Here is a 274,093-nt window from a genome sequence, read left to right as displayed (position 1 = left end):
AGATATCAAGGATCAATCGAATGTTAACTGGCAAGTACTTTGATTCTAAGTAGCATTCTATTTTGTTTACAAAACAAATCTGAAAATAATCCATAAGCACTGAAGTAACTATTGGTAGCTGATATTTATTCTCACACTTAAATACATAGGGATTCTGAACCATTAAAAAGCATTAACTTTATCATAAATTCTCCCCATGCAATTCCATGGATGAGAAGGATCCAGTTGTAAGAAACCCAGAGGAGATTTCTCATTTTTTTGAAAGAAATTTCCCCTTTGGCATCTGTTCCCCCAAAGACTATTTGCATGAATAACTTTATAAGTTTAATCCTAAATAACTTTGGCCAGTTCACGTGGAAATCTTGTGGCTCCTTCATTGATTGACAAATTTAATGTAATGCAGCCATCCCTTTGAATTACTCAACCATGCTGACATCACTCGCACTGTTCATGGAGAATTAAGGGTTATTAAACCATCTTAAAGGAACAGATATATATTTCAAAGAGATGGTATGTGACCTCAGGAACTGGAAGGTGAGGCCATCCTCATGCACTTGGATCCCTCATCCTCTGGATGCGATGGGTCATGGGTTTTAAAGGTTCTATTGAAAAAGGCTTGTGTTATCAACTGTTGTGGAAAGGTAGTTGGCAATTTGCAAAATACAAAGAGGTCATAAGCAGATTCCTTCGATCAACCTTCACTTAAAAGCAAATATTACCTGTCGATCATTGTTAACGTTACTCTGAAAGTTCATATTGATATTGAACTTCAATGGGTCTTTTAAAAAACCACAATGCAATAATCAATAAATACAAAATGTCAGAATAAAAGTGCTCAAAATCATATAGATATTGAGCTGAATGCTTTAATGGAAACTGTGCAATTGTCCCATTTTTTAATGATTTGTAATTGCGAGCTGAGTAAATAGTCTCTGCTTGAAGTCAATATGAAAACCTGTGTGTTTTCTGTTGCATTCAAGCCCAGTTAGAATTATACAGAGTATTTCATCAGCATCTCCTGAAGAATGCCATAGAGTGTGGCCCTGTTTGTGGTTTAGATGGATATGAAGGCTTGGGGCTCTTCTAGTTTGCTCAATTGATAATGTTATCTGTGCATCTGGTAACTGATTACATCTCACTCCTTTTATATGCACCTGTTACTGCCACTTTCTTTTTGTTGTTGTTGCATTACATTCAGGAGCATTTGAGATAGTAGCAGGTCATTTAACCTATCAAACCTTCTGTGTATTTGAATAGTTTACAGTGCTCAGTGCCTCGACACTTTATCTACCTTTAATTCATGTCTCTCTTTTCTCTCACCCATTAAATACTGATGGTTTCACTTGACCTCTGTCATCCCATGGCTTCATAATTTAGATATCTTTAAGCCTTCTGTGAGAGTTGCTTCATGGTTTCTTCCCAAATGTCCTTGCTGTGTCTCCTCATACTTGACTTGACTTTGAATTGACTTACATAAAATAATTTCCCTGTATCCAGCCCATCAATTCTTACAGCATTGATCAGACCAACCCTCTTTTTTTTTTTGCACTATGCCTAACACGATAAAATAAATGTAATGTAAGAAATGGAAGAACGCCAAGCTCTTTTGTCCATTGAACTTGCTGCACTAAATGATTATGGTTTATCTCCTACTTCAGTTGCACTTTCTTTCCCTGATTCCCATCTCCTGATGTTTTTTGTTGTTGTTGCATTGAATAATCTATCTATCACAGTTTTACACATTATCTGACTTAGTATCCACCATCTACTGGGATAAATAATTACAAAAAATCATAACCATCTGAGTAGAGTAATTTTAATCAAGAATACTGACCCTTTATCATGAGACCATATCAGGTTCCTCATTAAACACATATGATTCTTAAAAATGTTCATGGAGTCAGAGCATTCAACATGGAAGTAGGCCCTTCAGCCTATCAAGTCCATACTGACCATCAAGCACCCATTTACACTAATCTCACACTAGCCATTTAATTGTTCCCACATTTCCATGAACTCTCCCTGCAGGAGATACAATTTACAGTGCCCAAAATAAGGGGAAGGAAAACAATTAATTCACAGAAAGAACATGCAAATTCCTTTAAGGGAGCATCAGAGGTCAGTGTTGAACCCAGAGCAGTACGCACCAAGGGCAGCATTTCTACCAGCTTCCAAACTTTATAGAATGGTCAGTCTCACATTGTGATGCAACACTACAAAACTTACCCTCAATTTAACTTTCAAAGCCCCAGTGTCATCCTGATTTACTTTGTCGCACATGAGACGATATATTTCACAAAATACTTTGCAATGACCTAACAGTAAATGCAATTCAGATTCCATATGATTAATGAAAAGGCGGGATGTGAAGGTGAGGCATTTCAATAATTTTAAAGAGCAAAATAAAAAGGATGAAAACTAATTGATCCTTTCAGTGACCAATTTAACATTGGAGAAAACTTGAATGCAAATCTCCAGACCCAGTGAAAAGGATTCGCCAAATGAAACCTGGGATGTCATCGAGCAAGTCATAGATACATTGCCGAAAAAACCCTCAGAGTTTTTCTCTACTTTCCAAGATCTCTGTTTACCTGTTGGTCCACTTGGTCTTCCCCTTCCCTTTCAGTTCTCTATTCTAGGTCAAACCGAGACCTACTGTTACTAAACTTCAATTTTGGATAAGTTACTTTAAAAGGAACCAGGCCATTTTGAAGGGTGAATCTGAAGTTCAACACCCCCACCATAGCACGTTATTTTACAAAATTGTATATCAAAGGAATGAAACAGAAAGTGGTTGAAATAATCAGTAGGTCAGCTACCATCCGTAGAGAAAAACAAAGAATAAATATGAAGTGTCAGATTGGGAGTCAGCCATTCAGCCACCTGATTGTATTATATCATTGGCAGATCATGACTAACATATATCCTAACTCCATTTCAGTTTCAAATCTTTTATACCCACTGCTATTAATCTTAACTATGAAATCATTATTAAGTCAGCATTTCTTTACTGTGAAAGAAATGTATGTTTAAAACTCTTTGAGTGATGTATTTTTAACTTCTCTTGTTCAAACTTAACCAATAATTTGCAACAAGCAGAAAAAAAAATTCTCCTCCATCGACCTGAATAAGTTATTTCAAAATTCGAAATATTTGTCAAATCATCCTTAACCTTTTTTAAATTCAAGGAAATACAAGCGTAGTTTACGCAGTCTGCCCTCAAAATACAATTCTTTGAGCCTGATACATTGTGTGACTGTCTATTCCAGGTGCCGTTCCCAAGCTTTTACACAATCCTCCAGATGTGGTGTAACCAGGGCATTCATTACACATTAGCTTCATAATAACATATACATGTACATACATATAGAAACACATCCACATTTAATGTACACATGTATGTTTTGTTTGCAAATGTATATGGCATTTAATAATGCATATGCATATTTGTACTGGACATGTGTTTGTATGACATATATAGGGTCCATGTGTGCATGTGCATAATGCTTTACTAAAATTATGCATGAAGCTGTTTCATGAACTCAATGTTTGTCAGCAATCAAGGATTGAGTCACATTGCTAAACCTCTTTTTTTTTTATTGTCCTCCATTTTTTGGCCTGATCTTCATCTCTACAAATTTGAGTGAATATTGCCAGCCGGTCCAGGATGACCACTCGATTCCATTTGCATAAGAGGTGTGGTGGCCCTTCAGGTATCGGCCATTGAGGTTAGAAGTATGGCAATTATGGTACCACCAGGCGCCATGGTAGAACATAGCGCAATTATTCATGGAGAGATCATTGTCCCGATCCTTGGTTGTGAATCTCATGCCGCTGTGCTTCAGGAGGGAGTCCCCTGTAGGAAGAAGCTAATGGTTACTGCACTGCTTTTGAACAGCCCTGCCTTGAGCTTATCACGCACGCCACCCCTGCCTTCATGACAGATCATGCTCATTACCATCTCCTGTTTGTAACTGTGGTTCAGTGCTTTTGTCCTTTCCAATGGGTCAGTAGATTGTGGCTTTAAATTCCACTGTAGAGAGTACATAATCCAAGCCGACACTCAGTGTAGCACACTGGAAGTGTTGCATTGATGGAAGTGACATCTTTTGGTTAAGATATTAATATGAGCGCTCTTCTGCCCTTTGAGGTATATACAAAAATATACCATTGTTGTTGTTTTAAAGAAGAGCAATGGATTAACTATTTAATATTATATTATTGTTAAATGGGATACTCCTTTGTTCAATTTGGCAGCCTTATGCCCTATCTTTTATTGGAGCCTTTATTTCAAAAGCAGTTCATTGGCTGAAAGCATTATTGGATGGCCTCTTCATTATATCTCCAGATAATCCCCTCTTTCCATTTCCCCCCATTTGTAAATTCTCTCCTGTACGACTTGTTAATCTGATTGCGCTGCCCAATAATTGCTTTTTTCCCTCTTTTGCTGAAAATCTTGTACTGCGAGCCTGTTAACTTCTTCCTGACATCTTGTTAAATTTCCCTGCTTACCTCAGCATAACCCTGCAAGCTATTCCCTTGGTTAGTTTATTTAAAAAAATGAAATTGAGACCTGCAGTTCCAGTGTACTCTGCCACAGTCAATGGATAGCTGTCCCTTTCTGGATCAACAGAGAACAGACCAATCCCAAATGTCCCATACTGAGCATAGGCTGTGCTGTTCTCAAAGTCTTCCATCTCCACACGGAGTTCGTAGTGTGATTGAATGGTGAGAGCGTGAATCCTCTTCAAACCTAAAAAATTGAAAAAAGTTTCACATAGAGTCATCAGGACAGGGTACAAAGTTGACAGCATTAACTATCCATACAAATAGGCATCAAACTGTTTACCATAATAGGTCAATAAGATTCAAGTTTAATCTACTGGAGCAGAATACCAGACTGGTAATCAATGTTGAGATGCAATATGAACCATTTTGATAATATGGCATTATTGCTGGACTATAACAGCATGATTATAACTAATGTATATTTCCGACATTACAATAGTGACAACATTTCAAAAGTATTTACTTGGCAGAGTTTTAGCTGCAAATCACATTAAATTGTTTTGTCTGTATAGATTTTTGGAACGAGCAGACTGAAAGAAATATGAAGTGGCTCCATATACAGTATGACTGTAAAATAGGTGGTCTCAAAGACAGTGAAGATGGTTATAAAAAATTACAGCAGGATCTTGATCAACTGGGCAAGTGGGCCAAAGAATAACAAATGGCATTAATACAAATAAGTGTGAGGTGTTGCATTTTGGAAAGTCAAACCAGGCAGGACCTTCACAGTGAATGGTGGAGCCCTGGGGTGTGTTGTAGAGTAGAGGGATTGAGGAGTACAGTACATATTTCTCTGAATGTGACATCGAAAGGTAGAAAGGGTGGTGAAGATGGCTTTTAGTTTTGGTCCTCATCAGTCAGGGAACTTGGGATGTTGCATTATGTTGTACAAGATGTTAGTGAGGCCACACGGAGTATTGTGTTCAGTTTCGGTCGTCCTTCTCTGGGAGATATGCCATTAAGATGGAAAGAGTGCAGAGAAGATCAACAAGGATGTTGCCAGGGCAGGAAGCTCTAAAGGGCCTGTCCCACTTACTCGACTTTTCAACAACTGTCTTTGACCTTCAAGCTCGAGGGCACTCGCCTGAAGCACCTCGAGCTGGATCGACCGTCAGCGATGAAACCGCGAGCTGGATCGACCGTCAACACACACACACACACACACACACACACAAACACATCGCAAAGGCGGGGGCCAGGGAAAGCAGGGGAGTGCTGTCTGAAATTCACACCAGCGATGAACAGGAAGGTAAAAGATGGCTGGCACAATGTACAGTAAGTCCTTTAGAGTTCCACGCTCCCCTCCATTGAGTCTGTCCAAACAAGCTCTGTCTGCGGAGGGCGCTCAGCATCGCCAAGGACTGCTCTCACCCCAACCATGGACTGTTTACCCTCCTACCATCCGGGAGGCGCTACAGGTCTCTCCGTTGCCGAACCAGCAGGTCGAGGACCAGCTTCTTTCCGGCGGCTGTCACTCTACTCAACAACGTACCTCGGTGACTGCCAATCACTCTGACACTTATTATTTTTATTCAAATCGTTTGCTATGTCGCTCTTCAAGGGAGATGCTAAATGCATTTTGTTGTCTCTGTACTGTACACTGACAATGACAATTAAAATTGAATCTGAATCTGAATCTGAATCAGAGAGTCAGCGGGGGGGGGGGGGGGGAGAGAGAAGGGGCGAGAAGAGTAGAGGGGGGGGGGGAGAATGAGTGGAGACACTTTTAAGGAGCCAGGCAACTTTTAATAAAGTTTAGCGGGCATTTAACATTACCGGTCGGTTTTCCTTGATTCTGAAAACTCCAATTAGCCAATTAAAATGCCCGGTCAGCAAAGGAGATTGCCTGCGGCTACCTCGACTGCTTATAACTACATGGTGACCTCACTACCACTGCAATACGGGTTCAAAAGAACCATGCTGACCAATTTTTACTCACTGAAAAATGTTCAGCATGCTGAAAAATGTTCCTCGACCAAACTGAGGCTGCAAGTATGCGGGAACTTCTCTCAAGCAAGAAGGAGAGTTCCAGTGACCTCCTAGGACCATGCTGCGAGTTTGTGGCGAGCGCAAACTCTTCTAAACACGCAAACTAGGTTGCCATAGTGGGACAGGCCCTTAAGTTATAGTCAGAGGCCGGGCTAACATAGGACTTTATACCTTAGAGTGTAAAAGGCTGAAGGGGAAAATCCATAATGGTCTCTTATACATCAGCGAGACCAAACGTAAACTGGGCAATTGTTTCGCTAAACACATTCACTCAGTCCGCCTGGACCTACCTGATCTCCTGGTTGCTAAAGACTTTAATTCTACTTCCCATTCTCACACTGACCTTTCTATCCTCGGTCTCCTCCATTGTCAGGGTGAGGCTAAACACAAATTGGAGGAACAGCATCTCATATTTTGCTTGGGCAGCTTACAGCCCAGTGGTACGAATTTTGATTTCTCTAACTTCAAGTAACCCCGTCATTCGCTCTCTCTCCATCCCTCCCCCAGCCAAATCGCACCAACTTCTTGTTTTCACCCAACAAACAGCTAACAATGGCCTATTTCCTTTATCATTTTTTTTTTTTTGCATATCTTTAATTTGTTGTTCTTTATCTCTCTACATATACATCTATATCTCTCATTTCCCTTTCCCCTGACTAGTCTGGTCTCAACCCAAAATGTCACCCATTCCTTCTCTCCTGTTCCGTTCAGTTACTACAGGTTTTTGTGTCTATCTTCGGTTTTAACCAGTATCTGAAGTTCCTTCCTACACAGTCCTTAAGGGAGCAATTCACTTGCACTTCTTCCAATTTAGTGCATTGCATTTTGTGCTCACGATGTGGTGATCTGCAATGGAGAAACTAAAGATTAGGTGACTGCATTGTTGAATTTACCCTATGGACTATGCAGTCCATAGGGTAAATTCTGGCTTCCAATTGCTGGTGCCTTTAATTCTCTATCCCACTCCCACTCTCACATATGTGTCTAGCTTCTGGCATTGTTCAATAAGCTCTTCTGTCACTATTAAATTGTGGAGTCACAGGGACTAGCCCAACTAGCTAGCCAGATGGAAAATATAGACTTTGATTCTCAATATTAAATTGAAAAATTTCAGATTATTTGCATTCTCAGTTGGGATCAAAACTAGCATTTTTTTGCCAGGTTATCTATTTGTCACATGAAGTCATTTTTTCTCTCTCCATTGACACTGATCTGCTGGACACCTCCAACATTCTCCTTTTACAATACAATACAATACAATACAATTTATTTGTTATCATTTGAACCTCTTGAGGTTCAAACAAAATTTGGTTTCTGCAGTCATACACACAAGAAAAAAGAACCAAGACACAACACAATTTACACAAACATCCATCACAGTGAATCTTCTCCTCACTGTGATGGAATGCAAAGTCTTATCTCTCCCCTGCACTCCTCCCGATGTCAGAGTCAAAGCCTCCGGCAGGCGATGGTAAGTGTCCCCTGGCCATTAAAGCCGCGCCGGGCGATGCAAGGCCGCGCTCCGGGTCTAGGTGTTGGAGCCCCCGGCGGGCGATGGTAAGTGTCCCACGGCCGTTAAAGCCGCGCCGGGCGATGTAAGGCCCTGCTCCAGGTATTCCTCAACCCCGCAACTCGGGCGGGAAAAGTCGCCGTTGCGGAAGCCCCGAAAAGCGGTCTACCACCAGGGACCCGCGGGCTCCCGGTGTCACTGTCCACCAGACCTGCAGTTGGAGCCTCCGAATCTCCAGGGTTGGGCCGCGCAGCGCGCCACCACCGCTCCGAACTCGGCCGGTAAGTAGGTCCGCAGCCCCAGGTCGTTCCGGTTGGAGGCCACTCCACGGTGCTAGGTCCCAACGACAACGGAGACCCGACAGAGAAAAGGTCGGGTTCTCCGTGCAAAGGAAAGATTTAAAAGTTTCCCCCACCACCCCCCCGCCCCCCACACACATACTCAGTTTAAAAAAAAACACTATAACTACATTTAAACAAGACAAAACAAAAATAAGACAGTCGGACTGCAGATTTGCTTTCATGATCAGCACCATTGTACGTAATGCAGCGAGTGCAGCTGCTACTTTGCATCTGCAGTGACCTGGCTTCAATACAGAGAGGATAGGTTCTATCCGTTCTCCCCCACCCTCTCTACATCTTGAAACTTGCTTGTTTTCTCACTGATCAGTCTGAAGAAGGGTTTCGGCCCGAAACGTCGCCTATTTCCTTCGCTCCATAGATGCTGCTGCACCCGCTGAGTTTCTCCAGCATTTTTGTGTACCTTTGTTTTCTCACTTTCCAACTCTGTTGATGGGTCTTGGACCTGAACATTAACTCTATTTTCCTTTGCTGATGGTCCCTGATTTGCTGCATGCTTTCTACTTTGATTACAGATTTACAGCACCTGTAGTTAAAAAAAAATGTGTTTGCTGTGCACAACAAGATCCAAGATAAATCCATGATCCAAGCCTATACCCACTATGACAACTGATGTACTTTTGTATTGTTGTCGGCGCTGTATTTCAGGCGAGATGTTGAATGAAGACTTTTATAGACTTCTATTTGAAGAAGAAAATTGCATTCTATCCAGTGTCTTGTGCCAATATTTGCTGATTGAGTTTGAATAGAACAAGAAAATTGTTTAGTTAGATGCTGCATGGGGAAGGTTGCTTAACACAATTTAGCCGGCATGTAAATGCCGATACTTAAAATAACTACCTTAATTGGATGTAAAATACTTGCATTGCCCTGTTATTATGAAAAGCTTCAAGCCTTTCTTCACATGAAAGATCAATACAAAATTAACTTCTGAATTAATTTTCGTTGTTCACTTTCTTGGGCAAGATTTGAGAGCCAAAGAAAAACTAAGCAGATGCTGAAAATCTAAATTTATTTCATGTAGTTATGAAAATTGACATGCTATTCATTGATCTTACTCCAAGTTGTATTAACTGCTTTATTTTAAGCAAAAAGGAAGGAATCTTTTGTCAGGATAAATTATTTGGTGAGTAATTCAGGCCAGCTGGCCAGCATGGGAAGCATTAATTATCAATGTCTACTCTAACAGAATATAGTACTCTGAATCAGCTGAGCCATGTAAGGTGATCTTAAGTCTGATGGCCAGAAGAAGCCCCTGTGGTGTGGGTCATGTGCTTTTTGCATAATGATTACCCACCTGCTCTGTGCTTTCCTTGTAGAATCATGTACCCTATGAATCTGATCAATTGGAACTTGTTCATCTAAGCTGATAGGAACATTTCATGCCTTCCATTTAAAAAACATCTGAAATCTCCCACCAGTAACATCACCCCCAGCTTTCCATATCAGTATTTTTTATGACCATTCCCCAAGTCTCGAATCTCTTCCCGAACACCTTTCTCGAGGTCACTATTCTTTCTCCAAATCCAAATATCATTGCTGCCCCCAATCCACCATTCATTCCCCACCCAACTCGCCAAATCTCAATGATGTCTTTAATCATGGCTTCTGTCTTGATCTTGCCTCCTATTCCATCCCTTCTAAGTTTCTCTGACCTCTCACTTCCCCTCTCCAGAAATCCCTTCTGGACACTTTCTTGACGATCTCAATTATCTTTAATGGTGTGGCCTTATGTTCAGTTGGCTTTGCCAAGAGTTGTCAAAGGCCAACTTTTGGTGTACCCAATCTCAGTTTATATTCCTGTACGGTTCTGAAGGAATCCTGCATTGCTGGAGGCACATCATAAAACTCAGACATAAAACTGAGGCTCCAATGGACATAAGAGCCCTTGGGATCTTTCATCTGAGAGAGCAGACACAAGATAGAAGAACAACTTCTCATTTTATGGCAAATAATCTTCAATCTGAGCCAGACTACAGGTCGCCTCTCACCATATCATATGTTTAATGTTGGCAAAGATTCAAAAGCAGGAAGATGTTCCATGCCGAATACTTCTAAAGAGTTACAGTATTATCGTCTTTAAAAAAGAGCACCACGGGTGCAATCATACAGGGGAACACTTCCTAAAATAAAACAAGAAATCAATGGCGGATCTCTCCCCTTTATATTGGAAAGAAAAGAAGTCATCACATACAGAGTCTATTTCACACTCTCCTCAACCAAGACAACAGTGCCCCACAAAAATCTCTAGATACCAGTGAAGCTTTCAAGACTTGAGACCAATTAGTTTTTGTTGGATATCAAAAAGAATGAACAAGGGCTGAGAAACTGAATGGCAATGGCAGTCAGCCATGTTATTACAGAATGACTAAGCAGGCTTAAGAGATTGTGCATCGTCCCCTGTCACAAATAAGATATTTGTCTCTTTACCTAACCAGTGCTCTCCTGTTATCCTCCCAAATCCATCTTTGTAGGCATCCCATCCTTTGAAAAAATCCACTGATCCATCTTTTCGCCGCTGAAATACCTGCAAAAGCGCAAAAAGATGCAAGGAGACTTGTGAAAATTGAACAGTCTAGGAGTGACGGAAGAGATAAATATGATGCATCTCCTTCCCCCATCCCAGCAAAAATTGTGGACGTATGGTTATGACCAGCATAATAAATGGGCAAGAGGAAGGAAAAATCGGAGAACAAGTGGTACTTTAGTTTAATGTCTTATCTAAAAGGTAGCATCTCTGACAGTGCAGCAGTCCCTCTGACCCACTGGGAGTGTCAGTCTGGATTACGTCTTGAAGTGAAATGAATACTTAGAACTGAGTCCTTTAGACTTGGTACGTGAGAGTGTGAGCCATGGTAAAATTATTCTGGATATTAAGGGTTGGGGATTACAAAGAGTATGGTCTTAATTTCAGTTCAAAAACATAAACTGGAAGGGGAACATTCAGTTCAGGACTGATATCAACAAAGAAGGGTCTCAGCCCAAAACTTCACCCATTCCTTCACTCCAGAGATGCTGTCTGTCCTTCTGAGTTACTCCAACATTTTGTGTCTATCCCCACTGCTTAATACTGTGACAAGGTTTGGATCAGGATACAGAGGCAAAAATCTATCCATTGTTTCAAAAACTACTGAGACTGCAGTTAGATGGGAGGGAATTGCTGGTTTCCAAAGACTGAGCTGAAGAATCATGCATCTATCCGTAACTTCAAATGCAGCAAAGATATCAAACCCTCTTACAGCTAAGAACAAATGTACAGAAGTCACTGTGCGTAAAAGAAGATCATTCCCCATGGATTTTCCTTCACACTTCCACCACAAATTTGATAAACTAATCTTTTAGTCTGCCTTAAACCCAGCTGTTGCTTTGAAGTGGAAGGAAAGTGTGGAAGTGCTGGATTTGCTCAGTCAATGAATGATGTCCTGTAAAGCCATGGCTACAACTTGAGGCTTAGGCTTGATCCTGCAATGCGATAATTATAAAATGTTAAAGGCTGTGGGCTGAACTACATGTGATGAAAGCAAAAGCAAAATAAATGGATTTCACCAAAATTGCTTTCCATTTTACGTCCTGTGAAGCAGGGAAGTGTTGGAGAATGGAAAATCCTTTTCTTCCCCTGTATGATTTATTTGAGGGGAGAATCAAACCTATTGGTGCCAATACCCTTTAAGCTATCCTTTGAGCCTACTACCCTGAAAATGTAGGAGGCATTCAGTTCCCTGAGCATATTATACAGCTCATAATTCTACACAAAGGAAAGAAATTGTTATTCCGCACCCTTATGTGTTACCACTGCACCCATGAACTCCCAACATTGGTTGCCAGACTTGTCACTCCATTAACAACACTAACTGGCCCTATTAATGAAGAGTGAATGACTTAATTTATTCAGATATTTATATATATATTTTTCTATTCTATAATTAAAAAAGCCATTGCATTAAAGTGGTTAGTAAACTATTATTGGTTTTAATGGCAGTGGAGCTGAAAATTTGATATTTTGTTTTCTCTCTACGTATGGTTTTCTAATTTCAAAGTAGCAGGATAGTTCCCAAATTTACTGCAATATAACCTTTTAGGGAAGACCAGGAGCTAGTGGGATCATATATTTATAAATGGGAACACTAGAGGATCGCTGTCGGCAACTGTTGAACTGTAATATTACTTTGTGCAGCAATTTAGCTACCAAAGTTGATATTTGGTGGTATTGTGAGCTTTCGTCGGGGAGAGTTATAGAAAGTTATATTAGTTGGATACTAATATATTAAATCATATACTCAAAATCATATCGTTTTTTTGAACTCGTTTTCCAGGAAAAAAACTGCATTAATCAAAGTCCGAAAGGGTAGGATGGGGCTGAAGCCCAGTGTTTAAACGTTGGAATGTTTTTTTATCATTCTAATGGAATGATTTTCCAACTCCAGTGTTAATTAAACTTTTTTTTTTTCACTCCTAGTTTTCTTTACATATATATTTTTAGGACTTTCAAAAAGTTAAATAAAACAAACGCTTAAGAAATGAGTTCATGTTTTCTGCTCATGTGACAAAATAAATGATGTATAAAATGATACACAAGGGAGAATAAGACGAAAATAACCAAAAACATAAGAAAATTTAGTCAAGGGTGAATGAAATTTTGTGATAAAGACACAAGGGTGAATGACACTGAAATAGTTTAATAAGCACTGCTCCAGAGTATAGGATCTGGACATCAATTGGAGGACAATGAAATTCAGATAATGCACAAAACAAATGCAGTGGTGTAGAGTTTCACTGTGGCTCACACTTGTGTGTGTGTGTGTGTGTTTTTAAGGGATTGCTGGATAAATCAAGAACAGGCTCACAGGAGAATCGGTACATGAATGACTGCTTTCAACTGAACGCTGCAAATAGAATTTTTAATGAAGCAGCCTGAGCTCATGTGATGTGATGGGTAAACCTGGGGAATTCAAACTACTTTAGAACTTTAAGTGCTTTACTCAAACAAATCTATCAAAATAAAAATAGTCTGCTCAGAACAATTTGGGTTCATATGGTGAAGCGAGGGTTGATTAACAAAATTGTACCTTTGATTCATGACAACAATTGAAAATATCCCTAGTGCATACACAGGAATTTAAATATGATTGTTTTTGAAAGAACATATTACAATGGTAATCATTATACACACACATGCACGCACGCACACACCCACCCATCCTCTCCTGCACACTCGCACCCACTCTCTCTTGACTTTATAGGGCTTTTCCCTTTGACAATCTGTGCATGTTGCTTCTCCCAAAAATATACACCTGTAAGTCATAGAAATCAAAAGAAGGCAAGTTTTCCCAGAAGCATTGGCTGCATGTGAAAGTTGGATTTTAGAGAAGAGGTAAAGGAAAGGAATCCACTGGGTTACATTTTGGTGCTGAGGAAGATTGCTCAAAGTCCCACTGATAACAAATAAAACCACTCTTCCACCAATAAAACTGACTTCCTTTGAAATTCAAGCAAATAATAGAACAAAGAAGTCTTTCATATCTAATAAAGTGAAATAGAAAAGCCACAAATAAGATGGAAGAATGGGATCAAAGTCACAACAGACATATCACTAGAGCCTAAGATAGACACAAAATGCTGAAGTAACCCAGCGGGACCGGCAGCATTTCTGGAGAGAAGGAAAGTGTAACGTTTCGGGTCGAGACCCTTCTTCAGACTCTACAGCCTCTTTAGTTACTACAATCGCTTCAGTATTTTGATAGCGATAGGTTAGAGAATGTTAATCCATGAAGTCAAAAGAAATGACACCAACTCAACACCGTCTGATAGTTGCAACAGGTAATATAGCTCTACATCATGACACCCCAAGCATTATGTATGGAGCAGACAGTGAGATGTTTCAGAACATGGAAGATCTGGCAGGCCTAATTGCATTTACTTTAATGCAAGAAGCCTTACAGATAAATCAGATGGGCTTATAGTAAGGATTATAGCTCCAATCACAGCTGGCTCCCTTGCACAGTATGATCATAAGTACTTGGAATGATACAAAAAGTGGTCATGATGCAAGTAGCGAGGAATGTTGTCTCAGGCTGCAACAAATTATATATCAGGTGGAAAGTTGGGTATTGTGTTGGCAGATGGAATTTAATCCTGACAAATGTGCAGTGATTGATTTTGATTTTGACGTTAAATAGGGGTATGCCATGTGCAGTAAATGTTAGGACACAAAGAATGCTGACAAACAGAGGGGTTCAAATCCCTGAAAGTGGCAACACAAGTAGATAGGATGAAGAAGTCACTTGACATACTTGCCTTCATAGTTGGGTCATAGAATATGAAAGTTGGGAGGTTATGTTGCAACATTACAAAACATTGATGAGACAGGGTAATGTGTGCAGTACTGGTTGGCGTATTATAGTAAGAATATGGTTGTATTGGGCAGTGCCGATGATATACACTGGGATGTTGCTTGAAACATAGGACTTTATTTAAAGAGAGAGATTGGATACGCTGGGCTTTTTCTCTCTCTCTCTCTCTCTCTCTCTCTCTCTTGAACAAGGGTGAGGAGTGATCTGATGAAGATAGATAAAATTATAAGAGACATAGATAAGGTAGACAATCAGCATCCTTTTCCCACAAGGGATTTGAGGGGAAAGTTTATTTTACACAGAGAATGGTTGATACCTGGAACTCACTCCAAAGTAGGTGGTGGAGTCAGACACAACCATGTTTAAGAGACATTTGGACAGGGTAAGGCATGGAAAGATACGGATCTAATGCAGGCAAGTGGGATAGTGTAAGGCAAAAAGATTGGCATGGACATGGTGGGCTGAAAGGCACATCAATAGTCAATGGTCAATTTTATGTGCTGTATGACTACAACTCAAATTTTAAATCATGTGTCTATTACTATGCAGGCATCAAATAATATTAAAACAAGCAGGAAGGGATTTTCAAGGGATGGTCTTTAAAGTTAGGAAACTTTTAGATTGATAAGGCCAACATTAATTGGACACCTGAAAGAAATTACTTAGAGCAGTGAAGAATCACATAACTTAGAGTTTTAAGTTACATCCAGGCCAGATTGTGTAAAGGTATACATTTCCAAGTCAGTAGATTTGCTTCCTGAAAGGAATCAGAAGAATTCAAAACAATATTCTGGTGGCATTAGGCTACTGTTACAGGCACAAGCTTTTTTATTCCAAATTCATCAAATTGAAATGTGGTATGATTTGAACATCAGCAGTCCATGCTTCTTGATTATTGGTATAATAACAACCAATATTGTGATTTATTCCTTTTGATGAGTAGAAGTAACGAAGATGTTCTTTGGTGGAGGTCAAAGATAAAGGCCACCAAAATTAGTTTATCAAGACTATATATTTATTTGAAGGTCAGGATGGAAACTGTCTATCAGAAGAAATGGCTAAAGGGAACACTATGAATCCATTTAATAATAGACTTTGCAAGTGCATGAAGGAGAAAGTTATGGAGGACATTTTGAGAAGTATGATGCTTGAAAGAGGATCATTTGAAGAATTAGCACCAGCATAGACCATTTGGCCTGTTTGTTGGTTGTGAATTCTCTGTGATATTAGACTAAGTGGGACCCGTTGGGTCCCATGTTCACACGGGAGGGCTGGTCCCCCAATGCATTATTCCACCTCTCCACCGATTTCAATATTGGTGGCCATGGTGGGGGTTTCTGGAGAGCTGGTATGGGTGTTGTTGGCTGCAGGGACTACTGGTCTCCAGAGGGCTAGTATGGACATTGTGGGCCAAATGGATCCTTGGGGTGGCAACTCAGTCCCTCAAGCCTGATGTGCTGGCAGCTCACTCACAGCTGGTGGGCTGGCAGTTGACTCACAGCTATTCCTTCAAATTCCATTTCAAGCAGAGTGCAAGGCCACCAAATTCAATTCCATTTTCCTACCATTTCAAGCAGGGTGCAAGACTACCAAATTCAAGTGCAGTTTCATACCACTTCAAGCAGGGTGCAGTTTCATACCATTCAAGGAAGGTGCAAGGCCACCATATTCAAATGCAGTTTCATACCATTTCAAGCAAGGTGAAACCATCATAAAAGCACACAAAACAGCACACACAGTTCAGTAGACATTCAGTGTGTTCAGTTGATTCACAGCTGTGAGTTGTGACCTCTCCCTCCCCGATCATACAGAGACTGAGCCACACCCACACTTCTAGGTTTTATAATCCCTCCCCCTTCCACCGGAAAAGGTGTGGCCTTCATGGTGTGATTGACAGGAGAGAAATTCTCAACATTTTTTAAACACTAACAACCATTAGCAGTGCATTTTTACTTCATTAGCAGTGCATTTTTACTTCAAACCAACCATATTTTCATTTTCAAACCACATTAAGGGCACTCACAGTTGACATGTGAACACATAGACATGTGTTCAGTGTTATTCAGAGCTCAGAGAGACGTGACGGCTTCGTCCATCTTGCAGAGACTGAGTGAGGCACACCACTTCCTGGTTTTATAGTCCCTCCCCCTCCCTCCAGCAGGGGCAGCAGAGAGAATGGCAAGTTATTTAAAAACATTAATATCTCTCTGATTTTTCATAGATGGGAAAAATCCTCCAGTCCCGGAAGACGGGGGGGGGGGGCTCTGAGCGAGGTGGCCAAAAATGACAGCCGTAAGTGGCGGCGTTCTCTCGGAAATCGCAGCACAGTTAGCCAAAAGCGGTCAAGATCAGACTTTTAGTAATATAGATTTCAAGCAGCTGTTTCCAACAGATTTCATTGCTCCCAATTAAACCAGATCCAGGCCAACAAATATGGGACAAAACTAGAGAATAACAATCAGTATAACAATCAGAATAGAACCAGGTTGTCTGGACTTTGTGAATCAGTTGCTGAAATTCAATGGATAGATTTAGATGACAGGATCATAGAGCCTAAAATAATGTGGAAAATAACCTGCACAAGGATGAGAACATTTGAAAAAGTGATTATCTAATTTTGTTCTGTGAGCATATTATCAGATTTAGACTGGGAAAATAAAATGGAAGGCAATGAAGATGGAGAACTGAATACATTATGGCGAATGAATGGAGTGAGAAGTAGAGAACGGAAAGCGATTTTGGAGACAGAATGAAATAGATCAGGAAATATAATTGAGTGGATTGATAGATAGTATGGACGAGATTAGGATTTGAAATGGAATGGATTATCGGTATGATTAAATGGATGGGGAGTCAGACACAATCATATTTAAGAGACATTTGGACAGGGTAAGGCATGGAAAGATACGGATCTAAAGCAGGCAAGTGGGATGATGTAAGGCAAATGAAATAAGATTACAACATAAAATTGAGTTGGATTTGGGCTTTGGGAGATAAAATGGAATTTCACGAAGAAAGCATTTTTCAGGTGGAAATTGACTACTTACTGTCCAGCCTCCTCCAGCCACAGTCATGTCACATGAGACCTGAAATCCTCCAGGGTAATGGGTAGGAAAAACAGAATAGATTCCATCCTCTTTGTAACCCCTCAAGAAGATGTCATAGCAGTCTTTGGGGCGAGAGTCTGCAAGGGATTTCCAAAAGAGAAAGAGAGTGCATTACTGTTAATCTACTTAACAACTGCAGTCATACAGCACAGAACCAGATCCTTCTGCCCATAGTGTCCATGCCCACTATTAAGTACCAACCTGCGCTAATCCCATTTACCAACACTTGATTTGTAACTTTCCATCCTTGCCAATTCAAGTGGTCATCGAGATACTTAATGAATATTGTGAGAGTCCTTCCCTACTTGACCCATTACGCAGAGTGGTCTAATTGCAGTCACCTCAGATCCCTTCCAAACTCTTACTCCTTACCCTAAACGTGTGCCTTCTATTTTTAGATATCTCTGAAATGGGGAATATTTCCTATTATCTATCTACCCTGTCTGCTTCTCTCATAATTCTGTATACATCTGACAGGTCCCACATCAGCCTTCTTTATTCCAAGGAAAATAAACCTAGCCAATCTAGTTTCTTCTCTTATCTGAAATGCCCATACCCGCAACATCCTGGTAAATCTCCTCTGCATCCTCATGTCCTTCCTATAACATGGCCACCAGATCTGTACACGGAACTCCATTTGTGGCCTAACCAGTGATGTATAAACCAGCACCATAACCTCCCTGCAGTTAGATTCTATGGTCCAGCCAATGAAGACAAGTATCCCTTATGCTTTCTTCACCCTCTTATCTATGCATGCTGCACCTTCAGGGATCCTTGGAATTACACACTGAGGTCCCTCCATTTCTCAATGATCCCTAGGGACCTACTATTTATAAAATGTATAAAAGTGAAGAACTGAAAGAAGGAACATTGATTTATGAAGCATTTTTCACAACATTAGGATATCCAGAAGATATTACTATTATAATGTAAGAAACATGGCAGACATTCTGCAGCACAAACAGCAATCGGAATAATCTATTTCAATAATGGAGTTTATAGAATATTACAAAATATTAAAAGCATAGAAACTGCCATTGTAAGCATTTATGCTTCACTCAAGCTTCCTCCTACCCCTCTTTATCTAATCCCGTCAATATAATCTATATTTTCTCCTTGTGCTTATTTAGTTTCCTTTAATTGAATCTGCAGTACTTAAATAAAGTAGTCCTTATGCTACCAAGTTCTACATTCGCCCCATTCGGTAGAGAAAATTCCTTGTGAATTCCCCATTGTATTATTTAGCATCTTATGGACTCTAGTCAGGTACACCTTTATATCTATCTTGTTAAACCTGTTCATGATCTTAAATTCCCAACAGTCTTTTATCCAGAGAAAAGTGAACCAGCTATATTTTTTTAATGAGCGTGTTATTTCAGTTCTGATATAATTCTCCTATTTTTAATCTGTCTCCAGTGCCCTCTTATTATTTTTATAATATGGATACCAAAACTGTTCACCATATACCAAGTATAGCCTCATCAAGGTTCTAAATAACTTCTCTAATTTTCAAATATGTTCTCTTGAAGTAAATTGCAATTTGTTTTTTTTTTAAGTGGCCACATTAATCAACTTTTAGTGATCACTATGTATCCTCATGTCATTCTGTACTTTAATCCATTTCAATGTTAATTTTCAAACAAGACATGGCTTCCAGAATGCTTCACTACACCTTGGATTATATTAAAGTTCTTTTCCCAATTAGACTTCTGTTCTGCACATTTATCATCTTCATGTGTTTGGCTCTGTTCTCCTCTGTATTAACCTCTTTAAATTTCTGGAAATTGGCAACATCCTGAATCATAATTAATTTTAAATAGTGACCTACAAAGATCCCAGCAACAAATCTCTCAATAGACCACTTTCACCATCTGAGTTACTACCTAATTCTACATGCCTGAACTTACTCAGGTTAAGGTATAAGTGTTTTGCAGCATATATATTCTACTGCAATTTTTTGAAAAAAGGAGGAAGGGCTTTTTAGATCCCTTCAACACAACAGAGGGTTTTTCTATCAGTGCTCACAGGAACCTTGACACTGCAACATTCCTCCTGTAATGTTTTGGGAGTTTCAGCCTAGATTTGTGCATTCGGGTCTCTGAATGGGACGCAACCCACTATCGTCTGTTTATCGTCCTCTGTGTGAAAAACTTGCCCTTCAAGGCCTCTTTACCATTTTTTCCATCTCATCTTAAATATATGATCTCTAATTTTTGACTCCCCTACTCTGGGGAAAAAACTGTGACCATTCACCTTATCTATGCCCTTCATGATTTTATGCATGTCTTTCAGCTCAATCCCTCAAATTCCATTGCTCCAGGCAAAAAAGGCCCACCCTATCCATTGATAGGATTGAGGTACAGAGGGATCTTGGGGTCCAAGTCCACAACTCTCTGAAAGTGGCAACACAAGAAGATAAAGCAGAAAAGAAGGCATATGGTTGTGAATCTTTCCAGCTTAATGACGTCTTTCCTGTACCTTAGCGACTACAACGGCACACAATACTCCAACATTTACCAATTTCTACGAAATGCACCATGAAAAGCATCCTATCCAGATGCATCAGAACTTGGTATGACAATTGTTCTGCCCAAGACAGCAAGAAATTGCAGAGTTCTGAATGTAGCTCAGTCCATCATGCAAAGCAGCCTCCCTCCTGGTCGACTGCATCCACACTCCATCTGCCTGGGGACAACAGCCAACATAATTAAGGACCACTTACACTCAGATCATTCTCTCTTCTCTCCTCTCCCATCAGGCTGAAGATACGGAAGATTGAAAGCGCATACCACCTTCCTGAGGCAGGAAGAAGGATGAATTCCCAATCTTCCAATCTACCTGGTTGTGGCCCTTTTTTATCTGCACTTTATCTGTAGCTTTAACATTGTGCATTCTGTTTATTTTCTCTTTTGCGCCACCTGATATATTCACGAATGGTATGATTTGGCTGGATAGCACACAAAACAGTTTCACATGGTATCTTGATGTCCTCGATGCATACAATAAACCTATGCCAATACCAGTGATGTGTTCAGTTGTAGTATAACTTCTCAACTCTTGTGCTCAATGCCCTGACCAAAGAAGACAAGCATGCCAAAGCCTTCATCACCTGTCTACCTGTGTGCGTTAAATAACTTTGAGTGGATTGAACCTGTCGCGATTAATATCAAAGCAGTTCATAATCTTAATGAACTGCTTTGTAATAGATGGAGACAGATGGTAAGATGGCACCAGATTTTGGCTTTATATCCAGATTCATAGACACTTTTTGCTTAAAATATATTTCTGCAATTATCACCTTTAAATGGGGAATACACCTGCTTCTCACAAATCAAACACCCACGTTGCACTGCATAAATATATAAAGTCTATACTGTAAATGCTTTATGATGATTTAAAACCCTGTGGGCCATCAAAGAACTAACGAAAATATTCCTAATCCGACTTTTTTTTACCTCATGCTTAACTACTTTGCCTTGTGTATAACATAAAGGGACGATACAGCTCTTCAAGTCTACACTGGCTCCCGGGGGAGCAATCCCATTAGTCCCATTCTCCCTCTCCTTATTTCTCTTTATTCATGAAATTGAAATTCTCTCACACATGCTAATCATCAGATTTTCTTTTCACGTAGATCAAACGAGAGTTCCTGGAGCTGTGAAGCAGCATTGTCTACTACGCTGTCATGTCCTCTATTGTAATGCTTTCTTGATCAGCTTCTTATTTATAATCCTCTCCAGATTTAAGCTCATCCAAATCTCTGCTTTCCTAACTCACACCATTTCATCTTCTCTCATCACCTCTGAGTATGTTGACTTATATTGGCTCCTTATCGAGAAATGCTGTGAATTTAAATTTGTCCTCAAACCACTTCTTAGCTTTATCTCTGTCTATCTCTTTAACCTCTTCTTCCCACCCTACAATTTGCTGAGATCTCTGTGGTCCTGCAATCCTGACCATTCTGGCTCTTCATTCTTACCTTCGTTTTCAGATGTCCAAATCCTAAGCTCTGAAATGTCCTCCCTGAATCTATGTCTTCCTGAAATTGGATCATGTGTCTTAAATGACTCATGAGTCACCGTGTCAACTTTGTTTCATTTTGTTCATTTGAGACATTTTTACCATACTCAATATGGTCAATATATATTCAAATATTGCTATTACTTATCTTGGGTTGATGGACATAGAGTGGGTTTGACATTGATGGACATTGTGTGAGTATGAGATCAAAAAATTCCAGTGAATTTCTCACACAATTTCTCTTTTGTGCATCCACACAGTCTCTGTCAGTCCACTTATCATTTTCCAAGCACTCTGTTACCACTTCCTTAATAATAGATTACAACACATTCCCTGCTATTGACGTTAGACTAACAAATCAAAAGATCATTTTTCTCTCACTGTTCTTAAATTTTATATATTCCTGTTTGTTTGGAAAGATTCCACATGTTTATTAAACAATATTGGAGTTTGTGGCATTTGGATGTTTTATGCTGGCAAGGATTGAGGATTGGTTAATCGAGAGAAATCAAAACATATAAATAAACAGGTCATTTTTTGTTTGTGAAGCTGTATCCAACAGAGTGCTGCAGGGATCAGTGCTGGAGCACCGTCGGTTCACAATCTTTATCATTGATATGGATAAGAGTATCAAGTTTACTAAACCCAAGTTTGGTGAAGATATAAAACTAGGTAACAGTACGCTCTGTGAGGATGCAAAGAGACTTCAGTGAATATCAACAGACTTAGTGAATGGGCAAGAACACAGCAGGTGGAAAATAACATGAAACGTAACGTCACCCACTTTGGTAGAAAAGGTTATTTTTTAAATGTTGAGGGAATGACAGGTTCAGAGGGCAGGTGATCTTGTGCGTGAATCTCTGGGTCAGATTGATTGCTTGAATGATGGGTTTGTTATACGAGGAGATAAAAATCTAACTGAGCCAATGCTCTTTGGAGTTCAAACGAATGAGCGATGAACTCGCTGAAATGTTCAGAATTCTTTAATGGTTTGTTGAAGGAGTGTGGAATTGATGCTTCTCCTTCCCGAGGTGCCTAGATACAGGGCCCACAGTTTCAAAATAAGAAATGAACTGTTCGGGAACGATGAAAATAATTTTTATTCATTAAAAGGAGATTAATTTTTGGAATTCGCAAACCATACGGAATGTGGAAACTCATCACTAACTATATTCAAGATGTAGATCAAATGTTTTTGGACATTAAGGGAATCAAGGAATGTTGGGATCATCTAGGAATGATGTAAAAGATCTGGTATAACTTTATTGAATGGTGAAGCAAGAATGCGGGGGCGGAATGGCCCACTACTTTTTTCATGTCATAGGCTGATCCCGAGGCTGTGACACTATTGATACTGGGGAAAAGATGTACTCTCTTGTATACACAAATATTCAACAGATAACATGTCACATTTCAGTTGGATTTAAAAGACCCTATGGCAGTATTTTAATGACTAGCTCTTCTCAAACTCATTATTGATATTTTTTGCTCAATCAATTTTATTAAAATACTTCACAAACACCTGCACTCTGTCAATCAAGGCCAACTAGCATTCCTGGTTGCGAACTACTTTAATTCCCCCTCTCTTTCCCATACTGACCTATCTGTCCCTGGCCTCCTTCAATACAAGAGTGAGTCTACATGCAAACTGGAAGAACCATGCCTCATATACTAATTGCATGAACATTCTTCCCCCTCCCCCCCCCCACACACACACACGTGCACTCTCCTCATCTACCCAGCTTCCCAACCAACATTGCACATCATTTTCTTTCCACTTCCCCCACCTCCATCACCCAGATCCTTTTCCCTCCTCCATCCACTCATCACCCACCCCTCATACTCCAGTGTCCCACTCTCGCTCCCATTCCCCTCCCTCTCGCTGATACTAAATTTTACTGCCCCACCTTCCATACCAGATTCTACCATTTGCACCATTTTGTCCTCCACTGCAGGAAATTAATGGGTCAGTCACCATCTGAGGAAATGGACAGATGATGTTTCAAGTTGGGACCCTTCTTTAGACTGATGGAGTATGGTGGAGGCACCTGTGAGGGGAAGGGGTTGTCCCAGCACCTTGATTATCATCTCTACCCTTCTCTGACTCATTTGTCAATCACCTCTCCTTACTTGGATCCACCTATTGCCACCTCCTTTCTCCTCACCTGTTTATGGCAACTATCACCCCACTATTCCATCACTCTGAAGAAGAAAGAGTCCCGACCTGAAAGATCATCGGTCCATTTCCCTCTACTGATGCCGCCTGACCAGGTAATTTCCATCCGCAGTTTGTCTTTCATCTCATTAAAACAGATATTTGGTTATCAGCACATTGTTGTTTGGGATTCCCTGCTGGGTATCATTTGCATGCTACTAAGTTTCTACACGTAATAATGACGACACTGTTTCAGGAGTAAAGTGCTTTGGGATATCTTTAGGTTAATAAAGACTCAATGTAAACACAATTATTATCTTCATTTCTTAATCCCTTTCTCTCCTTCAGAATTGGAGAAACATGGGCAGGATGAGTTGCACGAAAGTGCAGCAGAATGATTGTCAGACGGGGCTGGATGAGCAAGGTGTTAGGGAAAGCAATGACGTGAGTGCCAGTCACACTTACCATTTGGGCAATGCTTGGGGCGATGTCTAGTTGGTCCTTTCACCAGATTTGCCTTCACATGGGGCTTTAAGGCTCCTTGTTCTCTCTGGAGAGAATCCAGTGCATCTGTCATCGAACCGATGACGTTAACCAAGTTTATTTGACTCTCTGAGAGCAGCTATGGGGAAGAGAAACGGTATAAATAGGAAGATTTAGGTGTTGTCAACTCTTGTTGGCCTTATTCCTAGAGGAGTCATATACCTTGCCTGTAATATCACACCTCACTCTCTGAACATAAAATGTCCAACATGCCCTATTTTCTAACACTAATCAGAGAACCCAGCAAACCTTTCATTACTCTCTCCATCCTCCCCGATCTGTATTTTTTTGTTTAATTAATAGCTTTTGCAGTGCAGGATCTGGCAGAAATTGTTTAAAATCCATGTACTCATAGCTACCTGAGGTCCCAGGATATTAGTACAGTTGTTCCCCTAAAGCCGACTGTCCATTGCTGCATTGTTAATGATAATGTTAAATTATATTTTACCTCCTTAGAAGATAAATAAGCCCACTATGGATAGCCCAAGGGGACCACTAAAGGGAAGTGTAGCTGGAACAAAGATAGAAATCATAAGGTTATAAGAGCAGGTTGGGTGCTAGGTATCCTGCTTTATGTCACTCATGAATTGCCAATTCATTTCTATCAGCTAAAGACAGGTATCAAGAATGTGATGTACCAATGTCTACTTGCCAGGGTGACTGCAGCAGCCATAACACTCGTGAAGCTCTAAGCTATTCAGGACGGAGCAGCCCTCTTGATCAGTCCCTAAAGATTAGCTCTTGTCACTATCAGCATACCATGTGTATGCACCACACTCCAGCCAAAAATGCAATCTGGAAAATTACCACTTTTCTTTACAATAAATCTTACGTACCTATGAACTTCATCACCCGGAAGCACGAGGGTAGCAATCAGATGGAAGTGCCATCCTCTCCAAGTGTCCCTTCAAGTCTCACCATTATAATGTGGAATTTTAATGCCATTTATTTACAATAATTGGATCAAAATCTTGCATATCCAAATCAAACAGCTCTGAAGGACCTACATCATAAGGACTGCGAAAGCTCACCATCACCTACTCGAAGGTAGTCGTTATAATTGCTGGCCTTGCATGATGATCCCCATCATTTGAGAGTGAATTTAAGAAGCAACAATTTTGAACAATTCATTTCCATTAAGATTTCAAAGTATATTTGAAAAAATAGTCAGGTTGTTTGCTGTATTTCAGGTTGTCTGTTATATAGATTAATATTTTTTAAATAATGTGCAGAATTGCAGGGAAACATGCTCTACTTGTCCAAACAGTGTTGGTGAGTTTACTGAGGGCAGGTGTGGCCTTGGTGTACCTTCTCATCCAAAAGATAGAATCTCCAAAAGTGTAAAGCTCTTTTGGTACTGCAGAGGGAATGACAGCTGGAATTTATGCTCAAGTCTCTGCAGTGTGCCTTCTGAGTCAAAGGTAAGAGGGCTAATCCACTGGGACATACTGTAATTGGCTTCAACAGACCGTAAAATAGGCCACTAATTCTCCTATGCCAAAACCACGATTCAAGTACGATCCTTCAACTCATGAGCCAATATTCCAGCAATGAAACTGCTTGCTATCATCACCAATTATTTGGTCACATTAATCTGATCCTGCTTTGTGAATTTGGCCCCTTGTTACTGTGGAAATATGACATTATGTCAATACAGAAGCCACAGTGGAGAATAATGTAAATTACTGGAGAGCTATATGAGACAGAAAGTAGTTGATCAGACTGGCAGCCTGCATTCCTCTCTTCCTTATCCATTTCCACTGCATCCCCACATTTTATTTCCCTTCAGGGAGAGCTTTCCGGGTCATAAAATTGATTCTCTACATTTTCCCTCTGGGTGTTTTTCCAAATTTATTAAGTCTGTGTTGGCTCCAACTATTGCGACAGTGAGAAAAGTTTCCATTTTACTCTGTCAACCCCTTCTTGATTTTAAGTCACCCTTACAACTTCTCAGTTGAAATGATCACAACCCCAGATTTTCAAGCCTCTTCACATTTAAGTTATACAAATGACTTAAGGGGTATCCTATACTCTGATGTTGCAAAGAACAGCTGCCAATGGACATTGTCAGTGAGTTAAAAACTTGCCTGACCTGACAGGCTTTAGAAGAACTGTGAATTGAGCTTCCGAGTGCTTCAATCCAGGAATGGGGTTTGATTTCATTGCCTTACCTCAATTAACCTGCCTTGCTCTGACTGGAGTGAATTCAGTTCCTGTCTCAAGCTGCCTTGGCCCTGTTTCAAGGCCTCATAATCCTGCCTCAGTTGGGCCGAAAGCTTGGACACTTCATCTGCCCCTGTGACCTGCATCGTCATATCCTGCCCTTCAGTTGCCCCCATCTCCTCCCCATGGCTGGACACGGCAGAGAGAACCGATGAGTGGAGTCCTTCCAAGCGGTCCAAGTCTGTCTTGTAATCCGGGCAGTTGGGGTCCACAAAGATGCTAATCCTTGAGCTGTCAGCCTGGTCTATGGTAACCAGAGCCTGTGCCTTGTCCTGGTTGGTGCTGATGAGAGGTGGTGCTTCCGTGCCATGGTGATAGTGGTTGAGGAAGAGGAGGGTTCCTGTTACTGCCACAGCCAGTAACACTGCCAGGAAGAGCAGGACCATACATAGCACGTAGCCACAGCTCAGCTTCTGCAACAAGGAAAGGTTTTGGTTAATTAGGATTCTCATGTTGCTGGGTCTTTTATAGAAATCAGAAGCAGCATTGAGCCTGAGGGAAGAGACCATTCACTCCTCAAACATGTTCCACCGTTCATTTAGACCATGGTTGATCTGTGTCTCCATTCCATCATCTGCTTCACTTTCATAAACCCTTTATGTCTGCATCCAATAAAAGTTTTGGAGACTGACGGAACCGTAGATCCAGGAATCTTAAGCAAAACATAAAGTGTAGGAGTAACTCAGTGGGTCAGGCAGCATCTATGGAGGAAATAGATAGGTGACATTTCGGGTCAGGACCCTTCTAGAGTCTGAAGATATGTCCCGACCCGAAACGTCGTCTGTCCATTCCCTCCACAGATGCATGCCTGACCTGCTGAGTTACTCCAGCACTTTATGTACTAATAAAAGTCTTGTTATTTAGTCATTTACAATTGACTGCCCAGCCCCAACAACTTCACATGGAGATATTTCTCATATTTCTAATACTCTTTGTGTGAAATGCTTTTTGTTATTACCCCTGCTTACTCCAGCTCTAATTTTACATTTACACGCGCTTGTTCTGAATTTACTCATCTGAGCTAAGGCTTCACTCCATCTACCCCATTGTTAATCCTCTCAATCTCCTTAATTAGAACATCATCTGTACTTGAGAGCATGCAGACTGTTTTCCTAATTCTATTTTGGCATATCCTTAAGTATTGCAAGGCACAAAGCAAATATGACTTTTTCCCTTTTCTTTATGCTCTCAAGAGCGTGTGGATGCAGCTCCGATGCTAATAACGAGTATGACTGTCTACTCCATAACATGCAACATATTTTGCAACAGCAAGAACCCAATGTGATAATTACCAGAAGGTCTGATACAAATTGCTTTGGCCCAGCAGGTGCAACTCCATGAAATTGTGTCTGTTGACCAACAAAAACTAGAATCTAGAAAGGGACGACCAGACATAGAATTAACATACCACCTAAAAAAATATCTCCAGCAGTGCAACATTGCCTCAACACTGCAAAGGAAGTGTAAGCCTGGATTATGTGCTGAGAATGTGTTGAGTGGAACATGAAATCATGTTTCTTTGGCTCAGAAAAGCATATAATTAACCCAATAAGATTGATGCGGTAAGGAGTAAAAGTGGCACAGGAGAGGTCGTGGCAGGAATGACAGGAAGTGAGAGAAGATAAATAAGCAGGTTTAGAATTATGTAAGGGGAGTGAGATGAAAAGCCAAGGAATTCAGATATGAATTGATGATGTTGAAACTAAGAAGCTCAAATTGAAGGATCAAAGCCTGTTCTTAGAAACCAAAGTGGATTGAATGAAATAATCCATATTTAATATATTCACGACTTGATTGAAGGCACTTAGAAGCACTTAAAGACTTTAAAATTTACACCGTGCTGCTTTATAAAAATGTATTCTGTTGATTTTATTCTGTTTTGATCTTGGTTTACAGCTGAATTTAATGAGACAGGACTCTGGCAGATTATTCAGAAACATGTCCAAAGGACCTGTGCCTTGTTGCAAACATCTGTTCTTTAGAAATAAAGTGGTGTTCCTTCCTAGAACTAATGCATATCACACATAGTTAATGAACAGCTTGAGTTTATACGCTACATTTCACACCTTCAGCATGTCCCACTGTACTTTACAGCTAATGGTGTACATTTAAAGCGCAGTTACTATTGTAAACGCAGCAAACAATTTAGGGACAGCAAGTTTCCACAAAGGGTAATGTGAGAATGAAAAGATAGCAATTTCTGATGATGCTAGTCGAAAGAGTTACCTTATCCAGGAAATCATGCAGAATTCCCCTCGACTTCGACGTGATCACAACTGAATTACTCCAGCATTTTGTAACAATCTTTGGTATAAACCAGCATCTGCAGTTCCTTTTTATTACATTCTATACGTTTGTTGTTTTGAAACTGGGCCTTGCGGAAAGGTGCTAATTGGAGTAAAGCAAACTGCAATGTTATTTGGCAGGAGCTCGGGGGGTGGGGAGGGGGGGGGGACCATTTCAATTATGGGAGCCTTGACGACACTTGATCTGCCACTGTGACCTGCATCGCCATCTAGGTTAGCAACAGAAATGGGTGGAAGAAAGGCAGGTGGAGTTTATTCCAAGCAAGTGTAAGGTGTTGCACTTTGTGGGGGTTAAATGTAAGCGAGAAATATACAATTAACGGCATGACCCTGAACAGCATCAATGTATAGAGGAATCTTGGGGTCCAAGTCCATAACTCCCTAAAAGTAGCAACACAAGTAGATAGAGTGGTAAAAAAAAAGGCATATGGCATGCTTGCTTTCATAGGTCTGGGCATTGAATATGTCAGGAAGTCATGATGCACCTTTATAAGAATTTGAATAAGAATAAAAAGAACGGTTTCGGCCCGAAACGTTGCCTATTTCCTTCGCTCCAAGATGCTGCTGCACCCGCTGAGTTTCTCCAGCTTTTTTGTGTAACCTATAAGAATTTGATTGGGTTGCATTTGAAGTGTTGTGTGCAGTTCCGGTTGTCCCATTAAGGAAGGATATGAAGGCTTTGGAAAAGGTACAGAGGGGGGTTACCTGAATTTGGGGGATATACATTATATAACAAAAAGCAGTGAACCCAACACAGACCCTTGCAGAACTCCACTGGTGCCTGGATAAGGGAGTATCAGCTACAGGGAGGTTAAACAGACGGATTGTTTTCTCTGGAGTGCCGTAGGTTGCGGAAAGGCCTGGTAGAAGTACATAAAATTATGAGAAGCACGGATAGGATAGGCGATAAGAATTTTTTTTCCCCCAAGATAAGAAATTCAAATACTAGAAGGCAGAGCTTTAATGTGAGAAGTAAGTTTAAAGCTTAAAGGAAATGTGCGGAGCAGGTTTTTTACACAAAGGGTGATTAGTGTCTGCAATGTGCTGCCGGGGCAGTGGTTGAAGCAGGCATGTGGTGGTTAAAAGACTTTTGGACAGGCATATGGATATGCAGAGGATGCAGGGATATGGGCCACGTGCAGGTGGATGTGATGTCCTTGGCATCACGTTCAGCGCAGACACTGTGGATCAAAGGGCCAGTTCTGTTCTATTTTCTGTACTGTTCTATATTTGTTCTATGTTCTTTGAAAGTTTGGTTACGGGATACTCTATGAGAGGCGGGATGTGACCTAGGTTAAGTGTTTTACCTGAAAGATTGCAATTCTGGTAGTGTTGCATCTCTTAGTACTTGTTTGGAAGTGTCAACCAGGCATTATGGAAAGGGTTGAAGTTTGAATCCACAACCTCTTGATTCAGATGACATCATGTTCATAGATAGATCACAGAAATATCTGAATTCTCCCAATTTTGTTAGCCCTTGCTGTCTCCTCCCCTTCCTATTTCTCCCTCAGCCCTCGGGCTCCTCCTCCTCCTTTTTCCTTTCTTCTCCCCCCCCCCCCCACCACCCCCCATCAGTCTGATGAAGGGTTTCGGCCCGAAACGTTGCCCATTTCCTTCGCTCCATAGATGCAGCTGCACCCGCTGAGTTTCTCCAGCATTTTTGTGTACCTTCAATTTTCCAGCATCCGCAGTTCCTTCTTAAACAAATATCTTTAAGATAACGCTGGATAAGTATATTAGAAAGAAAAGACGAGAGGATTTTTTTCCATCCTGTGATGAGATGGGATGGGAGAAAGCCTGTGTGTAATTTCCATCAAAAATGCAAATTCTGGGAAGTTTACTGAAGATTGCGCAATGTTCAGTTTCTTTTGCAACTCCTCCACAAATAAAGCAGTCCGTGTCTACATATGGCAGGACCCAGGCAACATTCAGACAGGCTGACATGTGGCAAATAACATTTGTACCTCCAATGTTCCAAGGCAATGAACATTCCCAATGAGAGAGAATTTAACCACCCACCTGACATTCAATACCATTACTATCATCAAGCCCCTCAATATCCACATCCTTTACCATTGATCAAACACTTATCTGGACCAGTCACATAAATACCATGACTACAAGAGCATATCAGAGACTGTGTACCCTACAATGAATTACTCACCTACAGACACCTAAAGCCTTTCCACTTTCCACAAGACACAGTCAGGAGTGTCATTGAATACTCTTCACTTGAATGGATGAATGTAGCTCCAAGCTCCAAGAAGCTCGGCAGGATAGAACAGCCTCCTTAAATGGCATCCCATTAACCACTTAAAATATAATTTCTTCTATCACTGGTACAACACCGGCTGCAAAGTGTACCTTCTACAAAATTCATTGTATTTACTCATCTGGGCTACTCTGACAACACCTCGAAATCTCATAACATCTACCGCCAAGAAGGACCAGGGTAGCAGACACATGGGAACACCACCACCTACAGATTATCTTCCAGATACCTTCCCTACCTATCATCCTGATTTGGAAAAAGCTTGCTGTTCTTTCACTGGGTCTAAATCCTGGAATCCACGAACCAACAGCACAGAGGGAGTATCTCCTTTAGAAGGTGTTTTCCCTTTTTCCCTTTTTCCTTCCGCCCACAATATGTGTAAAAGAGTATGCGATTCTGTTCCATTCTGTTTGTAGTTTGTTTGTTTGTTTTTTGCACAAAGTCCGCGAGCATTGCCACTTTTCATTTCACTGCACATCTCGTATGTGTATGTGACGAATAAACTTGACTTGACTTGACTTGATAGTTCAAGAAGAAATTTCACCATTACCGGCCGTACAGTTAGGAATGGACTTGAAACTGATATAAAAAAATATATAGAACCAGCGCAGGAAATACACGCGCAGAACAGCCTCTTTTAAATTGAGATGTGTTGTGAGGATTAAGTCTTCCTGGTACAGTAAAATCATTGGGCTAGAAATTTGTTCTCAAATCTCCAACAAAATAAATGTCCTGGAGTTGAAAATTGATTAAAGGGAGCAGGACAACTTAGCTGAGTAACTTTCAACTTTCTGAGTGTATCAGCATACCTTGAGATACTCACCTGATTTTTCAAGGGAATTTTCATTCTCTCTGGCAATTAGTTTCTAATATAAAACAACACCAATGATATCAACTGCAGAGCAACACACACCATGTTACCACAGTGAAATTTTTATGCTCACTAGTCTGAATGGCAATTTTTATTTATGCTTTGAAAGTCAGGTTTTACAAATCCCATTTTGCATGAAAATGTGTTCATCACACTTTGCTCTTCGACTTCACTGACCGATAATCTCCAACACACTCACATTGATCTTGTCTGCTCGGCCTACAGAGCACAGAAGCATGATCACTCAAGGCTCTGCTGCTTCAAGTCCGTTCAAGACCATTACCACTGGTCCCTATCACAGTGGGATACCCACGGTTGGATGAGACGGGTCACTGAAACTGCATGCTCAAAGAGAGAGACTTCATCTACTTTTTCTTCAGGATCAACATTTTCAACAAAATGTTATTTTTACAGCTCGATTATAGCTAAATATTTTCGAGCGTTGTCAACTGCAGCTGGATATTAATGGAGGTCCCATCACCTCATTTTCAGAGTGCCAACCAACCCGCCTGTTGTCTTTTCTCTTTATTTCTAATCGTTTTATAGCTAATGCTTTAAAAAAACCCCGACAAAAACATACTTTTAAGTTCCTCTTACATTTTCGTTCGGTGCGGTGAATTGGAGTTTATTCTTTAATTCCTGGGGGCTTCAGAACAACTCTGTTCGACTCTGCTGCAGCATCTGTCTGTTGCAGATTATACATATCATTTAAAAAAGCGGGAATAATCTATGTAATGCTGCGTCAGCTTGGGCCTTATTTCGTTTTCTGTTATATGGCATGCATTACAAGTAAATCGCTGAGTTCTTGCCACAATATTAATTCCATGCTGGCCTGATCCTGAAGTTCTGTTTGTGTGTTTAAGGGTTTGACTGGTGGAACTTCACATCCATACATTCTGTTGTTAAAATCCCAACTGAATTGAAAGATGGAAAATGTTATTGATTTTTTGTAAGCAGCGAGAACAAAAGGATTTAAAAATTGCAGGCGAGGAGAATATTTTTGGCTTTTGAAGCAGGATAGTTGTTGTGAACAAGCAACAAACATGGAACGACCCTAGTCCTCCTGTATCACTCGAACCAACTGTAAATCACAGGGGAAATGATGAAAAAGGGGAGTTGTGACGAATGTAGAGTTAAAATAAGAGGACCTGTTACTTCGGCAAATCTTAAAATGCCAGTTGGAGAGATTAAGTGTTGATCTAATTATGGTGTTTAAAGTGATTAAAGGGATTTGATGGGTTAGATAGGAAACCTCTTGTGAGTGAGGTTTAGAATAGAAGGGCATAACCTTAAAATTAGAACAAAGTCTTTCATTCATTGAGGTTGTGAGCAGATTTTCACACAATATGTGCTGGGGTCAATTGACAGAACTTTGTTAGGCCAGGGTTTTATAGGTAAATAAACAAAATCAGGCAGAGCTGTTAAGGACAGACCATTGAATGGTGGAATAGATTCAGGGACCAGAATGGAATATAAAGATTTGGGTAATCTTGTGAATAGAGGGAAATATTTTGTTGAACAGTATGCATAGGTAGGTGAAGAATGACTTTGTGAGTCCAGCATAAACAAATGTAACAAATTGCGGAAAATTAAAAAACAATATTAAATAGTAATAAATAGCATGGATTGCTGAATAATAATACCGGATAACATAGTGGTGTGTATTGTAGGATCATGTGAAACAGTGAGAAAGTTGAAAAGTTTTGAAATTCAATGGGATTGTGATCATTTGCTTTCAGTAGCGTAAAGTTGTGGTGTTGAATGAAGAATGGGGGGGGGGGGGGGGGGGGGGGGGGGGGGGGGGGGGGGGGGGGGGGGGGGGGTATTAATGTGAAGAGCGTAAAATAGTTTGCATTGATGTTGACACAAGAAGATGCTTGTTTACAAAAAAAGACACAATAAAAAGTGCTGAAGCAACGCAGCGGGTCAGGCAGCATCTCTGGAGAACATGGATAAGTGACGTTTCGGTCGGGACTCTTGATGCCTAAGGTAAACACAAAAAGCTGGAGTAACTCAGCAGGACAGAAGGAATGGGTGAAGTTTTAGGTCGAGACCCTTCTTCAGACTGGTTGGTGATAAGGAAACGAGAGATATATACGGTGATGTGGAGAGATAAAGAACAGTGAATGAAAGATATGCAAAAAAGTAACGATGGAAACAGGACATTGTAGGGTGAAAATGAGAAGCTGGTGCGACTTGGGTGGGGAGGGATTGAGAGAGGGAATACTGGGAGTGAGAGAAATCAGTATTCATACCACTGGGCTGTAAACCAAAGATCCTATAGCGGAGCAAGATAGATCACTCCTGCTAAATGCAATGGGCTGACGTGTAGTATGCAACAGAACGTAACGTGGGCCTTTTTTCATCCATTTCCGTAACCCGACCCGACCCGACTCGCAGTGTAATCAACATGGCGGGGGAACAGTTTGTGTTAATAAATTAAAGTTCTGAAAATGAGAAGATTTTTACCAAATAACTTATTTTTACGAGGATGTTTCCGTAACCGGCTTCCGTCTCCGCACTAGTTATCTTTGCTCCGTTATGGGATCTTTGGTGCAGAGACAGAAGCCGGTTACGGAAATGGGGCCTAAAATTACCCACAAATCTGCCCATGACCATACTACGTATTTTTCGTCGAGTGATCTATATAGGATCTATATAGGATCTATAAGATCTATATAGGATCTATATAAAGATATAAAGATATAAAGATCTATGTAGGATCTTTGCTGCAAACTGCCCAAGCAAAATATGAGATGCTGTTCCTCCAATTTGTGTTTAGCCTCACTCTGACCGAGGACAGAAAAGTCTGTGTAGAAATGGGAAGGAGAATGAAAGTGTCCAGCAACCGGGAGATCAGGTTGGTTCATGCAGGCTGAGCGAAGAAGGTGTTCCACAAAACGATCGCCCAGTCTTCGTTTGGTCTCACCAATGTATAAGATTCCACATCTTGAACAACGGATACAGTAGATGAGGTTGGAGGCGGTGCAAGTGAATCTCTGCCTAATCTGAAAGGACCGTTGGGGTCCCTGGACAGAGTCGAGGGAGGATGTATAGCGACAGATGTTGCATCTTCTGTGGTTGCAGGGGAAGGTACCTGGGGAAATCTCGACTACACTTCTTTCCATCCTGCTTCCTGCAAAGACTCTATCCCTTACTCCCAATTCTTCCGTACACACCGCATCTGCACCCAAGATGAGGTGTTCCATACAAGAACATGCTAGATGTCCTCATTCTCTGGGAACGAGGTTCCCCTCTCTGATCACAGATGAGGCCCTCACTCGTGTCTTCTCGGTACCCCACAGCTCTGCCCTTGCTCCCCCTCCCCCTAGTCGCAACAGAGACAGAGTCCCCCCTAGTCCTTACTTTCCACCCCAACAGCCGTCGCATACAACACATAATCCTCTGAAATTTCTGCCACTTCCAACGGGATCCCACCACTAGCCATATTTTCCCATCTTAAGACCTTTCCGCCTTCCATAGAGACCGTTCCCCCCGGCAACTCCCTGGTGAACGCATCCCTTCCCACCCAAACCGCCCCCTGCAGCCGCAGAAGATGCAACACCTGACGCGATACCTCCTCCCTCGACTCTGGAGGTTCACTTGCACCTCCTCCAACCTCATCTGCTGTATCCGTTGTTCAAGATGTGAACTCGTACAGCAGCGAGAACCAAACGCAGAGACTGGTGTTTCTCGGAACATCTTCTTCGCTCAGCCCGCGTGAACCAACCTGATCTCCCGGTTGCAGGACACTTTAATTCTCCTTCCCATTCCTACACTGCCCTTTCTGTCCTCGGTCTCCTCCATTGTCAGAGTGAGGCTAAACGCAAATTGGAGGAACAACATCTCATATTCCGCTTGGGCAACTTACAGCCCAGTGGTATGAATATTGATTTCTCTCACTTCAGGTAGCCCCGGCATTCCCTCTCTCTCTATCCCTCCCCCACCAAAGTCGCACTCGCTTCTCATTTTCACCCAATAAAAAGCCTGTTTCCTTCATCATCGTTACTTTTTTTTGCATATATTCTCCATTCATTGTTCTTTATCTCTCCTCACCACCGTCTACATATCTCTCGTTTCCCTTATGTCTGAAGAGGGATCTTGAGCCGAAACATCACCCAATCTCCTCTCCAGAGATGCTGCCTCTCCTGCTGAGTTGCTCCAGCTTTTTGTGCCTATCTTCGGTTTAAACCAGCATCTGCAGTTCCTCCTTACACCCTTGAAGCCGAATGGCTTCTGTTGCTTAACATTAGTGTTGAACAATATTACAACGATAATTTTTAAATGACATAAGCCGACAGAGCAATGTTAAGAATCAGTCTTGCTGCAAAAACAAATTGTAGAAATACACACTTAACCGTATGAATAATACAAGCACTTGTAACCAGGAAACATTTAAAGAATTTGGTGGAATTTAAAGTACATTTGCGGGCGCGTGTACAGTGGGGCGAAATATATCTTCCAGTGTTTAAGAAGGAACTGCAGATGTTGGAAAATCGAAGGTGCACAAAAAAGCTCCGAAGCTCCATAGATGCTGCTGCACCCGCTGAGTTTCTCCAGCTTTTTTGTATATCTTCCAGTGTTAGATCCCGCCACACAACCAACAACTGGCGAGCTGCCTTAAACCGAAGCGCCAAGTGCTTACAATCATTCACATTTACAGCCTTAACGTTAACTTTCCTTCTCAAGACTGTTGTTTATCCTAGCATTCTGTTTTTGACAGGGTTTTATGTCATCTTTCCTCCGCCTCTGGTGCAACAAATACCCCTTTCACCAGAGAGTTCTGTCAGGTCTTTAATAAATAAGTCGAGCAGACCTCGATAAGACGCAGCCCCCCTTCACCGCCTCATGCCCAGGTTACAGTTAGATGTTGGGATATAATGTAGATGTTGGAATATAAGGTGTAGCACTGAGTACAGCAGAGATAAAGTCAGACTAAAGGGAAGGGGGGGGAAACGTATTACAGCCGAGAGAGGAGAGGCACAAACAAGACATGCGGAACACCAGCAATGTTTCACGAAAAAGGTGCAAAGGGAAGCCGCTATTACATAGCCACTGCTCTCACCGTAACACGACATGGTATAAGGCAGGGATTCGACCAACAAAGGGTGATTATTCAAGCCACCACAATAACACTTCCCACCTCTCGTGCATTTGAGCAATGTGAATTCTGTCCACTTTCGACGACGCGAGAGTATTGTCATGTATTGTGGCTAAACATTGTGTGTGGAAAATTCCTCCCGTTTCTTTATGTTCCCACACAGATAACAAAACCCGATGTCTCCAGAAAACAAAACACCAATTTAATGCACTCTTAATACAGGCTTTTGGGAAGAATTGTTTTTAACATACGCCGTGCTTGTGGGGGGTGGGGGGTAAAAAAACAAACCAACCCCATATTACCTGGGTGTTTTGCTCCGGGCTGTCCTGCTGCACCCCATCCGTACTTTTCCACCTGTCGTTCACCATGCCGGAGTCATCCGGGGCTGCGTTTAATTCTTCAGGAATCTTGTGTTGGTTTCCATTCCTGACTCGGCACCGGTTCTACTGCTCAGAATAAAAGATCGAGATAGCAAGGGGGGGGGGATGGAGAGAGAGAGAGAGTGTGTTGGTAGTGTGTGTGTGTGTGTGTATGTGTGTGTCTGGGGGGGGGGGGGGGGGGGGGGGGGGGGGGGGAGGGATAATTGTTTGGGGAAAAGAGGGTTAGAGATTCAAGTAAACGTGGAGAGACAGAAATATACAGAGAGAGAGATAGAGTGGATGAAAGGCAGATCGCGAGAAGGATTATAAAGAGAGATTTTAAAGATGGTTTAAACTCTCAGAGATAACGATCGGTGTGTATTCTGAATGGAGAGACAGTTTTTTAGTTTGTGAGGATGTCTTCCAGAGGTCAGAACCCCAAGTATAAAATGTCCACTTTCTTGCTTTTCCAAGTAGTTTGATCTGATGGGAGGTTTCGGAGCCTCGGTCTTCCTCTCAGCGGCTCATTTCATCTGCATCGGTATTAAGAGAGGTTTGTTGTGTGTGTGTGTGGGTGGGCGGGTGTGGGAGCTGACACAGGGCGCGATCAGCAGCTGCCCGCTGACAGCCACAACCTCCAGTGTGAATTTGGCAGCGAAGGTATTGGGGAGAAGGGATTGTTGGAACGGATCCCAGTCGCGTCATCTGTCACTGGTCCCATTTTATGCTTCACGTCTGCAGGCACCTCGCTCGCTGCTGCCTAGTCTGTGTGCACACTCAGTCCCAAACAACCCCCCAGGGCAGCAGATGTGACCGAGACCACAACCTCGTCTCCTCGTTAATGCACTGCTAGTTAGGGATGTTTAACTCGGGGTACAATCCTCAAACAGTCTCATTTGCTTCGCGTGAACTGTGTGTCAGAAACGGAGTTGAACACGTCTGCCAGCCACACAGTCACACCGTTCTGCAAGGTGAAGCAGACAAGGTGCACACCGCTCCGAGGAACCGTGGTGCAGGGTTAATTATTAAACCGGGCTGTTCGTTGTTCATTAATTCACAGCACGCAATTGTTTAAAATCTCGGATGAGGAGTTTCTGACAAGACCAGCATTTACTGACCTTTCTGTTTTTGCCTCGAAAAGCGAGCCGTGTGTGTGTGTGTGTGTGTGTGTTGGGGGTGGCGAAGAGTGTGTAGTTTGCGAGGTAGGATGTGGATTTCAGATCATTTGTGCATTTGCCAAGCAGAGACTTCAGGGGAGCAGCTCAGAGTCACACACGTTGAAACACACGTTACGCCTCGGGAATATCATTTCATTTTTTTTCTTCAGTATTATTTGTGATTTTTTTAATTACAAATTCTCCGCAGCTTGTACTCCATCGGCCAATGTAAAAGTTTTGGGGAATGGAGATTTGGTGACTTGTTCACTGCGGGTGCTGGCACATAGGAAGCGGGAATGCCATCGTTGTGCTCCATGTTCAGTGCTAGTGACCGAGGTTCAATTTATACCCTTCCCTTTCGGTGGGCTGGTGACTTAAAATTTGTCATTTTTAAAAACACAATGAACTGCAGATGCTGGTTTACAAAAAAAAAGGACACAAAGTGCTGGAGTAACTCGGCGGGCCGGGTACAGCATGTGTCATTATTAAAGCCATTGTGAACTACTTATTGACTGGAGTTCTCGGTTAGTCAACGTTTCAAAAGTTTATGGAAATACCTTTTTCTTCGGCAGCCTCTGGGGGTAGGGGATTGATTTACTTCCACTTCGGGTGTTGAGGAGGCGGCGAATGAGGTGAGAACTGCAGACCCACAATGGGCAGAGGGTGCTTGGCATGGCAGCCTGCTGGGAAATTTGTGGGATGATCGTTCCTTTCACCTCACAAAAAGTGCTCCCAATGAGAGGCCTCGAGGTTCTCAATATTGACTCAATATTGGCCATTTGGCTCCAACTGTGAGTGTTCATGGGTCAAACATTTCCAGGAATGAGTCGAAACGTTACATTGCTACAGTGAGACTTTGAGAACATCTTTGGATTATTTTGTGTAGGAAGGAACAGCAGATGCTGATTTACACCAAAGATAGACACAGAATGCTGGAGTAATTCAATGCTGGGACCTGGCAGGCAGCATCTCTGGAGAGGAGGAATGGGTGACATTTCGGGTCGAGACCCTTCTTCAGATTGTGAGTGAGGGGGAGAGGGAAATATAGAGATATGGTTGTGTCATTTGTGAAAACACTGATGAAAGGGGAGGATGATCAGAGAGGGGAGCAGGGAGATTAGATTGGGTGTTGCAGAATTCTTGTCAGAAAGAGGAGACCATCTTCAAAGTAGGCATACCTTGAGGGGATTTCACATAATTTATGCCAGAGATATTGGCCTTATGGGGTAGGGGGAGATGATACTGTTTCCACCAGTGAATTTGGAGAATTTCATGGAGACAAGTGTTGTTAATTTTCCAACATTAACATCAGGATTATTAACACCACAGCTTAAGGATAAGGGGGAAATCCTTTAAAACCGAGATGAGAAGAACTTTTTTCACACAGAGAGTGGTGAATCTCTGGAACTCTCTGCCACAGAAGGTATTTGAGGCTCATTGGCTATATTTAAGAGGGAGTTAGATGTGGCCCTGGTGGCTAAGGGGATCAGGGGGTATGGAGAGAAGGCAGGTACGGGATACTGAGTTGGATGATCAGCCATGATCATATTGAATGGCGGTGTAGGCTCGAAGGGCCGAATGGCCTCCTCCTGCACCTAATTTCTATGTTTCTATGTTTCTAGGATGAAAATAACCCCAGAGATAAATTGCAATTATGTTTTACCTTTTAAGCCACAAGGAAACAATAATAAGGAAGAATTGTGCCATGGCAGCAATGGCCTTCACATTTTCTGCTATTATTTCCATAGCAACACAATTTTGCACAGTTCTCCCATTATTATCAAACAAATGGTTGGAGCAGACCCTTTGGGAGACTTGGAATATATTCAGATGATCTCATGGGAAATGAAACCCCACTCCAGTCAATGTCTCTGCCTTGCACGTCTCTTCATCCCATGCTTTCTGCATTTCATTTTGGTCCTTTCCCCCTTATGTTGATCTGGCTTCCCTTTAAATGCATCAAAGGAATTACATGGTTTATGTATATGTGACTGCACAGAGTACAGTCTTTGGAAATGATCCGAATGCTTTCAGAATATAGAATGCTTTTTTTTCTCAGAGGAACGATTTGCAGATTTAATTCAGAGGACAGGGCAGTGTTGATTAATGTCAGAATTATACATATAAAAGCAGAGAAGATAGTCAAATGTTCATTTGCCTGTCACATTTATTACACCCAGAGGGTTTGCAGCATGCAATGTTAGGACTCTGCAAAAATCTTAAAATGGAAAGTCAATGTCTTTGTGCTCTTACCTGCAGAGATTGGACCAGTAAGTATATTTTCAGGCTTACTGTTTCAGCTGTAGGTTTATTTATCATTCTGTACCATTAAAGATAATTGTTGAATGTATTTAAATCTACCCAGCTACACGGTGCGTATCTATACAATATCCTTCACTCCTTTAAAAACCCTCCTCAAAAGTCCTAACCTGATGTTTTTGGATACACCTCCTTTGACTGAAGTCTTGTGATGTTGATTTGAAGCACCTTCAGGTGGTTTTCCACGTTGAAAAGTGAAAAGGAAATAAAGGAACGCAGCACAAGAGTGGAGCACAACTATCCACTTAAGCTTCTGAGGGAGCCATTGAATCCCCAGCTTTCTAATCCAATAATTAGAGAACTACCTACCAAGTCACAATGTAGAGGCCATATAAAACACAAGATTCTTAGACATTGCTGAAGCATTGATTAAGAAATTCACATGATAAAATGGAAAATACTACACATTGAATTTAGTAGTTTGCTTCCTTCCACTTACAGTTTGTATGGGACTGAAGCTAATTAAAATTCAAGTCAACAGCTGTCTTTTATAAATTTCATCCCAGACCAATTCAAACATTTCTCAAACAAAAAAATGATGGGAAATACACTCAGCATCATAAAATATTTATCAAACATCTGCTACCATACAACAGCATACCTGGTTCATAATTAGATATGACCTTGAGACGTGATTGTAACTCTGATAGGTAAACATGTTGGATCATACTGACTGGTTCCAAGATCACACCTGTGTGATGTAACTGCCACTCTAAAGGCCGTGAACTATTGACAGAAATTTGCGTTCTGCGGAGATTTTTCATCTTTCCGAGTGGAAAGTTATAGAACGTGTGTGTTTCATTCCTGAAGTGGAAACATTCCATCATAAGATAACTAACTCATGCAAGACACTGTGGCTATTCTTACTTGGAGGTCTATATTTTCATAATAGTCAATGCTACAATTGCCGCTGTTCAAATATTACACCTCAAGCTCCTCTCCCTAAACACCACAGCCAAAATGTCATTGTCCAAATGTTATTCTCCAAATGCTGCACTCCAAATATGCAACGACAGATCTTCAGGTGTATGTAAAGTAAGTAGAAAAAGTAGGTGGAAACTAAAGGTCATATGTGGCTCAGTGGTAGCACATTTACCTGTATCTGAAGGTTAAAGCCCTACTTCAGAGACTTGACCACATATCTATATAATTAAAAGTCTAAACTTGACCATTTCTTGTTTGCACTGTATATTGATTTTAGAAAAAACGCAACCACTTATGGCTGTGATTTTTGGCCACCTTACTCAGAATCCCCCTCCAGCTGTCAGGACCAGAGGATTTTTCCCATTGATGAAAAATACAAGACTTATTAATGTTTAAAAAATGTTGAGATTCTCTCTCCTGTCAATCACGCCATGAAGGCCACGCCCTTCTGGCGGGAGGGGGAGGGGCTATAAAACCCAGAAGTGTGGGCGTGGCTCAGCCTCTGCAAGATTGGGGGGGAAAGGGTCACGACTCTCAGTGTGAGCTGGAAATCTACAGAACACTGATAAGGCCCACAACAACAACCGCATCGTCAAATTTGCTGACGACACTACTGTGGTCGGACTTATTTCAAAGGGAGACGAGGCAGCCTACAGAGAGGAAGTCCTGAAGTTGACAACCTGGTGCTCAGAAAACAATCTGGCTCTGAACACCAGGAAAACAAAAGAGCTCATTGTCGACTTCAGGAGGCACAGCACCGACTTAGTCCCCCTACACATTAACGGCGAGTGTGTGGAGAGGGTCAACACCTTCCGGTTTCTCGGCGTCCATATCGCGGCTGACATCTCCTGGACGGACAACACGACGGCGGTCATCAAGAAGGCTCAGCAGCGGCTGCACTTCCTGAGGGTCCTCAGGAAGCACAACCTGGACTCTAACCTGCTGCTGACCTTCTACCGCTCGTCCATCGAGAGCCTGCTGACATACTGCATTACAGCATGGTATGGCAGCTGCACCATGGCAGACAGGGAGAGGCTTCAGAGGGTAACCAGGACAGCGCAGAGGATCATTGGTTGCCCTCTCCCCTCCCTGATGGACATCTACACCTCCCGCTGCCTTAGCAGGGCAAAGAAGATCACCAAAGACAGCTCCCATCCTGCGTTTGGACTGTTCGACCTGCTGCCCTCTGGAAGGCGCTATAGGTGCATCAAATCCAGGTCAAACAGACTCAGGAATAGCTGCTTCCCGAGAATTATATCTACCATAAATTCAAATCCACACATGCACTGACTACACCGCCCAACACGGACTTCCATCTGTATATATGTATATATGTATGTAGCGCCGTAGAATTTGTGCACCTATTCCCCCCCCCCCCCCCCATCTCCCTTCTGTTTTGTTTTTCTGTTTCTTGTTTTTTGTGTAAAATTGTATGTATGCACTGAGTACGAGCAGCTTTCAGTTTCACTGTACATGTATAGTGACAATAAATGGCATATCTATCTATCTATCTAATACTGACCTGTGAGTGCCCTTTATGTGTTTTTAAACTGTGTCTTTTGCAACTGTGTGCCTTTTGCAACTGTAAAAAAAGATGAAAATGTCTAACATTGATTGTCCACCCTCTGCCCCTCTCACAGTCTCTCACCTGTTTTTGGCAGAATTTCTGGCAGTTTCTGAGCTGCCAGCCTGCCAGGCTTGAGTTACTGAGCTGCCAGGCCTGAGTGGCTGAACTGCCAGCCCGAATTCATTCGGCCCACAATGTCCATACTAGCCCTCTGGAAACCAGTGCCTTCGGCCCACAACACCCGTGCTTGTATTCCAGAAAGCCCCACCCCCCCACACTGGCCAGCAATCTTGGAATTGGTGGAGAGGTGGAATATTGTGTTGGGGGACCAGCCCTCCCGTGTGAAGCTGGGACCCAACGGGTTCCACTTAGTCTAGGCTGCATTTAAAGTATTGTGTTCAGTTCTGGGTGCCATGTTATAGGAAAGATGTTGTCAAGCTGGAAAGGGTACAGAGATGATTTACAAGGATGTTGCCAGAGCTAGAGAATCTGAGCTCTAGGCACAGGTTGAGTGGGCAGGGACTCTATGTTATTGAGGTGAATAAAATCATGAGAGAAATAGATCGGGTAGATGCACAGAGTCTCTTCCCCAGAGTAGGTGAATCGAGGACCAGAGGACATAGGTTTATGGTGAAGGGGAAAAGATTTAATAGGAGTCTGAGGGGTAACTTTTTCACATAAAGGATGGAGGATGTATGGAACAAACTGCCAGAGGAGGTAGGGACTATCCCAACATTTAAGAAGCAGTTGGACACGTACATGGATAGGACAGGTTTGGAGGGATATGGACCAAGTGTGAGCAGGTGGGACTAGTGTAGCTGGGACATGTTGGCTAGTGTGGGCAAGTTGGGCCGGAGTGCCTGTTTCCACACTGTGTCACTTTATGTCTCTGATTTCACTTGGACTATCTCTGACACCTCTCTCCCCTTTCTTGATCTCACTGTCTCCATCGCAGGTGACAGATTATCGACTGACATCTACTACAAACCCACCAACTCCCACAGTTAACTGGATTAACTCCACCCTGCCTCTTGCAAAGACACATTCCTACTCTCAATTTCTCTGTCTCAACCACACCTGCTCCCAAAATGAGTCTTTCCATTCTGGGACACCTGAGATGGTCCTCGTCTTTCACCCACCAGCTTCTACATATCATTAACACATCATTCTTCAATATTTCCTTCAACACCAGTGACATCTTCACATCCTCCACAACTCCTTGGTTCACTAATCCCTTCCCACCCATCCCATCCCCGGGTACTTCCCCCTGGAATGGCAGAGCCAGGAGATGTGATATCTGTCCCTATACCTCCTCCCTCACCTTCATCCAGAGACCCCAGCACTCCTTTCAGGTGAGTCAGATGTTCACATGCACCTCCTCTTTCCTTATCTACTGGATTCGGTGTTCCCGAAGAGCCCTGCTGTACATCGGCCCGACCAATCGAGGATTCAGTGATTGTCTTGCTGAACACTTGTGCTCGGTCTGCTAAGACCTGCTGGTCTACTGGTTGGCAACTGCTTCCCATTTCCATAGTGTCCTTTATGTCCTGGGCCTCCTCCATGGCTAGAGTGAGTCCACACAAACTGGAGGAGCAGCGCCTTATATTCCAGATTGGTGGTTTACGACCCAACCATACGAACATTAAATTCTCCAATATTAGGAAGTACAAAACCCTCCTGCCCTTCTTCCACCCTGCCCCTTTCTTCCCCTCCATCCTCTCTCCCTTGTGCCCCACCTTAACACACACATATTTCCCCCCTTTCTCTCCCATTCTACCTGCATTCCTTCCTCGAGCCTCACAATTTCCAACTCTTCAATCTTTTTGTTTCACACCTTCTGTCTCTTCACCCCTGGCCTTTGTCTAACCATCTGCCTATTAAAAAAAATACCTCACCTGTATCTACATATTACTCGCCAGACTTTGTCCTGCCCCTCCTCTCTTCCAGCTTTCTCCCCAAATCCACCCCCACAGTCAGTCTGAAGAAGGGTGCTGACCTGAAACATCACCTATCCGCTGAGATACTCCATAAATTAGTGTCAACCCGTTTTTGTAAACCCTCTTCCCATCCTTGTTTCTACACAAATTAGCTATTGTATTTTTTTATAATACATTTTTAAAGTAATTAATCCCCCATAAAGTAATATGAGGAGCCCTGTTGTTGTGTAAATGATAGGGGAAATGTTGGCATCTATAATAAAGGATATAAAAACAAAACAGCATGAGAAGAATGACAGGTATGAGCAGAGTCAACACGGATTTATGAAGGGAAAGTCATGTTTAATCTACTGGAGTTCTTTGAGGATGTGATTAGTCGGCAGGATAAGAAGCAATCAGTGGATAGGCTGTATTTGTCTTTTCAGCGGGTGTTCAATAAGGTTCCACACAGGATCAACAAGATCAGAGCACATGGAATTTGGGCATAACAATTTGATATGGACTGAAATTGATTATTGCACAGAAACCAATGAATGGAAATAAACAAATCATTCCCAGCTGGCTCTCCGTATCACAGGGATCGGTGCTTCGAACCAAGCTACTCAAAATATAAATCAACAAAAAAGGCTAAGGAGACCAAATGTCATATTTGCAAATTTGCTGACAATATTAAACCAGATGTGATTGTGAATACAGTGGAGATTTTATAGAGGCTCCAGTGTCGAGCTGAATGAGAACATTGCAAAGGGAATATAATGTGGGAAAAAATGTGAGGTTGTGCATAGAACTGAAGATCAAATTATTAAATGTTGAGAGAGTAGGTAATGTTGAGGATAAGGAACCTGTGTGTACTGGTATAGAACTCACTAAAGGATAACACGCAGATGAAGCAAATAATTAAGGGGATAAATGTTATGTTAGTTTTCTTGCAAGAGGATTTCAATGTATGAATAAAGGAATCTTACTAGGATTGTACAGGGCCTTGGTGAGAACACAGCTGGAGTATTGTGCACAATTTAGAGTCTCTATACTCAAGGCAGGATATACTTGAGAATATACTTGCAATAGAGATAATTAAATATAGATTCACCAGAATGGTTCCAAAGGTGCTGGATTGAGTTGACAGCAATTGTTTTCTTCAGAGTTTTAAGTGAACTGCAAACAGTGTGAACAATGAATAGTGTGAAACAAGTGAACAGTGTGAACTGCGAAGAGGATGCTAGGAGGTTGCAGGGTGACTTGGACAGGTTGAGTGAGTGGGCAGATGCATGGCAGATGCAGTATAATGTAGATAAATGTGAGGTTATCCACTTTGGCGGCAAGAACAAGGAGGCAGATTAGTATATCAATGGTGTCAGATTAGGAAAAAGGGAAGTGCAATGAGACCTGGGTGCCCTTATACACCAGTCACTGAAAGTAAACATGCAGGTACAGCAGGCAGTGAAGAAAGCTAAGGCATGTTGGCCTTCATAACGAGAAGATTTGAGTATAGGAGGAAAGAGATCCTTCTGCAGGGCTCTGGTGAGATCACATCCAAAGTATTGTCTGCAGTTTTGGTCTCCTAGTTTGAGGAAGGACATCCTTGCTATTGAGGCAGTGCAGCGTAGGTTCACGAGGTTAATCCCCGGGATGGCGGGACTGTCACATGAGGAAAGATTGGAAAAAACTGGTCTTGTATTCACTGGAATTTAGAAGGATGAGAGGGCATCTTATAGATACATATAAAATTATAAAAGGACTGAACAAGCTAGATGCAGGAAAAATGTTCCCAAATGTTGGGGGAGTCCAGAACCAGGGGCCACAATATAAGAATGAAGGGGAGACCATTTAAAACTGAGATGAGAAAAAACCTTTCCACCCAGAGAGTTGTGAATTTGTGGAATTCTCTGCCACAAAAGGCAGTAGAGGCCAATTCACTGGATGAATTTAAAAGAGAGGTAGATAGAGCTCTGGGCTAGCAGAATCAAGGGATATGGGGAGAAGGCAGGCACAGGTTTCTGATTATGGATGATCAGCCATGATCATAATGAATGGCGGTGCTGGCTTGAAGGGCCAAATGGCCTCCTCCTGCACCTAGTTTTCTAAAGAATTGAGAAGAGATCTCATCAAGGCTTTCAAAATTGTTAATGTTTTGACAGGCTAACTGCAGGGAAGATATTTCACATGACCAACAGATGTAGTATGTAGTTTGAAAATAAGGGCTAGGTCATTAAAGACTGAGGTGAGGAGAATCATTTTCACTCAGGTAACAATGAATCTTTGGTATCCTTTATCACAGAGGACAGTGGCGTTCATTCAAAACGCAGACTGATAAAGGAATTAAAGAGATCTGGAGATAGTAATATGTACATATGTGTTAATGAAAGGCAAAGCAGGCTCAACGGGTTGGATGGTCAGCTGCCTCTGTTCCTCTTACTATATTTTCATGAAAGATGCCATGGAAATATAAACCTTTCTCTTTCTTTAACATTTCCCGATCAATTGCAATTAAAAGAGAAAAAAAAGCAGTCAACAAATAAATCGTCATTTAATGCATTAAGATAGCAGAACGTACTCCACCATTTTCTGCATTACCCAAACATATTATTCAAAGGCTTTGCAGATGAATTGGTCACAAGTCTAATTCTTAATTCTCAATTACAGCCAAATTAAATGGCAGGTGCACAGATGGGGTTTGAAGCTGCTTAATCCAATAATCAATTTAATTCATCCTAATTCTTATTCCCTTTGCTAAATTTCTGTCGTATTCCTCTTATGTAATCTAGCCACCATTATGCAGTACAGGATATTCACACAAGCAGTAATTTCCCAGGACAGTCCTTCAGGGTAGTTAATTTTTTATCACCACCTTACTGTTTTAAAGTTAGTGTAATGGTTTATGTTATTAATGCCTGACAGAATCCCTCAACTTCCATCATGAAACTCTGCAATTAACAACAAGGCAGAATTCATTAATGTAGGATAAGAATGTAAGAAGTAGGAACAGGAGTAGGAGAAGGCCATACAGCCCCTCGAGGCTATTTCTACATTTAGCAATGTTATGGCTCATCATTTACCTCAACTCCCATTTCCCATTTTCTCCCGCAGGACTGCGTTTGCTTTTAATGTTGCAGCCTTGGTTTAATATTGCAGTTAGAACTTGGACATTTCATGAAACCTTGGCATTCTGTGTCGAAACCATATTGCTTTTCTGTCCTCAAACCCTTAACTCTCAGAGTTTCTGTTATTGTTCCTGTAAACCATCTTTTGATATTTTACACTGTGTTGGTGGTATAGAAATGCAGTTTATTTTTTTTTGTGGAGTGGGTGGTTTGACATAATATGTAATGGATTCACTGATTTGGGAAGGAGCGGTGTTTTGAAACATAGAAAATATTATGTGCTGGCTCGAAGGGCCAAATGGCCTACTCCTGCACCTATTGTCTATTGTCTATTGTCTAAAATAGGTGCAGGAATAGGCCGTTCAACCCATCGAGCCGGTACCGCAATTCAATATGATCATGGCTGATCATCGAAAATGATGCCTGACAGAATCCCTCAACTTCCGTCATGAAACTCTGCAATTAACAACAAGGCAGAATTCATTAATGTAGGATAAGAATGTAAGAAGTAGGAACAGGAGGAGGAGAAGGCCATACAGCCCCTCCATACAGTTCCTGCCTTTTCCCCATATCCCTTGATTCCTTTAGCCCTCAGAGCTAAATCTAACTCTCTCTTGAAAACTGCAGCGTTGTTTCATTGTGGGCATTGGCCACTGAACCAAATGTTAAAACCTGTTTGCGGATGACACTGAAGCGAGGCACCATTAATGTCAGAGAGATACAGCAAGTAAATAGGCCCATTAATTCAGTGCTGACCTTTAACTGCCTGTTTACATTAATCTCAGAATGACGAGCAGTGAAATGAAATTGTGGGGAAATGATGTATGTTTTATTTGTGTTGGGATTGTTCATCCCAAATTGCCCCAGGACCATTTCAGAGGGTAATTAAGAGTCAGCCACACCAGTTTTAATCCAGATGGAGTACTTTATAATCGCACACTTACAGTGACATAGAGGCCATTCAGCCCAATTGGCTCCATGGTAACACCGTGACATAAAAGTGCTTGACAACATGCACCCAACACTCAACATGGAATAATAAATTAGGTAATTGAGATGCTTTTATCGGAAAGTTGGGTAATCACAGGAGTGAGAAAGGATTGGGATTTATAGAGAAGGTGAGACAGAGTTGTGGTTCAATACGTTGTGCTTAATAGACCACAGACACTACATAAAACTATGGGGAAACCTGTTTCTCAAAGGTCTGTGGTTTGTTTTACATTAACAATGCTAATTATCTGTACATTTTTTGGAAACAGATTTAAATGTTGTGGTCTGGACATTTGAAACATAGAAAATAGGTGCAGGAGTAGGCCATTCGGCCCTTCGAGCCTGCACTGCCATTCAATATGATCATGGCTGATCATCCAACTCAGTATCCTTATTATTTATGCCTTACTAACCCAACAATATAATTATGGGAAGTTGCCTTCTAAACTTATCTGCAGCATGGGTGTACAGGTAAGCTCAGGTGTTCTTTTATTTCCCGAGGCATTTTTTTCTCTTTGGACAGATTGTGTTCCCAGGTAAACTGTTCCACTGATCAGGACCTTAATCAAACTCCATTAAAAGTACCATGCTCAGTTCATGGTATGACAAGCATGAATGGGTTAACGTTAGTGCTCGTGCCCCAGATTCATAGGAAATGCGCAATGATTTAGAAAGTGAAATGATTAAAACAAGTTGGGGCAGATGTCTGTGATGAATTTAGAAGAATTAGGTGGTGGTGATGAGTGAGGGGGCAGGGGTGGTTGAGGCAGTGCTGAATCTAGTGAGTGTTAAAAATAGATTTCTATTGAGTAAGGGATAAGTAGGAAAGATGGAGTTGAAGATCAGCCATAATCTAATCCAAATGTAACGCAGAATCGATGGGCTGAATAGTTCTATTCAGTCACCAATAGAAATGCAATTTCGCTCCATTTAGACATGAGCAGATGAATTGATAAATAGTTTATGGTGAAAAATGTATGATGTTCAGAGAAACATAAAAAGGATTTTAAAGATGTTTAATGTAACTGAAATTGTGGGTCCATTAAGTGGAGAAGATTCCCTCTGAGAAAACCGCAGGGAATAGTTTATAAGGAGCTTCAGGAACGCTGCTATGGACAAGGGAAGATGTTATTTCTGTTCCTGTGCAGATAAAACCTTGCAGCCTAAACCCTCCTTGCTCTTGCCCCCATCAGTGAACTTCTATGCCACACTTTATTTTCTACCTCCAAATTCCCTTATATACCTTATTTCTTCATCCTCCTCCCCATAAGCCTCTGAGGGCTTTCTTTCTCCTTATCCTATTCTCCTCCTATTTTCTTCACTTTTCCTCCCGAGAAAAGCTCTAAACCCAGAACATTGGGAAAATCTCAGAATTCAGCAAAGAGAACCAGGGTATCGGCAAGGAAAGGGAAAGTGTAACATTGCAACGGCACACTAGAGAGTATGAAATAAAATTGGAGTGCATGCTATTGGGAGGTAATGTACAGATGTGGGTTGAGGATTGGTTCATGGATAGAAACATGGATAGGGGGTCATTTTGATTGGAAGGCTCTGTCTGGTGTGGTACCACAGGGATTTGTGCTGGAAAGTTAGCTGTCTAGTCACTAGGCCTTGAAATGTCTTGTTTGCCTCCTTTACAAGAGATACTCTGTAAAACCTCCTTGTCATGCCTTTGGTTATACGTATGCTTATGTATTTCCTTTTATGGTAATTTTGTCAAATTTTGTCTGATAATCTTCCAATGTCATGCTTTAGGACATTTTATGATGTTTAAGGGAGCTTCACAAATGTTAGTTACTGTTGTTGAATCAGGGAAGTGTCTTGTGCAACAACCAGCAAACCACGACCCTAATGTGACATGGCATTGTAAGAGTGAAGGCACAGAGATAATTGTGAAAGTATTAACACTTCCCTTGAATGACAATCAACATGCATTTACTTCATTAAAATGTATATTCTTACTCTATCTATTTGGCAACCACACAAGAGTAAACATTTTGGAGCAGATGTAGACCATTCAGCCCCTCAAGCCTTCAGTGCCGCCTAAGTGCCTTTGTAGACCAGTAAGGTGTCGACTTATTTATTTACTTTATTTGCTTGATTTTGCTGCGTGGTTCATACTCATGTTTTATGTCTTTTAATTTATTGTTGAATTTTCGTATGTAATTTATGCGCATCGTGTTAGCTGTATGTTCTGTTGTTCTGCCTGTTTTATGATGTCTTGCTTATTTTTTTTTCTGTACAGCACTTTGGTCAGCTTTGGTTGTTTTTTAAGGTGCTTAAGAAATAAAGTTATTATTATTATTATTATTATTAAGTGCCGAAACATTGCCTATTTCCTTCACTCCATAGATGCTGCTGCACCCGCTGAGTTTCTCCAGTATTTTTGTGTACCTTCGATTTTCCAGCATCTGCAGTTCCTTCTTAAACAATCAACCATCCATCCCTCTCTGGCATAAAACATTCAAATATTGTGCTTCTGCTGTCCTTTGAGGATGGGAGTTCCAAAGATCTATGACCCTCAGAGGAAATGAATACTCCTTTTCTATGTCATATACGAGTGAGCCATTTTTAAAATCATGACCCTTAATTCTAGAATTTTCCCACCAAGAGCAAAAAATCTAAAGTCACAGAGATACAGAGAGGGAAAAGCCCCTTTTCCCACAGTCTGAGCTGACTATCAAACACCAATTTTGACACTAACCTACCCTAACCCTTTTTACTCTACCAAGGTTCCTGTCATCTCTCTCCCTCACTGTCCCCCTCCCCCAATTCTACCACTCTTTTACACACCAGGGACAATTTACATTGGTCAATTAACCTACCAACCTGCAAAGCTTTGGGATGCTGGAGCAAATCCACATGGTCGCAGGGAGGACATGCAAACACACAGAACCAGAGATGAAACTGGCTTGCTGGACTTGTAAGGCAACAGCTCTCCTTTCTGTGCCACTGCGTTGCCTTCTTCACATCCATTGTGCAAAGACCCCGTACAATTTTATGTTTTTTATTGTCACCTTGCATTCTTCTAATCTCCAGCAGATACAAGCCTAGCCTGCCCAGGTTGCCTCACAGGATAGTCTGCTGCACATTGCAAGTATTGCACGATTTCTAATGTACTAACATATTGCTTTTGATTTAAATAACAAACTCCTGAAACTACTGCAATTGCAGGGCTGGTGGCTGATAAAAAAGCAAGAGGCTTTTCCAAACATGTTTAAGAAGGAACTGCAGATGCTGGAAAATCAAAGGAAGACAAAAATGCTGGAGAAACTCTGTGGGTGAGACAGCATCTATGGAGCAAAGGAAATAGGCAACGTTTCGGGTTGAAACCCTTCTTTAAAACCCCTTTTCCAAATATATGGTGCCTTTAATTAATACAAAGCTGGGACTGTTCAATTGGACTATCATTGAACAAACTGTCGTCTTATGGCAGATTCTGGTCCATGGTGAAACACTCATGTATCAATTGTACCTTGAGCCTCTCTTTTATTTGCTTTTCCCATCTTGTTTTCCATTTTTATTTCATCTTCTTGGCGAAATACCATTATCAAGGATCAGAACAGCTCCCGAAATCTGCTCTCCCTTCATCTGGCTGCTTGGTTGATGTAACCTCAACTTTCATCCCTTGATATGACTTAATTCACCACAGTTTATCGAATTTCATTCTAGACAATTTTGATTAGTTTCCAAAATGCACAAACATTTGGTGAAGACAATCTTAGATTTTCATTCACTTTTATGTAAAGGAATGCTATTTGCTGAGCCAATCTCATTTTAAATTATGCTTCTTTGTTCCGGATCATCCTAGAGCAAATAGATTAACTGAAAATACTTTATTTAATTCTTTATCACTTTTAACTCTTCAATGTGATTGTCTTCAATCAATTCAGCCTGTTCCTAAAACTTGTCCTCAAGATGTTATTCTTTAATTCTGCTAAAGCTGCACTGTACACCCCCAAGATCAATATATCTTTCCTGAGGAGCTTTCTTTTGCCTGAATATTCTATTCATATTAATAATAAGAAAAATAATCCCCACACATCTCCTTCTCTTTATGCATGTGACAGACCATAAAGTGAATGTTACACTGATGATTAATGAAATTTGACATTTCCAGATCTTTTCAAGTGGGGAGTGCTTCAGGATAAGTGAAGTGTCTTTGTCCCTCTGAGACGTGGGTTTAAATCCAGTGCAGAATGGTGAGATGTAAGTAGCCTGTCTCTGCAATCCCAGTGGAAGCTTTTATCTCAGTTTAGGATTCCAGTACAAAATCATCCCTCAAATGCCATTAAATTGAGAACCTCACTTAAAGAGACCATGTGTCTGTGAATGTGTGCATATAATTGTGCTTGGGTGTGTACGTACATGTGCATGAAAATTAATATTGCCGTGTGTGTGACGGTGTGCATGTGTATTGGAAAGCCACAGCAAGCAGGTAGCACATGGGGAATGGGATGCAGCAGGCCAGGGAGCCTGGAGTGGTTGTGAATGAATCAAGAGGAGAAGGATGAGGGGATGGCCAACTAGGAAGGACTTAAGTGAAGAGGAATAGAATTGAGAGGGGAAAGAGGACAGAGATAGGGAAACGTCGGAGGTGTTGATGTTTTTGGTAGAATGGTGAAGGACAGGGGCTGAAGGAAAGGTGAGAGTTTGTTTATGTTTGTGGTAAGCCAGTGTTAAGCGTACTGGCCAGAGGTGCTCCCAAATTGCACCGTGGGCTCCATCCATGAAGAGGTACATGGAATATGATCTTCACCATGTGCCAACTCCAAGAAAAATGGGCGGAGCAATATAACCACGAAACATGGTTATACACGATGTTACATAATTCCGTGACTGACGAGAATCCTTCTCAAATTTGCTGCTATCAAAATTTGGTCTCCATTCTCATCTGCTACGTGAAGGCATGCAAGGCTGTGGTTGAACTCACTTAGATCCAAGAGGCAGACCATATTGTTTGGATGGTACACAAAATGCTGGAGAAATGCTGGAGAAACTCAGCGGGTGCAGCAGCATCTATGGAGCGAAGGAAATAGGCAACGTTTCGGGCCGTAACCCTAAGGGTTTCGGCCCGAAACGTTGCCTATTTCCTTCGCTCCATAAATGCTGCTGCACCCGCTGAGTTTCTCCAGCATTTTTGTGTACCTTCGATTTTCCAGCATCTGCAGTTCCTTCTTGAACATATTGTTTGGATGCTTGACACTAAATACCTAAAACAAGCACTACTTTGAGCTATAGCACGAGGTTACCAAGAGGACCAGAGGAAATTCTTCAAGGATGCTCACAAAGGCCCCCTTAACAAATTGTAACATTGTGACCAACATGTGACAATCTGACCTGTAAGCATTCAAAATGGAGACAGAGCATCTGGGATGGAAGCACAGTGGAAGGAGCAGGAGTGCAGTACATCCCACACATACACCCCCAATCTGTGTCCCACCCAGACAGAGTCTGCTGATCCCACATTGACTTCACAGAAAGTGTGGAACTAAACTAGAAACTAGTCATCCTTGACCCTGAAGGACTTCCTTAGAGAAGCAGAAATGTCTGTGTAAATATAGATGATCCTGACTATTTTTTATTAGTGAATCACTCCAGTCTGAATGAATCTATGTAATAAGCAGTTGAACCATAGATAGAGATCATATTTATAAACTGTCATTCAATCCCAAACCAACGCTGAAGACATTTGTCATTTAAATCATAAGACCATAAGACATATCTCTAAACTAAGAACTAAAGTCTGAAGAAGGGTTTCGGCTCGAAACGTTGCCTATTTCCTTCGCTCCATAGATGCTGCTGCACCCGCTGAGTTTCTCCAGCATTTTTGTGTACCTTCGATTTTCCAGCATCTGCAGTTCCTTCTTAAAGACGAAAGCTGCCTGGGATGCTTTGTGTCGTCTACTGATTTCTTAAAGAAATGAGCACTGCCATGGATGGAATTCCTCAAGTGAGGGAGAGCGATCTCTGGATCAGTGATAATATCCTTGCCTCTGAGTCTGGGAGTTGTGGATTTGAGATGGGACTGCAGTATTCTCTGCATTAACAGAGATACAGTTTTGCAGATGGGATATTAAACCGAGGACCCAAATGTCATTAACGTTAACATAAAAGATTATTTTGAAGAGAAGGGAAGTTCTCATGAGGGTGTTGGTCAATATTCATTACTCAGTCAATATTACTAAACAAAATACATGCTGCATATCAATAATTGTGGGATCTTGCTGTGTTCATATTGGTTGCCTGCTCTTCTACATTACTTCCAAAGTACTTCCAAACCACTCTCATGTTAAAGTGCAATTTGTTATCGGTGGCTGTAAAAAACAGTATCTAAATGCAAATACATTCTTTTAAAAGCACAATCCTTGGCTTTGTATATGGGCGTCAGAGATTTAGACTGACTGCAATCAAACAGAGAGAGAGAGAGAGAGAGAGAGAGAGAGAGAGAGAGAGAACGAGAGAGATAACATACAAAATACGAAGGGTCGTGAGATTTACTTAACCATGCTGCCACCTAATCTCAATTCAGTTGTCAAGAGGATTTATCACAATTTTGTCACTGCCTGCTTAACATTAGAAGTGTCATTAACTGTTAGAATAAACCAGTTGTCTCCATTTTCGAAGTAGTCCCATGTGAACTGTGAGAGATACGAGAAGCACACAGATTTAAATTGGTTGAAATGGTGTCACCAACAAATCCCATGCCACCAATCCTTAATCAAGTGCCCTCACAAAGCAGTGGCCAAGATGAGCAGCATCAGTAAAACTGGGCATCCCCACAGACAAAGACCAAATGACTGACAAATTCAATTTGAGAGGGTTTGACAGAATAGACACCATGAGGTTGCTTCCCCTTCCTGATGTATCCAGAAATAGGAGGCACAATCTCCCGAAAGATCCAAAGTACCCATTCAACTCATCTGCCATTTTCTTGTTCCCCATTATAAATTCACCTTTTTCGGTCTTCAAGGGTCCAACTTTGATTTTAACTAATTTTTTCCTCTTCACATACATAAAGATGCTTTTACTATCCTGCTTTATATTCTCGGCTAGCTTACCTTCATACCTCATCTTTTCTTCCCGTATTGTCTTTTTGGTAATCTTCTGTTCTTCTTTAAACATTACCCAATCCTCTTGCTTCCCGCTCATCTTTGCTACGTTGTACTTCTTCGCTTTAATTTTTATACTGTCCCTGACGTCCCTTGTCAGCCATGGTCGTCCCTTTCTCCCCTTGGAATCTTTCTTCCTCCTAGAATGAACTGATCCTGCACCTTCTGTATTATTCATAGAAATACCTGCCATTTTTGTTCCACTGTCATCCCTGCTAGTGTATCTTTCCAGTCAACTTTGGCCAGCTCCTCCCTCATGGCCCCATAGTCCTGCAACACTGACTCCTCCAATTTACCCATCTCCCTCTCCAATTGTAGATTAAACCTGACCATGTTATGGTCGCTGCCTCCTATTGGCTCATTAACCTCGAGGTCCTTTATCAAATCCGGTTCATTACATGACACTAAATCCAGAATTGCCTTCTACCTGGTCGGCTCCAGTACAAGCTGTCTCTGGAGTGCCCTGAATGTACTACCTCATAAACTTCTTCCTCCTACCATCTTGCTTCTATGCTTCCTGCCATCAGACACGTAATATTATCTCACCATTAACCATTGGATATTGAATCCACATATATATATTTTTTTAAATGAAGGAAAAACTATTTAGGAGCATTTGCATCTACATAATCTGATGATTAAAACATGATTTAAGCAGGGAATTATCCAATTGCATATTCCATTTAATTATTTCAAGGGATGTGGGGGAGACGGCCAAAAGCAGCAATTATTGCTTAACTGTCTGGCCTCGAATTGAATGAAATCATGAAAAGCTGGAATCATTCAGCCTGCTGTTTCTGAGGAAGGAAAAACAGTTAAAGTTTCACCACCAAGACCCTTCATCAGATGCTGACTGACCCACTGATTTTCTGTATTTATTTCAGATTTCCAGCATCTGCAGATTTTTTATTTTCTTGAATTGTATGGATTGCTCAGCCATTCCAGAGCCAACCACATTGCTGCATGTTTGTGATACCACCTAGGGCAGATTGGGTAAGGATAGCGGAAGAAATTGGTGAACATGGTGGATTTTAAAATAACAGCCCAGTAGTTTCATGGGCTGCACTACTGACCCTAGTGTTCTCAGTCATTTTAATTTAATCAATTGCATTTACATTCTCTTGTCCCTATGATGAGATGTAAATGCGTGTCTAGATCATCTTGACGGCACTGGGCCTCAACTCCCTGGAGTTTAGAAGGATGAGGGGACACCTCATTGAAACTTCCCGAATAGTAAATGGCTTAGAGTGGATGTGGAGAGGATGTTTCCATTTTTGGGAGAATCTAGGACTAGCCTCAGAATTAAAGGACATTCCTTTAAGACGGAGTTTTATTGGGGAATTTCTTTGGTCAGAGGGTGGTGAATCTGTGGAATTCTTTGCCACAGAAGGCTGTGGAGGCTGAAGAAGGGTCTCGACCCGAAACGTTACCCATTCCTTCTCTCCCGAGATGCTGCCTGTCCAGCTGAGTTACTCCAGCTTTTTGTGTCTATCCAAGTCAATGGATATTTTGAAGGCAGAGATAGATGGATTCTTGATTATTCCGGGTGTCAGGAGTTATGGGGAGAAGGCAGGAAAATGGGTTGAGGAAGGAGAGATAGATCAGCCATGATTGACTGGCGGAGTAGACTTAATGGGCCGAATGGCCTAATTCTGCTCCTATCGTTTATGACATGATCATTTTGGGATTATGGATTATTGGTCTGGGAATTTAGCTCTGTTATCATTGGAGGATTACAAAGGCTGATTTAAGAAGCTCATTTTTTTCTTGATGGATTCAGTTTCCTTCTTGTTTTCCCTTTTCCACCTGGTTTTGCTGACTCCCACATGTGTTACACTGCTGTTGCCATCGACATCCTCCCTTTAATGCCTCTTTTAAGATTCATGCTAACCGTGGGCAATATCTGGTCTTGTTTGCCCCTCAAAGAAGATTCTATCCTTTGAACCCTGGAGTGATGAAAGGAAGAGAGAACTTGCAATTCCTCGCTCACTCACTCTCTTAGGCAGTCACTCAAGAGTTAGCATGACTTGCTTCCATCTGTCTTCTGTGGTTTCTGAGGTGACTGATAAAGCCAATGCCACATTTGGGGTGCCTGGTCCTTGATATGGTGGGCTGGTGGGTGGTAGGAGTTGGTGCACTCCTGCTGCTTACGCTCAACTTCTGAGTACATCAGATGAATAGGTTTCAGGTTGTCAAGCCATCCCTAATGCTCCTCTTGTAGTTTGGGCAAGCGTAGACCAATGATTCCAGGATTTGGGGATACCACAAATGTTGAACAGCCGTAAATCTTTTCCATTGTTCACCTGGTAAATTCTTGCCATGATGGAGTTCAGTTCAGCCTGGGTAACCAAAGCCTGATTTAGGGACACCCCCATGAGTGAGCTCCCATAGCATTATTAATGTTCAAAAGTCCATCACACGTACATGCGTTCATTCCAATGAATGGCAAAATGTGTTTCCTCGTTCTCTTCACTTTCTGCTTTGTCTTCGGTGCTTTTGATACCATTCACTGCAACACTGTGGAGACACGGTTACTCAATCGACTGATATTTGACTATTTGCTGACTACTGGACAAAATTGACATGGACATCTGTATAAATGGGTCCCGTTCGTGACCTGGGGAATAGCTTGTATTGTATTTGTTTACGCAGCATGGTATCGGGCTCATGACCAATATACAATACAATACAATCAGTTTTATTCGTCACATTGCACATAAAGTGCAAGTGAAATGAATTTGTCAGCAGCGGTACAATGAGAAAGGACACACAATACACGATAAAAAAGTTAACACAAACATCCACCACAGCATTCATCACTGTGGTGGAAGGCACAAAAATTGGCCAGTCCTCCTCCATTTTCCCCCATGGTCGGGACCTCAAACTTCCGCAGCCGTTGCTGCGGGCGTCCAGATGGTAAAAGGACAAGGTAAAAGTCAAGGTAAGTCCAGAATCGGCTCCTGCCCACCGGAGACCGCGGCTTCAGGCTGGTGTAGGCTGCAGATTTAAATTTCGCCCATCGCTTTGAGTGATTTGAGTAATCCAAGCCTTGATGCTGGCCTGGGAAAGGACGCTGATATTGGTTCAGTGGACTCGGAGGATTTTGCAGACACCGCTTTGATGATATCCCTCCAGTATTTTACCTGCTAGAAGTAGTCTGTCTCAAAGGAGTACAAAGATAACTGCTACCTAAGAGACACTGAGCTTTGTGCCATGTTAAGGCCCTGTCCCACTTAGGCGATTTTTCAGCGGACTGCCGACGACTGTCAAGTTTGTGGCACTCGCCTGAAAAACCGGGAACTGGAAGGGCGACTGTCAGAGTGGAACACACACACACACACACACACAAACACATCGCAAAGGCGGGGGCCAGGGAAAGCAGGGGAGCGCTGTCTGAAATTCACATGGTGCAAAGCCAAGGTGATACAGACACACACCGTACAGGAAGGTTAAGACGGCTAGCACAGTGTACCTTAAGTCCTTTAAAATGGGGGGGGGGGGGAGGCAGGGAGAAGTGGGGGGGGGGGGGGGGGGGGGGGGGATAGGGGGGGGAGTGGGAGACACTTTTAAGAAGCCAGACAACCTTTAATAAGCCAGAGATACACAGCTGTGAAGTTTGGCGGGCATTTAACATTACCGGTCGGTTAACCTTGGTTCTGAAAACTCATGCTCCCCAATAAGACATTGAAAGTGCCTTGTCAGCAAAGGCGATGAACTAAAGCTACCTATGACTACCTGGACTACCCATAACTCCATGGCGACCCCACTACGACTACAGGATTAGCGATTTTCTCCATGGCAACATGTTGAAAAATTTGCGGCGACCGTACTGAGGCCGCGACTAGTTCCCAGAATGCGGGAACTCCTCGCGATCATGAAGGAGACTCACCAGAGACCACCAGTGAACATGTGCCGACCATGTGCCGATGATGAGGTGAGCGCAGTGTCTCCTGCACTCGCCGAAAAAGTCACCTAAGTGGGACAGGCCCTTCAAGGTTTTGACTTTCAAACAATCTTTTCTTCAAACTTCCAAAGGCTGTTGGCAAACTGGGGGTAATGATTTTCACAACCTCAATGTCGGAGCAAAATGGAAAGGCCACGCGTTGAAGTAACGGGGTGATTTATTGAACTGGTGCAGACCAATTTAATAAATCGCCCGTTACTTCAAGCCCCACGTGCCCTTTCCATTTTGCTCCTACACTCAGGATATCCCAAGTTGCTTATCGTCAATGTTTTAAAATGTTTTACATATAAAACAGCTTGTGTAACGTTATGCATGCACACGGACGTAAGCATGCATACTGATAAATGTAATCATCCGAACGCAGGCATGCACAGGACTAAACGTAAACACACTAACTCACTCACACATCCATTAATAGACGGGTCACAAAGATACCACAGTATACATCATTAGGCATGCGGACAACACACAAGCCTCCCACAGTCGCATGCATTGATGCTGGATAGGATATGCATCCACACTCACACAAAATATACATACTTAGAAAGTCTCAGCAAGCTGTCACTGATGACTGCCCTCTTCTTTCAAGCAATTCATCATTTTTTGAAAATTGCCCGTGTGGGGAATCTAAATAAATCTTTGATGTTGACGCTAATTGCATCTGTTTGTCTTTTCTGCAGAACATCAGCCAGTTTCAATTCCCCTTCTGGAACTGGGAAGCTGTTGAGCTGTGGAGGTCGATAAGACTGCAGATCTTGTTACTCCTTCATTAAATTGAACAGTCAGTGTGCTATTAGTCAGTGTACACTGCTATGGCTCTCTTTCCAACTGCTGGTTGGGAACAATAATATTTGGAGCTTTGTAACTTGTTTTTTTGTGGTGCAGCTGAATCCCATTTGATGCTGGCTTTGCAGATATTCCACACAAACATGGTTCTTTCAAATCCATCGGAATTTGATACCCTGTGGCCCAGGGGCCTCTGTAACTCCGATTTTCAAGATGGAGATTGATTAGATTAGATTTTGGGCATCATGTCATTTCTGGAACGTGAGTTTTGAATGGGGAAGTGGAATTGAGAAAGAAAACCAGCCATGACATCCAATGGCAGAGTAGATTTTGGAGCCCAAATAACCTCTTTACTTCTTGTTTGTGATATTGAGACGTTATAATTGTCTTTGAATGAAAAGGAATGAGGTCTGAATGTTAGTGACCTTTACAAGTAATGTATCTCTTGTAGCTTGTAGAGTACTTTAATGTGGGAAACTGGATAATTGACACATGGGAAGATCCCATGATTAACATGAACAGATTACAATGAAATGGTGCTTTTAGTAAAGGAGGATGTCATTTAGTGACAAATAATAATAGAATGCAGAGGCAGTTCACTTGTACAAGCATTGTCAATTGAGTTATAAATATTGACTAGGACACTGAAGAAAATTCCCCCATTCATTTAGATCCTCCTTTTGTATATTAACAATATCGAAAAGGAGAAAGGGAGGTAACTCATTATCTCGGGGGTAAGAGAGCAGGAGGACAATGTTAGAAAATAGATTTGGTTTCAACAGCAAAATTATCCGCATTTCACTTCCTTCCTTCCATGGCTCCAATAATATTTAATGCCACGAAATACAATCTGCAAACAAAAGCGAGTACATTCAACCGGTTTGTGAACAATGGTGAAATAGATTGTTCCATCAGAGTTAAGTGCGACTATTATTCTAAGAACTAAACTCCTAAAACCTGAGGATCCGTTATAGAAGTAGAGTTTTACAGTACACAAGTCGGCCATACAAATCATAATGTCCACATTGGTTCTTTGAAGGAACTGCTCAATTACATCCACCAACCATCGCCTCACTCATCCACTCTGTCCCATAGGCATGTTCAAGTTCAAGTTCAAGTGAGTTTATTATGTGTCCCTGATAGGACAATGAAATTCTTGCCTTGCTTCAGCACACAGAACATAGTAGGCATTTACTGCAAAACAGATCAGTGTGTCCATATACCATTATATAAATATATACACACAAGAATAAATACACTGATCAGATTCAGATTCAGATTCAATTTTAATTGTCATTGTCAGTGTACAGTACAGAGACAACGAAATGCAAATAACGTTTTGCATAAAGTGCAAATAACAGATAATGGGTTATTAATGATCAGAGTTTTGTCCGAGCCAGGTTTAATAGCCTGATGGCTGTGGGGAAGTAGCTATTCCTGAACCTGGTCGTTGCAGTCTTCAGACTCCTGTACCTTCTACCTGAAGGTAGCAGGGAGATGAGTGTGTGGTCCTGACATTTAATCCTAACTTTTAAAAGATTACTATTGAAATTGTCTCCATGTCCATTTCAGGCAGTGCACTGCTGATCACAAATCATGCTGGCTCCTCATCTACTCTTGGGTCCCGAGGCAAATTATTTTAAATCCTCAACCTCTAATTCACAATCCTCCTGCCTCTGGAAACGTTTTCTCCTTACTTATGCTATAAAACTAACATCAATTTTAACCTCTTCAGTAAATCTATCCACAGATGATCTTTTCTCCCAGAAGGTAAAGATCGCCAATCCCTGATACAAGATAACATAAAATAATTTGTATCTTACCTTTTCCACTAACCTTCTCTGCAATTATAAGACCAAAATAAATAGATAGTCTGCCGTTCAATAAGAAGATCACAACTAAAATGATCTTTGATCTCAGTTCTATTTTCCTTTCCAATCCCAAATCTCGTAATGCTGTTATCTTATAGTTTTAAATTCTGCCTGAGCCATGAATATATTTAATGACTTAGTATCTATCCACAGATTCATAGAGTCATACAGCATGGAAACAGGTCCTACAGCCCAATTGCCCATGCCGACCACAAAGCCCCATCAACACTAGTCCCACTTGCCCACGTTTGGCGCATATCCCTCTAAACCATATGTTTCTCTGCACCTGTCCAAATGCATTTTAAACTATAGTACCTGCATCAACTACTTCCTCTGGTAGCATGTTCCATATACCTACCACCCTGAGTAAAAAAGTTGCCACTCAGGTTCCTATTAATTCTTTCCTCTCTCACCCTCTACTTTGGATAAAAGACTCTGTGCATCTACCCTATCTGTTCCCCTCATGATCTTATACACCTCAAAAAGATCACCCCCATCCTCCTGTGCTCCAACAAATAAAGTTCTAGCCTACCCAAACCCTCCCTAAAGCTCAGACCCTCAAGTCCTGGTAACATCTTAAATTTGCAGTTATTTGCTTGGACAATACCTGTACTCCAAAAAAGGCCTCACCAGCTTCTTGTCCAAAGTTCACATAACATTCCAACTTCTATACTCAAACTGGTGGTCAATGTGCCGAAAGCCTTCTTGACTACCCTGCTTTCAAGGAACTATGCACCTGCACTCCTAGATCTCTCTGGTATGCATCATTCCCCAGAGCCCTGCCATTCACTATGAAGATCTCGCCCTGGTTTGACTTCCCAAAATGCAACACCTCACACATATCTCCATTATCTGCATTAAGCAACATTAACCATTCCTCAGCCCATTTGCCCAACTGATCAAGATCCTGCTGTAATTTTTGATAAACGTCTGTGCTATCTACAATATCACCCACTTTAGTGTCATCTGCAAACATACTAATCACTTATCATCTGAAACTGTTCTTGCTCTACATTTCCCACACACTGAAAAAATATCCTCGCACTAGTTATCCTACGTATCCTGCTAAACCTCCTCAGATTATAATCACTTCTCATGCTTTTAAGTTTCAGAGAGCATGGTCCCATTCTGCTTAATCCTTCCTCAAAAGACAATCCTGCTGCCCCACAACTGCCCCACTAAATTACAGCACATCCTACAACCACTATCCCGGGGATTAATTCAACAAACATACATTTATCTCCTACTGTGCAATTATATCCTTCCTTGAATTGGGTAATTAAATGTGGTTGTGCCAAAACCTTGTACAGAAACCTTGTATTCCACTCTCTTGCAATTAAGCTAAACATCTATTTTCCTTCTTGCTGTATGTGCATGGTAATTTTCTGTACTATTTTATTGAGATCATTCTGAGCACAAATCTTTATTCTTACTATTTAACTAAGATTTTATCTTTTTGCTGTTCCCCCCAATGTGAATAACATCATTTTTCACTTTGTAATCTTTTCATTGTTGTATTTTTGCCCACTCATTTAATCAGTTTCAGTTCAGTTCAGTTTCAGTTTCAGTTTCAGTTCAGTTTAGTTTATTGTCACGTGTACCGAGATACAGTAAAACGGTTTTGTTGCATGCTCAAGAAGGAACTGCAGATGCTGGAGAAGGGTTTTTGCCCGAAACGTTGCCTTTTCCTTTGCTCCATAGATGTTGCAGCACCCGCTGATTTTCTCCAGCAATTTTGTCTACCTTTGTTGCATGCTATCCAGTCAGCTGAAAGACAATACATAATTACAATAGATACATGAGAAGGGAATAACATTTAGTGCAAGGTAATCATAATCATAATCATAATTTATTAGCCAAATATGTTTTGTAACATACGAGGAATTTGATTTGCCACACATTCATACCAAAAAAGCAACAAGACACACAACTACACAACGACATAACATTTGACATAAACATCCACCACAGCGGCTGCTCCACATTCCTCACTGTGATGGAAGGCGATAAAGTCTTATCTTCTTTCCTCCTTTTTCTCCTGCGGTCGGGGGAGTCGAACCATCCGCAGTCGGGCCGATCGAAGCTCCCCGTGATCGGGGCCGTCGAAGCTCCTGCGGCTTGGAGCTGCCGAAATCGATCCCTGACGAAGGGATCGCAAACTCCACGATATTAAGTCCACAGGCTCCCGCGGTTGGAGATCCCAAAGTCGGTCCCCAGCATGAGGCCGCCAGTTAGGCCGCAGTGCGGACGGAGATACAACATGGAAAAATGTTGCATCTCCATCGAGGAAAGAGATTTAAAAAAAAGTTTCCCCCACCACCCCCCACACAATACAAAACCAGAAGTACACTATAACATACACTTTACAACAAACTAAAAACAACAAAGTAAAAAAGACGAGACTGACCGTTGGTGAGGCAGCCTTCGGTGGCGCCACCTGGTGGTCTATAAAGCCAGCAAAGCTGATCAAGGATAGTCCGAGAGTCACCAAAGAGGTAGATAGTAGTTCAACATTACTCTTAGGTTGGTGAAGAATGAGACAGTTGCCTAATAAGAACTTGGACGAAACTGTCCCTGAATCTGGAGGTTTTAACTCCTCTATACCTTGTGCCTGATGGGAGAGGGGAGAAGAGGGTATGGCCATCGTGCAACCTGTCCTTGATTATGTTGCTGGACCTGGATGTTCTCCTCAGTTCTTATTTTCTCACTCACCTTTGTGCTATCAACTCACATAGATTCTCATACACACTCCTTTCTTCTACAGTAATTCATTGATATCGACTGTAAATGGATGAATCGGAAGCGCTGATCCCTCGGGTATCCCATTAGTTGCAGTTTGCCAACATGAAAATTATTCATTTATCCCTCCCCTTTGTTTCCTGTCCCTTAACTAATCTTATGTTCATAGTAATTTATTACTTCCAACCTCCACAGCCACTTTTATGAGGTAGTTTATAGAATATCATTGAAAAACTCTTTCTCCTTATCCATCCTGCAAATTATATTCTCAAAGAACTGTAATTTTATTAATCCAATTTGTCTTTCATAAAAGGTGTAGTTTCAGCCTAGTCATGTTATATTTTACTAAGTGCTTTGTTATCACTTCCTATATAAAGGATCCCATCATATCGCCATCAATTTATGTCAGGTTACTTGTCTGATTGCTTTTTATTTTGTAATTATACTTGATGCCCTTCAATCCGCTGTAGAGTTTCCAGATCCAAGGGAATTTTGGAAGATGATAACCAGGATCAGAGCAACCATTTATTTTCAAGTCCCAGGATTCTATCAGGTCTGGGGGGTTTGACAGCATCAGTCTTACTAATTTGCTGAGTACTTTTTCTATTGGAATATTAATTGATTTAAGTTGTTTAATCTATTTTGCCCTTCAATCACTATTATTCCAGGAATCCTTTGATGTACTGGACTGCAAAGAGAGATATAACGTTTGTTTAATGTTTTTTTTTACAATTTCCTTCAGCCTTATTATTAATTCCCTTGCTTCCACTTCCAAGGGACCAGTGTTTACTTTTGCTCCTCTCTTCCTTTTAAGTTGCTCCACTTGTATCCTATCCAGATCATTCCATCTAGATCTCCCCTTATTTTTCCAATTATAGTCCAGTTATTTAAACATTTCTGGCCAATACATGAATCACTTCTCAGTTACTTTTTGTGTTGCCATTCTCTCTCAGATCAGCAGTGTATTTCTTTGATTGCAGAAAATGCTAAAGACTGTAAAGGGTAGATGGACAAGAACTATTTCCTCTGGTTGCTCAGTACAAGGGACCAAACTTTAATATTAAAGCCGGGACATTTAGGGTGGATGTCAGTAATAGTAGTTAGATTAAAACATACCTTCAAAAACGAGTGAGGTGAGCAATCAATTGAAAAATTCAGGACATAAAGATTTATTATTATTAAACATTAAAAGTTATAGATCTAATTCAGGGAAAAATAATTAAGATGTACAGTGCATCCAGAAAGTATTCAGACCCCTTCACTTTTTCCACATTTTGTTACGTTACAGCCTTATTTTAAAATGGATTAAATTATTTTTATTATCATCAATCTACACACAATACCCTAGAATGAAGAAGCAAAAACAGGTGTTTAGACATTTTTGCAAAGTAATTAAAAATAAATAACTGAAATATCACATTTACATAAGTATTCACACCGTTTGCTATGACACTCAAAATTGAGCTTAGGTTCATCCTGTTTCCATTGATTATCCTTGAGATGTTTCTACAACTTGATTGGACATGATTTGGAAAGGCACACTGTCTATATAAGGTCCCACAGTTAACAGTGTATGTCAGAGCAAAAACCAAGCCGTTAAGACGAAGGAATTATCTGTAGACCTCCGAAAATGTAGGTGGGCTGATTAATAAGGTTGTAGATGACATGAATATTGATGGAGTTGTAGATAGCAAGGAAGGTTGCCCAAGGACACAGCAGGATATCAATCAATTGGAAAATTGGGCAGAGAAATGGCCAATGGAGTCTAATGCATAAAGGCATTGCATTTTGGGAGGTCAAATGCAAGTAGAGTAAAAATGGCAAGACTCTAAGTTGTAATAATATACAGTGAGATGATGAAATGCAAGTTCATAATTCCCTGAAAGTGGTACCAAATTGAATCGGGTGGTAAAGAAGGTGTATGGCATGCTTGCCTTAATTAGTTGGGACATTGAGTATAAAAGTTGGGAAGTCATGTTGCAGTTGTATTAAACTTTGGTCATATATCATTTCGAGTTTTGTGTGCAGTTCTGGTTGCCACACTCTATAGAGGACGTGGAGGCTTTGGAGGGGGTGCAGAAGGGGTGCACTGGGATGTAAACTGAATTGGAGTGTGTTAGTTATGAGAGGTTGGATAAGCTTGGATTGTTTTTACTGAAGCATTAGAGGCTGAAGGGAGACCTGATAGATACACTCATGAGAGGCTGAGATAGGATAGATAGAGTCTTCTTCCCAGGATGAAAATGTCAGATATTAGAGTGTATAGAGTTAAGATGAAAGGATGACATTTTAAAGGAGATGCGCAAGGCATTTTTTTAAATAAAGAGAGTGGTGGGCGCCTGGAACAGCTGTCAGGGGAGGTGGTAGAAGAAGATACAGGAGTAATGTTTAGGCACATGAACAGGCAGGGAACTGAGGGATATTCACCATGAGCAGGCAGATGGGATTAGTTGGATTGGCTTCATGGTCAGCCCAGACATGTTGGGCTGAACAGTCAGCGCAGATATGGTGGGCTTTTCTCTACTGAAATATGTAGCAACAACATCAAGCGATTGTGGCTCCCTGTGTTCTGGTGTTCTTTTCTTCCTACGTTCACAAAATAAAAAAACAATTTCTTTCATCTCTAACCTCTTTGATTAACAAGTCGTGCAGCATTTCGTTGCCAGGATCTGCACATATTTAATATATTCACACTAAGCATATGAGTGGTGGTGACAGTCCATTATTTGTTGCCCTTCTCCAGCTATCCTTGAGAAATTGGTGTGATTCACTTTTTAACCATTGGGGAAGGTGTGGCCACGATGAAATTGAGTGAGGAGGGTCCAGGAACTTTGCCCAGCAGTGGGGTGTGAAGGTATTGTGGGGGGATTTCTGCCTTTTCCATCTGCTTTGTAGCAGTCATGAAATTGGGAGCTGCTCTGAAAGAGGTCTCGGCAAAGCCCTGTCATTGTTGTATACCCCTGTCGAGAAGTACCAATGGTGAAATGAGTGGGTGTTTAGTGTCGTGGTTGAGGTAAATTGCTTTATCCAAGATAAACTGCTTACTGTTGCTGAAATATGTTTAGTTCCCACTGCCTGTTACCAAAAAAAAACTATTTTGTTAAAAAGACGGGATTGGAATGTCATTATGCATTCATCCACTATATCACCATCAGCTATTTTTTATGTAAATGTAGCTTCTGTGTCAGCAACTGGAGTAATGAAGTAACTTTCTGAATGTGTTCCCGGTGAAGAGGTTTACAAGCTGAGAGGTAGGTAAATTATTTATTTTTGATTTGAGAGAGGTCAGATTTCCCTGACTTATCGTACAGTATTTGTTTCATGAACGGTCAGAGATGGAGAAACACCTCGTCTTCTCTGTTTGGGTTTTGCTCTGAGTCTACGGCTCAGTGTCCTCAATCACAGATTTATATTAACGTAAACTAACTAACTGCCTGCCATTTTTCAGCCAGGGAGGACATTTATGGGAATCACTATTTAAATCCAATTGCAAATCACCAATGGAAAAGAAATGTTTATTTTTCTTTTAAAACAGGATGTGCTTGACATTCTTAATGTTTAACAAGGATTTAATGTGTGTGTTTGTCTTCAGCCGCCTGCAGTTCGAGGCGTTGAGCCAATTCAATTCCAAATACAGTGTCAGAGTCGATCAGTCTTCGGGTCAATCTTCCTCTCAGGACCTAATTAATATTGCTTTCTATCTGACTGGGATGATGGCCGTTTCACTTTTAATTACAATGCTAATGAAATGAGGAAGCAGCTATTTGCTGCTTGTGTGATTATGGACAAGAGAGGAAAGTACATATTACAAGTGCATTACAGACAATGAAATATTTGGTAGTCATTGCAATATGGAAAATTAGTTTAAGTTTTTAATTTAGCTGATAATTAGTTTACGGGGCATTATTTGGACAGCTGCATTGTCACATGTCCCCTGTGCCCCTGTGACTAAACCTTACCCAGAGGCCATTCTTGTGCAAATTTCCATGATCATAGCCGAGTTACTAAAGGGCCTGTCCCACTAGGGCATCATTTGCGCGTCATGCAGGGGGCGTGCAAAGATTTTGTGAATCCCAAAATCCTGGGGCGCCGCGCGCGACGCTGCCTACGCCACCACGTCTCACCACGCGCCATGCGCGCGTCACGTGTACATTTTGTCACGTAAATGAAGCGCAAATAATGCCCAAGTGGGACAGGCCCTTTAAGGTCTGGGGAGTGGGGTGAGGGTTAAAGAACGGGGACAATGCTTTTCCAAGCAGACACGTAAGGTGATTATCCAGTCCCTTCATTGTATATTCTACTCACTTAGATCATGGTGCATCTGTACTTTACCCACTTGATTGGGTTCCCCACATTACTCTCGCCCATCAAAATGCCATTGATCTCAGTCTTGATATTTTTCATTTATAACTGATATTTTCAACACCAAGGAACCTTCTGTGCCATTTATATTTGTAAGATCCTCTTAGTAAACGCAGCATCAGCTTTCTGTGTCTCAACCAAAAGTCAGGGTATGAAGCACTTTGTGTGCTGCACTGAGAGTATCAGTTTAAATCAGGGGGTTGTGTGCTTGGACCCCCCTCCAGTGACATGAGCACAAAAATAGGTCTGACTATGCAGTGTTTTATTGCACAATTGGAAGTGCATCATCAACATTACACAACACAGATTATTTGGTCAACACTGTGGGAGCGTGTGTGCGTATTCGTTCAAGAAGGAACTGCAGATGCTGGAAAATCGAAGGTAGACACAATATGCTGGGGGAAACTCAGCGGGTGCGGCAGCATCTATGGAGCGAAGGAAATAGGCAACGTTTCGGGACGAAACGTTGCCTATTTCCTTCGCTCCATAGATGCTGCCGCACCCGCTGAGTTTCGTTGCGTATTGGTTGTGCGTTTCCCAAGTTGCAACAGTGACTGAGGGAAGTCTAGAAGTTATGAAAGGTCTTTAATAATTCAAAGCCTTTCTTTTCACATTATCTACTCCAGTGTCTGAACCTACAGCCCATCTTACTTCAGATCAAGAAAACTGCATCCTGAGCCATATATAACGAGTAAAAAACAAAATAGAGCTGATGCTGGCAATTGAAAATCTAAATCGAGAATGGTGGAGATGGTCAGACAGATTATGTGGAGGAGAGCTCCAGTGAGGAGAGTGCATTTCAAATCCACTCCTTTTATGATAAAGAGTAATTGCAGCAAAATATGAATTATTTTTCTCGCTTCACCAATACCATGATTACCGCCTCTCAATTCGCGATTCCCTAGTAATGCTATGTGGAAACGAATGATTTGCACACAACTGGGCATCTGTTTACAATTTAATATTTTATATTGCAATTTAATATTAACTCTGATGCTTCAGAGTGGCCTGGGCTGTGTTTGCTGATGAAAGCAATGAAAAAAAAAAGCTTTTTTTTCTTTTCTTCTAATTGGTTGAATTGGTTGCAAATGTAAAAGAAACAGATGTTAAAAAAGAACGCAGGACTAATGCCAACTCTTAAATTAGCCTCGGGCAACTCCACGAGAACAGGCGGCTGGCATGAGTGAAAGAATCTTTCAAACACTTACCCTGCAGGCCAGAAAGCATCCACATTCATTACGGTGGACCACATCACCTGTATATCTGTCTTCCCTTGAAATAAATCTCCGTTATACGCTTTATACCCTCTATGAGGCTTCAAGTTCCATGGCCACATCGCTGGCTGGGTAAAGAAGCTTTGCTTGGATTTCCTTCTGGATTAATTATTTATTACTTTATATTCATGAGCCCTACTTTAAGTAGCTCCAACAAGGGAAGCCATCCATGTGCCTTCACCAGCACACCGATTCCTAGTCATGAAGATCTTTATCCGATCATCCGTCAGTCTTCTCTGGGGGGAAAAAATCCCAAGTGCGTTCAATCTTTTAAGATAGCTCTAACCTCGTGGATCAGGTGTCACCCTTATATAAAACTACTGTTGTGTTTCCCCCGTAATATAGTGAAGAAAACTCCAAGATAGTTCAAGTGTGGTCTCACTGTAGTTGTTGATATGTTTAACCTACCTCTCTATTCCTTTTCAATTCAGTCGCACTGAAATTAAGCCCCAATGGTTTAGTTTCCATTTTAACTTATATCAAGGGGTTTGGACATGAGCAGAGTGACCAGGAGGACAGGGAAGAAGGGGCGCAAATCAGAGACTGTCGACGCTGATTGGAAAAGCTGGGGGAACCAGGCACAGTGGAACACTCACTAACTTTGCAAAATGTCATTAAATAAGAAAAGTGATTGAAGACAAGAATGAAGCTGTCACTGGAGATGTGTGTGTGCTGTGAGTATTGTCTGGAATTCATTTGATTTTCGGTGTGAGGGAAATTGCAAAACATCCAGCACTGCTCAACGTTGAATGGCGAAATAGGAAGAGAGAAAAATAATAGTTTTAGGAGGCTTTTGTCGTCAATCGAAAGGCTGTGAAACACGTTCAGTGCTCAGGGGATCAAAAAGGAGCTTTAATACATTCCTCAATATAAAAAGAAGTAATATGCACTTCCCTGAACCAGTCTGTTCAACAAATGGTGCGCCTTACAGAACAAGGATGAGGCAAAGTCAAAGAGAGATTAGATTAGATTTTGGAGAGAAGCTCTGTACAAGGTTACACAGGGCTCCCTCTGTGAGACACTCAAGCCTTCCCAGCACTGCTTGGAAGGGAGAGAGAGAGAAGGGAAGATTTTCACAGGCGAAGCAACGTTTACAGCTACAGGCCATCCCAAATCTTTAGCCATATGGTCATTGGTTTAAAACTAGGAATTGTGCCATCTGCACATGCATGAAAGGCTAGGAAAACTGGAAATGTAATGAACCTGAAAGAGATATTGACAAGATGCGATGGTGGCTGATGTGCAATTATTGGCCAAAACTTTGGGAGAAGTGCATTCTGCACATTAAAATAACATAAGGGGATCATTTTCATCTCCAGTTGAGGGCAGACAGGGACACAATCTTAAGGCTCATTTAGAAAACAGCATCTTTTTACACTTGATAGTGAAGTGAAAACAAAGATCTACATGCTCAATATTCTGATTCAGAAATAAGAATTTTTAAATATGTTAAATAGTGATCCCTGATTGAAGAATCTCCTACAAGAAGAAACACTTTCTTCCCATCTAGAATCCTCAGACCCTTCTCACTCTTCTAAACACCAGTGGATACAAATCCAGCCTGTCCAACAGTTCGTTAGCACATAACCAGTTCCATATATTGAAGGCCCATTTATGCTTCCTAACCATTTCCTGTCCGCCATCCAATACTCTGTCCACACCAGAATGTTACCTCTTCCATCATGAGCTATTCTGCCATGACCTTGACATAGCACCTTATCAAATCTTTCTGGAAAGCTTAATATGCCCACCTGTTCCTCTTTATTCACTGCACGTGTTATTTATTCAAAGAACTCGAATATATTGTTAAAAAATGCTTCTATCATTTCCCTGTGACGGATGCAAAGATAACTGGATTTAAAAAAAAGTTAAATAGTGATCCCTGTTTGAATAATCCCTGTCTGGATGTTTCTGCCCTCTGGCTCCCCTTTTTTGAATAAAGGAGTTGTATTTATTATTTTCCAAACTAATGGAACCTTTCTTGAGTTATGTGAATTTCTGGAAATTATTACAAAGCCGTCTACTGTGTCATTAGCTAGTTCTTTTCAGGGCTAAAGGATGAAGTCCATCAAAACCCCAAGATGGCGCGGCCCTGTCTAGTCGCCGTCGTGGCAGCTCCGCGGAAACTGTGCGCATTTTCTTGCACAATCCGCAAGCATTGCCACTTTTCATTTCACTGCACATCTCGTATGTGTATGTGACGAATAGACTTGACTTGACTTGACTTTTCAGCCACAGCTCTAACAATTTCTTGAGTCCTAGACCCACCCTTCTCTCCCCCAAGTTGAACGAACAGCTCAACTTATGTTATGACTGCCACCCAGCAGCCTTCACTTTGAGATAATGAACCAGTTCCGTCTTGTGGCACGGTGCCACAGTGAAGCTTGCTCTGGTTGGCGGTAGTACATCCTGCTTTAAGAAAACATCCCCAAAATAAGTCTGAAGAAGGTTCTCGCCCCGAAACGTCACCTATTTCCTTCGCTCCATAGATGCTGCCTCACCCGCTGAGTTTCCCCAGCACTTTTGTCTACCTCCCAAAATACTCTGAACTCTTCAGCCAGGCTAGCTTTGTCCATCATATTTACAAGTAGATTAAAAATCCCCATGATTATCACTGTATGTTTTTGACAGAGCAGCATCATTTCTTCCAATATCCGTACGCCATCTCCACATACATGGGTTTATTTTTTACTAGTTGTTTACCATTGCAGCTCTACTTCACAATCTGATGCCAATTACTTCATACAATATAGATCCTCGTTATGTAGAAAATGTCCTCGTGTGCTCTTCTTCTGTTCAACCTGTCCGTTGAGATCGACAATATTGATTCATTTTTTGGCTGATTCTCAGGTGGTTGCTGAGGCAGACTCTTCCGCAGATGGGACAGGAGATGATTGATGGTAGTTTGTGCGGTGGTGTGTTCTTTCAGCCACTTCTGCGGGATCACTTTGCGCTCCTGATGTTTGGGCCTGACGTCGCCAGTGACAGCCTGCTTCTTTTCCACTTTGAAAGGGCTTGAGCCAGGATTCACAGTATTCAGTGGGGATGCTGCAAGGAAGCTTTGAACACGCGCTTGAATATTTTCCTCTGTCTGCCAGATAATCTTCTCCCATAAAAGAGAATGGAATGGACTGTCCTGTGCTGAGCATTTGAACAACATGGCCAATTGCCAGTAACTGATGTTTAATCCTGGGGGATAGCAGTGTGGGAGAAAACACGTTCGATTACTCTTCCAGTTAATTAGGAAGGTTTTGGCATGTTATCAATGCCCTAAATGCCTACTGTAGTCCAAGTGTTCTCATGTGCAAGGCAACTGAAGGCAGAGCTGCTTCTGCTGGAGCAGTTGAAATCTCAAGAGGCCAGATTTAGTGTTGCAAAGACATCTCAATTGTAGCACTCACAGAAGATAAATACTTTGGATGGAATTAGACTATGGGGAATATTAAAGCTGCTGTCGGAACATAAGCCAGTGTAAGTCAACAAACTCAGTAAGCTGGATTTGGTCATTTTAAAAAGTGGCAGGGTGCTGGAGCAACTCAGCATATCAGGAAGCATCTCTGGAGACCATGGGTTGGTGATGCTTCAGCTCAGGGTCCTTGTATAAACTGATTGTAGTTGGAGGGGTGGGAGGGGGGGGGGGTGGAGAAGAAAGTTGGAAGAGAAGATGGAGCAAGAGAAAGTCTGGCGGGTGATACATGAATACACTTGAGGTGGGGTTTTGATAGGCATATGGTTGGAAAAAGCGCAGAGAAGAAAAGATAAAATGTTTGAGATAAGGATAGAAGAGTTGTGAATTGTGAAGCCAGAGGAAGGAATGCAGGCGGGAGGGGAGGGACAGGGGAGAGATGGCCATGAGTCCATTTGGAATACAGGGATGTTGGGGATAAAATGGCTGAGCGGAAAGGTGGGAGGGGAGAAAGGGGCAGTCCGGTGGGAGGGGGGTTAAAAGCCCGACAGGGGTAACAGGGATAACAGATCCAGGTTCTGAGAGCGGCAGATGGGTGGGGGTGGTACTGTGGGGGTGGGGCAAACATGGGCTCACAAGGGAGTGGGGATGAGATGGATTTGAAACTCTTGGCTATGGCAGGGGTAGCAGGACCCAGTGGTGTTAATATTGAGGTTCCGTGATGGAAGGGGGGGTGAAGCAGTAGGACACGGGAGAGTCAATCCACACGCTTTGTTACAGGGAAGTGAATTGTACATGGGCTCAGGTTTAGTTTAGTTTAGAGATACAGCGCGGAAACAGGCCCTTCGGCCCACTGAGTCCACACCGACCAGCGATCCCCGCACACGTTTACACTATCCTTACACACACTGGGGGAAATTTCACATTTATACTCTTAAACCAATTAACCTACAAACCTGTAAGACTTTGGAGTGAGGGAGGAAACCGAAGATCTCAGAGAAAACCCAGTGTTTAAAAAGGAACTGCAGATGCTGGAAAATCGAAGGTACACAAAAATGCTGGAGAAACTCAGCGGGTGCAGCAGCATTTATGGAGCAAAGGAAATAGGTAACATTTCGGGCCGAAAACCCTTCTTCAGACTGATAGGGGGGTCAGGCAGGTCACGGGGAGAATGTACAAACTCCGTGCAGACAAGTCAGGATCGAACTCGGGTCCCTGGTACTGTAAGGCAGCAGCTCCATCCCTACACCACTGGGCCGCCCTTTACAGGAAGCAATGGGATAGTCAAGTCTGGAAGGGACAAAGAGGACATTATCATCAGACCAGCCAAGGTAGAGGCTGTAGAGTTGAATATATTTTTCTGATGATTGTAGTATGTGTAGGTAAATGTGATGTTTTGGTGGATCACGACAACAGGCGGTTGGTTTAAATCAGATTTATTCTCAATATGATTCACCGATCACGACTCCTCCCGGAGTCACGTGCGCGCGGATTCCGACTGCAGGGTTCGATACTTGCGAGCACCAGCAGGTGCCGCTACATTATGTTATTCTATCATATATTTGATCAAACATTTATCACTGTGTACAATTTAACAAATTCGATGTATCTTATAGATTTCTCTCTGTGGACTAAGAACATGCATTACATTGGTGATGCGGATAGAATGGAAAAGTATTGAAGCTGACCAAAAATAACATTGGTCAATAACATCTACCACCCTATACGCATAAATCTGTAACTTTAAGATTAATCTCAATTTAAGGAAACTCAACTTGCAGACTTGTGATGGAACTGAAGTACAGACCCAAGCACGGGAGAAACAAAGTGAAGTGTTTACAGATCAGGAACATTATCAAAAGCATGACAGAACATATCTAGATTTTTTGGGAAACATTGCTGTTTATGATGAATTGTGTGAGCCCTTCAGTTCGTTTGATGAAAGGTGTAAATATTCTTCAGGCAAATAATCTTGTCAAAATTGACAGGAAAGACAAAAGCATACCTGAACAAAATAGAACCATTGCGAAAATAAGAAATAAATCTTATTTGCAGAGATGGGCTGGGATGAGAATGCCGTGTCAGCAGATCTGCAGGCAGAGGTAAAGATATTTCATTCAATTATGTGAGTGAAACTGCAGAATCAGTTTAATCCAGCACCTCGAAGATCATATCGAGTTACAATTCGAACCAAAAAGCAAAGGTCAGCAGGGACCATTCATGATTATAGGTTTACATAAACGTTTTAAACAATATCATTCTGATACCTCTCTGAATATAGAATAATAACAGCAGAGAAACAGGTCCTTCAGCCCAACTTGTCCATGCCAACCCACATGCCTATCTCCCATTTACCCGCATTTAGCTGCTATCCCATGATCTCTTTCCTTTTCATATACCTGTCCAAATATCTTTTAAATCTTATTATTATATTTGCCTCAACTGCTTTCTCTGGCAGCTAGATTCATATACACAACCTCCCCTCTGCATGAAGAAGTGCACCATAGGTCCCTTTTAAATCTCTCCATTCTCACCTTAAACCCATGCCCCCTAGTTTTGATTCCCACTTTCCTGGGAAAAAGAGTGTGTGTATTCACCTTATCACCTCTTGATTTTATATGTGTCTATGAAGTCACCCCCCAGTCTCCTGCTCTCCAAAGGATAGTCCTAGCTTGCTCAACCTCTGCCTATTTGTTAGGCGCTCGAGTCCGATGTTCTCGTAATTCATTTAATGCATGAGATTAAACATTTGTGTGTGCATGTAAAATGTAAAAGAGCTACATTATAGAACAATACAGCACAGGAACATGCCTTTTAGCCCACCATGCCCAGCAGTGGATATGTTTGAAAAATGTTCAAAAGCTTCTGCCTGTGGATAATGTCTTTCTCAATGTTGTTTATAGGCAAATGACAGTTGCAAAGCTAGAAGCTCCATTAATAAACCAGTCAAGTAACTGAGTTTGGCACAAAAGGCGGAGACGGCAATGTATCTTTTTTAGATGAAGGATAATAAATTCTTGGTTAGTAAATGATCAAAAATTACCAGAGGACATGTGAATATAGAGTTGAGGTTACAATCAGATTGGATTGAATGCTCCTACTTTGTCTGTACATTGTACCTGTTCGTGTATGAAATGCCCAACTGTAACACGTACAGTCGCCTCATTGTAAGGCTAGATCCAGAATTACAAGGGAAGGCAATGACAGCCAAGAACATTGGGGAACGGCACCACTGATATCATAAAGCCACATAATAGAAACTTCCATGACAATGAAGCTCATGAACAGCTCCATCTCAAACAATATACGGACATCATTACAGCTGCAAGTTGCATGATTATTGGCAGAGATCAAAAATAAATCACAATATGTTGTTCGCAAGAAAAAACAAAGATTTGAAATTTGTCTTGGTGAGAAACTGAACATCCTGGATGAAATGGAATGTATAATTTTCTCATAACATTCAATGAAGTGAAGCCAGTAACACGATCGCTGTCCGTACAGCAGACCAACTCTTTTAGGAAATGGTTGGCTCAAAGAGTTTAATGATGGTTAGAAGAATGCATTTAATATGAACACTTTGCAACCTCATCCAGATAAGCTGAAACAATATATCCAATGAATCATATACCAAGTCAAGGTCCATGCTCTGGAATTCCCTCCCTAACATCACTCTCCATCTGTCTTTATTTCCTTAGGTCGCTCTTAAAATCTATCTCTATAACTAAGCTTTTGAAAATTAGTTTTAATATGCCCTTTGAGTAGCTGAATGTCAAAATGTGCTTGTTGATGCTCTTCTAAATATCTTGGGATATTTTGTACACACAGACAGAAGTTGTTGATAGACCAGCTTTATTTCAAGAACAAGACCCAAGGATACATTGTTGGTAATATGCAGAAGATTTCCCTCAGCATTTCAGCTTTACGATATGACACTTGGCACCTGCTTTATTAACTGTACTTAAATGATCAGCTGCATTGTGAGAGGAAGTGGGAGTTTGACAATAAAAGGAGACGTCATCAAGAACCAAGTTAAATAAGTATTTTGTTAAAAAAATATATCAAACTGTGTTTCGAACTTCAAAAATAAATCTCTTGTGGTGTCAATCGAGGGAGAAAGCATTTCTTGTGTCATAAGGGTTGACAGCCAGGGGCAAGAAAACAGCAAATTGTTCAGATCTAAAATGCATGTTCAATAGTAATTTCCAAATGGGAATTGGATAAATACTTAAAGGCAAAATGAAGGGAAAGAGCAGGAAAGTGGGATTAGTATAATATCTCCATTAAAGGCTGGCATGAGCACTGGTAGAATGAAATTTTCAACAAATTTTCACGACCATACAGGCGACCCCTGGTGACATGTCACGGGTGGCCTCTCCGACCACAGCCTGTATGGTCGTGAGAGGTCTCCAAAGAGTCATAGCATCTTTCTGGTCACCGCTGAGTTTTCAACATGTTGAACATTTTGGCGACCTATCACAGGTGCCAGCAGTCGCCTGTAACGGTCGGGTAAGTGGGACAGACCCTTAGTGCGTTTTTTTTTAACAAAAAAAAACTGCGTAATCTTTAATTGGTGATCACAGAAGGAACTACAAAACTTGTAACACCACTCTGTTCACAGGGGTTGTTCAGGTCTTATGAATTGTGATGAAAGTTTATTGAACTGAGACAATAAATCTATTTCTTTCTCTGCAGGCTTGTTTCAAAAGCTGAGTATTTTCAGCATTTTCTGAATTAATTCTGGGAATTATTGACATGCCAAAAGATCCTTGGAAGTTACCGTTTGTAGTCCAAGTACGATTCTAAAAACATCTCTGCCTTACAGTCTTCAAGGTTGTACATCCTTTATGAGATGTGGTGCCCAGACCTGCTCAGTATTCCAGATGTGGTCTAACCAGGTCATCGCGATGTATTCCATTAACCTGCTCGATTATTTCCAGTACCTGCCCATGGCATGTTAATACCTAAATGTCCTTGGATCGCTACCATTTCTAGTTTTACGCCTTTTTGCAATTACTCCGTTTTATTCAAAAGTAAAATACAGCTGATGTTGGAAATATAAAATAAAATCACAAAGTGCTGGAAATATTTTGAAATAGGAAATAAAGTTAACATTTCAGATCAATGAACTTTCATCATCAATAACTTGAGAGGTGAACTCTCTCCGCAGATGCTGCCCGACTTGCTGTGTTTGCAGCATGTTCTACTTTTACTCAGTTCAATTCTTTTTTTTGGATCTAACGTTTGCCTGCACTGCAATATATTTGGCACAGTTTTGCCTCAACTATCAGTTGCTCTTTTGTGGTGTCAATCGAGGGAGAAAGCATTTCTTGTGTCATAAGGGTTGACAGCCAGGGGCAAGAAAACAGCAAATTGTTCAGATCTAAAATGCATGTTCAATAGTAATTTTGAAGAATATTTTCAAACTACATTTTTATTTTGCAATACCACCCATCTTATGTCGTTGGCAACCCCAGTGTGCCTTGTGGAGCCACTTTTTTTCACTCTAAGGATGATTCAAGAGCATTTTGTTACAGATTGTAGATGGGACATTGGCCATGTCCCTACATTCTTTAGGTTTGTGGGGCGTAAAGTATTGGATTAGAACGATTATTTTACCAGCCTTCGTTTGGTTTTCTCATTCATATTTCTATTTGGTTTCTTCGGAACGTCCGGGATGCTATCCCTTTCTCGATATTCACCTATCAAACAACCTCACTTTAAAAGGTAGACAAAAGTGCTGGAGAAGCTCAGCAGGTGCAGCTTCTGGATTCCTTCGCTCCATAGATGCTGCTGCACCCGCTGAGTTTCTCCAGCACTTCTGTCTACCTTCGATTTTCCAGCATCTGCAGTTCCCCCTTAATCACTTTAAAAGGTGGTCTGAGCATTTTCACATTGCCGCTCGTGTTGGGCACGAAATCAGCTGCGTTTTGTACTGCGTGGAACAGTAACTAGACGGCTCAGGCAGAATCTCTGGAGGACTTTGATCGGCGATGTTTCGGGCAGAACTTTGTGTTTATCTCAAGATTTTCGCATCTGCAGTTGATTTGCGTCTGCGGTTTGCACCAAAGATCTTTGGTTTGCACTGCATTCTATACTTTGCAATATCCGCATTCTATACTTTGCAACATTTTTAAAACTGCTACATTTGGTGCAGGGCTTAAAGTAACTTAAATCCGGAATGGTCTCATTTCCAACATCGCTGCTTTGATTTGGACTGATTGCATCGCTCAGTCTTAACTTAATTCAAATGGGATGCAACATTTTGGGATGTCCTGAGAAGGTGCAGATATTTACAGTTTCCTCCCGCAAACTGCGCTCAGGGTTCTGCCCACCAGGGGGCAGGGAGCAGGACTATATCAAACTGTCATTGCAATAAGTTTCCAGTTTTGGTGGGATGTGGGTATTTGAGGGTTTTATCGAGTGCTTTCTCCAAAGCAGAGCGGATTGAACCAGGGAGACTGAGGGAAGAACAGAGTGGCTGTCTGCGGCGATAACTATGGAGCTGCCGACATTTCTCACTGCGCTTTCTTTGCACTTGTGCGTTGCCCTGGCTGGAATGGATTCGTGTGTTATGATGAGCAGGAGCCGGGAAGAGCCCAAAGGTGCATCCCCGAATTTTGCAACGCCGCTTTCGGTCGGAGTGTGCTGGCCAGCGCCGTGTGCGGTGACCCCGACCCGGAGGAGTACTGTCTACAGACCGGCGCCACCGGAGTCACCAAATCCTGCCACACGTGTGATGCCAGGCGGAGCCACAACTCCACCTCCCTCAACGACTTCCACAGCGAGGAAGAGCCCAGCTGGTGGCAGAGCCCGTCCATGTTACACGGCGTGCAGTTCCCCAACTCCGTCAACCTGACCCTGCACTTGGGTGAGTTGTCACAGGAGCCGTCCCAGTCCATTCTTCCCTTTGGCTGTTACACTACTTAACTCTGCACCTTGGTGATTGCCAGTCAACGGAAACCTCTGGAGACTTTGCGCCCCACCCAAGGTTTCCGTGCGGTTCCCGGAGGTTTTTGTCAGTCTCCCTAACGGTCGAAAGTGGTTTCCGCATCTTCTATGTTCCCGCGATTATTTCAAAACATTCAAAACCGGTCGCGACTAAAAATAGGTCATTTTTTAGTCGAAGCCGGTTGCCATGCTAGTTGAAGGTGGTTGCCGGAAATCGCAGGTTACATCGGGACAGGGGCATCACACATAGAAACATAGAAATTAGGTGCAGGAGTAGGCCATTCGGCCCTTCGAGCCTGCACCGCCATTCAATATGATCATGGCTGATCATCCAACTCGGTATCCCGTACCTGCCTTCTCTCCATACCCTCTGATCCCCTTGGCCACAAGGGCCACATCTAACTCCCTCTTAAATATAGCCAATGAACTGGCCTCAACTACCCTCTGTGGCAGAGAGTTCCAGAGATTCACCACTCTCTGTGTGAAAAAAGTTCTCCTCATCTCGGTTTTAAAAGATTTCCCCCTTATCCTTAAGCTGTGACCCCTTGTCCTGGACTTCCCCAACATCGGGAACAATCTTCCTGCATCTAGCCTGTCCAACCCCTTAAGAATTTTGTAAGTTTCTATAAGATCCCCTCTCAATCTCCTAAATTCTAGAGAGTATACCCTGCCCGACCCACTGAGTTCCTCCAGCATAGTGTGATCCAGTGTGGAAAGAGGCCACTTCGGGCCACATTTGTCCACTTGCCCACTTAGGCCAAACATGTCCCAGCTACTACTGGTCAAACTTGCCTGCGCTTGCTCCATATCCCTCCAAACCTGTCCTATACCATGTACAGGGTAGACAAAGGTGCTGGAGAAACTCAGCGGGTGCAGCAGCATTTAAGGAGTGAAGGAAATAGGTAACGTTTCGGCCCGAAACGTTGCCTATTTCCTCCCGCTGAGTTTCTCCAGCACCTTTGTCCACCTTCGATTTACCAGCACCTGCAGTTCCTTCTTAAACACCCTCCATGTACAGCATCAGCTCTTCCTCGCCTTGGTTGTGCACCTGCAACCCCAAACTCGACCACTAAAGACCACACAAGACACACCGGGGGCAGAATTAGGCCATTCGACCCATCGCGTCTGCTCTCGCCCGCATTTTCCTGCCTTCTCCCCCGCGACAGCCCAACTTGTGTAGGAAGGAACTGCAGTCTGCATGCGGATGCTGGTTTGCCCCGAAGATTAGGCACAAAATGCTGGAGACGGGACGGGTTCCTGCTTCAGACTGAAAGCCAGGGGAGAGAGAGAGAGAGAGACTAGAGGCATTGGAATGGTCTGAATGGATCTCGACCCGAAACGTCTTTAGTGGTCTGAGAAACGACTACTACTGGAGTTTTCAACAGATCTTTATTCAAAAGTTCGATATCCAGTATACGGGTTCTCCAGACACGTCTGCCCACAACGGTGGTCAGCGCTGAACTAACGCGCGCAAGTGAAAAACCGCGCAAAACAAGCAGCCCCTCCTGAGTCACGTGACCGCGGCTTGTGAACGCCGGGTTCGATATCTGTGTGCGCTAGCAGGCACCCGCGGCACGTCACCCATCCCTTCTCTGTAGAGATGCTGCCTGTCCCGCCGAGTTACTCCAGCTTTTTGTGTTGGCATTTGGGCTAGTCCCAACGCCTGCATTTGGCCCATGTCACTCCAAATTCTTCCCAGTTTCCCAACCTTACAACCTCTGGGTGATTATTTATAATTGCAATCTCGTTCATTTAAACTTCCAAATATTGAATGAATTCAAAACGAACCACTCGCTGTTGCAATTGCAGGATAGAATATAGAATAGAATATAGAATATGCCATTTATTGTCACTATACATGTACAGTGAAACTGAAAGCTGCTCGTACTCAGTGCATACATACAATTTAGCACAAAAAACAAGAAACAGAAAAAACAAAAAACAGAAAGGAGATGGGGGGGGGGGAATAGGTGCACAAATTCTGCGGCGCTACATACATATATACATATATACAGATGGAAGTCCGTGTTGGGCGGTGTAGTCAGTGCATGTGTGAATTTGGATCATTTGGATCATTTATTGAACCCGTTGGAAGAAGAAGGTGAGGTTCAAACTTGGCTCTGTGCATTACTGGTAGTGGAACCAGTACAGTGCATCAGCTGCGTGAATCTTGTGAATGTTAAACCAAAATTTCCTCTCGTGCATCTTAGCCGGCTGTAGTATGAGGAGCAGCTGCCACGGGTAGCCGCAAACGCATGTTCTCAATTGAAGTTGAGATCATAAATACCTCGTAAAGTCGTTTCCGCACTGGTATTTATTTTCTGCTGATTTGGTTGGTGTTAAATAGAAAACAATCGTTGCGTCGGCGAGGCTGCCCCAGGGTGGGAAGCAGCGCACAGATGTGATTTTCGATTCTCAAGTCACCGTGAGTTGTTTACAAGGGTGCTTCAAACGGGCCCTGCACTGGTTAAATTGTGCCTTAAGGAATGACGCTAATTAGAATAGAGGGCTATGAAACAGAATCGTGGGGGGCCGAGTATGTTTTTTATTACTTGTTCAATAGATGGGAAGGCCTTGTTCGTCAGCAATTGCCCCCGAGGGCTATTTCAAAGAATTAAACGCATCAGAGAATCTGGAGTCATCTATAATACAGACGGAGTACTCTATAATCATCTTGTTATAATGACACAGACATGGCCGTTCAATCCATTGGCTTGTCACTACCAGAGTAGCTGGTTTTATTTCCCCAGTCCTTATCTCCCTGTATCCCTGCGACTTTAAGACACCCTTCACTATAAAATTCCGAGAGTGGAAGAATGGAGAGACGGTCAGAACCTTTTGGCCGGAGTGGAAATGTCAAAGACTAGAGGGTACAGCCAGAAGGTCAGAGGGGGAACGTTTAAAGGAGATGTGCAGAGCAAGATATTTAACACAGAAAGTGGTGGGTACCTGGAACATGCTGCCTGGAGAGGTGGTCGAAGCCAAAAGAGGCTTTTACATGGACATCTGGTTATGCAGGGAGTGGAGGTGTATGGAACAAGGGCAGGCAGAAGGGATTAGTTTGGCATTATGATCGGCCCTGACATTGTGAGCCATTGGGCCAGTCCTCTGCTGCAAGCTGTGTGTTTTGTGTTCGATGTTCTATCTCCCTTTGCTTGTTTTTGCCATTCAGCACAGAAGGGTAATTTGCAGAAGCCAATGAACTTACCAGCGCATCCGTGGGATGTGGGAGGAAAAGTGCATTCGGAAGAAATCCTCGCGGTCACAGGGAGAATGTACACATTTCACCTGGACAGAGCATTGGTCAGGATCAGACCCACATCCTGTAGTTGTGAGGCAGCAGCTCAAACTGCTGTGCCACAAATGCTGCCCTAAGATTGGCAGGGTAGGATATTTATGAAGCAGATTGCTTTATACGGCCATCTGGTATTGATGCAAGCGTTTAGGTTTAGATTTATTATTGTCACGTGTACAAAAGTACAGTGAAAAGATTTGAATTGCATGATATCCAATGAAATCAAATGACACTATCCATAAATACAATCAAGCTAAGCTCGTAAAATAGGTAGCGATAACAAAGTGCAGAATATAGTTATTATTTCAGATTTATTTAATTTAAATTCCCATTTGCTTAAGTGGGATTTGAACTCTTGTTTGTGGATCAGCGCTCTTGCCACTGGATGGTGCAATAACGTCATGACTTTCACTACAAAGTTGACTGTGGAAGCTAAGCAATTCTGCTAAATCAATTATGACCGCGTGTAACATATCCACATTGCTAACGAGGGAGCTGGTGGTGGTGTTAAGGCATATTAACATGGATGAAATCATGGGGCTTGATCAAGTGTAACCTAGGACATTGTAGGAATCCAGGAAGAAATTGCAAGGGCCATGGGAGAGATAATTGCATCATCTTTAGCCACAGATGAGGTATAGAAACTTAGAAAATAGGTGCAGGAGTAGGCCATTCGGCCTTTCGAGCCTGCACCGCCATTCAATATGATCATGGCTGAGCATCCAACTCAGTATCCTGTACCTGCCTTCTCTCCATACCCCCTGATCCCTTTAGCCACAAGGGCCACATCTAACTCCCTCTTAAATATAGCCAATGAACTGGCCTCAACTATCTTCCGTGGCAGAGAATTCCACAGATTCACCACTCTGTGTGAAAAAAGTTTTTCTCATCTCGGTCCTAAAAGATCCCCTTATCCTTAAACTGTGACCCCTTGTTCTGGACTTCCCCAACATCGGGAACAATCTTCCTGCATCTAGACTGTCCAACCCCTTAAGAATTTTGTACATTTCTATAAGATCCCCCCTCAATCTTCCGAATGGGAAGACTTGGGTGTGGCTAATGGGCGTGGTAAAGAAGGTGGCAAAGACAAGTCTGGGAACTAACGAGCCAGTGATCCTAACCTCAAGAATGGGAAAAGGACTGCAGGGAATTCTGAAGGATAGAATCTACCAGCATTTGGAAAGGCAAGGACTGATTAGAGATAGTCATCATGGCTTTGTGCAGGGGAAATCATGTCTCTTGAATTTGGTTACGTTTTTGAAGGTGACCCAGAGAATTAACAAGGACAGGGTGGTAGACGTTGACATGGACATTATCAAGGCCTTTGACAAAGTACCGCATGGTTGGCTAATCTTGACACTTGTGCAAGTGATACTCTGTTAAATAATGTAACAAATAGACTTTTGTATTGTTAGTTTGTCTTAATATAAATAAACATTGCTATTGAAAGACCTTTATTTTCCAAAATCCTGTTGGGGGAAAAATAGATACTCTGAAACTCTAGCTCCAAACCTCCTCTTCCCCACTGACATAATTGTTTTTATAACACAAATATAATATGAGTTTTCATAGGAATATAACTATCGCGTTAAAGCAGAACTACCTGCGTTGAGATGGACATTGTCATTTATAGCTCACAGATCAAGAGTTGAGGTGAAGTAATTCTACAAAATTGATCATTTGTTGCAGCAACTGATCATTTCTAATTGACTGTGTTCCTTGGCAGCCCGGCACCTGGACCTGCACAGAATTCCTTATTCTTCAGGCATTGACGGGGTTTGTCTTTAAGGTATAGTCTGCCCAATCTGAGGGGAGTATATAAATCAAAAACTCTTATTAACCTTCAACATATAACCTTCTAGTATGTAAATGAATTTATGGAGTTCCTGCAGCCAGGTTCCAGACACTGAGACGCACATCCGGCATTCCCAGTAGTTGTGGCATCTTCCTCCCAAACTCTCCCGGGCGCTGCCGATGCCAGGTGGGCACATGGCACCAATTGGTGGAGCAATGCACCACTGGTGGTGGGGGTTGGGAGCTCTGGATAGGGATTCCGTCACTGAATTAAAATGTTGCCCTATTTTAAAAATGAACACATTTACGGACCTGCATTTTTGGACCACCACTTGAACTAGTATTTAAAACAATTTCCACTTTTGATAGCATTTCTATTGTGCCTGTTGCTCCCATGGGACATCCCAAAGCTCTAAACCTCCATTTTTGGTTCCGACTTGAACTAGTATTTAAATCATAAAAACTGCCACTCTGCATTTCGATTGTGCATGTCGCAACCGTGGGACATCGCAAAGCATTGTAAACTTTCGACTGACTGGAACTAACTTCGGGATAGTCTAAATTTGAGAAGTGACTGTAAAAATGCAAGACTTTCTTTTCAATTCTTCTTCTTTCTATTTACACCTTTGATTCCCCGGTCGGTGTTTTGTCTCTTGGAAACAAGCACGCCTGTGCAGCCTTGCTCGGTAAAGATGTGCTACCCTACCTAACAACATGGACGGGAACGGAATGGAAGGTTATGGTCTGAGCGCAGGTATATGGGACTAGGGGAGAATATGTGTTCGGCACGGACTAGAAGGGTCGAGATGGCCTGTTTCCGTGCTGTAAATTGTTATATGTTATATGGTTATATGGTTATTAACATCTTGAGTCTATTAGGAGTAGAGCCAGTATTACTGACAGTCTTTCTTGCTAATAGACCTTGGAACTGATGTGCTGAGCCCTTGAAATGAAGACTGATCAGTCTGCAATTTAATTTATTTAGTTTGTACAAGGATGCAACATTTTATTTGCCTGTATTACTTCCGCCCTCCGATAAGCACGGGAAACATAAATTGTCTCATGGCATAGCGCCCAGTGAAGTTTGCTCCTCTGAGACAATGGCTTGTTTAGTCTTTCAATGTGGATTGACACAGGACATCCTCAATGTTTAATTGGGTTATTTCTGTGCTCCAATTATTACAGACTCAAATTAGATATGGACCTACCAAATCATTGTTCAACTGATTGGATTGAAATTAATTCACTTGAAAACATAGCATCCCTGACTCAGTCCAGCAGCAACTTGCCGTCAGAATCACGGGTTTGATTTCCACTTCAGGGTTGTGGGTTCAGTCCCAGTTTCATCATCCAAATCGCAGCTGCCAGTGCATTACTGAGTGAGTACAGGAGGTGAATGAATGAGGAGGTTTCTCCAAGTTTCACTCCATTGTGGCCCAAACCTTATTTTGATTCCATGATCCATGGTTCTAGATTTCTTAGCTGGGGAGTATCTTCCTTGCATCTACATTATCTAGCCCTATGAGCCTGTACGTCCCAATGATGTCACCTCTTATTTTTTTCAACATTAGAGATTTTATCTCTCATCCACTCAATCTTTCCTCGTACCCACCAACCTAGGAAGCATCTTCAGTGTCCTCTCCCTATTGCAAGCTGATCCTTATTTTGGTATGGAGACTGTAAACTCCATCACTCCTGCTGATTAAATAAACCCAATACATTTTCAATGGACCTCCAGCCTTCATGGCTGTTTTGTGGGGAAGAGGGAGTGTGGATGTCTTCCACAATTCCGCTCCTCTTTGTGGGAAGAAATGCTTCCTGACCGTCTCTGATCAGCTGCCCTAACAATGTTTGGTCTCACCATGGTTCTATATAAATTCCTGTTCCTTGTACTCAAATCAACTTACAATAAAGGCCAACATACCTTTCCCATTACTGCCTGTTGAATCTTCATGTTACCTTTCAGTAGTTTGTGTGCAAGGACACACAGATCAACATTCCCATTTTAAAAAAAAAAACCTCTGCATTTCTGTTTATTACACCAATGCATTTCTCCACTTTTCACACCATCAGCCATGGTCTTGTCTGTTTATTTAGGCAAAGAAAACGTTTTTTCTCTTTTCTTCAGATGTCAAAATGTATTTGATTTGAAACATTAATTGTCTTTCTCCTTTCACATATGCTGCCTGTTTTGCTATTTCTAGCATTTTCTGCTTTAATTTCAGATTTCCAGAATCTGTAGGTTTTATGATTTTCACAGTCTACCCTCAGACCCGCGGTGTATTCTTGTCACTTTGCATTCGTGCTTTGTTTTTGTTGTCAGCAAACTCGAAAATATTACGATTGGTCCTCTCTTCCAAATTGTTGGCGTAGATTAGAACTGTAAAGGAGTGGAGTCTGACACACTGTGACCTTTACTGAGTCGTTAATCAAGGCATATGTTACACACGTCCCAGTACTGACTGCATCTAGTCTTCAGGCGTACTGGAACCTAAGGGAGGAACAAAGGGAGGATATTAAAGTTATACTGATATGGCTGGGCGTGGTTAGTGGTGTTGAGGTAGCTATGTTATAGGTTGCATGCATAAACCATCTACAAGAACTAATTGGAGCCCACACACTGGACCCTGTGGTACTGACAGACTTGTTTAGTCCTATTAAATCCTTCCTATCCGTTTGGACAGATATGGAAGAATCCATGGCATTATTGTTAGAAGAACAAGTCTTCCTCCAATTATCCTGGCACTGAAGAGAAACTTCCCACTTCCTCTCGCATCTTAACATTCTACTTCTTCCTGATCCATCTCTTCATCACTCTCCGCTCTCCCTCTGTACCTTCCTCACGACAACCCTCATTCGTGAGTTTTGAACAATAAGGGGATTCTTTGCGTAGGGTGGGGTGAAGGCAGGGGCCGTGGATATCCTGAATCCAAACATCATTTCTTCAGAGGTAGTCACTCACGTTAGCTCTTGTTAATGCAATTGGTCATACTCCATATGTCCAGAACAGTGGGATTGATGGCTTGATCATTGTAGAATCACCGTGCAGTTTAATAGGCAAGGAGGCCATTGACCCGTTGCATCTGTGGAAGATTCTGTGGATGAATTCTTAATTCCATACATCCAATGGAAAAAAGTCTTCCCACAAAGAGGTTTATTTAAAAACAAAACTATTTTGCCTCACTTTTGAAGTATATTGATTGTTGTTTCATTCCTGTTTAAATCTCACTTGGGATAAAAGTGAAGTCATCCACCTGCCGCCTTGGAGTGGCCCCTGTGCACACACTCCGTGCAAACGTTTAACTGTAAAAAGAAATGAGTACCTTGCTTGAACTCCAGAAACCCAAGCCCCGACCCTGTAATGTTTAGGCTAACAACAAATGATGGTTGTTTAAATTAACACTATTTTATAATATTTAGGCTAATACATGAGAAAATATGACTAGCACTCTGAAAGCAACACAAATGATCAAAGCGGCTGTTAAGTCAAGATCGTCCTTCAGGCACTTCAGGCACTTCAGGCATGTAAACTGAAGAGCTGATTTTAACTTTCTGCAGGGTCACACAAACATGCTCTTGGACATGGGAAAATACTTTGTGGACCTCTCCTGTCTCTCCCCTGGTTTCTGAGGATATCCCGTGGCCTACAGGTCCTGACCCTTTTACAACTTGCAGCACATACCATTTACCCCACATTTCCAAGTTAAAATAACAATTGAGTCCTCACATCAGATATACATATTTAACAGAAAATAATGCTTGCTCGTTAGGTCTCTCTGCCACCTGAACGTTAAGTCCACATATAAACTGGGTTGATGCAGGAATGCAGCACTGAGGGAGTACTACACCCACCGTCTAATGTGGCTTTCATCAAATGAATCATCGCACTGCGAGTCTTATAACCATATAACCATATTACAGCACGGAAACAGGCCATCTCGGCCCTACAAGTCCGTGCCGAACAACATTTTTTCCCTTAGTCCCACCTGCCTGCACTCATACCATAACCCCCCATTCCCTTCTCATCCATATGCCTATCCAATTTATTTTTAAATGATACCAACGAACCTGCCCCCACCACTTCCACTGGAAGCTCATTCCACACCGCTACCACTCTCCGAGTAAAGAAGTTCCCCCTCATGTTACCCCTAAACTTCTGTCCCTTAATTCTGAAGTCATGTCCTCTTGTTTGAATCTTCCCTATTCTCAAAGGGAAAAGCTTGTCCACATCAACTCTGTCTATCCCTCTCATCATTTTAAAGATCTCTATCAAGTCCCCCCTTAACCTTCTGCGCTCCAGAGAATAAAGACCTAACTTATTCTTGGATAAATTGAAAAGATCCCATACTACTATTCTGAAGAGTCGTGCTGGCCAATAGTAACCTTCCCCCAGTAATACTAACACAAAATATCTGTTCAGTCCACATGCTGTATGCGGTATCCTGGAGTGCACAAACTAACGTTTGTTTTGCTATAATGGTGAAAATCTAGGCTGAGGTAGTTAAGATATTCTACGATTGTGAAAAGCATTGTAAACATGCTAAACTTCCTGTGGTTTGCTGAAAAGAGAGAATTTTCCCAAAGATTTTCTCTGATTATAGGTATCTGCTGAATCAAACGCAACTTGTTGTCCTTTGAAGAGATTTTTCTTCATCAAAGTTCGCAGTTTTATCACTGTGGTAGAAGCTGAAGTTGCAGCAATACAAAATGTTCTGTGCTAATCTGTGTTTTGTGTCTGGCCGTTTCTCCCTCTCCCTCTCCTGTGCCTCTCTCCCTTTACCATTCTTTGGACCAGGGGATTTGACGAGGGCTGATCTCACCAGTTCAGACCCACTCCATGTCTCTAGAGATGTTCCCAGTCCAGAGGAGATTATGATTGGATATTCTGTACTGCCATGAAAAATATCTCCCTGTCTAGGCTCCATGCAAAGGACAACGTGCCCTTTTTAATTAGACCTAACTCTAATCATAGTACTTCCTGGCCCGAGGCATTCTACCTCTCCCATACCCTTCACTGTTGTAATCATTTACATTTGGAAATGAGAACATTCCAATGTAACCAGCATCAGATTCATCTGGTGGAGTATTTCGCTTTACAGGTTTAATTAAAAACAGTTCTGATCTAACTATAATGTCAGAGGTTCGACAAGGTTTGTAATTACACCACAGAAGGTCTAGGAATTTTGACTCTGATAGTTTCTTGAACTACAAATGATGAAGGGGTCTAGAATCCTCATTGAACGCCTGAAGCCCTCTCACTTGCTCTGATCTCCATCAGTCCACATTCATTACCTCCTTTTATCGTTGCACCCACGCATCCGTCTCCATTCCATTGGGATCAGTGCTGTCAGCAGGCCAGTTCCCAAGGTCTGCCATTTCCTTCCGAAGCCCATCTCTTAAGATAGACACAAAATGCTGGATCAACTCAGCGAGACACGCAGCATCTCTGGATAGAAGGAAAGGGTGATGTTTCGGGTCTCAGTCTGAAGAAGGGTCTTGACCCATAACGTCGCCCATTCCTTCTATCCAGAGATGCTGCCTGTCCCGCAGAGTTACTCCAGCATTTTGTATCGATCTTCGGTGTAAACCAGCATCTGCAGTTCCTTCCTACACCCCTCTTTTAAGATGCTCCTCACAATCTGCCTCTTTAACCCCCTGAGATCTCCATTGTAACAGAAAACAATCTTCAGCCAATATATTTCTCCCCGTGTGAAATTAAGAAAGATACAGAAAAAGCTAAGCAGTGTCCCATGAGATTGGTCAGGTGTGCGGAGCGGGAGGGTGGGATTGTTGAGAGCCTGTCATTTGCGGGACATTGGGAGTCACTGAGCTGTGAGGCTGGGCGAGGTAGTGAGTTTGGGGTTAGGGTGGAGGGGGTGGGTGAGTTTTGATCAGAGGGGAGCTTGCGTAGGAAGGAGGCCCTTAGTGTTAAGTGCAGTTTTATTATTGACTGCTGATAGTGTTAAGTGCAGTTTTATTATTGACTGCTGATATGTGTGCCACTCACGGGATTTGTTTAAGTCTTGACAACATCCTGCCAAAACAACGGAAATTAAATTCAGATGCAAAATACAGGATCTGTGCTGCCTCACCGCAGCGGAGCCCAGAAGGAAATAATAACGGGACAAACTTTGAAAGATTAAAGAACACAAAGTTCCAGAAATAGACAGCAGTCTGGAATATTGAAGTTGCTTGTCTAGTCCCCTGGATCAGATATGCTTTTCCCAGCACAATGTGTCTCCCAACAACCTGTTACTTGGGCGGGGGGATCGTGCAGCTGGTGTGATGGTGGGGGTGACAATTCCAGCTCCACATTGGTGTATAACCTTATTGTTTCGGCAGCCGATCGGAGACGGTCAGGAAGCATTTCTTCCCACAAAGAGGAGCGGAATTGTGGAAGACATCCACACTCCCCCTTCCCCACAAAACAGCCATGAAGGCTGGAGGCCCATTGAAAATGTATTGGTTTTTTTTTTAATCAGCAGAAGAGTGATGGAGTTAAGTGCACATTAGCCTTTATCTGACAGTATAAAGTGTTTGATTGACTGACTGGCTTTCTATTCTTATATTCTTTCCACTGTTTCAAAACTCTAAGTGCATGTGGAGTTGTAGAAGTGATTTGTGATCTCCCTCCCCAGGAGATAGGGTTGGCAACTTCTCACACACAGCCGACTGTGATAAACAGGTGGGAAAGACTGGCAGCCTTGAGGCTGAAGAATGGATCAGATGATAAGTCTCTTATCCTGTATTTGTTCAAGTCCCACTGCATTACTTAACCATGAACTGGGCAAACAGCCTCAGTGCATTACTGAGGTAGGGAATTAACAAATTGCAGAGTTTGGAAATCCAAAAACAGAAAAATGCCGGGAGGACTGAGCGGATCGGGCAGTTTTTGTGGAAACTCTGACTGAGTTTTAGATCCAGATTCCGTTCTAGGAACTGATAAAGAGAGAAACAAACATGTTAGTTTCCTGCAGGAGAGAAGGTTGGGAAGGAGGTGTAGCACAAAGGAAATGCCTCTGATTCTGTGAGTTCAAATAGTTAATAGCAGTTGTAAGGACGTTATGCCTCTATGACTGAAGCTGTGATACATGTTCAGCTGGCCAGACCACACCCACAGAACAAAAACAAATACAGCCAAAGTGCTGGAGGAACTGACGAAGTCAATCAAGCAGCATCTGAGGTGGAAATGTACAGGCAATATTTCGGGTTGGGATCCATCTTTACCATTTCCGGTAGGCGGCGCGGCTCTGGCCAGCAGCGGCCTCTGCAGCCTGTCCGCGTTTTTATTATTTTTTGTCTGTGTTTCTGTGTAGTTTTTGTTATTTTAGATTGGGGTGTGTGTGTGGGGGCCCGTGGGGGTGGGGGTGGGGTGGAGAGGGGGGGGAAACTTTTTGTCTCTCCCTGCACTGAGATTCCTTTTCCCTCGTCGGGTCTCAGTCGTCGTTGAGGCCGTAACGAGGAGCGGCTCCAACAGGAAGAGACCGGGGACTCAGGTGTCGACTCACCTCACCGTCGCGGAGCTGGCCGGGTCCGGAGCGGTGGAGGAGCGCTGCTGCTGCTGATGAGTTGCTGCTGCTGCTGCTGCTGCTGCTGCCGGAGAGTCGGAGGCAACAGGTCTGTGGACGACGGCGCCGAGCCCACGGCTCCCTGGAGGGAGACCGCTTTTCGGGGCTCCTGCAACGGCGACTTCTCCCGCCCGAGTTGCGGGGTCGAAGAGCTCCTGGAGCGGGGCCTAACACCACTGCCCCGCGCGGCTGGAATGGCCGCGGGACTCTGCGAGCGCACACCGGGGGCTCCAACACCAAGACCCGGTGTGCGACCTCGCACCACCCGGCGTGGCTTCAATGGCCGCGGGACAATCGCCATTGCCAGCCGGGGGCTATGACTTTGACTCTGACATGGGGGGGGGGGGGGGGGGGGAGAGATGCAGTGGGAGAGATACGTTTAATTTGGCCTCCATCACAGTTATGTGATGGATGTTTATGTAAAATAGTAATTATGTTGTGTCTGGGGGGGGGGGGTGTGTTATGGGGGCTGGGGAAACGGGGAGTCGTTTGGACCTCCAGGGGTCCAAATGACAAATAAATTGAGGGGTGATTCTGATTCTGAATGGGGGGGTGTCTGAAGAAGGGTCCTGACTTGAAACATAACCTGTCCTTCCCTCCCACAGGGGGGGGGGGGGGGGGGGGGGGGGGGGGGGGGGGGGGGGGGGGGGGGGGGGGGGGGGTTGCCAGAGTTTTCACCTTTTAGATAAAGCAACAAATTCATCCCCAATTCATGTTCATGTACTGACAGTAATATATTGCAGTAGCTTCCATTGCTACCAATGTGCAGCTCTATAGGGATGTAATACCGCAGATAACCAAGAGTTTGATCAAAGGGAGAGTTTTCAAGAGGTGTCTCAAAGCGAAGTAAAGTGGAGAGGTTTATGGGGAAATTTCTCGAACTCCGAGTGTGGCTGCCAAGGATAGTTTGATTAAAAGTCAAGGATAATTGAGAGGCAGGAATTGAGAAGATATCCAAGATGATTTGAAAACTGGCAGATCAGGGGGAAGGAGGGTTCAGAACATGGAGGAATTTGAAACTAAGAATGAGCATTTTACGAGGCTGGGGTGTGGATGAGTCAATCAGTGAGCAGAAGCAGGTGGGTGAGGTGGATATGGTGTTTTAGTTTAGTTTGGAGATACAGCACAGAAACAGGCCCTTCGGCCCACCGAGACTGCACCGACCATCGATCCATGCACATTAACACTATCCTACATCACACGAGGGGCAATATACATTTATAGCAAGCCAATTAATCTACAAACCTGTACTTCTTTGGAGTGTTGGACAAACTCCGTGCAGACAGCACCAGTAGTCAGGATTGGACCGGGTCTTTGGCGCTGTAAGGCAGCATCTCCACTGCTGGTCCTTCATGGTCTGTTTGTTCATGGTCAACAGATATTAGGATGATGGTACATTAATGTAGCAAGGAGGGTTACTGATCATCCAGGAGTGCTTAGGATAATCAGATGTCGAGATAACAGAGGTGTGAATGAGGTGAGTTTAGGTAACCATTTTAATATTACTGTTGTATTATCATTAAAGCACCTAAAAAAAAATCATTAAAGTACCATAAAAAGCAAACATGTGTTTATAATATTACTGCCACACACTGTTTTGTAATTTGTTCTTGAACGTTCAAAGTTCAATAATATAATTTTTGATCATTTTTTGTCCAAAATAGTCCCAAGAAGTAATGGGAACACACAAAACAAATGTAGAACTTCCATTTCCATTCATTTCCATTAATTTTTCAACCGGATGTTGGGAAACCTTAGAGAGGGGATATTTATCTCTGTCCTGTGGTGGTTCAGGTGGTGTAAAGGAGATTGGGAGATCTTCCAGTGTCCTGACTAATGTTTGTCTTTCAAACAACCTCCGCAATGACAAAAAAAGTAAATACACCATCTGTTCATTCCATTGTGGAAACTTATGATGCACAAATTGCCTGAGAGTTTTCTTACATACGAGAAGGCACTGGTATTCAGGCGACTCCATTCTACATGAAGAGCACGGCGGCTTCTGAGAGATCCAATAAGGTCATACGTTGCAGGCGATGACCCTTCAGCCTATCATGTTTTCACAGATTCGGATTCAGATGGGTTTATTCTCATATACACCAGGGTACTTCAACATTCCTTGTTTGCATGAAGCACACAGAGCACACAGAGCACATGACAATGAGAGATACAACAATAAACCCAGTGGGGAAACAGCAGAATGGTGTGAAGATTGTAATGCAATCTGGAGTAGGTCAGAAAAAGTACAACAACGGAATAACCGAATGAGGTAGAGTGAGGAAAGAGTAAAAGTACCTGACCCCCACCTCCGGGATGGGGGTATGAAAGAGGTGATTGGTTCAAGAGTCTGATAGTAGTATTAAAGCAGTGATGGAAGTTGTTCTTATGTCTGGGAGAGAGAAAGGCATCTTTGATAATACTTACAAACCCTCCTGATGGTGCTTCCAACCACCGTGAAGATGGTTTGAAGGAAGTAATGAGCTTTTAATGGACAGGGCTGTGCTCACCATTCTCTGCAAAGTGCATGAGGTGAGTAGTTGGCATGCCAGGATAAGATGGATGATCCCATCAGAATACTTTCCATAGCGCATCTGGACAAGCTTGAGAGAAACCACTCGGGATATGCCGAATCTTCTCAGATGCCTATGATAGTAACTATGCGGATATGCTGATGTGGTTTCTTGATCACCAGAGCAGTGTGAAGGGACCAGGTTAAGTTGCCGGTGAAGAGGATTCCAAGGCACGTGAAGCTATCAACCAGATCCGTGAGACGTTGAAGAAGTCAGTGAAGACGGAGGCCAGTTGATTGGCGCACAATCTCAGAACCCAACAAGGAACTTCATTCAGATCGGCCATTTTCCCAGTGTTTACCCTCATGAAAGCAGATCTAACGTTTGCGACTGAGATGTCTGGGACAGACCCAGCGGATGATGGGAGAACACGCTGTGGATGAACTTTGTTTGCATGTTTGAAATGGGCGTATAAAGTATAGAAGAGGAGATGTGTTGTTGCCAGACATTGCTACTAATGTCAGCTTTTAGCTTGCGATGGTATTCAAACTATTCCACATTTGTCTGGCATCTGTTTGATCTATTTGAGCCTCTAGCTTGTTTTGGAATTCTCTTTTGGCATTTTTGGTAGCCTTGTGGACAAGATAATTGGTCTTTTTATACAGTACGGGATCATCCTTCTTGAAAATCTCGCATGTGTCCTTTAGCAGAGGGTGAATCTTTCTGTTCATTCATGATTTCTGGTTAGGATAGTAACTTATTGTCCTCATCAAAATTGTCTCTGAAAGATATATTCAATGGTCCCAATCCTCTGCTTGTTCTCATAGCCCTGCAAATGTTTCTTAGTAGCCAATTGCCTTTTAAGATTTTTGACAAACCTGCTTCCACCATCTTATCAAATGGTACCAGTCACAACAAGTCGCTGTGTGGAAAAAAGCTCTTCAACTCGACCCCAAACCTGGTTCTTTACCAATGAGCTTAAACCTCTTCTCTGCAGTGTATCAAATCCCCCCCTGGTTTTCCACAGCTCAGCCTCGTCTTCTTTGATGAAAACATGGGCATTTGTCTGATCTGGATCCAAATGTGTTCTCACACTGCGAGACGAGTCAAAGGCACTATGACAAATTGATGCAGTCACCGTGGAGCCTTATATTTTTCTTTCCTTTTTGGGTCTTGTCAGGAGGAGGTCGTGTTTGTGCTGGATTCTATTTGAAAGGAAAATAAGAAACATATTTCAGTACTCTGCCGTAGGCAGACACAAGACACAGATGTTTGAATCTTGAGCAAAGCACAAAGTGCTGGAAGAACTGGGCAGCACAGTGACGCAGTGGTAGAGTTGCTGCCTTGCAGCGCCAGAGACCCGGGTTTGATCCTGACTACAGGTGATGACTGTACAGAGTTTGTACGTTCTCCCTGTGACTGCGTCGGTTTCCTTGCACACATCAAATATGTATAGGTTTGTAGGTTAAATGGCTTCTGTAAATTGTAAATTGCCCCTCGTGTGAAGGGGGTATTGCTGTTTGTCACAAACTCGGTGGGTCAAAGGCTAAGTCTAAAGTCTAAGCTGAACGAATCAGGCAGCATGTGTGGAGAGAGACATTTCAGGTCGGGATTCTACTTCAGTGATTCTGAATGAACCATTCAATCAGTCCCGACCTGTAATAGAACGATAGATAGAATCTTTATTTGCCACGCCACCAGGGTTGGTGGTATTTGGATTTGGTACATGATGGTACACTGCTTTAGTCACATTAACACATATAACAACACAGATCATAATGTGTCATCTGTCCATCTCTCATGTCATCTGTTCACTTCCTGCACAGATGCTGCCCGACCTGCTGCGTTCCTCTAGCACGTTGGTGCTGTGTTGCAGGGAGCTTTGCTGAGGTTACACTCATTAAGAATGGACAAGGGGGCAGAGTTGGGGAACTCTTGAATTCCACTTCAAGAAGAACAGCTTCATTGGTGCAATCACAACTGTCAACATGTCAGACCTTGTCAATCATGGCCCATTGGATTGCACACATGTTTATACATGTTGACAAACATTCTGGAGCAAAATGGAGGAAGTTCCTGACTGTTGGGTGTGTTGTCCTGGGAATCATAAATAGAGGCTTGATCTGTTGTAGAGTCATGCAGCATGGAAACAGGCCCTTCGGCCCAGGTCATCCATACTGACCAAGATGCCCCTTCAAAGCAAGTCCCATTTGCTCGCATTTGACCTATACCCCTCTAAATCAATTCTGCCCACGATCCTGTCCAAATGTCTTTTAAATGTTGCTATTTCACCTCCCACAACAATGTTCTCTGGCTGTGCAGGAAGGCACTGCAAATGCTGGTTTACACTGAAGGTAGACACAAAATGCTGATGTAACGGTGGCGCAGCGGTAGAGAGTGTTGCCTTACAGCAAGTGCAGCGCCGGGGACCCGGGTTCGATCCCGACTACGGGTGCTGTCTGTACGGAGTTTGCACGCTCTCCCCGTGACCTGCATGGATTTTCTCCGAGATCTTCGGTTTCCTCCCACACTCCAAGCACGTACAGGTTTGCAGGTTAATGGCTTGGGAAATGTAAAAATTGTCTCTAGTGGGTGTAGGATGGTGTTAACGTGCGGGGATCGTTAGTCGACGCGGACCCTGTGGACCGTAGGACCTGTTTCCGCGCTGTATCTCTAAACTAAACTAAACTCAGCGGGTCAGGCAGCATCTCTGGTGAGAAGGAATGGGTCTCGACCCATTCTCTGGCTGCTCATTCCACACAGTTACCACGATCTGTTCTCTCAAGTGGATGTCAAAGTACTCGCCATAGAGGGAGTAAAGAGAAGGTTCACCAGACTGATTCCCGGGATGGCAGGACTTTCATATGAAGAAAGACTGGATAGACTCAGCTTGTACTTGCTAGAATTTAGAAGATTGAGGGGGGATCTTATAGAAACGTACAAAATTCTTAAGGGGTTGGACAGGCTAGATGCAGGAAGATCGTTCCCGATGTTGGGGAAGTCCAGAACAAGGGGTCACAGTTTAAGGATAAGGGGGAAATCTTTTAGGACCGAGATGAGAAAAACATTTTTCACACACAGAGTGGTGAATCTCTGGAATTCTCTGCCACAGAAGGTAGTTGAGGCCAGTTCATTGGCTATATTTAAGAGGGAGTTAGATGTGGCCCTTGTGGCTAAAGGGATCAGGAGGTATGGAGAGAAGGCAGGTACAGGACACTGAGTTGGATGATCAGCCATGATCATATTGAATGGCGGTGCAGGCTCGAAGGGCCGAATAGCCTACTCCTGCACCTATTTTCTATGTTTCTATGTTACCTGTGGGTAATGTTTCAAACTGGAGGAAGCAGTTCTCTGCTGTTTCTGAGCAATATTTATCTTTGAATCAACGTCAGCAAATAATTGATCCAGCCATTATGGTTTTACTTGTCGGGGCTTGCTGTGCACAAACTGGCTGCTTTGTTTCTTACATTACTACAAAGTCCACACTTCGGAAAGTAATTCTCTGGTTGTAAAGCATTTTGGGATGCCCTGAGGATGTGAAAAGCAGAATGGAAGTTTTTTTCCCCCTGGTCTGTGAGTTTTCTGCTGAACATAATCCTACTCTTGCTGTGGCTCCACATGAAGGAAAACAAATTTGTCCTAAGCTCTGATCCTGCAACCGGTTTATGATCATCTATAATATTTGATATCATTTTCTGATTTATCCCGTTTATTTTGAACTCTGCTCATGTTCACCCTTTTTCATTATTGTAACGACCTTTCAACTTGAGTGTTTGTGTGTGTCTCTCGTTTTCCTGCACTTTCTCACACTCGCTGTTACCCTTTACTCCCCTGGCTTTCCTGTGTGCCTTGAGTTCCCACATGTCCGTGTGTGTCTCCCATGCCCTAGAATGATCCTGGAGGCAAGATATTGGCATAATGGAGGCCAGCCATATTTTGATACTGTTTGGATTGCCAGTCTTTGTGGACTCCCCAGGGTTCTCCAGAAATTGCTAAGATATTATGGTGGGCAAAAGTCCCGAAGGAAATGTTAGATATTCAAAAATAAATCTGTGATTTAATTTTGTTTTCTTTGTTTACTCGTTATAAAATATTAAAGATGGGGACAAAGGTCCTTTTGAGTGACGGTATCATCAAATTGGATATAAAATTGGCTTGGGAAGACAGGGCATTGAGAAGTCGAATGTAGTAAGTGAGCAATGGGCTCACTTACAGCCATTTGTAGGCGGGGGAGTCGTGTGATAAAACCTCCAGGACTGTGACCATTCAGAGTTGGTAACTTGCATACGCAAAAAAATGTCATCATCCTCTTTCATGACAGAGGACATTCAGCCCATTTAGTCCATGCTAGCTCTCAGAACAATTCCATCCAACCCATGCCTCAACTTATTTCCATGTAATCCCCTTCTCTGTCACAAGCCCCACAACTCCACCATGAGTAACCCACCATCTACTTGCACTGAATGATTGTTCATGGTAGCTGATTAACCCGCCTACAACACGTTTTTGGAATGTAGGAGGGAACTGGAGCACCCAGAGGAAGCCCAAACAACCGAATAAACACAGAACATGCAAACTCCACACAGACAATGGCCATCAATTGAAAGTGAGTCAACGGTTGTGGGATTAACATGGATTATAGACAATAGACAATAGGTGCAGGAGTAGGCCATTCGGCACTTCAAGCCGCACTGACTGACCGATACCCCTCTCATCCTTCTTAAAAACTCAGAGGTACCAGCCAGCTGCTCTCTATCTAGGGTCTTATGACGTCCGCATCGGAGAATTATACCTTGTATGCTTGTCCCGTGTCAGGAAGTCGTGTCGAAAGAGATGATAATTGTGGGACTCCCACACTGCAGTTGACAGTTCCCGTGGAATCACGTTTCCCAATTGAGGCCATTGCTTGCGGAATGACAGTCATATTTGGGTACAGCCGGCGACCCAACAAGACTGGGAACTATTAGCGAGCGGATGTTTGCGCTTACAATTGACCAGAAAAGAATTACCCCGCCATTCCGTGCAATTTGTCTGGACCCGTTCCCTTGCGGAGGGCAACGTTTCTCTGAAAAAACCAGCAGATTAGATCCCTTCCGACTGGCCTCGGCGCCTGTTGGACTTGGTGCTAAAGTCTCTGACCCTGGCATTTACTCTCATCCCCTTTTTGCGGCAGGTGCGATCGCCAAATTAACACTCTATTTGCTGCATGCGGACAGAAGTTTCCTGCCTTTCATCTGCCACTCCATAGTTGCTTGACGTGTCCCCTGAGAATCGGGGATTTGCACTTTATCAAGCTCCGTTGGCGTGGAAAGTTGGACACCGAGTGTGCGGGGCTTCAAATTGGTTCCTGTGACTTCGAACTTGTTATTTTGGCGGTCTGTTCTGCGCTGCCCGAAACCATATTGCTATGCACGCGGACCAGTGGCATATGCCGGTGAAGGTGCCAGAAGGCGCTCAGTCTGCGCGGGGCCATGGTGGGAGCGGCGGCTCCTGAGCAGGCCGCCCAGTGCCATTGCGCTCAAAGTTCCTACCCACCTTCCACGTGCTCCAAACGGATCACATGCATGCTGCTGGAAAATGCTGGAGGCCAAAAACATGGCTGGAGCCCATATCAGCAGGTGCACAGCATCTCGGAGCGACAGGCACTAGGTGATTTCGGGCCGCCACCCATTAGACCACGAACTCTCCCTTGTCCTGGACCACCAACCAGCAGCCCCCTCGTTCCCTGTTCCGTGCTCGCTCTGGGCGGTTGTGCCGGCATTGCCTTGACATCCCCCTGTGTCTTCCGCACTACTTCCACGCCCTCCTCATGTCTACCAAGCCCCTCCCCTGGGGCTTGCCCCCTCCTAATTCCCCCACCACGTCTCTTACACACCACCCACCATCCACTCCGGTACCCTCAGACCCTCGGAATGCGAGGGGCCTTTGAACTCCCGCGGTTCGGATCCGCTAGGGGCCAACCCCGCCTCTTGTGGTTGCAGCTCCTAGTACGGCTGGAACAGCCTCCCTTTCCATCAGACCTGCCCCCTTTTTCCATCCGACTCTTCCAGTCCGCCTAAAATCTTATCTATATCTCAGCTTTTGCGCTATTGCGTGCGGGCTACTGTAAGCCTGTATGTAGTTGTGTGTTTATACTGATTCTTCTTACCTTCATATACCCTCGGACCAGCACTTTGGCCAACCCGAGTGTTTTTTTACCTGTGTTGATTATCATTTATCACGTGACTCGCCCTGCCTTGGGTTTCCGGGCTGGAGCGTGCGTCTCTGGGGAGGTGTTGTTATTATTGTGGATTGGATGTCGTCCACAAGGGGTTGTCCGTGTGCGGCAGGATATCGTTCTGGGAATCCCATGCCACTTTTTCTGTCTCCTGCAACTTTGACCTGTGTCTCTTCTGGCCCCGTGAACGATGCCTGATGCTCTGTCCACGGGGCGCGATCCCACCCCCTTACGGCATGGACGTGGGGGACCCCCTTGGAGTTTCCTCACTCGCTGGACAGTCCCTCGCCAGCCTGGGCCGCCCTGCCCCGCCGACGCGTGAGGCTGGTTCTCTCATGCCTCTGGGGGCCTTCGCGGGCAGTGCAACTTCTATCTTCCCTTACTCGTACAAGGGGTTTACCCCCCTGGGCCAGCACCACTCCCCACCTGGTCAGATGGAGCGGTATGTGCGTTCGTACATTGCTATCGGTCATGATAATTCCGGTATTTTTCCCAACCTTTGTTCTCTCCCCCCTCCTCTTCTTTTCCGCACCAATCATATCTTACTCTACGTTCTCTAAAGCCTTTTCTTCTCCATTGCTGTCGACGTTACCCTCCCTCCGGCCGCAAGCTCCCTCCTGTCTGGGACTTCTTTCGCGTTTCTCCCGTTCTGCCTTCCGGGGTCTTCCTCTCTAATTTGCCTTGCCCTTTCCATTTTCTCTTGGGGACGCCCGGGTGTGGCGACGAGCAGGAATTAGAGCGGATGGGATACTCTCGGGAGTTCCCGGCTGCTCGGCCTCCCGGTCACAGCTACCGACAGCCGCTCCCGTCGGGATTTCGTTGCCGCCTTCACGGCATGGGTGGCTAGCTCTCTCTGCCTCCCACTTCCCCCTTCTGGGTTCGTTATCCCGCCCGTGTTTCAGTGCTGTTACGCGTTTTCCCTTACTTTACTTTTTGTTCTTCCCCCCGCCACCCTCGGCTCACAGTGTGGCCCTTACCATAATTAAGTGCTCGCTGGTGTGCTCACACTGTCGGTCGTGGGAGGAAGCGTCCACAACCGCGCTGCTGTTAGGCATGCTCCCCGGTCAGTACCATGGCCTGGGCAACCCGTTTGTTCCCCTCCTGCGTGAAGCAAAAGGCCCGTCGGCGGCCCACCTCCACACCGGGCCACCTCTGGTGTTCCGGCCACCCATGACCCGATCCGACTTGCCTACCGGGCGTCGCACGAAAGTCACCGAGAGTTGCACGCTTGAGGTGTTGCTTGGCCGGTCATCGGCCGCCGGAAAGTCACTGCATTGCCCGGCCCAGTGATGGGACCGCTTGCCCTTTTTGTCGCTTGTGCACCGACTCCAGCATTGTTCGCCTCCCCCCAGTGCATTCAAAAAGCGCTTTCACGTGCCTCGTCCCAGCACGCTGAGTTGTTCCTTCCGCTTGCATTGGGCTCGGTTTATCCCCTAGCCCGCGTTGCGTGAACGTGGCCAACCCACACCCGCCGGCCACATGGCACCTTCCGTCTGTCGCCGCTGAGCTTGCCAGGCTTTGAAGTTACAATCCCAGGTGGCCCACCTACCTTTTTGCTTTTTCTTCTTGCCTTGTGTCGTTGACAGCTCCCATGATCCGTATGGCTGCGCCCGCGCCCTTCCCCGTCACTTGTACAGCCGCCCGTTGACCTCTACCCCGCCCCCGTGCCTGTGTTGGGTCTAACCCTTAAGCATCGTGTCCCCTGACCTCTTACCTGTTTAGCCTCTCGCCTACCGCGCCTAGCCGTCAGTCTTCGCGCCTCTACCCACCTTACTGTGGCCCACGTTGTCCTTAGCAGCCTTCTCTCTTTCATTATCACCCCTAGCGCCTTGTTGTTCACTCCTCTTTGTCAATGGCATCGTGCTCTATCTCCCCTTCCCTCTTTCCTTGTCCGTCAGTGCCCTTGTCCCTGCTTCCTCATGTTCTCCCTTGTTTGCGCGCCCTAAGCAGCCACCCGGCCGCATCGGGCAGTTGTACTTTTCCCGCGTTCACGCTCGGGCTTGTTCTTAGCGGCTGGCGGAGTTGTGGACTGTACACCCGCTCTGGCTATCCCGTTGGCCTCCGTCGTTCGTGGGCTCCAACAGCAAATCGCCCAGGTGGTTACCGGCGCGCTCCCAAACATCTGGATCGTTGCCCGCCAACGGGGACCGCTTCCCCTCTACCGTCCATTTGTTTGTCCTGGCGACCGCCGTCGCGGCTGCTGAAGCCACCTGCCAGGCGGAGCCTCTTTACCCGGCGCTGCCCCCCACGACGCTCCACGAGGCCTGCTATCGGCCCCTGTTTACACTACATCAGGCCACAGACGCGTAGTTAGCAAACCATCTGGCTCACGGGTGTTGTTGCCACTCATTTGCGCCTCAGTACAATAGTCACCCGGGAGCCTGTTTTCGCCGTAGTTTTCCCTGCACGTGCCACGCCCGCGCCAGAGTGCACCCTGGTATGATAATTGCCCTTACCTCGGCTCCTCGTTACGTGGTTCGTCACCTGCCTCTTTCCCTATGCTTCTGGGTTATCCCGGCTCGTTTCTTCCCTCCCCTCCCCGACGTGATCTCGGTTTGTCGGCGAATGGCCAGTGGTAGAATATATTATGTGATGTCTACTCGTGGGCCGTGTGATGGCGGCCACTATGCCTTCTCCTAGCATTCTTCCCTTTAGGTCTGCCTCGCCGCCGTGTCTGGTGGTCTCCACGGTGGCCCCCTCAGAGGGCTCGCCGGGTCGACAGTGGCCTCGTCTCATCATAGTCCTGTTTGCCGGGTCTTCTTTGTCCGACCCCACACCCTAACACTGCCCGGTTGTTGCTGGTTCCGCTCACACCCCTTTTTGCGTATCTCTGCACCTGACACCAGGCATTTACATTTCGCGTCTCTCCTTCTGTGGTACTGAATTTTATCCATCGATTCTACTATCAACCGTGCAGGGCGCGGCAGGCCCGCCCGGCACCGGCGTTGCAGATTGGTGCGGTGCCATCTTGAATCGGGATGCCCCGGCGTCCCGTGTAGGCCTTTTAGCGCCGAAGGCTCTTAGACACCAGGTGGCGTCGGCCCACTCCCTTTCACGATGGCTCAGTCACATAGAGGGACTGGGGCCCGCACTGTCTAACCCCTCCAGATCTGACTGCATGTTCTCGTGCTGAGCTGGGTGCCAGAGACGTTGGTCGTGGCCTTACCTGTGACGCGGTGGTCTAGCTCACTGGGGACGCCCCGGGTTCACAAAAGCTATGACGCCGTCCCGCGCCCTTTGGCCGTTCCCTGTTACCCCAACCCCGGTCCGGTTTCTTCCCTTTAGAATGGTTAACGGCTCCCGTGGCCCCATTGGTCGCTGGCAACCACCAAACGCTCGGCTCCCCGGTGGCCGGCGGCGCATACGCGGATCGTACGTTCTTGGCTGCGTTTCCCCTGGTCTCCGCCAGCTCCCATTTCTTCTCTCCGAGCTGCCTGCTGCTCCCCGTTGGTTGACTGTGATTTGCTAGCTCTTGTGGTATCCCCCCCAAGACCTCGGAGGCCGCCAGTCTCCGCCTCCTGTGTCGAGCTGGGCTGCTCTGAGCTGCACTCCCTTTTTTTTCCCTCATCGCCCTGTGTTGCCTTTGCCCTCCATTGTGACGGCTGTGAGGCCTCCTGAGGTTTTTTGCAAGGCAGCGCCCACCGGCACTGCGCTGCATGGTTTCCCTCCAACGAAACAGCCACCCCCTTGGTCGCCGCCCGCCCGGCTGTCCTCTCTGGCGCCGTTGCGCCCTGCGTTCTTTTCCAGCATTCTTTGTGTTTTGCCCCCGCGCCGGCTGGCCTCGCCGTGCTCTCCGCTGTTGTGGGCGGGGCCCAGCCAGGAAAAGACAGAGAGAACCGCGTGGCGGGTGTTTCCCTATCGTCCCATGTGCCTGGTTTTGCCTCAAGGGCCAGATTGCAGGGTCCCGCTGAGGTCGACGAGCTCCCTGGTGCGCCCTGGGCCTCACGGTGTTCCGCTTCGCACACCCCGCGACTATGCCGGTCCTCGTTCAGAGTGGCACCACTGGGCTGCTGATTAAGCCACCCAAGCTGAGTTTGGTGTGCCGGCAGCCTGCCTGCGTGCACCTGACTCCTCCTCCAGATTGTTGACAAAAATGGATATCACCCTGTCACCAGCGGCCCGGCCCGCCCAGGCCCCCCGCCGCTCTGCTTGGGTTGTCTGTCCAGCACCACGAGCGTCCCGGCGTCTAGTAGGAGGTGGCCTTCGAGTCCACATTTCAACCCCCTTGCCATGGCTCACCAGTGTGGGCCTATGGCACCTGGCGCGCCCGACCCCTGAGATGTGCCGTGAGTCCAACGCTCCAATGGGTGGTTCCCTTCGGGCCAGTAACCACCTACCATGCAAGTCCCTGAAGTTAAATTGTATAGTTTTTTTTGCACCACGACCCTTGCTCACGACCCGTTTCCACTCGACTCCCTTCCGCGTCTAACATCACCCTTTATTCTGTACTACATACATGAACAGATCGTTCAACTGTTCTCTTGTTTTCACCCCACCACATCGCCCCTGTGATCCTGCTGCGTGTTTGGTTATCAGTACGGCCGGTGCAAACGTACCCCTTCTACTGCGGGCCACCTGGCGGGTGGCTTTTTGCCTTTTATCAAATTATAAATGTACCTCCAAAAGTTACACCCAGGATTCTAGAACAACCTTTCCTGGCATGTGGCTTTTGATTCGGCTGGATGGCTTAATGATGGGGCCCGGTCGTGCCCTTTTGGTGTCACTGTCCTTGATGATTCGGATGCTTTCTTGTAGTGCCGAGTGTTCTCTCTTCCCCTCGCGGACGCCTACTTCTTGCCGCGAAATCCCGAGTTCTGCTGGTAGCGACACCCGATTCCTCACTCACCACCAGGTTACTGTGGGCCATGGGTATGTCCACGCGGTTGTCTTGGTTCTGCTCCCAGCCTCGAAGCGCGATCCCGGATTAATTATCCCCATCAACGCAATTTAGTGGAGCGTACTTCCGCAGACGACGATGCGCACAAGGATCACACCCCGACATACTATAGGCGGGCGTACCATGGGACGGCAGATCAGCGAGCTATAGAGCCTCACCGCGCCGATCCCTCACATCACGTCGGCGGTATTGCTTATGTACTTGATCTCTGATGGATCTTATGTGAAACGTTCCGTTCGAGCTCTCATGTTATTTTCAGGCCCCGTGGAGCCCAGGTCGTCGCACGCATGCACACGTTTAGCCCCCGAATCGGCCACAATCTGACTGCACTGAGCGATATTACACTACTTAAGGATCGCCAATCCTCGCACACTAGTTTCCACTCATACACTCAATCCAACCCATTCCCCCCTCTCACTTTATTCGTCTTAAGCCCGTGTCTTAACCCGTCGCGTGGTGTTCGGGATTATCTGTGTGCTTGTGAGTATCCCGCCGCAGCGTGGCCCCCTTCCCAGGGGCCCCATCTGAACACATGTTGGAAACATTTTACTCACTCGTCACCTCAGCTGCCATACGACATCTAAACCCTGCTGAGTATTGGCAAGTGCACTTAATCTCTTTTCATATGACAAACTCACCTTCCCGGGAATCAATTTTGTAAGTCTTTGCTGCACTCTCTTTCACAAGTATTTCTTATGCCCATTAGTGTTAAGAGCAGAATTAGGCAATTCGGCCCATCAAGTCTACTCTGCCATTCAATCGTAGCATCTATCTTTCCCTCTTAACCCTATTCTCCTGCCTTCTCCACATAACCCCTGATACCTGCACTAATCAAGAATCTATCTATATCTGCCTTAAAATATCCATTGACTTGGCTTCCATAGCCTTGTCTGGCCATGAATTCCACAGATTCACCACCATCTGACAAAAGAAATTCTTCCACAACTCATTCCTAAAGGAACGTCCTTTAATTCTGAGGCTGTGACCTCTGATCCGAGACTCATCCACTCGTGGAAATATCCTCTCCTCATCCACCCTATCCAAGCCTTTCACTATTCAGTAAGTTTCAATGAGGTCTCCCCCTCATCCTTCTAAACTCCACTGCCGTCAAACACTCATCATATGTTAACCCACTAATTCCTGCGATCATTCATGTGAACCTCCCCTGGACCCTCTCCAGCGTCAGCACATCCTTCCTCAGATTTCGGGCTTGATATCTTGGCTAAGGATAACATGGAACTGCGGACATTCCCGCTGTGGTGGTCTGCGAGGACCCTTTGTTGTAAAGGTTCAGGGTGACGTTGACTTTGGCAGTCTCAAGTAGACAGTTTCTTGCCCTTGTGTGAGTCTCGCGTTGCTCCAGCAGAAGGGTTAGCGTGAGAACGCCTTGCTTGGTAACGTTAAGGCCGTCCCTTGGTGAGCTTTGTGGAGCAATACTGCAGACCTTCTACTCACTTGGGCACCCCAGCTGCTCCGGCTCTCTTCCTTGCTGCCCCTCTCAGTTTCCACCCCAAGGCAGATTTATCACCCACCCACGAAGGGTGCAGCTTGTTGTCGAGGTCACTAACGTAAGAGACACCAACAAGTTTCTAAGCTGCAGTTTGCACTTCTGATCAAACACATGAGTACACTGTCCAACAGCTGGAAGTGATCATCCACCCGCTGATTCACGACTGATCCCTTTAAACGGTGCTGGGGAAGCAAACGTGGGATTCTGCGACGGCCCAACTTGGAACAGGGTCCTGCCGGTTCCTTGCCTTGAGTGGAATGAGTAATGTAGCCAAAAGCAAACTGCTAGACAGACAAACTCAGCAGGTCACGCAGAATCTGTGGAGACAACAGGATGGTCCAAGCTTAGGATTGAGAGCCTGTTTCAGGACTGAGAGAGAAGACGGCCAGTACTCAGACATGAGAGGGAGGGGTGAGGTAGGTGATAAATGGAAGCAGATGTGGAGGCATTATCATCCCCTCCTACCATCTGTCTCTCCTTATCATTTATTTTTTATACACTGGCTATCATCCCTCTCTACTCTCAATCTTTCACTCCCAATGCAGGATGTTGATCCAGAACATGGAACATCCCTTTGTCCCCACAGATGCTGTTTGACCCACTGAGTTCTTCTCGCAGTTTGTTTTTCACTCCAGCTTCCATCGTCTCCAGGTATTTATAGAATAGAACTCAAAGTGCTGGATTAACTCAGCGGGTCAGGCAGCATCTCTGCAGTACGTAGATAGGGTTGGGTTCCATCCTCAGGTCTGCTTCCAGCATCTGCAGTTCCTTGTGTCTACACGTATTAACAGAGCCTATTTGCCATAGCAGAAAGGCACTGGATCCTGAAAATAATCAAACTAAAAATGATGTAAGCTCATGTCGGGGTTTATAGCTCTGTCAAGGTTTAGGGAATAATTCCAGAACGAAGGGCCTATCCATCCAAAAGGCACGGCTGTCAATGCTGAGCAATGAAAGTGAGTGTTGCCCAAGTGGCTGAATTTGAGGAGTGCGAATACCTGGGTCATTTGTTGGCCTACAGTTGGTTGCAGAGTTTGTGAATGAGGAAGGCAAAGGAAGGATTTGACATGAGGTGAAGTGTTTAAATATCCATCATTTTAAATTCTTCTGAGCCTGTCTCCTCCCATCAACACAAAGCTGGCTGCTGTGCCCAGGCAGTGCGTCGCCAAAGACTGGCCACAACAAAAGTGGTGTCGTTTACAAATGTTACCGAGCAGAGATGCAAGTTTTTTTTCTTCTCTTCTTTGTCATTATAGGAAAGTCATTTGAGATCACTTACATCCGACTGAAGTTTCACACCAGCAGACCGGAGAGCTTTTCCATCTATAAGAGGACGAGGGAGGATGCCCCATGGATTCCCTACCAGTATTACAGCGCTTCATGCCGTCAAACCTACCGCACGACGGCCGGGACCTTTCTCCGCCCCGGAGATGAAGAGCGAGTGGCATTCTGCACCGAGGAGTTCAGCGACATCTCCCCTCTGAACGGGGGGAACGTGGCCTTCTCCACCTTGGAAGGGAGACCCAGCGCTTACAGTTTTGACACCAGCCCCGTCCTGCAGGTAACCTATATCCTTCATCGCAAGGGAGATTCCTGCTGTAAAATCTCTTGCTAACTTAAGTGTTGGCCGTGGCTTGATGGGAAGCTGGTTCATGTCCCATTCAAGACATCTCAGTCCTGTCTTCCTGGCTCACACTAAATGAGGTTGACTTGACTAAATGAGTGCTGAAGGAACCACTGCATTGTTGACTCTGCAGACTGTTATGTGAGACATCAAACCACCAAGCAGATATAAAAGATCTCACAGTGAAATAACGAAGATAAACATAGAAACATTAGGTGCAGGAGTAGGCCATTCGGCCCTTCGAGCCTGCACCGCCACTCAATATGATCATGGCTGATCATCCAACTCAGTATCCCGTACCTGCCTTCTCTCCATACCCTTTGATCCCCTAGCCACAAGGGCCACATCTAACTCCCTCTTAAATATAGCCAATGAACTGGCCTCGACTACCCTCAGTGGCAGAGAGTTCCAGAGATTCACCACTCTCTGTGTGAAAAAAGTTCTTCTCATCTCGGTTTTAAAGGATTTCCCCCTTATCCTTAAGCTGTGACCCCTTGTCCTGGACTTCCCCAACATTGGGAGCAATCTTCCTGCATCTAGCCTGTCCAACCCCTTAAGAATTTTGTAAGTTCCTATAAGATCCCCTCTCAATCTCCTAAATTCTAGAGAGGAAACCTCTTCCCATTGACAAAATGTATCCTTCCACAAAAGAAAGGAAACAACCTCGTAATTTATCACCTGTAGGCTTGTTATGTGGAAACTGGTTGCCATGTTTCCACCATTACAACACATCAAAAGGGCTTCATTGGCTCTATATTTTTTGGGATTTGAAAGAAAAGCAAGTCTTTTACTTTTTCCTGCAGACTGCACACTAGGCTATGAGGAAACAACAGCACTGGTGATCCCATTGTCAGCATCATGCACTCCTTGCTTGCTAATGATGTCATTGATCGAAGTATACTTCTCTGTAGATACTGCAACTTACAGGAGAGGCACAGCAGGGGATGCAGAGTCAAACTTGTTCAACATTGTTCAATTGAATTCTGCCAACAGTATAAGTTTGCTATGGATGCGTGTGGGCAGGCACACAGGCGCGGAGACAAAGATTTTTTGTAAGGGAGAGTCGATGGGTTGATTTCCCCTGACTGACCCTTTCACCCTTAATAAAGCAGCATCGGAACAGCATCCTGTAAAGCACACTATAAGCCCTCTCATTTCCTCTGCCTCTCTGATTGAAGTTTGCCAATTAAAGGGAGATTCAGGGTCATTCTTCCTGCAGACTTGTGTGGGAATTGTTTTCGAGATTGCCTCAAGATACAGCTACCACATTAAGGCTCTTTGCCCAAGATGAGATGCTGATTACTTTTAAAGACATACTTCAGACAGGAGAGCTGGCTGGTAATTAAGGTCAGGGTTTCTCACTGCCTCTTGACCTTCCCCTACTTAAAAATCACAGCACTGGCTCCCGTCCAGAACTTGGACGACCAGTAACATAGAAACATAGAGAATAAGTGCAGGAGTAGGCCATTCAGCCCTTCGAGCCTGCACCGCCATTCAATACGATCATGGCTGATCTTCCAACTCAGTATCCTGTACCTGCCTTCTCTCCATACCCCCTGATCCCTTTAGCCACAAGGGCCACATCTAACTCCCTCTTAAATATAGCCAAGGACTGGCCTCAACTACCTTCTGTGGCTGATCAGTCAGGGGTGACCGCACACTCCTCCCATACATCTGCCGCTCCAATTACTTAATGACAAACGTGGGTAAATTGTGAAAGATAACCAGGCGTGGTATTTCCTCCAGTGCCATAGTGTTTGTGACAGAGGGAGTTGTATCCCCAGCACTGTGCTGTGCTCCACAATGTGGGAAACTAGCTTCCTGCTGATGGGCAACTTGCGATGCCTAAACCTAGAGCAACACCGAGCAATGTTCCCTCACCGCTGAAGGGACAGTGCAATTGATTGATTGCTTTTCTTACATCTGAGTTAGCAAGTATCTGATGTGTGATCAATTCCCGCACGTAATCCAGCCTGAGACTCCCAGTGCCAGAACTGGCCATGTCTTGCAAATGCTGCCCTTAACCTGAGGCTAAACCTGCCCTTCTTGGTGGTTGTAAATTAACATATGGTCAGTGCATCATGAAAATGCACGAGAGCTCTCCCTAAAGTCAAATGGCCATCCATTCCTATGTTTAAGAAAGAAGTGCAGATGCTGATAAATCGAAAGTAGACATCTCTGGAAAAAAAGGAACAGGTGATGTGTTTCGGGTCTGAAGAAGGATCATGACCCGAAACATCACCTTTCCTTTCTCCAGAGATGCTCCCTGTCCCGTTGAGATACTCCAGCATTTTGTGTCTATCTTCTTACTAAACTAGATTGTTGGTTATTTGCACATTTAAGCTTGCAAATCCCAGCTGTGCATAAATTGGCTGCCATGTTTCCTACATTATATCGGTAGATCAGTGGTTATGAAGTGCTTTGGAACTTACTGCTTTCTAAAATATCCTTTATCCTTCTTATTACGTCTTGTCTCTCCCTATCACTGCCATCTTTCCCAGCACTATAATTCTCTTAGACAGTCTTGTTCTCTAACTGTGGCCTTTAGCTCCCCCTTGAATTTAATCCCTGCTCCATTGGCAGCTGTGCCTTCCGCTACTTCAACCCATGTACACAAAAGTCTTTTGAGGAGAGGTCCAAATAAATTATCCTAATCATTTCTCACATGGGATGTTTAATTTCAGCCTCACGTAAATTAATATTTTAATATTTCTACTCATGTACATAAGACATGATTAAAATTCTGTGGACTCAGTGGGTTCTGGATCCTAGCTGTTTCTCATTATCAGCTTGGAGATATTCACCGTTTTACTAATGAAACACCTCGTTGCAACGTGTACTTGTTAAGATGCATGTTTTACTCTAATTTTTTTCAATGCTTCTTTTCCGGTTTCTCTCTTTACCTCTTGCACAATTTGTGTTTTGGCGCTTGTTCATATATTTATACTTCATTCATTAACCATTTCACAGTTGAGAATAAATTGACCTCTATTTCACATATTTGCAATTATAAATGGGGGAAAAAAACTCTGCAAAGGCCAGTGAAATGCGAAACACTTCCAAGGAAAGAAAATATCCTTCCTCTTTTCAGGTTTCACCATCACAAGAATGCGAGAAAACAGGACCAGGTGTACCCACTTGCCACTGAACCCTGCTCCTTCATTCAATATGATCATGGTTGAAGATAGACACAAATAGGAATTGGAGTGGCATGGGCTAAATGCAGGCAGTGGGACTAGCCCAAATGCCAACACAAAATGCTGGAGTAACTCAGCGGGCCATGCAGCATCTCGGGAGAGAAGGAATGGGTGACGTTTCGGGTCGAGACCCTTCTTCAGACCATGGCTGATCTCTGCTAACCCCAACTCTTCATCTCTGCCAGCTCCCCATAACCCTCAATCCCTTGATTTTTCAAATATTTATCTTTCTCCAGCTGAAATAATATCTAATGATCTGACCTCCGCCACCCTTTTGAGCAGAGAATTCCAGAGAGTCATTATCCCCCGAGAGAAGAAATATCGACAAACCTCTGTTTGAAATGACCGGCCCCTTATTTTAGTATTTAACAAGGAACTGCAGATGCTGGAAAAATCGAAGGTACACAAAAATGCTGGAGAAACTCAGCGGGTGCAGCAGCATCTATGGAGCGAAGGAAATAGGCAACGTTTCGGCCCGAAACCCTTCCGGGTTTCGGCCCGAAACGTTGCCTATTACCTTCCCAGTTTCGGCCCGAAACGTTGCCTATTTCCTTTGCTCCATAGATGCTGCTGCACCCGCTGAGTTTCTCCAGCATTTTTGTGTACCCTTATTTTAATAGCTTTGGTCTCTTGTTTGTGATTCACACTTGGAAAACATCTCAACATCTGCCATGTCAAGCCTCTTTGAATAAGGCCATCACTCATTCTATTAAACTCCAAGGAATATAAATTCAAATTGTCCAACCTCTCTTGAAAGGACAACCATCTCATCCGAGGAATCAACCTGGTGAATCTTCTTTGGACTGCCTTTAATGTCACTATACCCTTTTTTGACAAGGGGACTAAAACTGTGCATGTTATTCCATGCGTGACCATGCCAACCGCCTGGGTAATTGAAACTATTCTTAATCTCCAGCCCTTTTGTAACACAACCAACAGATTGATGGCTGCCTTATCTACTTGCTGGATCTGCCAGCCAACTTGTTGTGATTCATGTACAAAGAACCGAGATCCCTCTGAATGTTGCACATTTGCAGTCTCTCTCCATGTAGATAACAATCCACTATCTGGTTCGTTTTACTGATATCTATGTGATACAATTTTTGATCTATGTTAACACACTTCCTCCAGTATCTTGACCTCCTAATTTATGCACTGGGCACTTGCCAAATGCTTTTTTGAAATCTAAATACCGTTACATCTGCAGGTTCTCCCTCCATCAACTAGATACGCGCATCTTCAAAGAAACTACAGTCACAGCCCCCTATATAATTTATATGTGCTGAAAGTTATCTACAAGTGCAGGCATTAATTTTTATGAACCAGAGCATGTTTTCAAGTTAAAGGCAGATTTTCTGAAAGGGAAAGGAAATAGTTCAAGAAATTTGCTAACCTGCCTTGTTTCATGTTAGTTTCGTCACGTCAGACCATCAAGAAACCAATTCGCTTTTTCTCGGTTCCGGATACTGAATAAGTCAAAACTTCCAGATGTCTGTTTACCTGTTCGTGTTGTGTCCCTAATATCCCCGCTGGGCTTGGTCTGGTCATCTCAGTCATATTTACAGGTTAATTACCGTGGTGTTCGAAATCTCAAATAAAACAAAAGATAACAAGAGAATGGAAAGACTGGCTGCCTCTATGGAGAGAGAACTTCTCAGGCTTGGACCCTATGCTGAAAGATCATCAATCTGCTTGCCTGACACACTTACCAATTTTTTTTTTAAATGTCACTGATTGTGGTCCAGAGAGTCTGTTTATAAATTGACTGAGGAGTAGGAGATTCACACTTGTGTAAAAATATACTATTGGAACTTACCCAAAACAAGACACCTTACCCCATTTAGATGGAGCAAACCCCTCATTGCAATGTTGGAGGCTCCATGGTGAAATGGCCGTTCGTTGTTCATTCCCTGACCGAATCTCCAGAAACACCTCCCGAAACAGTGCAACCTCTCTTTTTCCTTCAAGATGTTCCTGAAAACCCACCACCCTGGCCAAACATTTCGACATCTGTTCCAGTGTTTATGTTTTGCGATTCTGAACATTTTTCTTTGATGTTGTTCCTCTGTAGTGCCTTGGGGTGTTTTGCTGCATTGAAGGCACTGTATAGATGATTGCTTTTGTTACGTTACGAGAAGAATGTTGTGTGGCCTTGCGATCTGGCTTAGTCTGATGCCCCTTCCCTCCAACCTGCCCATCATGCCAGTGGCAAATACTCAAAATGAAACTGAAGAACTTGGAATCTTCCTCTTTTCTTCTGGATACAGCAACTCTGCTTTTCCTGTTAGCCGTTTTTTTAGTGAGAGATCATTTACTGTCAGATGTCTTGTACGTATAATTCACCTCATGGGGGTTTGGCTTTGCTACACCACAGTGATGGGCACAACTCTGGGGGGTTTTATTGTATGAGCTTTATTTTAGTTTAGTTTAGAGATACAGCATGGACAAAGGCCATTCGGCCCGCCGGGTCCATGCTGACCTGTGATCCCCGTACACTAGCACCATCCTACATAGTAGTGCCAATTTACAATTTTTACCGAAGCCAATTAACGTACAAACCTGTACGTGTGGGAGGAAACTGGGGCAACTGAGGAAAAGCCACGCAGTCACAGGGAGAACGAACAAACTCCGTACAGACAGCACCTCTAGTCAGGATTGAACCGGGGCCTCTGGCGCGGTAAGGCAGCAACTCTAACACTGCGCCACCGTGGCTCCTTTCCCCCCACTTGTTCACCATTTACAATAGCATTAAGGCCAATCGTGAAACAAGTATGCAGAATCGAACTTCCGTCTTCCCTCGGATTTTTTCACACCTTACCCTTCCTTATCTCTGTATCTACCTCTCCCCTGACTCTGTCTGAAGAAGGGTCTCGACCCGAAACGTCACCCATTCCTTCTCTCCAGAGATGCTGCCTGTCCCACCGAGCTACTCAGCATTTTGTGTCTCTTTCATGCAGAATCGCATCATTTTTGCTTGTTCTGTCCTTTTGAGTACGTTTATAACTTACAAGCACTTTTAGTGCCATCATTACTTTTTATAGACCCATTGTCCATTAACCTATCATTCCTGGCAACAAGAGGCAGTCACAGAAGGTCAGCTTGTTTGTGTCCCGTGAGTGAACTTAAAGTTGGACACGAGGTTGTGCCCTGCTCTTCTGGCCTCGTGCAATAAATGCTTCATGTCATGATTTGTTTTCATTGGCTGTGTAGTGGTTACACAGTGTACTGAATCTTTCTGGGAGGATCAGACAGTCTGAGTGCTTCTGCAGGTCACGGTGCTGCTGCCTGTCCATCATTCATGCTGATGAGCATCAACCCGATCCGCATCCTCACAGGACCACGGTTTGTCAGTAGTTGCCCACCACTAGCCCACCCTCTGCACTTCAGTCAACACCCCTGAAACAACAGGCAGCATGCATGGGAGCATCCATTCATAAAATGCGTACCGATCGCGGGGAAACTCAGCCCATTACTGCCCGCACATCTGGGAACAGCTGCCTCTCCTACACTCCCTCTTCTGCCCACTCTCTCCTCCACCTCTCCTAGCCCCCACTGTCCCAGCCACCTTATCTCCCCTCCTTACCTTTCCCTCTTCTCCCCCTCATTCTTTCTTCACACTCTTTCCCTCCCCCACTCCTCTCCTTCTCCCCCTCCCTTGTCCTCCAACCCCTCCAACCTGCTCACGTATCCCCCTCCTACTACCCATCTCCAACCTCCATTCCTATCCACCTCTCCTACCCCTTCATGCCCCCATTTCCTACTCCCTCTCCAAAACCCTCGCCTACCTCCCCTCTCCAAACCTTCACTCCAACTCTCTCCAATCCACCCTTTCATCTCTTCTGCAACCCCTCTGCTCACTCCCCTCTGCCCACTCCCTCTCCTACGTAACCTCTCCAATCCCCCCTCCAACATCCCCAATCATGACTCCTTCCTACTCCTCCCCTGCTCCCTCCTTTCCTACCCTGCCCCTCCTTCAACCCTGACCCCTCCTCCTCCTTGCACCCCCCTCGTCCGTCTTGCTGTACCCTCCCCCCACTCCCAATCCTTCCTGCCTTTGCTTTCTGACCAGGTGTGTTTGTTTCATTGCAGGAATGGGTGACGGCCACTGATCTGCTCATCTCCTTAAACCGACTGAACACCTTTGGCGACGATCTCTTCAAGGATCCCCAGGTCCTGCGCTCCTATTATTATGCCATATCTGATCTGTCTGTGGGTGGCAGGTAATTATCCATTGCCCCTTCAGCCATTTCTCCACAGTGCGTTGATCTAATATTCAGGTTGGTTGAATGATCTAAACTGAGCGTCTTCCTTACAACGAAGATGGACCCAAAATGTTGGAGAAACTCAGTGGGACAGCCGGCATCTCTGCCTGTTCCGCTGAGCTACTCCAGCATTTTTGTGTCTACCTTTTAGGTGTCCTTGAGACTCTTGAAAGGCGCCCATAAATAAAATGTATTATTATTATTATTATCTTCAGTTTAAACCAGCATCTGCAGTTTCTTCCTACATGTCTTCCTTACAACATCAGCTCATCCACTTGTCAATCCAAGAGGCTAATCTATTAGCAAGGTCAGTGATGTTTTCTGCGGAAAGAGGAAGCTGGGGACTGCCTGATGTTTGATGTGAGGTTATGGGAGTGTTTATTAGTGCAGGCATTTGCGATGGTGGGGAACTGTCAGTCTGCGACCATAAATAGATCATCAATAAGGCCAAGAGGGAGATCAGGAGGAACTCCGTCAATGGAGCGTGGAACTCATCACCATCCTGAATAAAAATCTTGACTGACTTTAAATCTGGATATTTACAGGGATAATGCACTTTAACAGGCTCTTCATTCCTATTTCCCATCCAACTTCTATCAATTATCCTTATATATATATGACTTAGACGTAAAGGTAAATAGGTTGGTTAGTAAGTTTGCAGGTGACAAGAGTGGTGGGGCCGCAGACTGTGAGGAAAGTTGTCAAAGTGTACAGCGGGGTATAGATCAGTCACACAAATGGGTGGAGAAATGGCAGTCCCAGCAAGTCTAAGGGTTGCACCTTGGGAGGTCAAATGTAAGGGGGAAATATACAATTAATGGCAGATCCCTCGCAGCATTGATGTGCGGAGGGTTCAAAGATTCAAGATCCAAGTCCATAGCTCCATGAATGTGGCAACACAAGTAGATAGAGTGGTAAAGAAGGGATATGGTATGCTTGGTCTCATAGGTTAGGGTATAAGAGTCAGGAAGTCATGATGCAGCTATATAAGACTTTGGTTATGCCGCATTTTGGAGTATTGCATGCAGTTATGGTTGCCCCAGTACAAGAAGGATGAAGGCTTTGGAAAGGGTGCAGAGGATATGTACCAGAATGATGCCTGGATTAGCGGACATTAGCCACAGGAAGAGGGTGGACAGACTTGGATTGTGTACTCTGCAGAGCTGGAGGTTGCAGAGAAATCTGAGTGATGTATATAAAATTATCAGAGGCATAGATAGGGAAGACAGTTAGATTCTTTTTCCGTGGATTGAAAAATCAAATGCTAGCGGGCATCCCTTTAAGGTGAGGGAGGCAGTAAAGAGGAGATGTTTAGGGCAAGATTTTTGCACTGAAGGCGGTGAGTGCCTGGAATGCGTTGCTGGAGATGGTGGTTGAGGCAGATATGATAGTGCATTTAAGAGCCTTTTGGATAGGCGTATGAATATTTAGGGAATGGATGTGGATTATGTGCATCGGATAAGAACTGGCCTTGGCATCATGCTCGGAACAGACATTGTGAGCCGAAGGGCCTATTCTGTATTCTCTCTTCAATGTCATCTTAGGATGGTACCTTGCAAGCTACCTTGCATCTTCAATGTTTTAGTTCCTTATATTTGGAGATAATATTCTCGTGAGTAGAGGCTCAAGGCTTCCAGATCAAGGGGTCACAGTTTAAGGATAAGGCGGGAAATCTTTTAGGACCGAGATGAGGAAAACATTTTTCACCCAGAGAGTGGTGAAACTCTGGAGTTCTCTGCCACAGAAGGTAGTTGAGGCCAGTTCATTGGCTATATTTAAGAGGGAGTTACATGTGGCCCTTGTGGCTAAAGGGATCAGGCGGTATGGAGAGATGGCAGGTACAGGATACTGAGTTGGATGATCAGCCATGATCATATTGAATGGCGGTGCAGGCTCGAAGGGCCGAATGGCCTACTCCTGCACCTATTTTCAATGTTTCTAAGACTGTTGGAAGATGCCGTCCAGGTATTTTGACCAGTATCAACTTGAGTATTCAGTTGATGTATCAACTGGAAGTTGCTAAATGATGAATGGACATCTGGCAACCGCTCATCTGTCCAAATGAGAAGCAGATGTAAGAGAGGAGCATGTGGAAAGCAATTATAACCAGAAGGCCAGCTCGTTCTGGATACTTGGAGGGATAGTCATCCATTCTTTCGTAATCTGCCTTTCATGCTTGCTCTGCTTTTCAACACATGCTCTCATTCTATCTCTACATTGTTTGCCTCTCTCATTCTCCGTCATTCTCAATGTTGTTCCCTTTTTCACTGTGTTGCTCGACTCCCTTATCTCTTGCTTTCTTTTTGTCTAATTCTGTCTTTCTGTGACAAAGTTTGTTCCTTTGGCTTTGCCTTTATTTTTTCTCCTTTTTCCTTCACTCTTTCCCTCGCAACTCACTCTCTCTTCCACTTCCTCTCTCTTTCTTTCCCATTCCTACATTCTTGGTCTCAGACAGACAGACATATTTACCACATCAAACCATTCTGTGATCCAATCTGCCGCCACAAACATCCTTTTACGCCTCCACCCCCCTCGGCTGCAGGCAGTGGAATAAACAAAACAGATTCAATCGCAGGCCAGGCCAGGCCCATAAATCTGACTGAAGCAGAGAGGATGGTGAGGTGAGTACATGATTTTAGAATTTAGAATTTAGAAGATTGAGGGGGGATCTTATAGAAACTTACAAAATTCTTAAGGGGTTGGACAGGCTAGATGCAGGAAGATTGTTCCCGATGTTGGGGAAGTCCAGGGCAAGGGGTCACAGTTTAAGGATAAGGGGAAAATCCTTTAGGACCGAGATGAGGAAAACATTTTTCACACAGAGAGTGGTGAATCTCTGGAATTCTCAGCCACATAAGGTAGTTGAGGCCAGTTCATTGGCTATATTTACGAGGGAGTTAGATGTGGCCCTTGTGGCTAAAGGGATCGGGGGTATGGAGAGAAGTCAGGTACAGGATACTGAGTTGGATAATCAGCCATGATCATATTGAATGGCGGTGCAGGCTCGAAGGGCTGAATGGCCTACTCCTGCACATGTTTCTATGATGGCGGAGTGAGGGGCTGCGGATTAATCTGGCTGAATTGAAGTGATAACAGCTGGTCCGGGTGCTACATTGCAGGCCGTGTTACGGTTAGATATACTGCTCATAGCCCAGTCCACCTCAGATGGGAAACTGGCGATTGTTGTCATGGCAACTGTGAGCCCCTGGTGAAATGTCCAGGTGCTACCGAAAAGGCCCCAGTACTTCCGCTATGATCTATCTCACTGGCCAAGATACTCAAAAACAATTCTTCTATTCTTGCTCCTTTTGACTTTTGCCTCTCAAAATGTACCCCTTGAGAAACATGCTTTTCTCTTTGTAGTTACAATTTCACAAGGTTTTCCTGTCAAATTCCACCTCTGGGTGAAATCGGTCTGTTCATTATTTTGGTACATCGTGCGTGGATGGCTGAGTCACGATTGTTCCCTCAGTAGGCTGTGGCTTCAACTTTCAGTTCACAGATTTGAGCACTCAAATCTTTTTTAAAATTAAAAAAACTATATTTTATTCATAAAAGACAGGGGAAAAAATGGAATCAAAATCTTTACATTCATTGTCCCATCAAATCAATACATTCATTGGAGACAAGATATAACTCATACTGTAATCTTGAACAAAACACAAAATGCTTGAGGAACTCAGCAGGTCAGGCAGCATCTGTGGAGGGAATAATAGATGGATGACATTTTGGGTTGGGACCCTTCTTTGGGGGTAAGAAAGTTCTTGATCTGACTCATTGCCTGTCCATTCCCTCTTCAGATGCTGGCTAACCCGCTGAGTTCCTCCAGCACTTTGTGTTTTGCTCAATAGCTTCATTGTACATGAGCGTAAAAATCTAGGCTGACACTTATGGTCACTGAGAGAGTTCTACCTTATCAGAAGTACGGATTTGTGAATTAGACATTGTCGAGGCTTCATCTGCCCCTCTGTTGGATGGAAAAGACCAACTGGTCACTATGTAGAAGAAGAGCGACGGAAATCTCGCAGCATACAGTATATTCCTGAAACAACGTCGCTCAAAAACACCAATTTGTATCTTTACTTTCCAGAATCCTGCTGGTCCACGCTGAGTATAAAGTGCTCTGTGATATCTGAGGTTGGGAAAAATGCTATAATAAGTGAAAGTCCTGTTCAACAAAGGGCAGCGTATTATAAAGCTGGCCTCTTCTGTACGTCACTACCAAATAGTTTTCATATATCAAAGGGTCAGCTTGATTGCAGGACAGCTGTTGAACATCTGCTCCTTGGAAGCCTGAACTCAAGTTTGAAATGTCTTCCGTTTATGAGTGTTGGAGCCTTTCCATTCTTGCCCTGAATCATGCAACCTGTCGTTCTCTGGCCTGTCAAAAGTTCCTGGTTTTGCTCTCCCCATTTTATTTTCCGTGTAGCCCTTACGAGGATAATGAGGCAAAATTAACCTCGCTTCTTGAGGGTGGGTCCTCAGAAGTTGTAAGGGAAATCATGGGAACTGAGATGTGAAGAGTTTTTGGGGTATCAGGAATAGGAGGTCATTCACTCCTTTAAACAGAGAGGGAGAAAGTGATGTGGATGGCAGAGCTGGTAGAGCTGCTGCCTCACAGCGCGAGAGACCCAGGCTCGATCCTGCTATTGGGTGGTCTGTGTGGAGTTTTCACGTTTTCACTGTAACCTCGTGGATTTCCTCTGGATGATCTGGCTTCTTAGACTTGGTTTATACTCTCTAGAATTTATGAGATTGAGAGGGGATCTTATAGAAACTTACAAAATTCTTAAGGGGTTGGACAGGCTAGATGCAGGAAGATTGTTCCCGATGTTAGGAAATCCAGGACAAGGGGTCACAGCTTAAGGATAAGGGGGAAATCCTTTAAAACCGAGATGAGAAGAACTTTTTTCACACAGAGAGTGGTGAATCTCTGGAACTCTCTGCCACAGAGGGTAGTTGAGGCCAGTTCATTGGCTATATTTAAGAGGGAGTTAGATGTGGCCCTTGTGGCTAAGGGGATCAGGGGGTATGGAGAGAAGGCAAGTACGGGATACTGAGTTGGATGATCAGCCACGATCATATTGAATGGCGGTGCAGGCTCGAAGGGCCGAATGGCCTACTCCTGCACCTAAGTTCTATGTTTCTATGTTTCTTCCCACATCCAAAAGACGTGTGGGTTAGTAGGGCCAATTGGCCTCTGTAAAATGTGTAGCAAGTGTATGAGAATCGATTTCAATCAACCAATTTGTTCCAGTAGGAAGTTTGCCTCATTTGGATTAAGTACCAGCCGCCTATACCTGGCCCATGTCTCCTTCTTCCTCCTGACCAGGGCCTCAATTTCTCTCATCCACCAGAGTTCCTTGCTCCTACCTCCCTTTGCCCTTCACTCTAATAGGAAGATGCAAACCTTGAACTCTCATCGTCGCTGATTTAAAATCATCCCACTTTCAATCACAATCACAATAATACTTTATTAGCCAGGTATGTTTTGCTGAATATAGTGTTACTGGTAAGAGAAAGTGCAGATAAAAAAAGTGCAGGGGCTAAAAGAGGTAGAATGGGAGATCAAGAATTCAATATCAAGGTTCAAGGTCTTTTATTGTCACGTGTACCAATTGAGGTACAGTGAGATTCAATTTACCATACAGCCATATTAAAACAAGCAACAAGACACGCAACTACATAAAAGTTAACATACTGTTCCACCACAGCGGATTCCCCACCTTCCTCACTATGATGGAAGGCAATAAAGCCCAATTTTCTTCCCTCTTTATTTTCCCGCGGTGGGGTCAGTCAAACCATCCGAGTCGGGGCAATGGAAGCTCCCGCAGACGGCGGTTGAAGCCCCTGCATCAGGGCGATCGAAACTCCCACGTCGGGGCGGTCGAAGCTCCTGCGGCTTGGAGCTCCCAAAGTCGGTCTCTAACCAGAGACCGTGAGCTCCACGATGTTAAGTCCGCAGGCTCCTGCAGTTGGAGCTTCCAAAGTCAATCTCCAGCAGAGGCACCAGCTCCTCGATGTTAGGCCGCAGTGTGGACAGAGATACGATACGGAAAAAATTGCATCTCCGTCGAGGTAAGAGATTTAAAAAAAGTTTCTCCCAACCCCCCACCCCCCACATAAAACAAGCTAAAGAACAAAAAACATACATTTAAAACATACTATAAAACAAGTTCAAGAAGGAACTGCACATGCTGGAAAATCGAAGGTAGACAAAAATGCTGGAGAAACTCAGCGGGTGCGACAGCATTCATGGAGCGAAGGAAATAGGCAACGTTTTGGGCCGAAACCCTTCTTCAGGCGAAGGGTTTCGACCCGAAACGTTGCCTATTTCCTTTGCTCCATAGATGCTGCCGCACCCGCTGAATTTCTCCAGCATTTTTGTCTACCTATAAAACAACAAAGAAGGAATGGACGAGACAGATTGTTGGCAAGGCAACCGATATGGTATTGGGAGAGATGATCAGTCATAATCATTTTGAATGACGGGCTCAAGGTACTGAATGTCCTTTGCCTTCTCTAATTTTTCCTTGAAATATGACAATTTCTCCATTACCAATGGAGGTAAACGATTAACTGGAGCGGCACTCACTCCCAGTTCATTACTGGGGGAACACCACACTGTCCAGGGGTCCGAATGCCATCTAAAGTGAACATGATAGATCCCTAAGGAACTGTTTTGATTACTACCACAGGCTGCCATTGTCCTGAAGACCATGTACCCTCAACTAGCATCATTAAAAATCACCTTCCTTGTTCATTTATCTCACAAGACAGAGAGGAGAAGCAGAGATTTGGAAATAGGAACGAATATAAAACAAATAGAGATGAAGCAATAAAGGGAGGGTGGGTGGATAACGAGAAGTAAAGCAGAATAAAGGGACAAACAAAGGAAGCAAGAGTAAACAAACGCTGGAAACATTGTTTAATAAAGTGTAGGAAGGAACTGCAGATGCTAGTTCACACCGAAGATTGACACAATTGCTGGAGTAGCTCAGCGGGACAGACAGGCGACCATTGCCATTATATAGAAACATTATTTAGAGAAGGAATAGGAGATCTCCCATCTTCTTCAGACTGAGAGTCAGGGGATACATTTATCACATTATTTGTTTGTAGGACCAGATGATATTGTAATTATGTTTCCAGCATTAAACATGGACTACACTAATATGGCAGTAAAATGCGAAGGCACAAAAAGCAAAAACGTCTTTTCCTCTGCTTGTGTTTGCAGGTGCAAGTGTAATGGCCATGCCAGTGAATGTGTAACCAATGGCCAGGGCAGGCTTGTGTGTGATTGTCAGCACAACACGACCGGCGTGGACTGTGACAAGTGTCGTCCGTTTTTCCACGACAGACCTTGGGCACGTGGATCATCACAGGCTGCGAATGAGTGTCTGCGTAAGTGTCTGAGGAACAGACAATCTGAGTGTAGTCTGAGGGTTTAAACTTGTCTCCTCTTTGGGATGGGGGGGGAAGGCAGGCACGGGTTACTGATTGTGGATGATCAGCCATGATCACAATGAATGGCAGTGCTGGCACGCAGGGCCGAATGGCCTCCTCCTGCACCTTATTGTCTATGTTTCTATGTAATGACAATGGTCTCTTCAAGAACAGGAGCAGGTGTGGATACGCCCCAGGAATTTGATCTGGCACAGCTGTTTGGTCGTGCACGAGATTAATAATCATTCATAATGAAACAAGGCCTAATGGTTCCTTCCCATTACCTTGGTCTAGCCTGCAACTGCAGTGGGAGATCGGAGCAATGTACCTTTAACGGGGAGCTGTATCGCAGGACCGAACATGGAGGGCAGTGCCTGAACTGTAGGGACCATACAGCAGGGCCGCACTGTGAGAGGTGTGAAGAGAACTTTTACAGGAAGCATGATGCTGATTCCTGCCAAGCCTGCAACTGCAGCCTCACGGGTGAGTTAAAGGTGCCCTGTGTACACTTGTGTGTTTCCATCTATGTACCGTAGGTAAACATAAGTAAATGCAAGTGTTCCTGTACATTATGTTTGTATATCTGCATGTGTATCAACAAGCATGTCCAGCTAATCTTTTGCGTATGAGGGTGTTGAGTATCCCAGTGGTGCGTGAGTCTCATAGGAGTGGAATATCCCAGTGACAGTGAATTCCAGTGACGGCAAGTATCCCGGTGATGGGGAATATCCCAGTGACAGGGAGTGGAGGGTGTGGTGTATCCCAATCACAGTGACGAGGAGTGTGGGTGCAGAGTGCCTCAGTTTGTTCTTGTGTGAGGGAGGGGGTGCATTCTAGAGTTTAAGCTGCAGGCTTGACCATGACACTGGGTAGGGAGGCTGCAGCAGTGTGCTTGGTGCCGTGTGGTTTCAAGGCTTCTCTCCTCGTTCCGCAGGCTCACTGAGTTTGCAATGTGACCAAAACGGAGACTGCATTTGCAAAGCGACCGTGACAGGAGAGAAGTGTGACCAGTGCCAGTCGGGCTATCACTCGCTCTCCGAGGGAGGGTGCAGGTAACGGGGATGTGGGACAGGGTGCGGTCTCAGAATCAATATCCCGAACAACACTGTGCCTGTCTGTACTGGCCCTTGGAAAGAACTACCTCAGTACTCCCAGCTCACTATTACCCTCATTCACTGTATACTCCGGCAGATTTACACCAGCAGCTTGGTCAGTATGTTTCCATGCTGAATGACTCCATGACTTGCTCCGTTTACCATTTCATGCTTTTTTTGTCAATTCATTTTATATTGTGACCCTTCATTACCAACTGTTCTGCCGCTTGGCCCTTATTTACCCTGGTAAAGCTCTCCATGGTTGTGAAGGGTTTCTTCAAATCTCTGGCAAAATGTCCCTGCTCATCCAGCCTTGCATCGTATGCTCTGCCATTTCCCCACTCCCACCATCAATGCTCAGTCCTGCAGCTTTCATTCCATTCACCTTCCATTCCAACAGCCGCTGCTATCAATTGAAGATAGACACAATATGCTGGAGCAACTGCTACCAATGGTTCAGCCTCCAGTCATCATAACCCTCTGCTATCAAAATTCAGCCATCAGTCACTCCTGTTTCTGCGGTAAATGACACAACCACCAGTTGTGCAGTCTGAAACCTGCACCACACCTCCAAACCCCCAACACCATCGAGGGCACAGCATAGAGCCGTTTCCCATTTCCCTTTGGCTCCAATGGTTCTGCTTGCAGCCATTTCCCGCTCCTGTTCCACTATCAGTGTCACAGCCTCCAGTTAACAGCCCCCCCGTGTCTGTGGTGCATCTTGAAACAATCGCAACTCTTACCATCCTGTCATTGGTGCAACCTTCACCCTTCCCCTTCTCCGACACCCCCATCCCTTTCCTGTGCCGGCTGAGGAACATTAGTACCTTTCTTTTAAAGTTCAATTCGGTGAGCTGAGCTGTCCTGTCCTGCACTCGTTTCCAGTTACAGGATGATGTAAAGGTGATGGGGCTTTGTAGAGGGGACTATTCTGGAGGAGGGAACCACCTCTGTGATGTTCGTCATAACAATCAATGTGTTGACAGGCTCTGAGGAACTTGCTTCCTTTCAGACAATGTGCGTGCCGCCCTGATGGTAGTATCGGTGTCTGCAATCCACACAATGGAGATTGTACCTGTAAACGCAATGTGGAGGGAGCCCTGTGCCATAGGTCAGTCACACTGCCTTTCATTTTACTGAACTTTGTATTCGTTCTGACAGAAAACGCTCAAGAGTTAAGGTTTGTGTTGTGTGTAAACGCAGCGTGTTTGCAATGTGTTCTTGATGGGTTTCATGTGTGGATCCGTGGTATTTAGGGATCTGTTAAATATCCGCAGAACCTCTGAACTAGTCCTTTTAACACTAATTATTTCCATTCCAAGGCAATTCTTTCATTTGTTTCCATTGATGTTTAGTTAGAGTTTCTCATTTATATAATAGTTGACGTGTACAGTCCACACAAAGGGCAACTGTTCTATCACTCCATACGTTTTTCCTGGGCAGACTCTAAAAATGGATGCCGACTTGTTTCCACTCTTTTCCCATGGATGGTGAGGCAGATGAGGCTAATGTGGGATCTGCAGGCACTGCGAGGGTGTGGCAGGAGAGGGCAGGTGGGCAGTGTACGTTATTACTCCTCCTGCCACTTGCTGGCCTTGCATGTGTTTCCATTGACTGGGCATGAGGGACTTGTGCCATTCTGAATTCCCCTTCCCCATTTTGAACGGTCATAGACAAGGCATTGTCAAAGTCAGTAGAAATGCTTTTCAAGGAAGCTCCGAGAACACCCTTGAATCTCCTTCTCCTTCGGTTGGGTAACTTCATTCTGTGGCAGAGTTTGGATTCGGGTGTCTGTTTGGGTGGTCTGGTGTTGGGCACATAACCTGATCTTTAGAATTGGCTGATCGATAGTTTGGGAAAGGTTGCCAACTTTGGTTTGCCTATTCCATCTGTGGATTTGCAGAAAGGGTTGGTGGATCTCTCCAGGGCCAGATGCCTGCTGTAGGTAGTCCAATTCTTGGACAAGAAGACTAAGGGATCATACAGTAGACTATAGACTTTCTGTTTGGTTTGGGCTCCTGCTCGCTGTAGGCTCTTTTTCCTCAGATGGCCAAAGGCTGTGCTAGCATAGTGGCCAATCTAGAGGACAATTAAGAAACAGTTTCACTCTCCAACCAAGGTCATTTAGCTGCAGTGTTCGATGCACACGTTCACAAGCCTAGCCGCAAGTCATTGCCCACACGCTCACTGAAGCATATGTCAGAATGGGACGTACACGTAACATTTACAAAATAAACATTATCTATCAACCTGCCACCTCTGTACACCTCCACCCTCCTGACAAGTACGGTTGAAGGTGAGACCCTGGACATTTGAAGCACTCTACAATCCACGTCCCACTTCTCAGCAAAGACTGACCATGATGATGAAATTCACTTTCACCTTCACTCCGCTCACAGCACAGAGTTAAACCAAATCTAATGCAACATAAACCATGGATAGGTGATGTTTTGGGTCAGGACCCTTCTCCAGTGATGCTGCCTGACCTGCCGAGTTACTCCAAAACTTTGTTCTTTTTACGTAAACGAGCATCTGCAGTTCCACAACATAAACAATGACTGTATCTCCATCACTTTAAACCTAAAGAGATGTTGGTTTATACCACCTGCTGGCATTGCTGTTTGAAGTCTGGTGTTGGTTGTAGCTGGAGGCACAACTCGACAATGGTGTTGGTGCTTCGTTTGCCTGTAACGTCAGTACCTGTGGTGTTTATAAATTGTATTGTATTGTATTGTAATGATCAGTTTTATCTTAAACTATTTTGGTTTTATTTACAACAGTAGTGACTCTTTGCTTGGTCTTCTGTTCAAACTCTTGACATTGGCCTGGTTTGGTGCACTATCTAATACATTGATACAGTGTTTTGCTTTATTCAGCTGTAAGTCGGGAACCTTTAACCTCCGACCTCACAACCCACACGGCTGCATCAGTTGCTTCTGCTACGGACACTCGGTGGCTTGTACCTCGGCCTTGCAGTTCAGTGAGCATCGAGTAGTGTCGACCTTCCAACAAGGTATCCCAATGTTCCATGTCCAGGCTTATGCTCTCATATAAGACAGCGGTCGTGACTCAGTTAGTAACACTCTGCCCTCTGACCTTGCTTCAGCATCAGTCCAAAAGCAGTGTATTTCTTCAGAGCTCGAAGTGCCGGCTGGGTATTCTAGATAGGCCTTCACAAAGAGACTTGAATATGACCTTCAAACCCCAAGGCCAGAGTACTGTCAATAGTCGCAGATGACCACTGTGGGATTTGAGGGCAGCCAAGACCACCAGCTGGAGATGCGTTGAATTCTGACCATCAATGAACTGCAGATGCTGGAAATATGAAATAAAAACAGAAAATATTGGAGGTCAGGCGGAAACTGTGCAAAGTGAAACAGTGTTAATATTTAACATGGAAGACCCTTTGCATTTTGTGTTCCGATGAAACGTTCACTTGTTTCCCTTTCCACAGATGCCGCTTGACCTGCTGAGTGTTTGCAGCATTTTTTTTTTTTTAATTTGTATTGAAATATGTTTGATTAATCCAAACCATCTCCCACAAAATCAAACACAAATGGACACAGGCCCAGATAAAATGCTTAACTGTGCATTCATATTTCTGTAGACTCAGATGATTGGCAAGGCCAGGGAATGGATGGCAGGGAATCTCCATTGGAATGGGAGAAGAATCGGATCAGTCTGTTCCCAGAGATTGGGAAATGGGAATATTTCATTGCTCCAGGTAAGAATGCAGAGAATTGTGCAAAGGCAGTCACGTTCTGAGTTTGCAATGCTCCGTATACGTTCTGCAGCTGTTTGATCACCTACTGCCGTGATGCTCATTAATATCCAGCAGAGACGAGCATTTCTATGATGTACTGTCCCCTGGTGAGCAAGGCTCAGGTCTTCCAGCGCATGACTGCTGGTTTGATTGAAGACAACTTGCTGTGGCACAGGGAAATTGATCTTTAGAGTAAAGGCTCTTGATAAATCCCCTTAGCGCGGGAAGCCAGGCCTCAGAATGCAGCAACGAGTAATTAGGTTTCATTTTCATTTTATTTCTGTATTTTAAAATTCTTGTGAGGTGAGTATTCTTGCAGTTCTGTGAAGGTCATATTTAAGCCATTATAACAACTTGCATTTATATACTGTATGTCAACCCCTGAGTCCTATCTGGGACATATGACAATAAAACACTCTTGACTCTTGCAGCAGAGAGCTGTTCAGAGGACGTGCGTGCCGTGGGTTCGACTTTGACTCAAGACTCATTAATCCACACGACTGATCTGCATGAACCCCTTTCATTTCAGTGAAGTTCCGGGGTAACCAGCTTCTCAGCTACGGGCAAAATCTCACCTTCACTCTTGATGTGGAAAGTGACGAAGTACAGTCCTTCAGCCTGATTCTGGAAGGTTCCGGAAGGCAAGCATCGACCTCCCTTCCTGCAGTGGTGCAAAAGGAAGCATTAGCTCGGCGGTGGGAAGTCACCTTCACGTGAGTCACCAGTCGAATAGTTTAATTTCCCAATCAGCAGGTCTGCAATTGATCGTCAGAAGAAAATTAAAATACAACGATCTTCAGGTCTATTGGAGTGCGTAGCTGGTGGTGGGGTTTTGTCAAATGATTCACTGCAAGTTCGATTTGTGGTAGGATCAGGCACTTTTGCTGATACCATTTATAGAATTATAGAATGAAATAGCCTAGCTAAGATGATTCAGACCATCATGCCTACAGCATTCTTGCAAACAGCTGTCCAATTCCAGCCTTCGCCCCTAGTTCCTTCCCCTGGTGCTACAAATCTCTCCTTTTCAAGCATGTTATTATTTCCCTTTTGAAATGTGCAGCTAAATCTGCTTGCTTCACCCTATCAGACATTGCATTCTAGGTTTTAGCAACAGTTGGATTAAAAAAAATCTTTTCATCTCCCTCCTGGTTCCTTAACCAATTACTGTTTACTAAGCCCCTTGGTTTGGAAAACTCTTTTTCCTATTAACTCTTTCCAACCCGCATACAATTTTTAAAACCTGTAACAAAACTCCTCGCAACCTCCTCTTGATATTGTTGAACATGGGGCAGCACAGTGGTGCAGCGGTAGAGTTGTGGCCTTGGAGCCAGAGACCTGGGTTCGATCCTGAGCTGTACAGAGCTTGTACGTTCTGCCTGTAACCACGTGGGTTTTCTCCAGGTGCTCTGGTTTCCTCCTAAAATCCAAAGACATTCAGGTTTGTAGGTTAAATTGGCTTTGGTAAAATTGTAAATTGTTCCTAGTGTGTAGGATACTGCTAGTGTACGGGGTTGCTGGTCGGCATAGACTCAGTGGGCTAAAGTCTAAAGTAAAACAAACCCATATTCCCCAAATGATTTATTTTCCCTTCTCAAACCATACAATTTACCTTCAGCCACATGGGATGACCTCAGGTCAGATGTTGTGTACTTGACCTGGCCTCGTGGTAATCCGTATCAAGCCCACACCCTTATGGCCTCTCCTCACCCCATCCAACTTCTTAAGGTATAAGATCATAAGGGATAGGAGTAGAATTAGTCATTTGGCTCATCAAGTTTACTCCGCCATTCAATCATGTCTGATCTAGCTCTCCCTCCTAACCCCATTCTTCTGCCATCTCCCCATAACCTCTGACACCTGTATTAATCAAGAATCAATCTATCTCTGCCTTAGAAAAAATATCCACTGACACGGCCTCCACAGCCTTCTGTGGCAAATAATTCCTGTCCATTCTGTCCTGAGTACTTGGTGACACAATCTTGTCAAATTATCCCTGTAAGATTCGCAGTAATTTTGATGAAGGTTGTTTCCTGTGGATAGTCAATAGACAATAGGTGCAGGAGTAGGCCATTCGGCCCTTCGAGCCAGTACCGCCATTCAATGTGATCATGGCTGATCATCCCCTATCAGTACCCCGTTCCTGCCTTCTCCCAATATCCCCTGACTCCGATAGTGAATGGTTTAGGTAGATTAAGAAGATTACTTCAGAAAGTGAGACGAGGGGACAGCAGGCCATGGATCTTTACAGTGTGATGAGAAATACATGGAGAGAACTTGGGAATGGAGCTGAGATGAAAACCCTGGATTGCTTGAATGATTCTGTGTGGGCAGATCGCTTTGTGACTTTGTAACTGTTTCTGTTCTTCTTTCCCTATAGACTCCATGAAGCAGAGAACAGCACCCTCACTCCAACCCCACCCAGCTCCCGCTTTCAACAGCTGCTCTCCAATCTCACCGCTGTGAGGTTTGGCTGCTCAGGGGCTTCTTCCTGTAAGTGACCTTGCCTGTGACCCAGTCTGTCTGATAAGCTCCTCAACAGCTGTTTGCACGTGTGCTTTCATGTCGACGTGTGTGTCTGTAACAAATGGACACGCCTTGGCTAGAAAAGGCCATGTGCAGCGGGACACTGGAAAATCATTCTCAAATTAGGCTGCTGCAGAAACTTGTCTCCATTCTGCCTCTGCCGCATGATGACATGCGAGCTACGACTGCAACCAACTCTGCATCTCAACAGACTCCCATCTCAGTGTGGATTGGGGTCAAGCAAGAATCTGCCATTACTCCAGATTCCTCTTCATTCCATCCAACAGACTTCCTGACGGAGTGCAGCTAACCCACCAGAGGAATAGGAAACGGTTTGATCCCTGCTGCCTCCACTCCAGAACCAAGCTCACTCCCACTTGGATAGTGAGCTGCAGTACAGAGGTGCTTGTGACTGAGCACATTGGTAGATGTTGAGCTCCAGGTTCTCCTCAATTCATGCCCTGAAGCATTGGAACTAATTAGCCTGACCATAAACACCTTCAAAATAAAAATTAAGCCCAACACCTCTGCACAATACTACCCCAACTGAAATAAGCTTTAACTGGAAAGTGCGTTCTGTCCGTCCGTGTGTGTGAATCGAGTGCATGCGTGTATGCTGAGATGTGTACAACTTTAATGGATAGCTGTGGGTAGCATTTGGAGTAAATATTGCAGATGCTGAAAATTAGCACTCGGCAAGTCAGGCAGCATCCATCGAGAGAGAACCTGTAATTGTTTCAGATCAATGAAATGTTGGTTTGAAACAGCAATCATGTTTCTGCCTCCACGGATCCGGCCCGACCTGCTGAATGCTTCTAGAAATTTACACGTTTACCCTTGGGCCAGTGCCAATGATGACGGAGCTGGAAACGGTCCTCCAGGCTCACCCTGAGGCCTTGCCTGTGAGGTTGGACGTGTGTGCACAAGATGAAGTCTGCACCCTTGGTGCATGACCCAAGCCCCAAAGACCAAGTTACTATCATGAATTGCTGGAGACTGGGTGAATCCTGAACAGTTGCCAAGTAGGGTCGGTGTGCGTGGTGATTCAGATCCGGGCGGGAATTCCTTGTCGTCTGTCTTTCTGTATCTCCGACTGATCTCTGCTTTCTGCTCTCTGCCACAGTTCACCTGAGAGAGGTTACCTTGGTGACAGCCCGAGCTGGCCTCTCACCTCACGCTGCTTGGGTGGAGGAGTGTCTCTGCCCGGAAGGATATATCGGACAGTTTTGCGAGTCCTGTGGTCCCGATTACAAGCGGGAAATCCCCTTTGGAGGGCCACTGGCTCCCTGTGTTCCCTGCACCTGTAACAACCATGGAACCTGCAACCCTGACTCAGGTATGTATGTACAACTCCACTGTCAGAGTGAGGCCAAACACAAGTTGGGGGAACAGCACCTCACTTGGGCAGCTTGCAACCCAGCGGTATGAATAGTGATTTCTCTTACTTCAAGTAACCCTTGCGTCCCCTCTGTCTCCATCCCTCCCCCATCCTAGTTATTGTACTGTTATACTGTTTCACTGTTATCCTGTTGAGTTTCATTGTCTGTAACTTGTTTTCAACAAGGCCACAACTACAAGGCTCTACAGGAAGAACTTGTTTTCACCAAGGCCTTTATTATCATTACGTTTTTGCATATCTTTCATTCATTTGTTCTGTATCTCTCTACATCACCGTCTGTATCTCTTGCTTCCCTTTCGCCTGACTCTCAGTCGAAAGAAGGGTCGCAACCCGAAACGTCAGCTGTTCCTTTTCTCCAGAGATGCTGACTGACCCGCTGAGTTGCTCCAGTTTTTTGTATGTATCCTATAGTTAGGTTTAAGCTTATTGCCATGCCCACTGTTTGCATGCACTCCAATCAAATTAGATAACACAAAATATGAATACATACAAGGGGGTGCTATATTTGTAAGAATTGGTTTTATTTTTGTATGAGACCTTAAACAAAAGCGTTCCCCCCCCCCCCCCAAACCCCTCGGAAAGATGTAAAACATCCCATAATAGCTGCACCAAGAGCGGGGGGAGTTTTTTCCACAACCACAGCCAAACATCAACTCCATCAACTAACATCACAATATATATTGTTGTTGATTTTCTTAGCTCAACTAAGTTGCTCCCCAGGTTACGACTTTGTTCCGTTCTTGAGAACTGCTTGTAAACTAAACGGAATTTAGTCGACTGGCCAGCAATATATTTAAGTACAAACATGGGCCAAATGAGAGCAACATGTGGTTAAACAGAGGCGTTTAACTCAACCATTCAGATATTGTTGCAAACTAAGATCCCACATGGCGGCAGATGCTTATGGCCCCACAGCAGTCATTTCATCCATCCCGCTCGTCTCCTTAATGCTCTTTTGTATGTATGAGCTGCACATAAATCAGGCATTCATAACTTGGTGAGGACCTGCACATTGTTTCCTTACTTTGTGACAGTGGCTCCATCTCAGATAAATACTTCATCAGCCGGGATGCACTAAAGTTACATAGAAACATAGAAAATAGGTGCAGGAGGAGGCCATTCGGCCCTTCGAGCCAGCACCGCCATTCATTGTGATCATGGCTGATCATCCCCATCAATAACCAGTGCCTGCCTTCTCCCCATATCCCTTGACTCCTCTAGCCCCTAGAGCTCTATCTAACTCTCTCTTAAATATTATAAAAAGTTAGAATAGATGTTAAAGAAATATGGCTTTTTTTTTACCTTGTCACCGAACATTGTGACTGACGCCATCACTAATCTCACATGAAAATGCTGTCACGTAGAGAACATGGAATTCAAACCTTCTCTGCTGATTCCAAAATTAATTTACATTTTAGTTCATGTATACCCTGTCATCTTCCTTCCTTAACCCAATCAGAGTCTCTCTGAATTGTGAACACTTTGACCTCAAAATGCATCCCCAGGTGATATATGACCACGTTGATGACTTGCATGGAATGATTTTGGAGGCAGAGACTGTGTAGTACATCCAGTGGTGCAGGCTAGGAATTTGCCTTAGTCTTTCTCTTCAACTTTAACTTGCTCAATACATCCAGTTCTTAATTATTATAATTTAAACCACGAATGAACAACTCAATAATCATAATCACTTTATTAGCCAAATATGCTTTGCAACATACGAGGAATTTGATTTGCCGTACAGTCATACCAATAAAAAGCAACAAAACACACAAAATACATTTTAACACAAACATCCACCACAGTGACTCCTCCACATTCCTCACTGCGATGGAATAAAGTTCAATTTCTTCCCTTCTTTCTTCTCCGGCGATCGGGGGCCTCGAGCCTTCCGTTGACGGAACGATCTTGACTCCCGTAGTTGCTGTCGGGGCGATCAAGCTCCTGTATCGGGGGGGGGGGGAATCTCATCCCCCGGGTCGGGGCTGGTCGAAACCTTCTGCGACTGGACCTTCCCGACATCAGCCTCTATACGAGACTGCAAGCTCCTCGGTCTTGGAATCCGCAGGCAAGGGATTGCAGGCTCTGATGGTAAGTCCACGTCCCTGCAGGTTTTGTGAAGCAAGATCCAAATTGTTCACCTGCACATTCCACAGAAATATAGCTTTCTTCTTTTTGGTGTAGAGATCAAAAGAGCAATTGATGGTCCATGCCTGGTTTAATGTCCTTGCATTTGTAGTTTGAGCCTAACATTAGTTTGATGCTTCCTCTACTAATTTGCTTTTCCGTGAGGGTAGCCCACACTGGGTGCACATGTCATGTATCAATGTGTCTTACACATCTGTTGTGCATTGCCTCCACAAATGCCTGAACATGCCTCTCCATGTGTGCAGCAACTCGTCTTAAACCTTGGCATTGAGTACAGGGGCAACAACATAGCAAATGGAATACATGCTGGAAAAGTGTGAGGTTATCTACATTGGTACAAAAAAACAGAAATACTATTTATTAAATAGTGAGAAATTAGGAAATATTGATATTAGCAGGAAATTGTGTGTCAATGAAAGCTAACAAGCCGATGCAGGTAGCATTTCGGAAGATTAATAGTATGTTGCTGTTTATTGCCAGAGGATTTGAGTACTAGAGTAAAGGTGTCTTACCACCATTATATAGGGTTCGTGAAATCGCACTGGAGTATTGTGTGCAATTCCCATCTCCTTATCCAAAAAAAGATACATTTGCTACAGAAGCAGCAAAGATGTATCAAATTGGTCCCCAAGATGGTAGATTTTTCTGAAGATATACAAGGCCTGTATTCTACAGATTAGAAGAATGGGCCGATCTCACTGAAATGCACAAAATTCAGAGAATACTTTAGAGGGCAATGGGCCACGTGCAAGCAAATGTACTAGCCCAGTACAAATTGGCTGGCGTGGAATGTTGGGCTAAAGGGTCTATTTCTGTGCTGTACGGCTCTATGATTCAACAGGTTGAAAGCAGGGAGGGTGTTTCAACGAGGAGTCTACAACTGGAGATCATAGCCTCACAGTAAAATAAAGAAAAGGGTGGACAAAATGTGTAAGAAAGAACTGCAGATGCTGGTTTAAATTGAAGGTAGACACAATATGCTGGAATGACTCAGCGGGTGAGGCAGCATGAAGAAGGGTCTCGACCCGAAACGTCGCCCATTCCTTCTCTCCAGATATGCTGCCTGTCCCGCTGAGTAACTCCAGCTTTTTGTGTATAGCTTCAAAAGAAAAGGTGGGCTGTGTTCAGAATTCTCTGCACAAGTCACTGATTAGCTTCACATCAGAAATTCATGTGTTTCTGGTCTTTGGAGAAATCAAGGGATATGAAAATAGGGCAGGAAAAGGCATTGATCTTGTTGAATTGGATTGCAGCTTTTTTCCTATTTTCCCTACATTCTCATTTTATCAATTCCACGGCCCATTGCCTGTTAATGTTTCTGCTGATCTGGAGAAAACCATGTTTGGGTCTTGACGAGTTTCAGGTATGTTTGATATAATATTTTGCACGATATGTTAAAAATTCAGGTAGTTCCGTGAGTTGGGTCATGAATTTGAACAAAAAAGATCCTCGGCCCACAGCCTATCTTCTCCAGCTTGTGGGTTACATTTCAGGGCTTGCCGGGTGATGTTTGTGACAGGTTTCCTGAGGGCGTATCCAATCCAATTCCATTTTTTCCCTTCGAATTTGTAAAGGGCTTGTCCCACCAGCATGTAACTGCAAGCGGCGAGCGCGACCTAACGTGGTCGCTTGAGCTGTACGGCCTCGCGGGGCCGGTCCCACTTCAATCGCCAGAGCCGTTTGGAGTTGTGCGGGGCTGGTCCCGACATCGCGCGGGGCTCTGAAAAACTGACACTGTCCAAAAATTCCACGCGGCAATGGCCTGTCGGCCCGCAGCCGCATTGAGACCGTACGTACCGTCTCGACGCCGTACGCAGCGTCTTGACGGCGTACGCCTAGCGCGTGGCGTTGCGTGATGACGTCACCGCCCGGCACTTGCCCAACGCTGTGCGACGTCCAAATTCAGTCGGCTCGCCTCCTGCCCAGCTGATTGGTGAGTATGATGTTGGGACCAGCCCCGCACAGCTCCAGACGGCTCCGCGGTTGGAAGTGGGACCGGCCCCGCGAGGCCGAACGCCTCAAGCCACCATACAATCGCATGCTGGTGGGACAGGCCCTTTAGTCAATGGGCTCCTGGCTTGTTCTTTTCCACAGGTCCACATTGCTTACTTTGTCTGTCTGCCTGCCTGTGATCAAGGGTTGAACACTATTTTGCACTTCTTTACAGTCTCAGCAATTTCCCCCAATCTTGGATACCCCAAGGGCTCCTTCATTTTCAGTGCAGGGAAACACTTACTTCATTCCACTCTTCTATGTTTTGTTTTGCGAAATGTCAATTAAAAATGGAGTGCCTTTAATTACTGGCGCCGGCCACAGCTTTCATCTTTCAACAGTGAATGGGTCTCACTCATTGTATCAGAGAACTAGGGCCATGGGGGAGTTCAGCCAAGCATAAGACTTGGAGGTTCTTGATAACAATGTGGGAAGTATGTTGGAAAAAATGAGTGGGGGAGGGGGAAGGATATTTCTTTGGGAAGCTCGTGAGTTTTCAAGAAGTTTTCATAGTACTTGGGCATGTGTCGTACCAAGCACTAAACCTTATTTTGCCATTATGGTGACGACTACTGTCGGCTTTTAAGGCTGCCAGTGGTCATTTCCATGCTTTGCTGAGACCATTAAGAGGTTAATGGCTTCGCTGCAGGAGATGGTGAGGTCTATTAGAAGTTTATTGCTCAGGTGAATGTTTATGCCATTGAGCTGATTATTGTAAGTGAGGCCCTTGGGTCAGTTGGGGGTTAGTTGGTCTACTTTATCCCAAAGTGTGGTTGATCATTTTTTCACCTGTGATAAATTGTGACCCATGTTCTGAGATGGGTCTGGTGCTATCCATGTGTCATGTACCAGTAAATATTGATTACCGTCGGGAATTTGAGTTTTCCCAAAGGTTTTCCTTCTGAAGTTCTGAGCTTGGGTGTGGGCTGTATCTCCCTTGTTCTTCTTCCCGCTGAGCTGGATGTCCTTTGATTTGTAGGCGTGTGCCTGTGCATGCACAACACCAATGGATCCTCCTGTGAGCAGTGTGCGAATGGTTACTATGGAAACCCATTTCGGGGCAGATACAACGACTGCAAGCCTTGCCCGTGTCCCGATCAGTCCAACTGTGCCATGATAGAAGGGACAAAAGAGGTGGTGTGTATCAGCTGCCCCGAGGGACAGACAGGTAAGGAGTTGCCCCACCACTGGACTCCATGCTGGTTACATTGTGTAGTCCCCCCGACGCATCCATCACTGTTACGTATCCATTGAGTGATCAGTAACACAGCAACATGGTTCATGGAATCCTCACCTGCAGGCGTACAATGGATAATGTCAGCTGTCAGACAGTGCAAAAGGAATAATTCCTGCCAATGCACTGTAGCTTGGACAGGAAGATGAATTAATATCTGGAGTTTCCATTCACGGATCCTCATCCCCCACAGTAGAAAGGTGTGTTGTTACCATCATACTGACATTGGGGCTTCCACAGTCAAATCATTTATCTTTGTTCAATGTCACCCAGACTCGTGGATGTGTATTGCGTGCGTGGATGTGTATTGCGTGCGTGGATGTGTATTGCGTGCGTGCGATGCCGCTCAGCCGCTCAGTCCCCAGGGCAGTGGTGAAATCATGTGGAGAGCTCAGTGGTGAAGAATTTTATGAGACTGGACCAACAGCTTGGAGATTGTGGTTGGCTGTGAAATCAGCAAAAATGTGATATGCTGTTTGTAAAAATCTAATTCTTTAACAGATCCTATTAGAGACCTAGATACAGCAAAATGCTTTGTTTTACATACAGTCAAGTAAAATCATACCATGCATAAACAGAATCATGCGTAAGTTAAAGAGTCCAAAGATTATAATGTAAGAATGAGATTTTTTTCTGAAGCAGTACACAAAAAGCCTCTATGTTACCGGCACCATCTGGTAGCTTTCAAGTATTGAGTTCTTAGACGCATCAAGTCTTATCTCGGCCTTAAAGGCCTGTAGTGCTGGCAGCAGCACAAGGTTGGTGATGCAAGGGTCAGCCTGGCCTAGTGATGCTGTTAGTACCTTTCACCGAGGCTGCGTGCAGCTGCTGCAGTCTGCTCAGGGGCGCATGGATCAGACGTTGCCTGGATTAATTTCTTTTTCAACAATCGATTGACTTATTTTCTTTGTTTTGATGCAATTCGGTATTTTACTCCCAGGAGCTGAAGTGTCCTGGAGACCAAACTTTAATTCCTGGAAACTCTGAGATTAACCTGGAAGATTGCAGTTGTGATGAGCTGTAAAATCACACGTTTCAAAGGAAAGATTTTTGAGAAATTATGGAGAGTGGGGAGAGTTTACTTCCTGTGCATTCCCATGGTGATTTTATTTTGCAGACGTTTTTTCTGAACCCCCCCCCCCCTCTCTCTCTCTCTCTCTCTCTCATACACAGGGAACCATTGTGAAATTTGCGATGATGGTTTCTTTGGCGATCCGTTGGGACAAAATCAGTTCATCCGGCCCTGTCGGCCGTGCCTCTGTAACGGGAATACCGACCTCAACGCAGTGGGCAACTGTGACCACTCGACAGGGAAATGCCTGAAGTGTTTGTTCCACACAGTCGGGCATTACTGCGACAGGTGTCAGGATGGTTTCTATGGCAATGCGTTGGCCGCCAACCCATACAAGTGCCGACGTGAGTGAGAGCTTGCGAAGACCTAGAAAGTTCCGCTCGCACAGGAGCGTGTCGCAGAGCGGCATGGCGATCGATGGGTCTCGCGGATATGACATTAGTGAATGCATGTTACCAGCATGAATAACACAAACAAACCAACCCCTAATAAAACAAACCTTACTAACAGGTACGCTACTTTTGTTCATCTTTAACACCACACTGCATGTTGCAGGTAGGAATGTGACATGGAGAAGGCTGGAACATTATAGAAATTTATAGCATGAAAATAGGCCATTTGGCCCATTATTTCCATGTGAGCCATTTGGGACACTGCCTGATCTGCAAATCTTTAAAAAATGTCTGATCTAATTCTGATCTCAGTTTCCTTCAATTCTCTTCTTGTGCAAAATCGTTCAATTTCAATCATGAGTGTACTCCCTCATGGAAACCCGTAGCCTTCCAGCTTCGAGAACACCAACGGTTCACAAACTTCTCACAAAAGTCCTCTGTTTTAACAGTCCCAATCAGCCAATGCCTTGCTCTGATGCTCCACCAAGGAAGCATTTGTGATTCATGTTTCATTGAAATCTCCATCTCCATAACAATGAGAGAATAGAGGCGGAACAGATGGGAAGTGTTGGATCACCCCAGAAACTACTCCATATAAACACAGGCTTAGGTCTACTCAATCCTTGGTGAATTCCCAGTGAAATCCTTGTCTGGCAGTATAACCTGCTCTCACCTTCAAATCCGATCTCTGAATTTCACTATTCTTCCCATTATTTACAATATAGGACATTTTGGCCCATCATAATAACATACAGAGCAATCTCCTTCTTTTTTCCCCTCAACCTATTCTCCCAATTCTTCTGGATTTTATCATTCACCTTTACTCTGGGGATTAACCTGCCAATCCACACATTTTTGGGATATGGGAAGAAACTGGAACTGGAGTGCCTGGGAGAAACACAGGGAATGTGCATGAACTCCGTACGGATATTGTGGGCCAAAGGGTCTGTTCCTGTGCTGGATTGTTTTATGTTCTATTTCTCTGGTTTATCACTATTGATAGTGGAATTGGCTTCAGTCTTGTTGTTTTCTCTGCAGCATGTAACTGCAATCCAGCTGGTTCATCGAATGAGCTTCAGACCTGCAGTGCTGGAGGTGGCCAATGTGAATGCCTCCCCAATGTGACCGGTCGGGATTGCAGCCGGTGTGAGCTGGGCTACTACAACCTACAGCCTGGCGTGGGATGTCTCAGGTAACCCACTGGGAGGACTGTTAGTCAATCTACTATAAACATCTGAGAGGCTTACAGTATTATTGAGATTTATCAGAGAATGGAAGAGATTGATCAGAGTGGTTTTGTAGTTCCCCAATCCCCAACACTGCCGAGTGAACCCGGCTGCATACGATTTCAAGTGTGATGCAGCATATGCAGCAGGTACCACAGTGCCACCAATGCAGCAGGGTTCGATCCTGTCCGTACATGTTTGTAGTTTTATTTGCTTCTTTCAAATTGTGCATCGCTCCTAGTGTGCAGGATAGTGCTAGTGTACAGGGGTGATCGCTGGGCGACACGGACTTGGTGGGCCGAAGGGCCTGTTTCTGCGCTGTATCTCTAAAGTCTAAAGGGTTTGCTGAGTAGTGTTGGGGTTTGGGGAATCTGGGATGAGTAAGTTGCCTCAGGGCGCAGCAGTAGAGACACATCTGCCTAGAGGACAGCAAATTCCATAGGATCAGAGTACGGACTACACCGGGAACTATTCTTTCTGAAAGAAGCAGACAGTGGTGGCTACTACTGCTGCCCACAGGCAGAGAGGGGAACCCAGGATTGCATTTCAGTTAAATGATCTATCATGGGAGCACTAATGGTTTGCCCAAGGGGAGCCTCCAAAATAGCTAGAGGAACCTGTGGTTCAGAGGGCCAGACACAGAGAGCAAGCCACAGAGGCGATATAATTAGAGGCAGCATAGAAGTCTGGATTGTGGGGCAAGGGTCAGGAGAAAGGGGGGGTGTTCAGCTGGTCTAGGGGCATGTGGGTTAAAGGGTATTCTTCGCACACTTCCACTGTTCTTCTAAGATCCAACAATCAGACTCAGAGAGGGCTCCCACCTGGCCTGGTGGGTCAGAGATAGACAAATTCTTGATTAGAACGGGTGTCAAGGGTTTTAGGGAGAAGGCAGGAAAATGGGATCAGCCATGATTGAATGGCGGAGTAGACTCGATGGGTGAAATGGCCTAATTCTACTCCTATAACTTGTGAACAGAGTGCATTGTGTGAATTGCTTGATGCTGCCCCACATCTGTCCCTGAGAGTCACGAATGTTGTTCCAGATGCGGCTGCCACGTGCTGGGATCGCGGGACAGTTTCTGCCACAATGAGACGGGACAGTGTAACTGCCGGCCTGGCGTCCAGGGGAGTCTGTGTGACCAATGCAAGCGGGGCTACTTCGACCTCTCCGAGCGAGGTTGCCAAGGTACTGAGAACCCTGCCTTTCTCTTCAGCCTGTAATGTTGAGTATTTTGTTTACTTTCCAATGACTCATGTGGTCAAGTGACTAGTCCTCACCACTGCAGCAAGGTGGACTTATCACTGAGTTGCCAGATCTATTCCATTCAGCATTTTGGAGAATATGGGGCTTTGTCTCATTAAGGTCTCTGTGATCACATCCCTCATTCTGGTTCATGCACCACCAGCTACTGAAGCACCCTGGGTGGATTTCCTTCGTCACTGGATGCTGCCAAACCATTCATGTTCCCCATCCAGAGAACAATCCATGTCCTGGCTCCTTTCACCACTGCTTCCAGGTTTGTTCAATATGGAGGAGCAGGGATTTTTCCGTGTTGGTGCGTCAGACTTGAAACCATATCCAGCGGGATTCACCGGCACTGTTCGGGATTGGGGAATCTGGGGGAATTGCAGGGAATGGAGGACATTGATCATGGTGCAAGGTGAGGCATTCAGTGTAACTTGGTATAATGTTCGGCACGGACATTGTGGACTGAAGGGCCCGTTCCTGTGCTGTACTGTTCAGTGTTCTGTGGGCTGATTAAACTGCCTCAAAGCCCAGCAGCAGAGAAGACTTCACAACTCTGTTGGGGCAGAGGACAGAACAGAGTATGGACTGAGCCGGGTGCTATCCTTACTGGGCTGTGGTGGCTACATCTGCTTCCCAAAGATGGAGGGGGGAAAGGAGGATTGCATTTCAGGTGGATGGCCTCTCATAACCCATGTATGTCTCTCTTCCCACCAGGGCTGTCTGACCTGCTGGGTATTATTTCACAATGTTAGTAATCGTGCTATCTTTCTGGTTGCCGTTCCTGTAATTCAGTTGTGAAACGGCCAGATTGGCGTGGACAGGAGAGTGTGAGGAGCAGGTCGGGGGAAGTGACTGTGACAGAGTCGGGGAATCGGAGGCCTCGCTTCTCAAGGCACAGACAGACAGACAGACGGTGGTTAAATGGCAAGGCACGCCCGGATCTTTGCCACTGCTAAGTTGTTCCTTTGTTTCCTGCCCCACAGCCTGCGACTGCTCTCCGCTGGGCTCCTCGGTGATGCAGTGCAGGGGGAACGGCTCCTGCATCTGTAAGGAGGGCTTCACTGGATGGAAATGTGAGCAATGCCAGCAGAACTATTTCTATCAGGCCACCTCCCTTCACTGCCAGCAATGCCCCGTCTGCTATGGCCTGGTCCAGGATGAGGTAAGAAGCTTTCAACCCGCTCGAGCTGCCGGTAGTAGCAACACACAGCGCCTGGGGGATGCTCGTAGCCGGGCAGTGGGCTTTGGCTTGAGGAAGTCTGGGACATTCTTGGGACAGTCACAATCGGCAACAGGGGACGAGCAGAGTTTTAGATTTAGCTTAAAGATACGGCGTGGAAACAGGTCTGACCAATGATCCCCCGCACTTTAACACTATCCTATACACACTGGGGACAATTTGCATTCATACCAAGCCAACTCACCTACAAACCTGTACGTCTTTGGAGTGTGGGAGGAAACTGGAGATCCCGGGACAAACCCACGCAGGTCACGGGGAGAACGTACAAACTCCGTACAGACAGCACCCGTGGTTGGGATCGAACACGGGTCTCTGGCGCTGTAAGGCAACAACTCTACCACTGCGCCACTGTGCCGCACTAGCTGTTACGCCATTGAAACCCTCACCCATGCACTGGGTTATCCACCAACTCAACTACTCCAACAGTCACAGCTGAAATCCCTCTATTTACCTGTAATAAGCTCCAATTCCCCAACCTGCCCAGGTCCTGCTGTCCACTATTCCCAGTTGTGCTTCCGTCCCCAAAAGAGATATTCACTGATCTGGCCTGGCATCGCGTCCATAGAAACATAGAAATTAGGTGCAGGAGTAGGCCATTCGGCCCTTCGAGCCTGCACCGCCATTCAATATGATCATGGCTGATCATCCAACTCAGTATCCCGTACCTGCCTTCTCTCCATACCCTCTGATCCCCTTGGCCACAAGGGCACACATCTAACTCCCTCTTAAATATAGCCAATGAACTGGCCTCAACTACCCTCTGTGGCAGAGAGTTCCAGAGATTCACCACTCTCTGTGTGAAAAAGGTTCTCCTCATCTCGGTTTTAAAGGATTTCCCCCTTATCCTTAAGCTGTGACCCCTTGTCCTGGACTTCTTCCTGCATCTAGCCTGTCCAACCCCATAAGAATTTTGTAAGTCCAGTGGCATGTTAATTATAAAAATACTCTTAACATGTTGTAGCTCCCTCCTGGCCTCAGTCTCTCGCTTTACGACACTCTGTGACCCACATGTTGTGCCCTTTCTCAAAGGGGAGGAGGAGGGGGGGTTAGGTGGAGGCAGAGAAGGAGGGGATGGGCTTTGGAAGGTGGCAGGGTGGGTTGACGTGGCTGGGGTGGAGCAGTGTAGTGATGGATGAGACGGGTGGAGTTTGAGATGATGGCGGGTGGAAGGAGGTGCCGGTGATGTGGCTGGGGAGGTGGGTGACCTCAATCTAGTCACTAGGCAAAGGCAGGGGCCACAGTCTGCAGAGGGAGAGAGATCCTGCATCTCAGTAGCCAGAGGGATTCAGCCTTTACTGCAGCCTTCCCGACAGGATCAAGCCTGTCAGTTCATAAGTGATAGGAACAGAATTAGGCAATTCGGCCCATCACGGCCCATTCAATCATGGCTGCTCCATCTTTCCCTCTCAACCTCATTCTCCTGACTTCTCCCAACAACCCTGACACGCGTACTAATCAAGAATCTATCTGTATCTGTCTTCAAAATATCCATTGACTTGGCCTCCACACCCTTCTGTGGCTATGCATTCCCCAGATTCACCATTCAGGGTCCCTGGCTCTGTTCTGGGAAGATGTTTGTTCTGCGGCTGTTGGCGGCAAGCCGCATTGTATTTTCCTGAGCAGACCACAGGGGGCTGTAATTAACTTGTGCCCAGGGTCCGTGCACTCACAATCCTTCCCTCCCCAGGTCCAGCGGCTGCAGCACAGGATGAACGAGCTGAAGCAAGAACTGGACAAATTCAGCAGCCACCCTGAGCAGTTGTATGAACTTTACACCAACCACCTTCAGTCAGCGCTCAAAGACATGGAGGTGCAGTCAAAGGAGGGTGAGTGAGGGGCAGCAGTAGAGAAAAGCATGATAGGAGGAGGAAGGTAGACTCATCCATTTGTTGCAACATCCACTCCCTGCACCGTCAGTATGCTGTTGCTGGAGTCTTTGCCTCCACTGCAGTTACTCACCTTGTTTTTCTCCAACACAATTCTGGCTGAGAACTGTTTTGCTGGTCCTTCATCATCCCTGGGTCTTGCTCCCGGACTGATACTCACAGCATTTCATCAGAAAAATTCAAGGTTCAAGAAAGTGACGGCTATAATGGACGAGGTGGGATTTTGTAAAACATGTTGATACAACATGGAAACGAGCCCTTTGGCCAAACTAGTCCAAGCCAACCATCGATCACCTGTTCACACTAGTTCCATGTTATTTCACTTTCTCATCCACTCCCGACACATTCAAGGCAATTTTGCAGAAGCAATTAACTAACCTACAAACCCGCACGTCTTTGGGATGAGGGAGGCAACCGGAGCTTCTGGAGAAAACTCTCGCAGCCACAGTGAGAACGTGCGAACTCCACACAGACAGCACCCGAGGTCAGGATCGAACACGGTTCTCTGGTGCTGTGAGGCAGCAGGTTCTACCAGATGTGCAAAAGTGGCAACCTAAAACAATCAGGATCAGCAATCAATACTGCTCCCGCTGGTGAAGCACGCGTCCTGTGAATGCATAATTCATAAAAAGCAAAGATAGACGCAAAACGCTGGAGTAACTCAGCGGGACAGGCAGCATCTCTGGAGAGAAGGAATGGGTGAAGTTTTGGGTGGTCCCTTCTTCCTAGTAAACAACTAAGTTAGCTAAGGAATATTTCATGAGTTTGAGTTTGGTTTATTATATTTGGAAATTGTACTTGACATAGTTCACCACCTTGGGAAGACTCCAAGGACCTGACAACCAACCTCTGTTGAAGTGGCCAAAATTAGATGGTCACTAGATGCACATAGGAAACTGGTACAAACACCAATATGATAACACGCAGGTACTCACTCTGGTGTTGATTTAGGATAAATAATGGCCAGGACATGGGGCAGCTTGCCTTTGAAATGTATCCACTTAAGATGGTCGCATTACTTTAAAGCCTGATCCCGGTCATCTGAAAAGCAGCATCAGAGCATCAAGTCCCCAGAGTGGGGTTGAAGCCACAACTCCTGACATAAGTAACTCTCTGAGCCCAGCTGACCCCTGATGGAGACACAAGAAACTGCAGAGTAAGTCTGAAAAAAGGTCCTGGTCCAAAACATTGCCTGTCCATTCCCTCCACTGATGCTGCCTGACCCGCTGAATTCCTCCAGCACTTTGTGTTTTGCTCATAATCCCTAATGGATATCGCTTCGCTTTTGATATTAGGGTGTTTAAAGCTTCCAATCCAGATCTGTCAGAGTTGGATGGAATGCACATTACCAGCCCCTAATGTTTGATTCATCAGTCACCCCATCCATGAGGGCCTCTACATCCAGCCTTGGAACATCTTGACTTCCACATTCCACACTTTCAACTGCCTGTCTCATTCCTTCTGCAATTCCTCTTCCTCTCTTTCGCCCACACCCATCTCTTCATGGTCCTCTGTGTCAAACTTGTGTAATGTTTGTGTTGCACAATTTGTTAAAGGCGCTGCGTGCAAATGCAACAATCGACATGGTGAGGGAAGCTGCCTTGGACTGTTTGTTGCTGAAACGTTGTGTTTGTCGCAGGTCCACAGAGCCTCTTTGTGCAGCAGGTGGGAGAGGTGGAGATGTCCCTGGAGAGGATTGGCCTGAAACTGACCAACATCAGCCGAGCCTTGGAGTGCGAGGGCAGCGAGGAGAAGCGCTGCCACCTAGTGTCCAGCAGCCACCATGTCGTCAGCAGCAGCCACCGGGAGCTCCAAGCAGCCAGAGAGGCCCTGGACAAGGTGGTACAGCTGAGTGGCTGGTCCAGACACTGGCAGATTTGTTCCCTTCACGCCACCCACTATTTTATGCTCATCCACAAAGCTGCCATCTGATTCTCTTTCACATCGGCCAAGGGTTTTAATAACCAGAGTGGATTTTATTTCTCTCTCCCTGAGCTATTCCAATTCAGCCCCATCGACAGCGGCAATGGGTTGAAATGACTGCTGTATTTGTGACAGTCTGGATATTCACCACTAGGAGGCATGGTAACTGACCACATCCCACTCCTATGTGTGAGTGTGAGCTTGCATTTCCTGCACGCCCACACTCGCACAAACTTGGGCCACCTCATCAGTGAGCAACAAGAGGCCACTTGCCTTGTCCGCAGTTCTATCCTGCAACACCTACCTTGACACTTCTTTAGTTACCACGGCGCTGACCAGGGATCAGAGGCAATTCATAATTCCCCCTTCCATCATCGAGTCACGGTATTGGGCGCTCGTTCATTGTTTAAATGTCCAGTGCAGAATGTGGCGTTGCTAATATGAACAGTCTTGAAGAGTTCAGACTGGCAAGTGTACGGGCCTTTGCAACGATGTAGCAGACACAACTTTACAGGGCAGTGATAATATTTATTTCCGATTAAGCAGGTGCCCGTGCTGATTCGTGGCGTTCCCGGCGATGAAGCCCAGAACTGGACCAGGGTGGTTCGGGAGTCCCGCACTCTGGCGGAGAGGCAAGTTCTGACTCTAGGTTCAGCCTGGGTTCTTGCACCTTGTTACACCTTTGCAGGTGACTCCCCTCTGCCCCCCCCCCCCACCACCCCCCCGCCTTTACAGGATTCCAGTATTAGAAACATCCAAATTCACAAGTAACGATTTAAAAAAAAATCAAGATACAGAACAAAAATTTCCTCTCAGAATTTGTGGAAGTAAACATACATTTTTTTCTTGACTCATTCGCAGATGATGTGATTTCACATGATGCAAAATTATGATTATAGATGGCTTTTTGGAACGTAAACTCCCGTAATGAAGGGATTACCTGTACTATACTCTCTGTTACTCACCTACTCATCACCGCACACAGGCAGGGTTGGCCCTTGCTTTGCTTCAAACAGAGCAGTCCAGGTTCCCCTCGTTGGATTCAACTTGTTGCCGTGTGTATTCCCTCTCATGTTGGTGTTGGTTCATTATTGTCCGTGGACCGAGATACAGTGAAAAACTTTGTTTTGCGTAGTGACCAGGGGAATCATACCGCGTGTGTATTAACAAACCACACGCTAGGATGGCACGTACTAAAAAGGAAACAGAATGCAGAACACAATTTAACAGCTGCAGTGAAAGTGCAGATTTTTTTTTAAATGCAAGGACTGCAATGATGTAGATTGTGAAATACATCATTAGTTTATGGGGGTGTGTAATAGCAATGGGGAAGAAGCTGGTCTTGAATCTGGTGGTACATGCTTTCAAGCTTTTGTATATTGACTGGAGAAGGGGGTGAAAAGGGAATGGCCAGGGTATGAGTGATCCTTGATTAAACCTTGATTTCCCCGTCAAATTATTTTGTCCCTTATCAACACCAAGGGGCAATTTACAGCAGCCCATTAAACTACCAGAACATCATTTGGATAAAGGAGGAAGCCAGAGCAGCGGGTAGAATCCCACATTCTCACTGGGAGAATACAGACAACAACTGAGGTCAATATTGAACCGGAGCTGTGAGGCAGCAGCACTAACTGCTGCAGTCCCACGTTGTCCTGGCTGGTTTATGCTCTGGTTGATTTGAACTGGAAAGCAAAGGATATAGATTTTATTTCTGCTAGGAATGAAATAATGATTCTAGATTTGGTTGCTGAATAGGTCAAGGTTTAATTTTAAGATTATTTGCTTTTCATTGACTCTTTAACCCAAGCAAATGGCTCCACTGGGCCTTTAACGCAAACCTCATCCTTAACTAACACATGCAACTGATGTTGGGGCCATTGTTCGCACACAGTGAGCAAGGTCAATGGATGCTACAATTGATCGTAAATCATCATACTAGTCAACACCCAGTGGCCACAAACCTGAATTCTGGAGTTGGGGGGGTCACCAGGTGGCAGTGAGAGGGAGGATAGTCACCCTCATACCAAGCGCTGTGCCCATTCCTGTGGAAAGCAATAGCATGTCAGAGGAGGGAAATCATGCTTGTTGTGCCACACAGTGGTTAGCACTGGTATTACAGTTTCAGTGGGTGTCATTTGCTCTGTTTTGATGATGATACTTGATTGTCACCTATGTACCCAGGTACAGTGAAATTCTTTGCTTTGTGTACAATCCAGTATAATCATGCTGTAGATAAGCACAATTATCAGCAAGTACAAGTGGTCGACACCGAGACGGTGCACAAAGAGGTGCCGCGTTTCTGGTGCCCACAAAGTTTCAAAGTTCTTAAGAGTGCAGTCTTACCTTGGCCTTAAAGGCCTGTTGCCCTGGTGGCACCAATCCTCTCCTCCATCTGCCACCATCTTGGCCCTTTGTCCAGCGTCCGCCACCGTTGCCAACTCCCTCCACCCTGGTCTTTGGGATCGGGGCAGGAGATGAGCTTCAGACAACTCCAGGTGAGCTCCCGGTACAAGAGCACACCATGGTTGTGGAAAATGGAAAATCACCAGGTGTGCAGGACTGGGAATTAACTTGCTCCCTTGGATAAGAAACTTGCATTAGAGACTATCCATATTTTATCTGAACCGTTCATATTTTATTGGGGTGGTTAATGTTCACCTTTTTAGCAAAATTGTTAATCCTTCAGCATTTCAACCAATGATTGTAGAATGGCCCATCCAATCCCCACTTCATTGCCACATCTTGGATATCAGCCAATATTGCCCAGGGTTTGGCGGTCAGCTGCAAAGGAGCAGTGTAGGAAGGAACTACAGATGATGGTTTAAATCGAAGATAGACACAAAATGCTGGAGTAACTCAGCAGGACAGGCAGCATCTCTGGAGAGAAGGAATGGGTGACGTTTCGGGTCGAGACCCGAAACGTCACCCATTCCTTCACTCCAGAGATGCTGCCTGTCCCGCTGAGTTACTCCAGCATTTTGTGTCTTGCAAGGGAACAGTGCTTGTTGCTCACAATGCTGGCAGCTGCCTGCGGAGCTTGCATACAACCTTGGACATCATATTGTTGTAGATCCAATTCAGGGATCAGCGCCTAATACACGGGGTTGACCCAGCGTTATTTTTAAGCTAATGTTATGGTCGAATCCTCACTGACACCTGCAGGGTCTAATTCATTGTTAAATTGTGTTCAGAAATGGTAATAAAGAGTGAGAAGCCAAGATGGGGATATGTCACATGGGAGCCATTCATTATTTTTTACTTCTCTGGCAGTAATTGAAGGAATGAGACTCCAGTCTTATAAAATTAACTGTCAGGGTAAGAGATTATTTCACAACAATGCAGATTTTATCATGCCTTTAAAAATTATTGCACTATCATTTTCTGTGACATAGATTTCTTTCAGAAAATCACTAATATGACAATGTTGCAAAACTATTTTCTGCATACGTTGATATTTCTTTGCACTACTTGTTGTGCTTGCTTGTGGCTTGATTGTACTCATGTTCATATTATCTGATTTAGTTGGATTGCCCAAACACAATAGCCTTTCATTGTATCTCTGTATATTTGATGATAATAAACTAACACCAATAATATTGACATGTTAGGGTTGTTGGATCTTACAACATGAACCAACAACTTGGAAGGAGAGAATGTTATGGAAAAATCACCCATTGAATCCCTGTCCCCCTCTTCATTTACTGCAGCCACACTCGAGAAGCAGCAGAGGTGGAGACAATGGTGAGACAAGCCCTTGCTGCATCCAACCAAAGTTACCTCCTCCTGTCAGGCATCCTCGAGGACAATTCCCCAGCAGGAGATATCACGCAGGCTGAGGACCGGTGAGTGAGTTGCTAAATCCATCTCCCTGCAACCCACATGCCTCATTCACAAAAAAGCACAAAGATCCTGATGGTTGATGCATTTTAAAGGGCATCTTAGTGGAGGAGAGAAGTCCAGGGGTTTAAGGAGAGGTTGTGACTGATGCCATTCACCGGAATGATTCACAGAAGGAATTCAAGGATTTTTGGCGCAAAGACAGGCTGAGGAAATCAGAATGGGAGGAGGGCACTGATCCCGCTGAGTAGAGCTCTATAGGCAGTTAACTCTAATGATGAGTGATGCCATTGAAAGACCCGCGGTCTCTGTATGTGAATCGAACCTTGTCAGCACGGACACACAGGTGGCGACATGGCTTCACCAATGCCGTGACTTCAGGTTGGTGCATGGTGAAGATCATCTCCATGGTACCATCAGCTGATCAAAGTCCACAGTGTGGCTCAAGGAGCAGCTCTTCGGCCAATGGAGAAGGTGGCTGTGGAAGGCTCAGGCAGTGACCAACCTTGTGGTGAACAGCAGGAAGACTCTGCTCTCCACGAGAAATTTAAGTTGGATTCATTTCCTTTCTTGAGGACGTGGGCTGGGCATTGGCAGCCGCTCCCAGTGCAGGTCCCAAATAGCAGGATGGGGGTGGAAGGAAGGGCCTGGCTGGACGTGCTGTCAAGGGACCATTGGTTGAGGTGGAGAGATTGAGCCAGGGTGGGAGCAAGGACTAGCATTGGGGACAGTCGTAGGGGAAGATTTTGGGACAGGGCAAGGAAGTATTTCTCTTTAATTCCCTTTTTACTGTTCTAAAAAGAGTCGTCTTTGAGGTAACTCAAAGCATTAAAGTGCTCATTTGTGTTTGCTCTTTAACTCTGCAGACTGCAGGTGTTCCAGAACAAAATAGAAGAGCTGGAGTTGGAGGCGAGCGAGGTGCTGAAGGAAGCAAAGAGGCAATACGTCAAAATTCAACAAGCTCGAGGTTCAAGCTCAATTCAACTGCTGAATAACACTGAGATAAAGCTGGAGGTCGGTGTGCTTTCTCTTCCATCTGCTGTTAGCACATCTCCTGTGATGTTACTTCAATCTGCCTGGATGTGTATCAGGGGTGTTGACAAAATGTGTAGGATGGAACTACAGATGCTGGGTTTAAACCGGAGATAGACACAGAAAGCTGGAGTAACTCAGTGGGTCAGACAGCACCTCTGGAGAAAAGGAATTGGTGACATTTCGGGTCGAGACCCTTCTTCAGACTCAAGACTCAGACTCAGTCTGAAGGGTCTCGGTCCAGAACGTCACCTATCCCTTTTCTTCGGAGATGCTGTCTGACCCGCTGAGTTACTCCAGCTTTCTGTGTCTATCTTCAGGGTTGTAGACTCTGGTCAGTTGCTTTAAGACCGTTCCTCAGAGATTTGTTGTATATTGGCCATGGGGGGCACAACGTTTTGTTGTGGATGTTTCTGCTCTATGTATGAGTTCAGCCAAAGTAATCAGCCCAAACTCGAGCTCCTTTGTTCACTGGTATACGTGACCATGTTCACATCAAGAAAATCACATCCTCCAAGCATGGTGACAAGTGATGTGTCATTTCATTACATGCCATTAATGAGCATTACCTGTCTAACGTCCAGACATTCAATATAACTTCTTTACAAACTTGACATGTGACCCTGCCACTGGTCATTATCTGACCTTTCAAAGCATGCCATGATTGAATCAATCCGCGTCACATCCCTTCAAAGGTCAATTGTGTTCGACAGGCCTGTTACTAATAGCCACGTTTTCTCTGGTGACTGCCTGTATTTGCAGACAAATTGCCCCCCCCTAAATTCCTGCAGGGTTCATTGTTTTTAGAACATGTTTATGTCTCCCTTTATCCCTTGCCATCAGCAGCCAAGGTCATCCGAATTCGAGGACAACTCTCTGAGTTCTCCCTCAAATGCTCTTCCTCTTTCTCCTCCTTCTATGTTTTTGGTCGTCTGCCCTAATATCCTCATGTGGCTTCTGTTAATGTTTGATAACTCACCTGTGAGCTGTTTTCATGTCAGTGCTTCCGTTAAACATCCAAGATGCTTTTGCAGTGTTGCGTATGCAACCGATACCTTCACTGGTCTCTGTTCCAGTGAAATTATGCTCATGGTGAGGAAAGAGTCTTTCTCTGATTGGGTTTTTGTTTGTCTGAAAGAGCTGGGAGAACTTAACCGCAGAGATTGAGAATCTGGAGAATGCACTTTGGTCCAAGGATCAGAAAATCAAGGAACTCTTCATGGTGATAGAACCTCTGGTGAAGAACTTGACCAATGGGTTAGAAGCCAAACAAACGTATGAGCAGGTGAGATAACTCTTGGAGCGTGTTCTGCGTTCTCTTATTTGCAGTGTCTCATGGCATGGACATTCAGTGTTGGACAGGGCTTGGTCAAGCTGCATCTGTGTCTTCAGGCAGCTTCATTGTCCTTGAAATGTCATAGAAGGCAATTTAGAATCGCAAACCATTTTTCTTTTCTCTCTTTTTTCCTTTTTTTATTCTGGGTCAAGCGAGGCCCGTTTTAGTTTTAGGTTTTAGAGATACAGTGTGGAAACAGGCGCTTTGGCCCACTGAGGCCGCACCGACCAGCGATCTCCGCACATTAAGACTATCCTACACACACTAGGAACAATTTACACATACACCAAGCCCATTAACTACATACCTGTACGTCTTTGGAGTGTGGGGGAAACCGTACATCTCCGAGAAAACCCTCGTGGTCACGAGGAGAACATACAAACTCCGTACAGACAGCACCCGTAGTCGGGACCGAACCCGTGTCTCCGGCGTTGTGAGCGCTGTAAGGCAGCAACACTACCGCTGTGCCACTGTGCCACCCACCTGTGTTAACATGGTGGCACAGCTGCAGCCATCTCTGCTGTTTGTGTGGAGTTTGCATGTTCTCCCTGTGACTGTGTGGTTCTCCCCCATTTTCCACAGAGGAGCAGGGCAAAGACTAATTGGTCACTGCAAATTGCCGCTACTGCATAGGTGAATGGTAGAGTCTGGGGAAGAAAAGTGGGAAGAATATAGACAATAGGTGCAGGGGCAGGCCATTCGGCCCTTCGAGCCAGCACCGCCATTCAATGTGATCATGGCTGATCATCCCCATTCAGTACCCCGTTCCTGTCTTCTCCCCATATCCCCTGACTCCGTTATCTTTAAGAGCCCTATCTAGCTCTCTCTTGAAAGTATCCAGAGAACCGGCCTCCACAGCCCTCTGAGGCAGAGAATTCCACAGACTCACCACTCTCTGTGTGAAAAAGTGTTTCCTCGTCTTCGTTCTAAATGGCTTACCACTTATTCTTAAACTGTGGCCCCTGGTTCTGGACTCCCCCAACATCGGGAACATGTTTCCTGCCTCTAGCGTGTCCAAACCCTTAATCATCTTATAATGTTTCAATAAGATTACCTCTCATCCTTCTGAACTCCAGAGTATACAAGCCCAGCCACTCCATTCTCTCAGCATATGACAGTCCCGCTATCCCGGGAATTAACCTTGTAAACCTACGCTGCACTCCCTCAATAGTACGAACGTCCTTCCTCAAATTAGGGGATCAAAACTGCACACAACACTCCAGGTGTGTTCTCACTAAGGCCCTATACAACTGCAGAAGGACCTCTTTGCTCCTATACTCAACTCCTCTTGTTTTGAAGGCCAACATGCCATTCGCTTTCTTCACTGCCTGCTGTAAATGGGTGCTTGGCAGTCCATGCAGACTCATTGTGTCAAAGAGCCCATTTCTCTGCTGCATGAATGTACGCAGTTGGCTCTATTTATATTCGACAGCTAACATGGGGAAGAAGTCGTATTCAGCGGCTATTGTTGAATAACTGATTGTTTCTCCGCATTTAGTTCCTGAGACGCGTCAAATCTGTGCAGGCCGCTGCAAATGTGTCACTGCACCAAGCGCTACAGATAAAGCAAGCAGGGCTCGCTTTGTTGAAAACCTTGGAAGGTATTGTGTCTCTTTTTTGCCTGTCATCCTTGCAAATAATGTGTTTTAGAAAGAACTGCAGATGCTGGAAAAATCGCAGGTAGACAGAAATGCTGGAGAAACTCAGCGGGTGAGGCAGCATCTATGGAGCGAGGGAATAGGCGACGTTTCGGGTCTTCAGACTGACGAAGAAGGGTCTCGCCCCGAAACGTCGTCTATTCCTTCGCCTATAGATTCTGCCTCACCCGCTGAGTTTCTCCAGCATTTTTGCCCACCGTGCAAATAATGTAATTACTTTCGAACTGGTTTAGAAAAGTAGGACGTTGAGCAAATTGGTGTGTCGGGTGACCAATGATGAGCGTGTGCAGGACAGTGAAACGTGGAACAGGCTGGGGATAGATCCTTCACGCTCACAAGTCATAGGAGTAGAAGTGGGCCATTCGGCCCATCGACTCTACTCTGCCATTCAATCAGGGCGGATCTCTGCCTCCTAATCCCATTTTCCTGCCTTCTCCCCATAACCTTTGACACCCGTTCTAATCAAAAATGTCTCTACCTATGCCAAAAATATCCACTGACTTGGCCTCTACAACCTTCTGTGGCAATGAGGTCCACAGATTAACTACCCTCTGACTAAAGATCCTTTGTGGGGCTCTTGCTATTGTTTGTGGGGCTTGGTGTACACAGAGAGATGCCCAGGCTTGTACAGTTGCTATCACACAGACTGGGGTAAAATAATTGAGCAGTAGCTGGGATTATGTTGGCAGCCTTGGGGAAGGGTGTGTCAGGATTATAGTTGGAGTGGATGGCAGCTTCAGGTACTTTAGAAGCCTTCCCCAGTGTCACACCATCCCCAGCCCCCTGTGCAGCATTGCTTCCTCCCACCAACCCTTATCATCTCACCTACTCCCGTCCCTGGCTTCAACACGTTTCAGGGAAAAGACATACATTTATCAAGCTCTGTGTGGAAAAAGTGTGAGACGTGATGCTGGCAGCCAAACTCCACTGCTAATATTACCGCACCTTGTTCTGCTCAGACAATGGAGGAATATCTTTTCTCACAAGTCTTTTAATTGCGCTTAATGTCTTTGTTCTGTAAATAGTCAAGTCTTGTCAATGCAACTTGTCCTCCTGATTTAATTCATCTTGGTCATTTTATATTTTTGTTTCAGATAACAAGCAAATGTTTTCTATGAGGAGGCTGAAAACAAAGAGGGCATCCAGGAAGATGGGGCTGAGCGAGAGGATAATCGCAGAGGCCAAGAGGAAGACCGCCCAGGCCCGGCGGATGTTGGGAGCGGCCCAGTCGAGTTCTGCAGTCAGCAATGCCACAGCCGTGCAAACCTCACGTGTCAGCAGAGGCATTGCAAAGGTCACAGGCCCTCAATATAATTTCACACGCACGGAACATTTCAACCATATCTCTGGATAATGAACCAGATAATAATGACATAAAATTCCAAGCCTGCAGAATCTTGCAGCTGTATTCTTTTCCAAATGGCAACCTCTGGTTTCCTTGTGTTTTTCAGGAAGCCCAGAAGGTGAGGAGGCAGGCACGGGGTGAGGCCGTGCAGACTGGTTCACTGCGCACGCAGCTGGAAGTCACACGGGAACAAGTTGATGCCCAGGAGGGTCGGGTCGCAGCCTGGAAGTCTGTCATCCAGGAGAACACCAAAACGGCAGCCAAGGTAGCTTCAGAACTTTAAGAACTGTGTGAAGAGGGAGATTCTCCCTCGGCCCTGACTATTTTAAACTATTGCTACCTGTTGGTGCTTTGATGCTTTCAACTCAAAATCAACCAGAGCTGATCAGAGCTGGGAGCTGAACATCCAAAGATACATGTCCTATCGAAAAGAGGGGCATATAAGCAGAGCAAGTGGGATGGCTCTGCTGGTAAAGAATGAAATTCAATCCTTAGCAAGGGATAACATGAGATCAGAAGATGTAGAATCCTGTGGGTAGATCTCAGAAAAATGGCAAGGGTAATAAGATCCTGATGGGAGTTATATACAGGCCTCTGAACAGTAGCTAGGATGTGGGGTGCAAATTACATCAGGAGATATACTCGCCACGTAAGAAAGTGGTCATGGGGGGTTTGATATGCAGGTAGACTGGGAAAATCAGGCTTGTACTGGATCCTAAGAGAAGGAATGTGTAGAGTGCCTACGAGATGGCTTCTGGGAGCAGCTTGTGGTCGAGCCTGCTAGGGATAGAGCAATTCTGGATTTGGTGTTGTGTAAAAAAACAAATCTGCTTAAGGGCGTGTCCAACTTGGTGACTGCCGGCATCATTAACTGACGTATCAGGTCACCGAAAAAGTCGCGGCATGATGCGGCGTGCGGTGGCGTGATGCGGTGGCGTGATGCAGCATGCAGTGGCGTGATGACGTGATGATATTGACGCGCGGTGTTTTTTCAAGTGTCGCAACATTTTTGTTCAAAATCTCTTGGCGACCCTGATATGATGCCGGCAGTTGCCGAATAAATGGCCAAGTGGGACAGGCCCTTTAGGGAGCATACGGTAAAGGACGATAATGTTACAAAGTTTAACCTGCAGTTTGATTGGGATAAATTGAAATTAGATGTGTTGGATACTTTTGAGTTAAGACAACTACGGGCATGAGGGAGGAGCTGGCTAAAGCTGATTGGAAAGGGACCCCTAACTGGAATGACAGTGGAGCAACAATGGCAGGAATTTCTGGGACTAATTCGGACGATGCAGGATCTTTTCTTCCCAAACAGGAAGAAAGATTCCAAGGGGAGAAAGATGGCTGACAAAGGAAGTCAAAGACAGCATAAAAGTAAAAGCAAAGGTGTATTAATATTGCAAACATAGAGGGAAGCTAGAGGATTGGGAAGGTTTTAAAAACCAACAGAAAGCTACTAAAAAGGCAATGAGGGTAGAAAAGGTGAACTATGAAGGTAAGCTAATCAATGATACAAAAGTGGATACCAAACTAACTCTCTGGTCTCCCTCTCTCTCCCCTTGTCAACAGGTTCTTAGTGAGATGGAGGTGCTGAGAAAGAGCACAAAGCAAGCAAAGCACTCCCTTGATCGCGACGTGAAGCAGTTGAAGGAATTGCTGAAAAAAAATAGGTATGTGCAAGGATCGCATTCTGCTGCTAAAAGTATTATTATTACACCCTGGATGATGGGTTGTTGATCTCATTGGCTTCAGGGTCTTCTGGGTTAAATTATTATGGGATTGGAGAAAATGTGTTCCAATGCCAAGGGGCACACAACGCAGAACTCCTGATCATTGAGCTGTGAGAGTGGCCATGCTATACCCAGACTAATATCTTTGCATGTTTTCTTAACAGAGAGCCTACAGATTGGCCGAATAACAGAGGAATCCTTGAATAAGACAGAGAATCAGATAGGAGCACTCAGGTTGGCAATCAATCAGAAACTAACGCGGAAGGTGCAAAAGTTGGAAGGAGCCTCTGGGATGCAGACCCTGAGGATGAAAGTATTTGAACAGGACATTGCGGAGATCGAGGCAGACAAGAAGAACCTGGAGGACATTGTTCAGAACTTGCCCCAGGGTTGTTATGCCAAAGTGGGGCCCAGAAGACAATGAAACTTGAGGAAGATGGTGATGGCTGTGGATAGTTTTTGATATATCCCTGAGGTATTTGCCACGCCACCAGTTAACTTCCATTTAATGGATTATTGTAAATCGGTCATTTGGTTGGGCATTTACTCCATCTGCATTCCTCAGATTTTTCCTTCAGCTGCTCTTTGTGTTATTGTCAGTAGCTTTGACATTGTGGAGAGCCATGACCCTCTCGTATCTCATGCAACTGGTTGGTGGCCTTGAAAATCCTTCATACTGTTTGCTGAACGAGTCGATAACCACCAAACCTAACACTCACCTTCTAACCACCACCCCACCCCACCATGTCAAGGTGGCATTACAACTGCAACGTCTCACTGTAACTGGTCCCTGGTATGGAGGCGCGTGGGATGCAGGAACCGTCACCTTATTTTCAAATTGAGACCAAACTGAATAATCCTCAGCCAGCCCTTTGTTCATTTACCCATTAAAGGCCTGGTTGTGTTTTGAGATCAGTAAATCTCTTTACATTCAAATTTGTTTCAAATATAATTTTCACTAAACAACCACTAAATCACCAATGCTGATAGGGTCCAAACGAATACAAGCATTAACAAATATGTACAGTTATGATGTTCTTTAAAAAGAATCCATATGTATGATAAGAATTTGAAGATTCTCCTTGCTGGTGAAATTCTAGCTCAGTATTACTTTACTCTATTTGAAATCTGTGAAGTGAGTGAGGAAGCTATCAGCTCTTAGGACTAAAGGATTCAAGGGATATGATGAAAAAGCTGGAATGGGGCACTGATTTTAGATGATCAGCCATGATCATATTGAATAGCGGTGCTGGCTCAAAGGGCCGAATGGCCTACTCCTGCACCTATTTTTTTATGTTTCTATTGAACTTGGGCCTTTTTTTGTCCATATAGCATTCATACTTTGGCTGCCTTTGAAAGGAATACTATTCATTTTATTAGCTATTTCTGAGTTAAAGGGCCAGGCCTTTTTCAGACCCACTAATGTACAAAATACAATGTAAAATAATCAGCGACTGAGGACAGATTTAGGTTGTTTTCCATGAATTGGAGATTAATCTTAATAGCAAAGTAATACATTCCATATCACGGTATTTGTGTATTATAAAACTATGAATCCAACAAACTACCATTTATAAAGTGTCCCTCTCAAACATGAGAAAGTCCTAAATGTTCTACAGTCACTCAGGTCCTCTGCTGTCTTCATTCCCAACAGCAGTGGAGATCTTTTGGTCCATACAGCCGTGACTTGCATAAATAACAGTCTTATCAAAGTGAAACATTCTGAGACACTTGACAGGTGAGTAATGAGACAAAAAAAACTGACACTGAACCAATAAGGAGATAGTGGCATGGATGCCAAAAGTTCAATTAAGGTGTTTCATGTTAAGGAGTTAAAATGTAATTTCCAATAAATCACCAGTCTAATTACAATACTAAAAGAATTTTCCCATCCTAGAATCCACAACTTAGGAATTTCAGATTATTCCTAAATGATACGATAGAACTTTATTCATCCCCGGAGGGAAATTGATCTGCTCGGTTCAGTTTAGTTTATTGTCACGTGTACCAAGTTTGCTGAGTTTTCACATGTACAGTGAAAAGCTTTAGTTGCGTGCTATCCAGTCAGCAGAAAGACAATACATGATTACAATCGAGCCATTTACTGTGCACAGATACATTATAAGGGAATAACATTTAGTGATCACAGTATTGTTTGTAAAGTATTCAAACAGCCATGGACTGCATTCACTCAAAACTAACAGGATTGCTTATCAGACATTGTAATGTTGTTTTGACTTTCAGACTTGAAATGACATGAAATTATAAAAGGTCCATTTTATAATGTGCACAAGCAGCACACAACCTTAGACAACTACCCATCCCAGTTCCCACACAACCCCTCCCCAATCCACATCTTCAATCGCATTCGTACAAGACATCCCACATAAATTGGTATTGACTTTGTACCTTCAAGACATCCCACAGTGTTTTATGTGCAAGTTCACTTGTGGGGAAACGCAGCAACCAATTTGCACACAGTAAACGTACACAAAAAGCGATGTGATAATGAGTAGAATATTGGCCACGACACGGTCAATGATTGTCTCTTTTATATTACCTGAAACAGCAGGTGGTTAAGTTGTTTCTCCAAATGTCATTATAAAAAATCCAACTGTTTCTCTGTTGTGCTTTGGAAAAAGATGTATTTATTCAGGCTGGTCTACAGGATCACAACTGTAGACCCTGTAAAGTCTTTTGAAGATGCAATCACTACAAAGCTCAATAAAAGAGAGCCCACTATATCTAGAGGCGAGATCTTTACAGCTAATCCCAAATGTCGCAATTTAAAATAAATTGATTGGCCCTTGTAGGCCGCGCTCAAATCAATACGGTATAATTATATGCTTAATGTTTTCAATAGAATAAATAAAGATCATTTTTTAATTGTCATGGGAATTTGCAGGGGGAAAGTGGGAGGCCTATGGACAGTTCTCTCAAAGAGCCTGCAAAGGCAAAATGGGCTGACTGAGTCAGTATGATCCAGTGTTGAAGGAATAGAATTGTGATTCTATTCTTTCCCAGCACAAACCTGCTTCGAATCTTAATTCAAAAGAAAGCAAAATAGACTAAGAGTATCACGGAGACTTCACATTCTATTCATTCTTGCGCTCAAAATTTATTCTGCTGTCTTTCTGTTTAATATGATGCATCTAAAATTAAATTTATAGTAATTGATTCTGCACACAGGTCTGCTTTTAATAACCATTCTTAAATATTTATTTGGTTGATGGTTGTGTACCACAGTTCACGGTGTGGCTTTTGTATGTTGCACTTTATTGTATCAAACCATTTTGCTAATTGCATCATTGATTTTTGGTCTTTCGGGTGTCAGTGTGGTTGTTGTCGACCTCTCACGTTACTAGCTACAGACAAGACAAACAATGCTTTGAAATGCTGCTGCCAATTCAGTGAGGTTGACGGGACTGCGTTTGTGCCCAGCATTAAGTTTAGGATTTGAGCCTTCATCTGGATTATCTTTATAACATTATTTAGACATTTAATGTCCTTCATTTTTTTTTTAAAGTATCACGCTTAAATCTGTCCCTCGTTCCCAAATCCTACTCAAATTCTTGCATTAAAACCCAGCACTGACTCTAACCCAACACAAATAACAACCTGCAATTACTTCAGAAACAAACTTGAGCTCAAAGCATAAGTACCTCCCAACCTCAGCACCAACCCGAACCCAAGCTTTGCGCCAAACTCCAGATCTTTATGTGAGCACTAACTCAAACCAATGTGCCAATTATAATGTATCGAAGAAAAACAGTATCTTTGCTGTTACCTAATTCCACCCTCCCTACAGCGTGTAGCCAGAACTGCCCAGACAGCTAAGGGTGTGTCCCTGGTACCAGTTGCAGTTTCTCTGCCTCCCCGCAGCGGGCGTGTGGTCCCGGGACCTTCCCTTCTGGTGCGAGGCGAGGCGAGGCTCAGCTCCTCACAGCGAGGCATTAACTCGGGCAGCTCCAGCCGGGGGCTGACACCCCAGTCGCTTCACAGGATGCCTTCGGGACAACAGGCGCAGGGTAAGAAACTTCCACTCCGGCCGGGGGAGGGAGCGGCTCCTCTCCGACTGTGGCCTGAATTCTGTTTCTTCCCTTCACCCTTCAAGGTGGCAAAATGTTCGGTATCCTGAGAGCGCAGCAGGAGGAGCGCTTGGCTGGTGTGAACAAGGTGAGCAGCCGACCCCTGCACGCCGCCCGCCCGCCCGCCCTTTCTTAAACACCACGAGATAGGCACAAGATGCTGGAGTAACAGCGGGACAGTCGGCATCTCCGGGGAGAAGGAATGGGTCGAGACCCCACAGACCTCAGTCTCCAGCATTTTGTGTCTATCTTCGGTGTGAAGCGGCATCTGCAGTTCCTTCCCGCACTTTCTATTAAACACAATGTTCCCAGTGTTTGTTTACTCGCTTCCTCTCTGTCCTTCGCTTAATTCCGTGTTACTTTATGCTCGTTAGCCACCCTCCCTTCGTCTGTATTTTACATTGTATACTGTATTTGTAACATTCGGTCCTATTTCCAACTCTCAGCCTCTTCTCCTTTCCCCTGCACTCTCCCGCGTGTCTGACTAAAGCCTTCAAGCCGATTTCCCGCTCTGTGGAAATCAGCCCCAGGCTGTCAGATCCCGGGCATGTCTGTCCTAAATGGTGTGACTGCTCCTGGAGATGTTGTCAACTTTGCCCACTTTCTGTTCCCCATTGAATTATTTTTAGTCAAGTTCCCGTTCAACAAACACTCCCCACTTTCACATCACTTTTTCTCCCAAATATACACTCAGTTTCGTTTTTTGTAAGTAAGTAAGTTTATTGCCCAAGTATTCACATACAAGGAATTTGCCTTGGTGCATGCCACATGTACAGTGGAAAGCTTTTCGTTGCATGCTATCCAGTCAGCAGAAAGACTATACTTTAGTGGTCTGTACTGGAGTTTCCAACAGATCTACACACTGAAATCTCTGGAACTCTCTGCCACAGAAGGTAGTTGAGGCCAGTTCATTGGCTATATTTAAGAGGGAGTTAGATGTGGCCCTTGTGGCTAAAGGTATCAGGGGGTATGGAGAGAAGGCAGGTACAGGATACTGAGTTGGATGATCAGCCATGATCATATTGAATGGCGGTGCAGGCTCGAAGGGTCGAATGGCCTACTCCTGCACCTATTTTCTATGTTTATTCAAAAGTTCGATATCCAGCATACAGGCTTATCAGACACGTCTGCCCACAACGGTGGTCAGCGCTGAACTAACACACGCGCCAGTGAAAAACCGCGCGGAAACAACAGCTCCTCCCGAGTCACGTGACCGCGGCTTCCGAACGCCGGGTTCGATATCTGCGTGCGCTAGCTGGTGCCGCTACAATACATGTTTACAATCGATCTATTTACAGTGTTCCTAATACTTTCAAATATTCTTTGCATGTTGCCACTCACGGTCCAAGTCAGATCACTTCACGTACTAAGAATGCTTACACTTGATCAGCTTGATAATCTTTTTCCTTTACGTATGTCCCAGGGTTAAATTGTCAGAGGGGCTTGCAGGCACTTGGTGTACAAGGTGGGGAGGATGCGTGTATCAGTGGCCTTTCCCACTACAGCTTTTGTGGTGTGCAGCAAGCTACAGCTGCTCCATCAGCCGGGCCCTGGAATGTATGAGTGGGCAACATTTGCTCACAGACAACTGGAAGATCAAGTTTCATGCAGACCCCTAAAGGTCGTTCATTGAATGATAAGCAACCAGCTGCACCAACCCTTGTCTATGTGCATTGCTGGGAACACTCAGTTTTGGTGATTGGCGGAAGGATGCAAAGTGCTGCAGTAACTCAGAGGGTCAGGCAGCATTTCTGGAGAACATGGAACATGGACACGTGATGTTTTGGGTTAAGACCCTTCTTCAGAATGATTGTGGAGGGAGGGGGAAGCTGATAAAGTGGCAGAGCCAGGTTATAGGTTTACACGGACAAGGGTTTTCATTTGACAGAGATGGTTGGAATGAAGGGCAGAGATAAGAACTGTGGGAGTGAATAGTAGTGGATTGTGAAGCCTGGGAGAAATAAATTGGCGGGGGGGGTGGGGGTCTGGTGGAGGAAAGAAAGGTGGGAGTCATGTGGCACACATAGACGGGGGGGGGGGTTGGGAAGAAAGGGGCAAGGGGGTTAGTTAGAGGTCACTTAAAATTGGTGAATTCAACGACCATTGGGTTGTAAGCTACGCAAGTGGAACATGAAGTGCTGTTATGTGAGGCTCCAGTTTGTGTGTGGCCTTACTCTGGCAATGGAGATGTCCCTGGACAGAAACATAGAAAATAGGTGCAGGAGTAGGCCATTCGGTCCTTCGAGCCTGCACCGCCATTCAATATGATCATGGCTGATCATCCAACTCAGTATCCTGTACCTGCCTTCTCTCCATACCCCCTGATCCCTTTAGCCACAAGGGCCACATCTAACTCCCTCTTAAATATAGCCAATGAACTGGCCTCAACTACCTTCTGTGGCAGAGAATTCCAGAGATTCACCACTATCTGTGTGAAAAATGTTTTTCTCATCTCGGTCCTAAAAGATTTCCCCCTTATCCTTAAACTGTGACCCCATGTTCTGGACTTCCCCAACATCGGGAACAATCTTCCTGCATCTAGCCTGTCCAACCCCTTAAGAATTTTGTAAGTTTCTATAAAATCCCCCCTCAATCTTCTAAATTCTAGCGAGTACAAGCCGAGTCTATCCAGTCTTTCTTCATATGAAAGTCCTGACATCCCAGGTCAGCGTGGGATTGGGGAGGGGAGTTAAAATGGATTGCATCCAGGAGATGCAGTCTGCCTTGGCGGACCAAGCACAAATGTTCAGCAAAACAGTCGCCGAGTCTACGATTGGTGTCGCCAATGTGCAGGAGCCCAATTCGGGAACACTGGATGCAGAAGATAAGGTTAGAGGAGGTGCATGTCCTCTGTCCCACCTGGAAGGACTGCTAGGGGCCTGGGTGGAGGCCAGAGAGGAGGAATCGGGACAGGTGTTGCATCTCCTGCAGTTGCAGGGGGAAAGTACCTGGCGAGGGGATGACTTGGGTAGGAAGGGATGAGTGAGCCAAGGAGTTGTGGAGGGAGCAGTCTCTGCAGAAGGTGGAGATGGAAATATATGACTAGCAGTGGGATCCCATTAGTGGTGAGGGAAATGTCCGATGTGTTGGATATGGAAGCTGGTGGGGTGAAAGGTGAAGACCAAGAGAACGCTATCCTTGTTCCATCTGGGGGGAAGGGGGAGCGAAGCAGAAATACAGGACACAGAGGAGACTGAGTGAAGGGGAAAAAAGAAAAGAGGTTATCTCGGATGTCCTAGAATGGAAAGGCTCATCTTGGGAACAGATACAGCGGAGGTGGATGAATTGAGACGGAGGTCGAACACGAACAAAGACAACTGCATCTCCTTCCTGACCTCCTGACCGCTGTTGGTCAACAGGACGCTGGCTTGGATCCTCACAGTGAACATTACCTGCGTTTATTGCCAAAAGTTTACAAATCACAGTCTCCTCACCAGTGAACTTAGATCCCATTGCTGCTTGTTTTGTCTGTCTGGAATAGCATCAATAGAGAAAGGGTTAGCCGTTGTAGACATGGGTACAAAAAGTGGGCGTTGTGGAGGGGGTGATGATTCTCCCGCCCTTGCAAAGAATTCTGTTTGGTTAGGTGTTTGACTCTGACCACATTGCAGGATGCCTGATGTCCTATTGCCGAACCTTCATGATCATGTTATATATCAGCGGTAGGGAAGAATGAAAATAATTAAATTCTTGGAATTTTACAGAACACGTCATGACCTTCGGATGTTCCAAAGTGCTTTAATTGCGCATGCATATCGCATCAGCAGCAATTCGAGAATGCTCTGATAAGGGTTTGATGATTATAGTTTGGGGGATAAACATTAGCTGGGATCCCATGCTGTTCTTCAAATAGTGCTACAGGATATTTAGGGAGGAGGAGTAAAATTACTGGCTCTGAGTTCGGAAAGGGATTTAAATGGCATGGATCATAACGCAGCTTAATGGGGTTGCAAATTAGACAGCAGAAATTGACGAATGACAGAAGAGTCGTGAGGGCTGAATGGCCTATTTCTGTACCCTCTTACCAATATACTTTAGCCATAATAAGCACTCCCATTGATTCCAGCTTTTCTTACAGCAATTAGACTTTATAGACTTATAGGATCAAATCAGATTACCCAGCGTTCTAACGCAATATTACCCATCACACATCTCATTGTAACCCGACTGCGCAGCAGCTGATATTGCGAGCATTACTGCAGGAGAGCTAATAGGTAGCTCAAATTACGGACTAAGTCAATTAGTCATGAGTTGCATTTTTGAACGTGTGGGGGTTTGGCTTGTTTGTGTATTTACTCAGTAGCTGAGCCCCACTTTGAAAGTGAATTCCAAAGAATCTGATACTGTGCGCAATTTCAGCTGTGGCTGTCAGTACTCTTTCAATTGTAGCTCTTAGTTGGTAACATTTTTGCCCCTGAATCAGAAGGTTCTTTGATCACATCCCACCTCAGACACTTCAACACAGAGTTTGAGGTTGACGCCAGTAAGAATACTGAGAGAATGGAGCAAGGTAAGAGGTGCCACATCTTGGATGAGATGTTCGGCTCAGTCTGAACTACCTTGTAAATGTAAAAGCACCTTTGGTTCTATTTTGTAGAGATGAGGAGGAATTTCTTTAGTCAGTAGTGAATCAGCGGAATTCTTTGCCACCGAAGGCGGTGGGAACAAAGTCAGTGGATATATTTAAGGCAGAGATAGATGGATTCTTGATTAGTACAGGTGTCAGATGTTATAGGGAGAAGGCAGGAGAATGAAGTTTGGAGGGAGAGATAGATCAGCCATGATTGGATGGTGGAGTAGACTTGATGGGCCGAATGGCCTAATTCTACTCCAATCACTTATGACATGATCTAAGAGCAGGACAATTCTCCTTGATTGATATTTAAGGCTGCTTTCCCTGGCACCCGGGTCTATATTTATCCCAAAATCAACATTTCTAAAATCGGGTCATTTGGCAACTGTGATATTGGAGCTTCCTGCAAATGGCACTTCCTACATGAGAACAATGACCACTGGACTAGCAGCCAGAATCGTGGACCATTGACAGAGAGACAGGAGTTTGAATCCCACCAAGTTGGCTAGGAAATTTAAGCTCATTAATTGTGCAAATGTGTAATTAAAATAAAACACACTCTTGGTGATGGTTCCCATGAAACTTCTGAATTATTGTTAAAAACTCTTCTGCTTCAGTAATTTGCTGTCCTTACTGGGCCTTTACTGATTTTGGACACATTCATGTTGGTCACCATTAATGCCCCCTTCAGTTCAGGAACTATCAGTAGTGGATAATAAATGCTGGAGGTTGGCTGAAAAATGCTGTTCATTGTTCTTTCTTTCTTGCATGTGATTCCCCAATTAGCGTTTCAGTGAACACATTAGTCAAGCTGGCCAAGAAGATGACTGTACCAGCTGGGTTAAGTCTGCACTGGTGTGGCCAGGCACTTTGCAATGCAAATATGCTGGAACAAGCCCAGAGATCAGAAAAACGATATCAGAATCCTAAACGTACCCCGGTGCCACGCTGTAAGGCTCTCGTAAAGACCTCCTTTGTTCAAGTCATTTCACAAAACCAAATATAGTCGATGACAATTAGTTAATGCATTCATATACAAAGCTATCAAATACTTGCACAATTAGGACTGGTCCAGAATTTACAGCAGAAGACCATTTAGCCTGTCATGTTTCTTTGAAAGAACTGCTGGTTTTAACCCCATAGCCTTAATTCTCATCTGTAAATTTGCAATCTCCTCATCCTCGGGTAGCTATCCAACTACAGTTGAAATAATTTATAGAATCATTTTCCGACACCTATTCAGGTGGAGACTTGCACATCCTGGCAAATTTCTGCGGTGAAAAATGTTCTACTCATTTTTCGCTGGAGATTTTGCCTTAACTTTAACATTGAACAGTACAGCACTGGAACCCGACAATGTCTGTGCTGAACTTGATGCCAAGCCCAACTTGTATCTGCCTGCACTTGACCGATATTCCTCCATTCCCCGTACGTCCATGTGCCTATTGAAAATTCTCTCAGATGTCACTATTGTATCTGCCTCCACCACCACTCCTGGCAGCGCATTCCAGGCACTTATCACCCACTGCATTTAAAAAAAACACTTGCCCCGCACATCTCCTTTAAACTTTGCCCCTCTCACCTTAAAGCTATGCCCTCTAGTATTTGATATTTTCATCCTGGGAATCATTGACTTTCAACAAAGGGAATGGATATTCTCCCTTTGTGTAGTGATAATAGTAAGGTAGTATGGGCAGACCTGTATGGAAGTATCTGACGTGGTTAGTACATATGGGTTAAGAAAACAATGGTAGCAATACTATCATAGCAGTAAGAAATCTAAATTATTTTCAATCATGCTCACCTCTCAAATCTGACCATTAAATCTGGTCATTAAATCTCCAACTAGCCTTGTTTGTTCTGAGGGGAACAGTCCTAACTTTTCCAATCTCTCTAATCCTTCATGGGATCCAAGTAAGTTTCTTCCTCATTCTTTTCAAAGATAATTTGCAAGGAATCTGTTTGTGAAACAGCTTGGAAGGTGGCCGAATTAGACCTATATTTTAGATTAGGAAGGACTGACCCCGATTAATGATGGGAATGGACCTACTGGGCAAGATAAACATGTCATTCACACACACTCCAAGCAGGCGTAAAATACAAACAATCTGATTATCGTGTCATTATCAGATATAATGAGGAGAAAACCATGTCCCTTCTATGTCCCTCAAAAAGAGGACCCCCTTTCATAAAATAGCTTTAGCTGAATTTCCAATATAAACCTTTTCACAGAACGGACCGATAGCAGGCAAATTGCAAAATAACCTCCTTGGATAATGGCTACAAAATTCTTAAGGTCGCACGACCGTTTAGCATGCATATAGTGTTGGCGTGTGTCAACCAGAGTTTAATTGCTTGGTGAACATAAGTTTTGTCCCATGAGTTTCGTCCTGCAGCTCAGAGCCACCTGGTGTGAAGGACCAGATGACTGTTTTGCAGCATAATTGCCACTCCCATCAACAGGCATTGCAGCCTTGTTCATTGTTCCAGATCTCCTGTCAGCCAATGGAGCACACCCCTTCAAAACCATATTTCTGTTTCTATTTAAAAGTAAAGAAATTCCCGTCCACTTATTCATCCTTGCGTGAGTGAATGAACTGTTCACTCTAACTGTCTAACTGTTTTTCTCCCCATACATTTTGTTCCCTTGAAAAGTGCTGCACCTCAAGCTGATTAACAGCGCTTCAAAATGTTTGCAGCACAGACCCCAGCCGTTCAACCCCAGGTATCATCACTACTTTAATCTTCAGCAGGAACTCACTCCCTGCTTTTTCATTTCACCTGTTGTCATTGTTACTCTTCCATTCCTTTCTCTCTCCCATTCATCTCATTCCCTCTAAATGTACATTTGCCTCAATTGTTCCCTCAGCATTCCACATTCTCAACAATCTCTGGGCAAAGAGTTTAATCCTGATTCCCTTATGGAATTGTTATTGAACATCTTGTATTAACGAACCCTAATTTTGGTTTCATGTCCAAAATGGAAAAATCTTCAACACCTGACCCATTAAGAACTTACGATAGAACCGCTGCCTCACAGCGCCAGATTCCCGGTTTGTATCCTGGCCTCGGGTGCTGTCTGTGTGGAGTTTATCCGTTCTCCCTGTTACCGCCTGGGTTTCCTCCCACATCCCAAATGCATGCGGATAAGTTGGTTAATTGCCCTCTCAGAAATTGCCCCGAGTGTGTGGGGATTTGCTGCCAAAAATCGGACAACAGAAAGAGTGTGATCAAGGGTCGATGTGAATGAAGGGCCTGGTTCCATGCTGCAAATTTCAATCAATATGTTGAAGATCTCTGTAGGGTTGCCCATTACTCTCCTGAGCCTGTTACATTTTTTTTCTGTGACATCTATAATCTCTTAGTTCTGAAATCTCAGACAGGTCAAGATGTGAACATGGCTATTTGGCTGCAGTTGCATTTATAGCAGCTGACAAATTGCTCCTTCATGGTCAAGGAAGGTTTTAAGGGCTCCAACCACACATGCAATGGGTAGGGTGTCCAAATGGATTATTGACCTCCACTGGACATCAATCTCACCTTCTGAGCTGGAGCTCGTCAAGACAGTTTGGAACAGGGTTCAGGCTCTGAGGAGGGAAAGCTGCCACTGAACTAAGAGTCCTCTTTTCTATGTGGTAATGCCCCAAAATACAGAGCAGGGGCTTAAAATGGTGAAAGAAAATGCAGACACTTAGCACTGGTAAACTGCCAAGGATGTGTAATTAGTAACAACCCACTTTCCACAATGGTTTAAGTTATGGTTCTGGCTTCCTGTTGTTCTAATTAAGGACAGGGTTAAGATGCGCACTGACAGATGGGTCTTGGATCAGTGCTAGTTAGATTTAAGCGGGACAAAACAAAATCTGCATTCTCCCCCCCAACCACACGCTCGCTCGCTCGCTTGCTCATCACTGTAGCGGATCACCAGACTGCAGGAGGTAAACATGAAGTTGGCTCGTATCCAGGCAGTGGATCGACAATTACACTAATCTGCTACCAACTTTGTACGTTCCCCAGCTTGGAAGGCAGCACCACGCTGGAAGGGGATTGCTTACATTGGCATTCATGGGATGCTCTCGAGTTGGCCCAAGTGTGCTGTTCTGTCTGACGACATCAGTATCTGGATTGAGTCCAAGCACCAGAACTGTGGCAGGTGCTTGGCACCAGCTGTGCAGAGGTGAATCAGAAGTGGCTTTGTGTACTAGGAGTCGTGATTCTGAGGGAGTTCCCGCTACAGTATAAAGCCAGCCAGTCATGAGTGTTTTAAGCCAGCATCAATCATGAAAGCAGAAGTGATTCCACAGTTATGGTTGTGGGGAGGAGGAACATGGGTTACAATTACCGTGGTACGTATCTGTCCATTAATAATAGACTGGCATTTGTCTGAATAATTCCACAGCCAGTAATTCAGCGTTCCCATTCTTCCACAGCCCACACTCATTCAGTGGAATTACAGATATTTGTGGCTGCTGAGCAGTATTCTTTGTCAGACACAAATCTTGTTGTGTCTGCATAAGTGTGAACTCCAAATTTATTTAGCCCAAATCTGAGTTTGTACCAAGTCTGTTTTGCCCGAAACGTTGCCTATTTCTTTTGCTCCATAGATGCTGCTGCACACGCTGAGTTTCTCCAGCATTTTTGTGTACTTCCTGTTTTAGTAACCCTGTGTTTGCTGAATTACACTGATGAAGGGTCTCAACCTGAAACGTCACCCATTCCTTTTCTCCAGGGATGCTGCCTGACCCACTGAGTTACTCCAGCTTTTTGTGTCGATCATTGGTGTAAACCAGCAACTGCAACTCCTTCTTATACGCATATTCCATGCTTGGCAATGTGTTGATTTAAAAGTTTTCATCCTCGTATTGAAAGCCCCCCTTGACCACGTCCTGCCTTTTTCTATAATCATCTCCAAGCCCGAGGCCTCCAGAGACTGTCCTCCTCCAGTTCTCGCTTCTTACACACATTGTTCCACCTTGTCTGGTCAACCTTTCAGCTGCTTGTGTGCTAAACTCGAGGAATCTCGAGTGGCGAGTCTGCGGAATTCTCTTCCTGAAAGGGGGTGGAGGCATGTTCTCTGGATGCTTTCAAAAGCAAGATAGGGCTCTTAAAAATAGCGAAGTCAAGGGATATGGGGAAAAGGCAGGAACGGGGTACTGATTGGGGATGATCAGCCATGATCACATTGAATGGTGGTGCTGGCTCGAAGGGCCGAATGGCCTACTCCTGCACCTATTGTCTAATGTCTATTGTCTAAAACCTTTACCCCTCATTGCCCGTAAACATTTCTTTCATCTTTCTTGATGTGTTAAATGTTGTTTGATAATGTTCCTGTCGAGCACCTTGGGAAATATAACATTGTTAAAGGCAGTATATAACAGGATAGCATTGTTGTAGAATCCTTGTGGTCTAATCAATGTTCCAATAATAAACATCCCATCAATGGAACATTGTGTCAGGGAGATTCACTGTTATTGACCTATGTGATTAGATTTGATAACTGAAATGGAATCAGTCCAAAAGGAATGACGGGCAAGATTGGCTTCTGTACTGTACGGACAATTCTGTGATAATCCGAAATATAAAACTGAGCAGAAAATGACTTTGAAACGATGCTGATTAATGAATTGTTTTCTTCAAGAAAAATGATCTAGTAAAATGTTTGCTTGAAAAGAGAAGTGGCACACTCTAATCGACAGGTATAGGTGAGGTGACCATTGATGTGATTCATATCTTGCACATACAGTTCTGTGCTGGAGGTGTGTGTGTGATTGTGTTTATTTGTCTGCACGAGTGTTTGTGGAATTCTGGGCTTGGGCCTCCATGTACATTGAGCGTCTCTTTGAATGTTTTCTCGTGGGTGAGTTTGTGCCTGAGTGTAACTACGTGTGTGCATGTGGTGGAGCGGAGGGGATTAACTAGTGTCTGTAAAGTATTTCACGCTTCTTGGTTCACCCAACAAATTCAGTTTACAGTAAAAAATGAAGAATTTGCATCAAAACTGATGATTATTAAACATGACTAAAAATAGAGAAAGAATATGAACAGGGGTTTGGTGAAGGTCTTTCTAAATGCTGGCGTACACCATGAAGGGCTGAATAACCTGCTCCAATGTTGCATTATATAAACTGTCAACAATGCACTCCATTGTTTTTGATGGATTTACTGTTGATTAGTATATTCCTGAAGATTTCAGCCCATGGCTTGCGTAACTCCTGCATAAGGCAGTGAAGAAAGCGAATGGTATGTTAGCATTCATAGCAAAAGGATTTGAGTATAGGAGCAGGGAGATTTTACTGCAGTTGTACAGGGTCTTGGTGAGACCACATCTGGAGTATTGCGTACAGTTTTGGTCTCCTAATCTGAGGAAGGACATTCTTGCCATAGAGGGAGTACAGAGAAGGTTCACCAGATTGATTCCTGGGATGTCAGGACTTTCATATGAAGATAGACTGGATAGACTCGGCTTGTACTCGCTAGAATTTAGAAGATTGAGGGGGGATCTTATAGAAACTTACAAAATTCTTAAGCGGTTGGACAGGCTAGATGCAGGAAGATTGTTCCCGATGTTGGAGAAGTCCAGAACAAGGGGTCACTGTTTAAGGATAAGGGGGAAATCTTTTAGGACCGAGATGAGAAATACATTTTTCACACAGTGAGTGGTGAATATCCGGAATTATCTGCCATAGAAGATAGTTGAGGCCAGTTCATTGGCTATATTTAAGATGGAGTTAAATGTGGCCCTTGTGGCTAAAGCGATCAGGGGGTATGGAGAGAAGGCAGGTACAGGATACTGAGTTGGATGATCAGCCATGATCATATTGAATGGCGGTGCAGGCTCGAAGGGCCGAATGGCCTACTCCTGCACCTATTTTCTATGTTTCTATGAGTACTCCTCAGGGTGCTCCTCCCACCTCCCACCTCATGGAAACCTCTAAGGTAACTTCATTATCTGGTTGGAATGATTTCTGTCCACAAGCCAAAACACCGTTTTCTTCCGTCTTCATTACGTTTATAATGCAATCAAGAAAAAAGAAAATTGCCCAAATTTCCTTCGCAGCAGTAACATTTTCATCCCTTATTTGCACTGTGACAATTGATTACTAATCTACATAATATCATGAGTATTCTGGAGATGAATCTTTAATCCCTGCGGGTTCTGGAGCAGTCCTAGAGCATGAGCAATCCTCCTGTCAAGAACCATCGTGTCCCTTAGATAAGGTTTAATATGTAAGCTATATTAAAGGATTTTTAATCTCCAGAGAAGGATTATAAATTGATCAAGTTCCTTGGTGCTTTAAAGACATGATGTGTCACTCGCAAACAACTATTCATCATGCTGGATTGATTCAGCACCGAGTAACACAGGAATGTCAGAAGAATGTGTTTAAAACTTCACAGGATCCTGAAACGATGTGGTGAGCAGGAGGATATTTGAGCTCTAGTTTGTCCTCTTCCATCTTCCCACACTACAGACCTCTCACTTCAAAATACTCTTCCTGTTCTATCATGAATCTCCATCCACTACCTTTTCAGGAGACCATTCCTGATTATACCACGTATTTTATGCTTATTACAGTGCAGGAGCAGGCCATTCAGCCCATCGGTCCATGTTGGATCCAAGAAGACCAATCCCAATGCACCAATTTTCCACCTGCTTTATTCCCCTGAAATCCTGCAAATTCATTCTCTTTCCCAATAAGTTACCCTTTTTACCATTTATCTATTGTACAGGATCTGAGAGGAAAATAATTCCCCCACCGCCAATTCCTTGTGATGTGGGAGGAAACAGGTGCGCTGAGAGGATATGCAGGCATTTATGAGGCAAACGTGTAAAGTCCACACAGATAGCACTGAGGTCATGAGCAAACCTGGGTCCTTGTAGCTCTGTGTTGCTCTCTATTACTTTAGTGCCATCTGCACCTCATCATGTGACAATAAACAGATAATCTGCTGTAGTTAAGGAATAAATAATAGCAGAACACCGCAGAGAACTTCCCAACTCATCTCTGTAAGAATGATCTTATATGTCCTATGGTTTAATGCCTCGTTTGACATTACACCTCTGACAGTGGAGCACAGTAGGAGCAGTGAAACAATTTGTCCCTTGAGATCACAAATTATAGGAGTAGTATTAGACCATTCGGCCCATCGTTGCTTCCTCACTCCTCAAATGCCTGTCTACCTGCCTCTACAATGCTAACGTTAGAAGTCTGATGGAATATTCTGCACCTTCCTGGATGACTGCAGCTTGAACAACACTCAAGAAGCTCCGCACCTTCCCGGACATAGTAGCTCACATGAAAGGCACAATGTGTAGTAAGGAACCACAGATGCGGGTTCAAACCTAAGATAGACACAAAATGCTGGAGTAACTCAGGGGGTCAGGCAGCATCTCTAGAGGAAAGGTATAGGTAATGTTTCAGGTCAAGACCCATCTTCAGACGGAGAGTCAAGGGAAAGGGAGATAAGTGATAGACGGTGATATAGGGAGATATAGAACAAATGAATGAAAGATATGCAAAATGTAACGATGATCAAGGCAAGGAGGAGCCCACAATATTTGGCTGTGTGCTAGGTAATAATGAGTTCTACAGCCAATGAAACTCGACAGGATGACAGTGAAACTACTACCATGACTAGGGTGGGGGAGGGATGGAGAGAGGGGATGCAAATGTTACTTGAAGTTGGAGAAATTAATTTTAATACAGCTGGGTTGTAAGCTGCTCAAGCGAAACATGAGGTGCTGTTCATCCAATTTGCGTTTGGGTCATGATTCATTCACAGTAGCAGTGGTCGGTACCTTCTACAGGATGTACGGCAGCAATTTGCCAAGACTCCTTAGCATCTTCCAAATCCACCACCTCTACCATTTAGAAGGGCAAGAGCAGCAAAACCAATGGGACACCACAACCTGGAAGATGCCCCCCAAACCGCACACCACGCTGATATATGGCTATTCCCTCAACATAGATGGATCAAAATCCTGGTACTCTCTCCCAAACAGCATTGTGGCTGCACCCACACCTCAAGGACTGATGAGGTTCAAGTGGCAGCTCACCACCACCTTCTCAAAGACAACTAGGGATGTGGAATTGAGTGCTGGCTCAGTCTGTTAACCCCATATCCATTCAACAAATATAAAAGGGCTGGAGTTACCAGTATTGTTACAAGATAACATTGAATTGTTTACTTATGCCGATATTATTACTGGTAGTAATAATCATTAACAAGTTTCACCTACATTTGCCCTGGGTATTCATTGTTGCTTTTTGTTACTCTTAAATACTCTGGATCTTAATATTTTCTTGTGTGTCAGCTGTGACAAATGTTAGCTGCCAAGAATACAATTTCCGGAAAGTAGATCTATCACTGCGACATTGGTTTAATAAATTATAGCACCTATTACACATTATTGCAATATCTTTGTTATCCTGAGGAATAGAATAGAAAATAATGCCTTTTATTGTCATTCAAACATTTGAACGAAATTGCATTTCTACATGATAAATAAAAAAGTCTTGCTTAATAGTCTTTAGAGTGTTACCAAATCTGGGACGGATGTTAAAATTGCAGCCGAATCATCAGGACAGTGGATTCCCACAGCAACAAGGCTGTTTAATTTGGTTACTTTAAGAACTGTGTTACATGGACATCATGGAAACCCTGGGTCAGTTTCACTGAGCGTTGGGTTTCAAGCTGGAATATTCTGCAATGTAATGCAGCGCAGATTAGTTTAAGACCAGAGCTCGGTCCTAATCAGCAGATGGCAGGCTCTCTCTTCTCGGAGCCTTCAACCTAAGACAGGCAGCCAGTCTGCCTGTGCTCAGCCTGGGATTAAGTCACAGGGCTGAGCACAGTCCTGTGATGAAGATGATGCAAAGCACACATCATAGATTCTGAGCTATCTTTCAGGACAGTCAGGAGCAGTAAGTTTCAACTCCCTGCTCCAGGTAGAGGCACACAATCTAGGCAAACCCTCCCAGTGTGGCACTGGCAGAATGCTGGTGGGGAGATCTTCCAGTGGTTCAGATGGTAGAGCTGCTGTCTCATAGCGCCAGAGACTGGCCTGACCCCCGGTACATCTGTGAGGAGCTTGCAACTTCTCTCTGTGAGCAGGTGAGTTTCCTCCGGGTGCTCCGGTTTCCTCCCACCTTCCATAGATGTGCAGGTTTGTAGGTTAATTGACCTCTCAGTGTGGAGGTAGTGGATATGAAAGTGGGATAACATAGAACTAGAGTGAACGTGTGATCGATGGTCAGAGTGGATTGGGTGGGCCAAAGGGCATGTTTCCATAGATAGACACAAAGTGCTGGAGTAACACAGAGGGTCAGGCAGCATCCCTGGAGAAAAAAGATAGGTGACATCTCCATGCTGCATCTTTCAATCAATCAATCAATCATGGATTCATGAATCCTATTTACTTCTGCATCTCTTTTTAAGCCACTGCTGACTTGCATTTTTTGAGAATTTACTTCATAGTTTATCTTTAAGAGGAAAACCATAAAGACTCAATCTTCTCCCACACGATCTTCTTCCTCACAATTCCTGGGATGGCGGGAATGTCATATGTTGATAGAATGGAGCGGCTGGGCTTGTATACTCTGGAATTTAGAAGGATGAGAGGGGATCTCATTGAAACATATAAGATTATTAAGGGTTTGGACACAGTAGGCGCAGGAAACATGTTCCCGATGTTGGGGGAGTCCAGAACCAGGGGCCACAGTTTACAAATAAGGGGTAAGCAATTTAGAACGGAGACGAGGAAAAACTTTTTCACAGAGGGCTGTAAATCTGTGGAATTCTCTGCCTCAGAAGGCAGTGGAGGCCAATTCTCTGTATGCTTTCAAGAGAGAGTTGGACAGAGCTCTTAAAGATAGTGGAGTCAGGGGATATGGGGAAAAGGCAGGAACGGGTTACTGATTGTGGATGATCAGCCATGATCACAATGAATGGCGGTGCTGGCCCGAAGGGCCGAATGGCCTACTCCTGCACCTATTGTCTATTGTAAAAGTACTTGCATAATGGTTTATCCTGTGTCGATTGTCTTCTTAAACTCAAACAAAAAATGACTCATTCAACTTGCTTTTCCCAGGTAGCAAACTAACTAGTCACTCCCTTCGTTAAACAGCCCAAGGTTGATGAGGAGGCCTGATGTTGCAAGCCTCAAGCTGCGCCATTTCTTTGGTAGAGTGATCTGGTTAGTCCTGTTCCAAGGCTCATTCCCCACATTCTTGCAGTTTTTATTCTCCCTCAAATACTTATCTATGTTTTGATGCAAACCGTACTTCTCATTCTGCCTGGGATCCTGGTATTCACAGCCTTATCCCAGAAAGACACATCATTCAGGAGGTGATCACCCTGGTCTTGTACACCCAATAGAAGATGCATTCTTGGTCCACTTATAGACCTAACGGGACGGGACGGGACAGAATGAAGGGGCTGAACGGTCCACCCCAGTTCTTCTGGTTGATGCCCGAGGCACAAAGGGAATTAGTGAGATGGATGATCAAATCATTTCATTGGGAAAGTTTTCTTCTCCCCGCCTCCCCCCACCCCCTATCAGTCTGAAGAAGGGTTTCGGCCCGAAACGTTGCCTATCTCCTTCGCTCCATAGATGCTGCTGCACCCGCTGAGTTTCTCCAGCATTTCTGTGTACCTTCATTGTGAAAGGAGGTGATTCTGTCCCTGAAGTCCATGCTAAAAGAGTCGGGTTTTTTTCCTATTCTTCTGGGTGAGTATTTTTTAGTTATTAATAAAAAAAACATTAACTGGTCGCTATCTTATAGGAAGGAGCTGGTGGTGTATGGGAGCTAGTGGTGTATGGGAGCTAGTGGTGTATGGGAGCTAGTGGTGTATGGGGGCTAGTGGTGTATGGGGGGGAGTAGTGGTGTATGGGGGCTAGTGGTGTATGGGGGGGAGCTAGTGGTGTATGGGGGGGAGCTAGTGGTGTATGGGGGGGGAGGGGGCTAGTGGTGTATGGGGGCTAGTGGTGGGGGGGGGCTAGTGGTGTATGGGGGCTAGTGGTGTATGGGGGGGCTAGTGGTGTATGGGGGGGAGCTAGTGGTGTATGGGGGCTAGTGGTGTATGGGGGGGAGCTAGTGGTGTATGGGGGGGAGGGGGCTAGTGGTGTATGGGGGGGGCTAGTGGTGTATGGGGGGCTAGTGGTGTATGGGGGCTAGTGATGTATGGGGGGGGGCTAGTGGTGTATGGGGGGAGCTGGTGGTGTATGGGGGGGGCTAGTGGTGTATGGGGGGGGGCTAGTGGTGTATGGGGGGGTAGTGGGGGGGGGGCTATAGTGGTGTATGGGGGGGGGGGGGTAGTGGTGGGGGGGGCTAGTGGTGTATGGGGGGGGGCTAGCTAGTGGTGTATGGGGGGGGGGGCTAGTGTGTATGTATGGGGGGGGGCTAGTGGTGTATGGGGGGGCTACTAGTGGTGGGCTAGTGTAGGGGGGGGGGGGGGGTAGTGGTGTATGGGGGGGGGGCTAGTGGTGTATGGGGGGAGCTAGTGGTGTATGGGGGCTAGTGGTGTATGGGGGGGGTAGTGGTGGGGGGGGCTAGTGGTGTATGGGGGGGGCTAGTGGTGGCTATGGGGGCTAGTGGTGTATGGGGGGAGCTGGTGGTGTATGGGGGGGGGCTAGTGGTGGGGGGGGCTAGTGGTGTATGGGGGGGCTAGTGGTGTATGGGGGGGGGGGCCAGTGGTGTATGGGGGGCTAGTGGTGTATGGGGGCTAGTGGTGTATGGGGCTAGTGGTGTATGGGGGGGAGCTGGTGGTGTATGGGGGGAGCTAGTGGTGTAGAGAGCAGTCAGAATTTGGTGAAATAGATGAGGCAAAGGGTATTTATTGGTGGACGTAAGGAGAAGTTTGATAGCCACAGGCAGGGGGGGGGTGTGTGGAGACATTTAAACTTACCATTTTTTGGAGGGCGTGCATACATGTCCTGGAAACTGTGGCGCAAACACATGTATGTGCCCTTCAAGCTCCATTTAAAATGTATTATCTTTGATGATAAAGGGCCAGTGGCGATGCTCCTCCCAGCCTGCCCCCTCTGACCTTGTACCTGCCCAAAGACACGGGAGAGAGGGAGGGGGAAAAAAGAGGGGTGTGCTGAAAGAGTGGAATGCAAGATGGGCAGTATGTGTCAGGGGTTTGCAACCAAGAGCGTGCAAATCCCACTGTGAGTCTTTAGTTGAATTATTGGCAGTGTTAAATCCAACTTCGGAAAGTAAAATATATTATTTTACACCATGTGTTGGGAGAGGGGAATTTCCAATATTTTCTCTCACTTTCTATGTTAAAACAAGTTGCATTGTGAAAGGTGGACAGAAATGCTGGAGAGACTCAGCGGGTGAGGCAGCATCTATGGAGCAAAGGAAATAGGCAACGTTTCGGGCTGACACCCTTTCGGAGCACCCGGAGAAAACCCATGCGATCACAGGGAGAACGTACTGTCTCCGTACAGACAGCACCCATAGTCTAGTCATGCATTGTAAAAGGTTGCATTTCTTGGTGTGGTGCTTACAGATACAGTTCCTGGCAACCTCGATGCTGCAACATAAAAAGAACAGATGGTTAAATGAAGGATATCACCTGGGGGCACTGTTATGGCCAATTTAGCGTTGAATGTAAACTCGTGCCTTCATTGTCTCCATTATTTACGAAGGTTGTTTGCCTGGAGATCAGTGGCCCACAGGTCTTTATTTGTTTCATTGTCTACAATCATGCTTGAGAAGCACAGTGCTCTTTCTCCTGGCACAAGTCCATGTTTTGTTTAGTTTAGTTTAGAGATACAGCACGGAAACAGGCCCACTGAGTCTGCACTGACTGGCGATTACTACCAGCACTATCCTGTACATCAGGGACAATTTACAATTTTACCGAGGCCAATTAGCCTACAAATCACAGTTTAAGGATAAGGGGGAAATCTTTTAGGACTGAGATGAGGAAAACATTTTTCACACAGAGAGTGGTGAATCTCTGGAATTCTCTGCCACAGAAGGTAGTTGAGGCCAGTTCATTGGCTATATTTAAGAGGGAGTTAGATGTGGCCCTTGTGGCTAAAGGGATCAGGGGGTATGGAGAGAAGGCAGGTACAGGATACTGAGTTGGATGATCAGCCATGATCATATTGAATGGTGGTGCAGGCTCGAAGGGCCGAATGGCCTCCTCCTGCACCTATTTCTCTATGTCTTTGGAGTGCGGGAGAAAACCGGAGCACCCGGGGAAAACCCACGCGGTCACAGAGAACGTACTGTCTCCGTACAGACGGCACCCATAGTCAGGATTCAACTCGGATCCCTGGCGCTGTAAGGCAGCAACTCTACCGCTGTGCTACCCCATTGTTATTGCAATTGGGATCGTGCCCAGAATTTGGTGTTTCTATTTATGCAAAAATGTAAATTCCAGCCTCTCACAATTCAGACCTCCCCAAGATCACAGGTACATTCAAACCATTCAACATTTCTCAAGACAGTGCCTTCAAAGTATCCCCAGATCTCTTTACTCCTCTCGCACACTCTCAAGAGTGGCTCTACCACAAAGCTATTATGGGCTGCGGAATTGGAATTCAGTGTCCCCTCTTCAGTTTGAGAATGACCCACTCACTGGAATTGTTGAGCCTGGTGATTTATTTACAGTGAGGATGTCCTATTTAGTGTTATAAACATTTGACATTTAGAAATTCTCTGTTCCAGGAATTTCTGGAAGATCAAAAATATAAAGATGAAGAAAACTTAGCAGAAAATCTGGAATCTTTCAAAAGTAAGTGACAGAATGGCCCAGTTTCCTTGTTAAATCTTGTTCAGTATTCCATAATATTCCACATTAATCATGTTTAAGTCCATTGGTGTCAGTATCACATTCAGCCTCTGTCACGTCCCTTGGTGCTGAGTATCTGCTTGGTATTTAAGTGTCAGCAGTGATTCGTGTATGTGCGCGCGTGTGTGTGTGTGTGTGTGTGTGTGTGCGCGCGCGCGCGTGTGTGTGGCAATTACATTAATTAATTTGGCGCAAAGCCTAGATCCATCAGACACTTATCGTACGTGAACCCAATCATTCTCGGTATCATTCTCGTCGTCGTGGCTATCCCTCGAGGTCGAGGACGATGGTCTCCGTTCTGTTGTTTTTATCAACTCTCAGGTGGCTTATGACTCCAATCCTGGCTTTGAAAGTTCTTCGACATTCAGGACACGTAATTCCAGATGGCAGATCGGGCTTTGGTTGTTGCTTCCTCTCTTTCCGTTTTCTTCGTTTTACTTCTAATTCTGGCATCTCTTGGCTTCGAAGGTTGCTGTTCCTTCTTGGATGATGGTTCGCCAGAGTTTCCTGTCCTTGGCATTGGTTTCCCAATTGTTGATGTAATCCATCTGGTCCAGGTGACAACCACCTTCAGACCTTTCAGCTGCCCAAGTACCTTCTTCTTCATAATAGCAAGTCCATTATATTCTGCCCCGACTCTCTTGAATATCTGGCACTTTGCTGTTGTCTTCTGCTATGAAGACAGCCACGAAAAACGTACTCAATTCATCCACCTTTTCTTTATTCCCCATTATTACTTCTCCAGTAACATTTTCCAGTGGTCGAATGTCCACTCATCCCTCTCCTTTACTCCTTATATATCTGAAGAAACTTCTGGTGTCCTCTTTTATATTATTGGCAAGCTTATCTTCACATTTCACCTTTTCTCCGCTTATTGCTGTTTTGTTGCCTTCTGTTGGCTTCCCAATACCAAGCTTCCCAATCAAGTCAAGTCAAGTCAAGTTTATTTGTCACATACACATACGAGATGCGCAGTGAAATGAAAGTGGCAATGCTCGCGGAACAACAAAACAACCAAACAAATTATAAACACAATCATAACACACATATTATTTTACATAATAAATAATAGAAGAAAAAACGTTCTGTACAGTTAGTCCCTGGTGAGAAAGGCGTTTACAGTCCGAATTGCCTCTGGGAAGAAACTCCTTCTCAACCTCTCCGTTCTCACTGCATGGCAACGGAGGCGTTTGCCTGACCGTAGCGGCTGGAACAGTCTGTTGCAGGGGTGGAAGAGGTCTCTCATGATTTTGTTTGCTCTGGAGTTGCACCTCCTGTTGTATAGTTCCTGCAGGGGGGTGAGTGAAGTTCCCATAGTGCGTTCGGCCGAGCGCACTACTCTCTGCAGAGCCTTCTTGTCCTTGGCAGAGCAATTCCCAAACCAGATTGTAATGTTCCCGGACAAGATGCTTTCCACCGCCGCTGCGTAGAAGCACTGGAGGATCCTCGGAGACACTCTGAATTTCCTCAATTGCCTGAGGTGGTAAAGGCGCTGCCTTGCCTTACTCACCAGTGCTGAGGCGTGTGATGACCATGTCATATCCTCAGAGATGTGGACTCCCAGATATTTAAAACAGTTCACCCTATCCACAGGATCCCCATTTATACTCAATGGAGTGTACGTCCTCGGATGATGTGCCCTCCTAAAGTCCATGATCAGCTCCTTCGTTTTTTTGATGTTCAAGAGGAGGCTGTTCTCCTGGCACCAGAGTGCTAGATCAGCCACCTCCTCCCGGTAGGCCCCCTCATCATTGTCTGAGATCAGGCCCACCACCACAGTGTCATCAGCAAACTTAATTATTGAATTGGAGCTGAACCTAGCCACACAGTCATGTGTGTACAGGGAGTACAATAGGGGGCTGAGGACGCCTCCAGCTTCCCTCTAATCTTTGCAGCCATGCTCGCCTTATTCTCCCCATAGAATCTTTCTTCCTCTTTGGATGATAAAATCCTGCATCATCTGAGTTACTCCCAGAAACCTTTGCCCTTGCCGCTCCACTGTCATTCCTGCTAGGGCCCCTTTTCCAATCAACTTCATCCAGCTCCTCCCTCATGCCTCTGTAGTTACTCAACAGTTAATTCCGACACATCTGATTTGATCTTCTCCTTCTCAAACTGTATGTTGAATGTTATCATATTATGGTCACTACCTCCTGGGGGTTCCTTTACCTTCCGCTCCCTAATCAAATGCAGTTCATTGCACAACACAGTCTGTCATGCTAATAGACTCTGGGAGGATGGAAGAGGCTGCTATGTTATTGAGAATTTATGGTCAAATAAATCTTGTTTTTGAAATAGCTGTTGAATTGGACCCAATTTCTTCCTCTTTTCCCCGGTGGCACAGGAGGTTTTTTTTTTTTCCATTTGAGTAATTATCCATTTTCATTCATCTATAACTTGTCATTTTACCTATTACGTCTCTCCTGATTTTGAGTATTGTCTGAGTTGAATTTGATTATCCTTGTGACCACACATATTTCACACAGGTGCCTTGATTTCCATTTGCATGCCAAAGATATGCTGGTTGGAAGATTCATTGTCGATTGTCAATTGCCCCTGGTGCAGATAGATGGCAGGATAATTGATGAGGCGTGGGGAAATTGATATGGATATCAGAAGTCATAGGAATAATGCAGATTATTGCGCCTAATGCGATGGACCAAAGAGCCTGTCTCTGCTGGGTGATTCAATGATTCAAAATAGTTTTATACAAACTGATATGAGATATTGTCCAATTAGTGTGGAACAGTGAAGCAGAATGGATGTCAAATATTTCAGCTCAGCATTGAAAATGAATAAATGGGAAATTTGATCTCACTGAGTGTTTGTAGATTTTTACATGAAAGGCTAAAGACAGATCACTTCAAGTGCCTGGGAAATGTTAGCTCTTCTGACGTGGGAACAGCAGCTTGATCAGCGAGGTCAGGCAGACGCTTGTTTGTCTCTGCTCTTGTGTGATGAACCACAGAAACAACAAGCTGTCAACCAAGATCAAAGCCGTTGTCCTCACAAGCATTCGTGTGGCTGTGAGACCTCGATGCTTTGCAGGAAACACATCAAACAGCTGGAGTCTTTCCACATAAAGCATCGAACGGCAGGACAGGGTGACAAACTTGGAAGATCTGGACAGGGCTGGCATGGTCAGCATCAAGACCCTGATCCAGTTTCAGTTTTAGTTTATTGTACCGAGGTACAGTGAAAAGCATTTGTTGCATGCTAAACCAGTCAGCGGAAAGACAGTGCAAGATTCCAATCAAGCCATTTTCACTGTAGAGATATCATAGTTAAAGTAAGAAATGTTGCTGTAGGAATAAAGATTTGTAAGTGTGGAGCGATTGTAATGTGTCATTGCACATCTGCTTTTGTGGCAAGCTCACAAATAGTCGCCTGGGTTGGGGCAGCTGCTCTGGACAGGCCTCTTAATCCGTCTGGACAGCTTCCGTACGCTACGCCAGCTCCTTTATGAGTTCTTGATCCAGATAACTAAAAAAAAAAGTGATACAAGGATTGTATCGAAGGCAGCGTCAAACACAGCATCATCCGTGCATGGGAGGGGAAGCCTTGTGCCCAGGACAGAACAGGCCAATGTGCTTTGACCAAAAGGTCCTGTATCCACTTTGAAGGAAGCCTTTGGCACTGAGTCACTGGAGCTGGAGAACGCAAGACGTATCTGCTGCAGCATCTTTCCTGTGCCCCTACTGTCCCCGAGAGTGTGACTTCATGCCTGGCCTTACCAGCCACTCTAAGGCTTACCAACGAAGACTGCACAACTGACATCATCAAACTCAATGGTCAACCAACGATGACAACCTGAAAGGTAGCTTTAAAGGGACAGACTTGAAAATGGCTTTTCAAACCCATTCTGCACTGCAGCTTCCATGACAGCCAGATAAATGCTGGCATGTGTCGACTATTCCACAGTGCCACCTTTCTACTTTGTTACTTTCAAAACAATCTTCCAAATGAAAGAAGTAATCATTTCTGCTGCTTTTAATACAGAAACAATATATTTCTAATTGACCTTGCTTGCCCTCCGCTGTGTGCCTCGCTCTCTCCCTTCACTTCTCCTTTCTTGTTTAAGACATTCATTAAGACGTCAATATTTTGATTATTTACCATTGTGCCTCCTCCACATGCAGCTTTTGTTAACTTTTTATTATCACTCCTATGATCCTTTTGATTATTTTACTCATGTAAAAGTGCTATTTCACTGTTGTTACTGTGCTTGTTTCTTAAGACCTCGTGAGTACATTGAGATTCACAATAACTCACTTTTTCTTTTATTGCAGAGAAGTACATGGAATTTGATCTCAATGACCAAGGTGACATTGGTGAGTTCTGGCATTTTGGCCACAATATCAAACTGATAATCTTATCTATGAAAGTGAAATGGTTTTGAATGTAACATGACTCTTATCTTCTGCCAACACCACTCCTGTTATTCACTATTTCAAAGTCACAAGAGTAAAAAATCACTGATTTAGTCTCGGTGAAGTGCGCTTTTGGTTCAGACTTAATCTGGTCCCAGCTCCCTTGTTCTACAAATAATGTTTCGAGGAGAACCCCAAGGTCATTTTGCCTTCACTACGACAAGCTTCACTCAGTAAACTCTCCACTGTCAACTTCCTTTAAAGGTGAAACCTAACAACAACTTACATCTTCAAAGTCATAATATGCTCTATTGCATTTTACAGGAATGTTTTAAGGCAAAAATGTTGACGCTAATAACATGAGGAGATGTTAGGAAAGGTGACCAAAAGCTTGCCAAACCGCTAGATTTTTGATCTTCCAACACTAAAGGAATTAAGGGTTACAAGGACAAGATGGGGCGGTAGATGAGCCATGATCTTTGTATTGTATTGTATTCAAATTTATTGTCATTGTCTCAATTTGAGACAACGAAATGAATTTCCCTTACAGGCAGTATCATAAAAAAAATCATTAAAAAATCATTTAAAAAAAAAAAAAAATAAAAAAAAATGTAGAATGGCAGTGCACACTTGAGGAATCCTGACCTGTGTTCCTCCTCCTTATGGTATTACATTCATAAATGAGTACAGTTCTGAAGATTCAGTTGCCAGACAAGAGCCCAAGCAAATCAACATCTCAGCACCAATGTGCATCTTCTTCAATAGTCCAACATAGCTGTCCCTCTTGATAGTGTCAGGATAGGGTCAAAGAATCAGGCACAACAGACAGAAGCCGTTCTTCTTTTTCTTCTTCTTCTTGCGTTTGAGGCAGCAGAGGTTATGTAACGCCCACCCGGTGCTGTTGCCAGTTCAATGTGCTGTTATCGAGGGCGGTGAGGACATTCTAAATACTGAGCACTTAGCGTGATTGCTCCCTTTTGACATAACGCAAGGACTTGTGTGGAGAGATGGTTCGTGTGGCATTCAAAGGGGGCAGCAGGCAATGAAGAAAATAAAACAGCCCATGTCATTGCCTTTCTTCGCAAGAAATCTGATTATTTTTTTCCCGCTCCTCCTACCCACCAGACTTGATGAGCCTGAAGCAGATGCTGGAGAAACTTGGAGTTCCCAAGACTCACCTGGAAGTGAAGAAGATGATTGCAGAAGCGACGGGTGGCAGCAGTGAGACCATCTCTTACCGCAACTTTGTCATCATGATGTTGGGCAAGTGCTCCACTGTCCTCAGATTGTGAGTATAGGTGCCTCAGCTTGCTAAACCTGCCCTTGCTCCCCCTTGTGGCCATTTCAGAGCTGAGCAGGCTTCCAAATAGCAAAGGTACACAAAAATGCTGGAGAAACTCAGCGGGTGCAGCAGCATCTATGGAGCGAAGGAGATAGGTAACGTTTCGGGTCGAAAACCCTTCTTCAGACTGCTTCCAAATAGCAACCTCGCTTATGTTAAACAATAGAGTTCCATCCAACGTAATCACTGAAATGATTTATCCTCTGGGGCCCAGAAAAAACAACACAGATGCCGGGATACAAAGTTATGATATAGTTACTGCATGGAAGAAGGGCATTCGGCCCATTAAACCCACAGCAGATTCATTTAAGTGCAATTTAAAAAAATTACTCCCCTCCCCTCCCCACCATCCCAAACCCACCCCACCACAAATTATTTTGGATAGTTAACCAGCTTCATTTTGAAAACTACAAATGAATGCCTCTCTTGATGCCCTTGGCAGTACAGTCACCCAACGCTGACTCAAGTGCCTTCCATAGGTAACGTTTCAGATCGAGACCCTTCTTCAGACTGTCTGACCTGCTGAGTTGCTCCAGCTTTTTGTGTCTATCTTTGGTTTAAACCAGCATCTGCAGTTCCTGCCAACATTCTCAAGTGCCTTCCATCGCTGTTTTACTAATTTTACATCCTGCTGGCCTGCAGGAGCCAGATCACATGCGTTCTCCGCCTCCTCATTGATGGAACAATACAAGTGATTGAAGAAAACAGCTGAGTTACACTGCAGAATTCCTGCCCTTGTTTTGTGTTCCATTGTAGTTTTCTCTGATACTATTCCACCAACCTCCCTCCCATAACCTTTGACCTGTGAGGTGCAGTGCTGCATTGGCCCACATACTAGTCTGGGGAAGTTCAGGTGGAAAGCACATAAAATTCAATTCTGTACAAAAGGATGTGGAGGACTTCATTGACGTTTCACCTTCCAAAATTTCAAATGGACCTTTAAGCCACAAAATGCAGACAAGTGGTCGGATCATTTTCATTTCAATGATGGAGACACAAGAAACTGCAGATGCTGGAATCTTGAGCAAAATGTGATGTTGGAGGAACTCAGTGGGTCAGGCGATATTTTAAGTGTGAAGAAGGGTCCCAGCCCAAAACATTGTCTGCTCATTCACTCCGAAGATGCTGCCTGACTGACTAAGTTCTTCCAGTAATTTGTGTTTTGTTCTTTTCTGTGATGTTGTTTGAAGAAAACTTGTCAGGACAATCTGGGGCACTCTCCGGCTGTCTTCTGTGGAAAGGGAGAATAAGAGCTAGTTTTAATGTTTCATGTGAAAGCTGATCCTCAATGACTGCCAGGTTAGGGCTAAAGTTTTTGGAGCTGGGACTAGAACCTACAATTTACTGTGACTCAGATGACCTAATGCATGGTCCCACGTATAGGTCAACCATTCGTCAGAGAACACTGATGTATTTGACCACTACAATGATTAGTATGTCGGTATCATTTAGTACCCATTGAAGAGTGCTGATCTGCCTCTATGGGGCCCACCCTTGTTTAAATGCAGAAAAAACATGTTTAGTTTGGTGCTCTGATCTTGAGAACCCAAGCATCACCCACATGTCAGGCAGTTTAGTTTAGAGATACAGCGTGGAAACAGGCCCTTCGACCCACTGAGTCCATGCTGACCAACGCTCACTTGCACACTAGTTGGAAGTCAATTAACCTAGAAACCTGGAAGGTAGACACAAAATGCTGGAGTAACTCAGCGGGACAGGCAGTATCTCTGGAGAGAAGGGATGGGTGATGTTTTGGGTCGAGACCCTTCTTCAGACTGATGTCAAGGGAGTGGGAGGTACATAGATAAGGAAGTGTATAGATAAGGAAGTGCAAGGTGTGAAAACAGGACAAGGGAATGGAGATCAATGAAAATGTAGAAAACCGACAAACCTTCACGTCTTTGAAATGTGGGAAGAAACCGGGGCATTCAGAGAAAACTCACGCAGTCACAGGGAGAACGTACAAATTCCGAACAGACAGCACCTGTAATCAGGATTGAGCCAGGGTCCCTAGTGCTGTAAGGCAACAACGTAACTGCTGCATATAAGACTTAAATGATATTTTATTTTTAATGTGTATTCAGTCCTAATATTTGGGTGGGAAGGGGGAAAGGCATTACCCTGTTATGAGTGCAGCTTAACTGAATTAACAGACTGTGTATCGCAGGGATTTTCTGGGTGTTTACACAGAACAGGATTAAGTGCAGACAGCAACTGAAAATCATTTGTTTCAACCAGTTGTAGAAGTTAGTGCAGTTCAAATCCAAAGACAGGTGTTTGATGAATTGAACCTTGTGGATGAGATTTTAAACCATGACTCTGTCTGCTCAGGCAGACTGCAAATTTCCCATGGCAGCATTTGAAGAAATGTGTGTTCTCTCCAACCCCAATGGTCAGCCCTCAACCAACATCATTGAAAACAGATTATCTAGGCATTATCACACTGCTATTTCTGGGAGATTGCCGTGGGACTAATTCTCTCCCCTGTTTCCTGCATGACAGCAGTGGCTATAATTTTTTTTAAAAGGTACTTTATTTTCTGTAAAGTCCTGAGATTTGAGAATGTTTGCGATGTTAAACATTCAGCATAAATTACTTACTTTTTGTGGGACTTGCTGTGTGCAATTTGGCATCTGAATTTCCCACCTCGCAACGTGACTTTACTTCGGAAGGTATTTTCACGAAGTGCTCAGAACATCCTGAAGTCATGAAGGATTAAAACAATTTTAAAAAGTTAACTAGACCAAGTGGGACCCGTCAGGTCCCGTCCCCATCAACGCGCGGTTGCGGGGGGGAGGGGGCGGCCTGCAGCGTCACACACACACTAGCATGCGCCATTCTGAATCACCTGATGTCACTGTAATGATCATTTCACTTTAAAAGTAATTATATATTGAGAGCTAAATCTTCCCCTCCATTTCTGAGATGTGCTTTATAGCATATTAAGCTACCTTTATATCCTATATATAATGCCTGACTATTGATGGGATCATACATTTAGATATTTGTTCTATTTCCCAAATAGTTTTGTTTTCTATCCATAAGTAGGATTTGATTACCAGACCATTTAGCTGAGGCATAGTCACTAATCAGGCAGGAATTAGCCTGATAGACGAGTTATTTTACATACATCTTCGAGTCAAGCTATTCAGTCTAATGTCCCCACACTGATGCTTGTGCTCCGTATGAGCCAGACCTATTCTTCCCATGTTTTTAGTTTAGTTTCGAGATACAGCGTGGAAACAGGCATTTCGGCCCACCGAGTCCACACCAACCAGCGATCCCCGCACACTAACGCTATCCAACACACACGAGGGACAATTTACATTGATACCAAGCCAAGTAACCTACAAACCTGTATGTCTTTGGAGTGTGGGAGGAAACCGAAGATCTTGGAGAAAACCCAAGCAGGTCATCGGGAGAATGTACAAACTCCGTACAGACAAGCACCCGTGGTCCAGTTCGAACCAGGGTCTCTGGCGCTGTAAGGCTGTAGTGCTGCTGTCAGTCCACCGTGCCTCTCAGTTTTTATTTTTTTTCACTTAATATAATTATCCCTTAAATATGCCAATGCTTTTTGCATTCAGTATGCCTTGTCGCAATATCCACATGTTTGGCAACTCTGGGTAATGAGATTCCTCCTGCAATCCCCAAAGGATTTATTGGAGACGACCGTTATTCATTAGTTCATTAGTGTTGATCTGGGTAGAAATGAAAGCTACTTCTCTGCATCTGCTTTACTTCTGTTTTCATCTGTTTGAAGGCCTCATCCACAGCCACCTCCATCTTCATCACCATTCTCAACCTTACATTTTCAGTTCTGGTATCATAGCCACAGATTTTTTCTCTCTGTGCTTTAACCATATAACCATATAACAATTACAGCACGGAAACAGGCCATCTCGGCCCTACAAGTCCATGCCAAACAAATTTTTTTCCCCTTAGTCCCACCTGCCTGCACTCATACCATAACCCTCCATTCCCTTCTCATCCATATGCCTATCCAATTTATTTTTAAATGATACCAATGAACTTGCCTCCACCACTTCCACTGGAAGCTCATTCCATCTTTGATTCCATCTTCTGTAATTAGGGGACAAAGGAAGACAGTGCACGGAATTCCATACTGTGAGTGTAAAATGGAAGAATTGTCTTCCTCATCATTTGTTACTGGATTTACGCAGGCTCCAGTCATGTGGAAAGCTTTTAAGATTTGTGTTGCATTTGTGGATGGTCCTTGAGATTTGGAACATAAAAATGCATGAGAATAGTAACTGGAGTTGCTGAATAGAACATGCCCTTTTTGGCTTCTTGTTAGTAACATCACTTAATCCATTCTGATTTGCCTACCTTAAGCCTGAATTTGCTGTATTTAAATGGGAATGATATTCCTACGCAGCAGAGTTGGATGAATGGGTTATTGTGGGGTGATGCAGCATGCGTCTAGTGAATTTATTCATAGTGTGGGGGCTGAATTGATTGAGAGCAAGTGCAGGCATTTAGGCCATTCACAGGACTAATTTCATGGCTGGATTTCAATTTTATTGGGTGCCTTGCTTTAGAGGAGGTGCGAAAGTTCAGATGCCCCAAAGCGAAACGCTAATATCCCAGAGAGTGATAGACTATCGGGGAGACCAAGTGCCGGCTCTGCGATCATATCGCTGAACATCTCTGCTCAGTCCGCCTAGGCCTACGTGATATCCTGGATATTAAACACTTTAACTCCCCCTCCCATTCCCTCACTGACCTTCTTGTCCTGGGCTATCCACTGTCAGAGTGAGGACCTACACCAATTGGAAGAACAGCACCACATGTTTCGCTTGGGCAGTGGTATGAATAATGACTTCTTTAACTTTAAGTAACCCTTGCTTATCCTCTCTCTCCATCCCTCCTCCACCCTAGTTTTCCAACTAATGTCGCTGTCCTTCCGATTAATTTTACTGAGTGTTTGGTTTCCTTGTCACCTTCCATTCAGCCAACAATGAACCATTCTACTTTTCCTTATCGTCTGCTTTGATCTGGCGTTTTCGCACCTTACCCCTCCATATCTCTAGACTCCCTATCCTCTGACTCCCAGTCTGAAGAAGGATCTCGACCCGAAACATCACCCATTCCTTCTCTCCAGAGATGCTGCCTGTCCCGCTGAGTTACTCCAGCATTTTGTGTCTATCTTAGCTCTCCTGTTTCCTGTGTTGGACCAATGATTGCACTTCGTGCTGTGAAATGACCTGGTATTTCTAGCAAAAGAAGAATATAAACATAAATCATTTTTACAATTTTTATATATTCAGTTCCATTGAAGGAGTATGAACTGAAAATGTCTGTTGATCCAATCACAAATTAAAGATTTAAAATTAGAGTTTAAATATTTATTTTCAGAATAATGATGTTCGAAGGAAAAAGTGACTCACAAAAATTAATATCCTATTTATATAATAGTATTCTAAATATAGACCTACCATCGACAGAGGTACTTAGAGAAGAGTGGGAACGGGAATTAATGATAAAAATTACGAAGGTTAAATGGGAAAAATACCTGATATATATTCACAAATGTTCAATTAATGTAAGACATAATCTAATACAATTTAAAATTGTACATAGATTATATTATTCAAAAACAAGATTGAACAAATTTTATCCAAATATATCCGCCACTTGTGATAAATGTCAAGCCCAAAAGGCAACTATAACACACTCCTTAGTTTCCTGCATAAAACTTTATAGATTTTGGAATTATATTTTTGAAATACTTACAAAATTATTCAAGACAAGAATGGAACCTAATACTGAAATGATTATATTTGGTGTAATGGAAGATGGGAATAAATTGAACGCGTCTCAAAATCTATTCCTTAATTATGGTTTAATAATAGCAAAAAAATTAATACTTAAATTTTGGAAGGGTACATCAATACCAACGCTTAAAATGTGGATTGCAAGTATGTTGGACACCGCTCATCTTGAGGAAATGCGATTCCTCCTAATGGATAAATCAGACCAATTCATAACGAGTTGGTCTCCATTCGTCGTTTTTTTGGAATCATATGGTGCAACACAATTGTAAAAAATAACTGTTTCAGGACTGGACGAGGGTTGGTCAAGACTATAAATAATGATCTCCTTTTCTTTTCACTATTTTCTCTCTCAACTTTCTTCATTTACTCGTTTTCTTTCTTCACACACTATATATTTCACATTTTTCTATCCTTTACTATCTAACCTCTTTTTCTTATTCTCATCTTTTTTCAATGTAACAAAAAAAAAAGAAGTTGTACATAAAATGTATTATGAAAAAATATATTAGGCACTTTGGTGCCATATGACTGTGCTTACTTCTAATAAAATAAAATATTTAAAAAAAAATATATATATATTTATTTTCAGAATAATGATGTTCGAAGGAAAAAGTGACGGAAATGATTCCAAACCTACAAGACCTCCTGCTAAGAGGGACATCTCTAGCCTTCCGTGACCCTTTGGATGAAGAACTGGGAATGATTGTGCACTTCTCTTGAATTGTAAATACCCCCGTGTGATGTTTCATCTTGGACTTGTTGAGGTGGTGGCTGAATGTTCCCTGTCAGTCAAAACTTAATGTCATGTTTGATATTTTTCAAATCTATGTGTTCCTGTACAGTGATGCACAAATCTATTACTAATTTGTCCAATGCTACCCAACAGAACTTACAGACTACCCAGTATCCCTTTGTTGTAGTCCCTAACCTTAATAGAGAACTCCATTTAGATTTTGTGCTTGACTTGTGTGGCTGTCACAGTTACTTATGATCCCGGAGGTTGTGGTTTTGTATGCCAATGGCCTGAGCACTCAGTCAACATTCCCCATGGTGTGCAGAATCGTTGGAAGTCGAAAATTGGGTTAATTCTTTGTTTTCTTTGGTAGATGTAAAAGGTTACATGCGTTTGAAGCAAAGCTGGGTTCTATGTTGTTTCCTGGCTGGTGCTTTTCCCCACTAAAGTCGATTATTGGACCATTATCACAATGCTGTTGCTGCAAGTGTATTGGTTGTCATCTTTCTTATACATTAAAACTAGTAATTTTCTGTGAAGACCTTTTGGAATAGCCTAGGATGCGAAACGTGCAGCATAGAAATCTAAATTATTTCTTGTTCTGTGGAAATGATTAGTTATCAAAGCCTGGCTACAAATTTCTGATATAGTTCCTTCTATACCTCAATATGTTACTGCCATGTGGTGCTAATTAGACCAGTAAACAGTGGCGTGGGTGGGTTAATAAGAGATAATTCAACAATGTTCAGATGCAGGTCATTTGGCCGAATACCTACCTACAATTTTCTATTTGTTTTGTATGTGACAAAATTATACTTAGGATTACAAGTTCCAGGCTCCACAGAAGTGGAAGTATCTTTATTTCTCATCCATTCCTTTTCTCCCGAGATGCTGCCTGTCCCGCTGAGCTATTTCAACATTTTGTGTCTACGTTGGAATTACCTTCTCTTGTGCTCACACGTGCAAACCTTTTTTTATGATCTTAAAGACTTCCATCAAATCACACCTCAGCCGTGTGCCCAAGAGAATGAAGTTCACACATGAGTGAATAAAGGTTAAGAATGGTAGATATCCGAATTGAGGTGTACTGTGTATGGTTGTGGCAGTGAAGTGGAACTTTGAGAGATGATCACCATAATATTGATAAATCAGAAAAGATACCACATATGGGATTCAATGTGGTTGATCTATTATGTTTGGAATTATTTGACTAGTGTTAAATGAGTACTCTCTGAGTTCTGGCTTCATCCTTCTAAATCCTTTTTGTATTTTCAATATTTAATATCATGTTTATACTCGTTCAATCCGTTTGATATGCTGCCAATACCACTTCTATTCTGCCGTATTATCCTTCCTGCTTCTAATGCAAAATCTAATTCTATTACTCTGACTTTATTGATTTTGTCTCTCAGAAGATGTTTCTAATTACTTATTATTTGCCCATCTTTCTGCATGTGAATAGAACTTGTGCGAAGATTTCAGAATATGGTGCTGTTGGGAACTGTAGGAAGAGTGAATCAGAGGGCACAGAACAATGCAACACAGGAAGAAACTGTTTGTCCTACAAAGCCTGTGCTGAACATCATGCCAAATCTAATCCCTTCTGCCTGCTCCTGATCCATGTCTCTACATTTCCTGCATTCACATGTGCCTACGAAAAACGTCTTTAATATTACTATTGTATCTTCTTCCACAAATACCCCTGGCAGGACATTCCAAGCACCCACCATTCTGTATAAATAAAAGAACTTGCTCTGCACATCTTCTTTAAATGTTACCCCTCTCACCTTAAACCTAAGCCCCTTGTATTTGATGGGCATGCCTTAGGGAAAAAGATTAACTGTCTACCCTATCTATGCCTCTCACGGAAGCCACCATCAGCCGGCCCTCCGCTGCTTTTGACCATCATCTCAGATCGCTCCAGGCCTTGCTCTGGTCCATGCCGGCCGCAGCCTAGCTCGGACCAGGCGGGGAGGCTTCAGCTCTACAACCTGGGTAGTTGCTACCTCTACTCCCTCCTTCTCTACCCCCTCCCTGGGGCAGAGGGAGAGAGGGATAGAGGGAGGGCAGAGAGGGGGGGATGGAGAAAAGGGAGGAGAGGGGGCCCTCCCTTTCTGCCCCCACTTCCTCTCTGCCCCCCCTCCCTCGCTAGGGAGTGGTGAATATTGGGACGTGTGGGTGTGGTGGAGTATTGCATTTGGGAACCAGCCCTCCTGTGTGATGCCGTGCCCCCCCTTCTTCCTCTCTCTACCCCCTCCCTCTCCACCCCCCCCCCCCCCCCCCTCTCTAGCCACGCCTGCGCAGTTGGGGGTTATGCGTAAGTGGATAGGGCAGGGGATGGGGCAAAAGGAGCGAATTAATAATAATATACTATCGGGGGGGGGGGGGGGGGGGGGTTAGTGCGTGTCTGTGTGTGACCCTGAATTCCGCCCCCCCCCCCCCTCCAACCCCTTTGAGGGGACAGGACCCAACGGGTCCCCCTTGGTCTAGTAATTTTATAAACTTCTATCAGGTCTCCCCGCAGTCTCCAAAGCTCCAAAGAAAACAATCCAACTTTGTTCAACCTCTTCATGTAACTAATATCCATTCTGTTGGGAATCATTTCATAATTTTGTACATAACAAGAGTGAAATAAAGCAATTCTTGAATGTAAGTTGTTCTCTCTTTGTTGATTTCAACTAAACACATTTCAAATAATTGGCAGTAATGCTCCTCTGCTCCAATAGAGGGATTCATTGATGTGGCGCTAATGTGCACATGTGTGTAACTGAGGTTAAAATTGGGATCAATCTCAAACTGTGCCTGTCACAGTAAGATAAGTCATTAAAACTGGCTCCAAGTTGAGTTGTTTCCGCAGAGCAGAGAGTACACCTCATGCTCGGCGGGAAATATCCTAAACATTGGCCTCATAATTAACACCCAACAATTAGCCAATAGTAGATATGAGAAATTGCAGATGCCAAGTCAAGTCAAGTTTATTTGTCACATACACATACGAGATGTGCAGTGAAATGAAAGTGGCAATGCTCGCGGAACAACAAAACAACCAAACAAATTATAAACACAACCATAACACACATATTATTTTACATAATAAATAATAGAAGGAAAAACGTTCTGTAGAGTGAGTCCCTGGTTTACAAATAAAGACACAAAGTGCTGGAGTAACTCAGCGGTCAGGCAGCATGTCTGGAGAATGTGTCGGTGACATTTGGACCCTTGAGATTGATTATGATTGGGGGGTGGGGGGAAGGGTGGAAGAGGGCAGGATAAAGCCTGGCAAGCGATAGGTGTTTGCAGGTGAGGGCGGTTTTTGATAGACAGGTGGTTGGACAAAGGCCAGAGATGAAAAGATAAAAGGTGTGGGACAAGAATAGGTGTAAATTGTGAAGCCAGAGGGAGGAATATAGGATGGGAGGGAGAAATGGCTGTGTGCGCATGGCCTCACTCTGGCAATAGAGGAGGCCTAAGGCAGAAAGGTCAGTATGGGAATGGAAGTTAATATGGTTAGCAAATGGGAGATCCGGTAGACTTTGGCGGACTGAGCACGTATTTGGCAAAAGCTTATATGATCTCATCAATGTATCTTTGAGAATAATGTTTAGAAGATGTTAAAGAGTGAATTATCAGGGATCATAACTCCAAATCCACGTGTTGTTTCCATTTCTATTATATTTGTACCTGCAGCATTCGAAATATTCTGACATGGACAAATGGGGGTGCTTTATTATGTTTAAATTTGGGTTCCGATTGAGTGGGTAAAGCGAATTGGATTTGCTCAATACTTTGCGCTCTGGTAGAACCATATTAGAAATATACAATCTCAGTCATGTCCATCTTCACCAGTCAGGAATAGAGTACAGAAGTTCATGCAACAAGCAAATACATCCCCATAGAAATTCATAATTCAAACATAACTTGACTGGAATCCTAAGTAGTTGATCTGCTAAACACAACACTACAATAGGACAGAAAATGCTGGAGAAACTCAGCGGGTTCTATCGCAGCATCTATGGAGAGGTCGAGACCCTTCTTCAGTTTTATCTAAAACTCTCTATCTGGGAACATCATGGGAATGCCTTCAGTAGAAGATGGCTCACCCTGTTTTCTCAAGGATGGTCAATGAATGGGTGATAAATTGCCGCTTTGCTTGCATCCCGAAATATAAACGAAAAAGGTAATAAATAACGCCTTGTATGGCCAATGGTGTCAGAAGTGGTGCAATGGATTTTGCTGTCCGTTGCTGTTTGCGCTACATGTGCATTTACTCTACTTAATCTAACTCCATTTTCATGCACACAAAAATGCTGGAGAAACTCAGCGGGTGCAGCAGCATCTGTGGAGCGAAGGAAATAGGCATTGCCTATTTCCTTCGCTCCATAGATGCTGCTGCACCCGCTGAGTTTCTCCAGCATTTTTGTGTACCTTCGATTTTCCAGCATCTGCAGTTCCTTCTTAAACATAATCCATTATCATGCATGTCTATTCCTTTTCTCCTGACATTCATTTCGTCCTCACGTGGTGTTTACAACATTTACCCGACACTGTTACAAAGTATCATTAATTGTTTCATTCATGGGGATTCATTCATTCATGCATTCAGCTCTGCGCGCCTGCGCCGAGCCGCTGCCTGGACTGACGATGACGCGGTCTTTTGGCCCCGCCTCCCGCTCTCTCCCACGTGACCCGGGCTCTGTCTGTGATGCGCGCAGCGGCGCCGGATGTGAGGCCTGTTTGAGCGGGCGGGCGGCGGCAGCAGCGGAGGCGTCTCTTGGTGTTGGCGCCGGTTAACAAGTGACTCGCGATGGGGGACGGCGTGGTCGGCGTCCCCGAGAAGGAGATGAAGGTGAGTGGTGGAGAAAATAAATGCCTTGCTGTGGTTCACCGGACGGGCGAATGTGAGGGTGAAGTGGTGATGGTGAGATGAGGGACAGCGAGTCTGGCAGAGGAAGCGCAGCATAGAAACATGGATAATAGGTGCAGGAGTAGGCCATTCGGCCCTTCGAGCCTGCACCGCCATTCAATATGATCATGGCTGATCATCCAACTCAGTATCCCATCCCTGCCTTCTCTCCATATGGGTCCCTTTAGCCACAAGGGCCACGTCTAACTCCCTCTGAAATATAGAAATGAACTGGCCTCAACTACCTTCTGTGGCGGAGAATACCAGAGATTCACAACTCTCTGTGTGAAAAACATGGGCGCTGACATTGCCTGAGAGTGTGATCGTACATGACTATATATCTATGCTAGTTTTGTAAACACTTATTTTGAAGTTTGCTTTCCGTGTTCACAACTTAAAGATTCAAAGGAGTAACAAGGATGCTGGAATCTTGCCTAGAACACAAAGTGCAGGAGTGACTCCGCTATTCATTCAGCATCTTGTGGGACGCTGTAAGTGATGTTGAGGCACAGAAGGTATACGCTAAAGACCATGCTGAGTTCTGATTTCAGTTGTGCTGGAGGTCTCAGGAGGAAGCTGTGATGGTGCTGAAGTTTGTGTTTTCTTGGTTTCTTGGCAGGTACGGGATACTGAGTTGGATGATCAGCCATGATCATATTGAATGGCGGTGCAGGCTCGAAGGGCCGAATGGCCTACTCCTGCACCTAATTTCTATGTTTTCTTGGTCCTCCAAAATATTCCAAATGGAATTTAAACTGGAGGTGGTGAAGGGAGGGCTTAAGCTGGAAAGGATTATTGGGAAGAAAGAGATACTTTAAATTTAGTTGCATCTGGTTGGGTAACTATGGTAGGGTGGAGATTATTCCATGCTTTAATTGTGCGGGGGAAGAACGAATTGCTGTACACATCTGTCATTTATTTAGCCAACTTGATTCATTCAATGTAATATCAAGAAATGGCTGAGAGCTCTGGATATAGTAAAGTGATCAGTTAACATTTCATCAGTGGTACTGAAGACTTCTCTCAATCATCACCAAAGTAATAGTGTCACTATCACTGTTATTAAATAGCTCTTACTCGTCAATCACCTACTTAATGAAGGGTTTTGACCTGAAATGTCACACACTCCTCTACAGAGATGCTGCCTGTCCCGCTGAGTTACTCCAACTTTTTGTGTCTGCAGGTAGTCAAAAGTGCTGGAGAAACTCAGCGCGTGCAGCAGCATCTATGGAGCGAAGGAAATTGGCAACGGTTTGGGCCAAAACACTTCTTCAGACTGATGTGGGGTGGGGGGAGAAGAAAGGAGAAAGGAAGAGGAGGACCCAGAGGGCTGATGGAGAGCATTGAAGGGGAGGAGACAGCAAGGGCTACCGGAAATTGGAGAAGTCAATGTTCATGCCGCCAGGGTGCAAACTGCCCAAGCGGCATACGAGGTGCTGCTTCTCAAATTTTCAGTGCTGCTCACTCTGGCCATGGAGGAGGTCCAGGACAGAAAGGTCGGGCTCGGAATGGGAGGGGGAGTTGAAGTGCTGAGCCACAGGAAGATCAGGTTGGTTAAGTTCCGAGCGGAGGTGTTCGGCGAAACGATCGCCAAGCCTACGCTTGGTCTCACCGATGTACATCAGCTGACATCTAGAGCAGCGGATGCAATAGATGAGGTTGGAGGAGGTGCACGTGAACACCTGTCGCCCCTGGAATGACTGCTTGGGTCCTTGAATGGAGTCGAGGGGGGAGGTAAAGCGACAAGTGTAGCATCTCTTGCGGTTGCAAGGGAAAGTGCCCAGGGAGGGGGTGGTGCGGGAGGGAAGGGAAGAATTGACCAGGGAGTTATGGAGGGAGCGGTCTTTGCAGAAAGCAGACTGGGGGGAGATGGGAAGATGTGGCGAGTGGTGGGGTCACATTGGAGGTGGTGAAAATGATGGAGGACTATTTGTTGTATGTGACGGCTAGTGGGGTGAAAGGTGAGGACTAGGGGGCCTCTGCCCTTGTTGTGAGTGGGGGGGATGGGGAGAGAGAACAGTGTTACGGGGTATTGAAAAGGACCCTAGTGAGAGCCTCATCTATAGTAGGGGAGGGGAAACCCAGTTCCCTGAAGAATGAGGACATTTCCGATGCCCTGGTGTGGAACACCTCATCCTGGGAGCAGATGCTGCGTAGACTGAGGAATTGGGAGTAGGGGATGGAGTCCTTACAGGAAGCAGGTTGGGAAGAAGTGTAGTCTAGATAGCCATGGGAGTCATTGAGTTTATAGTGGATGTCGGTCAGAAGTCTATCATCTGCAATGGAGATAGTGAGGTCAAGAAATGGTAGGGAAGTGTCGGAAATGGTCCAGGTTTATTTGAGTGCTGGATGGAAGTTAGTGGTGAAGCGGATGAAGTCAGTGAGTTGTGTGTGGGTGCAGGAGGTAGCAGCAATGCAATTGTCAATGTAGCGGAGGTAGAGGTCGGGGATGGGGCCCGGGTACGTCTCGAACAAGGATTGTTCGACGTACCCTACAAAGAGGCAGGCATAGCTGGGGCCCATGCGCGTGCCCATAGCTACGCCTTGTATTTGGAGGAAATGGGAGGAGTCAAACAAAAGTTATTACGGGTAAGGACCAGTTCCGCTCGGCGGAGGAGAGTATCTGTAAGCGGGGATTAGTTGGTTCTCCAGTCGAGGAAGAACCGGAGGGTTTTGAGATCCTCCTGGTGTGGGATGGAGGTGTAGAGTGACTGGACGTCCATGGTGAAGATGAGGGGATGGGGGCCTAGAGAACGGAATGCCCAGAGACGACGGAGAGTGTCTGCGGTGTCTCGAACACAGGTAGGGAGGGATTTAATCAGGGGGAATAGGATGGAGTCGAGGTATGTGGATATAAGTTCGGTAGGGCACGAACAGGCAGAGACAATGGTTCTACCAGGACGGGGGGTATGCCGCAAGAGATGCAACACTTGTCCCTTTACCTCCCCCCTCGACTCCGTTCAAGGACCCAAGCAATCGTTCCAGGTGCGACAGAGGTTTACCTGCATCTCTTCCAACCTCATCTATTGCGTCCGCTGCTCTAGATGTCAGCAGATCTATATCGGTGAGACCAAGCGGAGGTTGGGCGATCGTTTCGCCGAACACCTCTGCTCGGTCCGCAATAACCAAGCTGACCTCCCGGTGGCTCAGCACTTCAACTCCCCCTCCCACTCCATCTCCGACCTCTCTGTCCTGGGTCTCCTCCATGGCCACAGCGAGCAGCACCGGAAATTGGAGGAACAGCACCTCATATTCCGTTTGGGGAGTCTGCACGCCGGGGGCATGAACATCGAATTCTCCCAATTTTGTTAGTCCTTGCTGTCTCCTCCCCTTCCTCAGCCCCCCTGCTGTCTCCTCCCATCCCCCAGCCTTCGGGCTCCTCCTCCTTTTCCCTTTCTTGTCCCCACCCACCCCCGCCCCCGATCAGTCTGAAGAAGGGTTTCGGCCCGAAACGTTGCCTATTTCCTTCGCTCCATAGATGCTGCTGCACCCGCTGAGTTTCTCCAGCTTTTTTGTGTAACGTTCTACCAGGACAGTCAGGTTTGTGGATTTTGGGGAGAAGGTAAAATTGGGCCGTGCGAGGCTGTGGAACGATGAGGTCAGATGCTTGGGAGGGCAGGGAGCCGGAGTTGATGAGGTTGGTGATAAGTAGGAGGAAGTGTCCGATAGTTGGTGCGAGGCCTCAGCTATGTAGAGATCAACGCGCCAGATTACCACGGCACCTCCCTTGTCGGCAGGTTTGATAACCCGGCCTGGGTTGTTGCAGAATGAGTCGATGACTGTACGTTCAGAGGGGGAGAGGTTAGAGTGAGACGGGAGTGGAGAAGTTGAGGTGGTTGATGTCCGGCGGGGCAGTTTTGAATAAAAGGTCCAAAGCCGGAAGATGGCCATGAGGGGAGGGGGGGGTCCATTGGAAACAGGGGAAGGGATCAGCGATTGGGGGCGAGGACTCCTTCCCATGGAAGTACGCTGTGAGGCGGAGGCGACGGTAGAAGAGCTCCAAGTCGTGGTGGGCGTGGAACTCATTGAGGTGGGGACGGAAGGGGACAAAGGTAAGGCTTATGCTGACGACAGACCGTTCAGTGTCAGAGAGGGGGAGGTCACGGGGGAAGGTAAACACACGGCAGGGATGCTTACAGCAGTATTTTCCGGAAGTGGCGGCGCTGGTGAACGGCTGTGGCTCCTCACCTGCAGTCCGTTTGTTTTTACTTTTGTTTGTTGTTTTTTTCGTCTTGTTTAGTTAAGTTTTTTGTTTTTAAGTTTGTGTTATGTGTGGGGGGGGGGGCGGTTGAAACAGGACTTTCTGTCTCTCCCTTCGGGGGAACGCAACTTTCTTGTCGTATCCCCCTTCTCTGCCTCCGTCTGCGCTGAGGCCTAATGGCGGAGATGGCGACCTCGAGGCTGTTAGGACTCGCCCTGGGCTCGCTCCCGTGAGGGCGGCCCGGTTCGGGGCTGGAACGGCGCACACGTGAGGGGCTTAGACGCTCCCGTGAGGGCGGCCTGGCTCGAGGTTAACGGTGCTCCCATGAGGACGGCCTGTCGCGGGGCTGAGACGCTCCCGTGAGGGTGGCCTGGCTCGAGGGTGGAACGGCGCTCACGTGAGGGCGACCCGGCTCGGGGCTGGAACGGTGCTACGGTGGCTGAGATGGCGTTCTGGCGGCAGCGGCCTGAGTCAGGGGTTCGGCTGCGGGCCAGTGGACGACATCGTCAACAGCTGCGTCCGCTGGACTGGAGGGCGGCAGCGTCGACCACCCCAGGGCCGCGGAGTTTGAACCGGCCCGTTCGCGGAGCTCGGTGAGCCGTGGGACTGACTTGTCATCGCCCGGTGGGGTATCGCCTCAGCGCAGAGGGATAAGAGGAGGGAAGAGACAGCAGCCCTAAGATTTTTGCCTCCATCACAGTGAGGAGGTGCTTGGTGGACCCACTATGGTGGATGTTAATTTGTGTTTACTGTCTGTTATGTTGTTTATTATTGTATGTATGGCTGCAGGTAACGACATTTCGTTCAGACCGTAAGGTCTGAATGACAAATAAAGGATCTAATTCTAAGTATGTCTGCATACTTACTAATGCCCGCTTTGTATTTCACAAGAATCACTATGTTCAAGGCTTCAGCATATGGTGTTGTCGATAACGGTGATTGTAAAAGGCTAATTGGGCCGATCAATGACAGATGAAGTTTAATCCTGACAAGTGTGAGATGATACATTTTGGAAAGTCAAATAAGAGTAAGAAATATACAGTTAATGCTAGAGCCCTCGGAAGTTTTGATGAACGGTGGGACTTTGGGGTACAAGTCCACAGATCTCTGGATGTGGCAATAAAGGTATAAAAGATGTAGGAAGGAACTGCAGATGCTGGTTTACACCAAAGATAAATGCAAAACGCTGGAGTAACTCAGCGAAACAGGCAGCATCTCTGAAGCGAAGGAATGGGTGACGTTTCGGGTCAAAGCCCTTCTGCAGACTGAGACTCGGATTCGGATTGAGACTTTAGACGGTCTGAAGAAAGGACTCGGCATGTAACAACTTTATAAGACATTGGTTCGGCCTCACCTACAGTATTGTATACAGATTAATGCCATACTGGAAAAAGGATTTGCTTGCGTTGGAGAGGATCCCAAAGAGATTCGTCAGGATGTTATATGGATTAGGAAATTTGGTTATAAGAAGAGATTGAATAAGCTAGATGTTTTTGATTGTCGGTTTCTAAGGTAGTAAAACAAACTGTGACATAAAGGTACGGTTCCAAACCTCTAATATAGCACAGATAGTTGCCATTTGTATCAGCCATCCAATTTGCCCTTCCGTACCTCCAATTTATCTAATCCTCTTGCATAAGATTTCTTACTATTTTGATGCCACCTTTAGGTTGTAGTGGTTTCCTTCGTAAGTTGTTTGAACATTTCTAACTTCCTTCCACAGTACTTCATGTTCCGGCAGATGAAGAGATTTCGTGTCTTTGAAGTCCCGGAGGAGTTGCCGAAGGATAGGGTCAGTCTCTTGATCGTATCCAACCATTTTGGACTCGTCTTTATGGGAGGCGTCAATGGCTTGAAAATTATCAGCAGTCAGTACATTGCTTTGGCTGACAAGGAAGAGGGAACTATAAATGAAATTAGTAAGTACGCATCTTTCTTTTAAAATTGTGAGCTAGATGGTGGAAAACTTGATTCCCCTCACTTTTGGTCAAGGGTAATGTGCATGCTTGAAGGCCATGGGCACTACACTGCTGAAAGAGTGTTTTGGCCTCTGAATTACTGCTTCACAGGCTCAGTAGATTGTTAGGCATTCATGGAAATTCAAAAGAGTGACTTCAAGTATTCTACTTAATACGATATAGAGGAATTATCTTCTTTATGGATTTTGAATAGAATTTCTGGGGGCCCTTTCTGCTGATGAGACAAAATTAAATTGGAACCAGATTGTTGGTAAAATAGTTATGAAACATAATATCAAAGGTTTGCTGAAATGTTGAGCTTGTAGCGGGGAGTCCAGGAGTCCAGTCAAGAATGAGGCGAAAACAAGTTATGTGCACGAAATGGCATTTATTACTGTAACGGTGCCGCTTCCTACACCAACCCCGTGACCGGGCGTGACCCGACCTTAAATACTCCCGGTTGGACCCCATGACCCAACGCCTCCCACTCTGAAACACTCAACTCCTCCCTCCTGAGCCGAGGGATCGCTACCCGTGGCTAGCCACCAGGTACCACCACAAGCTATGCCTCTAATGTGTGTGTGTGTGTGTGTGTGTGTTTGGATTTCTGTGATCAACAGAAAATGATCAGCGTTTTTGTAGTTTGGTTATTGTTTGCAGTAGTTTATTGAGTACAAACTGTGGGTTAATCTCTGTATAATCATCTCATCGTTTGAGCTAAGTGACTAAGTAACTTTGATGGTACTGCTGAAGTGACAATGCTTATGGGTACATAGTATATGAGATGGGGAGGGGAAAGGATTTATCATAAATTTGTGTTTATACTCTGAATTAAGTACCTAGAACAATCACTCTCTTCATACTTGCCATTATCTTTAAAAGGGGCATGTTGGTATAATTTCTATTTTTCCAAGGCTGCCAACTGCATTAATAAGAGATGACCTTATGCTCTGTAGTTTCTTTATCTTGAAAGATATTTAATCTGTATAGGGCTAAGTCATTTTCTAACCAGGTTCTGTTTTAATGTCCCAGTTGAAGGTGCACCTTTTATGACAGTTAGTATGAAGCTCCCTATGCACCACATATCACTCAGCCATGATGATTTAACCTTGTCTGTTGCCATGGTGTCAGAAGAGTATGGGCTGGTCATTGCTTTCTTTGATATTCGCACATTTCTGAACAAGGTGAGTGCTGCATAAGTTTGTTTTTATTGCACACTGTTCTTCATCCAATGTTAGTAAACAGAATCCATCCAGGAATCACATTCTTATTCACATGCTTATACATTTATGCAAGCTGTTTGTGTTTATGGGTAAAGCAACACCATAATGATACAGCGGATAAGGCGACTATTGTGTCTGTGGTAACCCATAGCCATCCTGTCCACCCTACCATCTTAAGCCACGTAGTTCATCTTTCCTCTAAAATAGTATAGCAAGAATTGAAATCCCGTCTATTTATGTTTTAAACATAAACTTTGGCGATAATCAAATAAGAAATTCTTATGAAGCTGCTGGCTAAATAGTTTATGAGTATATTGCACGGAAAGAAAACAAATGCCTTGCCACATATGCTTCCAGTCCAGGTTTATTTTTATCTACTGGGTAGGGAGGGGTAGATAGTGAACACCAGCCATACCCATATTTAACAGTTAAAAGTTGATTACTTAAAAGTTGTGCAAGAACAAAGCATTCAACCGATCTTTGCAGCAGCTGTGCTAGCAACATGTGCTTTTACCCTACTTAATCTTTCTCTATTATCATGCACTTTTATTCCTTTCCTCCTTAATGTTGGACATGTAATAGAAATAAACACACATTGTGGAGAGACTATTATTTCTTTGTCATCTCTAGTGGTTTATGTGGTGCATAAACCTGCCGCTCTGAGTGGTTAGTTTTTGTACTGGAGTGAATACAGTAATGTTAAATAATGTATATATTTGTCATGACTAATTGTACCACTTTGATGTTACACATGGCTAATATCCAACATTTTAATTAGTCTTGTTCTAATCCCTCCATGGCTTTGCTCTTGTTCAAACTCTTCGTCTCCTCCAGCACTACAATTCTTTGGCATTGTGCCCGTTCTAATGTTTCTTACCCGTAATGCTGCACTCTTTTTGCTCCAGCATGAGGAATTGTGCCAAAGGGTCTATAAATCCCCCATTTTTTTCTAGCCTGTCTTCTCCTTAAAACAGAATTAGGATGTCACAGGAGGTGGCTACTCGGACCATTACTGCTTCAAGTAGAGCAGTTTAGTGGGGTTTCTTCTGCCAAAATCCTGCAAACTATTTGATCTTAAATGCTAGTCCAATTGCCTCTGAAATGTCCTTGCAGAGTCTGGTTCCAACAAGTACTAGTTTTCCAGATTTGCTTTAAAACCAATCAACATTTAAAGCATATCTTTTCTGGCCATATTTTAGGCGATTTGTCCAAAGATACCTTTGCCTAGCTCTGTTTAACCTGTATCAGTTACCTTGTGTGTTTTTATTATATACCTTAATTGCAGCTATGTAAATATGTTTCCTTTATTGTAGGATAAACCTCAGAAGCGCCCATTTGTGTATTACAAGCCAGAAAAAAAGTGCACAGTGTTGGATTTAAAATGGAATCCCACGGTATTTTCCATCCTGGCAATCTGCATGTCAGATGGAAGCGTGACCATATTGGAGGTTACTGACATCGTTAAGCAGCATGCTAGCCTTCCGGCCACTGCTGGCATCACTTGTTGTAGGTATTGCTCACTTGGTTGTGACCTCGCTTTACCTAACAGGGTCTGCACACTTTGACATATTGGGCACTTTGTGTGATTGTACAACCTAAAGAATATCTTTAAAAAAAAGAGCTGGACTAATTTAACAGGTCAAGCAGCATCTCTGGTGAACTTGGATTGGCAATATTTTTTGGGTTAGCACCCTTCTTGATTCTGAAGAATGATCCTGACCCAGAACGTCACCTATTGGTTATCCAGAGATTGTGTATCACCCTGCTGAGTTACTCCAGGACTATGCCTTTTTTGGCACCAGCATCTTCAGTTCAATGTGTGTGAAGAGTAAGCATTAATATGTTGAACTGTTCACTACTCCATGTTACTGAACCAAATTTGTCTATGAAATGGAGACTGATGCATACAGTCTTGAATTTTGTGAGATGCCTTGCAGTGGATGACTGTGTGCATGTTACTTGCCAATCTCAACACAATGTCTTTGACATTGGTGATGCAAAATTGCTTTCATTCGTCTATCACTTCATTTTATGTAGTCGTACATCTCTTTTGACTCTCACTTTATTTAAGTAAAAGATGTGACCATGGGCTCCAGCTATGCCTGTCTTTTTGTTGATTACGTTGAAAAATCCTTGTTCCATATGGACATTGGCATAATACCACAGCTCTTTCTCCATTACATATATAACTGCATCGGGGCTGCCTCCTGCACTGCAAAAACCCAATCCCTTTTCTTTCCGTCTTCTCCCCCCACCCCCCACCACAAATGTTCTTTCTCTGGCTTTGCATTCAAAACTCCCATCACCTGTATCCACTTATCACTTGCCTGACTTTGTCCTGCCCACACCTCTCCCAGCTTTCTTCCTCCTCCCACTCCCACCCCCGCCCCCATACAATCGGTCTGAAGAAGGTTCCCAACCCAAAATATCGCCAATCCATGTTCTCCAGAGATGCTGCTTGACCTGCTGAATTACTCCAGCACTTTATGCCTTTTTTTGTAAGGCAGCATCAGCAGTTCAGTGGGGAAGTCAGCTCTGAATCCAACCAAGTCACCATAGATCCCCGACATCTTCATCTTCTGCGTCAACCTATCATGAGGGACATATCAATGCCTTACTAAAATCCACGTAAAAAAACATCCACTACCCTAATATCATCAATCACCTTCCTCGCCTCCTCAAAAAACGAACTTAAATCAAGTTACTAAGACATTACCTGCCGTAGACAAAGCTAGATACAAAATGCTGGAGTAACTCAGCGGGGCAGGCAGCATCTCTGGAGAGAAGGAATGGGTGGCGTTTCAGGTCGAGACCCTTCTTCAGACTGATGACAGGGTAGACAAAGCTATGCTGACTGTCCCTAGTATCCCAGAGCTATGCAGTTTGCTGGAACTAATGCACTGCAATGCTGAGTGTATTTTGTGCTCTGTATCTTCCCCTTTGCTCTATCGTGCTTGAGTTTGAACTGATTGCATCTATGTATGATATCTGATCTGTTTGCATAGCACCAAAACAAAGCTTTTCAGTGTACCTCCGTACTTGTAAAGGCCCTGTCCCACGATGTGAGTTTACCCAAGAGCTCTCCCGAGTTAAAAAAAAAAATCAAACTCGTAGTAAGTACGTAGAATGTACGTAGTGGGGTACGTCGGAGCTCGTGGATGTCTTGTTGTTGCTCGTAATACTAACGGCAGGTACTCGGGGAAACGCGGAAACTCGTGAAGTTTTTTCAACAGTGTGAAAAATTTCCAAGAGTAAAAAAATACTTGTGATGAAGCACCACGATTTTTATTTTATTTTTTGTAAACTCTGGAGAGCTCTTGGGTAAATTCGCATCGTGGGACGGGCTTTAACAATAATAAACCTAATCTAACATGTTGTTTCACACTTTTCCAATTTGGCTTCCCCCCTCTTCTGCACTTCCACTTTTTAGTATGCTGGAGTCCAAAGGGGAAACAGTTGGCTGCTGGTCGTCAAAATGGGACAGTGGTTCAATACTCGCCGGTAAGTGGGTCATGATGCCTGTATTTTTTTTCTGACATTTTTACTCTTATTCTCGTTAATAATCTCTAAACAGCCACAGAAACCTTAACTCTACTACAATTATAACCTCTTCCGATATCCATTATCTTTATTATCAACTGCTAAACCCAAGTATTTTTAATTCCCTACTGTCCCCTTTAGTTCCTCCTTTAAATTCCATGCGTACGGTTGGGTCTCATGACAATTCTCCGAAATCTTTAGATTTTTAGAGATAGTGTGAAAACAGGCCCTTCAGCCCACTGAGTCCACACCGACAAGCAATTACCTCATACACTAACACTATCCTACACACTAGGAATCATTTTACAATTTTACCAAAGCCAATTAACTTACAAACCTTGTGTGTCTGGAGTGTGGGAGAAAACTGGAGCACCCGGAGAAAACCCATGCGGTCATAGGGAGAACGAACAAATTCTGTACAGACAGCACCCGTGGTCAAGATCGAACCCAGGTCTTTGACACTAACTCTTCAGCTGCCTCAATGTGCTGCCCTTTGGGCTATTTCACAATTTTATAGATTTCAGCATGATTCACTCGTCCCTACAATGTTGAGAACTATATTCTGCACTCTGCAACGTTCACTTTGCCCTACCGATTGCATTTGAGTTTGACTCAGTTGTATTTATGAATGTAGACAAAAGTGCTGGAGAAACTCAGCGGGTGCGGCAGCATCTATGAAGCGAAGGAAATAGGCAACGTTTCGGGCCGAAACCCTTCTTCAGACTGATGCAGGGTGGGGGGGGGGGGGGGGGGGGGAGGGAGGAAGGGGGCGGTAAGAAGAAAGGAAGAGGAGGAGGCTGAGGGAGAGCTGAGAAGGGTATTTATGAATAATATTATCTAATCTGATTGCATGTAAAACAACAGTTTTCATTGCACCTCTGTAGTCGAGACAGTAATAAATCTAAAAAAGAATTTGAGAATAGAGATCAACAATCATACTTTGAAAGTATGATTTCACATAATAGGTGATTAAGAGTGATTGGTATTAAGAGGTTGAAAAGGTGGACGTTTCCTTTGCTGGAGAGGTGCTGAGCAAAGGGCCGAACTTTAGGATAGGCGTCTTCAGTGCGGATGTCAGGAGTCTCTTATAAATCATAGAAATCTGAGATGCTATGCCCTGGAAAATTTATTGAGACCATCTAATGATTTGAGAATTTCAAAAATTGGAGTTAGTAAACTTTTGCCATGTGAGAATGTTAAGGAGATATGGAACAAGCATAGTAGAATTGAATAAATCAACAGAATGGTTGGCCAGCTCCTTTTTAATATGTTTATTGAATTGGCTTCAATTGTGTTCCATGTTATACAATTCCATAGAATCAATGCAGTCTGGGATAAAAGGTTATTTCCTTATTTCAGTCTTAAATGGCCTACCTGGACCATGACCAATGTTCCTAGACTTGTCGGGCATCAGATGCTTGCTACCAGCTTCTAATCTATCCAATCGTGTTGGAATTTCATACGTTCCTATGAGATCTCGTCGTCTTCTAAATCATATTGATCCAATCTCTCTTTCGCCTATTCTGCCATCCCAGGAATCCCACCTTTGCTAAACTCCACAGCAAATACATCCTCCTACTCTTCACACTGTATGTTAATTATACGAATAATAGAGTTGACAAACTATGTGGCCAAGTTTGTGGATGATATGAAGATAGGTGGACGGGCAGGTAGTGCAGAGGAAGCGGAGTCTTCAGGAAGACTTGACAGATTGGGAGAGTGGGAAAATAAATGGTGGATGGAATGCAACGTATAAAATGTGCAGTCATGCACTTCAGTAGTAGGAATAAAGGCGTAGACTGTTTTCTAAATGGGGAGAGGATTCAGAAATCGATGGTGCAAAAGCACTTGGGAGTGGTGGTGCAGGATTACCCAAAGAGTAATTTGCAGGTTAAATTGTTAGTAAGGAAGGAAAATGCAATGTTTGCATTCATTGTGATGCTGAGACTTTGTAAGGCGTTGGTCAGACTGCAATTGGAGTATTGAGAGCAGTTTAGGACCCCATATCTGAAGAGGGATGTGCTGACATTTGAGAGGGACCAGACGAGGTTTATGAGAATGATCCTGGGGATCATTAGTGTAACATATGATGAGCATTAACTGGCTCGGGGCCTTTACTCACTGGAGTTTAGAAGGGTGAGGTGGGCTATCATTGAAACTCATCGAATAGTGAAACACCTAATTACAGTGGATGTGAAAAAGATGTTTCCGCCAGAGGGAGAGTCTAGAACCAGATGGCACAACCTCCAATTAAAACGACAGATCTGTAGAAAGGAGATGAGGAGGAATTTCTTTAACCAGAGGGTGGTGAAAATGGAATTCATTGCTGAAGACTGCTTTGGAGGCCACGTCATGGGGTATTTTTAAGTGCGGAGCTTGACAGGTTCTTGAATAGTAAGGGTGTCAAAGGTTTCGGGGAGAAATCAGGCAAATGAGGTTGAGAGGGAAAGATAGATCAGCCACCATTGAATGGCAGAGTAGAATCAATGGGCCTAATGGCCTAATTCTGCACCTCTGACTTATTGATTGATTATTTTAATGACCACACAGCCAGGCTGGTGGAATTTGTTATGCCACTTACTATTAACTTACTTTTGCATACAAATATATTTGTAGGACCTTATTGAAAGCTTTCTGAAGTTCCAGCTGACAAATTCTCCCTTATCTATTCTACAAGTTACATCCTCAAAAAAATAGTTCTGTTTGTTGTGTATTTACATTTTGAACTTGGAGATAATTAACATTTTTTCTTTCTTTCTAGGTATTGCAAGAAAAGAAAGTTATCTCTTGTCCCCCTTTCTACAAATCGGAGAACCCAGTTAAAGGTGGGACGCGTACAGGGGAGTCATATCATGGCTTCTCTCATGTTCAATTTAATAAGTATTAACTTGGATTTAGTGTCAAGTATATAATTGAACTCTAATATTTTTATGGGGCTCTAGAATTAGTGCTGTTTAATCGGGTAACGTTCATTTTATTCCTATTACTATTACATTCCTTCTTTTTCCTGTTAAATCCACTTCACAAATGTAAGCTATATAAGGGAACCATGCATACATTCGGGAGAGATTGAATAACAGTGCCACTGTGTTATAAAGTTGATTGTTCTGATGAAGCCGTGGGCATATTTGTGGCCGTTGCTCTAACAGCGCTAGTTAGATCAGATCAGTAAACTACTGAAGCAGCGTTCAATCCAATGCTTCCACTGTGGTTCAGTATTCCACTCACTTAGTATTTGTGGGACATACATGCACGTAGAAATTTGTCCAAGTCATTTTTAAGTATCTATTCAATGCAGCATGAAGTTGGTTCAAATGTCTCTGTGTTTGCACTCAATGCAGATAAGTGACGAATATACTGATGTGTTGAGTGGACTGAGGCAGCTCGTTGGTATGTTTACACATGTTAGTACTTGTAAGTTGCTGATTTATAATTGTGTCACTTTTTCTTTGGCAGTTTTGGACATACACTGGATTAGTACATATGTCTTTTCTGTGGTGTTTGTAGCTGCAGATGGATCCCAGGAAACTCCCCCTGATGTTGTGATTATTTCCCTAGCAGTAAGTAGTTTTCGTGGGAGTACTTGGTTGTCTCCATGCCATGTTCTGGATTTTCAAAAGTCGTATTTTTTTTCTCTAAGAATGTCACAGCTTTTACTAAGTTTAAGGCACTATCCAAATAAATACTGAAACTTAAGACTACTCTAAGATTACACTTTCTGGACTTAGAATGCAATGTACAAGTGCAGGCATTATGTTCCAGATGAGACATAAATTTGGTGTCTTCTCCCCCTTTATCTAATGAAAAGATTCCATACAACTGTCTCAAGGAGGACTGGAGGGCTATTCCTCTATGGTTTTGCTGGGTCTGCAGTGTCTGTAAAGTGTATAATTTAAGTAAGTGGTGCAAAGCGAATGTGCAGCTTTATCTTCAAAGTATAAATGTATACAGTACATAAAGGATGATGGGCATGACCGGTTATCCATGCCAAACAAGATCTCCATATGAACTTGTCCCATTTGTCTCTATATGTCCCATCCCTCAACCTTTGCTATCCATGCACCGGTCAAAGAGTTTTTTAAACATTATAATTGTATCCACCTCTGCAACGTCTTCCATAAACCCACCACTACTGTGTCATCAAATATTACATGAAAATATATGTCCATATTGCCCTGATGTCCAGACCTGTTGCACTATGTGCATAGCTTAAACAAAAATATGTGTGTGCTTTTACAATAAGAGATGTTGAATGTTTCTTACAGAAAAAAGATGAGAAGAAAGAGGATCAGTATTTGAATTTTAATGACCTGTGTTTTGGAGTAACAGCAGAGAGGCAACCTCATTACTACCTTCACTACTTAGACGTTTGGTGTGTATTATGTTATAACTTTCATATTTGCATAGTAAGTTGCATAAGAGTCAGCATGCAAGTCCTATTTTTGAACAAGGTTTCCTACTGCTCAGCTCAGAGTTTGTGCTGTCTGACTTTCATATCTGTGTACTGATCAGTACACATGGCTCCCCTTTCTACTACCAGGAGTACAGGAACTATTTGTTGCACCTCTGAAGTGTTCCTGAATGGATTTAGTTCCTTAGTTCAATGCAGAATTAGATATCTTCCAAGAAAGTAATACTTGGACCTTTTGAGAAAGGAGCCAATGGGATTGTGCAAATTCAAAAAGTTTGCCGTATATTTGCTTATGTTTGTACCTTCAATCAACACAATCTAAGTCAATTGTAAATGTAATTGACTGCTTCTTGATTCCATGCTATAGCTAATTCTCTCTATTATTTCCCAGGGATATTCTCGTGGCCTCCTCAGCAGCATCTATAGAAGTCAGTATCGTTGCTCGGCAACAAGACAAGGTAGGTTTTATTTTTAACGCATTCTTTAAAATCGACATTTAGTTGCTGCTGTTGTTGAGAAAGGACTGGACATGAGCAATGAGATATGAGAAAAGTGAAGGAGATAAGCTGGGTCCTTTTGTCTAAATAAAAAGCCTTGAGGAATGAGGCATTTAAAATTTTGAATAGTATTGATAAGTAGATTTAAATAAAATCACTTGTGCGATGGAACTAAATGACAGGATGCAATATAGTGAAGGGCCTGTCCCGCTGCGGTGACCTAATTTGTGAGTTTAGAAGAGTTTGTTCTCGACTCAAACTCGCAGCATGGTCTACACGTGGTCCTAGGAGGTCACGTGGAACTCTCCTTCATGCTCGAGGGAAGTTCCCGCATACTTGAGGCCTCAGTTTGGTCGTGGAAAATGTTTCCACGAATAAAAATTGCTCAGCGTGGTTCTTTTGAACTCGCAGTGGAGTGGGGTTACTATGTAGTTATAGGCAGTTGAGGGTAGCCGTAGGCAATCTACTTTTCTGACTTGGCATTTTAATTGGCTCCGTGGAGTTTTCAGAACCAAGGAAAACCGAACGATAATGTTAAATGCCCGCTAAACATTATTAAAAGTTGTCTGGCTTCTTAAAGGTGTCTCCACTCCTTCTCTTCCCCCCCCTACCCCCAACCCCTCTCCGCGCTCTCTAAAGGACTTACCGTAACTGTGCCAACCGTCTTACCTTCCTGTTCATCGCGGGTGTGAATTTCAGACAGCGCTCCCCCGCTTTCCCTGACCCCCGCCTTTGCAAAGCATTTGTGTGTGTGTAGACGGCCCATCCGGCTTGCGGTTTCATGGCTGACGGTCGGTCCAGCTTGAAGTTTTTCAGGCGAGTGCCCTCGAGCTTGAAGGTCAAAGACAGTCGCTGAAAAGTCGCGTTTGTGGGACAAGCCCTTGATGAATACATTTAAATGGGAATTCTAGAACCTCTTGTCTGAATCATGAGAAGGTGGGACTTGCTACTTTGTGCAGTACTTAAGCCAAGTACACAAATGCATTAAAGGATGATCATAATAAGGACAAAGAAAATGAGAGACATATTGGTGGAATATGATGAACTTGAGAGCAAAGTACTTCTGGGCATAAATGGAAGCATAGTTTTGTGGGGCTGAATACCCTCTTTCTGTACTCAAGCTTGATGTCTGTGAGCCTCCATGTTCAGGTCAGCTGGGAGATGTGGGTTCTCGAAGATGCTGCTCGAGCAGAACTTCCTGTGGCTGAGAACAGTGATGACACCATGCCGGTTGGAGTTTCTATTGATACCACCAGTCAACTGCCTGTCAATGTTGGTAAGCATTCTTTTTTCCCCCCATAAATTTACATTTTATTACTTTGTCATCAGGTTTTTTTTTTTTAATTATTATTAATTCTTTATTTCAAACAGATTAAAAGAATAAAAAGCAAGTGTGAAACAGCATACAAAAAACAAAACAAGAATATTTATAAAGTGTCATAAACAAAATCTATAAATAAATGAAATCGTATGTGACGGAAAAGGAGCAGGAAGAAGCCAAAGCTTATTAATTCCCACCCCTTATTCAACTGCTTATAATTATCTTATACAAATTTAGCTGCTATATGTACACAAGGTGATTGAGCATCCTGAGCAAGGCAAGGGTGTCATTCCAAAGAACATTAAGGGCCTGTCCCACTTGGCCGTCATTTACACGACAGGCCGATAGTGACTGATGCACGACGGTCGCACAGCCGTCTGGAGCGCGTGACGTCATTTGAAGATAGACACAAAATGCAGGAGTAACTTAGCGGGACCGGCAGCATCTCTGGAGAGAAGGAATGGGTGATGTTTCGGGTCGAGACTCTTCTTCAGCCTGAAGAAGGGTCTCGACCCAAAATGTCACCCATTGCTTCATTCCAGAGATGCTGCCGGTCCCGCTGAGTTACACCTGCATTTTGTGTCCATCTCCAATCGTCTTGGCTCTGCTCTGGGAGTAGGAGTTGGGGCAGATCCGGACCCGCAACGGCTGTGAGCCCCAGGCTGAGCTCGGCGATCGCTTGCCTGCTTCTGCTGCTGTTGGAGGTGAGACGTTGCGCCACGCCAGGGTGTCCCACTTGGCTGTCATTTACGCGGCAGGCGGTGGTGCGCGAAGATTTAGTGCAGAATGAAATCCTGGAGCGCTGCGCGACACCGCGCGCAACTCCACATTCCTCCACGCCACTCCATGCAACCGTCCCTGGAGTTTAGAAGGATGAGAGGGGATCTCATTGAAACATATAAGATTGTTAAGGGTTTGGACACGCTTGAGGCAGGAAACATGTTCCTGATGTTGAGGGAGTCCAGAACCAGGGGCCACAGTTTAAGAATAAGGAGTAAGCCGTTTAGAACGGAGACAAGGAAACACTTTTTCTCACGGAGAGTGGTGAGTCTGTGGAATTCTCTACCTCGGAAGGTTGTGGAGGCGGGTTCTTTGGATGCTTTCAAGAGAAAGCTAGATAGGGCTCTTAAAAATAGCGGAGTCGGGGGATATGGGGAGAAGGCAGGAACGGGATACTGATTGGGGATGATCCGCCATGAACACATTGAATGGCGGTGCTTCCTGTACTCTATCTCATCTTTATTTGATATCCAGCCCACAATGGTGATGTCGTTCATGAATTTGTAGATTGAATTAGGCTTGTACTTTCTGCCCATCGTGGGTGTATAAGGAGCTGAGAAGGGGCCTGAGAACGCATCTTTGCGGAGCACTAGTGATGAAGATTGTTGTAGGTGATGATTTGTCTCCTATCCTCACTGATTATGGTCTGTTGGTCAGGAAGTCTAGGATCCAGTTGCAAAGATGAGTGCTGACTCCACATTCCATGAGTTTGGTGATGAGATTGGATGGGATAATGAGAGCTGAGTTAAAAGCAGAGCTGTGGTCTATGACGAAAGTCTGACATAGGTGTCTCTCTTATCCCGGTGTTCCAGGGATGAGTGTAAGGCCAGGGAGATGGCATCAGCTGTGGGTCGGTTGTGGCGGTCGGCGAACTGCAGTGGGTCAGGGCTGCTTGTTAGACTTGATTTAATGGTTCCACAATTAGCCTCAAAGCACTTCATGGTGGTGGATGTCAAGGCCACTGGATGTTAGCTATTAAGGCATGAGATCTTGAATTTCTTCGGCACCAGGGTGATAGTTGTCCTCTTGAAGCAGATGAGTAAATCAGAACGAGATAGGATGAGATTTAAAATGTCCACGAATACTCCGTGCAGCTTCTAAGGATGCAGCCAGGGCCATTTGGTTACTGTGGGTTCACCCCTCGGGAAGGCCGATCTAACTTCTGCAACAGTGACCCTGGGAAGAGGCATACTTGAGTGATGGGATGAATGTCATTGGCCTTCTGCTTAAAGCGAGGATAATAGGCATTGTGTTCACCAGGTAGGTCTGCACTATCGCTGGGGATGTTGCCTGACTTCACTTTGCAGCCAGTTATAGTATTCAGACTGTGCCACGTTCTGCGTGTGTCCGAATAATTATACCGGGACTCAAGTTTGTTCTGGTATTGTCTCGGCATCCTTGATAGCTTTGCGAAGATCATAGCTAGCTTTCATTACCGCTTGGGATCATTTGACTTGTATGTAGCAGACCTGGCCTTTACCTGTGAATGTACCTCATGGTTCATCCATAGTTTTTGGTTGAGGAACACTCAGATTGTCTTGGTCAGTGCGCATTCCTCTACGCTCTTGCTGGATGAAGTTAATCACAACAGTGGCATATCCTTTCAGGTTGGCTGCAGAATTGCAGGCAGGTATGTATCAGGATGAAAGGCAACTTGTGTGGAACATTGGGCCTAATGTATTGGTTTTCGACTGTAATATTGGATGAAACTAGTGTGAAAGTATTAATTAAACTGTTCAAAGCAGCATTGCGCAACCCTCACCCTTCAGGAATAGACGTTGACCCTGGTATAGACCTGTTCTTTTTCTGATCAGATCATGTTTCCATTGATCAAATGTTTACTAATACCAGGCTGTTATTTTTCTTTTTTTTAAAAACTGCTAGAATAGGTTACAGGGAAATATAAGGAAATGATTTGAAAGTCAAAAAGAAACTTGTTGCAGATGAGATAAAAATGAAAAATGCTTGAAGCACTCATGTAATCATCTGTGGGGGAAAAATAATTTAAGCCACCTAATCAACAGTGAGCGTGATGAAATTGCTCTCTTGCCTTGAATGTCCTCCGTCTGAAGACAGAAATTTCTCAAAGAAATTTATGTTTATTCAAAGAAGGCAATGTTTGATCAAAAATTATATGTTTAGACCATGAGGGAAAATGTTGACACTACAGGATTAAAGTATTCAGTGAATTTTGATCTGAAATGTAATTTCTTTGATGTTTATATTTGATGATTGCATGCATGTCATTTATCAGTTCACTCCGTTTCAAATGCAATAAATGTAGACTTGATCTAATAGTTTGTTTCATAGAAGTCTTTTTCTAACGTGATCCATGAAAATTGTTTTATTTGTTGTTTTTGCAGGTGATGAGAAGATGTTTGCACCTTCTCCTATCATGATGATACTCACAACCCAAGGGCTTCTTTGTCCTTTCCATATGATCAGCTTCATCCCTGGAGGGAAACTGATGGTAGTCCCATCAAAATGCCCACGTATTGAAGGAGAAAGGGAACCTCAACCTCGTATGTATCAAACACAATGAGAGCAGAATAAATAAATAATATCAGAATTTTAAGCAACAGAAAAGGCCATTTGCTAGTTCTATGGAGTGACGTCACTCATTATTTCCATTAAGAAGTAATAAACTGGATACAGAATTGGTTCCATGATAGGAAGAAGAGGATGGTGGTAGAAGGTTGCTTTTCGGACTGGTGAGCTGTCTAGTGTTGAAGTTGCCAAGTGCTGTGCTTCAGGGATCTGTGCCCAACCCATTGGTTCTTATTATCTGTGCCCAACCCATGTGCAACGTATAATATGTACGCTTGCTGATGATATTAAAATAGTTGGTATCATAGAGTGAAGATGGCTATTAAGAATTACAGCAGGATATATATCCTGATGGGCCCAGGCAAATGTTGTAGAGCAGAGCGATCTAGAGTTTGTTCCATTAAATGGGTGTCATAGATGTATAAGGTGGTGGATAGGAAGGTTTTTGGATGCTGGCCTTCATTAGTCAGGGAATTGAGTATGGTAGTTGGGGCACTTATGTTACAGTTGTACAGGATGTTGGTGAGGCACTACTTTGATTATTGTTCAGTTTTGTTCATCCTGTTATGGGGAAAAATGACATTTTGCTGGAATGAATGCAGAGAAGATTTATTGGGATGTTGCCAGGATTTGTGATATAGGTATAGGTTGGACAAGTTAGGACTTGGAGCTCATGAGGCAGAGGGGTGATCTTTAAAATCACGAGGGTGAATAGATTGAGTGAATGCAGTCTTTAACCTAGAGTAGGGAAATTAAGAACCAGACATAGGTTTAAGATGAGAGGGAAAATATTCCATAGGAACCTAAGAGGCAACCTTTTTCCACACAGAAGGTGGTGAGTATTGGAAGTAGTTGAGATAAATATAATAACATTTAAAAGAAAGATTTGATCAGGTACTTGGACAGGAATGTTTAGAGAGATACGGGGCATTTTGATTGTCGTGGATGAGTTGGGCTGAAGGATTTATTTCCATGCTGTTAGACTTTGACTCCAAGACCGAATGAACACTCCACTCCTTAAGCTATGCTAACATTGTCAGATCAATACTGAGGGAACTCCACACATTCAAGGATGGTTTCAGATGTATCATTAAATTATTGGCCATGTGTGCTCTTGGATTAAAGTAAAAGGCACTAAAATATTTTTAGAGTGATGTGGGACTTTATCTGCAAGGTTAGATTGGAGAAGCTCAGGTTGTTGTTAGAGCAATAGGCTCTGTAATAAAAATAATTTACAAGGGAAAGAATGAGGAAAAAAGACTATTTGTGATTATTCTATTGAGATGGCCTGTGATTTCATGGGCTCATTGACTTCCTTCTGAGCCGGAATGATTCGATGAGGAAAGAGATTTTCCCTGGGTTATTGTTCATCTCCAATGTTTTGCAAATACCATCCAATTTAGGGGCAAAGGATCAGCCCTATGAGTGATTGAGATAGTGCAAGCACTTTTCAAATCATTTAGGTTGAGGCCTTGAAGAGGGGGTGGTGAGAAAGTTAGTCAAAATGCCACCAGGGATAAGGGACATCAGCTGTTTGTGGAGACGAGAGAAGCTATGGGTGTAATTTTAGCAGTGAAATTTATGGTGGGACTTAATAGTTTCCAAATCTAAGGAGTATTAGTAGATATGGACATATTACAGTATGTGTACTCTTAGGAAGATTTAAATCCATATAATGCAGGTGTAATGTGTTGGCAAAAGAAAAGAAGTGCTTGATTTACAAAAAGGTGGTGGTATCAGGTTCAATAATAACTTGCAAAAGGTAAATTTATTTGAAAAACAAACAAGAAAATTGCAGATCTGCGGGGGAATAAGTGAAAATAATTACTTTTTCATGTGGCTGGCACCTTTCTACTGATTTTATTAAACAGTGAATGACTGATGTAATGTTTTTTCAACATTGTTAAAAAAAATATTTTGCATTGAATTTGTCCATTGAGGTATTTGTATAATTATTGCTGAATGACTTTGGAAAAATATGCATTTTAGCATGAAAAGAAAAAGCCTATCTTTTCCTTGCAGCTCAACCATCGATACCTGCTCCTTCTCTAGTGGTGCCAGCACCGACTGCAACTACAACACCGCGACACCCTGCAAGAATTTTGCAGCCTGCGGCTGCGTACCATTCACCTGCTTTCCCATCAATGGTCTTGCCTGCTTTACCTCGCTTTTCAAAGCAGCCAGGGTTTCCTCATCCTACCAAAGAAAAACATGAAGTAGTTCTTACAGAGGGCACCAATGGTGAGACTGAAACTGGACCCAACATTGCAACAGACTACCATGATATCTATAGTCTTAGTTCCAGTTCTTCCACAGAATCTCAAAGCGAGGACCCACAAAAAAGGCATGGCTCTTCCAAATTTGTTAGGTACGTTCTTTTTCTTAACTATCCCAAGGAATTGCATTGAATTTACGACAACATTTCTGAAGGTGTGCCTCCTTGTAAACAATCTCACCCATTCAGCGGATCTGTTCTTTATCGTGTATTTTACAAGTTTTTCCATGAATGCTGAGGTATTGAATTTCCGAATACTATTATATTGCTGGTCCCTGAGACTCTCCCATATAGAAATATCATTTCTATATCTATCCTTTCAAAGTTGCTCAGCAGAATGTTTGTCACATCACCACACAATCTTTGGGAAAAATTACTCCAAAGTTTTACTTGGGAAGAGGATGCTCAGCCCCTTACTTCTATTCATAATTTAAAAGCTATGAACAACAGAGGGCTCAAGACTACCTTGCTATTTATTAAACTCATCTAATCTTGGCATCCACTGCACTCTCCTGCTTGGTCTCCAGAGCCCATAGTTTCCCTGAAGTTTTGAAATATATTAAGTTTAAATACTACCTGCCTTCTTTATCTCCCTTGTTGCCTGCTTATCTTGCTTAAATTGGTTAATTGAAATCTATTATGGGATGGACCACACACACCGAACAGATGCCCCTTAGATCTCCCAGGAGGCCTGCTTACTTTGTGAGCTGCTGTGTTTACAGTCTTTGTTACCTAAAAGATCAAGCAGATTGTTTTATTTTCTGTTGGATTCAACAGTGATGAAAGTACTTTCTTTTGTAGGTTCATAAGTCAAATTGACGAGTATTCAACTGAGTCATCATATGACTCACCGCAGCAGTACAGCCCGGACGAAGAACCGTCACAACCTCACATTCAGCGCCACACAGCAAAATCAACCCACGGCCCAAGATCAAATTCTGCTGGTAATGACCATTCTTAAAATTGAATTTTTGATGTTCTGCTTTCATTTTTTTTCCTCTCAGTCTGCTTCTTTAAGCCTCTGCCCCTCTAAATCTCCTTCATCTTGCCTTTCTTTTATCATCGGGTCTTGCACTGTTGGTTGAGCATGCTAGCTGGCAAGCTTCCTCTCTGCTGCCTCTGTCTTATTTATGGTGTCGTGCTGCACTGAAACGGACCATTTTGTGGGCATGCATTATGCTAATCCCATTTTCCCATATTTGGCCCATATTCCACTATTCCTCTCCAATCCATGTATTTGGCTAGCTACTTTCTAAATGCTGTGATTGTACCTGTCTTTACCATCACCTGGCAATATGTTTCATATACCTTGCATTGAAAAACCTGTCTTTTAGATCTCTTTTAAATATTTCCTCTCATCTTAAACGTTTCGGGCCGAAACCCTTCTTCAGACTGCTATCTAATGCTTGGTTATGAAGCGATTGAGGAGTGGAAGAATGAATGGAAAATTGAAAATGTAGATAAAACTAGTTTTAAATCCTTTTCTTTTCTCTTTGAAGGTATGTCACGAGCTGCGCTGGGCCATGTTGGGAAGATTTCTGTTCCAAAATCTTGCCCTACTCAGGTAAGGCAACAGGCGTTGTGATTCTGAGCAGTGACATTTAGGGTTCTCCTGATTAACTTAAATATTAGGCACAAAGTGGTGCTGTGATTTCTTTATTAAAAAAATATATTTTTTAAAACAAACTGCCGGTTTATTTTTGTTATTGTGATATGACCGAGTGAGTGCTTCATAACTGTCAGAGATAAGCGAGTTCGGTATTCCGACTGGGCATGCCCAGGTCAAAGGTCACTATGCATAACATTGCTGGAAAGCAGTTTAGCAGTGAACCTTCATTTCTTCTGTTTTTCCCAGCTTTGATTCTTCTGGGTAAGAAAATACTGCTTTCAAATTATGAAATAGTTGTATTTATTGTTAAGCTAAGATTATTTTATTTTGATTGCTTTATGCTTTGGTGAATGAGCTCGTCCATGGTTGGTCGGGTCCGGGTCTGTGTTGCTGCTGGCTCGTCCCTGTCCAGGAGGGGTCGGGCCGGGCTTGCAGCTGGTGCGGGAAGGGGGCTGTAACCGACGACACCACAGGCCCCAGGCCCCAGGCCCACAGCCAGCGCGGAGAAGAAGTGCCAACTCCAGTGCTACCCCACTCCTCGACGGGCCAGGGACCGCCAACCAACCCCCCCCCCCCCCCCCCCCCCCCGGCGCCGGCAAAAGCCGAGCACCAGCCATACACACAAAGCCCTGCGCCAACTCAGCCTCCTTCCTGCGCCGGCTGTAGGCCCAGCCCGGCCCGACACCTCCGGCCGACCCGGACAGGGGCAAGACACCTTGGAGGGGCCGGGACGGCCCGGCAGCAACTCAACAGACCCGGACCCGACACCGACCACAGACGAGCACGATTTCGCTCGCTCACCAAAGCATAAAGCAATTAAAAACAACAAATAATACAACTTTCATGGTTTTGAAAGCAGTATTTTCTTACCTAGAAGAATCAAAGCTGGAAAAAAAACCGGAAGAAATGAAGGTCCACTGCTTTACCGCTTTCCAGGGCTGTTTATGCATAGTGACCTTTGACCTGGGCATGCGCAGTCGGAATACCAAACTTGCTTGTTTTCCTACTAGCAGAGCTGAGCAAGTTTTAAAAGGCTAACCGTATAAATGTTTATAAAATCATGAAGGTCGAAATCTTTGTCTCAGTGTAGTCCAAACCTAGAGGGTTTCGGGTGAGAGGAGAAAGGTGTAATAAAAGGACCTGATGGGGCAACATTTTCCACACATGGTAGTGGGTGACTGGAACGAACTGCGAGAGGAAGCGTTACAGCATTACAATTACAAGATTTAAGAGATTTTGATGGGTACACGGAAAAGTTTATTGATCATTACAGGCCAAACACCGGAAAATGAAGCTAGCTTAGGAAGGAGCGTTGATCAGCATGGATGAGTTTGGCCAAGGGGCCCGTTTCTGTATAACTCTGATTATATCGATAGGCAAAGTTCATTTTAAACTGACAGGAATGACTAACTCCCTGTCATCACATCTGTGGTAACTCTGTTGCAAACTCCAGTCTTGGCACCTGCAAAATTCACTGTACCATTTTGGTGTCATTCTCTGGGATAAGTTTGTATACCACTTACTTACCTGACCTGTTGATTTTTTTCACAAACGTGGAAATTGGATATTAATGATAACAATCATCCTTTCATTGAATGCATGCCTTTTCTTGCATCTGACGTTGACCTAAGTAGCATAATATGCACCATGCTATGTCTCCATATAACCAGCACTGCATTATTGTGGCTATTTGCCATGTTACTTGGACACAACTGTACAGCTAGTAGCTTCATGTTTCTGCCTCCGAGTCACTATATCCAGATTTAACAGGAAACACCCCTGTGTTAGAGGCGTTCGGACACGGATAATTCACAAGTACAGAATTCACAAATCAACATTCAAAAATCCAAGATATGGAATAGGATTCACTCTTCTGAAATTTATGTGGAGTAAATAGTGAAATAAATATAAGAGGCAAATCAATCACCAAATCGAGTTAATATTGATTTTAACAAGATGCTCGGGTAATGTTTTTTTCAGTGCAGTAGGTTCACTTTGCTATGCGGCAGTATTAATTTTCAACTGTTTTCCATATTATATACCATCAAGCTAGCTGAGACAGGGCCAGTAAGGTGAAGTGCAAGTAACCTTGAATGGCCACTATTTGTTGTCGGGTATATCATTAAAATATCTTTATTTATTTTACAAAAAAAAGTGTACGTCTCCATTCAATCTGAAGACTGGAAGGTGATCAGCATCGGCATAGTTTGTCTCCAAGTGCAGCTGCCGGGCCACTTGGAGGTTGCCTTGTCAGTTTTACAAGCAAACCTCTTAAATGGCCACCTGCTGTCAACCAGCAGCTGTAGTGCTCATTACAATTGAGATTAAAAAAAACATCCTGTAAGAATACATTTCCACATATAATATGTTTATGGAAAATCATGATGCATAGAAAATAGGTGAAGGAGGAGACCATTTGACCCTTCGAGCCAGCACCGCCATGATGCATCTAGTTTTCTAGGAATGTACATGGCTATATTTCATAGGGGAAATTTCCACCAACTTCCCAGAGGAGTTTAGCGCCTCATGAACAGGAGGTAAATGAAATCCTTATTTGAAGACCTTTCTAATCAAAGAATTAGATCTTGCATTCTGTAGTCATACGTTCTGCCAATCAGGGTGGATCTGGTTGTTGAAGCTTGTGCTATCTGAAAAGGGAGTTGGCCAGTTCTCTACATTTTTTTAATATAAAAGGGTGGGGTAGGGGGGTGGAAGAATGCCCTGAGAGGTGCTACATATTCCCTTTGATCATCTGGATTGCTCCACATTGGATTTGAGCAACCTCGTGTCCCTGGGTCTGTAGGGATTTGGTTTTGTAGATTGTGCAGGGTGGCAGCGGGAATCGAATGGTAAGTGCCTAACTATCTCCCCCCTGCAATCAGGGTTGTTGAAAAGCTTAAGCGAGTGGCTTTGATTTCCTATAAATGCTGTATCTTGGTGTGAGACCTTGCTTCATCTTGTACTGATTTCCACCACAGTGATCATTGCTTCTGATTTATTATGAGTACAAATATTTACCAACAGATGCTAATGCAGATTGCTTTATTTTTTTCTCTTAAGACCTCTGCAATGACTAAGATTTCTGCATCTGATCTGGAAAAGCAAATGCAACAGCAGCCAACTTTAGACCCGGTGATGATGGGAATCATGGAAGAGGTGAGAATAGTGGGTGTGAAATATCGGGTAAAGCTTCCATTCAACTAATTTGTCAGTTTCTGATTTGATTAGCTGACAATTTTATACTTGTATCAATGATTTTAGTTTTCTCTTCATTTTTGTTGACTAAATGCTATTCTGCTGAGGAAAGATCAACAGTAAGGTTCTGAACCGTACAAGTCACAGAAATGGCATGACTTTGTCATTTCAATACAGTTTTGTACTAATTAGCAGCAAGGCTGCATCACCCTTTACCTTTCAGCTTGCTAATAAATGTTGATTCCTGATCCGGCCATGTCATGATTTAAGTTCTCCATTCTTGTTTTCACATCCCTCTGCGACCTTGTTTCTCTATGCCTCAGTGGTTTCTGCCTTTCTCTAACTCTATTATGCATTCCTGATGTTAATCACATCAACTGGAATTCTCTTTACTACTCCTACTTAAAGGATCCTGTCTATCTGCCTCTTACAATATTGTTGAATGCAATGAGAAGTTTTACCAATTTTGAATGTAATTGTTCTTTAAAGCAAGGGAACTGGCATTTTATGATCATAGAATATCCCAAAATATAACAGCCAATGAAGTACTAATCAAATGTTGCAGCCAATTTGGACAGCAAAGGATTTTGCATGTAGTAACAATTTAAAAACTCTTGACTTGACTCTTGTCATTACAACTCAGTATTTTCTTTCATGTTGTTTGGGAGAGGATTACTCTCAGGGAATCTGGCTGATCTCTTTTGAAACAGTGCCAAGGAATCCTGTAGTTCTGTCTACTCTTCTGAATCATTTACTTCTCATACACTTTTGAAAGCACACAGGTGTCTGTTTCGTGTCTTTTTGCAGAATTTATGACAGGCCCTGGAACATCAGCTGGAGTTTGGAGTAGCATCTTTGGAGTTGTTTTGAACCCATCAGCTTCCAATTTAAAACAAAAAGATGCATGAGGTCCCATAGCATTTAAAAAGTCTGGAGAGTTCTCACTAAGCCCCGACTTGTATTTACAGCTGAACCAGCAGCACCAAAAGTCTGTTCATCTTCCCATTGTTCATGGGATCTCATGCAGATTATCTGATTTTTAAAACATAGCCATGCTCAGCTCATCTATAAATCCAGCAGTTTGCATTTAGTTACCTTTAGTGTATTCCATGTGGGGGAAGCTAAATCAATCACAAGGAGGTATTAATATAAGATATACACCAGAGACTGTGTAGATGCTGGAATCGGGGGCAAAAACTTACTTCCACGACTTGATGGATCAGGCAGCAGCTCTGGAGAGAAATGGACAGTGGACATTTTTGGTTGAGACCCTTAATCTGGACTGAGAAAGAGGGGAGACGGCCACTATAAAGAGGTGGGACAATAAATAGATAGATCCAGGTGAGGAGTGGTGTAGCAGATGGAGGAAGGTCAGAGAGGGAAGCTGGAGATAGCGACAGAAACTGGGAAGTTATTGGTGAAGCAAAAAACAAGGCTGCACATAAATGAATATGTTGAGAAACCAAGTAAGGGAGGAATGATGGGCAGATGCAGTCGTGGATTTGGGGGATGGGGGGCTAGTGAGATGGGTGTGTGGGCAATGGGTGGATGGGGTACAAGGGGAAGAGGAAAGAAGTAGCTCATGCTTGACTGGGGGTGGAGGAGGGGGTGAGAGGACTTGGGTGGAGCAGAAGGAGAGAGGAATGGATTAGCTAAAATTAGTGGTCAGTGTTCATGCCTTTCGGTTGTAAAATATCCACTTTGAATATGAGGGGCTGTTCTTCTATATTTAAAAAAGAATAGCCAAAGTTTAGTTAAGCATTTGTGATGTTTTGTCCTGAGAATGTGAATTTTTTATTTTTTTTTCTTGAATAATAACTTGATTGGAAAGTGTCATCCCTGGAATGCTAATGCAGTGCTCTTTGTGCAGATTGCTCTTTTTCAGAAAGAGTTGGATGATTTAAAGGCCCGTACAGCCAGTGCTAACTTTGTGGTTGGCAGCACAAAGGACATGGCTCACCTGAAATTTGATGCAGAGTCGCTTAATACCTTCCTGTTGGAGATCAAGGAGACCACTGAGGCAAGTGAACTGAGCCACTCGGCTAATTTGTCAATAATGTCAGAGCTGGAGGCTGCGGTGCTTTGAATGTAGACCACATCAGATGAGGGAAAGTTAATTTGTTGTTTAATGTAAGAAGTGCCAGCTTTGTGGGGTCCTTGAAAGCTTCAACATTAACTGCCATTAACACTGATATTTTAGACCAGGTGGATGGAGATAATCGAGTATATCAGCCAGTCTGTCATCCTAGCAGACATGAGAACCTGTTATGCCATAAGTCATGCAGATATCGTTGTGGACATTTGTTCAGATGACGATGTAATCTAATGGGTGCCAGTACCTAACTGGGCAATACTCACTCTTGGTGGGCAGCATTTCTTTTCTGTATTGTGCCCTAGATACATTGATATTTAAAATGGCCATTCTAGATATCAATACTGAAGAATCTGTATTCCCAAGCTATGATAGCATACTGGTCTGTCGTTAACAATCCAGGCCACAAACTTTATATAGTGTGATTTATTTTAACATGGAACAGGCTGTATTTACAGAAAACAAAACAATCCTTTATTTCCCAACAGGAAGATGTACGTCTTGCGTTCGTAGTTTCTGTCTGTAGAGCATATGCAAACTAACAGAACTCGCACCATCTTCTGCTCCGTTTTCATAATCTGGTGATTTGGGCTGCATCTAGACTGCCAGCTGCATCTTGCAACTGGCTGCATTCTCTTACCCACACATCACCACTATCCATTTACCTACACTCCTCTGGCAGCAGCTCTAGTAGTGCTCCCAGATTTTCTAGTGCTTGCAAGAATGTTATTCTATTGCTCTAGGCTGATAAATATCGTTTTTTAAATAATTTTGGAATCCAAGATGGGACAGGATCTATTTGCACTCCTTAGGCAATCTAAATTTGGAAACCTTAACTTAATGATAGACCAAGTGTCGGCCACAGATCAGACATAGTTTTGCTGGATGTGGAGCAGGCAGTTGGGGATGGAGCAGGTAAAATATCTAGTTTCTGTCTGAGCTTTCCACAGCTGGGTAGAAGAAAAAAAATCTTTGATCTGGGTCAAATTCTGGGATTCTGCCCTCTATTCTATTGAGGATTTCTTATATGAACTAGGGTGATTCTGCTAATTTGTTGTCTGTTTCCTGCATTGGTATGAAGGAAATCTATTAAGCATCTCTCGTCACGGAGCAAATGTTGGAAGGCATTTATCTGAAGATTTTAAAAGCTTTTCACTGTACCTCAGTACATGTGACAATAAACCAAACTGAATGGAAATATTATGAAGATTTGATCCTCTTTATTCCTTTTTTTGCTGGAGAATTGCTTTTCCCCAGAATTCTCTTGGCTTGCTGTGGTTTTATGCTGATATATCTGTTTCCTTTTTTTGCTTCTTTCCCACCACCTCCACTCCATTAGTCCTTGCATGGAGATATTGGCATCCTGAAGACTGTGATGCTGGAGGGATTTGCTGCTGTGGAAGATGCAACTACGCAAAATCAACGAAACATAGATCAGAATTATCTCCAGCTTTTGCGCCGAAAACCACTTGACCCGAAGAGTGAAGCTCAGCTTAAGGTCTGTTGTTGTTTACTGTTGTTCGCATCAATCTGTCATGTTCAGTTAAGTCATTAAGACAAGTCCCATGGGTTCTCATCCAGCTTTGGAGGGGACCTACATTTTTATCTCTGTTGTCAGACAACCTGACCTTAGAAGTAGAAATGAGGACAGTTTTTAATATGGCCTGGAAGGGAGCTGGACGTGTATTTGAAAGGAAAAATAAATATTTCTGAAATATTAGTAGCAGGTGGTTTTTAGAAATTGCATGCACACACACGAATTGCATGCACACTGTTACGATCTCCGTTGCTGCCAATCAATCCAAATCCAGACAAATCTTTGGTAGAAGTTTTGCCTGTAAGAAGATTTGATACTCTGGCTAGCCCTTTATTTTGTTGGAGAATTACTTCAATTGAATGTCAGGAAAGTATCTCTGTACATCACACTTTTTTTTCAGATTGATGCAACTGACCATTTGATCATTTAGTAAATAAGTGCTGAAAACAATTAGAATGAAAGTTTGACTTGCGACAAGATGCATGTCTTGCATTCATAGATAAAACAATCTGAAAGACCTCCCAGATCCTGTACAGCCATTTGATTGATGACTTGGTGAAGCTTTTGGGAGTTTAGCTGCTGCTCATCACATTGGCTGCACCTTAATTAAGATTTGGGATCTGTGTTATAAGTTGTTTTATCAAGGTCAAGTGATAGGAGCAGAATTAGGCCATTCGGGCCATCGTCTACTGCGCCATTCAATCATGGCTGGTCTAGCTCTCCCTTCTATCCCCATTCTCCTGCCTTCTCCCCATTAACCCCTGACACCTCAGTTCTGGCATTGAGGTACAACCTCCAGTTCATGAAACCCTTTCCATTTTGTATGGTCTTGTGGACCAACGTTGAACGATTGTGCAGCATCCTTCACATCGTTTGGAACATTGTCCGACGATGTTTGTGACAACAGAGGCATATTCATTTTAGTTAGCCATGGAGTCCTTGAATAGGGACCAGTCAGTCGACTCAAAGCAGTCATAAAGTCTCATCTGTTTCCGTAGACCAGCATACATGACTTTCTCTAACAGATCCACCTGCTTCAGTTTCTGCTTGTAAGCAGGGCGTAGAAACACAGCCAGGTGCAGAGCTGCCAAGTAGTACGGATTTTCCGTATTTTATACGGAAATGCGATAAGAATATGGATGTGCGGATTTGCTTTGTAAAATACAGATTTTTTTTAAATCGGCCAAACATCGCGTTTCATCTTGCTGCTTAAAAATTGCAAGGATATTTTAAAAAATCATACGCTATGGCCACATCGCTATAGGTCACAGACTGTTCGGGGAGGGAGAAGGAGAGAATAAGAGGGAGGGAGAAAAAAAGAGAGGGAGGGAAAGGGAGGGGTTGGAGGGAGAGAGAGGAGGGAGAGAGGCTTCCAAAATGGCTTCTACATCATCATCTGATGCTAAAAGCAGGAAGCAGCCATTCAAACAGCAGTATACAAAAAGATGGCAATGAATGCACTGTCAAGTAAGGTGCGTAAAAGACATGTCAATTGGTAGGAAAGTTATACATTCTTGTACTCTTACATGGGTATGACTGCACATTAAAAAAAAAAAAATGTTTCCTCAGCAAAATACAGATTTTCAGGCACTAGAATACTGAAATGCGCTGACAAAACTTGGCAGCTCTGCACGTGGTGCAGTTGGGGGATGGAGCATAAGGCTAATGTTTATGTTGCAGTGGTAGAGGGTGTTTGGACCTCTGATTGGGCAGAAGATGTGTTAAGTGTTTTGGGACCACGCTCTTGAGGTTGGCTTGAATGAAGGCCCTGACTATTATGAACAAGGCCTCGTGTACTTCGTTTCAGAGCTATTGGTGGCATTGAGGTTTAGTTCCTCAACTGCAATCAGCCACAACAATCCAGGTGCAATCCATTTATCCCCTGATGAGTGTTTTAGATCATCTTTCATCCTCCTGGATATAGCTGTGGCATTTGTCTTCACACCGCCATCTGGTGGTCATTTCTGCATTATTCCAATTCTGGGTGAAGAAGCTGATCAAACGTTCCTGTTTGATGTGTTAGTTACTGAAACAATATTAATAGACTCCAGTTTTGGACTTGCTCCTTCGCCCTCTAAACACATTCTTCACATCAAGGCTACTATAAAATCCTCGGAGTATTCCTTGGTTACCTTACAGCAGGGGTCGGCAACCTACAGCCCCCAGGCTGAATGCGGCCATAACCCAAAATCATCCGCCCGCAGGAGTATTTCTTTTCCGTAGTCATCCGGCCCGCAGACTTCCTTCATCTCCTGGAGGATTTTTCTATTTGTATAGGAAGTGCCTTTCAATAATAATATGTAAAAGTTGTTTAATTGTTAGCTCTTTTATATTTACCAAGCATTTTTTTTTTTTCTTGTTCTCTACATTTTATTTGGAATAAAGATTAAAATAACCTGTTGGACTCTTTCTGATTGGCAGGAAATTCGTCGTTTACATCAATACGTCAAGTTTGCAGTGCAAGACGTTAATGATGTGCTGGATATGGAATGGGAGCAATACCAGGAAAAGAACAAGAAACACAAGTAAGAGGGTTGAATGGGGACTTTGAAGCCTGCCTGAGCTTTACAATCATTGTCGGCAATGACGCTGGGTCAGGACATTTTCAAATCTGCTCTCTGGAGTCTTAAGTGCGGTCTATACTATTGGAGGCACAACTGCTTTTTGATGATGATGATGATGTAGGCAATGTTTTTAAATTTGGGGGATACCTGTGCATCTTGGTGAAAGTAAAAATGAAGTGATGCTGATTTGATGTGAGAAATTATTTTTCTTGGAATGCAAGGAAAAATAAACCGATTGTCCAATCACTCCTTGACATTTGAACAAATTGACGACTCCATTTCCTGTTTTTACATGGTGATTGCATGTTGTACTAAAGTAAATAGTTATATGAATGCAATTATCCTTGAGTCGGGGAAGATCCAGACACTATCAGCAATATCCAGTTTTGTGGTTCTTCATCTTTTTTATGCACCAGTGTGACTATTTCTCGTTTATGTCTATTTACGTCCATCGTATCGTAATTGGGGGGAAAAAAACAGCTTCGTGCTGTTGAATACCAGTATTGTTGGAAAGAGATGCGGAGATTGGAGGAGGAGAAATGCTGCCACATTGACATCTTGGCATAAACCCTCTCCAAGGCTGTTACTGACATGTTTGTTGGCTACAGTTCATATCCCATCCAAATTATACCACTGTCGGTGATTTTGTTTTGTTCCAATTCTAGGAACAAGTCAGCTGACCAAAAATAAGTTACTGCTCTCCTTGAAGGAAACACTTCCTCATTTAGCTTGGTTATTAAATAGTGTAACCTGTTGACTCGATGTATATTTGGTCTGAGTTCTTGGGTTCGAGAATAACGGCCTGTGTTGAATCTTCTCAGTGTGTCAACGTTCCATACAAAATTTGCTGGGGATTTGCATCTTTGTATATCATTATTTAGGAGCAATTGTGTGGTTCACCTTCACTGTTGTCTAAACTTCGATTGTTTCCTCCCAGGCACTTGCTTTTACCAGAGCGAGAAGTACTGTTTAATGCACTGGCCAGCCATCATGAGATTATTAACCAGCAGGATAAGAAGATTAATGAGCTGATCAGCAGCCTGCAGAATCTCCGCATATATAATCAGACCTCCAAATGGTGCATTCTTAATGACAAATGTCTCAGTGATCAGTGGTATGTTTTTCCATTTTTTGTTAAAAATATTAAAAGTATTAGATTTGCGGTGCTACATTAATTTATCACTTGTGACTTGTACTGTGATGCAATCATCTCTAATTTTGAGTGTTGATGGTCTCACTCCTACTCGAAAGACATGGAGGATATTCTGGCAGTTTCAACAGAAACCTGGTGATATGTTACACCGTCAGCGAGGCTTCCTTTTAGATGCAATGTTAGGAATGTCAACTTCCTCTTCAAGATAGCACACAGGATCCTACAATTGTACTTAGAAGAAGGGAAGTTTGGCTCTTCCCAATGTCCTGCACCACATTTATCTTCAGACCTGGTCAAATGGATCCACTGGCTACTATCTCTCTCTTATTTGTGTGACCTTGTTATGCACAGATAGAGTTCTAAATTTTACTCTATCATAACACTTGGTTATTGTTTAAAAGATATAGCTGTAAATCATTTAGATCAAGAAAGACACAGTAAACCCCTGTTACAATGGACTATGGGGGGGGAGGGATGGGGGGGGGGGGGGGAGAATGGTGTCCATTATTGCCGATTGTCTGCTGCAACCGCGGTAGAGGGGCAAAGAGCGGGCAAAGTGACAGGCAGACAGGAAGGAGTGGTAGTCGGTGAGAGTGGAGGGTGCCCCACATGAGGGTTTGCTATGGAGATTTTCTTGCTTCTGAGTGTTTTTGAATTGCCATCAGTATTTTGTATCCTGAAACTTGCTTATACATTGATAAATTGAGCAAGGAGAAACTCTTAACCTTGAGCTGATTGATGTATGGAAGATATTTTTCTTTGCTCTGCAGTTATAGTTGACCATCAACCTCTTAATCTTTTCCAATATCAGCATTGCTGTGTGTTTGAAAGTGCAGATTTTATTATCCTTGACAGAAGTTGTCAAGATATACTATATCTGTGTCCGTGCAGAGTAAAACTAATGTGATCAGAGTGAGGAAGAGGACTTCAGGTCATTTTTGTAGGTTGGTTGCTGACTCAGGGAAAGTATTTTTTATCTTCGCACAGACCCAATTCTTGCAGGTATAGAATTAGATATGTTTTGATTTCTGGATGAAGCTTATTTTTTTGCCCCTTAGTGTTGTTCCGTTTGATATTAAATTTTGGGTATCAAAGATTACTGAGTGAGCTGGTCTTGAAGAATGTTTTAAATGTTGTCTGGCAATCTTGAGCCAGACAGAGGGGTAGTTATATCCAGTAGAAACCTCTGTGGCCGTTGGCTCTGACAGTCCAGAACCTTTACTAACGTCATCCCAATCCAAATATGAATCGTACAGTATATATTTAATGTGTCCCATTTCATACACATGTTACTTTTCTTTCAGCTGGAATACAGAGCTGGAGATGCTTCGCAACGTTTTGGTGAAAACTACTCTGGATACAGCACCAAAGCTGTCTTCAAGCAGCCCAGGTAAATCATCTGAGCTGTTATGACATTCATAGAGGCAGTGATTATATGTTTGAGGATATTGCATGAATAATATTTTTATCCGTACAATATCATAAATGCTGTACCTGCTTTCACCATGGACAAGATGTTTAAAGATCTTCCCTCTTCCTCTCCCCCCCCCCCCCCCCCCCCCCCCCCCCCCCCCCAAGAGAATTATTAGCAATACAAAAGGCTGCAGGTGCTGGAATCTGGAGCAAAAATGAACTGCTGTAGGAATGGAGTGTCAGGCACCGTTTAGTTTAGGTGAACAGTGCGGAAACAGGTCCTTCAGCCCACCGAGTCTGCGCCGACCAGCGATCTCCGCACATGAACACTATACACACTTGGGACAATTTTACCAAGCCAAGTAACTTACAAACGTGTACGTTTATTGGAGTGTGGGAGCAAACTGGAGATCCGGGGGGAAACCCACGAAGATAGCGGGGAGAACGTACAAACACCGTATAGACAGCACCCGTAGTCAGGATCGTACCCGCTGTGATACTGTAAGGTAGCATCTCTACCACTATGCCGCTGTAAAAAAAAAATTGATCCAACAAATTTTACAGTGGAGTATTTATAGGGGGAAATGGACAGTTGATATTTTGGGTCTAGGTTTTGATCCTTTGGACAGAAAGAGTTGAGGGGTGATGGCCAATATAAAAAGGTGAGGTGATGGGATCTGACTTGCTGAGTTCCTACTGCAGTTTGCTTTTTTACCAATAGAATTATCTGCTCTTTAAATATTGAGGTCGGATCATAAGCATCATTTGATCAGGTGCTGCCTTTTCCTGGAGTTTAAAGATATTGGCAGGTCATTAAACCTTCCATTCATCTCCAGAAAGGCATGTGGATTTTCGTTTATCTTAACAACCACATCTTATCTTATCTTAACAACCACATGGACCTGGTTGGATCTAAGTTAGATTATTCTGCCTAATTAAAAACATGACATTTGGGGGTAAAAATGTCTGAAATTTAGTGTAGCTGCTGAAGAGATTTTTGACAATGGAATGATGGATGACCAATTCCAGGTGCTAACAATTATTTTATTTTGTGGAGAAGTAGAAATGGGGAGATGTCCAAAATAATAGTTGGTGAGAAAACGTACCTTTCCATTAGCTGCGCGATCCAGGTTTGAGATGATGCGCAAAATAAAGCAAGCGATTAGGTTTTTTAAACTGATTTCTATCCGAAATGTGCTACTTGAGTGGGTAGTAGAAATTGATATTATTAAAACCTTTAAAACATTTTAGATCTCAATACAGGATGGGAAGAAGCTTTGTCAATGTCAACTTGGACTCTAGCTAGCTTGTATGCTTCTTGTGAACTGAAGAATATGTGATTGTAAATACACTTGGATTGACTTTCAGGCCTTGATTTTTGTGCAGTGCCTTTCATAGACATTTTTTAAATAATTTATTTTCAGGCAAACTATCACCAATGAAGCAATCTCAACTACGGAACTTCCTTTCAAAAAGACAGACACCACCCGTACGATCCACTGCACCAGGTAACGCACATACTCTGGAAAAATCATAAGTGAGGTTGAAAAGAGGCTTGTGATACAAATTTTCATTGTATTAGAATGGAATGATGTTCCTTTTAATTTGACAGGCCATTCTAGCTTGTGGGTAACTCTTAATAATGTCACCATTTAAAACTCATTGACATCAGCCACCGAGTTATAACCATCTTCAAATGTGTTAGTTTCCACAACTTAAAAGCTCTGCCTCATTCTGGTGGAAATGACTGTTTGTGAAATTTCACTTTAAGGTACGGTTGTGCCATCTAATGTGAACTTGTACCTGAATGCTTGTAAACCATGCCACTGATCTGCAATGATCTGGAGACAATGATCAATTAGCATGTAGGTGATTTGTACTTCTAAGATTTTTAATTAATGTAGATTAAATCACCATAAGCACTTAATTAATGTAGATGAATCAATTTGTTCACATAAACCCTCCCGATCCCCTTTGTGGGGTTACAGTTTGTGTTTAGCATTTACTGCAGTTATGCAATTGTGCATTTGGAAATCCAACAGAAGGTCATTGGGTGGATGGAAATTTCTTAAAATGACTATAAATAGCAATTACTGTGTTTAGCTGGAAAATCAAGTTCACAGTTATGCACAATGCAACAAACAGCGGTGTTAATTAAAAAAAAATAGAATCTATGCTGTTTGGTACTAAAATATATTTGCTGCTTTTTTTTCCCCCAAGGAGAATGATCTGTGAAAATGTAAATTATTCTCCCCGACAGCGAATTTGTCCAGGTCAGCATTTCTATCCCCCAAATGTTATGAGGACGAGACCATCTCTGCCTTGCCAGGTGCAGAAAAGGCAATTACTGAGACTGAGGAACCAGAGGAGCTTCCATTCAAGCATTCCCCTATTGCAAGGCGACAGTCATTTACAGCAGCACTAATCACCGCACAGTCAACACCCTTTGGCAAAGTGCAGCCCCCTATCTCATCAGCATCAGGTATGTGGCAGAGTACAGGTGCATGCAGGAACATCAAGAATTTTCATTGCACTTTCCTCCATTTCAAAGTTCATTTCATGACATGACATTGATTGATATGTATAGTCCTGCTAAGAGAGAGCCCTCCTAATCTTTCAAACGATGCAATGTGAAGTGCCATTAGAAGTTTTGAAAACTTTAAGGGGATTATTAAAACTAATTTATTAAAAAATAAAATAAAATTAAATTATTAATCTTTTATTAAAATGTAAGATGTTGATATATTGATGAATTGGATCATTTTACATGTCTTATTAATTTGACCAATGACTTGTCCATTACATCAGTTCCATGGCCAGCAGGCAAGACGGTGAAGCAAGGAATGATAGTTCCTGAGAAACCCATCAGCAGTGTTCCCGCTGCCCAGGCAGCAGGCCAAGCAGCTGTTCGGAGACAATTGACTAATCTGACACCAGGTAGAAAACTGTAGACTATCACTGACGTGACATTATTGGGGAGGGAGGTTGGGTCGTACGACATGGTTGTGTTTTGCACTGATAAAATTTGAGTCTATTTGGGTATAGCATAGGTATGGTACTCTGGACCTCATCTGCACTATCATATGGTGGTATCTTTTTTGTTGAATTGTTAAATCAAAGACAGCATGTCCTTCAGGTAGACATCCAAGCTCGCACTTCATGGGATGAACAAGCAAATCAAAAGAAACTGGATCATTTAGTCTGAAGATCATGACCCCAAGACCAGAGCACAGCTCTGTGTTCACCAGGCATCAGTGAGATCTGCCTTACTAGATGCTTCTGGACCCTCAATTTGGCATCAGGGATGTCAAGCCACTGCAAAAAGTACCATTGTGCTGTAACTGCAAGTCTTCCAAATTCACCGGAAAGATAAGTGAATTAATGACAGTGTTCTTCACAGCCCAACATCTCCAGCATTGGGCCCCTAATTACACTCCCTTGGCTTTGTGAATTGTTTAATAATTTGATTCATAAATGTTCATTTCAATAATGATTTCATTTAAAACCCAAGGCATTTTGACAAAACTTGATGCTCTAAAGAATATATTGCCTTGTGATTTAGGGAGTTTGTAGGACCATCCTAAAGAAGAGAGTTAAGGAAGCTCATGAACCTGCCAGATGGATGAATACTCACTTGTGAAGGAGTGATGATAATTGACTCCGTTACAAGATCGGCAAATGAGAAATTCTAGGTTGTTTAAGTGGGGAAGGTTCAAAGAATGAGTAGTAGGTGAGGATTTGGGGGAATCTTTAAAAAAAATTAAAGATCTTGCCAGACCAGAAGCCCATAGGAAACAGTATATAGTTCCGGGTCACAGCATAGGATCCAGAACAGATCTTGCATATTTGTTGTATATTAAACTTCATTACTGTGCAATTAAAGTTGGGTGAACTTAAAATAAGTGGTTGTTATTTAAGTATGTATGATCACATTTTTCATAATTATAATATTTTGATATGAAATATGAGCAACTGGAAAACTTTTTAAAATGTTTTTTGACGTTAATTTGTTCTCTTTATAAATGTAGTTCAAAGTGCTACCCAGGCAGATGCTGCACTGAAGAATGTGCCTCACGGAATCAGTGCGCAAGTGCAGAAAGAAACAAATCAGCCTCCAGTTCTGTCAACTATTATCACGTGAGTTGCATACTTATTGGTTGGGAGACATGGAAGGAAGTACAAGCTAATGTCAATGCTCAACTGAAATTTGTCTTTCACGATTTACAAATGTTCAAAAATACTCTTTCCGGCAATTTAAGGTAGACAAAAATGCTGGAGAAACTCAGCGGGTGAGGCAGCATCTATGAAGGAAAAAGGCAACGTATAGGGTCGAGACCCTTCTTCAAACTTTAAACATTCTTCTTTAAACATTTCGCCCTTTCCGGCAATTTAAGTTATTTTACCACCTTTTATCTTTAATATCTTTGTTTCACATAAATATTCACAGTGATGTTTTAACATTGGCCAGTTTTTGATTCTTGTAGCTTGGATTCATTAACTTGCATCATGCTCAAGACTGTAACACTGTGTTTGGTGACAGCTCTCCCTTTTCAGCTTTACTGTTCCTCGTATTCTACTCTTCCTTCCCTGGTATTGTCTAAAATTATGTGTAGTCTTCCATGTTCCCAAGCAACCATAGCCCAAGCAACCATAGTACAAGCGGAAGTTATGGCTGTTAATCTTATATCCTTTTGTTGTTTTTGAGACTACTTGTAACATTGGTTCTCTATAATCTGACATGTTCATTAAGGTTGATAGCTATATAATTAGGCATAAACTCATGAGTAGATAGTGAGATGACATGATGGCAAATGTATTGAAGTGGCTGTGGTGTTGCTACCACAACTTGTGATGGTATGGGGACATAATACCAGGTAGTACTGCTTTCTCCCAATTCCCAATAACTTTGGTTTGATCCTGACTTTTGAGTGCTATCTGTTTGCAATTTATGCAATCTCTTCTTGACCACAGAACAATAAACCCTTGTTTTAATAGACCACTTTATAATGAATTTTTGTTATAGTGGATGTACCTGCCAACGTCATACCGGCTCGCACCACCTCCCTGTCCGCATACAGCCGTGGTTTCCGACACCCACCTAGCGAGCACTTCACCTACTGCTCAGTCCGGTTGACTGGGCTGTTGTTTTGGCTCGTATTGTCGTCCCTGGGAACAACGCTTCCCTCAGTCCTGCACCACCGACAAAATGTGCTCGGTTACCATGGGACTCCCTCCCCTCTCACCAGCTGCTGCTTGTTCCTGTTGTCTGCCGCTATGTCTGCACTCAACTGCGCACTTGCGGTTTTTAAGATATTTAAACCTCGCTAACTTTTACAATAGACTACCGATCGGAGCTAAACTTGGTGCACTCGCAGCACAGTAGAATGGTGAGCGAGCTGGTGAAAAATAGTAACGCTATCGCGTACCGTTTTTGCGCAAATAGAAAGACCGTGCAAACCGGAAAAGCACAAGATCAGAGTTTTAGTTATGTACTAGACCAAGTGCAGACCCGTTGGGTCTGTTTCCCCAACAGCGTTTGCGGGGGGGGGGGGGGGGGGGGGGGGGGGGGGGGGGGGAGGGGGAGTAGGGGCTGCGGCATCACGCTCAAATTAACCACCCCCCAAACTCACAGGTGGGGGGAGGGGGGTGGGGGGTGAGAAGAGGGGAGGGAGGGGAGAGAAGAGGAGGAGGAGGAAACATGACAGATTTGGGAGGGAAAGGAGAGCGGGGTAGGGGGTGAGAGAGGGGAGGATGGGGAGAGAGAAATTTGGGGAGAGATGTGGGGGGTAGGGGGGGGGAGGGGGAGAGGGGAGGGATTTCATTTTAAACCCAAGGGAGGAGGGGAGAGGGTGGAGGGAGAGGCGGGAAAGAGTGGGGAGTGAGAGGGAGGAGGAGAGGGGGGGGGGGAAGGGGGCCGGACTCCGTTACGAGATCGGGGGGAGGGGTGCTTAAAGGGGTAGAGAGGGAAGGGGGGTGAGGAGAGAGGAGAGGGGTGAGGAGAGAGGGAAACATAGAAAATAAGTGCAGGAGTAGGCCATTCGGCCCTTCGAGCCTGCACCATTCTCCATTCAATATGATCACGGCTGATAGAAACATAGAAATTAGGTGCAGGAGTAGGCCATTCGGCCCTTCGAGCCTGCACCGCCATTCAATATGATCATGGCTGATCATCCAACTCGGTATCCCGTACCTGCCTTCTCTCCATACCCCCCTGATCCCCTTAGCCACAAGGGCCACATCTAACTCCCTCTTAAATATAGCCAATGAACTGGCCTCAACTACCTTCTGTGGCAGAGAATTCCAGAGATTCACCACTCTCTGTGTGAAAAAAGTTCTTCTCATCTCGGTTTTAAAGGATTTCCCCTTTATCCTTAAGCTGTGACCCCCTTGTCCTGGACTTCCCCAACATCGGGAACAATCTTCCTGCATCTAGCCTGTCCAACCCCTTAAGAATTTTGTAAGTTTCTATAAGATCCCCCCTCAATCTTCTAAAATCTAGCGAGTACAAGCCAAGTCTATCCAGTCTTTCTTCATTTGAAAGTCCTGACATCCCAGGAATCAGTCTGTTGAACCTTCTCTGTACTCCCTCTATGGTCTGTTTCCCCAATGGCGTTTGGGAGGGGGGGGGGGGTGAGAAGAGGGGGTTCAGGAGGGGAGGGAAACGGGATAGATTTGGGTGGGAAAAGGAGAGCGGGGTAGGGGGTGAGGGATGGTTTGAGAGAGCTTTGGGGAAGAGGGGATGGGGAGGGAGGGGAGCAGGGTGGGATGGGGAGAGGGGGGGGGGTTTCCGAACCCACCTAGCGAGCACTTCACCTAGGGGAAACTGGGCTGGGGAGGGAGGAGGAGAGGGGTTAGCGGGAGTGATGGAAGAGGGACAGAGGGATAGGGGAAGGGTGTGGGGGGGGAGAGAGGAAGGGGGTGGGGGGGAAAAGAGGGATCGCGGGGTCAAGGGGGATGCGGGAGAGGTGGGATCAGGTTTGGGAGAGAAGTGGGGTCTGTTTTCCCCAACGGAGGAGGGGGGGGGGGGGAGGGGGGAGGGTAGCGGGCTCAAATTAACCACCCCCCAAACTCAGGGGGGGGTGGGGAGAGAAGAGGGGAGGGAGGGGGGAGAGAGGGACAGCGAGACAGATTTGGAGGAAAGGGGAAGGGGGGGTGGTGGTAGAGAGGGGAAGGGGGGTGGGGGGAGAGAGAGATGGGTGGCAGAGGGAGAGGGGTGAGGAGAGGGACACATAGAAACATAGAAATTAGTGCAGTAGTAGGGGGTATTCGGCCCTTCGAGCCTGCACCATTCTCCATTCAATATGATCACGGCTCATAGAAACATAGAAAATAGGTGCAGGAGTAGGCCATTCGGCCCTTCGAGCCTGCACCGCCATTCAATATGATCATGGCTGATCATCCAACTCAGTATCCCGTACCTGCCTTCTCTCCATACCCCCTGATCCCCTTAGCCACAAGGGCCACATCTAACTCCCTCTTAAATATAGCCAATGAAACTGGCCTCAACTACCCTCTGTGGCAGAGAGTTCCAGAGATTCACCACTCTCTGTGTGAAAAAAGTTCTTCTCATCTCGGTTTTAAAGGATTTCCCCCTTATCCTTAAGCTGTGACCCCTTGTCCTGGACTTCCCTAACATCGGGAACAATCTTCCTGCATCTAGCCTGTCCAACCCCTTAAGAATTTTGTAAGTTTCGATAAGATCCCCTCTCAGTCTCCTAAATTCTAGAGAGTATAAACCAAGTCTATCCAGTCTTTCTTCATAAGACAGTCCTGACATCCCAGGAATCAGTCTGGTGAACCGTCTCTGCACTCCCTCTATGGCAATAATGTCCTTCCTCAGATTTGGAGACCAAAACTGTACGCAATACTCCAGGTGTGGTCTCACCAAGACCCTGTACAACTGCAGTAGAACCTCCCTGCTCCTATACTCAAATCCTTTTGCAATGAAAGCTAACATACCATTCGCTTTCTTTACTGCCTGCTGCACCTGCATGCCTACCTTCAATGACTGGTGTACCATGACACCCAGGTCTCGCTGCATCTCCCCCTTTCCCAATCGGCCACCATTTAGATAATAGTCTGCTTTCCCGTTTTTGCCACCAAAATGGATAACCTCACATTTATCCACATTATACTGCATCTGCCAAACATTTGCCCACTCACCCAGCCTATCCAAGTCACCTTGCAGTCTCCTAGCATCCTCCTCACAGCTAACACTGCCCCCCAGCTTAGTGTCATCCGCAAACTTGGAGATATTGCCTTTAATTCCCTCATCCAGATCATTAATATATATTGTAAATAGCTGGGGTCCCAGCACTGATCCTTGCGGTACCCCACTAGTCACTGCCTGCCATTGTGAAAAGGACCTGTTTACTCCTACTCTTTGCTCCATACCCCCTGATCCCTTTAGCCACTAGGGCCACATCTAACTATAAATATCTAACTAACTCTAAATATAGCCAATGAACTGGCCTCAACTACCTTCTGTGGCAGAGAGTTCCAGAGACTCACCACTATCTGTGTGAAAAATGTTTCCCTCATCTCAGTACTAAAATAATTTCCCCTTTATCCTTAAACTGTGTCCCGCGTGTCCTGGACTTCCCCAACATCTGGAACAATCTTCCTGCATCAGACAAATGCAATTCAGGACTTTTCACTTCAGAAGCAAAACCAGAATGACAGTTAGTGAAGAATTTGAATAATCACTGAGCGTTCTCTATGGCAACAATGTATTTGAGCATTGGGCATTGTGACATCACACGATGGAACGTTCACCGGGGCTGTGGCTCCTGCAAAGGCATATGTAAATGAATCCATTCCGATTGGGCATATGTGAACATTGGGCATTGTGACATCACACAATGGAACATTCACCATGGGCTGGTGCTGCTTGTTTGGTTGAGAATCCAGTTTCTTTCTGAAATATTGAGGTGGTGGGGGGGGGTGAAAGATTTGATTAAAAAAGTGTACCTAAACACGACGAAATGTAATGAGGAGCGGATACTTAGAAAGAAAAGCGAAATCTCTACAGAAATGGAAAAGACGTCGGCGATTCTGCGTCCGGTTTCGGAGTTGCGGAGAATCAAAGGAAGAAACGCGGCCGGAAAGCCGTACATGCAAATGGATCCATTCCGATTGGACGTCCGCGAGCATCGGGCATTGTGACATCGCACGGCGGGAACGAATCGAAAGGCAGGAAGGGATCCGTACTGCAGGCAGGCGGACGGATTTGAGTTTTATATATTAACTAGACCAAGTGCAGACCCGTTGGGTCTGCTCCCCCAATGGTGTGATTCCCCCAACCCAATATTCCACCATGCACCCGTCTCCTCCAATGGAACTGAAGCCGTTGCCAAATGTAAGTTTCCAGCACTCCCCTGCCTCCCTCAATTGCACCTCCCCTGCCTGCTGCAGCAGTGAAAAGTTCAGTGTCCCTGTCTTGCAACTTTGTTTCGAAGCGTGTTGGAAGCTGACAGGAAGGAGCAGCGAATCAAAAGGAAGAAAGGCAGCTGGCAGGCGGCAGCACAGACTTTTATATATATACAAGTGCAGACCCGTTGGGTCTGCTCCCCCAATGGTGTGATTCTCCCAACCCAATATTCCACCATGCACCCGTCTCCTCCAATGGAACTGAAGCCGTTGCCAAATGTAAGTTTCCAGCACTCCCCTGCCTCCCTCAATGGCACCTCCCCTGCCTGCTGCAGCAGTGAAAAGTTCAATGTTCCAGTCTTGCAACTTTGTTTCGAAGTGTGTTGGAAGCTGATAGGAAGGAGCAGCCGTCAACGAATCAAAAGGCAGGAAGGGATCCATACTGCAGGCAGGCGGACGGATTTGAGTTTTATATATTGCTAGACCAAGTGCAGACCCGTTGGGTCTGCTCCCCCAATGGTGTGATTCCCCCAACCCAATATTCCACCATGCACCCGTCTCCTCCAATGGAACTGAAGCCGTTGCAAAAAGTAAGTTTCCAGCACTCCCCTGCCTCCCTCAATTGCACCTCCCCTGCCTGCTGCAGCAGTGAAAAGTTCAGTGTTCCTGTCTTGCAACTTTGTTTCGAAGTGTGTTGGAAGCTGATAGGAAGGAGCAGCCGTCAACGAATCAAAAGGCAGGAAGGGATCCGTACTGCAGGCGGACGGATGGATTTGAGTTTTATATATTAACTAGACCAAGTGCAGACCTGTTGGGTCTGCTCCCCCAATGGTGTGATTCCCCCAATCCAATATTCCACCATGCACCCGTCTCCTCCAATGGAACTGAAGCCGTTGCCAAATGTAAGTCTCCAGCACTCCCCTGCCTCCCTCAATTGCACCTCCCCTGCCTGCTGCAGCAGTGAAAAGTTCAGTGTTCCTGTCTTGCAACTTTGTTTCGAAGTGTGTTGGAAGCTGATAGGAAGGAGCAGCCGTCAACGAATCAAAAGGCAGGAAGGGATCCGTACTGCAGGCGGACGGATGGATTTGAGTTTTATATATTAATAGATAATAGATAGATAGATAGATAGATAGATAGATAGATAGATGAAATAGCAATGATTTGAGGATTGCACTTTTTTATCCATGGGTATTTTAGGTACGGTGTTTTGTTAATTCATGCTGTTTGTTCTTTCCTCAGCCCTTCTATGCCAGCCTCAAATGCAGAGATTATTCCGCAGGAATTAACAAAAGTGCCCTCAGACCAGCTCAAACAGGTAAAGCTACCATTTATTTACTGATTTATAAACCTACCTTTTGCGTTTTATGATAGAAGGCTGGCAACTGTCTGTCTGGTTCGGGGGTGGGAAGTGCATATGGCATTCGTGCGTGGTCACTTGCAATCTACAAGCTGCAAGCTGGGTATATGTTCATTGAATCTCCTTGCTTTTCAATAGATGATTGGATTGACCTGATTGTCAATGAGAATGTAGAAGGGTATGCAGGTAGCAACACCAACCTAACCTAAAGTTATGGTTGCAGCACAGAGCTGCATATGTACTAAATGGTGAAAACTGCAGGCTGTAGACGCAGCTAAGCAATCTCGGAACCAATTGGTCAGATTACATATCTGCGCATCAACCACTTCAATCGTGGCGCTACCTGTAGATGCCTTCTATGATGGGAAGGTCAAAGGCACCGTCCACCACTTTCTGATTTTGACGCCATTTATTAGTACAATAAGCAAGGAGCGCACCGCTGAGAATCAGACTGGCACTTTGCAGTAGGTCGTCATTTCTAAGTTGGCATTTCTTCTTAAAATTGCAGGGATCTCAGACAAGTGTGAAAGAATCTGCAGTGCCCCTTGCTGAAACTGGACCAACTTCAACAGAATCCACCTTATCCTCAACATCCATAAAAAGTTTTACCTTCACTGCTCCCCCAGGTAAGGAAATTGAAGATTGGTGAGGGTCTGCTTTCACTGACTTCTAGGGGAAATTACTTGTAGTAAAGAGGATTGGGTGGTTATTCAAGTCTTATGCTGTCTGGTGAACAAAATAGGAGCTTGAGATGATTGGGTAAAAAAAGTTTTGTGAAATGAGATCTTAGGTTTTGAGAGCTGCATATATAAATGATGAGGGGTTCTTCTTTTAGCTTATGGTGAGAGGCATTGGAACAATGTATATAGTGGGACATATGGAGGTCAATGTGTGAATGCAGCAGAACATTAGTGTTGGGACTCAAAGAATTTGGAGTGCTGCGGGCCAAATGCAGTCAAATGGGACAAGCCTGGTATGCCAATTTGGTCAACAAGATGGGCTGAAGGGCCATGACTCTATAACACCTAATGCATAATAACTGCTCCACTCATCTATTAACTTTGTTTTCACTAACAGTTTCCTGGACTTGCTTTCAATAAGAGTTGTTTTTAAATAGGAATTCCTACAGCTAGCTTTATTTTCAAAATGGAATTGTGCAGCATAGAAATAGGCCACTCTCCCCAATTTGCTTATGTCGAGACCCCTTAATTCTCCCTCTAAATCTCTTCCTCTTACCCCAGACCTATGTCTTCTAGTTTTATCTACTTCTGATATGGGGAAATGTTTCTTGCAATCGACCCTGCCATCCTATATACCCCAATCATGACCCCACTTAACCCCCTCTACTGCACGGAGAACAGATCAGCTGAAAAATGAACTGCCCCTTTCCAGGTAAAATCCTGGTAAATCTCTTCTCCACGCTCTCCAGTGCTATCACAACCTACTTACACCCACGTGACCAAAACTGCACGTAGTACTCCAGCTGAGAGCTGACCAATGTCTGACTAACGCACACTGAAACACAAAGTGCTTGAGTAACTCGGGTGAATGAATTGGTCCAAGGAAGGGTCCTGATGTCACCTATCTGTGTTCTCCACAGATCCTGACCCGTTGAATTACTCCAGCACTTTGTGTCCTTTTGGTGGGTGAAGAAGGGCTTACTGGTGCACCTTGCGAGTCATGAGTGGCATCTGAAGCCGGAGCTCTAAACAACCGTGGAGATGGTGTGAGCCAGGGATGGGTCAGCAGGTCATTCCATTCACACTCAGTTTACATTTTATATTCACTTTATTTAAGTTCCTGGCACTCGGTTGTGCTTTATAGACACGGGAGGGGTGTCATTAGCCGGCCAGGGGTGTATTTCATTATTATGTGACCTCCGCTAGTCCAGAAAGGATCTGGAACCGAGGGTGCCAGAAAATTGATCAACCTGTTCTGAAAAATGCTCTTAAGTAACTGAAACTGCATCTCAGTTGACTGGTCCCTTGACCTAAATTACAGATTCACTTTTGGTTTCATACCATATTGCCACTGTTTAAGTTTAAAATATTAGCTTGGTGTTCCTTCTGCTCTCTCTCAAATTGATATTGAAATTCACTTGTATTTTGTCATTTGGTGACTGGAGTTGTCTGAATGAAAGTAGAATGCCACAATTCTGAATTGCCTTCGGTAGATGCGATCTTTTTTTAAAAGAGAGGGGGTCCCTCTTGCTTGTTTAATTGTTTGTTTGTATTGTGTGTAAACAATACTAAACGACATTTAAAGATATTCTCCCTTAATGTGCTTGAAAAGTTGGTCTTGTAACAAAGCATCATGCCCTGCTTCCACCATGTCCACACTCATCCTCAGAAGTATTCATCTACACTGCCAATTTTTCCTCTTGCTTCTCCATTAACCATCACCCCATGCCATTTGCCTACAATCCACCTAATCTGGGGCAATTTAAATTCCTAATTTACCAACAAGCTTCTATGGTATGTGGAAATACATGGAAGTACTTGATCTGTTGGTTCTTGATCATCTGAGACATTTACCATATGGATCAGTTGTCTCATTTATTTACTAAATACTGTGCCTGTCCCGCCACAAAATGCGCTTCACTCGTATCACAAGTTTTTTGGATTCCTATAATTAATCATTTTAAGTCTATTGATTCTTTATTTTGTCCAGAGACTCAGTGGTGGACTAAGCTCACCCTAATTGCATTCAAAAGAGCACCTGGGTGTATCTTGGCCTAGAAGATTGAGACTTAAAGATAGAAAACAGAATTTGTCTCAATTGCATTCTCTCAGCTGGCGTGAATCTCGGCTGGCATGAATCCAAAGTGCTGAATGATCTTCTGTGCCATTCAGTTCGATTTCTGAAATAAACCGAGATATCGGGATTACAGATGCCTCCTCGCACTCAAATGTACTGCAAAATCACAATTCACATCAACCCTCATTGTACACTGAGCTTTATTTTGTGGACTTTATGTTGTTATTAGTATTGGTATTGATTTATTGACGTTAGTTATTATTGTCACGTGTACTGAGATATAGTGAACAAATTTGTCAGAAAAACTGTCAGCCACTCAGAATGAATTTGTCCTTTTTACAGGGGGTCAAGCACAAAGTTTGAAATCTGAAAATATTATTGCTGCAGCCCCTGGTCACCAGGTTCATAAAATCTCCTCATTCCCAGGAGCTTCTTCGTAAGTATTTTTTTAATTTGGAGAGTATATGCCTTATATCGGTGATATACATGGAATGTTTGGTGAAACATGGCAAAATTGGAAGCAAGTTAATCATTCGGACTATTTTGCTATACGTCTTATCGTATCTTGTGAATGTACAGAATGTATAGGAAAGCAGCACAGCGGTAAAGGTGATGTCTTGCAGTGCCAGATACCCAGGTTTGATCCTGACTACGGGTGTTGTCTGTATGGAGTTTGTTCGATCTCCCTATGCCCTGCGTGGGCTTTCTCTGGGATCTCTGGTTTCCTCCTACACTCCAAAGACCTACAGCTTTATAGGCTAATTGGCTTGGTATAAATGTAAATTGTCCCTGGTATGTGTAGGGTATTGTTGGTGTGCGGGAATCGTTGATCGGCACGGACTCTGGCCAAAGGGCTTGTTTCCGTGCTGTATCTCTAAACTAAGATAATTCATCCTTGTGTTGAGTGACTAGTAGTGATTGATTTGTGTGTGTGCGTATGGCAGCTATGGTGATTTCTCCTCTAAAAATATGACCATACTATTAAAAACTCATCTTTGTCATGAGGCATTATTAGTGATTTCCACTCCCATTGACGGCGATCCCAGTCTCCCACTTTAGCAGAATGTTAGATACATTCCCGTTTGGGAATCATTCTCTAATGGGTTTTTTTTTCTCTTACAGTGGGTTTCATTTTACAGCTCCTAGCACCTCCTCATTAAATGCTTTAACTGACATCACACTGGGTAAGTCCTGGCCTATCGTTGTCATTTTAAGTATTCCTCAAAGTTTAAAGGAGGCTTATTTTCCTGAAAATGTAATTTTGTATTCAGAATTGGAAGCTCAAGAATGTCTGTAGATTTTCTTGAGTGTTTTATTCATTTAAATGTTCCAAGATTCTGCCAGTCCAATGTCTCTAACCTTTTTTTCTGTTCTGTAGGAACAACCGGAAGCGCAAAAGACTTTGGTGGAACCAAACCTGCTTTCGCATTGGATGCTGACGTTCCCTTTTCCTTTGGGACACCAAAATCCAACCTTAGCTCAACAATTGCATCTGGGTCCTCTACGTCCAGCAGTAGTGTCTGTATGGGTTCAGATCGGGTAATAGATGACCTGTGTTTAACTGGAACACCCCCGGAGCCTGCTGCTTCTGGGTTAGCAGACCAAACTGAGGTGCAGCAGCCATATACTGAGCTCCATCCTTCCAAATCTGGGTCTCGATCATCCATCTTAGAGTTTCAGGCACCTAAAGTTCAGCAGCCGGCACCCAAGTCTGAGATGCCACCGTCCAAGCCTGAAGCGGAGCAGCAGCCACCACCTAAGCCAGAGGTACAACTCCAGCAACCTCAGCCGTACAGGCCCGAGGTGGTACAACAGCAAATGCCATCCAAGCCCGAGCCGGCACCACAGCAGCAGCTGCCCGCCAAACCAGAGGTAGCCCTGCCTCATCAGCCGCCATCCACGCCCGAGGTGGCTCCGCAACCCAAGCCTGAGGTGGCCCAGCAGCCGCAGCCACCCAGGTCTGAAAGCATGTTCTCTCAGGGTAGCACTGGTGGGGTCACCATCGGCAGTTTCTCTGGTCTAGTGGTCAATCAGACCGATGATGCCACCAAAATGGACAAACCTCTTCAGGGGAGTTACCCCTTTGCACAAACACCTAAAACGGCAGCGACAACTCAGGCTACTGTGCCCTTTGGGACTGCTTTTCCATCGGCAAAATTAGACTCCACTGAAGTAACAACAGCCGTGCCAGTTGACGCCAGTGCTTCCAAGCAATCTGATCCATTGATTTCCTCCGTTCCTATGATCGGGGCCGAGTCGCCCAGTTTTCATGGCAGTTTGCTGTCAGCATCCAGTAAGTCTATTTCTACACCCGGTGGTGAGGTGCGGAGTGCCGCTTCTGGACAGAGTGCCGCTTCTGGACAGAGTGCCGCTTCTGGACAGAGTGCCGCTTCCGGACAGAGTGCCGCTTCCGGACAGAGTGCCGCTTCCGGACAGAGTGCCGCTTCCGGACAGAGTGCCGCTTCCGGACAGAGTGCCGCTTCCGGACAGAGTGCCGCTTCTGGACAGAGTGCCGCTTCTGGACCGAGTGCCGCTTCTGGACCGAGTGCCGCTTCTGGACGAGTGCCGCTTCTGGACCGAGTGCCGCTTCCGGGCCGAGTGCCGCTTCCGGGAGTGCAGCTTCCGGACCGAGTGCAGCTTCCGGGCAGAGTGCCGCTTCCGGACCGAGTGCCGCTTCCGGACCGAGTGCCGCTTCCGGACCGAGTGCCGCTTCCGGGCAGGGCTCAGCTTCTGGGCAGGGCTCAGCTTCCGTTACCTCAGCAGGTTCTTCCCAAAGTTCCATCTTAGGTTCATTGGGCTCCATGGCTATCGACAGTGAAACTGTTGCTGACACTTCAAAGCAGCCAACTCCCGAAGAGAAGAAAGAAACCAGCAGTGGTAATCTTACCACTTCTGAGAAATCATTAATGGAACCAAAGAGTGGTTCATTGACATCAGCAGGCGCACCAACTAACACAGAAATGGCAAGTTTACCGCCAAGTACTGAGATACAACCTACACAACTGACTCTTTCCACTGCCACTCCAACTGCAGCCTCTACAGCTACATCTGAAGGAAGCATTGCACAAGAATCCAGCCAGTTTTTACCTCTGGCAGACTCTACTATTTCGCCTCAATCTACCACTATGTCGGGGAGCAGTATTGGCACTTCTCCACAGTTCGGGCCTCATCATGGCAGCTTGGCAGCGCTATTGACATCTCCACATGTCAGCTCCAGCGCACCCGTATCCTCAATGTCCCATGTTGAAAATAAGGATGCAATGTTTGGGCAACCAAGTTCATCAGCATCTTTATCTATCGTGGTGCATTCACCAAGCAAAAGTGATAGCATTTCCCCTCCTTTCGGAGGAAGCTCGTCAAGTGTTATTGGAAAGCCAACCTTTGGCCAAACTGGTGGTATGGACTCAGAACAACCTAGTACCACTAGTGAAGGGTTCAGCTTTGGCAGTGAACCATTTGGAAGTCAACCACGCTTTGGTGAGCCCACTGCTACACCTGTGTTAAGTGGCAGTCCCTTCAGTAGTGTTGCCACCGCCAGCTCCTTTACATTTGGACAGACTAATAGCAGTGGAGCAATGTTTGGGCAATCAAGTACACCTTCATTTGGACATAGCTCTAGTTTTGTTGCAACTCCGTCCTTTGGATCCACCACAAGGCCAAACGTTGCATCTGGCTTCAGCTTTCAGCCTTCGGGTAAGAAATAAATTTGTTTTAACATCAATATAATCATTGATGTAGAATTATGAGAGGCATGGATAGAGTAATCAGTCCAAACCTTTTTTGAGGATGCAAATGTGAAACGCTGGAGTGCATAATATATAAGATGAGTGTGAGGGAGAAGTTTAAAAGAGATGTGAATTTGGGGTTATGTGCCTCAACGCGTTGTCAGGAAAGGTGATGGGTGCAATAGTATAGTATCTAAGGTACAATTAGAAAGACACTTAACTGAGCAGGAAGTAGTGGGATACAGATGGAGGTAGATGTGACTAGTTAGATTGGCATCATGGTCAGCGTAGACTTTGCTGGCTGAATGATCTGTTTCTGTGTTTTATTGTTTGGTGTTTAACACAAGCGGCTATTTCGGTTTTGTTATTTTTCGGCCAAATGAAATATTGCATTCATGTATCCTATCATTCATCGCCTCACAAAGATGATTGGAAGTATGGAATTCTTTCTTCCCATCATCTACCCAAAACATTTCCTAAAGCTACAGGTCAATTTTCCAAACAGGTTGCCAGATTTTAAACAGATATGGACGCAAGATTAAGAAATTAAGTTCAAATGCAGATCATCAATGATTGAACAGTGACCAACTTGAGGCAGCATGACTGTCTTGTTTCTATATCGTAAGCTTGACCGCACCAATTTATTATTTCCTACAAAGAAAAAGCCTCTTGACTAATTTATACACTGCGTGGCCACAGAGGAAAGTCGCTTTTCCTTTTATATCATGCTATGAAAGTGTTGTTGATAAAGGAAGAAACAGGGTGTTGTCACCTCTGCTGCCTGCCTTCTAAGTGGCAAAGGTCCTCTGCTTACGGGGTGATATCAAATTGTTAGCGTGCAAATGTAAATACTGTATATCCATGGTGCAGTAATAACAGAGGAAGCAAAGTTCAGGTGAGCTAAGTGTAAATCAAGTTTTCAGCTTTGGTCACCCTCTGTAGGAAAGATCACATTAATCTGTAAAGATTGCAGTGAAACCTTACGAGGATGATGCCAGGATTGAAGGGATTGAGTTGTCGGGACTCCGACTAGGAATTTATTCCTTGGGAAGCAGGAGGCTGAAGGGTGATCTCATAGAGATGTATAAAATCCTGAGGGGATTAGAAAGGGTGAATTCCCCAGGGTAGGTGAATTAAAAGCAAGCGGGCATATGCTTAGGGTGATCGGTATAAGATTTAATGGTAACCCGAGAGACAACTTTTTCACTCAGAACAGTAGGTATATGGAATGAGTTGCCAGAAGAGATCGTTGAGGTAGCAATGTTACAAAATTTTGAGATTTAAAAAATCAAGTCTGCAATTTATCCCATCAGATAAAGCACAAAAATAAGTTTAATTTGACACATAATTCACTTTCATATCTTCAGTATTAAAAAAGTTATGGCCATTTTCATACATGGAAATTAGCATCTTGTTCCCTATTGATTTTCCATTGACTTAACACAAAACCTGTGATCAAGGGCAGTGAAATGGCCATAGCTTTATTAAAAATTAAAAGAACTGAAAGAAAATTCCAGTTATTATAGATTGAAACATTCTGAACCAAATATGAAACAATGATGTTGGATGTGGTTGGATGACCTGAAATTAAAGCATATAATTAGTTAGTTAGTTACCCAATTGTAGCTACTTCCAAACTTCAATTACTAGATCTAAACATCTATCCATTTCTTAAGAATAGAGTAACATTTTTAAATAGCCTAAGTGTCCAAATAACATTCACAAAGAATTCACAATAAAACATGATTTTAAAATCTCATTTACATTAATTTATAGGCCAAATGGAAGGAATTTAGTGTTCAATTGCTGTAAATTAATGGCCATTTAAATCAGCTTTCGAGTGAGATCCTGTGGAACTCTGTGGGACGCGCTGGTTTGGAACGTTCCCATTGCGGTGGATTTGTACCCCATATGCCCAGAAAAATACTGCGGAATTTAATGGGGCCGCAAATTAGCCACTCGCAACATAAAACTTTGTATAAAGGGATCTTAAGAAGCCCTTTTTAATGTAAAAATAAACAACCTACCTTCCGTTGTCCCCTGTATGAGATCCGTCCCGTTGTCGGCGGTCGCGGGTTTAGAGGATAATTTTTAACCTACTATAACAATTAAATTAACCAATTAAGTTTAAAAATAGCTGTAGCGAATGAACCTCGTAGCGATTTTTCGTCAGCAACAAAGTAGGCTGAAGTAGGCTCGATTTGAATAGCCTAAGGAAAATCGCGTTTTAAACCCGCCCCCCCCTCTCAATGGCCAAATTCGCGCACACGGGCAGGGACAGATCTGCAGCCCTGCTGAAGGTAGGTTTTGCAACATACCTAGTTGAGGCAGACACTTTAATTTAAAAGTATTTAAATTGCACTAGTATTTAAAAGACACTTGGACAGGCACATGTGTAGGACTGAGCTGCAGATCCTGGTTTAAATTGAAGGTAGATGAGAATGATGTGGAGTTGAAGGAGATGTTATTTACTGTGAAGACAATAAGCAAGTTCGGTGTTTCAACTGCGCAGCCCAGGTCATAGGTCACTCGAGATCAACATTCTCGGCAGCTGTGATTCTGCGTGTATACAAACCTGCGTTTCATCCGTAGTCAGGATCAAACCCGGGTCTACGGAGCTGCAAGTGCTGTTGAATTGCTACTGGAGTTAGTGACACTAGTTCTCCCTTCTTCACTGGTCCTTGCAGAAATCTCAGCTGTGACAATGTAATGTGCACAGACTGCACATGACAAAAACGTGCGTGAGAGGGAAAATTTCGTGGCATTGATATCGGAGTTTGGGCAGAGCTGATAACATGTCAGATGGTGGGGATTATTCACAGGAAGAGAAAGGCCTTAAGGTACAAACCAGAACCAAGATATTACAAAGCATCAAACGCCCTGTAATACAGATGTTGATGATGTTACTGGGAAATGCGCCAATTGGTGGTGGTTTATTTTGTGAGCTTATGTGGATGTAGTGGGGAATGTCTGGCCAATTCTAAGCCCCGGGTTCGACCCTGACCTGGGTCACTGTCTGTGGAGTTTGCATTTTCTCCCTGTGCAATATAATGTTAGTTTCCTCCACATTCCAAAGCTGTGCGGGGTCGTAGATTAATTGGCCTCTGAAAATTGCCCCGAGTGTGTAGCGGGGGGAGGGGGGGGGGGAAAGAAAAGGGGGAGGGAGAGTTTATATCGTCAGCGCTTTGTTCTCTTTTCCTTTATCAAGAATGACCTTTCACAAATCCCATGATTCTTTGCGTTTTTCGAAATACCGAACTCGCTTATTTCGGCAGATGAATTAGTGTGTTGGAGGGAAATTTGTGAGGTCAGTCAAAGAAGTGGAAATCTCTCACACCCTCCTGTTGTGGGATAGTGGTGTCAGAGATTGCGCATTCCATTGTGAAAATGATGTTGGATGTGGTTAGATTACAGAACTTTGATCTGAAATGATGATGTTAAGATGGCATAACTATATCCACAAGATATTAAGTCTTCTTTAGTATGACTAATAATGTTCCTTGTGCCATTCTACACTGCTTACTGAATTGAGAATATGATCTGCCCCCAGGAATTTTCTGATTCATGAAATTATACGCTGGTGAAATACAATTTTGTGCCAAGTGCCTAAGTTTGAACAGCTTTTTCTGCATCTTCCTTAATTAACACGATGAAAGTGGCTTCATTTAGTTGAAAGATTGTGAGGAAGAAGACAATTGTATTTTCTAATGTCTTCTCCACCCACCATTTGTCACAGATCAAGTCTAGTAGCTACATCCTTCAGGACTATGGCAGCTTGGTCAATAATGCCCCCCGCAAACCCACTGTTCCCGGTGTTTTCCCCATTTGGTGCATTCTTTACCCTGCCACTCTCTGCTGCTTCTAAATAGTGCACAGTATGGGTGTGTGTCCTGAGGGTGGGCACGAGGTAGCACTAAGTAATTTGTCCTAGTTAACTGTGTCAAATAAACTCGCACAATGGTACAGGACTTGGGGCTTTGTGACATGAGCACAGGAGCCATATGCAGCAGTACCTATCTGGGACATCATTATACCCTTTGCCAATGCACAAGGCTTCCTCAGAATGTGTCGACCTAAACTGCACTGTGATAAGGCATGGAGGGCGAATATGATTCGGAAGATGAGGAACTTTCCAGGCAGGTTATTAAGTTTGTTGCAGAACCTATTTGGGCAAAAATTGCATCAGTCAGTTTTTATTTGTTTTAATTCCTTATTCCTTTCCATTGCAAGTATGCGTTACATTATTCTCATAGTTTCTGATTTTGTATGGGAACTTTGTTCATTTTCCTAATTTAAAGCATTAGATTCCTGATCTGCAAAAGGCTAATTCCACCTCGTGCTTCTTTCTTTCTCTGAATTTTAACTGAGTTACTTTAACCATTTTATGATCTTCATGCCATAATTTTTGTTCGGCTTTATTACCCCACCTGTCAGAATGTTAAAAGACCTACACAATTCCAATACAGCTTTTTGGTGTTATTGTTTAGTAAGATAGGCGACTCGTACATTGAGCACAGCAAAGTGCCACAAATAGCCAAAGAGTTCCAACTGAACAACCTGTGTTCGTAATGCTAATTGAAAATTAATACTGGCAGGACATCTGGGAGGCCTCTAATTTAGCGTCTAACAGCACAGAAACAGGCCCCTTTGCCCATGTGCCCCATCTACACTCGTTCCATCTGACCATGTTGGCTCATCTCCCTCTAAACCAGCGTTTCCCAACTTTTTGACCCCTGCAGAAGGTCAAAACACAATTATATTTACTGAGGAATGCATATTGATGTATTGGTGACGCATCGTATAACAGTGACAGTTAACAAGCGTTTACAGTGGCAGTTAACAAATCGTTTTTGTCTCAGAGGAATCAAGTGATAAATGACTCCAATCGTTCAGCAGTGCACATTAAATCCGAGAGCTTTTTAAAAATGTAAAATTCCAAGGCGGAGCTGCTGCAATCTGTTTTGTGTATTGCATGTGGAATGGATGAACGCTTTGCTACCGTTTATCATTACCAAAAGATGACATAAACCCTGTAAACATCAAGAGATTTTGAAATGACTCAAATGCATTTACACATGATTAGCCTATTTATCACTATTTCTCTCAGAACCCCTAGCGACCCCTCGCGGAACCCTTGTGTTCCAGGGAACCCCGGTTGAGAAACGCTGCTCTAAACCTTTCCTATCCATGTACCTGTCCAAATGTCTTTTAAATGTTGCTGTAGTTTCTGCTTCAACTACCTCATCCGCAGCCTATTCCATATACTCACAACCTTCTGTTTATTTATTTAAAAAAAATCCCCCTATGACTCCTATTAAATCTTTACGCTCATACCTTAAACCTCTGCCCATGTTTCTTGATTTCCCCTACTCTGCATCTACCCTATCTCACTGCTATAAGACCGCCTGTCATCCTCTTGCACTCCAAGGAGTAGAGAGTCCTTACAATCTCCCTCTTATCGGTCAGGCCCTTAGGGCCAGGCAACATTGTTGCAAATCTTCTTGTGTGTGTGTGTGTGAGAGAGAGAGAGAGAGAGAGAGTAGATTGCCTTGGTTCAACTCTTCAGAAAGACGAAGCAAAATTGTCACTGTACTGGATTTTAACCTGAATTGCATGTTTTTGAAGTAGTATTTGAACTTGTTTGGCTCAATTACGTCAATTCAGCAGTGAAAAAACAGTTAAATCTGCTGGAAGGTATATTGTAGAACAAAGTATTTTAATGTATTTCCAGGTTGGTACAGTTCACATGCATCAATGTCCAAAAACACAAGCCATAGTGGATATTCTTTCAGTTTGTTTACTGTTACGTTTGGATTTATGTTAATTAAAGAAGAATCTGAAGTAGAATGAGAATTTTATTTAAATGCACAGGTCCTATGTCATCTTTACTATTGGTGGATGCATCCAATTGTAAACATTATTCTAGGAAGGATATCTGGGCCATGAAGAGATTTATTATTTATTTATGAAAATGGCACCACGAATTTGAACAATTTAATGTATGTGGCAATGCCTTAGAAGCTGAGGTTGGAGCAAAGTTAAGTGGGGATTTAATAGAAGTGTTGAACATATCTTCCTGAGTGAATAGGCAAAACCTTTCAGCAACTGTTTTTTCACTGCTGAATTGACAAAGTTGTGTCAAACAAGTTCAAACACAACTTCAAAAACATGCAATTTAGGATAAAATCCAGTACAGTGAGGTGTACAGACAATAATTTAAAATGATTGATAATGACTGATTGCAATGTCTGAAAGGGTAATTGATTGTATGCTTCAAAAGGAAGTGGAGTAATTACCATAAGCAGAAGATTTTCAAGACTGGGGGGGGATAGAGGCCGAGATCAAGGAAGTGGATTTTTTTCTCAGAGACCTGCTGTGGTTGTCTTCTACACTGCATAATTCATATTTACCCAAATGCCATTAAAAAAGACTGACATAGTAAATAACTCAAATAAGCTTAGGGCTTTATTACTAAGCAAGTTTTAGCCTGTGTTTAAACAATTTGCAATTAAGTTTATATTGCCTTTGTGAATTGAAATACCATTTCTTGTCACTCTTAGGTTTTGGTGCTCCTCCGATTGTGTTTGGTCAGCCTGCAGGCTCCAGCGCCATATTTGGTCAGGTAAAGATCTGTAGACTTTGAAACCCAGCCGTGTTGAATCCCAGTCATACTGGAGCTGGTCATCAAATCACAAGGTTCCTGAGCAGAAAACAATTGGAGAAAATCTATAAACAAAATGTAAATTGTTGGATTTATCGATAAAACAGACAACAAATTTAGAGAGAAATGGGATTAACATTAGAGATTTCGGCTCGTATCTGTCATTCATTGTCTAGACGTGAAACATAGAAACAAGGCACTGCAGATGCTGACTCACAAAATAAGACACAAAGTGCTTGAGTAACTCAAGGTCAGGCAGCATTGGTTTGCAAAAACAATTGGCAAATGAAGAATAGCTAACAGCTCAGAGGTTAAGGTGTTTAACGTACCAAAGAGGTTAAGTAGTAGATATGTTAAAAGAAAATGAAGACTATAGACCATTGGCCTTGTTCAGCGGAGGATGGGGACTCATTATGTAAGGCTCCAGATAAGATCCACTTAGTGCAGTGTGTTCAGTCTGATAATTGCACTTCATTAAGTGTGCATTTGCATTTTAAGGGATGCAGTGCTAACTATCACAGAACTATAATGACAACTGGACTGATCATGTAGATCACAGTTGAAGTTTCTTCTATCCAGAGATGCTGCCTGTTCTGCTGCGTTACTCCAGCATTTTGTGTCCATCTTTGGTGTAAACCAGCATCTGCAGTTTCTTCCTACACGGTTGAAGTTTAAATTGCTGACTTCTCTCCCTTGCAATTTGTCTAAAGTGAACTTAAGCCTATGTGGATGCAATGTAAAGCAATGTGGCATATAATAAAGTCGAAAAATGTTGGGGTCTTTTGTACCATTATGTCTGAAACCTATTTACTTCTGCACATCTTCCTATTTACTAATATTCTATTTCTTGATTGCTGTGCTGGTGTTGCTGATGGGTCGTTGCAAAAGAAGATCTAGATTAGAGCTTTCTGCTGTACCTAATGTAGAGCAACTTATTTAAAACTATTTTCTCTATGTGACCAATGACCTACTTTGGCTCCAGGTTCAACGATGACTGTTTGAAAATTCTCATCATTCTTTACAGGTTCCTCTATGGTCTTTGGTTTCCCCTTCTCAAATTTCCAATGTCGTTCACGAATTTGAGTTCCCCAAGTATAAGCACTCGGCACTTCACTCTGAGTTATTTGTACCAGGTTTGGCTACTGAAAGCTGCCTTTATCCTTTTCTCTGGAGTACCCCTCCCAATCTCTACGATCTCTACCTTCTTCCTGCTCCATGTCTCTAAGTTATTGCCCATTTGTTCTAAAATTACTTTGTGGCTCGGTGTGAAATTTTAAGTATTAGCATGCCACTCGAGCATCTTTGAACAGTTGATATCTCGTGGCTATAAACATTTCTGCCGTATAAATTTTATTGCCAGATTAATTTGTCAAAAGATGGAAGGGGTGTTTGCTGAATTATCGCTACTCCTTAATTCCACAGAGTCCGAAGGGAGCAGTCTTTGGCTCTTCAGTTGCTGGGGCTGGATTCTTCAGTGGATTGGGAGGGAAGCCAAACTTGGATGCAGCTGCTAAAAATCCATTTGGCCAAACAAATTTTGGAACTGTTGACTCTCCAAGTAAGTTAAAGTTTTTGTCTTGGGGGCTTGCATGGTTCAAGGGAGGGATTTGTTATTCGGAACTTGTGTATTAACATAGCTGCCGTACACTGAACTGATTAATGTGCTTGAGGACATTCTCCCTTCCATTTACACTTCATGTTGCTTCAGCAAGGCCACCAGCATAATCAAGGACCAGCCTCACCATGTTCACTCCCTCTTCTCCCCTTTCCCATCAAGCAAGAGGCACAGAAGTTTGAAAATACATACCTCCAGATTCAGGGACAGTTTATTCCCAGCTGTTATCAGGCAACTGAACGGTCCTCTCATCAGCTTGAGTACGATCCAGCCCTTCAAATCTACCTCACGAAATATTGAAAGTTTGTTACGTAGTTGTTGAAAGACTAACTTGGATAAGAAGTTCCAGATTGAGGATATAAACTGTCCCCAATTGAAGGTGTGGATCAGTACCCGTAGAAGAAGTGTTCAGTTTAGTTTATTGTCACATGTACTGAAGTACAGTGAAAAGCTATTATGTGCTAACCAGCCAGTGGAAAGACAATACATTAGGGAATAACATTTAATGCAAGGTAAAGTCCGATCAAAGATTGTCCGAGGGTCCCTCAGGTAATTCTGAATGTTGTAGGCTTGAATTTCCAATCCAGCCATCTGAGGACAAATTCTAAGGTGACATTGTGCGAAATGTTCGAGGTGCCATCTTTTAGATGAAACACTAAATCAAGTCATACCTGGACTCTTGAATGGATTTATACGGTCATATTGTATTATTTAAAGCAGCAGGCAACTTTTCTCTGCATTTCTCCTCAACCGCCATTATCAAATAAATTATTATGGCATTATCTCGTAACGTTTTGTACGAGCTGTCGGTACAAAAATTGACTGCTGTTGTTCATATTGAACTGTGACTACACTTTTGGACATTGTGCAAATAGCTGTAGAAATAAATAAAAAATTAACTGATAGCTTATGAGAAAAATGAGAAACATTGTACATGTTGTAACTTGGTTTGATCCTGTGTCTTGTTCTGTATGTTTTAGAGATTACCCATTTAAATATTTGTCAAAAGCAGCAATCTTGGCTAAATCTTATCCACTTTTATCAGCGATGTTGTATAAATTAAAAGTTGTGGGTTTATCAATCGTCGTCAATTATCCATCTTGGATGTTTCACTCTGCTCCCATTTATTTAGTAAATCATGCACTGGAGCACCCAGATCCCTCTGAACGTCACTCATTTGCAGTCTCACTCCGTTTAGAAAATAATCCATCTTTTGACACTTCTTGCCAAAGTGCACTACCTCATAATTTCCCAAATTAAATTCCAGTGGAATTTTGGACGGTGACATCTGATACATCTACTGTTTCTATAGCGGCCTCTTTTAAACTCCAAGGATGCGTATTCGTCATCGTATTCCATGGATTTAACAGCTCTCTTTTCCTGTTAGTTTTTCTGGCGCTACTTTAAAAAAAAAAGTACAATAATACTCTGTGTGCTATTGCTCTATTCAAAAATCCCAATGGTTCAGCTTCTGCCTCATTTAGTGGGGTCTTGGCTCCTGAACTCCATTTCACTTACCAGGGCCCTAGTTCCTACGTTCCTTTACTGGGTTCACTGGTGATTTTGTTATTCCGCAGTGGAGGTTTTTGAAGTGAGGGGTTATTAATGCGAATAACATATAATATTCTGGAAAATCAGCTAGGCTGGCACTATCAAAGTTCCGAGCATTTCAGATGAATAGAGTTTTATTAAAATTCTAATTTATTTGAATGCTTCATTTACACAAGACTTGCAGTACATCACAATTTCCAGGTCTTGGTTTTTTGTCCTTAGTCAAGACAGAGACAAAGTATTTAATTTCTCTTAGTCACTAATATAATTTCTTCAATCTCAGCGTGTCAATGTCTTGCATTAAATTTTATTAATCTTTTTCTTTTTGCATAAATCTATCCTTGTGTTTCTTGGGATGTGTAAAATTTGGGTTCATCCTCAAAATGTAGGGTAAGCGATTCAGGACAGAGATGAGAAGAAAAATTGCCCATGGGGGATGAACTTTTGTAATTCTCTATCAAAGGGAATTGTGGAGACTCAGTTAGTATGCTCAAGATAGATTGATAGATTTGTAAATGTTAAGGGAGTTGTCATTTTGGGATTGATGCTTGAAAATGGGTCTGGGACAAAGGATCAGCTGTTTTCTGAGAAGATTTTGGATCCATTATATTTTGTTCTCAAGGCTGTAAGTACATATTCTAGCCTGCCACATATTTTCATATTGATGGAAGCACCAATGTTCAGATAACACCTGAAACCTAGGGCTTAACACTATTTGAAATTGGAAGTTCATCCAGTGAAAATCAAATTATCACATTAGGCCTCACTCCCCATTTGAAAAGTCCTACTGTGTGAAATTACCTGTCACTCAGCAAGGAAATTAAAAGGGGAAAGGCACAGAGCTAGCAAAACTATCCTGTCTCTTAAATCACAAACCAATAGTGAGATCTGCTGAAATCGGTTGGACAAATTATATGATAGGATATAAATTGGGAGAATGATGCCAAGTGTGTTTGATTTGTAGCTCTGATGATGTGTATGCTCTTTACAGATGCACCCAATCTATTTGGCAACAGTGGTGCTAAGGCGTTTGGATTTAACCCTGCCCCTTTTGGATCAGATCAGAAGTCTCCAGGCTCGTTCAGTGCTGGATCCAGTGTTGCCGCACAAGGATTTGGCTCCTTTTCCAGTCCACCAAAACCTGCAGGTGATTAGGATGGATCGTTTGAGGCATGGTGGCATCTTCCAAAAAACTGATCGATGGAAGAGGAGGCCGTGTTTTTGGGAATATAATGAAAGACTAGGGTTGCGCAGCTGTAGAGTTGCTACCTTACAGAACCAGAGACCTGGGTTCATTCCCGACTACGGGTGCTGCCTATACTGACTTTGCATATTCTCCATGTGACTGCGTGTGTTTTCTCCAGGGGCTTTGATTTCCTCCCAAATTCTAAAGACATGCAGGTTTGTAGGTTAATTGGCTTCTGTAAATTGTCCCTCGTGTAGGATTTAATGAGTGTATGGGCGATGGCTGGTCGGCATGGTCTTGATGGGCCGAAGGTCCTGTTTCCACGCTGTATTCCACGCAACCATCTTGGAGAAATGCTCTGTTTTGCTTGGGATTGGAAAGTGGTTTGAAAGACACTGCCTATAATACAATTCTAATTCTAATCAAATCATTGAGAAAAATCTTGTTGACTGATATTTTTGAAATAACCAAAAAAATTTTGTCTAGTAAATAATTTACATGAATATTTTAAATTTGTCAACACAAGATCCCAGCCCTGAGATTTGATTCTTCCTTTGACACTTCCCTTGTCATTTTGACCTATCCACAACTCATTCTTTACCTCCCATCATCCTGCCTGTGACAGAGCATTCATGCTGCCGCATGCCATCCCCACTGTTTTATATGGAATAGTTTAGTAACGGAATGATTATGTCTTGTAATTCCTCCATCGTGATATCTCGCTCTTCTGTTGTGCTCAGGTAGTTTTGGCGCTGCTCCGGTGTTTGGAAGCCCTCCGGCCTTCGGAGGTGGCCCATCCTTCGGTGGATCACCAGCGTTTGGTGGGGTACCAAGTTTTCTATCTCCAATGAGTTCTTCAGCAAGCAAAGTGTTTGGTGAAGGAACAGCAGCTGCCAGTGCCGGAGGGTTTGGGTGAGCCAATATTTTTGGGTATCGGGGGAGCAAACGGAGGGAGGGTCTCGACCCAAAACATCGGCTATTCCTTCTTTCCATAGATGCTGCCACACTCGCTGAGTTCCTCCAGTATTTTTGTCTTTCTTCGATTTTTCCAGCATCTGCAGTTCTGTCTTAAACGAGTATCTGCATTTGCTCTCTGAGTGACATGTTGCATAATGTGCAATCATAGTCCTACATGAATTTATCATGAATTGAGAGAAGTCTCATAAAATGTGCATTTTATTCTATTTTATGCACTGGTTGGCTTCTGCAGCATACGTCAATCACCCCTGAATCGTACACAGAACAGTGCAACACAGGAACAGGCCCTTCATCCCACAATGTTTGTGCCGAATATGATGCCAAAAATCCCAAACCATTTGCCACTTATTTTTCCTTGCCCGTCTTTTGGCCCTCGTTGAGTTCATTTTATTCACCTCGTCTTTCTCATTTTATCTTAGTCTCAAAGCTATTAAAAATACGGACCATCCAATTAGAACTGATTCTGTCATCTTGGTGGTAGTTATAATGACCTATCGTTTCCCACTCCAAAACAAAATAAATCATATTCCTTCCAAAATAGCTCTTGATGTCTTTGAACACACAGGTCCCCTACTGGAAAGTAAGTTGGAGCTCTTCACAAAAAGTACACTGGAAAGCTGGGACCCTCTACTGCTCCACTTTGCGCTCAGAACCACAGCACAAAGACCCATTCTATATACATAACCAAGCAGTTGTGGTTATTACATGGACAATTGGATTTTGGTTTATGGTCTAATGTGGGAAAATAAGCATGAGGGATTGAGTGACGTATTGGTCTATTCCTTTGATGAGATATTCTGTGCAAATGTTTGTATCGTTCCTGAAAAAATATTGCATATCTTGGCACCAATATTTAAAAGTAAGTTCCCTGTGTGCAGTACCTCAATATATGTGAGAGAGGGAGCTTCTCTTTTATACTATTACATTTTTAGTTCCGTTTCAGGAAGTCATCAGCCAGCCAATTCTGTTCATTCCTATTGCTAAATCTGGTTCCCTTAACCTCCTGACAACTTGTGTGCTTGTGTCTTCAATTCTACGCCTAAGGGAGGTTGAATTAGTATCATCAAGCAGAATTAGACCAGAGGCATTAGTAGCTGCAGAAGAAGCATGAATCACAATCTATAAACTCAAAATCGGCACTTTTCTCATTACTGTCAAGTCAGGAGTTGCACCCTGGTTCATCAGCAGTTCCATCCTGGTATTCTGCATGAAAAGAGCTTCCAGGAGCAAGATTTGTTTACACTGTAGAACTATTAGAACTGGATTTATAAATTTTCAATTCTTACCTGTACACTTCCCCACATCACAACTGACTTGAAATGTCAGTCAGCGGTTCTCTGATTTCACAGCTAACGGCAGAAAGCAGCTCCACAATGCCCCTAATCTCAGCACGTGAGTGCTAAAGACAATGATGACCACACGATGGCCTGGTGGCACTGTAGTTGGAACTGCTGCCTCTCAGCTCCAGGGTCTTGTGTCTGACCTTGAGCTGAGGTTCTGTTTTGTTGCGTTTGCTTATTCTTTTAGTGTATGTGGGCTTCTGCCACGTGCTTCAGTTTCCCTCCACACTTCAAAGATGTGCTGTCAGGTTAACTGGCTGCTGCAAATTGTGCCTTTAGAATAGGTGAATAGCAAAAGAACCAAATTTGGGGAATGTATGAGTATGGGAGGGATAATCAGTTGCAGAATTACAGGAGAAATGAGGGGAATGGGTCTAATGGATTCATCCTGTGAAAGGTAGATTGGACCTGATGGGCTGAATCGACTCCGATGACAAGATGTATCAGTAAATCAGAAGTGCCATGTGAACAATCCACATGTTTTCTCTTGAAATTGTTGACAACACAAAAGTCAGTCTTCAGATCAGCCAATTGATTACATGTGCTATTTGGAAACAACTGAGACCACTAGACAAAGAACAGACAGTAACCCAGCTGCATTTTAAAGACCTGCAGTCTTTAAAATGCCAAATATTTTTCGGTATCATTTCAAAATTGACATCCATCTGAAAATGTGATAAATTTTCAAAAAAATATCCTGTTCACCAAAGCTGGGCAAATTGCGTATTCAAATAAAACAAGAGCAGGTAGAGGTCAATGCATTGTAACTTGCTGCTGAAAGATTAGTGTCATTAAGTGCACCAGAATTTTGACAGAAAGATGGTGGTTGATTTGTAACTGCACAGTGGACAACTGGAAAACATGTTCATATCAGTGGCAACTTCATCAGCTCCACTGGAAAGACAGCCAAGTTAATATCCTTCGTGAGAGGAGATAATAAAAATCAAAGAGAACCATAATTTTTGTGGAATCGACATCAGTGAGAAACTGGAAGAAGAATTGGTCGAATTTAACTGAAGCTTAATCTTTCTTTAACTGAACACATTCTTTTTTTTGTTCTGATTCTTTTGAATTAGTTGATTTTTCAGGGTTTGCAAGTTTGATGGCAGGCTATCTGTTTGAAACAATCAGCTGGTGTAGGAAAGAACTGCAGATGCTGGTTTAAATCGAAGGTAGACACAAAATGCTGGAGTTACTCAGCGGTACAGGCAGCATCTCTGGAGAGAAGGAATGGGTGACGTTTCGGGTCGGGAGCCTTCTTCCGACCAAACAATTAGCTGTTTTCTCCTTTAATACTGCCTTAGCGTGGAAAGTGCTTTTCAGCAAATTCGTGTCCAACTATTGCAAAGGCCAAGAGCCTTGATAATATCTCAGCTGTAATACTGAGGACTAAAAAGGACTAGCTACACTTTAAGTTAAATATATTCACCACAGCTGCATGACCAGTAACTCCTCAAAGTGGAGATTTGACCAGGTATGTCCTGCTTGCATTCAGTGTGACCCCAACTATTGACTGGTTTGATTGGTTACACTCATTCATCGGCAAAGTGCTGGAAGATCCAGTAATAGCCAATAACTTTCTTTTTAATGCTTAATTGGGTTCTTCTGCTTCTGACCTGGTTTATGCCCCTAGTGTTCATATAAATGGAAACAAAAAGTTCCAGCGTTAAGAGAGACTGCTCCAATGTGAAATTATTTGACATCAGGTAGTACAGGGGATCAAGGAGAAATAGTTGCAGGGGATCAATGAGAACATTCTGGTGGTAGATGAAGCGAGACCCTGTTAGTGGGCAATCATCTCGGCCTTTGACATCATTGTAGGAAATGGTTTAGAGCAGAATCCTTAACTTGCAGCAATCTCATCAATGACTAATGAAACCAGAAATTGGGATGTTTGCTCATGGTTGCAGAGTTTTCAGTTGGGTTTGCATTTGGCAAGATAAACTGTGTGGGCTGCACTTTCTAGCAATTTCAAAGCCCGGTATTTCAAAGGCTACGGTGGCACAACACTTCCATAAACTGCCAACAACCTCCACCAGATGGTTAAGCAAACACCTAGAAGGCCATGGTATTGCTCCTGGCTCTTAATGACCCCGGCAGTAATACATGTCTGGCAAGTATATTTGTTCATTGTTACTGGTTCCGACTTCAAAATTCTCCCACCCACGGAAAAAAAATACGCATGGTTGGAAGCGGCGAGTTCTTCACGAAGTCACTCACGTGACTCCGAAGTAAAATTACAGGAGAAATGAGAAAAAAAAAAATAAAACCCCATGATGTGTAAAACAACATTACTGCAGGAGCACCGTTACACAATAAATGTCATTGGTTCAAGAGAAAGGTCGGCAGTTCTTCAGCATCTTCGACTCTGAAATTGTCCGAAGAAATGCTGGAATAACTCAGCAGGAGCATGTGTAGAAAGAGAAACAGAGTTGATGTTTCTGGTTAATGGTCCTATTGCACTAACACTTTCACACTGAATATTCAAGCGCACTTTCTATATCTCTTCAGTTGTACATAATTGTTCACACAGGTTTGGAAGCAGTTCCAGTGCACACTCATTTGGAAGCATAGCAACTCAACCTAGTCCTGCAGCTTTTGGATCTGTGCCCCAACAGGGACCTGGCTTTGGCCAACAAGGGACTGGCTTTTCGGGCTTTGGACCTAACAGAGGAGGTAAGGGTTCCTATGGTTTTTGGCTGAAATTTAATTCGAATAGTGTTTTATTTTAGCATTTTACAGCATAAAAACAGATCATTCAGCCCTATGAACGCTGCTGATGGGTTTTGGCCACTAACAATAAGGGTTCCTATCCTTGTGATAGACACAGAGCTGGAGTAACACCCACTTCTTATCCTTGTGAAGTGTGTAGGAAGGAACTGCAGATGCTGGTTTAAACCAGAGATAGATACAAAAGGCTTGTTTGTCCAATGTAATTCCTTTAAGGTCTTGTCCTCTTTAACAGGGCATTTGTAGAATGGGAATTAGTCCTGCCAAGTGAGCGGTCAGAGCTGGAATTACAACGTAAAGTTTGTGCATTTCAAGATCCCATAAAGGCCACCAGCATAATCAAGGACAACTTACACTTAACCATCCTATCACCAACTAGAGAGCAGACCTGAGCTACTATCTACCTCATTGGAGACTAGGACTATCTTTAATTGGACTTTATCTTGCACTAAACGTTATTCCCTTTTTTTATGTTTGTATTTGCACTTTGTGGACGGCTTGATTGTAATCATGTATAGTTTTTCCGCTGACTGGATAGCACGCAACGAAAAAGCTTTTCGCCTTTAACTTGGTACAATTGACAATAAACTAAACTAAACCAAAAAGCTATTAACATTTCTGACTGTACTTCCTCAGAACTGCTCCGTTTAGAATTTGTGCTTGGCTTTCAAGAATAGAATGGGTTGCAGCTTATACTTGATAAATTGAAAGGGGCAGGAACACACAGGAAATTTCAGCTGATTGGAGCAGAAGAATGGGAATGCAAAAGACTAAAACAGAGTGGGCATTCATTGAAGTTTCTACACTTATTCGTCAACCTGTTCAATCCCAATACAAGGTGATGTTAGGATTGTTGAGCAAAGGCTTGGTGAAAGAAAGTATTTAATGGGCATTGTAAAAGAGGAAAGAGAAGCGAAGGAGGTTGAAGGAATAATTCCAATATTTTGGGCCATGGCTGCTCACAATGCAGTTACCGTTGTGGAACATTCGAAACGGGAGCTTTAGAGACCGCAGCTATCTATCTATCTCTAAAGATTATGGAGTCGAGACATGGGAATGATCAAGACAACAAAGTATTTGTAAAGGAGGAGTATCTGAATATTGTATTACCTAATCGGGTGCTAATATTATTTGGCAAACACTGGTCACTATAGGGCTTTGTGTGATTTAAGACACTTCCTCAGCTTTCTAAGTAATCTCATATCTGTGATTGTAGAGTTCATTAAAATTATCAACTCGAGTGAAACATGGTCTGGAGTACATCAGCAAGGAATGGGTTGAGATGTGGTAGATTGTGGTGTGGTATGATATTTCAGTAAGAAACTACCTAGCCCCTGTGATATACTGAATTTTGAATTCCCTTCAAGCACTTGTGTCTTGAGAGCTGCATTGACTATCCTGACTGACCTGTCGGTTGTGCCGTTAGATGCCGGATGGTAAGTTGGCACTAAGGTAGGCTTGATACCATTTAGCTTCATGAAAGTTTGGAACAGTGCAGCACAAAATTGGGGGCCGTTGCCAGAGACAAGCTGTTCAGGTAATCCATGACAGGCAAAGATAGGCCTCAATGCATCTATTGTTCTTTCAGTTGTTGTGTTTGCACCCATATGTACCACCTCAATCCACTTTGAGTGGCTGTCTACTCAAACAAGAACATTATTATTCTTGTGTTAACAAAAATTCACATGAACCCTCTGAAAAGGTCGTGGGCCAAGACCATGTTTGCAAAGAGGTCTGGGCAGGCCTACTTCCACAACTGACAGGTGCTACATTTGCCATTGCTTCTATGTCATTGTCCAATCCTGACCAATACATGCAACCTCTGGCTGTTGACTTCATTCCCACAACACCTGTGTGTTCACTATGGAGTTCTTTAAGTAATCTTTGTCTTAAACAATTGGGCACAACTACTCTGTGACCCCATTGAATACACACATGTTCACATGACAGTTCATGTCGTCTATTGTGATAAAAATTTTAGTTCACTAGTACATGGTTTTATTTCTGACCATCCACACAAAGTTTGTTCATATACTTGTTTTTGCACTGTGTCTTTTTGAGTTTCAGCAGCAATCTCAGCTGCTGTGACTGGAAAGTCATTGTCCACTGCTTCTGCGACGTAGATAGGACCTTCAGTGCCCACATCTGATTCTTCATGAGGCAAACGCGACAATGCATCAACGATAGCATTTTCTTTTGAGCTGCGGTACTCAATGCTGTAGTCATACTGTGTCAGGAGAACTGCACAACGCTGCATCCTCGAGGCTGCCATTGCAGGTATTGCTGACCAAGAATAGCACGAAGTAACCAGGGTGAATTTCCTACTCAACAGATACTGATGGAACTTCTTGATTCCAAAGTTGATACCAAGGGCTGCTTTATCAATTTGTGCATAATTACGCTCACTATAATTAATGAACATTGGATGATACCAAATTATTTATTTGACTGTTGATTGCTTGTGCGAGAGCATATGTGCCTGGTGGCTGTTGCATTTTCCTGCAATGAAATTGTTGACTTGTAAAACTTGTCTGCATATCTAAAGATTGGGAAAGGTGCTCTCAAAATACAAGCTTTTCTTCCTTTTACATCTGAGTGATTGTTTGGATAAAAATGTTCAAGACATGACTAATTTCTCATATGTTTCATTACTTTTCAGGGTTTGGAAGTGGTTTTGGACCCACAAATCAGTAAGTAATGAGGCTGAAAGTTCATTTCTAACTGATACCAGAACCTGGAGTCGATTTAACATATGAACAAACTGGACCTACAAAACAAAATATGACCAAGCCTTTACGGGCTAAAAGACATTTTGCCCAGTTTTACATCACAGATGCTTTGACTTGTTTTTGATGAGCTGTGTATCTGTTATTTGCTGTGATTCTGATGTAAGAGGATTGTTTCGTTGTAACAAATGCAATAAAGAATTAATCAGCTGAGGAACCTACTTTATTATACAAACTATGAACGCTTAATATAATTAATATCATTTTCTTGTATTTAAATCTCCAGGGTGTTAACATTGGAATAAATAAACAACTGAGTAAATTTTCTTTCAAAGTTTTGATTGGATGTATCTATTGTTTATGTCCATTTTGATTTTGATTGTATGGTTATTTTTTAGAATTGAGTATGATTTTTCTCTTGTTCCTTTGAATAGCAGATTTTTTTCACAGCAGAACTCTGCTGCCCTTTGTGCTTTGTTTGAGATGGCAGGTATTTCTTTGAAACAGCAGCAGCTACTTGGATCTTGTGATTTAATCCATTAACCAAGTGCTACCAAAT

At 43.8% G+C, this 274,093-nt stretch overlaps 4 protein-coding genes across 5 annotated transcripts; 3 read left to right on the top strand and 1 right to left on the bottom strand.

The window, feature by feature from the left end:
* Nucleotides 1-1,259: 1,259 nt before the first annotated feature.
* fibcd1a (fibrinogen C domain containing 1a) lies at nt 1,260-37,865 on the bottom strand. The gene is made up of 7 exons (XM_055660198.1): nt 37,678-37,865; nt 26,774-27,238; nt 24,525-24,681; nt 17,825-17,961; nt 10,858-10,954; nt 4,574-4,753; nt 1,260-3,856 (listed from the first exon to the last, which is right to left on the bottom strand). Exons 1-7 carry the CDS (start codon nt 37,741-37,743, stop codon nt 3,597-3,599), a joined length of 1,362 nt encoding a protein of 453 aa, XP_055516173.1. The 5' UTR covers nt 37,744-37,865; the 3' UTR covers nt 1,260-3,596.
* A 42,879-nt stretch (nt 37,866-80,744) lies between these two features.
* LOC129712046 (laminin subunit gamma-3-like) lies at nt 80,745-162,983 on the top strand. The gene is given in 29 exon segments (XM_055660194.1): nt 80,745-81,811; nt 81,814-82,114; nt 111,242-111,546; nt 118,896-119,026; nt 126,306-126,472; nt 126,809-126,997; nt 127,449-127,566; nt 128,621-128,719; nt 130,485-130,621; nt 131,216-131,332; nt 131,901-132,084; nt 133,752-133,864; nt 135,021-135,233; nt 140,416-140,604; nt 141,844-142,086; nt 143,173-143,326; nt 144,404-144,546; nt 145,593-145,771; nt 147,537-147,675; nt 149,375-149,577; nt 150,205-150,290; nt 153,369-153,503; nt 154,365-154,512; nt 155,669-155,815; nt 157,365-157,467; nt 158,619-158,818; nt 158,976-159,134; nt 160,442-160,542; nt 160,767-162,983. Coding segments are annotated over 29 exon segments (4,515 nt in total). The 5' UTR covers nt 80,745-81,742; the 3' UTR covers nt 160,810-162,983.
* Nucleotides 162,984-162,991: 8 nt separating this feature from the next.
* Nucleotides 162,992-198,583, top strand: LOC129712047 (allograft inflammatory factor 1-like). 2 transcript variants are annotated; one of them, XM_055660195.1, is made up of 6 exons: nt 162,992-164,630; nt 164,717-164,778; nt 183,954-184,020; nt 188,367-188,408; nt 189,573-189,735; nt 195,169-196,025. In XM_055660195.1, exons 1-6 carry the CDS (start codon nt 164,606-164,608, stop codon nt 195,854-195,856), a joined length of 1,047 nt encoding a protein of 348 aa, XP_055516170.1. In that variant the 5' UTR covers nt 162,992-164,605; the 3' UTR covers nt 195,857-196,025. The 2 variants fall into 2 exon arrangements, with proteins under 2 accessions (XP_055516170.1, XP_055516171.1); XM_055660196.1 differs by lacking the exon at nt 195,169-196,025 and adding an exon at nt 196,177-198,583 and having other exon boundaries at nt 164,430-164,630.
* Nucleotides 198,584-201,015: 2,432 nt separating this feature from the next.
* nup214 (nucleoporin 214) lies at nt 201,016-273,745 on the top strand. Its single transcript, XM_055660193.1, has 36 exons — nt 201,016-201,166; nt 207,148-207,343; nt 208,415-208,566; nt 209,919-210,111; nt 212,036-212,106; nt 214,907-214,970; nt 215,602-215,705; nt 216,411-216,517; nt 216,948-217,014; nt 218,203-218,329; nt 221,518-221,676; nt 223,724-224,069; nt 224,778-224,920; nt 225,476-225,540; nt 228,646-228,741; nt 230,651-230,800; nt 232,212-232,370; nt 234,831-234,934; nt 235,911-236,087; nt 237,431-237,516; nt 238,964-239,047; nt 239,800-240,021; nt 240,348-240,476; nt 241,568-241,676; nt 248,148-248,223; nt 248,774-248,891; nt 251,365-251,458; nt 252,145-252,206; nt 252,401-253,405; nt 253,750-254,715; nt 261,308-261,369; nt 262,831-262,966; nt 265,566-265,721; nt 266,501-266,672; nt 270,612-270,754; nt 273,468-273,745. Exons 1-36 carry the CDS (start codon nt 201,125-201,127, stop codon nt 273,500-273,502), a joined length of 6,177 nt encoding a protein of 2,058 aa, XP_055516168.1. The 5' UTR covers nt 201,016-201,124; the 3' UTR covers nt 273,503-273,745.
* The last annotated feature ends 348 nt before the right edge of the window (nt 273,746-274,093 follow it).

The sequence above is a fragment of the Leucoraja erinacea genome, chromosome 31 (assembly GCF_028641065.1).
Source record: "Leucoraja erinacea ecotype New England chromosome 31, Leri_hhj_1, whole genome shotgun sequence".
Taxonomy (NCBI): Eukaryota; Metazoa; Chordata; class Chondrichthyes; order Rajiformes; family Rajidae; genus Leucoraja; species Leucoraja erinaceus.
This window is presented reverse-complemented; position numbering and strand designations above follow the sequence as displayed.

Bases quoted from the DNA above. Each gene is read 5' to 3' on its own strand.
- LOC129712047 (XM_055660195.1), top strand. From the start codon at position 164,606: ATGCCTTCGGGACAACAGGCGCAGG. The intron at 164,631-164,716 runs GTAAGAAACTTC...TCACCCTTCAAG, and splicing joins TTCGGGACAACAGGCGCAGG to GTGGCAAAATGTTCGGTATC. The intron at 189,736-195,168 runs GTGAGTATAGGT...ATTTATTTTCAG, and splicing joins TGCTCCACTGTCCTCAGATT to AATAATGATGTTCGAAGGAA.
- nup214 (XM_055660193.1), top strand. From the start codon at position 201,125: ATGGGGGACGGCGTGGTCGGCGTCCCCGAGAAGGAGATGAAG. The intron at 218,330-221,517 runs GTAAGCATTCTT...TTGTTTTTGCAG, and splicing joins TCAACTGCCTGTCAATGTTG to GTGATGAGAAGATGTTTGCA. The intron at 261,370-262,830 runs GTAAAGATCTGT...TTAATTCCACAG, and splicing joins CCAGCGCCATATTTGGTCAG to AGTCCGAAGGGAGCAGTCTT.
- fibcd1a (XM_055660198.1), bottom strand. From the start codon at position 37,743: ATGGTGAACGACAGGTGGAAAAGTACGGATGGGGTGCAGCAGGACAGC. The intron at 24,682-26,773 runs GTAAGGCAATGA...TCTTCCCCATAG, and splicing joins AGCAAGGCAGGTTAATTGAG to CTGCTCTCAGAGAGTCAAAT. The intron at 10,955-17,824 runs GTAAGTAGTCAA...GCGCTTTTGCAG, and splicing joins TGGCTGGAGGAGGCTGGACA to GTATTTCAGCGGCGAAAAGA.